The 236,008-nt window shown below is 43.8% G+C and overlaps 4 protein-coding genes and 1 non-coding gene across 35 annotated transcripts; 2 read left to right on the top strand and 3 right to left on the bottom strand.

Annotated features, from left to right (window-relative positions):
- The first annotated feature begins 20,535 nt into the window (after nt 1–20,535).
- Nucleotides 20,536–21,747, top strand: GJA3 (gap junction protein alpha 3). Its single transcript, XM_059041483.2, has one exon. It carries the CDS (start codon nt 20,536–20,538, stop codon nt 21,745–21,747), a length of 1,212 nt encoding a protein of 403 aa, XP_058897466.1.
- Nucleotides 21,748–43,198: 21,451 nt separating this feature from the next.
- Nucleotides 43,199–137,475, bottom strand: LOC131743081 (zinc finger MYM-type protein 2). 9 transcript variants are annotated; one of them, XM_067016397.1, is made up of 26 exons: nt 137,336–137,442; nt 136,207–136,275; nt 111,592–112,093; nt 111,237–111,330; nt 106,703–106,988; nt 105,216–105,381; nt 104,239–104,451; nt 90,745–90,816; nt 85,937–86,087; nt 85,365–85,480; nt 82,519–82,635; nt 80,465–80,615; nt 78,029–78,201; nt 71,065–71,230; nt 70,072–70,106; nt 64,377–64,506; nt 63,336–63,451; nt 62,598–62,766; nt 61,277–61,402; nt 60,376–60,470; nt 58,949–59,117; nt 57,718–57,869; nt 52,663–52,777; nt 51,795–52,046; nt 51,387–51,507; nt 49,226–50,105 (listed from the first exon to the last, which is right to left on the bottom strand). In XM_067016397.1, the coding sequence occupies exons 3-26, from the start codon at nt 112,081–112,083 to the stop codon at nt 49,913–49,915; spliced, it is 3,870 nt and encodes a 1,289-aa protein (XP_066872498.1). In that variant the 5' UTR covers nt 112,084–112,093; nt 136,207–136,275; nt 137,336–137,442; the 3' UTR covers nt 49,226–49,912. The 9 variants fall into 9 exon arrangements, with proteins under 9 accessions (XP_066872495.1, XP_066872498.1, XP_066872496.1 ...); XM_067016395.1 differs by having other exon boundaries at nt 137,220–137,337; XM_067016398.1 differs by lacking the exon at nt 137,336–137,442 and adding an exon at nt 137,047–137,135.
- Nucleotides 137,476–148,771: 11,296 nt separating this feature from the next.
- On the top strand, nt 148,772–225,004 carry ZMYM5 (zinc finger MYM-type containing 5). 23 transcript variants are annotated; one of them, XM_067016188.1, is made up of 15 exons: nt 148,775–148,946; nt 149,677–150,141; nt 164,624–164,697; nt 164,787–165,193; nt 165,741–166,095; nt 167,924–169,189; nt 192,039–192,107; nt 194,029–194,116; nt 194,978–195,092; nt 198,208–198,697; nt 198,936–199,029; nt 209,914–210,199; nt 211,178–211,340; nt 212,641–212,853; nt 223,594–225,001. In XM_067016188.1, the coding sequence occupies exons 9-15, from the start codon at nt 195,085–195,087 to the stop codon at nt 224,350–224,352; spliced, it is 2,013 nt and encodes a 670-aa protein (XP_066872289.1). In that variant the 5' UTR covers nt 148,775–148,946; nt 149,677–150,141; nt 164,624–164,697; nt 164,787–165,193; nt 165,741–166,095; nt 167,924–169,189; nt 192,039–192,107; nt 194,029–194,116; nt 194,978–195,084; the 3' UTR covers nt 224,353–225,001. The 23 variants fall into 23 exon arrangements, 22 of the variants coding, with proteins under 22 accessions (XP_066872304.1, XP_066872305.1, XP_066872289.1 ...); XM_067016186.1 differs by having other exon boundaries at nt 149,635–149,784; XM_067016185.1 differs by having other exon boundaries at nt 149,635–150,141.
- LOC131743588 (U6 spliceosomal RNA) lies at nt 153,858–153,964 on the bottom strand. The gene has a single exon (XR_009331859.1). It is a non-coding gene; the product is annotated as a U6 spliceosomal RNA (small nuclear RNA).
- On the bottom strand, nt 190,939–192,026 carry LOC136792835 (uncharacterized). The gene is made up of 2 exons (XM_067016880.1): nt 191,731–192,026; nt 190,939–191,617 (listed from the first exon to the last, which is right to left on the bottom strand). Exons 1-2 carry the CDS (start codon nt 192,024–192,026, stop codon nt 190,939–190,941), a joined length of 975 nt encoding a protein of 324 aa, XP_066872981.1.
- Nucleotides 225,005–236,008: the final 11,004 nt, after the last annotated feature.

The following is a 236,008-nucleotide window of genomic DNA, read 5'->3' as shown; positions in this document are numbered from 1 at the left end:
TCTTCCCGGACCGGGGCACGAATCTGCGTCCCCTGCATCGGCGGGCGGACTCTAAACCGCTGCGCCACCAGGGAAGCCCATCCTTCCTTTCTAAGGCTGAATAATGTGCCACTGTATGGATGAACCACATTTTGCTAATCCATTCATCTGTCATGAACATTTGGGTTGCTTCCACGTTACAGCCACTGCGACTAATGCTGCTGTGAACACGGGTGTACAAATATGTCTTTGAGACCCTGCTTTCAATCCTTTTGGGTATATTCCCAGAGGTGGGATTGCTGGATCTTATGGAAATTTTATTTTTAACTTTTGGAGGAACCACCATCTTGTTTTCCACCGCAGCTGTGCCATTTTGCATTCCCACCAACAGTGCACAAGGGCTCCAATTTCCCCACACCCTCGCCTGCACCTGTTACTTCCTGGGTTTGGGAGTTTGTTGCTGTTGTTAGTAACCATCCTGACGAGTGTGAGGTGGTGTCTCATTGCGGTTTTGACTTGCTTTTCCCTAATCATTAGTGATGCTGAGCATCTTTTCATGTGATTATTGGCCACTTGCATATTTTAGAGAAATGTCTATTCAAGTCCTTCACCCGTTTTTGAAATGGGTGAGTTTTTTGTTGTCAAGTTTTAGGAGTTCTCTATACTTTCTGGATATTAATTCCATATCAGATATATGATTTGCAAATATTTTCTCCCATTCTGTAGGTTGTCTTTTTACTCTGTGGGTGGCGTCCTTTGATGCACAGAGGTTTTTATCTTCGTGAAGTCCAGTTTGTCTATTTTTCTTCTTTGTGGCCTGTACCTTGGGCGTCATAGCCACATAGCCGAGAAATAATTGCTGGATCCAACATTGTGAAGCTTTAGCCCTATGTTTTCGTCTAAAAGTAATAGTTGTAGTCTTATGTTTAGGCCTTTGATGCAATTTGAGTTGATTTTTGTATATGGTGTGAGGCAGGGGTATAACTTCCTTCTTTTGCATGTGGATATTCAGTTTTCCCAGCGCCATTTTTAAAGAGACTGTCTTTTCCCCATTGAATGGTCTTGGCATCCTTATCAAAAATCATTTGACCATATTTGCAAGGGTCCACTTCTGGGCTCTCTATTTCTGTCCCATTGGTCCGTCGGTCTGTCTATTTGCCAGTACCACACTGTTGTGATGACTGTGGCTTTGTAGTAGGTGTTGAAATCAGGAAGTGTCTGTCCTCTGACTTTGTTCTTCCCTTTCAAGTTCGTTTTTTGGACGTTCCCTGAGATTCCATACAAATTTTAGGATGGGTTTTGCACCCATTCCTTTTCTCTCTGCCATTGCGACTGTGACATCTCTTGTCTGGGGCTTTCTTCCCACCTGTCATTCAACCCATTCAGATTCCAACTCAGTTCCTCCCTGGCGATTCCCACCCTCATTGACGCCCTCCTCTGAGCTCCTGCTTCCCTCGAGTCCTGTCCTGTTCGTTCAAGACAGCATCTGTCTCTCTTCCTCACTCTTAAATCCATAATCCTTAGCTTGGAGGTCACCCGATATGCCAGTCCTTGTAACACGGTGGGTTTTTTTTCTTTAAAGCACTCACCATGAGTAGCAATGAACGAATTTCTTTTTTCTTTTTTATTCCATAAATGTATTTATTTTATTTATTTATTATTTTTTGGCTGCGTTGGGTCTTCATTGCTGTGCGCAGGCTTTCTCTAGTTGCGGCGAGCGGGGGCTACTCTTTGTTGCAGTGCACGGGCTTCCCTTGTTGCGGAGCACAGGCTCTATGCGCGCGGGCTCAGTGGTTGTGGCGCACGGGCTTAGTTGCTCCGCTGTACGTGGGATCCTCCCGGACCGGGGCTCAAACCCGTGTCCCCTGCATTGGCAGGTGGATTCTTAACCACTGCGCCACCAGGGAAGCCCAGCAACGAACTAATTTCTAAGTTAATTCTTATACGCACAGATTCTAAGACAAACAGTTCTTTCAACATTTGAACATCCCTGAAGCAGGGAGCTGTGTCCTGCAATTCATGACATCTTAGCATCATAACCATAGCTTTTATTTTGGTGGAACAAAGTACAGGGATCCCTGCTTCTCTAAAGTTCACTTTATGCCACTTTGCTTTTACCAAAAGAGCTGCATTCGTGCCTGTTTTTGCTAACCAAGAGTAATTTGAAGATTTTCACTTTTACAAAAAAAGGTAATTGCTTCTTCATTTTACGCCATGCCGGCTTATGGAGGGCCTCACAGGAACGCTCTGCTTTCGGACAGCAGGGGACACCCGTGATGGCGCGTCTTACAATCAGTGGTGCTTTAGAGTCCACGGAACACGGTACACGTCTGCTGGTGTAGGGCCCTGTTTAGTGATGGTCTCATCGGACTGTAAGTTCCCAGGAAGCAGTGACCAGCTCAGCTCACGGCTGCACCCCAGGCCTGGCTCAGTCTCTGACCTGCTGCTCTTGTCAGCTACTTGACGGATGAATGACGAGTTCTTCAAGGGTGCAGTCAGTCCATGCTGCTTCCCCCGGAGCACACAGTTCCTGGAACGGTGCTGCTGGCACTTAGGCACTTGCTGAGTCAACAAAATTCGAGCCAGAGAGCATCACCCCCGACTGGTCTGTGCTCTCTGATAGAAAGAAAAGGATTAAACACGCCTCATTCTTCTAGAGGGAAAAGCAAGGTAAGCGCTGCCAGGAGAACACAGTGACTTCTGCTTTCTTTTCCTTGGCAAACAACTGGCCCGGCCTCTGTAAAGAGAATGCTGCTTCCTGAAATCTACACACACGGGCTCTTTCGTTTTGTCTTTGTGGCAATGCTCTCTGCCTCGGACATCGCACGGGAATCATTTGAAAGTGGTATCATTTTTTTTCCCGAGCGTCGACAATGTTCAGAAAATGACACACTTGTAACTCTTGGCAGCTGCAAACCACTTACAAGCAGGTTGTTCCTACATATCAAGTAAAAGGACTCTTGAATAGGCAGGAAAGCAAGTCTGTCCTCTTAGGAGGGGACATTTGAGTTCCTGGTCCGGGTTCCTCAAGGGCAAGTCCACAGCTCGGAGCTTGGGCCACACCCACACAGGCAATTCCTTCAGCCGCTGCCCTGCTGATGACATGGGGGCCGTGCAGAGGGGCACAGAGGAGAAAGAGGACGCAATTCATGCCATAGGAGCTCCGTTCCCATTTCCGCCTGTTTATTCTCTGCCAAAGCAACGCATGGCGCTAACTTGCAGTTGCTTCTTTCAGCTTTCCAGGACTTCGCTAATCATGGAAATGCCTCCAGCCACAGTAAGCAGCTTTTGTTAAGGAGGGGAAATCATGGCATGCAGACCAGTGTTTCTCAAACCATCTGCAGCGAAAGATTGTTTTTTTCCCTAATCTCGTGGGAACTGATAGTTTTGTAAATTACAGTGTAAATGTCAAGGCAATGTTTGCTAGAAAAGTTTCCAAGTAGTAACAATGAGAGCCGTGGGGGGGGACTGGGTGCGGCAGCTATATACCAGGCACTGTATTCGATTGTTTCATGCACTGGGTCACGTGGATGCATCTTCAAAATGATCCTACGTAGATAATCTCCATTTCGTGCCCTTTTGGGCACATGACCCTTGCCGAATGCTGGGGAGCCGATGGGGGTCAGATCTGTGATTTGGACTCAAGACATCCTCTCAAGTTATCTGAAGAATATACGTACTGCCTGTCTGATCACCGCTGCTGAGGGCAGGGACTCTGTCCGCAGGAGTTACTTGGGGGGTGGGGGTCTTGCCTGGCCCCCCTCTTCTCACCCCCATCACAGGTGGTGCGGGAGTGCGGGCAAGAGCCATCCTCGATGAGGAAGCGGGCGAGAGAAGGAAGAAATGGTACATTAGGCAAGAGCAAGATTAAAATGAGAGGGTTGGAGGGCTTCCCTGGTGGCGCAGTGGTTGCGAGTCCGCCTGCCGATGCAGGGGACGCGGGTTCGCGCCCCGGTCCGGGAGGATCCCACGTGCCGCGGGGCGGCTGGGCCCGTGAGCCATGGCCGCTGCGCCTGCGCGTCCGGAGCCTGTGCTCTGCAGCGGGAGAGGCCACGGCAGTGAGAGGCCCGCGTACCGCAAAAAAAAACCACCAAAAAACAACAACAAAAAATGAGAGGGCTGGAAAAGGTAACTGAGAAGAAGATGTAGCCAGGAGAAGCCAAGAAGAAAACGAGTAGATAGACAATTAAACAGGCGATCAATGTAAACAGCCTGTTTCATCCACACCCCAGCGGCAGAAGGGCGGAGCCTCGGCCCCGGGGTTGCGAGGTCCTGTCTGTCCGTCTCCAGGAGCAGAGGCTGCCGTCAGGAGGTGGCTCGGAAGGCCCAGGGCAGCCCGGTCCTCTCCCGGCTCCTCTGATTCAGTGCCGCGGACACTCAGGCTCAGAGAACCCCAGGTTCCAGCAGATGCCGGAGCCTTCTCCTCCTTCACGTGCAGAGGCCGGCCCAGACGTCCTCCTGACAAAGTCCCAAAGCCAAGCAGGCCATCAAGTAGGTTTCATTTAACGCGTTGACACACGGTGCTGGTGTCCAGCCTTAATTGGATCTGAACTCATCTCTCCCTTCCAGAAGGCTGTCCTCAACACCTCTGCCCAGGTGCAGTCCCTGCCAGGTGCTCAGGGCGGCGTCACCCCCTCCTGCCTCAAGCACCTGACCCTACTGGACCTCCAGCACTGGGAACCGCCCACCTGTTGACGACTCCAGTAGGGCGCTTGTGATGGATTGAAGCAAACGCCATTCTCCAGTGACTTTTGTCCATAGGTCATAGCTGTCCCTTTGGAGAACACACAGGACAAGCCTAACCTTTCTAACCAAAACATATACATACACTACCGGTTAAGAGCAAGGGCTTTGGGACCTTGGGCAAGTTAATTAACCTCTCTGAGCTTCCATTTCTTCATTGCAAAACCAGGGAGACTATGAACCTCACAGGGTTGCTGTGAGAATTTCTCTTCTTGAGGTGTAATTGACATAGCATTTTATTGCTTTCAGGCATAGAATGTAATGATTTCATATTTGCATATATTGCAAAATGATCACCACAGTAACTCCAGGTAATATCTGTCACCCCACGTAACATTGTACCTTGGTATCTGCAGGGGATTGGTTCCTTGAGGCCCCAAGGCTACCAGAATCTGCAAATGCTCAAGTACCTTTTACCAAAGGGCACAGTAATTGCACATAACCTACGCACACCCTCGTGTATACTTTAAATCATCTCTAGATTACGGTACTTATAATACATAATGCAACATAAATGCTATGTAAACAGTTTCCAGCTTCTGGAAAATTCGTTTTGCTTTTTGGAACTTCCTGGAATTTTTTTTTCCAGAATATTTTCAGTCTATAATTGGTTGAACCCACGGATGCAAAACCAGTGGATATGGAAAGCCAACTGTAGTTAACGATGTATTTCCTTGTGATGAGAACTTTTGAGATCCATTCTCCTAGCTACTTTCAAAAAAGTGCAATACAGGGCTTCCCTGGTGGCGCAGTGGTCGAGAATCTGCCTGCCGATGCAGGGGACACGGGTTCGAGCCCCGGTCCAGGAAGATCCCACATGCCGCGGAGCGGCTGGGCCCCGTGAGCCAGGGCCGCTGAGCCTGCGCGTCCGGAGCCTGTGCTCCGCAATGGGAGAGGCCACAGCAGTGAGGCCCGCGTACCGCCAAAAAAAAAAAAAAAAAAAAAAGCAATACAGTATTATTGGCTGTAGTCACCATGCTCTGTGTTACATCCCCAGGACTTACTCATTTTATAAATGGAAGTTTGTAGCTTTTGCCCCTTCACCCATTTTCCCCACCCCATGGCCTCAGGCAACCACCAATCTGTTCTCTGTATCCATGAGCTGGGGGGGAGGGCATATTTTTTTGTGGTTCGGGATGGTTTTTTTAAGATTCCACATATGTAACTGAGACGATGTGGTATTTGGTTTTCTATCTGATTTATCTCACTTAGCATAATCCCTTCATTGCAAATGGCAGGATTTCATTCTTTTTTATGGCCGAGTAATATTCCAGTGTGTGTGTGTGTGTGTGTACACGCACACATCTTTATCCATTCATGCAGTGTGGGTTCGGTGAACTAACACGCGTTCCTTTCTCGGCCCGGTGCCTGCTCATGGGACGGACTAGGAAGCTCCCCGGTCCCCCGAGTGAACTATCCCCGTCCCTTCACACACTCCTCATAGTTTATGGTTTTCAGTCTCCGTCCCACCCTCTCCAGTGGGTGGTGTCCCGTTTAAACAACATTTTGATTGGCTTGTGTCCAACACTCATTGTGTCCACTCCCTGCAATGTGGTCCACACAGCACAGGGTGGAGCAAGCGGCCTTTGCTCGGAATACTGTCCGTAAGCCCCCCTCTGCTGGCACGAAATTCTTTCCATCCACACCACTCTGTTAACATAATCAGACGCGCACTGCTATGCTGTCTCGATTCATTGCCTGTGACGCTGAGCTCTCTTTCTAACGCGGAAGAAGAGCTTAGGCTTGTACGTCTTAAAAGCACCCTTCTTTGTGGCTGGACCATCATCCTACGAGGAAGCAGGTCCGAGCTCCCCAGGACTTGGGATGGAGTGAAGGAGTTCAGACAAGGGACCAGACCTCGGGACCGCGGCTGTGGACGCAGCCGAGAGCCGTGCCCCTGGGGTGGGCTTCCTGGAGGGGTGGGTGGCTCACAAGACCCCAGGAGGGGGCTTGTTGCAGGCGTGGTCGGCGCGGGCAGTGACGGCAGGGAGCCAGTGCGGCCCCACGAAGAGGGTGGCCCTTGGGCGGCGCACACGTGCCAGGACGGGCGGCAGAGCGGCCTTGACAGACTGTGAGGCTCCACGGTGGTCCCGGGCACAGCCGCGGCTCAGCCGGTGGGAATCTCATCTTCCATGGGGCCAGGGGAGAGGAAAGGCCTTCAGCCTTTCACCTCGGGTGTCAACCCGAGGTGGCCCAGGGGTGCGAGGGGACAGACTGCATTCCACCCAGAGCTCTGGGACGCCTTCATGCTAACTCGGGGCTGGGGGCCAGGCTGAGGCCGGGCGCCCCCGCCCGCTCTCCTGTAACAGGCCACCCCGGCACACACCCGCTCAACACACCCGGTACGGCACACGCTGAGCAAACTGCGGGAAATGCCCCCCACGCGAAAACAACCCTTGCAGAGAAATCTCTTCTAACGCAAATGCCGCGGTTTTTGCACACATTGACCTCCCACGCGAAAACAACCCTTGCAGAGAAATCTCTTCTAACGCAAATGCCGCGGTTTTTGCACACATTGACCTCCCGCGTTTCCTCTCACCCGTAACCGTTTAATCGGAGACGGGGAAGCCATTTTCCGCCAAAGAATTTCATCCTCTTGAAAAGTCACTTACCCTTTCTCTGTCTTGGTTTCCCCAGTTGTCAAGTAGGCAAAATAACATCTCGCCGGAGATGGGAGAGGAGAAGCACCTTTCTGCAGAAAGGAAGAGATGAAAAGGCGCTAGCATCACGACGCCACCACCCCAGCCTGCAGACCTGACCCCTCCCAGCTGCCACCAAGACGTTTCTCGTTCACAAACGACACAGTTCTTCTCCTTGTTGGCCTCAGAAGTCTCGCGGTTTTACACAGAAAGCACTAAATTCGTGGTGCAAAGTGTTGGGCGGGCGAGCTATTTACCAGCAGTGGGAAAGGTCTCCCGCAGCCGCGGTCCCTGCTTCTTCCTCCATAAAGCGGGGAAGGACCTGCCCCCTCTCGCCCCCGCGCTTCTGTTGTGCAGCTCAGATAAGATGCAGCACTTCGAAAACTTCGGAACACCGGGCCGCTGTGAACGGCTCCATTATCGCTATCAGAAGGAAGGCCGTTCTCAACCCAAAGTCGTTGTGTCTGAAGTGCATGCGATGCCGGGAAAAGGCCTGTGCTCTACGGTGCTAACCCGGCAGGCAAGGCCTCCTACACGCTTGCTGGTCTGCTTGGATCAGGCGCGCTCTGCTTGCTTTAAAAATCACCCTCTGGGGCTCTCCTGGTGGCGCAGCGGTCGAGAGTCCGCCTGCCGATGCGGGGGACGCGGGTTCGTGCCCCGGTCCGGGAGGATCCCACGTGCCGCGGAGCGGCTGGACCCGTGAGCCGTGGCCGCCGAGCCTGCGCGTCCGGAGCCTGCGCTCCGCAACCGGAGAGGCCACGACAGTGAGAGGCCCGCGTACCGCAAAAAAAAAAAAAAAAAAATCACCCTCTTCCCCTCGAGGAGACGGAATTCAGCACCACACTCTTAACCCCTCCGTTCACCTTTCTTTTAGGGGCCTCTAGAAAGTGTGAGTGGTGTTTTTTTCACTTTTTTTATTATGGTACAATAAACATGAGATGTACCACCGTAAACATTTCTAAATGAAGTGTACACTTATATTCACATTATTGCACAGTCACCACCGCGAACCCTCTCCAGAACTCCTTCCAACTTGCAAAATTGAAGCTCGGTCCCCATTAAACACTAACTCCCCATTATCCCTCCCCCAGCCACTGGCCCCCACCAGCCTACTTGCTGTCTCTATAATTTGACTGATCTAAGAACCTCATATAAGGGGAATCACACAGTTTTTGTCCTTTTGTGACTGCCTGATTTCACCTAGCATGACGTTCTCAGAGTTCATCCTTGGTGTGGCCTGTGTCAGAATCTCCTTCCTTTTTAAGGCTGAATAATGTTCCACTGTATGGATGAACCACATTTTGCCAATCCATTCATTTGTCATGAACGCTCGGCTCGCTTCCGTGATACAGCAACGGTGACTAATGCTGCTGTGAACACGGATGTACAACTATCTCTTTGATTCTTTGGGGTGTATTCCCAGAAGTGGGATTACTGGATCATATGGTAAGTCTGTTTTTTTTTTTTTTTTTTAAGAACTTCAATACTGTTTTCCATAGTGGCTGCACCGTTTTGCATTCCCAAGGGTTCCACTTTCTCCACATCCTCACCAGCACTTGTTCTGTTTTTTGATAGTAGCCATCCTAATGGGTGTGAGGTGGTATCTCAACGTATTGACTAGTTTTGATTTGCATTTCCCTAAGGACAGGCGATGTTGAGCATCTCTTCCAGTGATTATTGGCCATTTGTATATCTTTGGAGAAATGTCTATTCAAGTCCCTTGCCCATTTATGAATTGGGTCGCTTGTTCGTTTTTATGTCAAGTTTTAGGAGTTCCTTATATATTCTGGATATTAATTCCATATCAGATATATGATTTGCAAATATTTTCTCCCACCCTGTTGGTTGTGTTCTTACTCTGTGGATGCTGTCTTTTGGTGCATAAAATATTTAATTTTCCTCAAGTCCAATTTGTCTACAGTATTTTTCTTTTTGTTCCTGTCCCTTTGGTGTCATATCTAAGAAATTATGGCCAAATCCAATGTTGTGAAGCTTTAGCCCTATGTTTTCTTCTTAGAGTGTTATTGTTTTAGCTCTTGCTTTTAGGTCTTTGATGCATTTTGAGTTAATTTTGTATATGATGTCTGGTAAGGTTATAATGTCATTCTTTTGCATGTGGATATCTCGTTTTCCTGGCACCATTTCTCGAAAAGACTGTCCTTACCCGGTTGAATGGCCTCAGCACCATGTAAAAAGTGTTTATTTGTGAATTAATACTTTGTATTTCAGAACAGGTTGCAAATTCCCCCAGTGGGCAGAGTTGGGCCCAGAGCTCAGCTCAGGGAATTCTTTGGAATTCTTTGGAAGTGGGGCCATCTCACCTCCCATGGCACCGAGCCACAGCATTGAATGAGCAGATGTTTGATAAACAGTAGTAAAATGAATTTACAAAAGTACCATAGAAGATACATACACCTCAAAAGTAACTAAAATACCATGCATCGCCAATTAGTATAAGTAGGTAATGAACGAGTAATTTTAAACTAAAAGGAAAAGAAATCAGGTAACAATTTTTTAAGCACCTTAAACCTAGTTACTTAAAGAAAAGCACCATTTAATTCCGCTCTGCACGATTACGACAGGATTACTGTGTTTGCTCTGGGCCTCCGCCTTCAAGAAGGACATCTATGTCCAACAAATATTTGTTGAACTTCCTTTGTGTACAAAGTGCGGATTTACCCGGATTCTATACAGGCCCTGAAAGGTAGTTCCGGCCCTGACCACCAGGGGGCGGCCGAGGCGAGCACTTCTTCGTGGCCGGTGGGAAGGACACGGGCCGGTGACGCCTCTGCGGGACCCACGCGCCAGGGGCTCCCCGCTCACAGAGCAGCAGTGCGCTCCGGGCTCTCGTCTCTGCACACATTTCTGAGCTGGAAATGTTGTCGAATACGGAAATGGAACCTATCAGTTGCGAATTCGGCTCTAAGCAGTTTGGCGCCCGCGCGCGCGCGCGCGCGCGTGTGTGTGTGTGTGTGTGTGTGTGTGTGTGTGATATGTGCATGTATGTACATGTATATATTTCCCGCGAAGTTATCCTAAACACAATCTCTCTTGAAACCAAAGGAGAAGCAGTCTTTACAACTAAAAATTAAACCACATGATTAACATCTTAGTTGTCTACCCAGAGTATGTACAATATGACACGTAAATAAACCATTGTTTTCTAGTCTTGCTAGTGTTTACACAACATCACTGAAAATTTTTATTGTAATAAAATATACATGCTAAGAAATTTACCGTTTTGACCATTTTAGTTGTACAGTTCCGTGTCTTAGTACATTCGCGTTGTTCTGCAATCACCTCCGTAACCTCTTCATTTTCTCAGATGGAAACTCCGCCTCCACTAAACACCACCTCTCCGCCCCGGCACCCAGCGCCCTTTCTGACGACCTTAGGTACTTCATATAAGTGGAATTGTATGGTATTCGTCTATTCGTGACTGGCTTATTTCACTTAACATGATGTCCTCCAGGGTCATGTGTTGCAGCCTGTATCAGAATTTCCTTCCTTTTTCCCGGTGGATAATATTTTAGGGTACATATAAGCACATTTTTTAAGCTATTCATGGAGTTGTTTGCACCTTTGGGCGATCGTGAATAATGCTGCTATGCACATGCGTACAAACATTTGAGTGACAATATCATTTTAAATCGGCGTTTTTAATGAAAAGTTTTAAATTATTGCAATATTGTATTTCCACTTTTTATCCTTGGAATACCAATAATAGTGTTTGTTTAAGAGACTAAGTAGTAAGAACTTTCAGTTCTTCCGAGATCAAGAAAAAATAAAACCATTCTTGCATTTCTCAGTGAGTTAAGAATCGAGAAAAATATCTGAAGACCTTCTCTAGTAATATTCCCCAATTAAAAAACAAAACCTAAGTCCACATAACCACCACCTACTACACACATACACGTCCGAGTTCTACAAGGTGAAGGTGTTGCAGACATGCCTCTGGCAGCTTAGCTTTCCTTCTCCGTGGGAGAACCTCAAGTTCAGATCTCAACTGAACAGGCAAATTCTGCGGGGCAAGCAGATTGCTCGTCAAACAGACCCGAGCGCTAATAAGGGCTCCGTGGGGCTTTGAAAACAACCAGAGCCTCGAATTTCGCCGCCTTCCTGCCCCAGCGCCGCCGCTCACTCGGGACTGCTGAGGTCGCGGCCGGCCCCTCCAGTCACCCAACATTTCCTACACCTCCTCCCGGGCCGCCCGGGGGACGCGGGCGCCAAGCAGCCCAGGCCGCCCGCAGCCTAGACGCGGCCGCCCCTGGCCCCCCGCAGGGTGAGGCGCCTCCCCACGAATCCCGGGGCCCTCGACTGAATTCAGCGCGTCTGACTTGAGCCAGGCTCGCCGCGCTATCTAGAGACCCCCGCACAGCCTGGCCGCAGCGGCCGCGGAACCCGCACCCCGGGCGGAACCCGGCCCCGCGCGGCGCCCGCACCCCACGCCCCGCGCCTGCCCGCCTAGCGCCCCCAGCGAGCAGGCGGGAGGTCCCGCCGCGGGGCGTGGGGTGCGGGGCGGAGCCAGGCGGACGCGGGCTGTGCAAGGCGGGGCTCGGAATGTGGAAAGGGGCGCAGGACGCGAGCTAGGGGGCGGGGGCGGCCGTGGAGCGGGGGGTGGGACGCGCGGTGCGGCGGGGGGGTGGGGGATGCGGACGGGGGGGGCGGGGGGCGGCCGCAGGACGGGGCTGGGCCGGGCGAGGCGGGGCGGAGGCGAGGGGCGTGGCGCGGGGCCCGGGCGCGGGGCGCAGCGCGGGGCGCCGGGATGGCTCCGGGGCGGGGAGCCCGGGTGGCGCGGGGCGCAGGCGTCCGGCAGAGCGGCCCGAGCCCTGCCCGCGGGAGGAGCTGACCGGGTCGGCGCGGCGGGTAAGCGTGGGCTGCCGGGGATTCCCTCGGGAATCTGGGGGCGTGCGGGAGTGGCGGGAACGGACAGCGGGGCTCGGGCACCTCCTGGAGGCTTTCGGAGCCCCTGCCACTCCTTCGCTCCTGGAGCGCTCGGTGGAGCGAGCGGTGGCTTCCTGGGTGGGCGGCTGGAGGCGGCTTCAGGCCTCTTCCAGGGTTTTTCCCTTGAGGGGAGCGGCACCTGCCCTAGCAGTTCAGGTCCAGGGTCTGAAGGACCCTTCGGACGCTGGGCCGCTGCCGGCCTCGCCACGCTCCCTGCGGGGTGCGCGCTGCTGTTCCCGAAGGTCTTGCCTCGCCTGCGCTCCTTTACGAAACTCTCAGTTTTTAAGGAAAGACTTTGGCTCTAATTGCCAAGACCTCATTTCTTGCCGGGTGTGCGCGTGGTGGTGTGTTTAAGCAGAATTTGCAGAGGGTGGAGAGATGCCTTCTCTGCGCCCCGCCGGAGCCCCTTCGGGGCTGTGCTGACAGCCGTCACGGTGAGGCGCAGGCGTTTGCTGTGCCGTCTGGTCTGGTGAACAGAATCCGTCCTAGTGTGAACCTCTCGGTTCAGAGTATTTGTGACAGGGACTTCAGCGACCAGGGGAGTCCTCCAGTTTTTGCTTTATCAAGATATCTCCCAGATGTGCCATTTAAAAATGGTTGTATACAAACAGCCGGGATGCGAACAGCTTTGGATTTTATCACCCAAGAATTCAAAATGATGATTTATGACAAGTGCTTCACTTCACTGGCAGGCCACCAATGTGGTGTGAAATGTATTGCAAATCAGACTTTAAAAGATTAAAGAGGAAAAAGGGCTTTTTTTCCCAAAGGTCAGTATATTCAAAGTAAGCATCAGCTAATCAATCTGGCACGGGTTCCACTGCTTCAGCAGTTTGGTTCTTGTTGAGATAAGCATCTAATGAGGGCAGTGCACGTGACTGTCGTGTAAAGTAATAAAGTAATTCACAGAAACTTTACAACTGTAACTAATTAGACAATGCTGTTCATGTCGACCAGCAAATGCTAACTGGCTTAAAGCTGTCTTATAATAATGGCGTGTAACAGAATTTCATTGTTTGCCAATGAGAAAAAGAATTTTCACATAATTTCCCTGAATTTTGCTTACATTTTGTGTTCATTTTCTTAACTAAGATAACTTTTACACTACACATTTGAGACTTCAAAATAATTATATGTATTTATCACAGCCATGTTACACAGTCTCACACACGTAGAGAATTTAAACCATAATTTGCCTTTCACCTGTTAACCATTACTTGAACACATAACACAGAATAAATATAATAATGAATAATTGTATACTAAGGTAAAGGATACTCTTAACTGGTATGTATGCCATTTATAAAACTACCAGTAAACACTGAAATCTTCATTATCTATTTAAAAGATCCATAGGACTTTTTGGTAGATGTATTCTATGTACTGTGAATATAGCATGCATGGTAAGACATTGAAAAACATAAACTCTCATTCTGTTTCAAGCATATCAAAGTTGGTTCTGTAATAAGAGAGAAACTTCTAGCAAAACTAATATTTTAAGTCTCAAACAATATTGGAACCAGACAAAGGAATCTAACTACAGATACCATAGGGTTTTAAAATCATAAGAAACTACCATGAACAATTTTATGCCAATAAATTTGAAATTTAAATGAAATGGAAAATTCTCCAAAAGATGTAAATGATCGAAAATGACTTAAATAGCAAACCTACTTGTATGTCAATAACAGTTGATGAGATTGAATTTGTGATCTAGTCATCCTCCTAACCCCCTCAAAAAAAAAAAAAAGACGTTAGTCCCAAAAGCTTTTACAGTACATCCTTATACAAGCTTTTTACATAGAGAATTTTTAATTTTTCAGGTTAAAATAACTTTCTTACCAAAATCCAATGATAGTGCAAAAAAACGCTGAGATCAATCTTAAATATGAACAAACACATAATCCAAAATAAAGTTGTAGCAAGTTTAATTTGATAGTATATTAAAAATAAAGTCATGACCAGTAAGGTGTTTCACCATCTAAAAATCACCATAGATGCGGGGGGGGGAAAGTATTCCACTAAATCCAATACTCGTTCATGATTTAGAAAACAAAAGCAGACAAAGACTGAAGGAAAATCTCTTCGCCAGATACAAGTTGAAACATCACGCTCTGTGATAAAACTGCAGAAGCATTCGTTTTAAGGCAGAAACAAGGAAAGATGTCACCATGTCCACATTGTACCAGAAGTCCAGGCCAATGCAAGAAGGCAAGAAAAAAAAAATAACAGGGATTCGAACAACACATCTCTCCTTCATGGCAGAAGATATGATCGTGTGTCTTTCACAGAAAATCCAAACGAATCTCCTGACTTGTTGCAACTAGGAGGGGCTTTCTAACAGGTCGCTGGATACAAGATCCATATATAATAAGGTTCCTAGGTAGCAATAATAACTACTCAGAAATTATAATGAAAACAACTATTTAGAACGAAGAATTAGAACAACCACAAAGCTACCTGGGAATAAATCTAACAAAAGGTGTGTAAGACCTTTCGGGACGGCGTCCAACAGCATAAAGATGCCCTCCGTAGAGCAGTTGTGCTTAGTGGTGGGGGACCTACATTGTAAAGAGGTAGATTTGATTCATCTGTGAATCCTATGCAATTCCAATCAAAACGGTGTCCGGATTTTTGTGGAACTTGACAAGCTCTGCCTAAATTTCATATGGAAGAAATAAAAGGGCAAAAATTGTTGAGACAAATATGAAGAACAAAGCCGGGGACTTGGCCTGCCAGGTATCAAATGTGTCTGCAGCCGTTGCCACTGGGTGTTGTCCTGCTGGTCGCTGAGATCAGTCCTCCTCTCCTGGAGAACACGTGTCCCGTGTTATTCAGTGTGACACCTCGGAGGTTCAGCTTTTTCCTCGTTCATGCTTGTCTCTGTGGTTGAACTTTTCCACGTGGCTGTGGCCCTGAATCGGGCCGGCTCTTACAGGGCTGGCTTCCCTCTTGCTCTTGGGAGTCTGGACAGAGCTACATGTTGGGGTCACCTTCCCAGAGTAGAAGAAGAAGGAATCTTCTGTTACGTCGACACATTTATGTTGAGTTCTGTTTCCTCTTTGCGCTCTGTTCCGACGTGACCCTGTGCGTCCTCTGCCCCGCTCCCATCGGACCCTCTGCTTTCACGCTGGCCCCCAAGACAGCCCTCAGCACAGATGCCAGGGGTCCCGCGGGGACGTGGGCTGGGATGACGTCACAGCTGTTCGAGCCCCCGCGCAGTACCTTCCCGTCTCCCCTGGAGTCAGAGCTCGGGTGCCGTGGGCCATCGGCCTCCCGCTCGCCTGTTCCTCTGGGCTGCGCGACGCCCCCCCGCCCGCTGCTCTGCTCCCCCCGAGCCCCCCGCCTGCCCTCTCCTGAGCCCAGAGCCCTGCTCCGCCCCAAGCTCCGCTCAGTGTCTCCCTCTCGGGGAGGCCGCCACGGTCCCTGGCGCCCCTCCCGCCCCGCCCCGCCCTGCGCCCCGAGCTCCCTGTGGCTCCAGGGCACCCAGGCCTGACCCCTCTGTGCCCTCGCTGTCCAACTCTTTTCTTCTCGAGCTCAGGTCCTGCCCGTGCCTGAGAAGACGGCCGCTGTGACTCTCGGAGGAGTCCCCGTCTCGTGTCCGCGCCCTGGAGATGCTTCTTCCCGCACCCCCCCCGCCCCTCCCCCCTTGACCGCCCGCCGCACCTTTGCCACGGCCGCCCGGGACGATGCTCCGGCCTGGAAAGGCACTCCTGCCCGCTCTCGCTTCCCGAAGCCGCACCGCCCGATCCCGCGGCAAAACCCCTCTTCCCTGGGCACGTGATTTCGCACAGACGTCCTCGTTCTCGGAGACCCTCTTCGCTTGCATCACTGCCCGTTTTCCTGACTTCCGTCTCCACACAAAGATTTCAGGGGCAGGTGTGTTTACTTCGACTGTGTCCAACGGAACCTGTGGCTCAGAGTTGGGCAGCAGGCTGCCACTGAGCAAATAACCATCGATGGACCGGGAGGGGGAACGACATGACCTCAAGGCAAAGGGGAAACGTATAATTTTGGAAGGAAAACGCAACCATCGGAAGAGTGGGAAAGCGGCCACGTAAACTTTGAGACCCAAGATCTTCTTCGTTCGGCAATGGGGTCAGAATGACATTCTTCCTTGAGATAAAAGCAGAAAACAATCAAATGCCATCCGTGAAGAGAAGTAACGTCCCATCTCCACGTGAGCTTAGTGGTGAGCCAGTGCTGGGCGCCGGGGCCCGTGGGCGGCTCTAGCTCCGTCCTGAGATGGCCCTGCGCCCGGATGGTACGTTTCCTCTGCCGACTGCCTCTCAGGACCCTCCACTCTGGCCTCAGTAGGGCGTGGAGTCTGTCTGTCGTCCGTTTCTGTCCTTACTTGGCCCAGCAGAACTTGCTGTTCTGAGGGGCTCATCCTCTGCCGTTATTTTGTTCCTTCGTTGATATTAGGGATGTGTGGTGTTGACAGCACACCCCGAGGCCTCTGTGTGCCGTCTGGAGAGACAGGCTGAGGAGCTTCGGAGGCTCCCGTTTGGATCCGGCCTGGCCAGTCTCCCAAAAGATACTCGACCCTTTGGTTAGCTTTTCTATTCATTCATTCATGCATTTTCCACAACAAGACCAAAGCTTCAAAGTGCGGTAGGAAGGCTGTGAGCAGCGGGAGACAAACAGTCTGGCCCCTGCGCACTTGGGCTCCCACCGTCGGGGAGAACGTAGCCCAGGGCAAGCCCTGCGTCCTCCGTGACGGCCGCTGTTGGGCCACTGGTGCAACACGTATTGTGCTCGTCCTTTGCGTGTTTATTAGGGACACGATTTAAGAGATCTAAGGTTACAGACCATAATGAGAGAATAGTGAGAAAGCAATTGGCAGACTTTTTCCAAAACTAGAACTTCAGAAAATGAAAGTCATGGTCATTAATCTTTTATGATGATAAATGTGATAAGTTGTAATGACAAATACAAACGAATATGAAAAGAACAGAAAACTGCCCAGTTCTCAGAAACCCTGCAGTTAACACTGCAGTATCATCTCTGCCCTTCCTTTTCCTATTTGCACGTACAAATGTTTGCAAAATCTAATGAATACCTTACATTTTGGTAGTTATGAATGAGCCGTGGCTTTTCACTTATGCCTGTCCTTATTTTATAAAGATTTTGAGATAGCATATCAGTTGGGAATTCTTTTGTCTGCAGGCGACAGAAAAGCTGACAAGCAAATAAGGTTCTTCCTCTCCCGTGAGTCTAGAGGTGGCAGCTGGGGTCAATTCAGCAGGTCCACAGTGTCACAGCAGGGGCCTGGGGACTTTTCTGATGGTTCCCTCGTGCTTATGACACATGGTTGCAAGATGGCTGCCCAGCTCCAGGCATCACATCTGTACTCAATGTGGAAAGAAGGGAGAAGGGACAGCATGACTAGCACCTGCCTTTTATTAGACATCCAAAAGCTTTCCTCGAGGTTCCCCAGCTGACTTCTTACACATCATCGGATAGAACCGCCTTTTATAGTCGCTGCCAGCCACACAAGGAGACGGGAAAGCAAGAATTCCCTTCCCGGTCATGTTAGAGAAGAGTAGCACTGGGCGTGGCAGTTGGGTCTCCAGACCATGATGTGGCCGTGGACAGACAGCTGCTCTTCTTCATTTAACTGCTCGTCTTTCAGGGGACACTTCATTCCCAAGTGTTCCTTCTTATCAGCAGTATTACAGTAAACATCTGTGCGCGTCACTTATCAAAGGCTCTGATTAGCTCCTTAGTGTGACGTCCTGGAAGTAGAACTGTGGGTCAGGATGTCCTCACCCCCACAGCTCCTGACACAGAAGATGAAGCTCCTTCCCAGGAAGGCCTCCCAGCCTGTGCCGCCCCTCAGTGCGGGGGTGGGTGCTCCCCCTGGGGACGCAGTCTCACCCGCAGGGGGATACAGGCTCTCCACCGGCGACACGCGTTCACTGGCGCCATCGTGGACTTAGGGAGCCTTGGAAGCTGCCAGATGCCCGCTGGGTTTGCAGGTGGTAACCCCCTTCCGTAGGCTGCACTTGGGGGTCGTGGTGCAGCTTTAAGGCACATTGTTTGAAAGTGTTTTGCAGCCCCTGGACCCAAGGGCTCTGGAGAGGCTGGGCCGCCGCCCCTCCTCCCTCTGACTGACGGAGCAAGCCCATCGATAGGCCGTGTCTCTCAGCAGAGGGCGTTTGGGGTGGAACTATTCCTTCCTGTGTCTGGTTTCCTAATAAAAGGGCAGATGCCGTGGGCGCTGCCCCCCCCCACGCGCGCACACACACACAGCGGGACATTTCGCCTCCCTGGCCCCGCAGGACGATGCCAGCAATGCCCCCCAGTCTCCGGGCCCCCTCCCTCTGGACGCCGGGTGTGCGGACCTGCTGCCCTCGGCCTGGCACATCCCTCCGACGGCTCCCCAGCGAGGATGACCTGCACCCGCTCATCCGACGGAGGCGGGAGAAGGACCGAATGGCCCACAGTGTTCGGCCGGCGAGGCCCTGAGTGCCCTGTGCCCAACGCCTCTGCCTGCAGGTGTCGGACAAGGGGCCGTGGCCTCAGAACTGGAACCAAATGGGAAGGCCACGGGTGGTCAGGACCGTCCGGGAGGTTTTCTGTGGAGGCCTGAGGCCAGGCCGCCGGGGGGCCCTCTGAGGCTGGGCGGCGGCTGCGGAGGGCGGCAGATCCGCGGGCGCAGCCTGACGAGGACGAAGGGCCAGCGCGGCCCCACGGTGGCCTAAGTGTGGATGTCAGCAGGCCGGGCCCCGCCCCCCCGCCGAGCTTTAAGGTGAAGAAACAGCAGGTGCGGAAGCTCGAATGAAGCCCTGGGGGCACAGCGGGCTCGTCCTGCCCGGATGGGCTGTCGGGCAGCAGGGGGAGGGGGCAGCAGGGGGAGGGCGGTGCCGTCCAGGCCCACATGGGCAGCTGTAGGCTCTGCATGAGAGTCACGTTTAACCCAGAAGGTGCCTGACACCTGACTTCCTTCACGCTCAGTAAGTTAAGTCTCTAAAGTTAAACCTTTTACCCTCTGAGAACAAGCAAAATAGAACCGGTGCCAGTCAGTCAGGGGCAGGGGGGCCGGTGGGACCTGAGAAGACGAAGGTGTCCTGAAAGATCTCAGGCAACCAAAACAGAGTTGGAAATTCGGTCTAAAGAGAGTTAACATTTGTCTGTTTCTTTAGGTCACAGTAAAGTTTTGTATTTTGCCTCGGAACGAACTCATAAACATCAATGTTTTTAAACATTTTAAAATTCAATGTGAGAAGAGTTGTCTTTGGTTCCACTGGAGGGCCGTGAGTGTGTATATATGTGTGTGCATGCGTGTGTGTCTGTGTGTTTCTCTGTGTGTGCACGCATGCGTGTGTCTGTGTGTGCATGTCTCTGTGTGTGCATGTGTGTCTGTGTGTGTGTCTGTGTGTGCATGCGTGTCTCTGTGTGTGTCTCTGTGTGTCTGTGTGTGCATGCGTGTTTGTGTGTCTGTGTGCATGCATGTGTGTCTCTGTGTGTGTGTCTGTGTGTGTGTCCGTGAGGCTGGCGGGGCCCTGCATCGGGGCACGGAGGCCCGCGGGTCCCCCCTGCCGCCTCCCATGGGGCAGTTGGCCGCGTGCGCCCAGGTCCCCTCTTGCAGGGGGAGGCGGCACGGCCGGGCCTGCGGCGAGCTGACCGTTTGTGGAACATTTGCCTGGTGAAGGGAGGGGAGGGGAGGCAGTAGGTGGACATGGCAGGAGTTACAGCAGTGGCCTAGGAACCACGGCCGTTTGGGAAAATCACTCTGATTTCACATGAACAAAAAGGTCCGCTTAGGAATCCCCCCAGCTGTGTACAGAGCACCATGGCCCCCGAGAGCCGCTGGACGAGAGCAGGACGGGAGTCGGGAGGCTGGGGAGAGGTCCCTCCCCTTGGGCACCTTTCCTGGTGTCCTCGGCTCTGAGGTGAGAGCACGGACAGCCTACGGTCCTCTCCCTCACGCTGGCACTTGTGCCGTGTGTAACTGCCGCTCAGGCCACAGGCGCTGTGGACACAGCTACCAAACCCTGCTCGGTGGACGGCCGGGAGATACGCATGCACGTGCCTGCTCACACCTATACCTGCACACATACACACACCTGCGCGTGCACGTACACGCACACACCTTCCCGCGGAGAGTTCCCGCTGGTCCCACGCCCACCGGGGCCCAGGGCTGCCCGGGGGCTGCACCCTCAGCTCACCCGGCGAGCCTGCCTAGTAACGAGCCTGTTCCCTTGCAGGTTAGCAATCCGAAGCGATGGGCGACTGGAGCTTCCTGGGGAGACTCCTAGAGAACGCCCAGGAGCACTCCACCGTCATCGGCAAGGTCTGGCTGACGGTGCTGTTCATCTTCAGGATCCTGGTGCTGGGGGCCGCGGCCGAGGAGGTGTGGGGGGACGAGCAGTCGGACTTCACGTGCAACACGCAGCAGCCGGGCTGCGAGAACGTGTGCTACGACCGCGCCTTCCCCATCTCGCACGTGCGCTTCTGGGTGCTGCAGATCATCTTCGTGTCCACGCCCACCCTCATCTACCTGGGCCACGTGCTGCACCTGGTGCGCATGGAGGAGAAGAGGAGGGAACGGGAGGAGGAGCGGCTGAAGGCCGACGGCCCGCCGCTCGGGCCAGACAGGCCCCCGGTGCGCGACGACCGGGGCAAGGTCCGCCTGGCCGGCGCCCTGCTTCGCACCTACGTCTTCAACATCATCTTCAAGACGCTGTTCGAGGTGGGCTTCATCGCCGGGCAGTACTTCCTGTACGGCTTCCAGCTGAAGCCGCTGTACCGCTGTGACCGGTGGCCCTGCCCCAACACGGTGGACTGCTTCATCTCGCGGCCCACGGAGAAGACCGTCTTCATCCTCTTCATGCTGGCCGTGGCCTGCGTGTCCCTCTTGCTCAACATGCTAGAGATCTACCACCTGGGCTGGAAGAAGCTGAAACAGGGCATGACCGACCCTTACCGCCCGGACACTCCCGGCTCCAGCGGGAGGGCCGCAAAGCCTGGCTGCCGGGGCCCCCTCCTGCTGCCCTCCCGCTCCAGCGCCCCCGCCCTCACCGGCGGGTTCCCGCCCTACTACGCGCCCTCGGCCTCTTCCCTGGGGCAGGCGTCGGCCCCAGGCTACCCCGAGCCCCCTCCGCCCGCGGCCCTGCCCGGGACCCCCGGCGAGGGCCCCCCAGCCGGCTCCCCCGGCGGCCACCAGCACCCGCCCGCGACGGCGCCGAACTGGGCCGACCGGGAGGCCGAGCTGCAGACTTCGGCCGGGAAGGCCTCCCCGCCGTTGTCCGCGCCCGCAGCCCCGCAGCCCCCTCCGGAGGGCGGGGCGGGGAGCTCGGGCGACAGCGACGGGGAGGGGGCGGTGACTGCCGTGGAGCTGCACGCACCCCCCGAGCTCCCCGCAGACCCCGGCCGGTCCAGCAAGGCCAGTAGGTCCAGCGGCGGCCGGGCCAGGGCCGGTGACTTGGCCATCTAGCCGCGGCCTGGCATCCAAGACGCAGGGGGCTCACTCACCCCGGCGGGTGGAGCCTGGAGGCGGGAGGGGCTGGAGCGGGAGGAGGGGGCGAGCGAGGGTCGGGTTTGTGTGTCAGTGCTTTTTGCTGTTCCTAACGCTGGGAAGTAGCGGGCAGCGCGTCCGAGGCAGGGAGGGGGCGCAGGGGCGGGGCCGCCAGAGAGTCTCCCAGCAGCCCCCGCGCCCAGCACCCCGGCCGCCTGTGTTCCGTGGTGGGAAAGCAGGGGGCTCTGCGGCACTTCCGTTTCGGGGCAATTCGGTTTTCCTTTCCTACGCCCCCATCCCCGCCCCGGAGCCTCTGGACGGCCCAGCAAGTCTAGATGCTCTTAGCCTTATCTCTGTGTGAGCCTTTAACTTAGAGTTGAATTTCATTTGGGATATTTGCCAAACCGCACTAAAAATAGATTTTGAGCAAGTCCGTGTAGCGTCACTGAGTTTCTGAACCGGCATGTGAAGCCCAAGACATTCAGCCACACGCTTCATGACAAGCGGCAGGGAGCAGCCGCCCAGCAGAGGCAGAGCCGCGGCAGGCGGAGAGCAGGGGGAGAGGCAGACCCTCGAGATAAGTCTGAACAGGCGAGGAAACTGAGTAAAAGTGTGGCCGGTATGCCTTAGGTACTTATTTTTTAAGTGACATTTTGTGCTTTGATCTGAATCGTACAGGTAAGCCTATTTCCCCCACTTTCTATCTTTCAGGGAAAAATGAAAGAAAATAAAAGTATTAAAATGGATACTGACCAAGAGAATGCACATGTGTCCCATTACATACTAGTAAAGATTTGAACTTTATTTTGAAAGAAATTCTTTGACTTTATGAGTCGGCTAATTACTATGAACATGGACCATATAAAACAAAAGCAGGGGAAATCTTTAAGTGCATTTCAAACGCTTGAAGTTGTGAAGTTTTTGAACGGGAGGTTAAAAGTTAACTACTGTTGCCAGAACAATTATTTATACAGATGAATCCACGACCTACATTTTTTAACAGTACAAAATAAAACTCTTCAAGTTTCCTAACCATTCTTTGTGGGCAGCCTCTTTGCTTTCTGAAGCATGAGTGACAGTGTCGGGGTCTCCTGCCCGCGTGAGTGCGTGTGCTGGTTGGGACGAGGGCCCCGTTTGGCGTCTACACGGATCCTGCGCTGACCGGGGAGGCTGGAAGATGACACAGGGGTCCCGTCGCTGTTTGCATACAAGCCAGTGGACACTGGTGATGTTGAGCCTGGTCCTTGTCACACCTCACATCCTACCTCCTCTGCGGCTGGTCAGTTCTTGTCCCACAAAACTGCACCCTGCGCCACCTGATTCATCTTTTTGTGAATTACTGTAACTTCCTGATGATATATTTGGGGCCAGACTCCACAGCAGACTGTTGTGGGTTTTTTTTAATTTTTTATTTTTGGCAGCGTTGGGTCTTCATTGCTGCACGTGGGCTTTCTCTAGCTGTGGCGAGAGGGGTGGCCACTCTTTTGTTGCGGTGCGCGGGCTTCTCATCGCGGTGGCTTCTCTTGCTGTGGAGCACGGGCTCTAGGCGTGCGGGCTTCAGTAGTTGTGGCACGCAGGCTCAGTAGTTGTGGCTCGCGAGCTGTAGAGCGCAGGCCCAGTAGTTGTGGTGCCGGGGCTTAGTTGCTCCGCGGCATGTGGGATCTTCCCGGCATTGGCAGGCGGATTCTTAACCACTGCACCACCAGGGAGGCCCAGACTGTGTTTTATATGGTAAAGAGTGACCCACTGACAATCTGATGAAAAGATGACTGTGTGCAGCTGGCTGGCGACTGCCTGCTTGGAAATTAAAGCCTTTCCCAGCAGACTGATGGAGAGACTTATCCGAGTGGCTATTTTCTCCCTTCTCTCCAGGCTGGTGCTCGGGAGAGAAGGTAATTCCTCACCCACAGGGGATGCCTCAGGCCCCCGGCTGTGGGGCTGAGTTTTCCTGGGCGAGAAGGGCCGCTAGAAAATCCAAATTGGAAAAGCTTTCTGATAAAAAAGCTTCAGCCGCTGTCGCAGTGACCAGACGGTGAAAGGACAGCTCACTGGGTGGCTGTGAATGTTCTCAGTACCTCAGGTTCCACCAGGACAAATGTCAGGTACAATCGGGACCCACGATGGGATTCTGAGTGGGGCTGGAGATGGAAGTGAGAACTGTAATTGTAGTTCATTTCTACACTTTAAATGTGGATTTTATTCCCTGCATGTTGGTGAAGGTGCCAGTTTGCTCTATAGTCTAGTAGGGCCGCTCGGTGCCGGGTAAGGAGGGTAAAATTAGATGCTCCTACTTGAAAACCACTAATTGATAAAGAAGCAAAATTTCACAATTCCACGTTGCCTGTGGTATTTCTTCAGGTTAGTGTTTTGATTTCAGTTCGTGTAAACAATGAAAGCATGTCTTACGTTATGTTGCTATTTGGGGCGTCCGTGACCCTGAAGGCCAGGGTCCTCCTCCCTCACAGGGACATGGCCAGGGAAATGGTTGCCTCTATTCAATCACTTTTTGCACTAATATGTGTGTTAAAAACAGAAACCATCGCCCCTGTGGTCAAGATTCCAGATGCATTTCTTCTGGCTTGTTAATTATTTGGAAATTTCACTGAAACTATTTTTCTCCCAATTTAATAGAAATTTTTAAAATCCCTAAGCTTATTTATTTATTTATTTATTTTTTGCGGTACGCGGGCCTCTCACTGCTACGGCCTCTCCCGTTGCGGAGCACAGGCTCCGGACGCGCAGGCTCAGCGGCCATGGCTCACGGGCCCAGCTGCTCCGCGGCACGTGGGATCTTCCCGGACCGGGGCACGAACCTGTGTCCCCTGCATCGGCAGGAGGACTCTCAACCACTGCGCCACCAGGGAAGCCCCCTAAGCTTATTTTTAAACTGAAATGCCAAACCTATTACATTTACACACTCTGTTTCTTTAATCCACAGCGTACAAGACAATTATATTCTTCCACCCCTGTTTTTGGAAGCCCGGTCATCCAGCTGGCACTGCACGATCTTCAGTGGTTACAAAATGTCAAGTATTACTACATTCACAGTGCCCAAATCCATTTTTTAAAATCCTAAAACACTTCATACATCATCACTCACCTTCCCTTTTTAAAAACTTTATTTTACTGAGTTGTTTTTCCCCATGAAATTAACAAAAAAGATACCTTAAGTTTAAAAAGAAACGAGAACGGGGAGAAGAGCAAGCCAGACTATTTCCCATATATGCCAGCTTCTTTGATCTTTAAATAAGTGGCTAGATCATAGATTTCTTGTACGAGAACACCTAGAATAAGAACTGTGAAGACAATTCAAACATCCTTTAAAAAAATTAACCTGATGAGATTTAGGTCTCTTTTCTGTTTAGGCTTTTTTTTTTCCTTCTATTAACACTTTCTTTCATTCTTTAGTGTTACTGAATAAAATGCTTTTTCTAAAATGCTTTCTTTTGAACTTTTTCTTCTGATATTTGTAACACTGATTTATGGATCAATTTTTGGATCTCCACCAAAACTAAACTCTTATACAGAGTATTGCATGATTTCAAAGGGTGAATCTTTTGTAAAGATCCTGCCACCCCACCCCTGCCTTCAGAGGGCTCAGGGTATTCTCAGAATAACTTTTTAAAATAACATGTAGGGCTTCCCTGGTGGCGCAGTGGTTGAGAGTCCGCCTGCCGATGCAGGGGACGCGGGTTCGTGCCCGGGTCCGGGAAGATCCCACGTGCCGCAGAGCGGCTGGGCCCGTGAGCCATGGCCGCTGAGCCTGCGCGTCCGGAGCCTGTGCTCCGCGACGGGAGAGGCCACAGCAGTGAGAGGCCCGCGTACCGCAAAAAAAAAAAAAAGAAAGAAAGAAAAGGCCAATACTAATATCACAGATCCAAGCATCAGTCCGCAGGTTCCTCTCCCAACTGCTCACTCTGGGTAGAGGTCAGGGCCCACATCACCACGATGAGGTCATCGCCAGGCAACCCCTCCCCCTCCCTCCCCTCCCCCACTCCGAAGGCTGGGAGCCCAGACTGCACGAAACGCCAAGGCCCATTCAGTTATGAGTGTGGACCGTGTCCAGCTCTGTATAAATTAAAGTTGTGAGACTGTGTCTATGTGTGGTTTGGGTCTTTGGGTTTTTGTGTGTGGGGTTTTTTTTTAATGAGCAAGAGGGGCTTTAATGCGCAGGAAGAACTTTACAGCTACTTAAATTTCAAATGAATGTTGCCTTATTGAAGTTCAAATTCAAAAAACCCTTTTTTCCCTCTAGCTTTTATGTTCATTGTACACATCTTGTTATGTCCTGTTATACTACGTGTAAAACTTCAGATAATATACGAATCACCTTCAATTAGTTGAACCAACTAAACTCTTAAAAATCAATCCATTTAATTAAATTCTTCTCCACATTTTGAACTGCACTTATAAATTTAATAGATTCATTTTTCTTCTTAAATATTTCAAATGTCTGAATGGCGGATGCAACCTATATCCCCAACTCAAAAAACTTATGACAACCTTAAACAACTCGTTAAAAATCCAGTAAATCAAAGGTGTAAGTACAGGAACTTTCAACTTCTTGTATACGTTCCAATAGCATCTACAAACTTTGTCAAATGCTCTTAAACTTTTTAACTTGAAAATTACAAGTCTATCCGCCATAAAAAGAAACTAAACTGAGTTATTTGTAGTGAGGTGGATGGACCTAGAGTCCGTCATACAGAGTGAAGTCAGTCAGAAAGAGAAAAACAAATACCGTATGCTAATGCATATATATGGAATCTTAAAAAAAAAAAAAAAAGGTTCTGAAGAACCAAGGGCCAGGACAGGAATAAAGACGCAGATGTAGAGAATGGACTTGAGGACACGGGGAGGGGGAAGGGTAAGCTGGGATGAAGTGACAGAGTGGCATGGACATATACACACTACCAAACGTAAAACAGCTAACTAGTGGGAAGCAGCCGCATAGCACAGGGAGATCAGCTCGGTGCTCTGTGACTCCCTAGAGGGGTGGGTTAGGGAGGGTGGGAGGGAGGGGATATGGGGATATATGTATATATACGGCTGATTCACTTTGTTATACAGCAGAAACTAACCCAACACTGTAAAGCAGTTGTATTCCAATAAAGATGTTTAAAAAAAATTACAAGTCTACACTTAATTATACACTTTACATAGAAATTACAAACCTAATTTGTGAGACTCCCTAATATGCCAGATTCTCCTAAAGATTACGGACATATTAAATATCCGATATACAAGATGTGACACTGATGTGACATATTACATATCCCATATACAAGATGTGACACTGGCACTGACAGAAGGCAGGTTAGTGGCTGCCTGTGGCCAGGGTTTTCACTTCATGGGGTTGTGGTGAGATCGACACCCAGAGAGCACGTGAAAAGGACGCATCCAAATGAAAACAGGCAAATAACACATAACTTTAGGTTTAAAGGCATCATCCAACAGTAATAATGTTTACAATTACGTCCTTAGCTATAAACTTCCGAAATAAATAACTTTTACTTATTGAACTTGTCAGACAGTTTACATAAATCATCTCATTTAATCCTCACAACAACCACACAAGGCAAATAGTGTCGTCAAAGGCAAAAGCTGCAAATCAGACCAAAAGCAAAATATGAATCATGCCCCTCACAGCTAGTGTGTTCTCTGCCCTCGTCCTTTGCAGCAGCCTGTGGGGTGGGGGGCTCCCATCGTCACCTCCTTCTCATGGGCAAAAGCTAAGGCACAGAGACGCCCAGTCACCCACCCAAGGTCACAGAGCACCTTCTCTCCAGCACGGAGAGGGGCGCTCTGAGCCCGCAGGGAACAACGTGCACGTCAGCTGGGCACCGGCTCCTTCGCACCCCGAGGCACCCCCCAAAATCCTCAGCAAGAAAACACGTTTCCATTTAAAATGGATTCTCAGTACATTGGCCAAAATTCAGGTTATTGCTTCTATGATCAAGAGTTTCTCTTTTAATGAGTTCTCAAATTTGGGGAGTGGTGTTAACATGGCTGAAGGCGTGGTTAAGAGACTAATTCTTTAACTACCACAGCGAAGTCGCCACCCAGCCTGGGCTGCTCTACCAGATCTCCTAGGACCGCCTCTACTAGTCAGGCGGGGCTGGTTGGGGCCGAGAACGCTCCCACCCGTTTGCAACTCACCCGTTTGGCAAGTCCGGCTAACGCGTAAACAGCTCCTCCCTGCTCACCTGTGCTCCGGGCCTCGTGACACTTCCGTTTGCTCTTCGTGCCCCCTACGCTCTGTCCTGGGAAGCTTTCCCCGCTGAGAAGTGATCCGTGGCCTCCGGATCGTGTTGAAGGCGGGAGTCGGCTCGGCCCAGACCTCCAGGCATCGCGAGACTGAGGGTGAGGCCGGCTGGAGGCCCGAGGGCCAGGGACACCCCACGTCTGTCCCAGCCCAGCCTCTGCCTTGTCGGCTCCCCCGCGGGGTGAGGGAGGGCCAGGGCCAGCGTCGCCGCGTGCCCGGAAGGGCCAGCATGGCCGCCTGCCCGGAAGGGCCAGCGTCGCCGCGTGCTCGGAAGGGCCAGCGTGGCCGCCTGCCCGGAAGGACCAGCGTCGCCGCGTGCCCGGAAGGACCAGCGTGGCCGCCTGCCCGGAAGCGCCAGCGTCGCCGCGTGCCCGGAAGGGCCAGCGTGGCCGCCTGCCCGGAAGGACCAGCGTCGCCGCGTGCCCGGAAGGACCAGCGTCACCGCGTGCCCGGAAGCGCCAGCGTCGCCGCGTGCCCGGAAGGGCCGGCAGCCGCAGGGGCAGCCCCGCCCCGGCCCCTGGGCCTCACATGGGCTGGGCCCAAATTGGTTTCTGCCCGACCCCGGCCAACGTCCTCTGCCGCAGGTTGGGGCAGCGGAGGACGTGGTTTCAGAGAAGGCCGCTCCCGCCAGGCTGGCTGATTCTTTCTGCAAGACCAGCTCTGCTGAGACAGAACGCGCGTTTGCCCTGCGCGCGCCAAAGCGCCACCGCCACGGGGGCCGTGCCCGTCAGGTCACCCCCCCTTCGCCAGCGCCGCCAGGCTGCCTGCCGGCGCCACAGACCCGTCTTCTCCGGGATTTCACACAAATGGAAAGCCAGCACGAACTCGTCTCTTCACTGCACACGGGGCTCTCAAGATTCCTGTCTGTTGTTGCTGTCTCGGTAGTTTTTGCCTTTTTATTGCGGAGAATTCCAGGATTCGTCCATTCAGCCGCTAGTGAACCCTCTGGGCGGCAGGGGGGTGTATGTTGAGGAACTGCCCCCCATGGCTGTAGAGGCTGATGACCCCCGAGGTCTGCAGTCGACGGGCTGGGGGCCCCGGGAGCCCATCACGCAAACTCCAGTCCAAAGGCCAGTAGGTTTGAGACCCCAGAGGAGCCAGGGATTCAGTCCGAGGCTAAAGGCGTGAGAAACACAGGGTCCGGGCACAGAGCCGTCGGGCAGGAGAACTCGCTCTTCCTCATGGGGGGTCAGCCTTTTCATTCCGGTCAGGCCTTCAGCTGCTCGGAGCGGGCCCCCCCTCAGGACGCGTGCAGCTCCACTGTTCATCTCATCCACAAACACCTTCCCGGACACCCCCGCGATCGCGTTTGGCCAGACACCTGGGCGCCCCGGGCGCGCGCCCCCTGTCAAGTTGTTTGCTGTTTGGGGCCGATATGAACATTTGTGCACAAGTCTTCACGGAGACACACTTCAGTTCTGAGAGCCTGACCACTGGGTCGTGGGGTGAGTACACATTTAGCTTCTTAAGGAAATGGCCATAGAGGAAAACAATAGAGTGGGAAATCCACCAACGTAGTAGTAGGAGGGCTTCAGGTAAAGCTGCCTAGTTCTTGGCAAATAAATAAACACGGAAGATAAATATTTTTATTGAAAATAGAGGAATCATGAAATATATACAGAGAGATCTCGGATTTCTTTACATGCTGTTTTTAGGGGTTAGTTACTTGATTATATCTTTGGCAGTTAATTCAGTGGAAAAGGAAAATCCCAAGTTACCTTTCAGGAGGAACCTGCGTGTCTCCGTTTTGCGTTGCCTAACAGGCCGTGGCATCTGCAGGAAACACGGTTTCGTTTCTACGCTGCGGGCTTCGGCTGGGCCGGGCCGGGCTGTCGGTGTTGGTCGGGACCGCGGTCACCTGCAGGGTGGCAGCAAGGTTGACAGCGGCTGGCCGTTGGCCGACGCAGGGCGTCTGCCGACAGGAGGACCAGGGCCCGCGCTCAAGGCCGCAGGAGCGGCGGACACAGGCCAGCACGTGTCTCAGCCTCTGCTGGTGCCACACCTGCCAACTCCCCACGGCTGCGGCGAGTCCACAGCCGAACGCAGGATCGGGGGAGAGACATGGCCGAGGAAATGCTCAGCAGCAGTGCCAGGGATCAGGCTAGAGGGGAGGCCAGAGGGGACAGCGGAAGGGGGTCGTGAGAAGAGGTCAGACTCCAGACATAACTAAAGACAGAGCCACTGTGATGTCCTGTCAGGTTCACGGTGCAAAACAGAGAGGAAGAAAGGGGTCAAGGATTCATCTGAGCCTCAGTATCCACGACCTCATAGGAGGAACTAGGGTTAAGGGTAACGTCCATCCGAGGAGACACAGACACCCAAAGCCTGGCACCCAGAGGACCGCACACTCAGCTTAACAATTAGAAGAAGAGGGGGCTTCCCTGGTGGCACAGCGGTTAAGAATCCGCCTGCCAATGCAGGGGACACGGGTTCAAGCCCTGGTCTGGGAAGATCCCACATGCCGCAGAGCAACTAAGCCTGCGCGCCACACCTACTGAGCCTGCGCTCTAGAGCCCACGAGCCACAACTACTGAGCATGTGTACCACAACTACTGAAGCCCACGTGCCTAGAGCCCATGCTCTGTAACAAGAGAAGCCACCACAATGAGAAGCCCGTGCACCACAATGAAGAGTAGCCCCCACTCACCGCAGCTAGAGAAAGCCCGTGTGCAGCAACGAAGACCCAACGCAACCAAAAATAAATAAATTTTTTTTAAAAAAGCAGGGTTTGTGTTATTAAAAAAAAAAATTAGAAGAAAAGAATTAGAAGTCCCTCCCCTGCTCCAAAGACTGCAAGAAACGTTGCTGCTTTAAACCTTGGTGCCCAGTGGACAGGGTATATCCTGCCCCAGGTACTTACAACCATCACTAGTTCTCACTGCAGATTTGCAGCCTAAACTCACGTTCGTAGTTCAATAAAGTCCCTTTACACTGAGAGCTGGATTTAAGGCATCTCCAAACGGGGAAAAAAAAAGACCCTGCACTTCCTCTCTGGAAGAATTTTTCTTTATCTTTCATCTCTAAGAAACCCACAAATGATTTTCCAGTGAGTAGCAACTGGAGAAGTAATACTCTCTTTCCCCTTCAGCGACCAGAAAAATTCATTTTTTAATTTACTCTCACAGAGCTCACAGATAAAACTCATACAGGCACAAAAGAAATGAGCCTCCAGGGAATTCCCTGGTGGTCCAGTGGTTAGGACTTGGCACTTTCACAGCTGAGGGTGTGAGTTTGATCCCTGGTCCGGGAACTAAGATCCCACAAGCCACTCGGCCAAAAAATTTAAAAATAAAATATTTTTTTTAAAAAAAGAAAAAGAAATAAGGCTCCATGATTGAGAATAAACAGAAACAACAGACAGCAGAAATAGACCTACAAGGACTTTAGGTTTTAGAATTATCAGACAGAATGTAATTGAACTATGTTTACTATGTCTAAAGAATTAAAGGCAAGATTAAAAATATGTGCAGAGAACAAGAAATTATAAGTAATGACCAAGTAGAAGTTCTAGAAATTTTAAAAAATAATGATATTTGAAATTTAAGACTCAATGGATAGATTGAACACAGACGAAGAAACACTAAAGATACAGTTGAAGGAATGATGAGAATATTGCAGGGAGAGCCACAGAAACGGGAAGAATGAAAAAGAGGTTCAAGGATGTGAGGACAGAGAGAGAGGGTCCAGGGTCTGTCTAATCAGTAACCAGAGGACAGGAAACAGAGAAGGAGCAGAGACAATATTTGAAAAGATTACAGCTGAGAATCTGCCAGAATTAATCAAAGATCCTATGCATAGACTCAAAAGCCCAACAGATCTCAAGTCAAAGGAAAAAATACCTACACCAAGAAACATGATACTGAAAGTACAAACACCAAAGCATGAAGAAAAATGTACAGGACACTTAAAAATCCCACCCCCAGAGATAAACTTTGCTAATGTTTTGATTTATTTTCTTTGAGATATTTTCCAAGTGATGATATTTATTCTGATATTTTTTCCTAATATACTATGAACATTTCTCCAGGTTAATACATTTTCGTCTAAATCATAATTTTAAAGGCTCCATGACATTCCACCATATAAATGTATGGCAGTTTGTTTAAGCAGAATCCAACTGTTGGACATTTAAATTATTTCTGATTTTGGGCTATTTTAAATAGTACTTGTGGTACATAAATCTTTTCCACATCACTGTTTCTTTAGGACACATTGTTAGAAGTGGAATTGCTGGGTCAAAAGACATAAACTCCATTAAGACTTTTGATGTATCTGCCCCCCTGCTTCCCAAAGAGACCAGCCGTTCCCGCGGACAGAAGGCTCCTCACCCAAGGAGAGGATGGCCAGCTAACTCTGGACGTCTTGGTGGACGCACTTCCCAAGTTAACTGATTCTCATCTACACATCAGTCCAAAACCAAAAGACCTGATGCTTCTATACTAGTAGAAGAACACAGACCCGGAGCGCGGGAAGGGACGGCCGCCCCCGTCTGAGGGCTTTGCTGGTGAAGGGAGGGGAGATCAGAGCCCCCCTGGTGTGGGGCCACTTCACATCCCAGGCAGGAACTAAAGCGACCAAAGACCCTCAGGAACTTTGAGCATTTGAATATGAGCATTTGAAAACCTTTTCAGCTCTTTTAAAATTTCGCTTCCCTGTTGTCCAAAATGACTATGCCTCATTCACTTGAACAAAACAGTTTAAAATGCAGTTGCCATCTATTCTATACCAGCCAGGCAGCTGTTTAGAATAAAGGTGGTCTCAGTTCATGCTGTGTGACTGAGGGCATTCGGCCTCTAATCACAGCCGTAATCTCGTTTTCACATTTCTCTCTGGTCCATCCTACTTGACCCTGCTTATTGAAGCACTTTTATTGTGCTGGCTCAAAGGACAAGGGATTGAGCAGAAACAAAAGTGAGGTCTGAGGATTGTGTTCACGACATGTGCCCCGTCCTGCTCTACGGTCAATGAATAGAAACTCTCTGGAATCCGGCCAAGCCACTTAATGGAAAACTCTGACTTCTAAAAATGATTCCTGGTTCTGTTTTAAAGCATCACAGTTCGCCCAGGTTGAGAGAGAAAGGTCCGTGTACTCACGACAGGAGCACAGCTAGCTAGGTAGCCAGCCATATCAGCCAGGGTTCCTCAAATTTTGTGTAAAGAGCGGGGCAGTAAAGATTTCAGATGTTTCAAGCCAGACGGTCTCTGGTGCAGCTACTCTGTTCCGCTGTTGCTGCTCGAGAGCAGCCCGCCTCTGTGAGCCCCTGCTGTCCCCGCACACCAGGAGACCCCCCAAAGGCCGGGGCAGGACCTGGCCTGCGGGCAGCAGCCTTGCCAGTCCCTGCTTCTCATCTGACAGTCACCTCGAGGGGCCCCTCCAGCCTGGAAATCCTGTGAATCTGTCAGCAGGCTTGGCCGGCGGCATTTGGATTAGGTTGCCCGATGCCGCCTGGGGTGGGCATGAGGATGGCGGGAGAGGAGGCTGCTCCAATCTGCAGAGGCAGACGGGCGCTGGCAGCAACACCCGCCGGCCGACGCTCCCTGGCCATTGGACTGGGTTCTCGGCCTGCACGCTGGGCCCTGTTCAGCCCATCCTGAACCAAACCACTCGGATTAATATTGTAAAGCTCCATTTTGAAGTCACTCACCTATTTAAAAACCATCTGTGGGTCCCATTTAAATAAGGCTTCGAGGTCCCACGGTCTAGCTCCAGCTGTTACTGGCTTTGGGGGACTGTTTCCCCACGTGGACTCCGCACCTGAACCAAGGGGAACACCCACTCACCCACCAACGTCCTAACGCGGCTAGCGGGTCCTTCTGCAGTAGCTGCTCCTGTTAGTGTCTAAGAGTAGAATGCCTCCTGTCTTTCCCGACCCACTCATCGACCCCAGTTTAAAATCCAGTCCCTCCAGACATCTCCCCATATCACCGACGTGGACGACAGCTCCTTTAGCCTCCTTGCACCATGGCCCTGATTTCATGGCCTTCCCATCCCATGGATCACGTGACACCCCAGGGTGGAGGTGCCCCTGCTGGTCCTGATGCTTCCTGACTGCTCTGTAAGACGCTTCTCCCGCATTGCCTTGTCCATTGTTGATGCCCGATCAGTGCTGATCAAATGAAGAAGCGTGAATGAAGAAACGATGCTGTTTCCACCATTCCTAGAGATAAGATTCTTTGTGTTGGGTTTTGTTTTTTTGGCCCCTTTAAAGTCACTTCACAGACAGGCACAGACATGTATTTCACAAGTGGTTCTTTTTCCTTTTTTTTTTTTTTTTTTTTAACAGGTGGTGGGCTGTAGGTTGTTTGCTTGTTTGTTTTTTAATATTTATTTATTTGTTTTGGTTGCGCTGGCTCTTAGTTGCGGCACACGGGGTCTCTGCTGCGGCATGCGGGATCTAGTTCCCGGACCGGGGGTGGAAACCAGGCCCCCTGCATCGTGCAGAGTCTTAGCCACTGGACCACCAGGGAAGTCCTCAGAGGTGGGTCTTAATAACTATAAAGTTAACCTTAAAAAAACAGCAGTAATGAGTAAAGCACAACGGCAGCCTACTCCCAATGACGTTATGCTAAAACACATTTTTAAGAGGTCACAGTAAACTACAGAAATATTTTATATAATCAAAAATGCTCAGGGGAACTACATTAAAAATACTTATGATCTATCAATGCAAAGGTAGCATATAAATGTAATTGTATTTACATACAAATTACATGAACATATGGATAAGGACCAGATGGAGGAAATATTGATATATGAGGGTGAAGTTTCAGATATATTTGTGGTATTAAAATGTTTTCCCTTTATTATAACAATTTAATATTCTTTACTGCTTTTACAAAATAATCTTACCCAAAATATTTTTTTAAATCTAAAGCAGAATATTTACCAAAAAGAATTGTCCAGAAAGCTATTATTTAAAAACCCTAACTCCAAAATGTAGTTAATTACTTTCTACTATGTCTGATTAAAAAAGCTCTTTAGCATCTTTTTTGTTTCCTGCTCCCGGCTCCCTGCAGGTCACCAAAATGGGGTCCATCAGCCCCTCCCCACAGGGTCACTGTGTAGCCGTGGCGCTTTGCTGTGTGTTGCCTGAAAGCTTGACCACGTGATTATCTCAGAGGTTCAATTCAATAGGATGGAGAAGCTTCTGGCCCGCATCACCAGACCAGGGGGAGAAGAAGAAAGACAAACAGGGATTTAAACAATTATCTCTTATTTCAGAAGGTTTGCTTTTTCACAGTCTTTGAGCAAAACTCACCTAGATTTGAGGGCTTCTGGAATCTACCACAGAGCTGAGATTTCAATGACAAAATAAACCCGTTTCTTTCTTGGTTGATGCTTCCCCGTGTCACTGGAAATGTCACGCACAGGAACCCATCCCACGTTGCCAGAGAGAAAACCTCGTTCCTTCTTGCACACGCGGCGGGGAACAAAATCACGAATGCGCCCAACCAGCACAGACAAGGCTTTCAAGATGTGGCGGCATGAAGCCGCTTAACTCCCCACCAGCTTAAGTCAAAACATACTGTTTTTCACACAAAGGAACAAGCTCAAGTGTACCCAGACAGGCTCCGGAACAACAGCTAATACTTCAGCATAGATTTTTTTTTTTTTCCTTTCAAGTTCTGGGGAAAGGGCATAGTTTTTCTCCTGCAGCTTCTCAACTGAAGAATGTTGTACGCTATCGACTTCCCGTAATAATAATGAGTCACCCTTCAGCGCCCACTGTGCGCCGAGCCCTCCTGCAAGGCCAGCCCCACCCCTGGAGCCGGGCACGTGGCCGGCGGTCAGGGTGTCCGGTGGTCCCGGGGCCCGTCTACGGGCACGAGACATGACCAGAACGGAGCCAGGCGGAGAAAGGCGGACTTCGCCGAAGGAGCAGCAGGTGTGGGGAGAAGACACGTTGTCCTGGGCCGTCCGGGGAGGAGGAGGCCAGGCCCCCGGGAAGGCTGCCCCTCCGCGGATGCCCCACCGCCGCCAAGGAAGGCCCCAGGGGACCCTCTGTCCGCCGACTGGGTGCAAAGCCGACGCCTCCCCGGCGGCCTTCAGAGACGCTGGTCCTCCCTCCAAGCCTCTCCGTCCGCCCCCACTCCCGGGTCAGCATCTCTGTTAAAGTACCGAGCGAGCAGCTGTTTAAAAGATTCCTCGGGAACGGCTCCAGCGGCGCGCTCAGCCCGCCCGCCCGCGGCGCCCCCTTGCGGAGCCGGTCTGCGCTGGGGCCGCTCCCGGCCGCACCCGGGCCAGGCGCCTCGGGGGACCTCGCGCACCCCGCCCTCGGCGCACCCCCTACCCCGCCCAGGCCTCTCGGTGGGTCCCCGACGGTGACCCTCCCGGAACGTCCGGGTCGCGCTTGTTGGAGCCTCGGCCCCGCGGCTCCGAGCACAGCGCTTGGTCGGGGGCCGGCGGAGCCGCGGGAGGAACGAGCGCCCCACCTCCCCACACCCACAGGGCACAGGTACCCGACCGCAGGCTCGCCCCACGCCCCCGCGCCTCCCCGTCCGCCTGTCCATCCGCCGTCTGTCCTGTGTGACCGCGGGGACCCCGCGAGGACCGCTGTCCCAAGTCCAGGGCGTCCACGCTCGCGCTAGTCGGGGGGCGGTGCTGGGAGCCGACTGCAGCTCCCAACACACCTGGTTCGTCGCTGGGGCGAAATCAGGGCCCAGATAAGGAAGCGAGACATTGACGCTGGCGCAGAAAAGACCAAAGCTCCTCACAGACGTTCCTATTTCAAGTCGCGGACATGAATTAGTGCTCTTTCTCTGAGACTCGTATTTTTCATGCACCAATTTTTATCAGACTTAAATTTTCTCATTCTTATAAAATACACATGGAACTTTCCACCGCAACCACGTTTCAGTGTGCGGTTCAGCGGCATTAAGTCCACCCACCGACGTGCCGTCATCCTCACCACCCAGCTCCGGAGCTCTTCCATCTTCCCAAGCCGCGACTCTGTACCCATCAAATACGAGTCCCCTATTCTCCTCCCCTCAGGCCCTGGCAGCCACCACTCTCCCGTCTCAGTGAGTTTCCCTGTTCTAGGTACTTCATATAAATGGAATCGTCAGTCTTTTCCTTCTGTGTCTGGCTTATCTCACGCAGCCTAATGTTTTTAAGGTTCATCCATATTGTAGCATGTCTCAGAATTTCCTTCCCTTTCAGGGCTAAGTAATATCGCACTGTATCTACACACATGGTTTATCCATAATCTACCGATAAACATTTGGGTGGTTTCCACCTTTTGGTTATTGTGAATTAACTTATTTTTTTCAGTAGTACATTTGTATGATTTAAAAACAAAGCAGTACCGGGCGAACGGCAAGACCTACATCTCCTGTCACACTCCTGACCCCTGTCCTGTTGCCCAAAGGCAACTCTTTGGGCTCGCTCTTCGGGTCATTACAACTGTATTTCTAAACATGCCTGCAGTGCATTTTCTAGAGTTTCGGAATGTGTAATGTCATCTCCTGACCCCCCACCACAGACGACTGGCCCCACTTCTACACGCACCCTTCGCGCACCCCCCCAGCCACGTCTCCCGACACCGCTGTCCCAACACAACCACATCCCACGTTTTGGCAAAATACGCTTCAGTGTTTATAGTACCGTGTGTGGGTGCAGCCAGGAGACAGCACACCGGTAATATGAACAGAGAGAATTTAACAGTTATTAACTAGTAATTAGGGAAGTGACAACTCTAAGTGTGGAGACATCGGGCCGAGGGAGCAGCTGCTGTCTCCAGGATGGGGAGAGAGCGCCCCCCCCCCCACGGGGCAGAGACCTGTGCCTGTGACCTCCCGGTGGCAGAAAAGGTGGGTGATGTGCCAATGCTGAGGTTTCAGTGCAACCTGGCCGTCTTGCCTGCAAAAGAGAAAACCAACGCCTGAAACCCACGAGAAGCCAGCCCCTTACTCTCTCCGGGCCCTCCAGTGCCCTCCTGTCAGGTCCTGCGAGACCTGACACTGTGACATCACAAAGGAGACGGTGTGCGGGTCCAGCTCCAGCACCACAAGGCAGGGCCGGGAGAGACGCACCCTGGTCCCAACCCGTCACCTCCCGTCCATCCTGTTCCTGGACCTACATCTTCCCTTTCCTTCTTGGTCACCTCATTTTGGGGGGAACTGAGTTGCTTTTTGACAAATGTATCCAAAAGGTAAACTTTCTGAGAACTTGCATACCTGAACACATCCTGGTAGTCTGGCAAGCTACAGAATTCCAAACTGGAAATCACTTTTGTCACAATTTTAAAGGCACTGTGCCATCCTTTTCCATCTCCCAGCACTGCTGCTACAAAGCCTGATGACATCCTGACTCCTCATCTTTTGTATGTGATGTTTTGTTTTTTGAATCCTTCCCGTGTGGAACCCTTTAGAATCTTTTCTTCACATGCAGACTTTTTAAATTTCCCAACAACGTGTCTTGGGTCACAGAGTCTTCAGTCACTCTGTGCGCCCTGGGCCCTGTTCCATCTTCCTCCCCTGCATTTTCTGTTCTTTCTGGAAGTTCTGGTTGTTTCATGTTGGATCTCCTAGGCGGAAACTCAATTTTTCTTTTCTCTCTCATACTTTGCCCTTTTTCATCTTCTTGCTCGACTTTATGCAAATCTTCTCAACCTTGTTATCCAGTCTTTCTACTGGGTATTTCCATCGTGTGTGTGTGTATATATATATATATATATATTTGTTTTGTTTTGTTTTTTTGCATTACGCGGGCCTCTCACTGTTGCGGCCCCTCCCGTCGCGGAGCACAGGCTCCAGACGTGCAGGCTCAGCGGCCACGGCTCACGGGCCCAGCCGCTCCACGGCACGTGGGATCTTACCGGACCGGGGCACGAGCCCGTGTCCCATGCATCGGCAGGCGGACTCTTCCATCGTATATATTTTTAAAATTTATTTATTTTTGGTTGCGTTGGGTCTTCGTTGCTGCGCGTGGGCTTTCTCTAGTTGTGGCGAGCGGGGGGTCCTCATTGCGGTGGCTTCTCTTGTGGCGGAGCACGGGCTCTAGGCGCACGGGCTTCAGTAGTTGTGGTTCGTGGGCTCAGTAATTGTGGCTCGCGGGCTCTAGAGCGCAGGCTCAGTAGTTGTGGCGCACGGGCTTAGTTGCTCTGTGGCATGTGGGATCTTCCCTGACCAGGGATCGAACCCAGGTTCGCTGCATCAGCAGGCGGATTCTTAAGCACTGCGCCACCAGGGAAGTCCCTCCATCGCATTTTTAATCTGTCCAACATTCCTTTTCCATAGCTTCTGATTGCTTCCTGTATGTTTATCTTCCCTCGACTATCACTTTTAACTTTTTTTTAAGTCTTCTTCTGCTTCCTCCGCGGTAGTTTTTTCTTGCACCTTCCTTTTATTTGGACGTCCATCTTTCCAGGTGGAAGTTTCCGTCCTTTCTCCAGAACGAGAAGATACCTGACCGGAGGCTGTGGACATGAGCAGGGGCTCCTGCCAGACTCAGGGAAGGCTCGCCGTGGGGAGCAGACTGTCCTGGGCTCTTCTGTTTCCCGGGGTGGGGGCCGTGCCCCAGATCTCCAGCTTCCTGGGCGCTAGGCTGGGTCTCCCACCAGCCCTCCTGTCTGCCCCACTTGGCGTCTGTGGCCCTCGCCCCCCCCCCCTCGTCTCCAGACCCCATGGGCGTGGGGAACGCTGCATGGCTGGGGCACAGTATTTTGGAAAGGGCTAAACGGCTTCTTTTACACACTTTTAAACCATCTACTACACCCTATCTTTGGGGCATCTGCTTATTTGAATTCCTGAGATGCTGGGGCATAATAGCTCTTCGTTGCACGTATTTAGTCTTCTAGGCACTAGTGCAGTGACTGGACACGTGGTGTCTGGAGCCACTCATGGGAACCCTAGTTCCATCACCTCCTAGCTGGCGAGCTTGGGCCAGTTACTCGGCCTCTTCGTGCCTCAGTCTCTCCGTCTGCAAAGTGGGGGCGACACAACTACAGCTACAGCGGCTCCTCGCGAGGCCGGCGGCCAACCCACGGCCCGGAGCTGGCCCACCGCCGGCGTCTGCGTGACCCGCGAGCTGAGAGTGATGCTCACATTTTTAAAAGGTTGAAAGCTCTCAAAGGAGAACGCGAGACAAAACTGTTAAGAGGCCCACAAAGCCTAAAATGGTTCCCACCTGGCCTTTTACAGATCGTGAAAGTCTGGCTTTCAGGGCGGTTGTATCAACTGAGTCAATGCAGCTAAAGTACTAGAGCAAAATAAAGCCATTCTTCCCTTTCTTCCTCAGTTTGGATAGGTTTCTTTTCACACGTGATGAAGTCCATAGTGTATCGACGGCACTTAGAGCCGCTGAGCCCACACGAGAGCCCAGAGGGCTCAGTTAATAAAACAGACGCCCCAGCTTTTAGAGGTCAGAGGACAAGGGGGATGTTATCAAAACACCAACAAGAGGCGTTATACGAAGCAGAAGAATCAGGAGACCGTAGAACACAGGAAACTAAGTCTGAAAAGGCATTTCAGAAAGAGGCAGTGACCTGCAGCTGCTGACTGGCTAGTAACACGAGGCCTCCGAGTCTCCACGGGTCCTGGTGACACGAGGAGCTCGCCTAGCGGGATGACGGACATTAAACTTCTCAACATTTACGAGAAAGCAGGAGTTAAGGACCGTGAGGCCCGGCAACGCTGAGGAATTCTGCCCCAGCGTGAGGGGTATTTCAGAGGATTGTGAAAGACAAGCCCTACAAGGGACCGCAGGCGGCAGGAGAGGCCCACGTGCTGTAGGCGACTGTGATGGGGCCCCACAGAGACGGCTGCCGCCTCGGACGCCTCTCGTGTTTGCCGCTGAAGTAAGAGGCAGGCCAAGCAACGCGGCACACCTCCCCGCCGCCTGTCTCTGCGCAGCACACCAGCCAACGATGACTCCTGTACATTTCTTAATGGTTCGGAAATTAACTTAAAAGATTTCGTAACATAAGAAACGTAAATGTCCGTGTCCACGACGAAAGCCTCACCGGAACACAGCCGTGCCTTTGCAGCTGCGTGTCGCCCGGGGCAGCTCAGACGCACAGGGCGCTCCGGCGGCGGGCACGCGGCGCTTCATGCGCTGCCTCCATTGCTCGTGCCCCCGTGTCACCTATTTATTTTTTACCAGTGCAAACCCACCACGTTGAAACAATATGTTCTCCAAATGTCATGCTGCATTGCTGTCATTGAATTACAGGGCGCGTGTCGCGCTGCTTTTGCAAAGACCCCCCCAGCTACGCTGAAGGAACGCAGTATGCACAACACGACCAGACTGGGGCTCCATCCTAGCGTTTCCAACTTACGGGAGAGCGACGGTCAGAAAGCTAGAAAACGCAAGATGGAATACCTCATTCCAGCGGGATTTCCTCACAAAACGTAAACGTTCGAACGAGGCTGCAACCAAAGTGTTTCCAAGCGGCTCATCGGTCAGCCAGGTGCGCGTTTATGGATCAAATCAAATCATCTGATTGCAGCAGCCGAAGAAATGTATCCAGAGAAAACAAGCTCGGCCTTTTGGCAAAAAGAGTAGCTCCGAGTTGAAGAGTCAAAAATTGAAAAATGAGGCAAGTGTTTTCAAGTGCTTTGCCTCAGCTCTTGAAGAGTGAAAAGATTTTTTACCCAAATTGCTTAGCTGTCTCTCCAAGAAGTCAACGCCAAGTCTGAAGGGACTGCAGACTGGCCTCCATGATTTGTCTGTAGGTGACACAACTACGGACAAGAATTATCTCCAAACAAGCTGACGCAACACTCACTCAGGAAAACCTGAAAGCGGCACCTGGGACGATGTGACCGACGGTGCAAAAACGCGCGTGGAGTAGAAGCCGCCGTGGTTGACATGGAAGTGTTCAGGGGGTTATCCGCTCACCAGCAGGCCCTGAGGTGAACACTGAGCCAGAGGTGGCAGGGCAAGCCCCTCGCGGGGACTCTCCCGCCATCAGTGCTGGCGGCCCCCGGGCTGAACGGGCAGGACGGCACCCGACCACTGTCACGGGACATCAGCTGTTGTTGCGGGCTCGATGAAGTTCGAGCGCTGGGTGTACCGCCCTGCGCCCCCAGGGCAGGTTTTGGTTTTTCTCCTCACCAGTGCAAATGCACCACATCCACACAGTGTTCTCCAAAGCAGCGCTAGCACACAAAACACACTGCAGTTACTTCCAGCAACGAACGCTGCCTGAACCCCACGAAACGTCACTTCTCAGGCTGTCCCAAGCGGAAGCAGCAGCATCTCGGTTCCCCCACGTTTCCCACACGCGTAGAGCAGGCATATTTCCCGAGCTCAAACGACAGTTCCAGCAGTGCTTTTCAAAGACCACTGCAATAGTAAAGGAAAATTCCGTATTTCAAGTTCTATTTAGCTTTTGCAACTGAGGAGATCCCCTCTGATTTTCAGTTGGAAGCGATGAATCTGCAACATGATGACTTGCTAAGAGGCAAACATCAAGTATCAAAATCTAGGAAGTCGAACAAACGCCTCCCAAGTGAGAAACGTGCTAGATTAAAACCCTGTGCTCACGGACTGAGAGCAACACGCGGCCGTACTTAGGTTTGAAAACACTTTTTCAAAGGTGAAATACTAAAAGCTAAGAGATGCACTTTTCCAATCAACTCTGATGACGTGAAACCTTCCATCCTCCTCACTGCAGCTGTGTATTAGGAAGCGTTGTATACTCAATTACTGTATTCCGAATTGGGTCCGTAAAAAAATCTGTGGAAATGTGTTTTCTCTTGCAAGTGCCCACCTACCATGCTTCACGTCGCCTAAATTATTGACTCTCTGGTCCTTTACATGAGTTTGCTGACCCCTGAGCTTCAGTATGGGGGAAAGTGTCAGATCTGAGGAGAGCGGAAAAGCTCTGAAAGTAACTGAGGAGAAACAGTGGGTGGACAGAGCAGCGGGCGAGCTGCAGGCAGGGCACCCGCTCCAGGGGCAGCTCTTCGTGGCCCCCAAGTCCATCGCCTACCTTCCAGAACTCTGCTGCTGCTCAGCCTTTACTCCGGTCTTGGTAGATGCTTACGAAACATTCCTTCTGTCAGTGGACGCGGCTCCCGGATGGCTGGCGTAGACCAGAACAGGAGGCGGACAGCCGACGGGCGAAGGGGCACTCGGGCCCGGGGGAGACCTGAACGGGGCTCACAGCTGCACCACTGAGCGAGGTTTACTTGGAGACCGTATCAACACCACCTCGCGGGCTTTCCCACAGAAAGCACTCCAGCAACTACTCATCTCCTTCCCACAGCCACCCTGGAAGAAAAGAAAGCCTCAAACTTATGGGAACAGGCAGACAAAATGTCCATCCCAAATGAGCCGGGCGGCCACTTAGTTACGGCGAAACGAAAAGCTTGCGTGCTCACAGTTCTCTGCGGCTCGACGTGAGTGAAACTAAGAAAGCGGGACTGAAAACAAAACAGAGCGCTCCCATTAACAGCGAGTCCTTCCATGGGTATATGGCTTCTTTCAGTGAGTTTCCTACAGGGGGTCTTTCAAACTCTGACCAAAAAGCATATTTCAGTACCCAAGTACAGAACAATTTTCATGAGAAAAATGCCCATATTAAGTTCTATTCTGTTCAATTCTATCTCATTAAAAAAAAAAATGTCTGTGGCAGATTTTTTAAAATATATTTATTTATTTATGTTTGGCAGCGTTGGGTCTTCATTGCTGCACGCGGGCTTTCTCTAGTTGCGGCGAGCAGGGCCTGCTCTTCATTGCGGTGCGCGGGCTTCTCATTGCAGTGGCTTCTCTTGTGGAGCACGAGCTCTAGGAGGACGGGCTTCAGTAGCTATGGCTCGAAGGCTCTAGAGCGCAAGCTCAGTAGTTGTGGCGCACGGGCTTAGCTGCTCCACAGCATGTGGGATCCTCCCGGACCAGGGCTCGAACCCGTGTCCCCTGCATTGCAAGGCGGCTTCTTAACCACTGGACCACCAGGGAATTCCCCAAAATTTGCATTTTTAACCAACTTCACAAGTGATTTTTAAGTGTTTCTATTTTGATCACGACTACGAATCATCAAGACCTACATCCCAACCCCCTCGGCTGTCATGAACCTAAGATTACAGGAGCTCAAGCAGCACCAGCGAACGCAGGGCAAATAGGACAGACACACACGAAGCACCCAGGAGACTAGCGTCAAAGGCGAACCAAAGAGCAAGCATTATTTCATGGATCTTGAGTCATGCTCCCCACGGTTCACTTTCAAGGTGCTTGAATCTTAAAGTACTTACAATCAATAATTCACTCAACAAACATTTATGACCACCTAGTGTACGCTGGGAGCTTCTCCAGGTGCTTGGGACACAGCAGGGAAGCACACTTGCCCCAGCCCGTGACCTTACCTTCTGGTGAAACACCCGCTCCTGCAGCATGGTGCCCGTGGCCGTGGCCGTGGCCGGTGGTGCGGCCCTGCCCTATCCAGGCAGTCGGCGCCCACTCTCCCTCTGCAGGACGGGAAGCAGGGGGCACAGCACAGAGACCTGGCCTGCAGTCAGGACTGGAGAGCTGGGCTAAGAGCAGGGGCTTGATGAGTTCCTTGACCTGTGTGTTATTTATTTCACTGTACAAGTGACTGTGCTCAGTAAGGCCCACGGCCCCATCTCATTCTGACATTCCATCACGCTTTCACTTCTCTCCAACTAGACTAAGTCTTTGAGGAGAGGCACTGTGCTCCCACTACCTGGCTTAGGTACCTGAGAGAACCATCACTCGAGTGTTTGTTGAACGAATAAACAATGGCTCCAGGACACGACAGCAGCCACTCAGAAAGGCCTATCACATTTATGTGTAACAGTCATGCTACAGATACTGAGGCCAAAAGGAAAGTAAAAGAAAGCAGTTGTTCTTAAGTTTCAGCATTCAATTATGGTTCTATAACTGCCATTGTATTTATGCCTGTTCTAAGCATTCCTCGCATTTTCCCTTAAACTGAATAGGCAAATTTTACAGTAAGCCTTCAGTTACCTCTACCCAAACTAAGCGATACAAGAGAAAAAAATACTAATGTTTTATTGAAGGAAAATACTAGATCTGCCACTAGTTTTACTGCAGGCTTGCAATTCCTCATCAGCAAGTCTGAGATCCAAGAAGTTTGAAAGTCTAGCTTTTTGTGCTTGTGACCAAAGCCGAACTAAGCCACGCAAAGCTTTCTGTGGCCGCACGCCACTCACCCCGTCACTGTCGATACCTGATTTATCGTTGAGGAGATACTGATTACAGGGTGTTGCCCCGAGCTCAGCTCACTGAGGGTCCTATGTAACCTACAAGCACACGTTATTTTTGAAAAAGAAAATTCTGAACTCTAAACCCCCAAGAATTTCTGCTAAGGGACTACAGTATACTTACAGTCGTATAAACAGAGACAAAAAAGCAACTGAAGCCTGGTGCTGTACACCATTGCCATCTGCTGACGGCAGTTTAGAAGTACAAGTACGTAATCAAAAGGGAGACGTTTCATCTTGCTCACGAGGTTATGAGCAGCACACCGGTGACTTGAAAAAATCTGAGATTCTATTTCTTTCAAAAGCAATTGCCATGAAATAAACCCTCAGTGGCTGAAGTTCTCTTAACTTTCTGTAATGTATTGGACCTCGTATGTTCCATCCAGATCACATAACCTAGAAGCTGAATTATCTTAATTCGATGTGGTTTCATACTTTTCAGTATTATCTCTAACTCATGGTCTAGCGACCCCTTTGGGTGCTCCCTTTGGGTGCTATTACAAGTTAGTCTGAAAGCCAGAGGTGAGGGCTGATACCACCAAAATGGAACCGTTAAAATAACCAGAAATTGCTCCACTGACCATTTCTTACAGAGCCACAAGCAATGTCAAGGTTACAGGAATCTAAATAAACCACAAGTGGTGCTAATTCTATGAAAACTAGTCTAGACCATAATAGCCTTTTAGGGTATATTTCTGAGTGTCCACAATCTTGTCAGTTTTCAACTATTATGGATACATTCCCTACACGTTCCCTAGAACTTAAATAACCATACAAGTATATCTTGTTCACCCTCATAACTGTAAGCTTTGGAACACTGCTGTCTTAATCTTTTACTTTCTCTCCCTCCCTAACTACCACGGTTGGCAGTAGCTCTTTAGCACAGGGGAAATATGAAACAAGAGTTGTTTGGGTTTGGGGATAGTGAATTTTCATGTGCTGAGTTCACCTCTGAGGAGTTATCCAACGATACAACGACCTCCGTTGGTATACCCACAGCATCTGTGGACCCCCTCCGGTTCTATTCCTAATACATACTTTATTTACAGATTAAATCTCAGTTTCTCTTTGGTTCTTTTTTCTCAAAAGGTCTAAATTCATGGATTGTTTAACTCAGTAATTAATTAGGACATTGTATGTCCAGATATTAAAAACAACTTTCTCTTGTCCAGTTCGTTCATTATAAGGCAGGGGATCACAGCAACTTATCTGGGGTACCCCTCTAAGTAAATACCCTCTAGGTACTTTGGGGTACCTAGCTTCTAAGTACAGAGGAAAAAAAAGTACAAGTTGAGACAGCATTTTAAGTGTTTCTACTCTCAGACCCAGACTGACACAATTAACCTGTGCTGGTCATCAACTTCTGAATTTCTAAGGTTTTGTTAAGTGGTATCATTTTCAAGCATGATATACCCTGAAACGACAAAAAAAGAACTTAATACAGGAAAACAACATTAACAATGGTCTGTTCCTAAGAACACGGTAGAATGGAAAAACTAAAATCCAAAGAACTTCTCTCAAAATGAGTAAGGGGCTTATTAAGGGGGAAAATTCAACAGTACTGTAATTTAGTTAAAGAAATTTATTCTCTAAAAACATTTTCATGCACACTTTCATGACTGCGTTGTTTGAGGGGGTAAGGAGACGGTCCTACAGGCAGGGTCCACCCAGAACATAAGTGATATGCGTATAACAATACATTTTGGAAATAACTGGCAAAACAAAAGCGTAAATTTTCATAGTGATTTAAGACTGCAAGACATTTAAGACCTCAGACTAAACGGGCCGATTAATATTAGAGTGGTACAGACCCAAACTGTGCAATGCTATCACCTCTGCGTTACTGGGGCCCTAGCACGGTGCACTCCTACCCACCGCAACCACAAAGCAGTCGCCGGGACAGCGGGAAAGCCCATCGGCAAACGGCGGCGCGAGTCTGAACGCCCAGCGCAACACGCACCCTCGCCCTATCTCGCTGCGTGCGATCCACGGGCAACAACTCCACGCAGCAGGAGAGAAAGAAACATGAACTACTAATCAAACAAAAAGTCTCTTTATGGCCAAAAGAAGAGTTGAGCTTCTTGCCTAGAAAAGTCCTTTAATATCTTACATTACCCAATACAGTTAAAAGTCTTAAAAAAAAAAAAAGAAAGAAAAAGCCAAGTGTTAATGAAGATTCAATTTTGCATGGGAAGTTCACTTTTCTCAATATGGATAAAAACTTTTGTATTGATTCATTTTAAATGGCAAAATCTTCAGAACAGAAAAATATAGCATCTCCAACAGACGTCTAAAGGCAACAGTATTATATTTACAGGACGCCGTCATCAGAAATCACTAAGAAGCAGAAAGAAACTATCATTTCACTATCCTTTTCTCAGCAGTCATCTAGGACCACACAAACTAAGGAGATCCAGGAACTAACGAAACATATTCTAGATGAAGCAAGTTTCACAGAACAAACAATTCTCATAAAATAGTATTATTTTTTTCTCCCCCCCACCCCGAGAGTCAAGTTAACCAATCCTGGATTGCGATCGAGACAAAGACAAGAGCTCTACATCCTTAATCGTATCGGTATCAAAACTCTGTAGACACTTCTGTTTAGAAAAGCCAAAAGGTACAATAAAGGAAATGAAAATAGCAAGACAAGGTGCTATTAATAGTGGGATCATAGCAGAAATGTAGGCTATTTGGTAAAATATACATTAAGTGACATTTGGGGAAAACTTTATTGCTCTTGATGGAATATAGCACCAGTTCAAAGAAAAGATGGTTAGGATTAATCACCTTTAATCAACAATATGCGTTTATATGAAAAGTGCTTAAAGCAGTAGTTCTGGAAAAAGGTGAGGATGAGAAATTTTTTGTATTGTATATTTTAAATATGTTAACTACTTCATTAAACAGACAACAAGCAACCTATACCTATTTATGTGTATGAGATTTGCTACTGTCAGTCCGATTATCAAATCCAGAAATACAAAATCAATCAAGGGACAGAAACGTTATTCAAACTTATAAAACAAGTTAGAACATTATAAAGTAATTTTTATGCCAAAAATATTTGTTAATTATTGCTTAAATATACAGCTGATCATACTCGTGAAATTTCCCGAATCATAAATGAGGAGATTTCTTCTGAAAGCTAACATTTATCCCAAGGAAGAGAGAAGTATTTAAGGGATGTGCAGACATTGCTTAACCGCTGTGGATAACAGCCCGATCTCCCCCGAACAGCTGTAATAACGAACATCGCCGTGGTGACCGAGGGAAACACGACTACACGATCACACTCAAGCTCTGTGAAGTCAGCCAAAGGGTTTCCTCGTGAGCTGCAGCTGGCACTTTCTCGGTCTTTAGAAGGGAGGATTTTACGTAAACTTCTTGTTCGAAAAGAAAAGGTCTGAATGGATAAATCGCTATGCAGAAGTACCAAGTTTTTTAATGCAACCTTCTGTAAGAAGTAATTAAAATGTAAAAGCCAAACAATCTAACATCGAGCCTAATTCCCTTCGAGATACACTTTTATCCATCAGTCTGAACCGTGAGTCACTGCCCTGCTACCCTCATAGTGAAACGGGTGCTATCGTACTTAAACTAGCTCGACTTTCCGGAACAAGTCTCAGGAGTGGCGTTTTCAAACACCCAGCGTGTGCGTCAGCCATATTTGAGGGCAGGCACAAGAATTCTCATAAAGGTGGTGAAGCTGTGGAGTCCCACCCGGGGATGGAAACATGACCGGTATCTTCGAGGGGAGAGAAAAACCAAACGCTTAACGCTTATAAATGAAGGGGATTTGGGATACTTAGGGTTGACACAGAAAACAGAATTTTATATTTTCATCACTTTTGCAAAGAAAATGTCTCCATGATCATGTTATCAACATCATTCTTTATATATGTGTGTGTATACACATATGTACATATATATACACACACACATATGTAAGTATATATACATAATTATCATTGTTTGGGGTGATGCAGAAAGCCACAAATGAGAAAAGGACACTAAGGTTTTAATAAGGGGAACAAAAAGTTCTGTTCACCAGTATAGATTCACATTACAGTACACCAGTATTGACAGCATATTCTTGTCTATTTTTGGTACAGAAGATGGTATCTCTCTACATAACCTGGTAAGGCTTCAGTAACTAAAGCATAAAACAAACAAACAAAACCCCCGCAAAAAAAAACAAAACAAAAACCCCAGCCTATCAGTTTACAGTTTATTTTAAAAATTCTGCAAGACACTCTGCAAGTTCTGAACTTTTAGTAGGTGCTCCGCACACACAACCATCTTGTCAAGAAGCCAGCAGAAGAGCCCCCTTTGCAGGAAGCTTTGCAAGAGCACAGTTGTGCAATATGGGTGTTTCTTACTACAAGAAAAAATTATACATGGCACATTCTCATTCATATCTTGTAATGTAAAAAGTTACAAACATACCTAATCAAATAAATAATAATAAAAAAAAAAGAATCTGAATGTATTTGTAAGTATCCTAAAACCACTACATAGAATAATGGCAACTTTCACTCACAGATTATTTACAAGGTAATACCCAGTGTGGGTACACTGCTACAAAACTCGAAACAGAAGGCGTAAACTTGAAATGTTTTCCATAGTAAAGATCTAGCAGCGTGACTATCTAATGCTGTTTCCTCCCGATTGCTTCTAAAACGTTCCTTTTTACTCTGTGTCTTCGTCCAGTTCATAATTGTCTTTATCATAAATATCTTTTACTAAAAGAACCCGTACGAGCATATTTTCCAAGGTGTTTCGGTCCAGCGAAGCAGACGTGTACCAGACAGGGCTGTCTGCAGAGCTAGAGCGTTCTGGTTGCAAATAGAAAACATCCATTCTCTGATTAAGATTCTGTGGACTTCAGGAGAAAGGAGAAAGTCCATGTCACAGTATGTACACGAAATTCCTCACAACTTCCTTCTTTTCTTTCAAGAATAATTCTGCTACCATGAACCACATTACATGGCAGACCACATGCGTAACCACCTACGTTAAATATTCTGTCACTGAGATATTCTGAAAGCTCATTTCTACACTAAAAGATTATTTTCCCACTATGATTTAAATTCGGTATTTGACTGAATCCAAGACACCATCGATAGAAACATTATTTTTAATCATTATTTTAATATTGCCATTAAACAAGTAAAGCACTGCCAATTGTAATTGCAAGATGCATCAATTATAATATGCATCCCAGTTTCAGAGACAGTATAAAATGTGAGAAATGTGTCTTAGAATTGATGAAATACGGTATAGCACATAAAATAAAAATACTTCAACAGCGTTACACAAAAGAAATAATTTTTAAAATAAGATAATACTGAGATAGGAATTTCCAACTAATAAATAGTTACTACCATTGGAAGATCCAGATACTGGTGCAGGGCCACCCAAACTATCGTCAGAAATATTAATTATTAAAAATAATCATCCTATAGGTGACATTACTGCTTTTATGGTTCTTGAGAGTTAACCTGGAAAAATTTATAAAAACAATTTACAAAACTGTTTACATAAGAAAATACATTCTGAGTTCACGCTTGCCTTTTAAAAATTACAGAGTGCATACTTAAAATAATGAACAAGCATAACATAATTTGTGGTCTCCAAAAATTTCACTGGTTTAAAATATTTTAAACGCCTGTTGGTACCCGTGGGGGAAAGCAGTGGTGCAGTTGGAACGCGCAGGGCCCTGAGAAGACGCCGCGCCCTGCAGACACCTCAGGGATCTCCCTCCAGAACCATGGACTCGCCTTCTCTCCACCTTCTCACCAGGGCGTCACTGGGACCCAGGCCCAGCGAGGACTGCTCTCTGCTTGCCACAGAAGAGCTGGCTGCAACAGAGACACCACAGCCCAAAAAGCCTAAGACATGTACTGTCTGACCCTCTACAACAGCAGTCATTTCGTTAGTAGAGAGCGATTTCTTAACACGTGCTTAAAACGTTAAGTATAAGCTGGGTACTTTATAATAACAGGACTAAAAACGTTATAACTGAAAGGACTTCGTAAGTGAGAAAACAGAGAAATCTAAAAAAAGGGACCGAGGAAAACAATGTCACCTCTTGGTAGTGATAAATTCACAGCAACTAACTGTTACTACCATTTTTAAAAAATCAAATGTCATTAACACTTACCTTTTAGACAAGTAGCATTCAAACATTTTCACAGGACATCTAGAAGGATTGGCTGTATTTTCAATTTGTTCAAATACTGGCTCATCATCTTCATGTTTTCTTTTTCCAGTAGTAATTTTATCTTAAGAAATAAAAATTACATAAACTTTCTAAGACCAGCCTTGAAGACAGGTGACACTATTCGCTCTGATCACCCCCAGTATCTCTCACACCAAAGAAAGGGACCAGGTGTGCTTCAGAGCTCTACACTGTGATTCAGAGCCGGTAATTCCTAATTGTAAGACAACATAGGTTGTCTTATCTTTGAAGATGACAGTCCTTAGGCTCGTAACAAGTGACCCGGGTGGTCGTAAGGCAAAGAGTGGCAGCCCCTGCCGACAATCCCAAAATGAAAAGCTGTTACGCTACCTTCATTATCTGTTCCACATAAGGAAGACACTTGGTATCGAAGACATGCTTTATTTTCCATGGTTAAAGGGTTTTTTTTCCAATGCCTAAACACAGTGCCAAAGGAAAGCCTTAAGTGCTGTTCCACTGTTTTCAGGCCAAAATACTTAGTGTTAAAGTAGAACAGGGTATTCAGAAGAGCTACTGGAGAGTGTGATCCTAGCTGTTTTATCCTCCAGAGATAATCTTCTTCAACGCGAGAAAATATTGACCCTTAAATAGAGAGAAAGATTTTTAAAGAATTACAATCAACGGTTTTCACGTAACCAGCTAGAAACAGATAAAAGTTAACTCAAGAACAAACCTATTCCAATCCTCCATTCACTCCAGATCAACTGGAATTAATTTCAGAATCACCTATGTGGCTCTGAGACAACACAGAGCCGGGGAACACCACACACTACACAACTAGCACCCCTGGAGTCTGCTCCTGGCCTTCCAGAGGACAAGCAGACCATGGTCAGAAGGGAATTTTAAATCTGTAGAAATCCTGAAAAAGAATAGGTGATCTCCATTCAAACAAGTTTTCTTGATACATCTAAAACAGAGGCTTCTTAGAGAAATTTACATCAAAATCTCAACTAGAGGGCTTAAGAAATGAACATCCAGTTTCTTACTCCAGAGAAACTGGGTCACGTTTATTGCAAAGTTCTTCATAAACACTAGCTATCAACCACATTCATTTCTACTTCAACAAAAGACGAGCCGATGCGCCCGTGAATAAGTACTCTCTCAATTAAATTATTTCCTAATTATCTTTAGTACACTTTCTATAAACACAGAAAATCCCAGCAGCAAGTCGGTGACATTTTATTTAAAGGACCATTACCATCTGGAAGTATGCTTGGTTGCCAACTTCGGAGTATTTTATTCAATTCTTGCTCAAAGGTCTGGAATCCTGGATCAATAAATATGTTGTCTTTTCGATTACTACCATACAAGTACTACAAAACAAAAACAAAAACAAAACAAAACTTGAAGGATTTAACATTTATGTAAGATTTATATGAACTAGTTACAGACCACTTACACTCTATTTCCTAAGGAAAAAATAAACGTCTTACGTCCTTGTCTTTATTAGCATACTAATACGAGATGATCGCCTGTATCTGTATATCTGGAAATCAAGTAAACATAAGTTACCAACTAATCTGTTGCTTAGAAAACTCAAAGCTGAAATACAAAGGCAAGAACTCAGAGCGCGAGACCCGGATGAGAAGAGGGTGTGGCGCACACACTCCACGGACGCGCACGGTGAGGGCGGGGCGGAAGGGTTTGTGCGCGCGAAGCCTCTCTGAGCAGCCTGTGAGCTTGATGCTTTTCCCCTTGTCTCCTCTCTGTGCCCCACTCTCCGTGAGTTAGTGCAAATTTATGACTCTTACAACTTACTATGACAAACCTTAACAGTGAGGGTTGCTAAAGAATGACTTAAACACCAAAGTCTGCAGAGTCCATCTCCAGTGGGTGAAAAGAATGTACAAGAAAAATATGTGACCACAGCACAAAGAACTGGAGGCGGCAGCTGGGATCACAGGGCTTGAGGTTACCGCATGTGAGACAGGGCAAGAGGATCTGAAGGTATATAATGATTAACTGAAGATGCACACTGCAAACCCACTAAAAACAATCTAACAGGCATAAACAATAAACCAATGATGGAGATAAATGTAATCACAGAAAAATAATTCAAAAGAAAGCAGAAAAAAACAAAAAAACCCCACAAAGAATAGATACAGTGACGCCTCATCCACAGTTTCACTTTCTGTGGTTTCAGTTACCCACAGTCAACCGAGGTCCAAAACTATTAAATGAAAGATGACAGAAGTAAACAATTCATAAATTTTAATTGCAGGCCATTCTGAGAAGCCATGATGAAATCTCGCGATGTCACGCCGTCCCGGCCGGAAGGACGTGAGTCACGCTTGGTCCGTCCGGCGCGTCCCGCACCATCACGCACCTGGTGGCCATCCGGGTTGTCAGATCCACTGCAGGGTCGCAGGGCTTGTGCTCAAGTGACCCTTACTTTACATAACTATGGCCCCAAAGCAAGAGGAGTGAAGCTGGCAATTCGGACACGCCAGAGAGAGGACGCACAGTGCTTCCTCTGAGTGAAAAGGTGACAGTTCTGGACTTAATCAGGAAAGAAAAAAATCGGATGCTGAGGTTGCTGAGATCCACGGTAAGAAGGAATCTTTTATCTGCGATGTCGTAAAGCAGGAAAAAATTCAGGCTAGTTTTGCTGTCACACCTCAAACTAAAAAAGCTACAGCCACAGAGGGGTGGTCAATGCTTAGTTACGATGGAAAAGGTGTTAAGAGAGAGAGACACACACACACACCACATTCACATAACTTTTATCACAGCATATTATGATAATTATTCTGTTCTATTATTAACTATTGTTCATCTCTTACTGTGCCTAATTTACAAATCAAAACTGTATCACAGGTAGGTGTGTAGAGGCCAGTGTAGTACACACAGGCTTCAGCCCTCCAGTGGGGATCCTGCAGTATCCCCTGTAGACAAGGGGGGTCAACTGTATAACAAGCACAAACAAGCAGGATTTTCAACCCAGTGATTATTAAATGTAAAAGGTCTAAACCGGGGTCTGCACTACAGTCCTGAAGGCTGGCCCGCTGCCTATCTACAAATACAACCAAGTTTTCTTAAAACAGAGTTGCATGCGCCCAGGCTGCTTTCGACAGATTAAGTATGGCCTACAGAGCCTAAAATGTTTGCCAGCCGGTTCTTTAAATAAAAAATTTTGTTGGTCTAAACACACCAAGACAAATATTGTCAGACTGGATTAAAATTTTTTTTAATTTGAAAAACAAGCCGGGACTTCCCTGGTGACACAGTGGTTAAGAATTCGCCTGCCAGTGCAGGGGACACGGGTTCGAGCCCTGGTCCGGGAAGATCCCACATGCCACGGAGCAACTAAAACTAAGCCCGTGCGCCACAACCACTGAGCCTGTGTAACACAACTACTGAGCCCACGTGCCGTGCTCCATAGCAAGAGAAGCCACTGCAATGAGAAGCCCGTGCACCACAAAGAAGCTCCAATGCAGCCAAAAAAAAAATTAAAAGATAAATAAAAAATAAAAAACAAGTCCCAACAATATGCTGCCTAAAAGGCGCCTGCTTTATACCTGGAGACACAGCAAGTGGAAAGTAAAAGGATGAAGAATATAAACCATGTGTACGCTAACCAGCAACTAGGCCAGAGCACCATCATCTGAGTTGACCTAACGTTACCCCTGCTAGTCAGAAGGAAGGTTAGAAATAAAAGCACCAGCTCCTCAGGACAATTATGTAAGATCTGGTGGGCAGGGGGGAGGGGGGGGTGCACACTGTTTATAAAACAGAGGGAATGCTCGTCACTGACTGAATTCACTGAGCTCTGACCCAGACGTCTTCAGGGGCTGACACAACGACTGGGAAGCAGAGGGAAAGAAAGACACCGAAGTGTGTAACAGGGTTCCCTGTCCTTGGGGACAAAGCTTCCGTGTGTCTTGCCACGTTCATAAAAAAACAGAGATGCACTCACATCTGGCCAAGCGCGATGGGGTGGGAGGACCCAGGGGAACAGGCGCCCACCACCCACGCTGGGTAAAAGTGGTGTGCAGCACGCGCACACAGATGTACGACAGTGTGCGAAAGACTGACCGGGACTGTGGGCTCACGCAGCCCCTCCTCCTTCCTCACCTCCATATTGCGTGAGCTTCTGGCGACAGCCACCACCCCTTATGCCGTCAGAGGACAGGATTAGTGATCGCATCTCTGAGGGAGGAAAGAGGCTGGCCCACCCTCACTTCTCAACACACCACCTGCCCCACACGTCCACAGGCATTGGAGAGGAAGCCGGGCTGCTTCTGTTGTCCGCCGGGGATGGAATCAGAAAACGCATCACACAGAAAACGACGCACATTCTTCCAAAATAATTCTACCTCGGTACGCATCCTCAAAGTACCAACAAACAGCAATGCTTGCTGGAAACTCTCTTTCAGACATCTTATCACCACAGTGAGTTTGAAGATTATTTTTAAAAAGCTGGTTATAAATACCATACAGTCTTTTACAAAAAATTAAATCAAGCCTGTGAAAATCTGTCCAGTGATGAGAAGAGTAAAACAACTCGTTTTCCAATTGTGGTAAAAATACACAGAACATAAAATTTACCATTTTGACCTTTTTTTTTTTCTTTTTTATAAATTTTTTGGCTGCGCCGCACGGCATGCGGGATCCTAGTTCCCCAACCAGGGATTGATGGAACCCGAGCCCCCTGCGTTGGAAGCACGGAGTCCCAACCACTGGAACCCCAGGGAAGTCCCATCTTGACTAGCTTTAAGAGTACTGCTCCGGTAGTAAAAATTTATTTTGAGGAAACGTTTTTCAGTGTATAAAGAAGCTATTTTAAAAAGAAAGGAAATTCTGATGTGTGCTACAACATGGATGAACTTCAGGACATTATGCTGATTTCACTTACATGAGGTACCTGGGAGAGTCAAACTCACAGAAACAGAAAGAAGAAGGGTGGGTGCCAGGGCAGTGGGGGATGAGGAGTTAGTATTTAATGGGGACAAAGTCTCAGTTTTGCAAGATGAAGAGGGTTATGAAGATGGATGTTGGTGATGTTTCCACAAGATTATCAATGTACTTTATACCCCAGAACTGTACACTTAAAATTAGTTAAGATGGTAAATTTTGTGTTATATGTATTTTATTTACCACAATTAAAAAACTGGAAAAAAATGAACCTACTTGAAGACATCATTTATAATCATTAATATTACAATCCATTTAGCTTTCAAACCTCTAATGGTATTTGAAGTTCTAATATATAAATATTTTGCTACTGCAAACTATGTGATGGTCTCTGAATACACAGTAATTTCGAGCTATATGTTTTTCTCCACCAGCGCCTAGAGAATCTTAGGCACATTTCTATCCGGAAGAGGGAAAGTGAAACACAAATTAAGACAATTCTAGTTTTCTCCATTAATTTATTTCAGCACCTACTACCTGTTAGCAGCATTAACATTTAATTTTAGGCCTATAAACAAAACTCTACATAAGAATATTTCCTCCTATCATTTACCATATTTACAAATACATAGAATGTAAAGCTAGGACCTTTCCTGACCTCTGGGCTCAAACCTGTACAATCTGTTCAAAACTAAAAGTCATTATCTGAAGTGGATCTTCATGTTTATCATGGGAAATGTATTCATTCAAGATTCACAGACATGTGGTTGAAGTTTACCTAAAACCTCTAAAGAATGAAATCTTTTATAAGATGATTCCAAAGAACTAATGAGTACTTACACTATTTAACAAGTTAGACACACATCAGAGATGAAGCAGACCTACTTGCAGAGGGAAGTCATTTATCTGTTTACATGTAGATCAGCACAGATCTACATATACACATATATACACCATGCCTCAGAATGTTAACTCGTTTATTTGCAATTGTAAGGTGGGGATGAAATCAACCTGATTATCATATATATATATATATACATGGTAACAAACAGACACATCATTAGTCCTGTTACAAAAGATGCATGAGCTTCGAGTGATCCATTACTAACTTTGTTTTTCACCTAAGTTCTTTTTGGTTTTGGTACAGTTTTGGAGAACCTGAATTTCACTTTTAGGGACATAGCACATTATAGCAGAAACACCTGTATACAAAGTAGCTAAGAAAACCCTTTATAATACCCCAGTATTTTTGAATAAATCACTTTTGCCTCTCTTGGTAAGCCAATAAACCCTGATGTTCCGTAATATTCTTGAAGCAGAACTTTTTTTTCTCCAAGAACCTACCACAACAACCTTTCTTAACAACGTTATATTCAAAAGTAACCGTGAAATCACTCACCTCTTGAATCCCGAGGCAAAGATAATAAATGCTGTCAGGTGCATAGTTCTCCCCATTTGGCCTTCGGATCTCATTGACAAAATGGGCCAAGCCATAGTCAAGCTCAGCTGTGGTGTGACAGAGGAGATCCTCTTTCAACTTTACCGACTTAGCTAAAAAGAAATAAAATTTAAAATAATAATTATTGGGCTTCCCAGGTGGCGCAGTGGTTGAGACTCTGCCTGCCGATGCAGGGGACGCGGGTTCGTGCCCCGGTCCAGGAAGATCCCACGTGCCGCGGAGAGGCTGGGCCTGTGAGCCATGGCCGCTGAGCCTGCGCGTCCGGAGCCTGCGCTCCGCAGCGGGAGAGGCCACAACAGTGGGAGGCTCGCGTACCGCAAAAAAAAAAAAAAAAAAAAAAAAAAAAAAAAAAAAAAAAAAAAAAAAGAAAAAAATTATTATTTACTGTCTTAAGATTAAGAAACTTTCTGAAATCACTTTATTCTGTGTAAGAATTTAAAGATCAAATAACAGCTACATTTAAATGTAAAATATTTTAAGCTACATTCATGATTTTTAAAATCAAAGGCAGTTAACAACAAAAACCTTTTTTTTTTTTTTTCAAGGAAAAACATTTTTTTTAATGTACAGTACATGTAGCTTCACGGTAATTAATGATTAACTTGAGTACCTTCTGGATTTTCACATACTGTGGGTATTCTAATATCAGTCAACATTAAGCCTTTCCTGTGGATGAAGGAATGTTCTAAGTTTACGTGTATTTTCTAATGTAATTCTCAAGACAACCCTACAGGGTGGGTAATGTTACCCCCCCCCCTTCAGAGCTGGGGAACTGAGATGCTCATACATGAGGGAGCCCTGGCAGTCTGACTCCAGCACCTTAATAAGGCCAAACTTCCTACCCTCTTTGTGGTGCCATGGACGGGTCCATCCACAGTAAAGAACCTGTCCTGCTGCAAAGGGCTCTATCTGCTTAGAGCAAACTTTCTTCTTTACCCACAATCATCATAATCACCAACTTCAATAAGGAAACGGAAGGTCTATTTGAGTTGTACTGACCACCAAGCAACAAGAGCTCCACGACCCGACGTGACCATAAGGACTTCACTCGAGCAACACGGTGCGCATGTGCGTGTCTGCGCGCAAGCTCGCTCGTGCACGTAAACGGATGCACAGAAGAAGTTACCAAAATATGAATAAAAACCTTGATTTTAAAAATTAGAACACTTACGAGATTTTAGCTCATCTAACACCAGAAGATCTTCATCAAGCTGCCTCGTTCTGACCCAGTGTTTCCAGGCGTTTACCCCATACGTGTACTTGAAAGGGAAGCTGCATTCCGAGTTGTCAGAACTGTCATCGTGACACTGGTACCCTGACACTGCCTTCCTCTTGGCCCCCTGGTAGTAAAACACCACTGTCAGATCTTCATTTTCTTAAGCCTGTATTATTTCATGACTTTATATAAGCCATCTCTCAACAAATGCACATTACAAAGAAATATATTTACATGATTAGAACTGACTGGAATTTCTGATCTGAGAACAGTTACCTATGACATTACTTGAAATCTCTCTCCATGAATGCTCTATTTCTGCATAAACTACTTTGTCCAACAAAATCATATTAACTACTGCTGTGAGTTGAGAGTCACTGATGAGAAAATACATATATAATAATTAAAATCTGAAATAGAAGGATTCCAAATATTAATGTAAGAGAGAAACTGAAGAACTTCTCAAAGACTCCACCTCATAGGAGATGACTCCTCAGCTCCTTCCCACGTCCTTGATGGTACTGTTTGCTGTACAAAAATTTTAAATTTGGATATAACCCAATTCATCTGTTTTCTCCTTTTGTTCCTGTGCTTTTGGTGTCTCATCTAAGAAACAATGTCTAGCCCAAGTTAATGAAGATTCAGGCCTATGTTTTCTTCTAAGAGTTTTATAATTTCAGTTCTTACATTTAGGTTTTTGACTCATTTTGAGTTCATTTTTGTGTGTGGTGTCAAGTTTAAGAGTCCAATTTCATTCTACTGCAGGTATTCACTCCTTTTTTCAATTTTTCCTTTCTTTCTTTTTTGGAGAAATTTGGGAAACGTCATCTTTTAAAAAAAAATCCTTGCTTTATGTTGGAAGTCAGAAATACAGAAAGTTGTTAATAAAACGTTCAGAACAAGGATATCCATTTGTACATTTAGACTTGGGATCCCTGAATGACTGAATTGTCCAGTACGTCTTCCTATGTGCTGGGATGCTTCAGGGAGACCAGATGTAACAACTGTGTACACCTCAACCTCATCAAAAATAACAATGGAAAAAACAGCTCCCTAGAAAACAGTCTCAGTTGTTGTCTAATAACTGAATTTACTTTTTTAGCAAATATGTAAACCTTTTATCAATGACAACCTTTTATCAAGATTAAAAATTCAAAATAAAAAGTTGCAATAATATTCACTCTTCTATGAAACTACAACTAAATAGGATATATTTTTATTACCTAGAAATGAAGTAATAAAAGCTTTACCTCTTAAGTCTTTTTAATTCCAGAATACAAAGTACCTTCCCACATTCTCAGGCACAACTGAAGCTCAAGTACCCTTGCCCTCTATTACACAAAGACAGGACGTGAATGCAAGAATACTGTTACATTTCATACCTTTTTTTTAGATCGAGGTCTAGGCTGTTCCTCATATTCTTCTCCAAAAACAGGTGGTAATAAAAACTCACTTTCCATATCAAGCTCCTCAGCAGCTGACAAGTGAATCAGAAGAACTTTCATTTCAAACGTAATAGCACAGGCTCACACTATGTAAACTCAGCCAACGAAGGAACACCCGCTGAACGCGCACAGGCACCACGCACAGGGCAGCCTGTGCTGCGTGGAGAACAAACCATTTTCTCTACCTAACCTGGTCTATAAGTTCTGATAACGCCTGTTCATACTCTTAAAACACATGGACAATGCGTATCAGCATGGAATTTTGTGGAAGTGTGTGACAGAAAAATTACTAAAACCTGAAATTTAATTATGAGATCTAAACGGTCTCAGAACAAATCTGTGTCAATCTATTAAATCTTTTCCAGTGTGAAAGGCTTTACATTCTCTTCAATATGCTTACTGCCCATCGATAAAGGAAATAAACAATGAAACACAGAACACATTTCTTTTACAAAACACCAGAAAAGGTTTCCCTTTGAAGGTTAACTTAATTTTCAAAGCGATTTTAAGAAAAATACTATCAATATTTTATTTAAATTTTTTAAAAGACACACCAACACTTCTATATCTGTAAAAGTTTCTATAATGAATTAGTTTTAAGAAAGTTTCTTTTTAAGGCTCTGGGAAATTCCTTTTAAGTTCCTACAATTCAACATATGCTTCATTTTGGAAGTTAACTGCTGGGTTTTATCTGGGTAAAAAAGAAAAGACCCACAGTAACAGCACAGGCAGTGACACGAACATCAGATTGTTAACGATCATAACCACGGTTATGACGCCATAACTGAAGTGCAGAGCCACACTTCGCACTGAGAGAATAAACCGGCATTTTTACTACCTCTGGGGAAATCTATTTCAATGTCCAAATCTGGTTCATATGGTACATCAGGCATGCTGGACTGTGTCTCTGGGTCAGAGTTCTTCAAGAGATCTGAACCAATTATGTCCGTTTCAATAATTACACCTGTAATCAAGCCATAATATCATCAGAAATCAAAATAGAAAACTTCAACAATACCTACATATAATCTGGCAAAAGCCATTGAATTGTAAATGCAAAACAGGAATACTTATATTAATAGGTACAAAACGAAAAAGCATGCAGCTACCTTGAAACGTAAGCTACTATAAACTTTGTATTAGATAATCGTGAATACACAAAAACTTTCAATCTTCTAAGTTTTGACTGCCCCTCTACAAAGTTAGAAAGCATGCTTTAGTACTAAAACAACTCTGTAGAGTGTCTCTAAGAGCAATCTCGTCAAAAATAAACTTACGAGCATGGATAACTGTAATTTTCAACTCTTTCTGAATTGTGACCTAGGTTTTCACGTCATTCAAAATACGCTTATTCACAACTGGCTTCTAACGTTTTGATCGGTTGCCTGAAACACATTTGTACTGCAACCCAGTGAGAAAGGCATTTTATTGAGTTCAGGGTGGTGGTGGGAAACAGAGACACATGCATACACACTGGAAACAAAAGTTTCACAAAACAATACCCTTTCTAGGAGGGATTCATGCTGACATATTTTTTCCATTTCTTTCTTTCTTTTTTTAAAAAACAAAAACAAAAACAAAACACAGAGAACACTGGTTGCAACCACTAAATTCATTTCCCACTGCCTAACAGAGTGCTTCCCAAACACGTCACGCACGAGACGCACTGTGCTCTGGGCGAGGGGAGCGGGAAGCTCAGGGTGGCCCTGGAGGGCTGAGGCAGGAGAAGCGTGCCCAGAGACACACGTCCCGCTACACCGTTTGACAAGCACTAGTTAGGACAAACGCTGGCTTAGATAATGCAGCTTACTTTCTTAGTATAAATCAATAAAACAAAATGTGGGATAACCATCATAAAATAAGAGTTTGAATTATAAAAGCCTAGTACAACTTAGTTTTTTGTGTCTGAGCTCGTCCACTGAAACAAGAATAACTCACGAGTCGATTTTACAAGTTAAATCCTGTTAGCAAGTGAAACAGGGACCGTGCAAGTTCCTGGGCTCGACATCAGAGAGCACCTGCTAGATACAGCGCGGGCCTCGTGACCCGACATGCACTTCTGCTGCAGCGTGCCCACGCCCGCTCGGGCTGCAGCACAGCGACAGCCCGGCCTCGCTCCTCCAGTGGCCCCCACCGCCCCCCAGCAGCGGGGGACTCACTGTGGACGTCGGCGCCCTCTGCCTTCCCCTCGTCCTCAGCCGTGTCAGTCACCGGCAGCAGCTCTGTGCCCAGGGGATCGGAAGACACCGTGCTCTTGAGCTCCTCGGCTGCTGCGGGGATCTTCTCACTGCCGTCCGCGGGGACGGGCAGAAACACGGGGACTGGCACCTAAGTAAACAAAGGACTTACTCTCGGGCTCACTCAGCAGTACAAGGTGTTCCTCCAAATTAAAAATCACTCCGACACACGATCTACTTCATAATGCTGCACTGGTTAGAAGTTCTGGCAAGAACACGTATGTTAAGTATCACAAAGAAAGCCCCGAATACAAGCAGCTACTTTTTGAAGTAACAAGTAATTTTTGAGGCATTTCTGTCACCAGGGGACTACAGTACAGTAGCCAAGCCCTGACACAGTGTCCCCAGCACTGCAGGGGATGACATTTGTATGAGCCTCTATTCCATGTATCAGTTGTAAACCTTACGGTTCAGAAATCTGTCTTTCTAAAATGAACACAAATATGTTTACACAGTATGTGTAAAGCAGGTGCAGACATCGGCTGAACTTCACTCTCAAAGATGAGCTCTTAGCTGCTTACGCACAGAGCAACCCCTGGCAAAGCCTCCACCAGACCCAAGTGAACTGCCCAAGCCAAGCCAAGCCTCCACCCTCTGTCCCAGCAGCGTCACTGCAGCAGTCACCGCCACCCCACTGCCACACCCCCCACCCCGACTTACAGGCACGGGCACGGCCGTGGGCACGGGCACACTCTGGCTGTACATGTGCATGGGCACCGGCACGTACACGGGCACCGGCACGGGCACCGGCACGTACTCCGTCCGCCACTCACCGTCTGGGGCAAAGAAAGAGTTCAAGGACAACGTCAACCACGACGAGTCAAAGTAATGTGGCAGCAAAAGAAAAATTTAAGCACCTCAGTACCCATTTAAAAGAAGTTCCCAGTTTCCATAAAACTAGGCTAAGTTAAAAACAACAGGCACTTCCCCGGCAGTCCGACGGTTAACACTCCGTGCTTCCAGCGCAGGGGGCACAGCTTCCATCCCTGGACAGGGAACTAAGAGCCCACATGCTGCGCGGCGTGATCAAAAACAAACAAACAAACAAACAAACCAAAAACAACAAAACTGAATGCAGTAGCTGTCCTAAGTTATAGGGAGCAGAATGTAGACCTTTTTTTTGGCCACGTGGCACGTGGGGATCCGACCAGGGATGGAACCTGGGCCCCCCGCACTGGAAGAGCGGAGTCTTAACCACTGGACGGCCAGGGAAGCCCCTAGACTTTTTAAAAATAGAAAGAAAACATCTTTTAAAGTATTATATATGGTCCCAGACACTCTCACACCCCCACAAAAAAGTTTACTTATTCAAACAATCAGAATACAGCTAACATTTAAATGTGATGAAAATACATATCTGAATGATTTCAGCGCATCCTGACAAGGGCACAGAATAGTTACGGTTACAGACCACACTCAGAGACGGCCTTCTCAGAAGAGCACTGTAACTTTAGCGGGTCTTGGCCCCTAAGGAAATTTCTGATACAGTGTTTTATCACTGGTGACATAACTTGCAGGCCTTTGTTAGAGATTGATCTTTATTAATGATTTTAAATGACATGCTGTATTCTGAAGGCATGTCTAAAACCAGATAAGCAAAATCAACAGAAAGTGACAAAGTGACCCAACAAATCTACTCTGTAGCCCCATTATTTGAGAAAAGCATGGATTTCACTCAGCGAGGGTCAGGATGCGAGTCACCTGTCTGACAAGACTTGCTCTGCATGTGAGGTTTGCAGTAAGTTGCCTTCGTCATGGTCAAAGGTTTGCACAGAACTGCCTTGTTCTTCATCTCCTTGTTGGGGGTTGGAGAAGGGGGTGGTGCTGAGCCCTACAGAGAAGCAAAGAGAAACATTTTTATTTCTGCCTCTAATTTTTATTACTTCATGCTGTTAATAATATCTGGTTTCTAGGTCCAGCGGGGGGAACACACAAAAGTGGAAGAATATAATCAATTTATGCCTTTTCTACTATGTTTACCAAACTCTTAATCTGGAAAGATCAACATGAATCTATCCTAACTACTGGCAAAGCAGTAGTAATCGTTCATTCTACGGATTTATCTTTTTCGAAGGATACCACAGTGCACTTTTTTAAATAAAATAAAAGACAAGTCTCATTCCTAAGTAAAAAAGCAAGGTTGTTGGGCTTCTCTGGTGGCGCAGTGGTTGAGTATCCGCCTGCCGATGCAGGGGACGCGGGTTCGGGCCCCGGTGCGGGAAGATCCCACGTGCCGCGGAGCGGCTGGGCCCGTGAGCCGTGGCCGCTGAGCCTGCGCATCCGGAGCCTGTGCTCTGCAATGGGAGAGGCCGTGGCAGTGAGAGGCCCGCGTACCGCAAAAAAAAGAAAAAAAAAAGCAAGGTTGTTAACCTGACTTTTGAAAATAATTAGACTCTTATTATGGCTTCCTGATACTCTAGCTCCCTCTACTGTATAAACTGCTTATACGTGGTGCTAAATTTGAAAAGAAAAATGAAAATTATTACCAAAAATGTTATCAAACTTTGTTTCCTCTGTCCCAACCACGGCAATTTTAGGAACGTCTCCTCTCGATACGGTCAGATGTTTCAGCCTGTTCACCACAGTACCGTTTACACCACGTAAACAATCACACACACACGCTGTAAAGCAAGTTGCAGCTCCGTGCCTAAGAGACGACACGAAGGTGCTGTGCACACCACCTACCGCTACGGGGAAAGGGACACAACTCAGAGCTCCGAGTCTTCGGGTGCCAAGCGCACACAGCCCCTGCGGAAATGGAACCCTCGCTCCGAAAGGGATCTCACTCTCCGCACGCGGCGTACGGCGCCCCGCCCCCGCCCCTCCCCGCGCACGCATGCGCAGCAGGCGGAGCCCGAGTCCGGAAAAGCGAGGGTGCCTCGTCACCGCCCCGGGGCTGCGCTGCGGAACCCGGCTGTCCCGGGGAGGGGGGTAACTCGCGTCAGAAATGAAGACCGCATGGTCTCCCGGGCGCTTCCCGGCCCGGCCCCGCGGCAGGACCCCAGGGCAGTATCTCAGCCGCGGTCAGGGCACAACTCCGGGGGTCTCAGGCCGTCTTCCGGCAGCCATTCTGAGGCTTTGCCACCTTGTCCAGTCTCCCCGCTGGGCTTGGCCACCTTTTCTGCCACAACCACCTGCACTCATCTGTGTGCGATGCGCACGTTTTCAACGCTCTTTTTATTTTCTGTAACACCTTCAAAGACGGACATTTTCCACGCAGTCTCATCAAACATCTTCCAACGCCACTCATTTCCCAAGCGGCCTCCTGATGCTGCGCAGGGCGGGGCCCGTCCCCGGCGTCCTCGCTGCAACTGGGCCCTGAACGCCCAGTGCGCCCTGCTGGGGGTGGGGGAGGGGGGAGGGGTACTCAGCGTCTGGGGGTGGTTTCTGAGTCCTCCACCACCATGGATAACATCCGATAATCAAATCCCGAAGGCTCAAGGTTTCCATCCTGGAGGCCGAGTTCAACTTCTAGGATGATGCAGCTGCGAAACCAACCCCAGAATATTTCGGACACCAACCCTGCTTTTTCTGTCCCACCCCACGGACGGGCACACGGGCCACATTCCCCTCTAAGTGCTCGTGGTCTGGGGCTCTACGCACCAGAGGGTTGCACTTGGTCACCCTTGGCCTTGGCCCAAGAGCAAGGTCACACAGTCTCAGAAGGATTCAAGTCAGGGCTTTGAGACGACTGTGCATTCGGTAGGTTCGTTTTACCAATGACCTTGCAAAAACTAGCCAACCTGCATCTTCCTGCGTAACCCCAAGCAGCCCCCTCTCTGCAGAGCCCAGACCTGCAGAGCCCACCGGGGCCTGCAAGGCCCACATTTTTCACATGTGAGTGGGCCAGCACCAGCACAAAGAGGCCACCCTTTCCCTGATCCTGGTGACAGGCTGTGAGCCGACAGGCTCACCACACTGCTGGTCACTGTGCTGTGTTGCAATCAGTCATAAGCTCGCGAATCCACAAATTTAGTCACCATACCATCTTTCCCACAGCTTCCCTATGCACCAGTGTTTACCTTAGCCCTACAGATGCTGGATTCCTTATCCCTCTTTATAGATGAACCACATCGTTCATCCACGAAACTGAACTCACACGGGTCCCCAGTCAGACACACAGCACCTTCTGGTGCTTAACCCAGCAGCAAAAATCACCAACACAAAGCACAAAAATAGGAAAAACTGGCACTCGTCAGACTGTGAAGAGGACACTTGCTTGAAGCTGAGAGGAGATGGTCAAGCAGCCCCAGGGGCCCACACCCCTGGAAACTCACGGTCTGCACGTGACCTCGACAGCTAGTGGGCACTGATTCGGGGGTGACAGACATCTTAGAGAGCAGGCCAATTCACAAAGATGAAAGGGTACTAATAAAAAACGATGCACGGTGGATCTCTCATAAGTTTCAAGTCATGCTCATGGCCAAGGGGGCTGGTCCCGTGTAAGCTCATTCAACGCTCACCACGATTCCCAACCCCGCGCCACGGAGCTGGTCTGACATCACCGCCGTGCAACATCAGGCAAGTCACTTGGTCTCCTGAGCCTCAATTTCCTCAACTGCAAAGCGGGAGGAATAGTTAACAAACAGCTATTGAGTATCTACTACATACCAAACCTGGGTAAGTTGTGTCTGAACTGGGAAACACTCTAGAACCCTCTTATGAACCAGGGGTCAAAGTCACAGACATCCTAGGTTACTCGTCATTCTGCTGACAGGGCACTATGTCCACTAAACTATGCCACCTGGTAAAAACCGACACCTGATAATGCTTCTTACTTTTCTGTTGGTCAACAGGCAGGATCTATACCTACTGATAATGAATTCTGAAGAAGGACCCCAAATAATGAAAATTATAATGACAAAAGCCACCGCACCTCTTGAGTATTTGCTATATGGCCAGGGACTTGAAGCTACAGACAATGTCTATGTCCCCCTAAAATTCACACTCAGATCTAATCCCCAAGGGGATGTCATGTGAAGGTGTGGCCTTTAGGTGGTGATTTCAGCCATGAAAGCAGAGCCCTTGTGAATGGGATCAGTGCCCCTCACAGAAGAGACCCAAAAAAAACCCTCCCCCACGTGAGGACACGTGACAAGACGGCCATCTGGGAACCAGGAAGCAGGCCCTCAATAGACACCAGGCCTGCTGCAGCCATGATCTCAGACTTCCAGCCTCCAGAACTCCAAGAAATACCTTCTGTTGTTTGTAAGCTGCCTCACTTATAGCATCCTGTTATATATAGTAGCTCAAACGGACTAGGACACTATGCAGAGCACCAAAGTCACACACCTCATGAAATGAATTCTTTAACCCTCAGTACCACAAGGGGTAGTAGGTGTTTTCTCACTCCCATTTTACAGATGAGGAAACTGAGGCTCAGAAGCTGTACAGCCCAGTGGAGGTGACAGAGTGAAGAGTTCTGAAGTCAGGGTTCAAGTGGCTTCCCCAACGCAGGCCCTATGTCTCCAACACCACACGCCCTGCCCCCGTGGGTTAGCGCTCTTGGTGACGACCCCGACGAGGTTCCGTCTTCATGCCCACATTACAAACAAGGGGAAGGTCACACAAAGAGCCATAAAGTGACTTGCCCCAAACTCTACAGCTGAGCTCTCATCCCAGGACAAGGTGGGAGGGGCTCTACGTGACAGGAGGTGATGGCTGCAAAGGGCCATCCTTCCATCCGTCCCATGAGGAGGCCTCAGTGCTGCAGCAGGAGAAGAGTACCTGCTTCTGTGCGGGCAGAAGGGCGTCTTGAATCCTTGGTCAAAGCTTTGAAACAAGGTTGGGAGCTGCCTTACGGCTGCACGCGGATGCCAAACAGGGAGTGATCATCTTTACGCTCCTCAGCACGGATCAAGTGCCTGGTTAGAATCTGACAATTCAGCTCAACACTCCTGAATTATCTGACTGAAAAATATATTACCGCGGGCTTCCCTGGTGGCGCAGTGGTCGAGAGCCCGCCTGCCGATGCAGGAGACACGGGTTCGTGCCCCGGTCCGGGAAGATACCACGTGCCGCGGAGCGGCTGGGCCCGTGAGCCATGGCCACTGCGCCTGCGCGTCCGGAGCCTGTGCTCCGCAGCGGGAGAGGCCACAACAGCGAGAGGCCCGCGTACCGCAAAAAAAAAAAAAAAAAAAAAAAAAATATATATATATATATATATATATATTACCGCAAGGGCAGAACAGATAGGGGAGGAAAGCAAAGAAAAAAGCACTCTTACTTGTCTAGGATTCTAACTATTAACATCAAAACCCAAAACTGGGAATTCGCTGGTGGTACAGTGGTTAGGACTCTGCACTTCCATTCCATTTGATCCCCGTGCGGGGGAACTAGATGTTGCCAAAAACAAACACACGCGGAATGGAATAATACAAAAACACCAATCTTTCATCTACATCAGAGATCCTAAACTGTGGTTACATGTTAAAATCACCTAAAGAAGTTCTGAGTTGGAGCCCGGGTATTCTCAAGGTTTTGAACACTCCCCAGGTAATTCCAGTCTGTAGCCAGAGCTGGTTAACTCCTCTGCCCAGGACCACACGAGCAGAGGCCGACCACGATGCTGGTAAATGGCTCCCACAGAGGCCCCTGGATCAGGGTGGCTCCTGCAGGCGGGCACGAGAGGGCCGGCCCACTGTTCAGTGCGAGGCTCCGTTTATACAACAATGGCCACTTTCAGCCTACAAGGGCCTTGAAATGCTAATGTGAAAGCAGAATCTGATGTATTACATCAAGAGAAAGAAAAACACTACAGAAAAAAAAAAAAGAAAACAGAAAAACCCCCAGGACAAAGCATTATGGAAGAACTCCTCAAGCTTACAAACTCCCAGGGCCTGGCCCCCAGGACAGATCTCCAGACCCGTCTGTCTGAGGGGCATCCGCCTCGCCCGGCCTGCCTCCCGCTTCCCCGGATCCCGCCCGCTCAGGTCCACCCCTCCAAGTTCGGCCCCAGTGAACAGTCTGGCCAAACACGCACGCCTCTGGACATTATTATACCCCCGACTTCTCATCGTCTACTGGCAACCTTCTACTCAGCTGTTCAGAAGTTTTGTCACAGCTGCCAGGACCGCATACACTCCACCATTTCAAATGCACCATTGCTACTGCCCTAAACATGCAGCTGGGATGAGCGCTCAACGCAAATATTGATATGTCTCTCCCGCCCAATGTGGGTAAAGGCCACAATTAATTCACCTTTATATTCCTTAGCAGGTAGAAAAGGACCTGTTTTTATATCGGGTAAGTTAGCAGAATATGAATGCTTCAACTGTCTCAATAGAGGAAAGTAAAAAAATCTTTTATTATTACAATCAGATTAAAATGGACTAATTACTTTTTCTCCCCACATGATGAGAGTCAGTATTGAGCACTTTACTTAAGCAATACTTACTGTCATTTTGGTTCGGGACGTCTGACAACCCTGATCTAAAAACAAACAAATTTAAAATAAGACAAATATATCACTTTCTTCAGGGTTTTCTAAATCCATATTTCTCATTAATTTTTACTGATTTTTAAAATAGTTATTGAAGAAAATATATTTTAAGTTCTTTCAAGTAAACAATATGAGATTTGAGAGCTGAAATACAGACCTAAGTAGTGGAATTAACTCTTTCCCCATTTTGTCCCCTCAGAAAGTATCCACTGCTTTGGGAGCAATACTATGTTCTTAGATTTAACTCATTTATTAAATAAGTCTAAAGGGTTTTCATTGTCTCTCCTACCTACCCCCAGCACATACAATTTGCTAAAAATAGTTTTCATTTAAAATGCAAGTGAGGGGCTTCCCTGGTGGCGCAGTGGTTGGGAGTCTGGCCTGCCATTACGGGGGACATGGGTTCGAGCCCTGGTCTGGGAAGATCCCACATGCCGCGGAGCGGCTGGGCCAGTGTGTCACAACTACTGAGCCTGCGTGTTTGGAGCCTGTGCTCCGCAACAGGAGAGGCCGCGATAGTGGGAGACCCGCGCACCGTGATGAAGAGTGGCCCCGTCTCGCTGCAACTAGAGAAAGCCCTTGCGCAGAAACGAGGGCCCAACACAGCCAAAAATAAATTAAAAAAAAAAAAAAAAAAAAAAATTGCAATTGACACATGATAGGCAGATCAACTTTTTTACAATTTTTGTTATAATTCTGTTTAGCTTCTCTCTATCCCCAAGTAGACTCTATTTTGTTCAACTAGCATTAAATTTTTAAGAGAATAAAACAAAAAGCAGTACATCTACAGAAACATCACTGAAGGCACTTCCACCCAGGGAAACTATGGAAGTTGCTATTAAACTATCTCTGAAGTCAAATGCTTATTATCATTACCTTGCATCCAGATCTCTGAAACTGAAAACTGCTTTACAGGTTTTTCAAGTTACTACCTAAACGATCACATACCATAGTGTAAGTTTTCAGGTCCTTTCTGGGTTGTCATGTTGGGCTCGTTCTGCTGACAGTAGAAGCGCAACAAGCAGTGCTGGTCGCAGAAATGCTTCATCTCCCCGCGCCACTGCACCCTCTCCCTCAGGGTGCCCTGAGATTTACAGCAGTCACACCTGGCGGCCTGGACGACAAAAGGAAGGTGTCAGACACCTCCCACGACAAGGTTTAAAAAGTCAGACATGTTCTTTACAAGATTTCTAGACGGTTCAGTGACTGTTGTCAAATGTGATAAAACAATGTCTGATAAAGAAAAAATAAAATTGTAATATAAATCATAAACATACAGTAAAATCCACAAAAGTTTTTTACAAGTAGCAATTTACCTGTCAAAATCCCTTTCTATATTTACCAGAAGTCAAAGACCAGCATTACAAAGATAGGCTAACCAAAAAAACTGAACAGTGGTAGCCAAATTGGCATGATGTGTTTTTTTTTTTTTAAGAATTTTTTTTTGGATATGGACCATTTTTAAAGTCTTTATTGAATTTGTTACAATACTCCTTCTGTTTTATGTTTTGATTTTTTGGCCCGAGGTATGTGGGATCTCAGCTCCCTGACCAGGGATTGAACCCGCACCCCCTGGATTGGAAGGCAAAGTCTTAACCACTGGACCACCAGGGAAGTCCCGGTACAATGCATTTTAATATTACAAAATGATTTTGAGAGCCATAATGATATAGTGGTCGAAATCTCCCACAATCATACTACACTGAAAATCTCTGATTAATGAACAGATTTCCCAGGTTCAGCTGAGCTCATAATGGACCCATTTATACAACTGTACAGACCAGAATAATTTTGAAACCAGCTCTTACGCTGAGAAAATCATGGACGTTAATTTGAAAAGTTTTGTTTCAATAGTTTAATAAATTTGAAGGGCTTTGATACTTTTTTTTTTTTAATCTATTTTTGGCTGCATTGGGTCTTTGTTGTTGCACAGGGGCTTTCTCTAGTTGCGGTGGCTTCTCTTGTTGCAGAGCACGGGCTCTAGGTGCGTGGGCTTCAGTAGTTGTGGCTCACAGGCTTCAGAGCATAGGCTCCAGCAGTTGCAACAGATGGGCTTAGTTGCTCCATGGCATGTGGGATCTTCCCGGACCAGGGCTCGAACCCATGTCCCCTGCCTTGGCAGGTGGATTCTTAACCACTGCGCCACCAGGGAAGCCCCAATACTGTTTTAAAAACAAGAACTTCAAGTTCATGTCTTAAAACACTCGGTATTTAATTAATTAAAAAACAATTATAGGGCTTCCCTGGTGGCGCAGTGGTTGAGAGTCCACCTGCCGATGCAGGGGACGCGGGTTCGTGCCCCGGTCCGGGAAGATCCCACGTGCCGCGGAGCGGCTGGGCCCGTGAGCCATGGCCGCTGAGCCTGTGCGTCCAGAACCTGTGCTCCACAACAGTGAGAGGCCACAACAGTGAGAGGCCCGCGTACCGTAAAAAAAAAAAAAAAAAGTTATATTTTAAGATCACAAATGTGAACTACATCTAGGAAAACAATCAGGCCTAACTAGTCTACAACTTAATATGCAAAATAAAACCAACTAAAATTCATACATAAAAAGTTATACTTTATGATGGTGAATAAATTAATCTAGGGACAGATTTTTGAGAGATTCCATTTTACCTAGATTTTGCCCATTTTCACTATTTCTTAACATCTTGATCAATGAGTGGGCCAAAAGGTAGAACAATCAATTTCAAATATAGTACCTTTCCTAATTAAGTTTTTTATCTACTTAGAGTAGAAATAAATGACTGCAATTTTAAAAACTGCCCTTTAGTTTAGCCACCAACTTAGAAGTTTTGACAAAGCAGTAAATATTAAGTACTTGGTAGCTGGTAACAGTCACAGCTGTAGCTTTCCCTGACTGCTCTAATCACCTAGACTTTTATACTGTGGGTTTGGAAACCACTCACTTTATGTCTCCACAGGAGTCCCATGAATCAACACTACAACAAATTCCTGGCTGGCACATGAACAAAAAGGCTGTGTGGGTAAACAGGCCTTATGTAACAGACATACCCCACCAGGGTTAGAACACAGGCTCTCTATTTCTCCAGGTCAGGGATTTCTCCTGCCGAATAAATGTTAAACCAATGAAGATTTTCAGTATAAATTATGACTATTAAGTGATGCCAATATCGCATCTCTTGTCCAAAACCTTGTGAGCTTAAATGTTAGACTGCTGGTAATATAACATGGTAATCTCAATAACATCAGCACTATCAACCAGGTCCTAGTTTACTCAATAATAAAAAAAAGTCCCTACGTAAAACTCTCACCATGAAAAGACTGTTCTTTAAAATAATCATTGAAGTGCTCCAGGTTTCCGGGATTTTTTCCTTTTTATACTTGATACTCAAAGAAAAGCCAAAGCACCACTGGAGGAACTGAGTCTAAACAGTCAAGAACACAGCAAAAGTGAAGATGAGAACCCGAAAACAAAGGCCAGGCTGCCCTCTCCATTCCACAAGCCTTACAACAGGGTGGGAAACTAAAGTCCCAATACAGTAAGTGACTTCTTAGGGCCAAAGGCCAAGGTGCAGAGGCAGGATTCAAAGCATACAGTCCAAGTCAAAACCAAGGCGTTATTTAGTGCACCAAGTTACAAAGACAATGGAAAAACAAATGAGTTTATGAATAACTAGAAATAAAAATCCTAACAGATGTAAAATGCTGCAAGGAGGTTCTCAGTGTAACATCTAAAACCCACATCAATTTGTATACAATTTATATTTGTAAACAAAGTACTGTGCTGACTCTTTGCATATGGTAATATTTGCACTTACACAATAATTTAATAGGCCTAGAGCCTACAACCAAGCACATTCCACCCAAAGAATCTGAACAATAAAATCGCTTCATTATTTTCTAATTATAGACATTTGTAATTCTGTCCTCACAACACTTTAAGCTCCTTTCTTCCAGGAAGTTCAAAACAAATTTAGATGATTTCAATTTAAAAAAAAAAAAAAAAGGAGCAAGATTAGTGCTAATTTGCAAATGGCAACAAAATATGTATGTATTTTTTCAGGAAAAAGGACAGTAACAACTCAATACTAATTCAAGCTTATACTATAATCAAAATTTTAGAGGTTGTGAACCTCTTGTTTTTTGGCTTGTTTTTTCCTTTTGCAGCCACTCATACAAACTCCTGGTAAAGCGTCTGGAACCACACGCTCAATGGAAAATCTCATTAATGCCCCTCATGCGTTACCGACACCACCACCACCAACCTCCTACTCACAAGACAGGACTCTTAGGAAAGCTTAACATTCCTGCAGCGTAAGAACACCTGTTTCTGGTTTAACAAACACTTCGTGGTTTTCCTGTCACTGTGAAAAATCAAGGGTTGTGCATTATTTTGAGGAGGAAAAAAAAAAAGTTACTGATTCAAACAATCTAAATAATAGGCAGGTACTAACGAAAATCAATTCAAAAACCTTAATCCAACTGCTCAGCTAATCCAGGAGCCTCCTCTGCAGTAAGTGAGAAAAGGTCATTGGACCTACACTGACACAGCCCTTTCCCTGTCTGGGACAGTTTGGGTTGATGTATACACATCCTTGTAACCTTCCACCCTCTTGTTCCCACTGCCCCAGTCAGACCTAATTTTGCAAGGGGGAGCCATGAACAAAATGAAACGGGGGATTGTACAGTCACTTACTTAAAAAAAGAATGCAGTAATAAAAGACTGGGCACTGGATACTGTGCAAAGCATTTAAGTGATAAGAATTCTTCAATTACCCAAAGGTACATTTAAAGCGAGAATATTAGGTATTTCCTTTCGAAACTTAGTGTCAAAAACAATGAATGATTTTCTAAAATCAATATTTCTGGCAGTCTATAGACAAAAAAGAAAAACACAGAAGCCCCAAAATATTTTTCATTCAGGTATCCTTTTATGAATAAGGCTTATTAAAATGTAAGTATTAATTTGATTACAGCCCAAAGTCATGCTGTTCAACTGTTGGGGCATTTGCACTGAAGAATTTAACACCGTCACCCTTCACTACTGGTTTTTAAGGCAAATCAAAGCCTGTATCAGGGCTTCCCTGGTGGCGCAGCGGTTAAGAGTCTGCCTGCCAACGCAGGGGACATGGGTTTGAGCCCTGGTCCAGGAAGATCCCACATGCCGCGGAGCAGCTAAGCCCGTGCACCCCAACTGCTGAGCCTGTGCTCTAGAGCCCGTGAGCCACAACTACTGAGCCCATGTGCTACAACTACTGAAGCCCGCGCGCCTAGAGCCCATGCTCCGCAACAACAGACGCCACTGCAATGAGAAACCCGCGCACTGCAACGAAGAGTAGCCCCCGCTCGCCACAACTAGAGAAAGCCCACATGCAGCAATGAAGACCCAACGCAGCCAAAAATAAATAAATTTTTTTTAAAAAGCGCCTGTATTAAAAAACTGTAATTTGAAGAAAGTTTAAGAAAAGCTTATTAGTTCTATTAAGAAGTACTATGAAAGTATTCTTGGGAAACAGTGGGACTTTTGAATTATCTTCGCTATAGGTCAAACACCTAGCTTTTATTCTATTACAATACTAAATCCTTTTTCTCCAAAAAATGTAAACTTACAGAAATGAAAAGAACTATCCTCCCAACCTGGTTTCACATTATGCCTGGAAACATTAACTTTGAGGAAAAGTAAAACCTACTTCCTTCTAAAGAGTTATCTGGGAGAAGAAACAAACATTAATTTTATTCTCAGCGTTTATTGGTTGCATGATTTCAATGGCTTTTGTATTCTAATTTCGAAGAGACAGTATTTAATTAACCTCTATTTTAAATCCAAAAGCAAACCATTTTACAGAACTGAAAACACAGATTATTCAAAATGTCTTGTCAAGTTAAACAAATATAGGCATAAATATTATATTTTTAATTTTAAAAATATAGTATCAAATACCTAAATTTAAACAGACAAAAATGTAAAGCTCTTGAGACTCTAGGTAAATACGGCGCGTGCTCCTCTGTGGTGGCTTCAGCTGGGCTGGCTGCTCTCGTTGTAAACATTCCTTGATGAGGCGCTTTTTATAGATTAAGGGTCACGTTTTCTAATGAACTAAAATCTAAAATTCTGAGTTCTTAAACTTAAAAAGTGGAAGGGGAAAGAAGGTCAGGAAAAAATCATAATTTGGTTGGGACTCAATTTAACACATTTTCAAAATGACCATGTAATGGTAGCAGTGGATAAGGGGGCTCATGAGAAATGTCAGAAAAGACAGCTGCTCGAGCAGAAAGCACAGAGCACAGGGATTCTCTGACTCAGCACTGGCTGCCTCCACACGGGGCCCAATTAGGAGGGGCAACTGTTTCCCCATTTTGAAGGTTGCAATCCTATTGATTACATTAAAAATCATCACTGTTGCTTGCTTTACAAATTCCTATCACGTGTCTTTACTCCTCAGATTAGTACAGTTTGTAATAATGCTATTGTATATATTATACAAAGATTTGTGGGGTTTAAAGTAAGACAAGGAATAATAAAAATGTTTAATGTATAGAATACTGACATTAAACATAAACAGATAATTGTCACTAGTTATTTAACTAACTTTCTGAAATGTACTGCCTCACCGAAATTTCATCATTGAACTTATAAAAACATTAGCTACAATTTTCCTTTAAATAGGAAACTGGAACAAATGGCAACATCTAGAATAATTTGGTCTTTTGCCAAAGGACACTTCTTTGCTTCCCAAAAAAGAAAAAAAAGGAAACCAAAAGATTTTTCTTTTAATTATAATATAAAAAAGAGAACAGGAAGAATCAAAGAAAGAAGCCAAACAGAGAAATACAGCCCATGTGTTGTGAACAAAAAACAATATCCTCCAAGAAAGATTATTTGAAAGAACTGAAGTTCTGAGTTCACAGTTACACGATTGGACAGAAATTTGTATGATAAACTAATGACAGGGGTTCCTCAATATCACACGGTTAACAACCTCTGTCTCAACCAGCAAAGCAAATGGTGAAAAGGGTGACAGATAGTAAGAACAAATGGAGTTCCCACACCTGTGTCCACTAAATATCTGCATCCAAAACCAGTTTTTAAAAATAAAACCTCCTAAACAGTGGAGGAAAAGGTATATTTGTGTGCTAAACTGAAACTGAGCGCTTAGAGCCATCAAAGTAACATTTCCTGAGTGATTTCTCATCTGTCTGTAACAAGGTGCTGGCTCAGCCGGAAAGGGATGCAGCCTCCAGTGTGTTAGTATTTGTGCTGTGTGTTTCTAAAATGTGAACCTTAATTCTAAGGCTTAAAGTAGTCAGAAATAACAGTAAAATAGTGAAGTAACTTTAAAAGTGCAGCAAAATCTTAGCCTATAACAACTTGGAAAGTATCGTTCCTCTCTTTAGTTAAAAAGATGTTTGGGGACTTCCCTGGTGGCGCAGTGGTTGAGAGTCCGCCTGCCAATGCAGGGGACACGGGTTCAAGCCCTGGTCCGGGAAGATCCCACGTGCCGCGGAGCGGCTGGGCCCGTGCGCCACAGCTACTGAAGCCCTCACACCTAGAGCCCGTGCCCCGCAATGAGAAGCCCGTGCACTGTGATGAAGAGTAGCCCCTGCTGGCTGCAACTGGAGAAAGCCCGCGCGCAGCAACGATGACCCAATGCAGCCAAAGAGATAAATAAATAAATAATAAATGTATAAAAGAAAAAAAGATTGAACCCTGTTATAAACTATGGACTTACGGAAAAAAAAAAAAAAAAAAAAAAAAAAAAAAAACATCCGAAGTATCTAAAACAATTATCTGTCAATGTTCATAACTGATAAAGTACTCATCAAAATCACTTCTATTTAGTGAGATAAAGACACAAATTTTAGATAAATAATCCATTTTGTTAAACTACACTGCTGAAAATATAGACACATCCTAGTTTGGGGGCCCACGGGGCCGGGAGTACTTGCCTTGTAGTACCAGTCCTGGAACCGCCGGCAGCAGTCCTCGCTGCAGAAGTCCCTCACCACGCCGTCCAGCTCCTTCGTCGCCCCCTTCTTACACAGCTGAGAGCAGTAGTTGCAAGTCACACACCTCAATCCTAAACGCCTTGCAAAATCCTGTTTGTACAACAGTTTGCAGCCTGAGAAATATAAGGTTTTATTATTAAAACAAAAACTCATTTTTGAGGTAAGAAGGAGTTGAAAGGTCAAACAGAGCACACTGGCTTTAGAAAGTGTTTATACATTCACATATACAGCCCTCTTTCTCTCCTGATCAAAACTGTGAAATCTACTGTGATCCACACCAGCCTGTGAAAACTGAAGAGGACACGGAATATTACATTAGATAGGGTGTGGGTTCAAGTAATTCATGTCCTAAGACTTTCAAATCTAGTAACACTTCAGAACTGTTGTACCTGCTCTGTGTAAATATAATCCAATATAATCCTGCTGAAGTATCTCAAACACACCACAAATGGGCATTTTAGAGAAACGAAAAGTGGAGAGGCAATGAGCAAACTTAAAAGATAAACTCAGCTAAGCAGGCATTTCAGCTAAATTCTCTAGCCTTACCCATCTCTGTCACCCTAAAGGACCTTCAGGGAAGTAAAACTGGTTTAATGACTTGTCCAAAAACAGCATTTTGTTATTCTATTCTTTAATCAAAACACTTCCTTTACCTACTATATAAATGCATTATTTTAACGGTCCTTACATTTAAATCTTATTTATTCCCTATGATGTCTCTATAAGGATTAAATAATCTTCATATGTCTACTCATGCTGTGCACTTAAGAATGACCTTCCGCTCGTGTATCTACCAAAGTACTCCCATCCTTTAACAGGGACTGCAACTGTTTCCTATGTAATTTACTTGGCAATTACTTATGACCTGTCCTTATGGCTTCTTTTCTGTTACTTTGAACTGTACCTTAAAACATGTTTAATATTTTACCTTTATCAGCTTTATCTTTCTAACTAGGTTTTGATGGTAGCACCAGGTATTACATGTTTTGTTATTTCTGACAGGTTCCAGCAGGGAACTAGGTGCAGTTAGAGAAAGCACAGAATATATTATTAAACAGGAAAAAAAAAAAAACCACACGTCCTTTTAACCTTTTATTGCCCAGAAAGTCCTTCCAATTGAAAATTATGTTCTTTAATGTCAATTATCTTTTTGTTGCCACTTGTCTTTCATTCTAGGAAAACCCATAAACCCCACAAGACCCCTGACATGTAGGCTACTCCCCAACACCCATGCACTCGCACCGATTTGTGAATCACTGAGGCTGTCACTGCACAAAATTCAGGTAAAAGAGTTAAATTAAATTCAGAATCAACCTCTTTAATGAAACATTATGTCACTTCTCATTATAGCTGCAATCTTAACAGTAAACGTGGTTACTTTTCATCTGGGGGGCTGAGCCTATATGAACAGGAATGCCTGCTGTAAGCAGCCCCCTCTTGCAGACATGCCCTCCAGCGTGAAAAGTTTAATGTATACACGGACGCACTTGTTGATGGACTAATAATCTTTTGATATTGCTGCCGTTCCCTACTGCTGTTAGGATTTTCCAACCTTTTTCTTGCCTCTAACTAGCAGTAGAAATCGATAGAAAAAGTGGATCCAGGACGAAGGGAAAAAAAAACAACAACTGGAAAATAACTGATGAGGACAGCAGGTAGGAAAGCTGGGAGCCCAGTGTCTGGGGCCAAAGAAAGAACAGAGAGTGAGAGCCACAGGGCAGAATAGGACATTTGGGGAAAAGTAAAAATAGAAAAAGCCCAAAACCCTTAGCTACAATCTTGGCTCCTATCTCTGGAGAATCAGAATGCGAAACAAACTTCATTTTTCTCATCTGCCGCCTGGCACCAGAGCAGCAAAAAGTATAAATGAGAGGAAAGAGAATTCCTGAATGTACTACATTACAAAAGCCAGTGTCTCCCCGGCATCCCAAATTGAAAACCTAGAAGTCTTTTCTGCCTGTAGTAATGCCTCGTGTAATGTTCCTTCTGGTATACTGAATACCTCTGTAGACTAGGCAGTAAACGGGCAGGGAATGAAGCCAAGGGAGAATAATTCTAATCCACTTGGAAAATCAACTTTCACATCACAATGTGTCTGTTTAGAAATAACATGGTATAACAATGCTTTTAGTTTATTCTCAAAACTTCCTTCTAATGGAAAAACATGTTACCAAGTTCTTAGAGATAAAACACCCTGAGGCCCAGAGGTCTATAAATATATATAAAATAACAGTAGAAAAGCGAACTCAATTTTTTTGTTCAGCTATACTAAAATTGTACCACTACTCTGAACACATGTAGTTCCATATTTTGGCCAAAAATTAACATTAAATATTAATGAAGGTTATGAACAACACTGTATGTATATGCACTTGCCTTCACTACAGAAAGGTCTCTTAACTCCAGAGAAATTCACTGTTTCGTGAAGAGTCTTCTCCTCTTGACAGTATTCGCAATATGTAACTATGCAGTGCAGCTTCTTATAGTCATCTGAGCAAGTTTTGCTGCAGAATTGATGCACTTTGTTCTAAATGCACAATGGGAACCTTGGTAAGTATATGACATCCACCTCAAGAACAAGTTTAAGAAACACACAGGCCACTTTTACAGAAACAAAGTTAAATCATTTACCTACTTAATGTTATAATCCTTAGCGATACACTTCCTATAGGCCACAGACACCCAGTTTAACTAATTCACTGCTATATTTAGATACAGCTCCCCAAAATTCAATACCATTAACTACCCTAAAATTACTCAGTGAAAAGAATAAAAGTATCACTAAGGCAAGATGGCAGTCTGGTGTTGCTAACAGAACTGGAGAAATGGGAAGAAAACAATGGAAGATACAACATGGAGAAGCTACAAAAAGATAAGAACTATGACAATCATATCATTTTCACTCAAAAAGAAACATTTTTAAAAAGAAAAGAAATATTCTTTGTTGAGTACAGTCAAGCAGATTCGATCGCATTCCTACCACAGCTTAATAGTGACAGACCTACTATGGGTAAAGTATTCCACTGGGGGTCATCACACGGTGTGCGGCCAAGTGTGAGACTGAGTTGGTTCCCTTGAATAAAGCAAGGTTAGTAATTATTTAGTTGTCTCTCCTGGCCCCAAATCCACAAGAGCCAGGGCTACTTCTCAAATATCCAGCCGACGAGGAAAGGGCAGCAGCTTTTCTTTTCCCATTTCTCCAGTTCTGTTAGCAACACCGGACTGCCATCTTGTCTTAGTGATATTTATACTTTTATTCTTTTCACTGAGTAATTTTAGGGTAGTTAATGGTACTGAATTTTGGGGAGCTATGTCTAAATATAGCAGTGGATTAGTTACACTGGGTGTCTGTGGCCTGTAGGAAGTGTATGGCTCAGGATTATAACATTAAGTAGGTAAATGATGTAACTCTGTTTCTGTCTTTTTCAGGGCCTTCATCACCCTTCCTGCGGTGATTTAAAGACGGTAACAGTCACTAAAACTGATCACTGGGTGCTGACAACAGTCTCAAAGAATGACTGGTTTAAATGCTCTTGAGACAGCACCAAACACAATAACAAAACTAAAAAAATTTCTAGGGACTAAATAATAAAATTTCAGATTTCTGAAATACTTTAGAAATCATGTAGTCCGGTTCTGGGGATCACCTTCTGCCTAAGACTCAGATACTGAGGGATTTGCCACGAGCCAGTATTAAGTTTGGCTCAAGAGCAGCTGTTGTTAGCACTACATCTTGTACACCATTTATTACACACTCCATGCCCTTAAAAACATGGAAAGAAAGAATGGCCGCAGGTGAGCACTGCTCGAGGAGCAGCAGCCAGCCAGCCAGGGCCACCCTGCCCCACCCTCCTGCCACCGCAACCATCCACCCACTCATTCCTGGCCCCGTACTGAACCAAACATTAACGCTCAGAGTTTCTGCTATGGCGAAAAGGCGTGGCAAAATAAATGAATAAACTGGTGAAGGCAAGAGTGACGGGAAAGGGAGAATAAAATTTATATTAGGATTCCTTTATTAAAACACAATTATAAAATGTTAAATGACAACATGGTAAACATAAGGCAATGTAAGATACTGCAGTTAACAGACAATACTTATAAAGATGGGGGGTGGGGAGAGAGACGGGAACAACACTGCCCAAACAAAAGACGCCCCAGGTATGTGGCTAAAATGGCGTTCTGTACACTACTATGAACATAATATATTGTGGATGTGACTTCGATAATTTTTTGTTTGACCTAAAAAGAAGCAGATCCTTCCTTGGTGCTACTCCCACATAAAAAAAGCAAATAATCCAATCATCACAAAATCTGAAAAACGAATCCTTATCCGCTAAGGAATAGGTTCTCAAATGGAAATGTCACAGTTACTATACCAGACTTTCATTTTAGCACTAGATAACATACATTAACAAAATAGGACTTGCCTCCCATTCCAGGATTTCTGGCTTTGAACAAAAGGAATTTTTGCAATAGTTGCACTTCAACTGAATATCACTTGGAGCTACAAACTGGCCACTGGGAGATGACTGCATGCTGAGAGCCTAAAACAAAGCACAAAACAAACCGAGGCTGAGGTGGATTTTAGAAGGTTTTTTTTGTGACGACCATCAAATATCAACAACGTCCAGAAAATAGTACGTGTCTTTCTTAAATACTTATTGCTTCAACGTATAAATTTACATTTCTGAATTTTGTCTTTAAAAATACTAGTATGCGAAGTTAGTTTTATGAAACTGAAGTTCCTTTTCTACCACATGATTACTGCTAACTATTTAAAATACTACAGAAAAGGGAAAAAAACCAGAAGTTCAATTACGATTTTTCCTTTAAGAAAATACGAGCAAAGCTAATAGTGAGGTCGGCTCCCCAGGCTCTGCACTAGTGAACACAGCCGGACGAGCCCGCTCCTGGCTCTGCCCGAGGGGCTAATCGACTCATCACTCGCTGCATTACTGCCATCATTGCATTCCAAGTCCATCCGGGAAAATAGCCTCTTTATACCTTCTATACTTCTTTTTTAAACAAAGTTGGGGGCTAAGCTTTACAGACTGGTATTGATGCCAGAAATTTAATTCAGTTTTATTACATTTTTAAGAGTTAAAACGATTTACAGAGTAGAAAAAGATATAAGCATACATGGGCTTTAAAGTTTTGTTCTGGGACTTCCCTGGTGGTCCAGTGGTTAGGACTTGCACTTTCACTGCCGATAGCCTGGGTTCAATCCCTGGTCAGGGAGCTAAGATCCCACAAGCCAGGCAGCGTGCCCGGCAGGGGGGTGGGGAATTTGTTCTAATTTCTAACCTGAGCGATGAGTATGCTGATATTTAATTATCACTCTTTAATCCATATTACATATAATCTGTTGAATGTATGAAATAGTTAATACAAAATTTTTCAAGGCAGCAATGGAGGGAGAAAAAAACCTTTATCATTTTAAAACTCTGACATACATCATACAACACAATTAGAATTTGTGAAAAGAAAGAAAACGCGCATATTTAAGACCCTAGCTACCAGGTGAATGAATTATTTAAAAACATAAAACCCATCAATACCCTTAGTGTTTCCAAAAAACTGAAGTCCATTAAAGTTAATTATTCTTTCAAAACAAATGAAATGTTATCCTATTATCTTACTATGAAATGGAAAAACATCTAAGGAAGACATAAAAGTTCAAGATCTACGGTTTGCTTTAAGATAAAGAAAAAATGCTGCTTTTCTATTTGTCAACTTTGTACTTTTGTGCAGTCAGAGTGATGAGGCTGCCCTACAGGCTTATCTTGATGCATTCCTCCGAAGTAAGAGTCCAAATTGTTTCTTTAAAATATACAAAGTACATACACAAATGTTCTTATCAAATGATGGGCAATACAAGTTTCAATTAAATGAAAAAAGTAGTTAAAACATTTTCAATTAACATTTCAGTTTACCCAACATCAAAACGGAAGAAAGTTAAAAATCTGACGAACAGCAAAGACACTGTCCTCCTCTCCCATAATTAATCCTTAGTCCTTAATTTCTATTTTGAGAAGAAGCAACAAGTCGAAAGCAATGTTCACCACTCTCAGGATGTATCAGTGGCCACAATCCCAACTTCCAAAAGAAAAGTTTAATCTTGAATGTGGTTAATTACCTAAGCTCAGGCAAGGTATGACTATTAACAAAAACCACATTCCCCTGGCTGAATTCAAACTACCTCAATTTAAGGTAGTTAAGAGACTGCATTTTCAGTTTAAATCAATTAACTAGAGCACAGTGCCTGCAACAGAGTAGAACTGTTGCATGAATGATCTCATTCTACCCTGAAATTTCATATACATCAGGTAAACCACTTAACTCATGCTGAATCCCCAACTACTCCACCTTACTGGTCAACCAGCTTACATCTGAACACATCCAGCAGTCCTATCCTAAGACGACCCACACTCCAGCTCTGACAACTATGTCAGAGAGCTCTCCTTGACACTGACTGAAACGAAAAATGTCTCTCCGAAGCTGATCTGGAACGAAACAAAGGCCGACCAGGACAAGTCCAATCTCCAGTCCCACAGCAAACTTCTAATACGTGAAGAAAACGTGCACGCTTGTCAGTTCCGGGGTAAGTGTACCTACGTCCTCCATCCACTTAACATCAAACAGAACCCGTAAGTCAGATGCTACTCAAACCATCTGCTAAGAAACAACTACACGGCAGGTACTGAGCTCAATGACACTACGTGAAAATGAATCAAGAAAAACCCCATTCAAAATGGGGCCAGGAAGCTGGGCGGCTAACTTCAGACCATCAGGAGGAGAGCTGCCCGCTTGCCCAGCAAGCCAGCAGCAAGCCAGCAGCAACCCAGCGTGCGGGGCGCTCTCCCTCCCCCAGCTACCCCCGGCTCAGATCTCGCCCAGCTCCCCTGCTTCCTCCCCTCCTTCAGTCAGTCTCCAGACTTGCCTGCGGTGCCGCCGCCGCCGCCTCGGCTACTCCGAATAAACTCGATTTTGCTGGCTAAACCACTCACCCTTTTGTTTTAAAGGCTGATAGCTAAAATTTGCTTTCCTTCTAAGTCTGTATCATAAATAACAATTAAGAAGTCAATTGTGAGCATCTGTGCTAAGTAGAAAGCTGGTGAAGCTACCTCTGCTCTGACTCCAGAATCTCTACCCTCCAATCTGACCCTCAACAAAGTATGTAAAAATCAGCACATTGAATAAAGATGAAGTATATTACACTGCTTATTTTCTTTGTGTATTTTATTGGAAGCATTAGGCAAAGTAAATAACAAACCTGGAATTTAGCCACACAATTGGAATTGCAAAAGTTATACAGTTTTCCATCAGGCATTGTGGCTTGATACTGAGGTAAAGAGTTTCGCTTACAAAAATGGCAAATAATTCCCAAACCTAGGAGAGAAAAAGTACATATCTGATTTTTTATAAAATAATCAAAGTTTTTTTAAAAAAAATCTTAATTGACCTCTGAGAATAGTTTAATGAAATTTTATGTAAATATTATTTTATTAATTTCTGAGATTTGCACCTTAAAAAAGATACTGTCATAAAAGAAGACTCTGATACTATCTCTAAAACATACACAGATACATGAAACAATCTCAGTTTTAGATAATGTTTGGATGGAAAGACAATTTTAGTTAGGAACACAGACATGGACAGAACTTCACCAATAATTTAAAAATTAAATGATCAAAACTATTAAAGTCTGCACTAAGAAAGTTTAGTGTGATAATAAAAATAAACCAAGTATGCAGTTAAAAGTGAGCATAGTCAGAGGAGAAAGAGTAGTTAAGCAATTATTCATGTTACTCAAGTTTTTTACCTTTCCAAATACCTGCGACTTACTTTGTGACTTTGCGTACTTTGTCTTGTGACTGTTCATGCAAGCAGTGGAACAATAAGGCTCCATATACCCATTAGGACCTATACACTGAGTCATATCAAAAAACCTGCACTGTGTTCGGCAGCCAGTACAAGTGGTCAGTTTTCCGTATTTCTAAAATTTGAAACATAAAAAGAAAATTAAAAATTTAACTACAACAAAATACTGTACTTTTCATTATACGTTTTCTCTCTGCAAAACAATTCTGTTCATCTCTAATCAGGCTTAGTGGGTCAGAAGTCTTCATCTGATGCAAAGTGTTAACTGCAATGCAGCTATATTAGGGTCGAAAAAAACTATGATCTAAGCTAAGTCTCCTTAAAAAATAGTGGTTTTCCCTATTAATTCAATAGAATCCTTACATATAAGTAAGTGGAAACTGGAGATGTAAGAAAGGCACGGTGTTTTCTGTTCACAATGATGACACACCTCCTTGTCGTGCGACAGAAGAAATTAAATGAACCTACAAAATGTAAGTCCTAATAATCACACAGCTACCCTCCTTCAGAGCTGAGCTGCTATTGTCCCAAGCACTCTGACACTTCTCTTAAAACTGATTTAACACCTTTCTACTACATTTAAAACCTCGTTTAACCAAAATAAAATATAAAAACTTTAACATTTTTAATTTAAAAAAACTTCGTTCAAAATGATTTATGGTTATTAAAGTTAATAATTAGTCAATAGGTAATAATAAAGTCAATCGTGTCAAAGGTGAATATTGCCAACCCTGATGTAATTCAGAGAATGAGGTAAGACCAAAGGAAGAAAGGCCAAAGGAGGTGCAGCTTGGAAATTACTAGACAAAAGCAGTATCACTGAAATATGGGCAGTCTTACAAAAATACAATTCAGAGGAACTGGTGTGTTTGTATTTAAAAATTAACTTGATAGTCACAATTAGAAATCAAACAAAAGTAAAAGCAAGCCTTTAAGTGCAACTTGTATTTGATTTCTTTTCTGAACTGTAACAGAACTGTCATAATCAGTTAAATCAAATATCACATGTCACGATGCAAAGTAATCGTACAGTCAGTCCTCCGCATTCGCAGACGCAAGGTCATTTTATAGAAGGGACTTGAGCATCCGTCTTTCCACATGATGTTTAGATTACTTCACGCATCTTCGCACCCAACACCACCTAGTACAATATGATGACATAAGAAGTGCTCAACGTTCCATGGATGGATGAATAATAGATGTCAGGGAAGATGACAATCAGGCCAAAAATAACAAAAAAATGAGTAAACTGCATGGGTACATTTCACAAACGCCACAGGATTTGAGAAAATAAAATAAGAAATTGAAGGTAAAAACATTAGCCAAAAACAACATCAACACAAAAAAAAGAAAAAACCTTCTCAGCATACAATTAATATAAAAGTCATGAGAAAACACAGCTATTTCCATGCCAGGAATGTGTGTTCTATTCCTAGTGGTTCCTTATTTACTTAAACAACGCCCAAAGGAAGCCGTAAGTTTTACTTTTCAAAGTGGAAACCAACTCATTCTTCAAGCTCTGATACGCTCAAAAGAAAAGAAAAGAAAAGAAAAACCAAAAAGAAAAACTTATCAATAGCAAAAGGATACTAACACGGAAAAAATAAGAATAACTGCAAACCTATTAAGTCTGATTATGACTCTCCCAACGTTCAGGACAGTAGAGAAGACTTGTTTTGTTTGGAAGGACAACATGTTTTCCTGGGGCCTAATACAATAATTTAAATTTTATTTATATAGGAAGAAGTATCAAGGGAAACACATCAATAAAACAAAGAAAAATAAAAGAATGTTTAGCATCTGGCACCACAGTACAAATGAGGAACATTAACAATATCAGGACACCTGCCACTGTATCTCAGAGTTACAGAGAGAAAAATAAAGCCGCTCCCAGCAGGTGGATGTGACACCTCCACAGAGCAGCATCTATGAAGAATTCTTTTACAGATATAAATGAGGTCCAATCATCCACTCTAATCTCGCGCTAGATTTTTTAACTTATTAGAAATATCCTTCAAGTTGACAATGATTTTACTGCCAGAATGGTTAAGTAATTAGTAAGTTTTAAGACATACGCATAAAAAGTAGACCAGTTGACCTGGGTCGAGTAAGCCAGAAGCTAAGCAACTGGTCCCCACTGAGAAACAGTTTTGCATGAAACTGAGAAAAACAGAATCATTAACACTGAAAACACTGTAACAGCCACTTTCACAGTTGCCACTACACTTCAACAACAAAAAGGCCCATCTAACGGGAGAGTGTTAGCAAAAAAGATATACGCTGTCATGCCACGTTTTCTCTGCTTCCTATGTAAACAACGTAATCATATTTAGATTTCATGCACCCTATAAATATGCATTGAGTGATTTAAAGAACAAAATAAAGTGAAACAAATTCACAATTATTATATTCCCCATTCAGGCACGGGGGAAATAAATTATAAATTCAGTAAAAAAAAAAAAGTATGAAGTAGATGTGATTGAAACAACACTGGTGAGGTAAAACGAAAAAATAATGGGGAGTTTGCGGCAAATGGGCTCATTTTCAGTCTAGTCATTGAAAAAAGGTGCCTTACATTTTCATGTTAACCAGCTCCACATGAATATCAAAATGAACCACCACATGATTCTACAACTTCTCCCTAATTTTTCCTTTTAGATGAAAGTAAAACATCTCATTTACTACATTTTTAACCAAGCAAGTGGACAGCAAGGGTAGGTGCTCAAGAGATAAAGCCTTGATGGACTTGTTACTGCAAATCTAATCTAGGAAATGCGCACAAGTGTGGCTACACAGAACTGACTGCCTGGCCACATCCAGATACAACTGAAAACTAACTTAGGTCCATGACATCGCATGGAAGAATTATTATCTTTATATTCAATAACATCTAACCGAAATGTAACTTTCTTTTCATTCTGATTCGAGGTAATAAACCACATTAGTTTTAGCAGAACCTGCTAAAACAAAAATCCCCAACTTTTTATCTTATACTGGCAGGTGGCTCAATACATCGCTGATGTCCAACATTACTTCAAAAAACATTACAGTTAATAACCACTATACCTTATTACTTAATGCATTAATACAGTGTATATATATCACATTTCAAAATTTTTTAAATATTTTGATAACTATATTTGGAATAATTGGTTCTAGTTGTAATTTTTTATGCATTTAACAGCCTGCTGAGAAACCATCTAACCATGTTACCAAGGGAGTCCAAAGCATAAAAATAGTGAAGAACCCTGTGGAGAGGGGGATAGTGATAAAACTTCAACAATGACATGATATTATACTAATTTTTATACTAAGTGACGATTAAGAGATAAATTCAAGTAAACCTTATACTTCTTTTATTCACTCAAGTTGACTCTGTCATCTGTGTAGCTCATTATATAGAAATCTTATATAGAAAGGACAAATAGGAAAATAGTAGGCAAAGATGTTAGAAGAGCTACTACGCTGATATACTCAAGAAATCCATGGAGGAAAAATATGAACACAATGAGGCCAGGAATAGAGGACATAAACAAGACCCAGATGGAACCTCTACAGATGACAAAGTCCAAGACAAAAAATACACCACATGGAACTAATAGTTGATTAGAAAAGATTAGTAAAACTAAAGGCACATTACAAAGTCTCCAAAATGAAGCCAGAAGGAAAACAAGACTTTAAAAACCTCAATAAATAATAGAGCCACCGTGCCCATGGGACAGGAGCAGGAAATCTAATACACCTGGAATTAGGGTCTCAGAAGAACAGAGGGAGAAACTGAAAAAAACTTGCTTTTAAATAATGGCTTATGATCCTGGATTGGATGCTATACAATTTTTTCCCCCCAATTCGCTATAACAGACATTAATGAACAAAATTTGAATAAGATCTATAGATTAATCAGTGGTATTATATCAATATAAAATTCCTTATTTTGATCACTGTACTACAATTATAATTATTCTTAATTGTATACATTTATTATTCAAGTCCTAATTTATTCATGGGGCTTAAAGGGAGTACAGATTTGGAAACATTTTTTGAAAGAAAGGACTCCCCACCCCCCTTTCAGGTAGGCACAAGAGAAGGACTCTTATATCCTATATTTAAATGCCCACTGGGGGTTTCCCTAGTGGCATAGTGGTTAAGAATCGCCTGCCAATGCAGGGGACACAGGTTCAAGCCCTGGTCTGGGAAGATCCCATATGCTGCGGAGCAACTAAGCCTGTGCGCCACAACTACTGAGGCCTGCGCTCTAGAGCCCATGAGCCACAACTACTGAAGCCCGCGTGCCACAACTACTGAAGCCCGCACACCCTAGAGCCCACACTCTGCAATGAAGAGAAGCCACCACAATGAGAAGCCCGTGCACCACAACGAAGAGTAGCCCCCCTTCGCCACAACTAGAGAAAGCCCGTGCACAGCAACAAAGACCCGACACAGCCAGTAGTAAATAAATAAACAAATAAATTTATTTTTTTAAATGCCCACTGAGGTCAAGGACTGTGCATTAAAAATCTATATCTTAAAATAATTTTTAATAACATAAATACCTAAAATCAAATGAGTGCATCACAAGAAAACACATAAAATTTAGTGAAATGAGAAAGTTCGTCGGTCTTGCGATAAAGTAAGAAAATAATCATCTGACATATTTAAAGTTCATAAATGTTAATACACTTCAAAATGTACACAATTTTTCAGACACACAATAAAGGCAGTAGCAGAGCATGTCATGTCGAGGCCTTAACCCCAGCCACACTCCTGCTTACCTCAGGCTGCATTAAGAAAGAGTCCTGCATGTGATCCCGAACCTCCTTCAGAAAGCTTGGATGGCTACCTACCTAAAAAAAGATTTTAAAAGGCTTTATAAAAAGATATAAAGAAAGGCTGCTAGTTCGAAAGGTCAACAAGCAATCTGTAAAAGTTGATTCTTAATTACCTGTTTTGTAACTTACAACCTCGTTCCAACTTTTAAAAATGCCTATCTGTCCTACAGTGCCACTGACCAGCTTACAGAATAATTATTATATATCATAACTTTATAATTATCCTATAAAAAAATAATAGTAACTAGATAAAGAATTTAAAACAGACCCTTAGATTTGACTCACCTCTAAGTAGACCTTGCAAAAAAAAAATCACATATTTCTCTTAGATGACAATGTATTCTAAATATATTCAGTAAAATCTATCAATAATAAATAAAACGGTATCTTGGCAGTTCCCTGGCAGTCCAGTGGTTAGGAATCAGAGCTTTCACTGACGTGGCCCTGGGTTCAATCCCTGATCAGGGAACTAAGATCCCACAAGCCTTGCAGTGCGGCCAAAACAAACAAACAAAACAAACAAACAAACAAACAAAAACAAAAGAAAACTGATTTGGAAATTACAGTTACAATTTTCATTATCTGCAAATGGGTTGTTTTGGAAACTCTTTTTAAAGTACATATAACAGCTTCCAGCACATAGGAATTTATATCCTTACTCTTTGCAGAAAGCATACTGCTTTCCTTAAAAGTCAAAATACTATGCAAGAAAACGGAAAATAGTCTCCTAGAGTAATGGAAATAAAAACAAAAATAAACAAATGGGATCAAATTAAACTTAAAAGCTTTTGCACAGCAAAGGAAACCATAAACAACACAAAAAGACAACCTACAGAATGGGAGAAAATATTTGGAAATGATGCAACCAACAAAGAATTAATCTCCAAAATATACAAACAGCTCATGCGATCAATATGAAAAAAAAAAAAAGTCAAAAATGGGCAGAAGATCTAAATAGATATTTCTCCAAAGAAGACATATAGATGGCTGAGGAGCACATGAAAAGATGCTCAACCTCACTGATCATTAGAGAAATGCAAATCAAAACTACAATGAGGTGTCACCTCTGGCCAGTCAGCATGGCCATCACCAAGAAACCTACAAACAGTAAATGCTGGAGAGGGTGTAGAGAAAAGGGAACCTTCCTACACTGTGGGTGGGAATGTATTTGGTGCAGCCATTATGGAGAACAGTATGGAGGTTCCTTAAAAAACTAAAAAGAGAGCTACCATATGATCCAGCAATCCCACTCCTGGGCATCTATCTGGAGGAAACCATAATTTGAAAAAATACATGCACCCCAACGTTCACTGATGCACTATTCACAATGGCCAAAACACGGAAGTAACCTGAATGTCCACTGACAGAGGAATGGATAAAGAAGATGTGGTATATATACAATGGAATATTACTCAGCCATAAAAAAGAATGGAATAATGCCATGTGCAGCAATGTGGATGGACCTAGATAATCATACTAAGTGAAGTAAGTCAGACAGAAAGACAAATATCTTATAATATCCCTTATATGTGGGATCTAAAAAAAAATGATACAAATGAATTTATTTACAAAACAGAAATAGATTCACAGATATAGAACAAACTCATGGTTACCAAAGGGGAAAACGGGGGGGAGGGGGGCAGGGAAAAATCAGAAGCTTGAGATTAAAATATGCGCACAGCACTGTATGTAAAGCGGATAACCAACAAAGACCCACCGTACAGCACAGGGAACTACACTCAACAGCTTGTAATAATCTACAGTGGAAGAGAATATAGGAAAAGAATATATAGATTTATATGTACATATAACCGAGTTACTTTGCTGTACACGTGCAACTAATACACTGTAAATCAACTATATTTCAATAAAAATTAATTTTTTTTTTTTTTTTTTTTTTTTTTTTGCGGTACGCGGGCCTCTCACTGTTGTGGCCTCTCCCGTTGCGGAGCACAGGCTCCGGACGCGCAGGCCTAGTGGCCATGGCTCACGGGCTTAGTTGCTCCGCGGCATGTGGGATCTTCCCGGACCGGGGCACGAACCCGTGTCTCCTGCATCGGCAGGCGGACTCTCAACCGCTGCGCCACCAGGGAAGCCCAAAATTAAATATTTTTAAAATAAAAAATGTTTTAAAGGAAATTGAAAATACTGAAAGCCGAGTGTTGAGCACTGGACAGCCCCCCCCCCCCCCGCCCCGCCCCGCCAGGACCTAGACGATTAATCACCAGTATGTGTTTACTCCAGACACTGACTGCGCTACCGGGACAGGGATAAACAACAAAAGCGGCCAACTTAGATGTTAGAGACAAAAGGTTGGGGGTGGAGGAGTGCGGGAGCAGGGACCAAAAAAAAAAAAAAAAAAAAAAAAAATCACTGTACAGCTTTAGTTCCCAGGCTTTAGAAAAAGAAGACATTCACTAGAGCATCACCGCAGTGCTCTCTAAACATGTCTGATTATCTCCCTTTATCAGTAACAACATACACACAGATTCCCTCTTACTTACTTAAAATTATGACCATATAGTATGAAAAATATAAAAACTATGACAACTAAAAAATAAGATGAAACACTACTTTGAAATAAGCTTTATTTACTGATATTACGAAGAATACTTTCTGTATCCTCGGGAGGAGAATGATCCTGGCGCCAGGGGGGCTGCAGGGAGCACAGTAGCAGGCCCTTGTGGAGCCCAGAGGAGAGGGAGCCAGAGCCACAGAAGGAGACAGTCAGAAGACGCTCACACTGAAAGCACAGATACCCTAGGATTATGCACCAAAGATTTTAAAGCAGCCATGATAAAAATGCTTCAACAAGGAAAAAAAAACACAACAATTAAAAAATAGACATTCTCATCAAAGAAATAGAAGGTCCAAATGGAAACTGCAGGACTGAAAACAGGGGCAAAAATTCTATGCAGAAAAATTCCAAGTAACTATATACTCCACCTTAAAGGAGAATGACTTTCTTCCAAACATTAAACAAGGAAGGAGGGGGGGGGGCTTTCCAGTGGAGAATCCTGACACCACTTGAGCGAGGTGATCTACATCAATATCAACAGTCATAAGTCATGTTGAGACATGTACCCTTGTTATGTGATGAAAACTGCAAAAGTGCAAAAGGCCAACACCTCTGTCATCTCTCTCCTAAACCCAGAGCCCAGTCTGTCTAGAGATGAAAGCAGAGGGGTCTCTGACTCCTAAAAACTGTCAAGCTCGTCAAAAACAAGAAAAGTCTGAGAAAAAGCCAAGAGGAGCCTAAGGTGACACAACTGCTGAATATGATGTGGCATCCTGGATGGGATCCTGGAACAGGAAATGGACGTTGTTCAGATTTTCTTAATTTTTACGTAAACTATAGACTTTACATGCTAATAATATTTCAATATGAGCTCACTAATTGTAACAAGTTATCATACCAATTTAAGGTGTCAATACAGAGGGAAACGGTGCGGGGAGGGGCTATACCATGAGAACTCTGTATTATCTGATCAATGTTTCTGTAATACTGAAACTGTTCTAAACAAAATTAAGTATTAGTAAAATAAATAAATAACCACCACCAAAAAAACCCCAATGGATGGGACCAAAAGCAGAATGGAAAAGACAGAGGATAGGACCATGGAAGGGGAAAAGAGAAATTATCCAATCTGAATATCAGAAATAACACAGTCTTGGAGGTAAAAATAAAGAAGAATAGAGCCTCAGGGACCTGCAGGACTGTAACTAGAGTAATATAATAACTACATTAGAGTCTCCGAGGGAGAGGAAAAAGAGGGCAGGGCTGAACGAGTACTCAAAAACTCTGAAAACACTGCAAATTAGGAAAAAGACTAATTTCAGGGAGAAGAAGTTGAAAGAACCCTAGAATGGATAAACCACAAGAATCCCCATAATACACCACAAATTTCTAAAAAAATTTTACCAAACAAAATAAATTTTAAGTCAAAAAACTAATACAAGAAACAAAACAAAACCATACTGGAAAAAGGGTAAACTCATCAAGAAGATATAACAATTGTAAACTTTTTCACCAAATATCAGAGACCCAAAATATATTAAGCAAACATTGACACAAGTGAAGGGAAAAACATGCAATTCTACAGTAACAGCTGTAGGACTCAATACATACACCCATTTCAATAATGGACAGACCAGCCACACGGGATTTTGGCACTTATGTACAGGATCTGAATAACACTACAAGCCACTATGTTCTCCCCAAGTGCACATGAAACATTCTCCAGGAAAGACCATATGTCAGGCTTCAAAAAAGTTGCAATAAATGTATAAAGGTTGAAATCGCAGAGTATCTTTTCCAATGATAACAGAATGAAATAAAAAATGAATAACAAAAACAAAACTAGAAAATTTACAAATACAGGTATATAAAAACTACATACTCTTTTTTTTTTTTTTTTTTTTTGTGGTACGCGGGCCTCTCCCACCGCAGAGCACAGGCTCCGGACGCACAGGCCCAGCGGCCATGGCTCACGGGCCCAGCCACTCTGCGGCACGTGGGATCCTCCCGGACCGGGGCACGAACCCATGTCCCCTGCATCGGCAGGCGGACCCTCAACCACTGCGCCACCAGGGAAGCCCTAAAAACTACATACTCTTAACCAATGGGTCAAAGAAGAAATTACAAGGGAAATTTTTCAATACTTAACAGATGAGTCAAGGCAAAACCAAAATATACCAAAAGTGACAGGATGCAGTGCAAACAGTGCTCAGAGGAAAAATTATAATTGCAAATACCTATTTTTGAAAAGAAGATCTAAATCCGTAACATAACTTACACCTTAAAGAAACAGAAAGATAGAAAGCTAAACCCAAGCCAGAAGAAGAAAGGAAATAATAGAGTGCAGAGAAATAAAGAGTATGAAAATATTATCACTGAAACAAAAAGCTGGCCAATGAAGAGAGCAAAAAAGTCAACAAACCTTTAGTTAGATTAAGAAAAAAGACGCAAAGAACAAAACAGAGAAACAAAAGTAGGGACAATACTACAAATATTCCCTAAGAAAGGACTGTGAGAAAATGCTATGAATGATTATACACCAACAACTGGATAAGCTAGATGAAACAGAAATCCCTTAAAAAATGCAAACCAGGGGCTTCCCTGGTGGCGCAGTGGTTGGGGGTCTGCCTGCCAAATGCAGGTGTCTCGGGTTCGAGCCCTGGTCTGGGAGGATCCCACATACCACAGAGCAGCTGGGCCCATGTGCCACAGCTACTGAAGCCCATGCGCCTGGAGCCCGTGCTCCGCAGAGGGAGAGGCCACTGCAGTGAGAAGCGTGCGCCGCAACGGGGACCCAACGCAGCCAAAGGTAAAAAAACAAATTAAATGAATAAATAAATACCTGGAGTGGTTTCTGTTTAAAAAAAAAAAAGCAAAACACCAAAACTGACTCAGGAAGAAACAGAAAATATCAACAGACCTGTAAGAAGTAAAGAGACTGACTCAGTCATCAAAAGCGTTGCAGCAAAGTAAAGCCAGGATCAAATGACTTCACTGGGAGAATCCGCCAAACATTCAAAGAGGAGCTAACACAGATTCTTCTCAAACTCTCCCCAGGTCAGGACAGGGTGGACACCTCCTACTTCTATTCCATTAGGCCACCACTGCCCTGAATCCAAAGACAGACAGACATTACAGACAAATATCTTTTACAAATATACATACAAAAATCTAAAGGAAAATATCAGCAAAGCAAATTCAGCAGCATATTAAAAGTATTACACACCATAACCAAGTGGGGTTTATCCCAGTAATGCAAATGTAAAATAATCAATGTAATATATACCACATGAATAGAATGAAGGTAAAAACTACATGATAATCTCAAATGCTGAAGAAGTTTAACAAAATTCAACACCCTTTTATGAAAAAAGACAATCAACAAACTAGGAATAGAAAACCATCTCAACGTAACAAATGCCATATATGAACAACCCATAGCTAACAGCACACTCAAAGGAGAAAGACACAAATCTTTTCCTCTAAGGTCAGGAACAAGAAAAGGATGCCCACTTTTGCCACTTCTGTTCAACATGATAGTGAAAGTTCTAGCCAGAACAAGTTAGAAAAAGAAATAAAAGACATCCAAATTGGAAAGGAAGAAGTAAAACTATCACTACTGGAGATGAACTGACTCCATATAAAGAAAACCCAGGGACTTCCTTGGTGGCACAGTGGTTAAGAATCCACCCGCCAAAGCAGTGGGACATGGGGTCGAGCCCTGGTCCGGGAAGATCCCACATGCCATGGTGCAACTAAGCCTGTGCACCACAACTACTGAGCCTGCGTCTAGAGCCCACGAGCCACAACTACTGAGCCCACATGCCATAACTACTGAAGCCCATTCACCTAGAGCCTGAGCTCTGCAACAAGAGAAGCCACTGCAATGAGAAGCCTGCGCACCACAATGAAGAGTAGCCCCCGCTCGCTGCAACTAGAGAAAGACCACGTGCAGCAACAAAGACACAACACAGCCAAAAATAAAAATAAATAAATTTATAAAAAAAGGAAAAAAAAGAAAACCCCAAGGGATCAACAATAAAGCTACTAGAGCTAATAAAGACCTAAGTAAATGAGAAAACATCCCAAGTTCATACATAGGAAGCTTTGACATTGCAGAGATGTCAGTAATACCCAAAGCGATCTACAGAATCAATGCAATCACTATCAAAATTCTAAAAGCCTTTTCTGCAGAAATGGAAAAGTCATACAAAACTAGAATGGGGTTAGAGTATCCAAACAGAAGAACAAAGTTGGAAGACTCATTTCCTGATTTCAAAACTTCCTACAAAGATGGTTATCAGAAATAAAGCTACTCATCTATGGCCAATTAATATCTGACAAATATCACAAGTCCAATTAACAGGGACTTCCCTGGCGGCCCAGTGGTTAAGACTCCAAGCCTCCACTGCAGAGGGCGAGGGTTCGATTCCTGGTCGGGGAACTAAAATCCCACATGCCACATGACACAGCCAAAAAACTAAATAAATAAATGAAAAAGTAAAAAAATTAAAATCAATAACAAAATACCCACTCAAGTCCAATAACAGATGGTGCTGGGACAACTGGATTTCCACACACAAGAGAATGAAGTTGGGTGCCTGCCTCACATCATCAACAAAACTAATTCAAAATGGACCAAAGACCTAAATATGAGTTAAAACCATAAAACTCTTAGAAGAAAGCATAGGGATAAACCACCTTGACCTTTGATTTGGTAACAAATTCTTAGATATGGCACCAAAAACACAAGCAACAAAAAAGAAAAGGAGGTAAATTGGCCTTCATTAAAATTAAAGTTTTCTGCAAATGACATTATCAAGAAAGTAAAATGAGGGACTCCCCTGGTGGTCCAGAGGTTAAAACTCTGTGCTCCCAATGCAGGGGGCCTGGGTTTGATCCCTGGTCAGGGAACTAGATGCCGCATGCCGCAACTAAGGGCCCACATGCCGCAACTAAAGACCTGACACAGCCAAATAAACAAACATTTTTTAAAAATTATATATAACTTCTATAGATACTCCTCCAAGGAAGACATACAAATGGCCAAAAAGCACATGAAAACATACTCAACATCATCAGTCATTAGGGAAATGCAAGTCAAAACCACAAAGATATACCACTCCACTCCTACTGTGATGTCTGTAATAAAAAAAAAATTTTTTTAATGGAAAATAACAAGTGTTGGCAAAGATGGACAGCAAATGGAACCCTCATGTATTGCTGGTAGGAATTTAAACTGATACAGTTGTTGTGGAAAAGTTTAACCATTCTTCAAGAAGCTAAACATAGAATTACCCTGTGACCCAACAATTCCACTCCTAGGTATACACCCACAAGAACTGAAAAACAGACCTCAAACTGATACTTATATGCTAATGTTCATTGCAGTATGATTCACAATAGTCAAAAGATGGAAACAACCCAAATGTCCATCATCAAATAAATGAATAAGCAAAATGTATATACATACAATGAACATTATTCAGCCATAAAAAGTGCTACAACATGGCTGAAACTCAAAACATTATGTTAAGTGAATAAACCAGACAAAATGGACAGACACTGTATGACTCCACTTACATGAAATACCCAGAATCAGCAAATTCACAGACAGAAAGTAGATCAGAGGTGACCAGGGTCAGGAGGGAAGGGGGAAGATGAGGAGTTAACTGGCTTCACTGTCACAGAGTCTCTGTTTGGGTCACGAAAAAGTTCTGGAAATAGAGGTGATGACTGCACAAATTATGACTGTAATTAATGCCACTCAATTGTAGAGTTAAAAATGTTTAAAATTAGGAATATTATATCATATACACTTACCGCAATTTTTATTTTTAACATGAGTAGTTTGCATCCTTTTTACTGCTTTGGAATGGTTTAAATAACATTAAGGTTACCTAGTTCAAATCTGATGGAATTTCCTTGTGAAACCATCTGAGCCTATGTCTCTTTGTGGGGTAGTTCTTTGATAACTATCTCTATTTCTTCTATGGAAATTTCTCTGCCTTATTCTGTCTGCTCTGGAGTCAATTTAGGGAAATTATATTTTGATAGAAAATTACTCACTTGATCTAGGTTTTCAACATTTCTATATAGGGCTGTACAAAGTAGTCCCTTGTTGATTTTCTTCAATTTTCTCTGTTTTGATGGGTAAGTCCAACTTGTCATTTCTTATCTTTGTGAATCTGTGCATTTTTAAACCTCTGTTCCTGATTGACAATCGGTTTGTCTAGTTTTTCAAAGACTTGATTTCCTATAGAAGCAGCATTTTGAATTATTTTAGTACTATTTTTATAACCTAATTCATTAATTTCTACTTTTATCTTTTTTCTTGTCTTTTGCTTTAATTTATTTTTTACAACTTTGAGTTTAATAGTTAATTCATTTATGTTCTTTTTTACTCATTTAAGCATATAAGGATATGAATTTTCCTCTGAGCATTTTTATAAAGCAAATATAACACTGATATCTTAAAGACTGCATCAAAAAAAAGGAAATTCAAGACCAATCTCACTTATGAATACCAATGGAAAAGTATTAAATATTAACAATTAGAAATAAAACTTAAAATACAGGGCTTCCCTGGTGGCGCAGTGGTGGAGAGTCCGCCTGCCGATGCAGGGGATGCGGGTTCGTGCCCCGGTCCAGGAAGATCCCACATGCCGCGGAGCGGCTGGGCCCGTGAGCCGTGGCCGCTGAGCCTGCGCGTCCGGAGCCTGTGCTCCGCAACGGGAGAGGCCACAACGGTGAGAGGCCCGCGTACCACAAAAATAAATAAATAAATAAATAAATAAAATAAAATACAATAATGATCTGGTATGGTTTATTCTAATAATGCAAGAATGTTTAGATGAATTAGGAAATCCATTAAAACAATTCACATATTAATAGATTTAAAGGGGTAGGGAGGGACATCCCTGGTGGTCTACTGGTAAAGAATCCACCTTCCAATGCAGGGACACGAGTTCTATCCCTGGTGGGGGGAACTAAGATCTCACATGCTGTGGGGCGACTAAGCCCCCGTGCCACACAACTACTGAGCTCGTATTCCTCAACGGGAGAGCCCACGTGCTGCAAACTACAGAGCCCACGCGCTCTGGAACCCGCACGGCACAACTAGAGAGAGAAAAACCTGCATGCCACAACTAGAGAAGCCTGCATGCTGCAACGAAATATCCCGCATGCCTCAACGAAGATCCCACATGCCGCAACTAGACCTGATGCAGCCAAAAAAATTAATAAATAAAGGTGTGCGGGGGGAATCATACAATCACTGCCATAGACACTGAAAAGACTTTCAAAACTCGATTCTCATTTCTGATAAAACATTTAATGAAACAAATCCATGGATACTTCTTTAATATGTTAAAATATATTTACCAACCCTGAAGTTGGCATCTAATTTAATGAGGAAACACCAAAAGCATTACCACTGGGAAAAGAAAAAGGTACTTACTATTTCCACTCATTAAAAATTGTAGGGGGCTTCCCTGGGGGCTCAGTGGTTAAGAATCCGCCTGCCAGTGCAGGGTACACAGGTTTGAGATCTGGTCCGGGAAGATCCCACATGCCGCGGAGCAACCAAGCCCATGAGCCACAACTACTGAAGCCCGCGTGCCTAGAGCCTGTGCTCTACAACAAGAGACGCCCCGGCTCGCCGCAACTAGAGAAAGCCCGCAAACAGCAGCAAAGACTGAACACAGCCAAAAGTAAATAAATAAAATGTTTAAAAAATTGTAGGGGGCTTCCCTGGTGGCGCAGTGGTTGAGAGTCCGCCTGCCGATGCAGGGGACGCGGGTTCGTGCCCCGGTCCGGGAGGATCCCACGTGCCGGGGAGCGGCTGGGCCCGTGAGCCATGGCCGCTGCGCCTGCGCGTCCGGAGCCTGTGCTCCGCAACGGGAGAGGCCACAGCGGTGAGAGGCCCGCGTATCACAAAAAAAATAAAATAAAATAAGATAAAAATAAAATAAAAAAATAAAAAATTGTAGGAAATAGCAACAGGCAAGACATGTGATGAAAAACGGCATGGGCGGTGGGGGCCGGGGGGGATTTAAGCAACTGCCCAGGACGCAGAGGATGAGTGCTGGGCCATGACTTTAACCCCGGGCAGCTAGCTCTTACCAAACCTAGGTATCAGAAAATAACTAATACAATGACATCACCAACATCAAACACCACATTGAGTTCTGGAGATTATAATTAGTCTGATCCTTTCAATCACCACGAAACCTTCTTTACGTTAACAAGTCTGAACTACAACAGTGCAATGCAAATCCCATGAAAGTAGGAACTGTCTACTGTACTTCCCATCAGACTACTATTGCAAGCAATTAGCACAGTACCTGCAACATAATAGTTGCTAAATAATTGTTTCACAAACAAATTACAGGTGCATTTTGCTCATTAAAAGTTTGACTTAATGGGGGAGAGACTGAGACAAACCAAAGCCCAAACAGAAAAATGGGTATAAGAGGTAAACAAACAGTTCACAGAAAAGGAAAGACAATAAGCTCTGAAATATGAAAAGCTGCTCATCAGCATTCCTAATAAAAGAAATACAAATTTTTCTAAACATACTGTTTTTACCAAACAGAATAGAGTGCTAAAAGTCCCTGCTGGAGAGGCTACGGAGAAACAAGCACTTCCACATACACTGCTGGAAGGAATGCAAACTGGTCCAACTCTGACAGAGGGAATTTAACAGTATCTAACAAACGAACATGTGCATGTACCTCTGGCTGAGCAATCTTGCTTCTAAGAATCTACCCTGAAACCACATCTCCACGGAGTCAAGCATATCCAGGCAGACCTCGTCGTAGTGCCTTTTGTACAGATTGGAGGTCGGCGGCAAGCCTGCGTCGAGCAACTTCATCAGCGCCGTCTTCCCGACAGCATCTGCTCACCCCGTGTCTCTGTATCACATTTTGGTAATTCTTGCAACGTTTCAAACTTTTTCATTATTACTCTATTTGTTATGGTGATCTCTCGGTATAATCAGTGATCTTGGAGTGCTACTGCTATGATTCACTGAGGCTCCGATGGTGGTTCATTTTTTTTTAATTAAGGCGTGTACATTTTTTTAGACACAGTGCTTTTGCACACTTAATAGTAAACATAACTTACATGCACTGAGAAACCAAAAACTTCACGTGACTCGCTCTACCGCGACCCTCGCTCTACCGCGACCCTCGCTCTACCGCGCTGGTCTGGGGCTGAACCCGCACGGCCTCTGGGCTGTGCCTGCACAGGTTACTCATCAGCGCTCATCTGCGGCGGCAACGCACTGGAAATAACCCAAACACCACCAACAGCAAAGTGATCAAATAAACAGCAGTCAGCCCAGGGCTGTCTTGTATACGGTTAACCACTGGCTCTCGGGAGGTGAAAGCAAGCACCATGTTTACTGCAGCATCTACCATGAGACTCTCCCCACCGTGGCTAATTTCAGGCCACCAACATAAAACTAAACATGAAATTGGGAAGAGATATACAGAAGCACACCATTAGGTATAATATTTCCATCTCACAAATAATGTAAATAACCTCAAGAGCACAGGTAATACTGAAATGTAATAAAATAATTAGGAAGTGGTACGTTTTAAGTATTTATTTTCTTTGTCTTTAATATTGTCTCTTCCCCCACCTCAAATGAGTATCTTGAAGCCCTAACCGCAACAAGACTATATGTGGGATAGGGCCTTTAAGGGGGGCGGATAGGGTTGAATGAGAAGCCCTACAGGTTCGGTCCAAGAAGACGGACCAGGACACTCTCTCCTTCTGAGCACAAAGGAAAGACCACGTGAGGACACAGAAAGAAGGAGGTTACCTACAGGTCTGGAGGAGTGGCCTCACCAGAAACCACCCCAGAAAGGCACCTTGATCTTAGATTTTTAGCCTCCAGAACTGTGAGAAAATAAATTCTTGGTTGTCTGAGCCCTTCAGTATTTTGTTACAGCAGCCCTAGCAGACTAATACAAAGATTAATTTATCTGTAAGTTTCTATAACTTAATTTTTAATAATGGGTGTTTTTAACAACTGGCTCACAGGATTCCTGGAAATTTAACTCAGCCATAAAAGGAATAAGGAAGAATAAGGAATATACTGACAGGGAATGATTCCAACATACAAATGGAGGGTACAGTACAGTACACAGAGTATGCTGCCTTTTGTACAGATAAAAGAGAAACTAAGAATACATTATTTCCTTAATTTTTCAGAAAGAAAACAAAATAGTAAGAATTAAAAACTGATATGTTGGGCTTCCCTGGTGGTGCAGTGGTTGGGGGTCCGCCTACCGATGCGGGGGATGCGGGTTCGTGCCCCGGTCCGGGAGGATCCCACATGCCGCGGAGCAGCTGGGCCCGTGAGCCATGGCCACTGGGCCTGCGCGTCCGGAGCCTGTGCTCCACAGCAGGAGGGGCCACAGCAGTGAGAGGCCCGCGTACCGCAAAAAAAAAAACAAACAAAAAAAACTGGTATGTATAAAGGATAAGTAGGAACCAAGAGAAGAAAGAAATGGGAGCTAGACTGCTCTGACTTTTGAAACCAAAACTAAGTCAAAGACCTTAAATTTTAAATTAACAATCAAATGGAAATAAAATAATCATTCCTAAGCTAAGCATCGATAATTTGAAAAACCACATTTATGACCCCTTTCCACCATCCAAAAAAGGAATCACTTTGGTAAGCATTTAGCTTTCCATGTAAAATCACAAACTTATTTCCAATAACCTACATGTATTTCAGTATTCACTTGAGATTGGTTATCTCTAAGATGTTAAGACAATAATGGAATTAAATGAGACTCCAAGATAAATCTGGTTAATTAATGCTGTCAGAGTGAAACTACTATAGCAATTTAAAAGCACGTTCAAAACAACGGTTGATTCTGATCAGCTCACGAGTTATGAGTTACCTGCTTGTATTCGCTGACACAACTCTGGCAGCAAAATCTCTTCTGCTGCCCTTCAATGACCAGGACGTTGTTCCCAGCGCCTTTGCTGGGCAGGTACTCCCCACACTGCTCACAGCAATTCATTATTAGACCATTGGCCATTCTGTATCTATTAAAGCAGTGGTCACTGCACAGCTTATGCGTCATATTTTTAAAGCTAACTTCATGGCGAATCTAAAAGAAAAACAAGCAAAATTTTAAAAAACAGATTAATATATGATATGCAGCTAAGTAACAAGGTGCTCCAATAGAGAGAAAATGCCTCAGTTTTTCTGTGAAAGGCCTGTTTAGGGAAAAGGCAAGATAAAGTACATTTCATTCTCCTTTAAACCTTTTTTATACACACATATATACGGTGCAAGGCAGGGAGGACCACCAGGGTCATCGTACGAAAAGTGACAGCAAACAACCCAGTTTGGGCAGTGCTAGTATAAAACTTCCAAACAGATTGGAAATCTTCACACAAATGCAAAAGGCAATTGTTCAAGTATAAGTACATTGCTGTACAACAGGGAGGAGAGGACTAACATTATAAATAATTCAAATGAAGTACGTATCCACAGATTTCTTATTTCATCAAATGCAAAAACTGTAATATATTTTTAACGAAGTCCTCAAAAACATCCCCTCCGCTTGTTCCACTTCTTGAGCAAGACTGCTTGCTGTCTCGATGTGCACTCGGCCTATTTAAACACTATGGTTTGTTCTGAGTGCTCCCAACCTCAGGAAAAAGGTCAATTGATGTTACATTTCAATTTTTTTGTAAATCGTTCTCCCTATGGGAGAATGGGATTACATAATGGGATATTTATAAGACAGATTTTATATACCCTCTCTTCTAAGGAAATACATACTGATGAAAGATTATGTCAAAACAGTTAAAAGTCAAAAATATTCCCATTAGTTAGAACTAAATGATGAAGCACAAAAATACAAACCTCTGTTAGTTTACCACAAATTGTACATCTCGATTTATTCAGAGCTCCTTTAGTAGGATTCTGTTTGTCTTCATAAAGAGACAGACAGGATGTACTACAGAATTCCTGGAAGGATTCGCTCGAATCCACTTGAGCAACAATGGTTCCTTTCATTGTAGTTATATCTCTGAAACAAAAGAGGGGCAGCAAAGTCAAACTCTACTTTAAAATAAATCAGAGAGTAATAACTGACATCTTTAATTTCCACAGACTGAAACCCATTTTCAGATTCATTAACTCACTTTTACTATTTAAAAACTCTTGGCAATAAAATATGAACACAGAAGATTGAGAAGCAATACTACTAAACCCTAGCCACTACTCAGTTTATCTTCAAGCTCCTTAACTAGGCTTTCAGATATTGGAACCACTTAAAAAAAAAAAAGCTGTTGTTATTTACATGGAGTTTAATGTCAAGGCCTAATTTACTGAGGTAAAAATTTACAATACCTATTCAATTTCCCTCTCGTGGGTAAGGAGAAAGCATGAGGTACCTAGGTCACAGGAACATGGAGAGGATAAGTGAACTTAAATACATACCATAACCCAAGATAACCCCACCTACCGTCCTATACAGCTTTCAACTACAATGAGGAGCGTTCGGAATGACAATATGGACGACCTCTGAAGTTTGCCTCTAATGCTGAAATTCCAGGTCTTACAGTGCTGTATGCACGTCTACTACTGTAAAGCAACCCAAAAACTGTATAACAATTGTTCCAATATTTGAATTTACTAACCCTATACAGAGCACTCAGCCTTTTCCAGTCCTAAGATCTAAAAATACCTTTACAAACTTGGGCTGCTTCAAGAGATGGTACAGAAAATCCACCTGTTTAACCTTGCACACAACATACCATATTCAGCTCATTTTTAACTATTGAGACCAGACCTAAAAAACGGCAGGAGAGGATCCTGTCACTCCAAGGCTGTCAAAAAAAAAGGTACCTGAAGTCTTGAAGGTGTATTAAAATGACTTAACGTTCAAGACAAACATAAATAAATGCATATAATATCCAAAGATTTGCCAATTTTTAATAATCTTAACATGAAGATAGTCCAAATTTTGACCTATTTTAATACAAAACTAGTCATGCATAAATTGCTTAACAATTTTGTCTGGCTAGAACTAAATTCTGATAACTAATAATGTAAATAAGCATGTATGTATTTTTACGAATTCAAGAAGTCCAATGGAGATTACAGATAAAATTAATTATAAGGGCCTAGTATCTAAATCAACCCCAAAGCCTATCCAAATAGGAAGGCTTTTAATCCTAAGCCACCTCGATAGAGAACACTACAAAGCCATTACAAATTTGAGTTTGGCTTTAATATTCAAACAAGCTTACAAATTTGTAAAACAATTCACCTCTAAAACAATTTTTCTCAAATTTTACACCACCAATATTCAACCATAAGGAAATATGCTGGAAGGTAAACCTTACTTTTTACACATAACACAAAGTTTCTTTGGAGCAGGCTTGTGAGAGAAGGAAGAGAGGCAGGTGGTAGAACAGAAGAGGTGAGCTGATCCTTTTCGCTGATAAGCTGTCTGTCCCTTCTGTAAAGGCTTTTTGCAGTTTGCACAAGTGACTTTAACTGGTTTAGTGGGTTGCTGTTGGGCAGAAGGCTGGAAGATCTGTTTAGGAAGCGAGGCCACTGGTGATAAAGAATCCACCCCTGGCTGTTTCTGATTTCGGGGAAAGGATGCTGACTGGGAGATCCAGGAATCTAAAAAAAACAAAACAAAACAAAAACACATACACTGAAATTTATATCAGAGACGCAGTTTTAACTTCCCATTCTGTCCAAGTTTCAGACATCGATAAGGCGCAGTATAGCGGAGTGGTCAAGAGCACAAACTCGGGAGTCAGAATGGATGGCTGACATTCAGGCTCCATTACCTACTAGACTGGGAAGTCACTAACCCTGTGCCTAACTCTTCTCTAAACTGGAAATAGTCACTTTAAATGAGATAGTACATGGTTTATAAACCACAGTGACTGGCACACAGGCAGCACTAAAAAATATTAGCCACTAGTTACTAAACAGGAAGAATTTACAAAATATTACTTTAAGCAAGGAACACATACATCCACATAAATATATAATAAAATCTTTTCCAACCAGAACCTTTGACAAATACAATATAGCTCGGATAAAGTTTACAAATGACTATATTCAAAACATCTTTCTAGGGATGTCCCCGATGGTCCAGCTAGGTTAAGACTCCATGCTTCCAATGCAAGGGGTTCAGGTTCGATCTCTGGTCGGAAAACTAAGATCTCCACATGCCACGTGGTGCAGACAAAAAATTCAAAAAAAACCAAACAACTTTCTAAGAATAGCTTCTCCCCATACATGTTTCATTCCATGGCTTCTAAGTATACCACATAATATCAAAGAAATTAGAGTGTTACACAGAAGTGGTGATGTTAAGCCAACGTCTAGTGACCGATGCGACATCTCGTTGCTCTACCGCTGCCAGCAGCACAGCTTCAACGGCACAGCATTAAGGCCTGGGGAGCCAAACGCCAGGGTGCTGAGCTCTCCCTCCTCCCTTTCTTAGTAAGCTTCTCTGGGACTCAGCAGGATGTCTCCACTTCACCACACTACTTACTGTTACACAGACTCACACTACAATACCGATACACCACAATGTTTTTTCATTTTGAAACTTTTCATGCTACCACTTCTATTGTAATTTCTACTACTTTGGTCTCTTGTAATATTTTTCCTTTCTAGTTTCTTCTGAAATTTGTATTTCCATATACCTGCACGCCAGAGCCTGCGAGCCACAACTACTGAGCCCACATGCCATAACTACTGAATCCCGTGTGCCTAGAGCCTGTGCTCTGCAACAAGAGAAGCCACCGCAACGAGAACTCCGCTCACCGCAATGAAGAGTAGCCCGTGCTCGCTGCAACTAGAGAAAAGCCCCTGTGCAGCAACGAAGACCCAATGCAGCCAAAAATTAATTAATTAATTTAAAAATATATATATATATATATTTGAATACATGTTAGAAGCAATAGCTTTTGCAACATAAATAGTGGCTCCTTAGGATTTTCAACCCTGCAGGCCTGTCCTTTGAATATACACGTAAAGGAACCTAGTTAGGGACTTCCCTGGTGGTCCAGTGGCTAAGACTTCCTGCTCCCCATGCAGGGGGCCTGGGTTTGATCCCTGGTCGGGGAACTAGATCCCACATGCATGCCACAGCTAAGAGTCCGCATGCTGCAACTAAATATACTGCGTGCCGCAACTAACATCTGGCAGAGCCAGGATAAATAAATAAATCATTTATTTATTTTTATTAAAAAGGAACCTAGTTAAACCTAAAGGCATCTATCTATTAACTTGATTTTGAAAAATGGCAATTTTCCTCAATTTCGTGCTAGGCCCTGTATAAATAATGCAATGGCTCCTTTTATCTATGCTTCAGTTCTTACGTTCCCCTACTTTCAAATTTTCACCTCCTCCAACATCAAAATACTTTTAGAAATGGAAGAGACTTAATCATTCTCTATTTTATACAATGGACATTAAGGGATAGAGGTTAATTTGCCCAAGTCACCATTAGTCTGAGAGCCAGTATAAACAGCCAAGATGTTATAATTCTCTATGACAAACAAAGACAGCACAAACACACAAGAGCTAATCCATAAACTCAGGAGCAAGAGGTGTATCTGTCTGGTTTTCTGATGCGTACTATACATTCCCTGTGTTAAGAGTTTGTGTGAACAGGAACACAATTCTTATAATAAATGTGCTTTGACCAAGCAATAGTCCTCAGGTACTACGTATCCCAAGATAAATGGATAAGAATATTCTTAAGAGCTATTTAAATAGTAAAAACTGGAAGTGAACTAAATAGAGAATTAACAAGATCAAACATATACTCTTGATATGGTCAAAAGTTCAAGATTATTGTTAGGTATTTAAAGGAGCAGGAGAAAGGGAAAGTTTGCAAAGCTATATATACCTATATTGCAATCTCAGGTTAGAATTAAATGTACCATTCTCAACAGTAAGATTGAACGTTATGCTCTTTTTATATGCTTATGTTTTTAATATATTTATAAGAAAGACAAAATAGCTATTTTGAAACTAATTTGACTATTATCACGTCTTAAACTTTTATGTGAGCTAGAAGGAAAGACCCTCCAATACATAGCTAATAGCAGTATAAATTGGTAAAAACTTTCCAGGAGGCCATATGACAATATATTTCCACAACTTAAAAATGTTCATACAACGTCACATACACACATATGCATACAATGACCTACCAACAGATATATATAAATACATACGGGGGAAAGGATCTTGGAAGACATTAGGAATTTTCAAAACTGAGTAATAAGAAACATATTTCTTTCAAAATCACTATAAAGCAGAAAATTTTTACAACCAAAAATCTTTGGAGGGATGGGAGTAGTGATAGTCTTTGGCCCAGTAACTTCATTTCTAGGAATACACTCTAAGAAATAATAAGAAATTTTTTTTTTAAAAGTTCATCATAGACCGACAAGAGCAAAAAAGGGAAACTGTAAAAACCAAATATGGGAATGGTATAACCAAATCCATTGTGCAGTCGTTAAAACTTCTGTGTATAAATAATTTTACTGGTATGAGAAAATACAGAGTAATATTAAATGGGAGGAAACAGGAAGATGAAGAACTGCACTTCAACCAAGTTAAGAAATACAAAGGAAAAACACTGAAAGACAACCACTCAAAGCATTAACAACAGTGGTAACCTTTCTTCATCATTTTTAAATTATGGATTTTCCAAACACTCCTCAATAATTAGACATTACTGTCATAACCAGAAGAATAATAAGCGTGAAAGGAAAACAACTAGCATTTCACAGAACATTCTACATGGCCTAGGTTTCAGTCATTCCTTATTATTCTCCACAATCCTAGGTTGATAAAGTTGCTAATAAGCCTAAAACAATGAAGCCTGAGAAGGACGGAGAGAAGGTACGTGAGAGACAGGCAGGCCATACAGAGGCCTGGGGTGGACAAGGACACAGACGTGGTCAGGAAAAGCCACAGAGCTCTTCTCACAGCTTCTACAGAGCAAAGCTGCCTGCAGAAAATGTTTTCAAGTAGTCAAAAAATTTATCAATCTTTAAATACAAGAAAAAATAACAAAGTGCTAATAAGTAACAATTATAATCAGACAGGCATCAAAATTAAACACAGGGAGAGTACAAACAAATCTAAATACAATTATACAACATATTGCTCCTTACATGTGCTATTTATCTTTTTGTTCTCTTTTTACACATTAAAACAATACTATTAAAAATACACTAGCATAGGGCTTCTCTGGTGGCGCAGTGGTCGACAGTCCACCTGCCAACGCAGGGGACGCGGGTTCGAGCCCCGGTCCGGGAAGATCCCACGTGCCGTGGAGCAAGTAAGTAGCCAGAGCAAGTAAGTGGAGCAAGTAAGCCCGTGCGCCACAACTACTGCTCCTGTACGCCACAACTACTGAAGCCCTTGTGCCTAGAGCCCGTGTTCCACAACAAGAGAAGCCACCACAATGAGAGGTCCGCACGCCGCACCAAAGAGTGGCCCCCGCTCGCTGCAACTGGAGAGGGCCTGCACGCAGCAGCAAAGACACAATGCAGCCAAAAATAAATGAATTTAAAAAAATACACTAGCATAAAGTCAGTATGTGACAAATAAGATGCCAAATTATTAGACTCTAGTGGTGAATATAAAGAGTATTTTCTTTTACTTCCTTTAGACATTAATTTATCTGATTTTCTAATAATCTACAGAGAAATACTATATACACGGTTTTACATCTCTTATTAGTTAAAATTTCAAACTTAAAAGTCAATAGAATTAATATATCTTACATGAATAAAGTAACCAAAGTAGCACCAATTACTACAATAAAAAAAAGAATCCACCAGTGCAAAATCCCTTCCACGGGGCACAAGCCCCCTCCAGGCTTACCAGGATTGTGATGAGCTGCAGACTCTCCGTTCTGAAATACGTCTCCTGCCACATTCATCCTACCGGGATTAAAAGGTCCTACTGCAGTCTTGGTCTGTGAAGTTAAAGACGGGGTGTATGTTTGCACGTTAACACCAAAGCTACTCGACTGCGGTCCGTTAGCGGCATCTCCCAAGCCGGCGCTCTGCAGCGACGTTACGTGTGTGATCATTAGGTTCATACCTCGCCCGTCAGTACTTTCTAACTGGCCGTCACTCACAGAGCTGACACCTGTTTCTAAGGTCGTAACATTAGCAATCTGAATTTCAGAGTCTGGTTCTGTGGTGATACCACTATTACCCATTCCTGCATTTACCTTACTTCTTGAAAAACTGGAAGTGGAGAAATCCACATCATTGGTTCTGTTTTTAGACTCGGGTGGTCTCCGTTCAATAAAATTGGAGGAATTTTTCTCTTGCCCTTGATTTGTCTCCATGTCCTCTTCATCATCGATGACAATTGTCTCACTTACACTTCCCTTCTGAGAAGCCAATTCTTTTGAGGAAGGAAGAATTTTGGAATCATTTCCTTGTAGTTCTTCATTTTTCGATGACGTAAATGTTACGGTTCTTTGATCGGCTACCACTGGTGCAGAAGGCGGAGGAGGTTGTACAGGTTCAATAAACACAACGTCATCATCATCTTCCACTGATGAGTTCTGAAATTTACTAGATCTATTCACTAAAGGGTTAGGTGGCCCACTGAATGAATTTCCTACGTCCGTGAGGCTAGCTGCCATGGCCGTCCTCCCCAGCAAAACAGGAGTCGGATCAGTCACTTCTAATCCTCCTGATGAACCTGTATCCATGCCAAAGAACCTGTTAAGGAGATGGGAAAAAAAAAATTTTACAAATGTCACTATATGGTTTTTGGTGTTACTCTAATTCAAAAAATTTCTTAAAGGTACTTTTACTTTCTTTCTTACTCTAAATGAAAATCATTCTTATCTAATATCCAGGAAAAATTTTATATGCATTCTGTTATCTTCTCTCATTCACTAATCATTTCATAAAGTTTATATGTGAACTTCTTGCAATTTAAAAAGAGAGGTAATTATCGAATTTTCAGTAAGAATATGCTGTATGTTCCCATCTCTACCACCTCCTTTCTACCACTGCTTACCCTATAAATTTTAACACTGAAAACACAGATAAATCCTTCTACACACATGAACAAAAAAATAACTAAAATCTGATCATGAAAATCTCTTCTCTATATTTATCCCACTTCTCTACTGTATAAAATAAAATGACATGATTTAATCCCTAATTTCCCTTATCTTTTTTTTTAATCCACTGTTCTCATATTCCCTGGCTCCCATAGCTGTATGAGTAAATCCTTCTGAGAATCTGAAATCTTTCTTGACCCCATCTAGAAAGCTTAAATCCCCGGCTGCCATGTCCTTTATATCCATGTGTCAGGCTGAATAACGGCCCCAAAGAAATCAGATACTAATCCCTGGAAGCTGTAAATGTTACCTCGGATGGAAAGGGGGTTTTTGCAGAGAGGATTATGGTTAAGGACTTAAAAATGAGATTACCTGGGCAGGCCCTACCTGCATGTTAAGTGGCCTCATCAACAGAGGTGAAAGGAGATTCCAGGCAATGTAATCAGAGGCGCCTGGAGGAGATGATAGTGATGTAGCCAAGGAATGTCAGCAGCACCAGAACTTAAAGGAAGCAGGGAGTGAGCCCTCCCCCAGAGCCTCCTGAGGGAGTATGTCCCTGCTGACACCCTGGTTTGAGTCCAGGGCCACTGACTTCTGACTTGTGACCTCTAGAACGGTTAAAGGAAAAAAGGTCTGTTTTAAGCCACCAAGTCTGTGGCGACTTGTTACAACAGCCCTAGGAAAATATCATCCACACCTTGGTTACAGCTTCAAAGTAACCTTTGATATGGTTACAATATTTGTCCCATTTTGTGGCTTAGAGATGCTAACTAACCCAAGTCACACAGCTAGAATTCATTCCCAGGTCTTTATAACTCAACAGTCCAAACTCTTCATGACTCTGCCATAGTTAACTCGTATTTCTGAGCACCTATTAGATATGCAGAGCTGTGCTAAAGCCAAAGAGACAGCAGACAGTTAACGGTAAAAAAAAAAAAAAAAAAAAGCCAGAAAAGAAAGAAAATAAGTTATTGAGCACACAGAGAGGATGAGGTCATGGGCACAGGTGGTAGTAGAACTAGTCCTGAACATGGATCACCTTAATCGCAGAGACTAAACAAGGAAAAAATCAACTAGAAGGGAAAATGAACGGTGAGTATAGGCTGCAGGTCAATTTGCAGACGGACAGATACAAGTGTGAAGTGGTTTATTCACTGCAGCCTCAGAGAAGGTGAGGAGACACCAGCTGTACAGGCATTAAGACTGGTTTAAGGGCCCCAAGGCCAACTCTTAGCTCCTCGGTAATCCTCTCTCTTATAAGGCCACTCAGCCCAGTCTCAAAACAAATGGGCTTAAGAACACTTACTGCTTCGTACATATTGCCCTTTGCTTACATTGCTATAAAAGCCTCTGGAAGAATGAGGACAACACTAATATAAATAATTATCACTTTGACAGACAGCTGACAGGGATGGAGAAATTATTCACTGTATATTTTGTTGCATTTTCTTAATTTTTGAGCATGATTTCTCACTTATTTTTTAAAGCTAAAGTTAAATTTTAAAAAAATAACAGGGATAATAACAGAATGAAGAGAGAACTACTCTACTTTGGAGTCAGAGAAGACCTCTTCGAGGAGATGACATTTATGCTGAGATCTGGAATGATAAGAAAGATCTAACTGTGGGAAAACTGAAGTAAGGGCAGTTCCTGCAAAAGCCTAAAGGGAGTGAGGCTGGAAAATTCAAGCAACAGAATAAAGGCCAATGCGGCTGGAACAAGGTAGGTGGGGAAGAACAGGACGAGATGAGATATAAAGACGAGCACAGAACTTACCAAAGGGAACAAGCCATTAACTGCATTCAACAAAGGTTTACGGAGCACCCAATATCCACAAGACACTGTCTTATTTGACACTTGAGAAAAATCAATAAACGAAACACATAAACATCCCCACCATCAGAAATCATGAATTTGGGAGTTCCCTGGTGGTCCAGTGGTTAGGATTCTGGGCTTTCACTGCTAAGCCCCGGATTCAACCCCTGGTCAGGGAACTAAAATCCCCCAAGCCACACAGCGTAGCCAAAAAAAAACCAAAAAAACTATGAATCACTAGGTTGTACACCTGAAACTTTTATAATATCACAAATCAACTACACCTCAATTAAGAAAAAAGCAGTAGCTCAGATATATTAATTAAAAGTGCGCAAGGTTCCAAGACAACATCAGGATTCAAGCACTATGAATCAAGCTTCATTCTGAAACCCTCTTCGTTCCTCTTTAAACAAAGGTGTGTGTGTCAGGATGGAAGACATGCTAATATTGGAAAATGGGAAAAGACACATTTATATCTGCTTTAAAGAAAATGGATAATTCCATTAAAAAATTTAAGGGGTGACTATCTGCCTTACCCAAAGAGCTACAAATTACCATTCCATACTCTAAGACACTTTAAATATACTTTCAAATACTAAAATATATACTACATTACCCCAAAACAGCTCCTCAGTAAGAAAGACTTCTTTATGGTAAAACAATAGCAATATGCTGGGGGAAACCTTCATATAAGGCCTTCACTTAATTTTAAGTAAACATGAAAAAATTTTTAACATTACCATTACAGAAAGTTTTAAAGGTTGAAATAAGCTGAATAACATTTGATTCAAAATTTTTATAATTATTTCAATTAGGTTCTCTTAAAATACAAGTACATTCATCTAGTAATAGCTAACATTTATTTAATGCTTATTATGAGCCAAATACTCATGATGGTTAAACATTAAACCAACACCATGAAGTAAAATCATTATCTCCCTTATTTTATTTTTTTTAAAAAAACCCAATCCTCAAAAGTAAGCTGCCCAAGGGACTTCCCTGGTGGCACAGTGGTTAAGAATCCACCTGCCAATGCAGGGAACATGGGTTCGAGCCCTGGTCCGGGAGGATCCCACAAGCCGCAGAGCAGCTAAGCCCGTGTACCACAACTACTGAGCCTGGACTCCAGAGCCCACGAGCCACAACTACTGAGCCCATGTGCCACAACTACTGAAGCCCAAGCACCTAGAGCCCGTGCTCTGCAACAAGAGAAGACACTGCAATGAGAAGCCTGTGCACCACAACGAAGAGCAGCCCCCGCTCGGTGCAACTAGAGAAAGACCACGTGCAGCAACGAAGACCCAACACAGCCAAAAATAAATAAATTTATTTTTAAAAAAAGTAAGCTGTCCAAAACCACAGCCAGGAAGTGGGAGAGGTCAGGATTTGAATATTCATAACTACTATATGTGATTACAATAAAATAATGTAGCACAGCTCTTATTAAAAAAGGACACAGCCATTCAATAAAACAGTAACCAAATCAATATTAAAAATACATAAGTATCAAAAGAAAGAAATATCAAGCCCCAAATGCCAAGCTAAAATGAGATTTTTTTAAAAATTGGAGTATAATTGCTTCACAATGTTACATTAGTTTCTGCTGCACAACGAAGTGAATCAGCTGCATGTATGTCCCTCCCACCCCCACTGCCATCCCACCCATTTAGGTCTAGGTCAACACAGAGCACTGAGCTGAGCTTTTTAAACACAAATGGAGCTGAACTTGTAGTTAACATTCATTTGCCAAAGGTAGGAAGTATCCTCAACAATAACAATTTTCAGAGGAATGTGGTGTAAATCTACTGAGGTTATGGAATGCAAAGGCTTTTAAAGCACGAGTTTTCTCGACCTTGTCTATGTTTTAGCATACCTAAAACAGAAGACAACAATTTCTGGGGCTTAAGCCACAACTGAATCCACAGTGCCCTCTGGTGGCTGCAAGGTATCCATTCATTCTCCTCACAAGAACCGTGTGAAGCAGAGAATTAAGACTTTCCTTACTACACAGTTCTCTGCAGTAATCCACTTTCCAAGCAGAATAATTACTCAACCATAAGAGTTATTTTCAAATCCTATACTATAAATAAATGCGGTCACTTCTATATGTCACTGAGAATATGCTTCAACTACCAAACACTCATTTAGTCCTATAAAGAAAAGAATCTGATTAAAGTTGATCATTTCTACCTTATGCAAATAAAATCTATTCCTTTTAGCCACTTTTCTACGTTAAGTCAATTCTAATTAGCTATTTAACATCAAGCAAATAACTTCACTTCTCTGTGCTTCAATTTTCCCTAGAATAAAATGGTATAAAAATAGTTCCCAGGGTTTTTCTTAGAATTTAAAGAGATAAATAACTGAATGTGAAAATCAATTAACACAGTTAACTCCTAATAACCACCAGGCAGTTTCTGCCTATACCTCAAGATTTCAGTAACTTTCTAATTCATTTTTAAGCTTCCAATCCATCATTGTTATGGACCAAAATGCTTGTGTCTCCCCTCAAATTCATATGATGAAATCCTGGCCTCCAACGAGATGGTAGTAGGAGGCGGGGCCTCTGAGCAGTGATTAAGTCAGGAAGGTGGAGCCCTCATGAGTGGGATTAGTGGCCATTTTGTAAAAGACACCAAGAGAACTCCTTTCCCCTGCCACCATGTGAGGACACAGCAAGATGGCAGCCTGTCTATGAACCAGGAACAAGCCCTCACCAGACAACCAGATCTGCAGAAGCCTTGATCATGGACTTCCCAGCCTCCAGAACTCTAAGAAATGAATGTCTGCTGTCTATGGTACTTTTGTTATACTAGCCCAAATGGACTGAGACAATCATCATAAATTCTAAATGCTTTCAGCTTTATAATATTTTGATTCAGTGAGAATCAACATAATACTTGATGTTCTCACAAAAAAACAAAGAAAAGGTAGTTAAAAAATAAAATGTTGACATTCATAACAAAGTGTCAGTAGTTGCTGAGAAAAGCTTATGAACTTTCAAAGAAAATCACAAAGAAAGCATTTCAAACTGTTTCAAGAAAAACATTCATCACTTTCTCATTAATAAGCCCCAGAGCTTTCTAGGTACCATAAGAGGAACAAAGAAAGCTAAGGTGAATTATTCTCTACTCTAGAGGAAAGGGTATTATTCAACATGTGTTAATGGCACTTGTAATAGTTCTGAGGCAGTATGACAAATTAAAATTTTTAAGAATAAAATTTCTTGGGAATTCCCTGGCCGCCCAGTGGTTAGGACTTGGCACTTTCACTGCGGTGGCCCAGGTTCAATCCCTGGTAAGGGAACTAAGATCCCACAAGCTACATAGCTTGGCCACAAAAAAAAGAAAGAATAAAATTTCTTAATAAAATAGGAAAAATGGATTTATAAATATATATATCAAACCAAAAGATATCATCCAGCTTAATGGGAAATATTAAAATACTATCATTAAAGTCAAGGTTAAGGTAAGGATATTCTTTATTATTACTACACAGCACTGCTCTAGAAGTACCGTCCAATGTAATAATATGAAAAAGGAAGATATAACAATTTGAAATAAGGAACATTATCATTATATGCAAATTATATTAGCCTTTACCTCAAAGACTCAAAAAATTTACCTGAAAAACTACTACAGTGAGGTACAGACATACCTCAGAGATACTGTGGGTTCAGTTCCAGAGCACCACAAGAAAGCAAATATCGCAGTAAAGTGAGACACATGCATTTTTTGGTTTCCCAGTGCATATAAAAGTCATGTTTACACTATACTGTTGTCTATTAAGTGTGCAACAGCATTATGTCAAACACAAGTACATACCTTAATTTTAAAATGCTGTTAGAAAATGACACCGATAGACTTGCTCAATACACCTTCAATTTTTAACAAAAAACTTTCAATTTGTAATAAAATGCAGTATCTGAGAAGTGCAATGAAATGAGGTATGCCTGTAATTTAGTCAAGTGATGGGTATAAACTTAATATGTAGAAATTAATATTAAATTAATTGGATGGTCAGCTGGAGACAGAGATAAAATGCTTCCATCAAAAGACCAACTAAAAACGGGATTAAAAAAAAAAAAAGACAAACCCACAAGAACAAGGAGAACAAGGGATAATTCAACAGCACCAAAACTTTGGAAGAGGGAAAGCAAAGGAGCATGACTCATTGTAACCGACTCAGCACACCTCAAAAACCCACAGTAAAGAAAGTTTTGAAATGACCGGATTACAAATGAAGTTAAACTTCTGGTCAACATTCACTTGTCATAAAGTAGGAAGTATCTTTATCAACATAATTTTTAGAAGAATAAGGCAACAGGTCCTCACAGGTCCTTAAAAACAGATGAAGCCAGATGTCACCCAAAGTGGCCACATTAGAAGTTCTGGGGACGGGTCCCTTTGCCCGAGTAACTAATAAGCTGGACAGAGGGACTGTTGGCAATCTCTTGGACCTCTGCCCCTAACTGGACACTAAGCACCAGCGGAGTGTGTGAAGATGAGGCTGCTGCTCACTGGTAAGTGGGCGAGCACCCCCCACTCCTCTCCCCAGGTCGGCCAAGGGGACAGCACCTGCAGCCCTCCGGGGTCTGGCTGAACACAGGAATGGCGGTGAGGGACTTTCAACCAAATCTGGGATTGTGGCTTGGGCTCCTCTTGGTCTCAGCCCTCTGGGCAGCAGAAGCATTCCCAGTAGCAACTCACAGATTTAATGAAACACAACCCTGTAAAACGTTCTTTTTCTTTCTACCAGACATTTACAAAAAACTAGCTCACCACAGGGGTGATGGAACAGTAACTCCAAGGACACAGGCAACAAGAAATTCACACTCTGCAAAAAAATGTTTAAAACGTCAAAAATAAACAGCTCCATCCCCAAGGAAAAATCAGCAATCTAAGGAGAATGGGAGAATCAGATACTCAGAGCTATAATATTCTCAGAATGGTATAAACACACAAAGAAACAGAAAAGTATGCCCTATTCACAGGAATAAAAGAATTAGAAATCATCCCTGAGGAATCCCAAATACTGGAGTAGCTAGCCAAAAACATAAAATCAGGACTTCCCTGGTGGCCCAGTGGCTAAGACTCTGCACTCCCAACGCAGGGGGCCCAAGTTCAATCCCTGGTCAGGGAACTAGATCCTGTACACCACAATATGCTCAATGAGCTAACAGAGAGCATGGACAAAGAATTAAAGGAAATCCAAAAACAAGGTATGGACAAAATGAAAACATAAACATATACAAATCATAAAAAGTAACCAAACAGGGACTTCTCTAGCCGTCCAGTGGTTAAGATTCCACGCTTCCAGGGCTTCCCTGGTGGCGCAGTGGTTAAGAATCCACCTGCCAATGCAGGGGACACAGGTTTGAGCCCTGGTCCGGAAGATCCCACATGCCGCAGAGCAACTAAACCTGTGCACCACAACTACTGAGCCTGTGCTCTAGAGCCCGCGAGCCACAACTACTGAGCCCACGCGCCACAGCTGCTGAAGCCCACACGCTTAGAGCCCATGCTCCACAACAAGAGAAGCCACCACAATGAGAAGCCTGCACAGCACAACAAAGACCCAACACAGCCATAAATAAATAAATAAATTTATATTTAAAAAAAAAAAAAAAAAGTAACCAAACAGCTAAAGAGGGTGTGGACACAAGTGAACCCTCCTGCACTATTGGTGGGAATGTAGATTGGTGCAGCCACTGTGGAGAACAGTATGGAGGTTCCTTAGAAAACTAAAAATAGAACTACCATATGATCCAGCAATACCACTCCTGGGCACACATCCGGAAAAGATGAAAACTCTAAGTCAAAAAGATACGTGCACCTCAATGTTCATAGCAGCACTGTTTACAATAGCCAGACATGGAAGCAACCTAAGTGTCCATCGACAGGTGAATGGATAAAGAAGATGTGGTACATATATGCAATGGAATATTACTCAGCGAGAAGAATGAAATAATGCCATTTGCAACAACATGGATGGACCCACAGATTATCATACTAAGTGAGGGAAGTCAAACAGAGAAAAACAAATATCACTTGGTATCACTTACTTGTGGAATCTTAAAAAATGATACAAATGAACTTATTTACAAAACAGAAACAGACTCATAGACAGAGAAAATAAACTTATGGTTACCAAAAGGGAAATGGGGGGGGATAAATTAGGAGTTTCAGATTAACAGATACATGCTACTTTTATATATAAAATAGATAAACACCACTTTTATAATAAATACACACAACTTTTATACATAAAATAGATAAACAAGGACCCGCTGTATAGCACAGGGAACTATACTCAATATCTTGTAATAACCTATAATGGAGAAGGATATGAAAAAGAATATATATATGTATATAACTGAATCACTTCTCTGTATACCTGAAACTAACACAACATTGTAAATCAACTATACTTCAATTAAAAAAAAAAAAAAGTAGCCAAACAGAAATTCTGGAGATGAAAAATATAATAGCAGAAATGAAAAACTCACTGGAGGGGATCAATTGCAGATCTGAGCAAGCAGAAGAAAGAATCAGTAAACTGAAAGGCAGAATCATTAAAATAATCCAGTCTGAGGAGAAGGAAAAGAAGAATGAAGAAAAATGAACAGAGCCTGAGGGATCTGTGAAACACCACCATGTGCACCAACACATGTAACATAAAAAGAGGAAAAAAAAGGACAAAAAATATATATGGAGACACAACGGCTGTAAACTTCCCAAACACGATGAAGATGAAGATACATACCCAAGAAGCTCAACAAACTTCAAGCCAGTTAAGCTCAAAGACAGCCACACCAAGACGTGTAATAATCAAACTGTGGACCCGACAGTAAAAGAGAAATCTGAAACTGAGAGAGAAGTGACTCATCATATGCAATGGACTCTCAAAAGGATTTGGATCATCAGTATATTTCTCATCCAAAACCATGGAAGCCAAAAGCTATGGCATGACATTTAAAAAGGTGAACAACAACAAAAACCTGTCAACCAAGAATTCTATATCCAACAACAAAAAAAACTCCTCCAAAATCAAGGAGAAATTAAGACATTTCCAGATAAACAAAGGGGAATTTATTACTGGCAGACCTACCCAACATGAAAGGCTAAAGGGAATCCTTCAGGCAAAAATAAAAACATACCAGAGAGTAAACTGAAGCCGTAAGAAATAAAGAACACAAATGAATATACAAATATAAATATATATATAAAGTAAATATAGAAAATCAATAGAAAGCCAGTATTAATGTACTTCCGGTTTATAACTACTTTTTTCCCTGATTTAAAAGGCAAATGCATAAAACAATAATTATCAATATATGTTAATGAGGGACTTCTCTGGTGGCGCAGTGGTTAAGAATCCATCTGCCAATGCAGGGGACACAGGTTCAAGCCCCGGTCCAGGAAGACCCCACGTGCCACAGAGCAACTAAGCCCATGAGCCACAACTACTGAAGCCCACTCGCTCTAGGGCCCGCATGCCTCAACTACTGAGCCCGCATGCTGCAACTACTGAAGCCTACGCACCTAGAGCCCGTACTCCACAAGAGAGGCCACCGCAATGAGAAGCCCGCACACCGCAATGAAGAGTAGCCCCTGCTCAACACAACTAGATAAAGCCGGTGTGTGGCAACAAAGATCCAACAAAGCCAAACAAATAAAATAAATAAATTAACTTTTTTATTTTATTTTTTTGGCAGTACGTGGGCCTCTCACTGTTGTGGCCTCTCCCGTTGCAGAGCACAGGCTCCGGACGCGCAGGCTCAGCGGCCATGGCTTCACGGGCCTAGCCGCTCCACGGCATGTGAAATCTTCCCAGACAGGGGCACGAACCCACGTCCCCTGCATCGGCAGGTGGACTCTCAACCACTGCACCACCAGGGAAGCCCTATTTTTTTAAAAAAATTTAAAAGGATCAAAATGATACAGTACACCTTTTCTAATCACAATGGAATGGAATTAGAAATAACAGAAACATAAATGAAAAATCACAAATAGGTAGAAATTAACACACTTAAACCACCAATGGGTCAAAGAAGAAATCACTAGGGAAAGTGAAGAAATACTCTGAAACAAAAAACAAAACCACAACATATCAAAACTTAAGGGATGCAATGAAAGCTGTGCTCAGCAGAAAATTTATTGCTATTAATGTCTACATTAAAAATATCTCAAATCAGGGGCTTCCCTGGTGGCGCAGTGGTTGGGAGTCCGCCTGCCGATGCAGGGGACGCAGGTTCATGCCCTGGTCCGGAAAGATCCCACATGCCGCGGAGTGGCTGGGCCCGTGAGCCATGGCCGCTGAGCCTGCGCGTCCGGAGCCTGAGCTCCGCAGCAGGAGAGGCCACAACAGTGAGAGGCCCGCGTACTACCAAAAAAAAAAAAAAAATCTCAAATCAATAAACAAACTTTACGCCTTAAGAAACCAGAAAAGGAGCAAACTAAAGCTAGCAGAAAGAATGCAGTAATAAAGATGAGTACACAGATAAACAAAACAGAAAGCAGAAAAATAGAGAAAAAAAATAAGTGGTTCCTTGAAAAAATTAACAGATCTTTAGCTAGACTGACAAGGAAACCAAATCTCAAATTATTAAAACCAGAAACGAACGGAATTCCCTGGAGTCCAGTGGTTAGGACTTGGGGCTTTCACTGGTCGGGGAACTAAGATCCCACAAGCCATGCGGTGCGGCCAGAAAAAAAAAGAAAGTAATTGATATGTGAATAGCAGACCAAAAATAAAAAAGTTTTAAAAAATCTCAGAAATGAAAATAAGATATCACTACTGATTTTACAGAAATGAATAAGAGAACATTATGAGCCAACAAATTGGATAACCAAGATAAAATGGACAAATTCCTAATACAAACTGCCAAAACTGACTCAAGAAGAAATACAAATTCTGAATAGAATTATAACATGCAAAGAGATTGAATCAGTAATCAAAAATCTCCCAACAAAGAAACCAGGACCAGAGGGGTTCACAGGTGAGTTCTACCAAACATTTAAAGAATTAACACTGATCCTTCTCAAATTCTTCCCAATGATGCTATGTTCAACATCATCGGTCATTAGGGAAATGCATATCAAAACCAGGAAACATGTCACATCCATTAGTATGCCTATTATCAAAACAAACAAAAAGTAACATGTTAGTGAGGAGAAACTGGCTGGTTGGTTGGTTGGTTGGTTGAAGAAACTTGATCCCTTGTGCACTCTGATGGGAATGTAAAAAGGTGCAGCAGCTATAGAAAACAGCATGGAGGTTACTCAAGAAATTAAAAATTGAATTACCATAAGATTCAGCAATCCCACTCTGGATATACTATATCCAAAATAACTAAAATCAAGATCTCGAAGAGATACTTGCATGTTTATGTTCACAGCAGCATTATTCATAATAGCCAAAAGGTAGATGCAACCAAAAGTTCCACGAGCAGATGAATGTATAAACAAAATGTGGTATATACGTACAATGGAATATTATTCAGCATTAAAAAGAAAGGAAATCCTGTTATATGCTACAGCAAGGATGTACCTTGAGATCACTATGCTAAGTGAAAAAAGATAAACACTATATGATCACACATAAATGATATAACGTTATCTCAAGAAGTCAAAAATCATACAAATAGAAAGTAGGATGATGCTGAGGAGTAAATGGGGAATTGTTTAATCATTATAGAGTTTCAGCTTTTCAAGATGAAAAAGTTCTGGAGATCTGCTGCACAATAATGTGAATATACTTAACACTACTGATCTATACACTTAAAAATGCCCAAAATGATCAATTTTATGGTATGTGTTGTTGTTTTTTTACCACAGTTAAAAGTAAAAATTAAAAAAAAAAAAAAAAAAAAAAAAAAAATGAGATACCATTTCACAGCAATGCAGATGGATTTTTTGTTTGTTTGTTTGTTTGATTTTGGCTGTGCCATGAGGCATGTGGGATCTTAGTTCCTCGACAAGGGATCAAACCCATGTCCCCTGCTATGGAAGCACGAAGTCTTAACCACTGGACCACCAGGAAGTTCCTGAATGTTTTGCTTTAATAAATGTGTTTATTTATTTATTTATTGGCTGCGTTGGGTCTTTGTTGCTGTGCGCAGGCTTTCTCTAGTTTTGGCGAGCAGGAGCTACTCTTCGTTGCGGTGCGCGGGCATCTCCTTGTGGTGGCTTCTCTTGTTGCGGAGTATGGGCTGTAGGTGCACAGGCTTCAGTAGTTGTGGCACGTGGGCTCTAGAGCACAGGCTCGGTAGTTGTGGCTCACGGGCTTAGTTGCTCCACGACATGTGGGATCTCCTGGACCAAGTCTCGAACCCACGTCCCCTGCACTGGCAGGCAGATTCTTAACCACTGCGCCACCAGGGAGGCCCTGGATGTTATATTTTTAAAAAGGAAAATAAGTCCTGGAGAGACATACAAAAATTAGTTATATGTAGAATTAACATATGAGCAGTCAATTCCACGTCTAGATTTATTTATATACATATATACAAAAGAACTGAACGCCAGGACTCAAATGGATACTTGCATACCAATGTTCACAGCAGTCTTATTCGCAATGACCAAAAGGTAGAATGAGCCCAAGGGTCCATCAACAAATGAATGGATAAACAAAATGTAGGTATACAATGGAATATTATTCAGTCCTAAAGAGGAAAGAAATTCTGATATATGCCACAACACAGATGAACCTTGAAAACATGCTAGGTGAAATAAGCCAGGCACAAAATGGCAAACATTTTAAGATTCTACTTATTTAAGGTACCTACAATAGGCAATTTCATAGAGACAGAAGGTAGAGGAGAGGTCACTAGGAGCTGTGGTAAAGAGGCACAGGGCATTATGTTTAATGAGTATGGCGCTTATGTTTGGAAATGATGAAAAGGCTCTGGAAATTAACAGTGGTGATTTTTAAAAGACACTTATGAATATACTTAATACCAATGAACTATACATTTAAAAAAGGTAAAAACAGTACATTTTATGTTAATACATTTTATCAGAATTTTTTCTGAAAAAAAAAAAAAAAAAATAGAAGACACCTCTATGGGGGGAAAAAATACCAAACATACAACAATGATTAACTACAAAGGAAATATTTGCAACTCATATCCTAAAAAAATGAAGACAAAGAGGTCCTACAATCTATGAGATAAACCAACAACCAGTGAGAACAAAGCACCCCAAAAAAGTGAACAGAGTTCACAAGAAAATACACATGTCTCTTAAATATATGAAATATTTAAGAGAAATCCAAGTTAAAACTCTAAAGGGCCACCAATTTTCTCCTAACACACTGACAAATATCAAAAGGTTTAACTGTGTACTCTCATAGTGTAAATCAGCATAAACTGGTACAACTTCTACTGACAGCAACTCAAAAAAATATTTCTTTGACCAAGCAATTCCACTTCTAGACATTCTTCCTACAGATATATCATCTCATGTTTTTAGGAACAAAATGTAGAAAGACATTCATTGTAAAGGTAAAAGACTGAAACACCCTAAATGTCTCTCAATAGACAACTGATAAAATGAATGACAATAAAGACAAACAGTGAAAAATCATTAGGCAGCCTGGGAAACAACTGAGGCAGCTCTCAACGTACTTCCACACTAACATGGAACCACCTCTCCCATAAAATAAATGCAAGCAAGGCACCTAACAATGGATCAACATATGCACCGTGAGCACGCGCACACATGCACAGAATAACTCTAGATAAACGGCCTAGAAACGACAACAGTGCTTTGCTTCTAAGGAAGAGAACTGTGTGGATGGGGAGGGGGGAGTCTTCCTTTTTTTTTTTTAACCTTTCTACCCTTTTTGCCTTTTAAATTTGGTACCATATATATCTATTCTGGTATTTAGTTAGGATTCATTAAATTTAGAGATATTTGAAGACAAAAATATTAATTTTTTTACATTATTGAAGTCTTCCCATCCAGACATATGTAAATCTGTCCATTCTGGTTTTCTCGTTGTCCTACTGTATTATTTTACAATTTCCTTCGTAAAAGTCTTGAATATTCATAATTGCTCCTATTTCTTGCAATAGTGAAACGGATTTTTCCCATTACATTATAAAATGTTTACATAGCAAAGAAGCACCATAAATAAGGTATAAAAATTTACAAAAGATATATATGTTATACATAACATATAATGTGTACATATACTTGTAATTGATATGACAAGAACTGATATCCATACTTTAGAAAGAACATAAATTAAATTGACGAAACTTTAACTATTTGAGAACATCCAGTATTGTCAAGAACGTGGAGAAACTAGTAGAAAGGGTAGTCAGTACTGTGGTCCAGTGGAAGGCAATTAGGCAGTACCTATAAAAACATGTAATAGGCACATACTGACTCAGTAATTCCTATTCTCCAGAATCTCCCCCAGAGAAAACACACATGAACCCAAAGAAACTACTACACGTAAAATTTCATGCAGAATTTTATATATAACAAAAAATTTCCAAATAGACTAAATGTCTAACAAGAGAATAGCTAAACTGTTAAATCCATGTCATGAAGTATCACACAACAGTTTAAAGAGACCTTTACATACTCAGAAAAATGTCTAAGACATACCACTAAGTGAAAAAAGCAAGTTGCAGAAAGATACATATACATGTTTTTAAAATGCACACATAAATTTACTTTATTACTCTTATAGGTACATGTTAGTATATGCACAAAAAGGATTTATAGTAATACACACTAAACTGATGCTACCACTAACCTCTGGGGAGTGAGCAAAGGGGACAGGGGTCAATGACAGATAACCTCATGCTGCTTACCCATCTAGCCATGAAATCATTTTATAACCTATCTTTATTAGAGATCCACAACAATGCTACTCTGGCTTTAGAAGCTGACAGGAATCATTTAATTAACATCCTAAAAATCCATTCAAGGGCTATGACAGCATCTAAACAAAAACCCCTTTTGATCTAGTAAATTAATTAATTAATTAATTGATTCAGGTTAGCTCTAGGGCACAGGATTTCTGGGGTAAGGAATAATCTCTTCTTTCCCATAGGACCAAACTTTAACTGCAATGTACTTTCAAGTAATTTTAACTTTCTTTGGGGATCTCATCCACTCCCATGATTTTAAATAATACCTCAATGTCCCGGAGTCCTTAACTTATCTCAGTCAAGATGTTTCAAAGCCCCAAACTGCCTACTCCCTACATCTAGTTATCCAAGCATGCTCTTTCACTCTGTATCTGCCCCTCCTCCAGTCTCTGCCACTTGGGGATGTTATGTGTCTAGCTACTCATACCCCAAGTCTGGAGGCCTTAATTTCCTCTCCTTTCTTCACCTGCAGCCATGCCATCCCCAATTCCTATCCTACTTCCAAAATAAATCTTGAAACTGTCCACTTCTAACCATCTCTTCTGACACTCCTCTAGCCCTAGAAATTCATCACCATTTTTCTGTTGGATTACTGACCTCACCTACTACACTCACCAGACTATGCAAAGATCTTTCTAAAAATGAAATCAGACTACATCCATCGCTCCTTCCGTTATGACTCCCGCCTGACCTGACCCCACCTCCCGGGCAAGCTCAGTTGCAGTGCCACTCTTCCCACCGTGCTCACGAAGCTTCTGCTGAACTAGTGCCACCACAGGACCCTCTATCATATAGAACTGAGACTTGTGACCCACTCTAATACACTGATTAGTAGAATTCAAACATGAATCAGCTGAAGACTTTGGCAACATAAGGATAGGGAAGCAATATCGACAATGTTGGCTGTTGATAACAATATATATGCAAAAGTATTAGTATGATGAGAAGGAAAAAAATCATCATGGGATTATGGGGGAACTTACACTTTCTATGTCACATACTTCTTTATTACTTGATTGTATGGGCACATTTTATCTTTATAACCAAAATATTAAGAACTGTCCTTTCTGATATGCATACAACTACTCATTTCTGTAGGTCACCGATTATGCTTCATTGTTTACAATTATTCATTTACATGACTGTCTCCACAAAGTGAACACTGAGAATCTACCTTAAAAAAATCACATATTACGCATTTCCTAATTGATTTCTTCTTTTTAAGGGTTTTAAAGCCCAGGCTTGGGCTTCCCTGGTGGCGCAGTGGTTGAGAGTCCGCCTGCCGATGCAGGGGACGCGGGTTCGTGCCCCGGTCCGGGAGGATCCCACGTGCCAAGGGGCGGCTGGGCCCGTGAGCCGTGGCCTCTGAGCCTGCGCGTCCGGAGCCTGTGCTCCGCAACGGGAGAGGCCGCAGCAGTGAGAGGCCCGAGTACCGCAAAAAAAAAAAAAAAAAAAAAAAAAGCCCAGGCTTAGTTTGTAAGTTTGTATTTTGTTTCACAGGCCAGCAAGAACCCTTGCAGATTCTGGGGAGCGGGTGCCGTGACCAGACCGGGCTTTGGGGAAAGTTAACGTGGCTGCGCTGGAGAAAGAAACAGGGCGACAGTGCCGTGTAAACACAACTCCCACTTTCTAACAAAATGGACGACGGTCCAAGTACAAAACAAAACGGGAGGGCTAAGCACCTCAGGAAATAAGGATACATAAAGGTCTCCATATTTGAATCTAATGAGGGCAAGTGAAGGAGATCATCAGAAGTAGAAGATAATGTTAAGTTCAAAGTCCCAGAAGTCAGTAGAGTTTCAAGGAATACAATAAATTTCAAATCTTACAGAAGTAAGACCAAAAAAAGAGTCACCTAAGATTTGAAAATTAAGTCACTAGTGACCTCAAAACAGCAGATTTGGTATAGTGTTGAGAGTGCAAATCAGTGAGTTTCTTTGGAAAAGTACAGGAAAAGGAAGTGTGGGAAAGATGCAGAGATTGTGGAGGAGAGAGCACGTTAGCACACTTAAAAGACTAAGGAAGGAGCCGTCAGAGAGAAGGCTATGAACAGGAACGTAATTCCTTCTATCGCATGAGCATTCACTGAGTTTACTGTCCCACTGGTGGCAACAAATTCATGATGTTTTCTCTACATAAATAGGGAAGAAATGTAGCTGCTGTTTAACTGACCACCTACTACTGGCCAATCACACACTGTATTATTTTTAACCCACTTCACAGCAATCTCAAGAAAGCAGGCAGTAGCACTATACTTATTTGTCGTATGAGTAAATTAAGGCTTAGAGGTTAAATGACTTACCAGAGACCACAAATTGGTAAATGGTGGAGTAAAAATGGTTTTTAACGGTTTTACTGAGGCATAATTTATATAAAATAAAATTTATTTTAAGTGAAATTTGATAATTTTCAGCAAATTTCTTCCATGATCTCACCAAATTCAAAAGTTTAATAAAATCTGGATATGCCTCATATAAATACAGCAAAATTAGACTTACAACATAGGATGGATGCTTTTCCAGATACTGTGTGGTAATTTTTTTTTTTTTAAATGCAAAAGAAAGTTAGGAGAGGCAAATGAACACAAGTCCAAGAGGAATACAGGATGAAACCAGCTGGGCAAGGACAAGGACATCAAGGATGGAAAACGTGATTATACAAATGAAGACAACAAGGAAATAGTGGCAGTCAGGAGCTTGTGTCATGGAAGAAATAGACCAACTTCAACACAAGCTTTCATGGGCAACTAAAACTGTTTGCAGATACAGAATGTAATGACTTCCTGGAAACAGGACTTCACAGTATTAAAACAGACATACAAAAATAAACATAGAAAGTGAGACAATATACACAGTAATGAAAGTTGTAAAGCTAAAACAAGTTTAATTTTAATTATATAACTAAGTTTATTTTTTTAATTATATAACTAAGTTTAAATTTAATTATATAACTAATTAAAACAAGAGCAAATTTTTCATTACTTCAAAACAAACAGGACTTCCCTGGTGACGCAGTGGTTAAGAATCGCCTGCCAATATAGGGGACACGGGATCAATCATGGTCCAGCGGAGCAACTAAGCCCGTGAGCCACAACTACTGAGCCTGCGCTCTAGAGCCAGTGAGCCACAACTACTGAGCCCGCGTGACACAACTACTAAAGCCCGCACGCCTAGAGCCCATGCTCTGCAATGAAGAGTAGTCCCCACTCGCCCCAACTAGAGAAAACCCGCGCACAGCAATGAAGACCCAGCGCAGCCAGAAATTAATTATTTATTTTAAAAAGAATTTAGGGGAAAAAAACAAACATACAAACATGAATATACAAGAATTCAGATACCACGTGAGGGCCAGAAATAATCAAAATAAACTAAAATAATTAAAATAAAACAAGCTTCAAAGAAAAAAATACAAATAGAAATCTAAAACAAAGAGACAAGGTAAAAATTTCATTTAACCTAAATTTTCATTTCCACTCTAATTTTACCTCCACAGAACTGGAAACAAAATTCACTAATCTGATAATCATTGGGGCCACCCCAAATGAGAATTAGCACCAAAGAAACTGCTAGCCAACATTAACAGAACACATCTTTTATGACTACTTGATATATAATAGATGGTATACCATACACAATTTGTTGAATAAATAATTTCCACAGTGCCCTGATTACCCTGAACTATTCTCAGTCTGGTCCAGCTCAATAGTCCAAGAAACACCACTCTTCCTAGGCAAAAGATATACCTCTTTGAAACGAATGATTATGAAACTGTTCCACTATTACAAAGTTTCTTTAATGTTTTAAGTTACAAAACCATAATTTCAGATGAAATTCTTACAATTAATAAAGGAATCTAGGCTACTACAGAAAAAGTAACATATGCATGGCACTACAACTGAATAATTAGTTTCATTATATCAGTCACATTTTATAAACTTTCTTCTGCCTGAAACCTCTAACTGTGCATCACAATTTTACTTAAAATATTTACTTAAAAAGTATTTTTCTTTTTTGGGCCGTAGCATGTGGGATCTTACCCCCATCAGGAATCACACCCACTGCCCCTGCAGTTGAAGCGTGGAGTCTTAACCACTGGACCACCAGGGAAGTCCTCCACTGGACCGCCAGGGAAGTCCTAAGTATTTTTCTTATCCAATCAAACTGTATAGTTAGAAAAAAAAAAATGTTTATTGCAAGAACTATAACAGATCTTTCCCAAAAATTTTAATGAGGTTGCAACAATTAACCCTATTCCTAGTAAATTTATCTTAAATCACAATTTAATATCAGAATCACACTAAAATATTTAATAATTTAAGGATAAAATACTTTAAATTCACAAGAACAAATGTGACCTTCAAATTCACTAGGAACATAGAGAGAAAAATATCTAGAACCCTCTGCAGAGAAATCTGACCCTTGGCAGCCTACTGATATTAAAGAAAATGGCTGAAATTCTCTAACAATAATTTGTTAACTCTTCAAGAAAGATAAAAACAAGATCACATTAATAACACAAATATGTGAAAGTTGTTTTTTTTTTTAAAGCCAGGACTATCAAATATTTATCCTAATATCCAAAGTTTACTCTTAAATCATTTCTTGAAGTAGTAAACATTAACACTTATGGGACACTGATCCAATCAGTAAAAATAAAACACCCAACAGTCATACCCTTCTTTCAAATTAAAGACCCCCAATTTTTCTTAAATTTTATTACTTGTAATTTTCAATGGACTGCTATGAAGTTAAAAATAAAGTAGAACTAAGAACAAATCCCAAACTAGTCATGTGAGCAAGCAATTCAGCAAACCTCTCTACACATGTTAACTCTAGACTTTCAATAGTTCACAAAAATTTATTCTGCAGTTACAAAGTGCTGCAAGTGTTGTGTAAAACTTGATCCAAAAAATTAATACATTAAAAAATATGCAATAAAACAACAGATACGCTCAAATGTGTGTAATCCAACGTTTACCACACTTCAGGATGGCCGACGTCTCTCGTTACTAAGCTAAGCGTTTAGTGCTGGCCTTCATCATTCTCTTCTCGTTACTATTTTATAACAGAAACCTAAGATTACAAAAGTGACTTGTTTAAAAACAGGTTACAGATATAGAAATTTGCAATTCCAACTATGTAAAACAATTTTCTTGCTGGTAAACAACCAAAATAAAAAATAAAAAACTACAGTTGTTACCCAGAGCCCCATAGTTCAAAATTACTGATTTACCTAAAAGCAACTTTTCTCAGTGACAACTTTATGGTTCTTACATATTGGAGTTGTCCATAAGAACTCTGGGATTTCCTTAGCTTAGAAGCCCTGCTCAATTCTAAAATCCCAATTCTATGCTCTGACAGGAACAGAAAAAAATTAACCAACTGAAATGAAAAAATGGAAGATGCATGGAATCAACACAATCTCTCTGTGTACTTGTTTCCTAACTTAAAATGCCCTACATAAAATACTGTTAGATAATCCAACGGGAGAAAGCACCTGGGTTTAGGCTCATCTTGCACTGCCTAAAAAAAACACATGCAAGTTGAATATGCCGAAGCCCTCCTAGAGTAAGTGTTATTCAATATAATAATATATATGTGAATAGTATTGTTAATGGGGCAGACAGCCATGAATGCCTAGAAAAAGATATAAAATTTCTAATTACACCACACCTTTTGACAACAAAGATAGAGCTCCGGCATTCATACACATTCTTTCCATCACGGTAGTAACACAGCATCTGACTAAAGGTGAAGATTCATTTTGTCTCAAATGCATTAAGTTTAGGCACTTTTGTACCTCAAACAAGGGCAACATACAATAAAACTTTTAAGGATATGAACACTGTTGTACAAAGATGGTATGTCAAGCTCCATGTCCACACAAAAGTCTGAAACATTCATTGTCAGCATCTGTGTGACATCTTAGTGATTCAGAGATGTCCCACCACATGAGGTACAAAACTCCAGCCCATGAGATTATATAAGCAGAACATGGAAAGCAGGGACCACTCTCTCTTTCCCTCAACTGTTTAAAAGGACAATGGGGGCTTCCCTGGTGGCGCGGTGGTTGAGAATCCGCCTGCCGATGCAGGGGACATGGGTTCGTGCCCTGGTCCGGGAAGATCCCACATGCCGCGGAGCGGCTGGGCCCGTGAGCCGTGGCCGCTGCGCCTGCGCGTCTGGAGCCTGTGCTCCGCAACGGGAGAGGCCACAGCAGTGAGAGGCCACAGCAGTGAGAGGCCGGCGTACCGCAAAAAAAAACAAAAACAAAAGGACAATGGGAGGAATACATACTATTAAGGATGCATTAAAGAAAAGTACCATAAATATGTGAAGTATTTTTAAATGTCAAAATACTTTTAAGTACATCTAAAAGCACCTCACATTAAGTGTGCAATAAATTTAAGTATAATACAGAACTCTGATTTAATCAATGTCAATTTAAAATTGTCAGCTTATCTTCATCTTATTGTCTGGCGCATTAAAGCACCATTAGTTGGTGTTTTTAAGTAAAAGAATTTTTAATTCTGAGCTAAATCATTAAGGAAAACAAGAACTATATCCCTTCAAAAACTGGGGGGTGTCAGGGGGTAGCAGTTGAAAATCCATGTATAGGGAATTCCCTGGCGGTCCAGTAGCTAGGACTCCAAGCTTCCACTGCAGGGGGCACAGGTTTGATCCCTCATGCAAGGAAAGAGGGAGGGAGGAAGGAAGGAAGGAAAGAGGGAGGGAGGAAGAAAATCCATGTATAACTTATAGTTGGTCCTCCCTTTTACTGAGTTCCTCCGTATCCGCAGATCCAACTGACTGCAGATGGTGTAGTATTGAAAAAAATCCGGGTATAAGTGGACCAACAATTCAAACCCATGTAGTTCAAGAATCAACTGTATTAGAAAGAACCATGGTTTTCATTAGTATACACGTGTTGACATTACAGGAAAGTCCTGATTATACATTTTGTGTGTCCTCATCTCCAAATGTTTACTTAACCAATCGACCTTCCCCCGTCATCACAAATAAGAACAAAGGAAAAAACTTTAGAAAGGTAAATCTTTTGTGAAAATATGGGGTGATAAAATAAGCATTGCCCATCTAGTTGAAAGATCTAATCCTTGATCCACTATATCTGAATGATCTAATGCCTGAAAAGAGCTTTAAACTCATTACAGAAGTTATAGTCATTCAAGTTACAATATTTAGGAAACAATTATAGATACTGAATTGCACACACACTGAAAAAAGAGAATATATTATTTCTGATTCAAACAGACCCTGTTAGTTTTAAGGCAGTCAAATAATCTAATTGATAACTGCAGTACTACTATTTTTTTAAAAGGTACTCAGTAAGAGTCAAACATTCCTATTTGTTTACCCACTGTTCTCCATGAAAACAATATATGCTAAGAAAATTGTAACCTTCAATTTTTTTCAGTTTCAATTTCTAAATTTGTAAAACAAGCATATTACATACTTTAAAACAAGACAACACACGGGACTTCCTCCCTAGCAGTCCAGTGGTTAGGATTCCAAGCTGCCAATGCAGGGGGCGTGGGTTCAATCCCTGGTGGGGAACTGAGATCCCACATTCCACCACCCCCCACCCTCTCGTGGCCAAAAAGTAAAACAAAATAAAATAAAATAAATAAAAAATTTTAAAATAAAACAGGACAACACAGTTGAACTTAGGCCCGTAATCAAACTGGTTAAGTTCAAATCCTTTCTTTACCAAATACTACTACGTGGGTATCTGCCTATGCCTCTGTTTCCTCCTCTACGAATTAGGAATTAAAACACTAGGTTTTCATGAGGATTAAATTACTTAATACATGTTAAAAATTAGTCTGGACATGTGTTGATAATTATAGAATGTAAATAATAGGTACAAAGAGGTTCAATATACTATTCTCACTCATGAACTTGAAAGTTTTCATAGTTAACTTTTTAAAAAAGCTTAGCTTACTATTGTGCTGGCATACAATAAGGGCTCAATGCATGCTATTTTTATTACCCTGCAGGCTATTGGCCAAGAGTACAGGAAGTAATACATGAAAGTGGCCAGCACCTGCCTCAACTAGTGTTTGTTTCATACAAGTTGCCATCCTCACATCACCCTTCACAATCAGTATGCAATCAGTATGTTCATCATCAATTATTTTTTGACCCACTTGGGACTTAATATTTAAGCATGAGCTACTATACTCATGACTCACCTCTGACAGAGATCTGCAAGTTACAATATCAACTGTCAGGAGGCTCCAGAGATACAATTTGTCTAGAATGCTAAAATTCACTGATATTTTGTAACTAATTTCAACTGATGGAAAACGACTCCTTATGTTTACCTTAGTGTCTCGCACATTCCAAGACTACCTTAAAACCAACAAATGGCAAGCAATAAACGATAACCCTCAGATAACACGTTCAAGAATAGCTCGAGTGAAGACTAAGCATCACAAAATATGGGGGACTAAGAGTAACCAGAGCAGCGGACTGGTCCCACCAGCACACTAGCTGGTAAACTAAGAGAACTGGAGGAGTGGACCTCATGCCCTTTCCTAAGCAAACATATCAAAGACATCTATCAACTCATGAACCCCAGGAGTCAAAATTTGTGTTTTACGTCGTACACACAGAGTTAAATCCGTCTTTCTGTTCCTCCAACCCCTTCAATCAATTCTCCATTGTAAAGGAAGAGAAAGTGTTAAAGATGGTTGCCCACAGAGCATCAGAAACGCAACAACTTCACTTCCCGCCCTGGAACTCTAGAGGGCGCCAGCAATATGCCCTCCTTCCCCCACCCCTCCTCCCGGGTAACGTGAGCAGCTGCAGGAGCCCGTCGTCTGGTTGCTGAGGTTGGTATTGCAGCAGGAGATGTCTGCAGCGGTGCAAACAGCAGCGCCCACTCCCAGCTGCCTCACCAGCCATTACCCAGGCTGCGCCCCGGGGGGCAGCTGCCACCCGGGGGAAAGCTCCTCCCCCTCAAAACAACGGAGACGCTCCGGCCCGACAACCTGACAACGTCCTCTAAAAGCCTCAAATGAGGGGCAAAAGACTCACAATGGGGGTGTTTTCCTCCTCACGTTCTGCCAGAGATGCACCAGGTAGAGATGAAGGCAACTCCTGGTCCTGGGTAAGAGGAAAAATGAAAAATGGATCAAGAACACCTAACCAGGTGGGAGAACCAAGCCCTTTCCACCAGGAGGAGACAGAGAAGGGAATAAGAGGTCAAGGAGGTTCGGACCTTCGATTATTGCTCCCCAGCCCGTGACCAACAACCCTCTCCTACGTAAAGTAGAGCGAAACGGCGTAAAATTTTTATTTGGGACCAAAACCCACGTGAAAGGCAAACCCTGGAGGGAGGAGGCGGAGGGCAGCAGGCCTGCTCCGGGAGGGGGAGGGGGAGGGGGAAGGGCGAGCGCAGCCTCGACGCCAGCGGGGAATCCTATACCCCGAATCGGCCCACCAGGCGCCGTCCCCATCGCGCCCGCATCCACTCAGGGGCGGGGGGCGGCTCGCGTCACCGCGGGGCGGAAACCCCCCGCATTTGCCCCGAGCTCTTGCCCCGGGCCCGAGACTTGCCCCCCCGCAGTCGGCGACCGGCAGCGCTGCCTCCCCGTCCGCCATTAGAGACCCGGCCAAACAATACGTGCGGAGCCGAGCCGCGCGCGCGCCGGGGCCGGGGCGGCAGAGGAGGGGACCGGCGCGGGGGGCCCGCGCCCTCGCCACCAAACTTGGGGACCTCGCGACGCCGCCGAGAGGGTGCGAGCGCGGCCCCGAGCACCCACGGAGGCGCCCCTCCCCCACCCCGCCCCACCCCCACCACCCCCCCGCGACCCCCGCCGCCGGCCCCCGCCCCGGGCGGCCCCGAGCGACCCCCGCCGCCGGCGGCCGCCTCACCCGGCCCTCGCGGCCGCGCCCGCACTCCCGCAGCCCGCGGGCCGCCCGCCAAGGCGCCTGGGACATCAGCGGAGCCGCCGGCAGCCCGAGGCCCCGACGCGCTAGCGGCGACGGCGGCCGCGCCGCGGGGCGCTTGTCCCGGGTCGGTGGGAGGCTCCGGAGGCCGCCCTCACCCATCTCCGCCTCCCGGCGCCTCCGCCTCCGCCTCCGCCTCCGGAGGCTGCGCCGCTCCCGGCCACCCCCACTGTCGGCGGCCCTGGGCTGGAGACTCGGCGGGGACAAGCCTCACCCGGTTCTGGCTGCGGCTCCGCGGAACGAACCTCCCCGCCCCCGGCCCCCCCCCTTCGGCAACACGCGCAACTCCGCTCGGTCCAGTCCCGGCTTTAGCGCTGGTGAGGAGGCGGAGGCTGCGGCCGCGGCGGCGCGGCCCGGCCCGGCAAGCCCCGCCCCCCACGCCCTCACTGGCGGCCTGGGAGGGCGGGCCAGGGGCCTCGGGCACGCCCATTGGCTGCGTCCGCCTTCCTTCAGGACCCCCCTCGAGGGGGTGGTCCGACGCCCTGTCCTTCAGGCGCAGGCCACACCCCCGCACCTCCATTCCACCCACACTCCCCCCTTCCCCGCCCCCACTCCGGCTCGGCCCGTCAGGGTCGGGCCGATGACTCCCGTGCCCGCCGCACCCGCCTCGGCTCGGCCCCTGGGGGCAGAGAGCTATCGGGGCCGGGAGGCCCGAGGGCCTGAGCCGGCCCGCCTGACTTTGCAGCGGCCGCGAGTGACGCCGCCCGAGGAGCGCCGCGGCCTCGATGTCCCCCACGCCCTCCCTGTCCAGTGTCTGGGAGCCCCGTGAGGGCCGAGTGGGCAGGGGCTTCGGCGACGCGGGCGGGAGCCGGGGGCCGGGAGGCCGGCGGCAAGGGGGCCCGCGTGCTCCGAAGGCTGGAAGTGTTTCCCCTTGCCTCAGCCCCGTGGGGAGGCGTCCCTCGCTCCCGTCATGGCTGCGGGAGGAGACTACGTCCTCCATCTTGTCGGGGCCGCGGGGGGAACTGGGGGCAACCCCGACTCGTCCCGGGAAGCCCGGGCTGGGCCCCGCCGCCCGGCCGCCGGGACGGCGCCCGCTGCCGGCTCCGCACCTGGCCCTGGCCGGCGCGACGGGGCCCGGGCCGGACGCCGCTCCAGCCTCCGCCGGCCAAGATGGAGGCGGCTGCGGGTCCCCGAGCGGGGCGCCCGCCTGTCGGAAGGGCTGGGCCGCCCCCGGCGGGGCCGCCGCGTCCCAGCCCCTGGGCCTCTGTCCTCGTTGGCCCCGAGGCGGTCTGGCCGGCCCCGTGGCGGGAGGGAACGCAGGTGCTGGCCGGGCTGGGCCCGGTCGGGCCGGGCGAGTTCCGACCAAGGAGCCACCTGGGCGGCAGGACTCAGCTTTTGTTCGCCGTCTACACCTATGTCCCGGGCGCACGTCACGGGCTGTGCGGGTCCCGAGGTTCCACGTAGGAGGCGAGCGGGGAGGCCGCCCTGGCGGCCGTCGGTGGGACTGCAGCCGACGCTGTTGAGGAGTAAATGGATTGGATAAAGTGGACCCAAATTTCAGGATTGCCTACTAGTAAATAGACGGGTGTTGTTACACTTTAAAGTTCAACACGATGGTGAACAACATGAACTTTTTTTAAAACATCTTTATTGGAGTATAATGCTTTACAGTGGTGTGTTTCTGCTGTATAACAAAGTGAATCAGCTATATTCATCCAAATATCCCCATAACCCCTCCCTCTTGCGTCTCCCTCCCACCCTCCCTATCCCACCCCTCTAGGTGGTCGCAAAGCACCGAGCTGATCTCCCTGTGCTATGCAGCAGCTTCCCACCACAATGTTCCATCGCAGCACTCTTTACAATAGCCAGGACATAGAAGCAACCTAAGTGTCCATCGACAGATGGATGGTTAAAGAAGATGTGGCACATATATGCAATGGACTATTACTCAGCCATGAAAAGAAACGAAATTAAGCTATTTGTAGCGAGGTGGATGAACCTAGAGTCTGTCATACAGTGTGAAGTAAGTCAACATGAACTTTTTAATGAAGTTATAATCATCCATGAAGGTCTCAGTAAAGACTGACTTTATAGAGATGCCACTTAGCATAGTCTAGTAGAAAGTGAGATTCATTATGAATAAAACAAGTAGTCCTCACACCTATGGCTAAATGCAATAAATATACTGCTCTTTATTTAAATTGGAGGATGTCCAATAGGTATTTAAACCCACTTTCTCAAAATGGCATCATTTATTTTTCTGCATTTTATTTCTTAATTATAAAATTTTTCAATTTTTGATAAAACAAAATATCCTTGTAAGACTCTGTGTATTACACAGTACTGTTCTACATTGACATTCTCGATGTCAGTATCTTCACAACAGAAATGTCCCCTATTACCAAATGCAGGGCAACACTGTAATCACTCTGCGAAAACTTACAGTACCATCCCTTTTCTGTCACCATGTACCGTTGCAGTAACTTCTCTTCATTGAATTTATAGTTAGTTAGAAGGCTTAAGTAGAGGTACTTCCAAATAAGCTCTGTCATAGACTTCAGCGATAGATTGGATTGCTGCGTGCTGTTCAATTTAAGGAAGCTCTATACTGCTACTAATTATGAAATTATTGATGTTTTATAAATAATTAACAAGACTAATAATTACTGTAGTATATATTAGTCACATTTTGTATTAATTCAAGTTCATTTGTGCATGAAAATGTTCACTGGGTTACCTACATGATATCAGGGAGAATTTTAGCTGAGAGTTGAAAGCTGGGGAGAAAAAAAAGTTTTGTGTCATGATTTAAAGAAAAACTACACTTAATTTTATAGAAAAGTACTTATAAAAATAATTATTTGAATGTTTACAACAGGACTATTCATAATTTCCAGAAGGTAGAAACAACCCAAATGTCCATTAACTGATGAATGCATAAACAAAATGTGGTAGATCCATACAATGGAATATTATTCAGCAATAACAAGGCATGAAGTTCTGACACAGGCTACCACATGGGTGAACCTTGAAGACATGACGCTAAAGGAAGTAAGCCAGACACAAAACACCATACATTGTATGATTCCATTTATGTGAATTATCCAAGTGAAGCAAATTTATAGAGATAGGAAGTAGAATATTAGTTCCCTAGGCCTAGGGAGGTGAGGAGTTATAGCTAAAGTGTATGGAGTGTCTTTTTGGAGCAAATTGATTGTAATGATGATTGGACAGCTCTGAATATATTAAAAACCATGGAATTTTTCACTTTAAGTGGATAAATTGTATGGTATGGAATTATAACTTGATAAGGCTGTTACTAAAATTGTGTGTGTGTGTGTATGTGTGTGTGTGGAGTTATTCTGTACTAATCACAAAAGCATACTAAGCTTTGCAGGAAGGCAACATGAAGACTTGAGTAGAGGACTTGCACTTCAAATACTGTTTGGCCGCTCAAACCCTTGAGCAAGTTATCTTCTAAGGCTCAGTTTAGCCACTTATATAGTAATGCAGTGTTGTAAGGACCAAATAACTCCTATGAAAACAATATACAAATATTAGAAGTTGCTAAGAGAGTAGATCTTAAAAGTTCTCATCACAGGACTTCCCTGGTGGTCCAGTGGCTAAGACTCCATGATCCCTAGGCAGGGGGCCCAGGTTCGATCCCTGGTCAGGGAACTAGGTCCCACATGCCACAACTAAGAACTCGCATGCCACAATGAAAGATCCCGCATGCCACAACGAAGACCTGGAGCAGCCAAATTAATAAATATATTTTTTTAATAAAAAAATTTCTCATCAGAAGAAAAAAAATTGTAACTGTGTGGTCATAGATGTTAGCTAGAGTTATTTTAGTGACCATGTCACAATGTATACATATATCAAGTCATTATGTTGTACACTTGAAATTAATATTATATGTCAATTATACCTCAATACAAATAAGTGTTAGGTACAATTGTATTTTGGGAAACCAAGAACTCACCAGTAACTGAGATGCAATTTAATGGGTTAGGAGGCAGGCTGCCCAAGTTTGAACTTGCTTTACCCACAACGAGTAGGTGATTTTAGGCATATGTTAATTTTTTTTAAAAAAATTAATTTATTTATTTGGCTGCGTTGGGTCTTTGTTGCTGCATGCGTGCTTTCTCTAGTTGCGGTGAGTGGGGGATACTCTTCGTTGTGGCACACAGGCTTCTCATTGCTGTGGCTTCTCTTGTTGTGGAGCATGGGCTCTAGGTGAACAGGCTCAGTAGTTGTGGCTCGTGAGCTCTAGAGCGCAGGCTCAGTAGTTGTGGCACATGGGCTTAGTTGCTCCACGGCATGTGGGATCCTCCCAGACCAGGGCTTGAACCCATGTCCCCTGCATTGGCAGGTGGATTCTTAACCACTGTGCCACCAAGGAAGCCCTGGCATATGTTAATTTTTTGAAGAACCTCCATGCTGTTTTCCACAGTGACTGCACTAGTTTACATTCCCACCAACAGTGTACAAGTGTTCCCTTTTCTCCACGTGATTGGTAGCCATTCTGGCAAGTGTGAAGTGATATCACATTGTGATTTTGATTTACATTTCTCTAGTGATTAGCAATGTTAAGCATCTTTTTGTGTGCCTATTGGCCAACTGTAAGTCTTCTTTGGAAAAATGTCTATTCAGATCTTCTGCCCACTTTTTTAAAATTAATTTTTATTGGAGTACAGTTCATTCACAATGTTGTATCAGTTTCTGCTGTACAGCAAAGTGAATCAGTTATATATATGCATATATGCTTTCTTTTTTAGATTCTTTTCCCATTTAGGTCATTACAGAGTGTTGAGTGGAGTTCCCTGTGCTATACAGTAGGTCCTTATTAGTTACCTATTTTCTATATAGTATTGTGTATATGTCAATCCCAATCTCCCAATTTATCCCTCCCCCACTTTTCTGCCCACTTTTTTTTTATCAGGTTGTTTGTTTTTTTAATATTGAGCTGTATGAGCTGTCTATAATATTTTGGATAATAACCCCTTATCAGTCATATCACTTGCAAATATTTTCTCCCATTCGGTAGGTTTTTCATTTTGTTGATGGTTTCCTTTGCTATGCAAAAGCTTTTAAGTTTAATTAGGTCTCATTTGTTTGTATTTGCTTTTGTTTCCTTTGCCTTAGGAGACAGATCCAAAAGACTATTGCTACCATTTATGTCAAAGACTTTTCTGACCAAGTTTTTTCCAGTTTTATGGTTTCTAGTCTTACAGTTAGGTCTTTAATCCATTTTGAGTTTATTTTTGTACATAGTATGAGAAAATGTTTTAATTTCATTCTTTTACATGTAACTGTCCAGTTTTCCCAGCAACAGTTATTGAACAGACTGTCTTTTCTCTATTGTTTATTCCTGTCTCTTTGTCATAGATTAATTGTTCATAAGTGTGTGGGTTTATTTCTGAGCTCTCTATTATGTTCCATTGATCTATGCATCTGTTTTTGTGCCAGCACCATACTGTTTTGATTACTGTAGCTTTGTAGTATAGTCTGATGTAAGGAAGCATAATTCCTCCAGCTCTGTTCTTCTTTCTCAAGATTGTTTTGATTGTTTTGTTTTGTTTTGTTTTGTTTTTTGCAGTACGCGGGCCTCCCACTGTTGTGGCCTCTCCCGTTGCAGAGCACAGGGTCCGGACACGCAAGCTCAGCAGCCATGGCTCACAGGCCCAGCCACTCCACGGCATGTGGGATCTTCCCGGACCGGAGCATGAACCCATGTCCCCTGCATCGGCAGGCGGGCTCTCAACCACTGCGCCACCAGGGAAGCCCTGATTGTTTTCTTAACTTCTCTTCCTGATAGTTCATTGTTAGCGTATAGAAATGCAACAGATTTCTATATATTAATTTTGTATCCTGCAACTTTACCAAATTCATTTGATGAGCTCTCCCAGTTTTCTGGTGGCATCTTTAGGATTTTCTATGTACAGTATCATGTCATCTGCAAACAGTGACAGTTTTACTTCTTCCTTTCCAATTTGTATTCCTTTTATCTCTTTTTCTTGTCTGATTGCTGTGGCTAGGGGTTATGAAATTTTTTGATCGTGACTATCACTAGGATATATATTATACATGGAGACATAGTACAAACCCACCTTCATACATAATTACGTATCTGAATCAAAAGTTTCATAGAATTGTTTCATTTACTACCTTAGATGAATTTTAATATTTTCTATTCTAATCTATTTAAATCTAGTCTATACTGCTTTTTGTTTTGTTTTTTGTTTATTTGTTTGTTTTTTAATGAACAGTGGTTCCAGCCCACCAAATTGACTACATGGCTTACAAACTGTGGTTTGAAAAACATTACTCTAGAGAAAGCAAATCATGGATAAATTCAGATTCTAAAACAGAAGTGAAAACACAACATAATACTGAATACTGAGAGTAGTCTGGATTGAACTATAGGTTGAAAAACTCATTTTTTAAAAAATAGAGATTTAAGTTGTCATTCTTCCTAATATATGAAATACTTATTCCTTCCTAAAAGAATGCTTTACATTTGATGAGACTGAAATGCAGCTGATGAGCAAGTCTCTGGACAAGCATTGTAATGATCTGGAAGAGAACGCAGAACTGACATTGATGTGATTCCACCATTCATCAGCTCTCTGACCCTGGACCTTCCAGAGCCTCAGTTTCTCCTTCAGTAAAATAAGGGAATTGTGCATAATATGCTCTTGAAATAAAGTCCACTTTTATCTTCACAGTCTTCTCATCCCTCAGGATCCCAGTGTCTCCTCCAGCCCCTCTCACTTTCCTAACTTATTATGAAGGTTGCCTTCCTCTCAGTTCCTGTGGCTTTTTTATTATTAAATAATCCAATGTTTACCACTATATATGTGTGTGTATATATATATATATATATATGTATGTATGTGTGTGTGTGTATATATATATGTATATTCTTTTTTTTTTGGCCGCACCACGGCGCTGCTTGCAGTATGTTTGTTTCCCAACCAGAGATCGAACCTGCACCCTCTGCATCGGATGCACAAAGTCTTAACCACTGCACTGCCAAGGAAGTCGCATACCACTATATTCTTAGCAAAGAATGCTCTTCGCTCCACCTTACCTGTTTCACACGTGAGTACAAGGACCCACCATGTTTCTCATCTTATCTCCCAGGCAGCATTGCCCACCCAAGTGCTTTCTAAGCTTTAGAGGTCCTGACTGCAACCAGAAGCAAAGAAAATTATATTCAGTGATTAGGGAGGTCCTCTCCAGTAATTAAATTCTATGATTTTTATAAAATCATAAGCTGAAAATAATGATTTAAAGCTTAACTTTTGTCCACTTAAGGGTTCCTTATATTATCAACTTGTTTTTTGAGTTTCTGTACTAGGTAGCTATTATTCTCTAAGAGATTAAAACCTAAAATTAAGTCTAACAGTTTAGAATTTAGCATACTTACTTTAAAAAATATTTTTCCTACTTCCATAGTTAATAAATTCACAGTCAGTGACAAAAGCAAAAAACAACAACAGCAAAACTTGGAAAACCTGTGCAAAAAGTGCAAAAGAAAAAGAAAATTACCTGTAATTCTTTACCCAAGGATGGCTATTGGTAACATATTTTTTCAACAGACGTTTTTTTTTTTTTAGTAGTTTTAGGTTCACGGCAAAATTGAGCAGAAAGTACAGCATTCCCATGTACCCACTGCCCCTACACATGCACAGCCCACCCCACTATCAACAATGTCCACCAAAGTGGTACATTTGTTGTGTCAATGTGGACGAACCCACATTGACACAACATACTCACTCCAAGTCCATAAGCTACACTAGGGTTCACGCTTGGTGGTGTACGTTCTGTGAGTTTTAACAAACGCATGATAGCATGTACCCAACATTAAACCGTCATAAGAATGGTTTCCTGCCCTAAAAATCCTCTGTGTTCCACCTATGGAACTCTGTCCCTGTAACTTGTGCCAATCCCTGACCTTTAGTGCAAAGGTCTATACTTTTATATTTTCCAAAATGTCATATAGTTGGAATCATACTGATTCCAAAGGCTGAGTAAACAGCCTTTTCAGATTGACTTTCTCCACTAAGCAGTAAGCATTTAACATTCCTCCATGGCTTTTCTGGCTTGACAGCTCATTGCTCTGTAGCACTGAGTAACGTTCCATTGTCTGGATGCACCCGTTTCTTTATCCATTCACCCACAGGAGGGCATCTTGGTTGCTTCCAAGTTTTTGGCAGTTATGAATAAAGCTCCTGTAAACATCCATGTTCAGGTTTTTGTGTGGACATATTTTCAACTCATTTGGATAAATACCGTGGATCAAAGTGAACTTTTGCATTTCCACTGGTAATGATGAGAGCTCCTGGTGTCCACGTCTTCATCAGAATTTGGTGCTGTCAGTGTTTTGCAGTCTCACCACTTAATAGGTGTGTACTGGTCTCTCCTTGCTATTTTACATTATTAGCATTTTGATGTATCAATATTTTTCCACAGAATGTTTTCAAATATTTATATCACTGATAAAAAATGTCTTGTTAGAAGAGAAGAAGAGATTCAGTAAAAAAACTGGTGATATCTAGAAGAATAAAATCATCATTGAGGACTTCCCTAGTGGCGCAGTGGTTAAGAATCCGCCTGCCAATGCAGGCGACACAGGTTCGAGCCCTGATCCGGGAAGATCCCACATGCCACGGAGCAACTAAGCCCGTGTGCCACAACTACTGAGCCTGCACTCTAGAGCCCGTGAGCCACAACTACTGAACCCACATGCCACAACTACTGAAGCCTGCATGCCTAGAGCCCATGCTCCGCCACAAGAGAAGCCACCGCAATGAGAAGCCCCTGCACCACAACTACAGAAAGCCCACAAACAGCAACGAAGACCCAAGGTACCCAAAAATAAAAATAAATTAATTAAGAAAAAAAAAACCTGTTTAAAAAAAAATCGCCATTGAGAATAGGATCGTCATCTCTGTTTTGTTGTTGTCAGATAGGTAAAAAGATTTTAAGATGAGATGCATACGGTGGAGACTAATATGTAGCTACAGAAGACTTGTGCTTTGGCTTCCCTCTAACCCTAAAACAGAAATCATGTCCAAGGATCTATCCGTGGAAAAGCGGGACTCGGAATGACTGCATACTCATGACAGGTAGAGAAATTTAAAAAAAAAAAAAAAGACATGCTTATCTTTTATGTGTGATGTGATATAAAACAGTTTGTGGGAAATGCTTTTGAGACACCATATCTATGTCGATAAGAAACTAATTTTGAACTCAATTGTCATTTTTTTAAATGTCATAAAGAAATAAGAATTGTAATCAGGATTAGAGTCATCAAGCATGATAAGACAGAAGAGTTTTATCAGCTAATGCTTAGTGGTACTGTATAGCACAGGAACTATATTCAATATCTTGTGATAAACCGTAATGGAAAAGAATATGAAAAAGAATAAATATATGTGTAACTGAGTCACTTTGCTGTACAACAAAAATTAACATTGTAAATAAACTATACTTCAATAAAATGAAAAAAAAACCCTAACGCTTAGTGGTAGTACCAAAAATTAGTCATTGTTACTAGCATTGTGTGGAACTTTTAAGATTTTTAAAAATTAATTTACTTATTTATTATTTGGTTGTCCTGGGTCTTAGTTGTGGCACGTGGGCTCCTTAGTTGTGGCATGAGAACTCTTAGTTGCGGCATGTGTGTGGGATCTAGTTCCCTGACCAGTGATTGAACCTGATCCCCCTGCATTGGGAGTGTGGACTCTTATTATCCACTGAGCCATGAGGGAAGTCCCTCAGATCTTTGATGTTCATTCATTCCACAAATGTTAACTGAGTTGTGCCAGATATTATGATAAGTGCAAGGGATAGAACAGTGAATAAGACAGATATAATCCCTAGCCTCATAGAGAGTATAGTCTACGCTCGATTAGAAAGATCTGACAAACACTAAAATGAACGAAAATGAATATGATAAAATAATTACAGTTGAGTGCTAGGAAGGAATTAAGCAGAGCTTCTTAATAGGGAATATCAGTGGAGACCTGTGCTACTGATCATGGGAGACCTTTCTGAGCAAGTAACATTTAAATTGAGATCTGCCCTAGGAGCATCCATCAGAATAACAAGGGGAATATTGTTCTAGACTGCCAGCAAAGCAAGAATTAAACCCATGCTAAGAAGTGGAGGTGAGGGCTTCCCTGGTGGCGCAGTGGTTGAGAGTCCGCCTGCCGATGCGGGGGACGCGGGTTCGTGCCCCGGTCCGGGAAGATCCCACATGCGGCGGAGCGGCTGGGCCCTGAACCATGGCCGCTGGGCCTGCGCGTCCGGAGCCTGTGCCCCGCAATGGGAGAGGCCACAACAGTGAGAGGCCCACGTACTGCCAAAAAAAAAGAAGTGGAGATGAACAGGGTGGAGCGTAGTGGACCAAGGGAAGCAGTGACACCTCCTGAGCAGGCAGTGCCCAGCAAGAGCAGTTCAAGGAGGGTTTTGTAGGCCGCGCTGAGAAGTCTGAATTTTCTTTTCGTGCCTGGAGAAGCCATAAAGAGGGTTTTTAAGTGAAAAAGTGATACAGTGGGATGTGAATGTTAAGCAGATAGCCCTGGCCACTTTGTGGAGGACGGCTCGAGGGCAGCAAGAGCAGAACTGCGGGAGCTGATCCGTGGTCTGGGCAAGAACTGATGCTGCTGGCCTCAGCAGGGAGGTAGAGCGGTCAGTAGGTTGCACTGAGATAGAAGGATGCAGGGTACAAATGCACACTGAAAGTCACTTCTAAGACTTAGGAGGGGTTTCCCTGGCGGTCCAGCGGTTAGGACTCCAGGCTGCCACTGCTGATCCTACAAGCCATGCTGCGTGGCCAACAAAATTAAAAAAAAAAAAAAAAGACTTAGTAGCTAGTTTAAAGTTTAGATGCAAAGACTCTCTGATATTAAAGTGTAGCAAATCTGATCAATTTTGTTCAAGAAAAGATGAGGAGATTCACACACACAAAAAGCTATCTATCAAGAAGAGCAGCTGATAGGAGAATAAGAAAGTAATCCTAATTTGAATTGACTGGATTTTTGAAAGAAATATAGTCCAAACTTTTGTAAGTAAAACGTTATTGAGCGTTCTACTTATGAGTGCTTTTTACTTTCTCCACAAACTTGGAAAAACAGCAGTTAGGAATACATTAATGCTTCTGAATACAAATTAATGACTGTTATTTGTAACTAATTTCAAAGCTGTCCAAGTTCTGTTTTTCTAATTTAATTATTTTCATATAATACCATAATAGTTCTTTATAATATTAGAAACAACCTTGAAGCGTTTTTTCTTTCATTTTGTTCTTGTTTTATGTGTTTTTCACTTAACCGAGCTGCCCTGGAGTCGCCCAGCTGCCCAGGTTATCTATCTATCTATCTATCTATCTATCTATCTATCTATCTATCTATCTATCTATCTATCGTCGCCCACTGCCCAGGTGTATATACAGGATCACCCAGCCGCCCAGGTATCTATCTACGTATCTGTCTATCTATCGTTGCCCAGCTGCCCAGGTGTCCCGGAAAAAGACCTGGGGCGGCGGCACCCAACGGGCGCGGTGCGGCTCTTTGGGTGGCCAGTGGGGCAGGGCTCCCAGTCCCACCCAGGGACACACGGGCCCCCGTCGGCAAGGCGCAGCCCCCGCCGCAGCCCCCGCCGGACGTCGTCCCGCCGGCGGAGGAGGGTGCCGAGGGGCAGCCAGCGGACGCCATGTGAGAAGCGGGACGCAGGCTGCGCAGCCCGAGGGCAGAGCGGCGCCCGCGGTGCAGGTGCGGGACCGCGAAGCCGCGGACGAGGCCGGTCCCGGGGAGCTCGCGTCCCGCAGCCTGCGTCCCGGGCGCGGACCGGCTGCGGCGGCGGGGCCCGAGGTGAGTGTGCAGCCTCGGCCCGTTTCGGAAACGTGCCGGTGGAGGGCGGGAGGCCGGGCTCGGGAGAGGGGGCTCGGGCTCTAGAGACCCCCGGCCGGCGCGCGCCGCGGGGCGGGAGCCCGTCTGGGGAGGCCTGGGGTCCGGGCCGCGGCCGGGGAGGGAGGCGGGGGCCGGCCGGGGGCGGGGTTGGGGGGACGAGCTCCGCGGGGGCCGGTGGGGGCTGGGCCGGTGGGTGGTGGCTGCAGAGCTCCCTGGTGCCCGGGCCGGGGGCCGACCCGCGCTGAGCGGCTGGATCTCAGGTGAGGGGGATGGGCGGTGCCAGCCCCCGACCCTCTCCCGCACGCCCCCTGCCCGGCGCTGGGTCATTACCCACCCAGTCCTGCTCCCCCCGCGCCCGGAGCTGCGGCCCCCGGGCCTGCTGCGCTGGGAGCGCCCTCAGGACGGTCTTCTGGGTCCGCCTTTCCCGCAGGAGCGTAGAGAGTAGAAGGCCTTTCCGCGGCTCCGGGATCCTTCCCGGCGGTCCGGGGGTTGGCCGTCCTCTGGAGCCGGTGCGGAGGTGTGGGCAGGAGTTCTGCTGTTCAGCCCAGGGACTTAACGAAGCGCTAGAAACTTCGTCTCGTGCCGAAAGCCTCCGTTCGGGATCAGACTGCAGGCCCGAGTGATAACGTCTCGCCGCCCCTTTTCACAGGGATCACTGGGAGCAATGATCCCCCTCCTGGGTGTCTCGCAGGCCTCCCACGCCACCCATCGTGGACCACAGGACCCTCTGTCCCCTGCTGACACCTGTCCCTTCTTCCCGGCTTGGTGGCCATGGTGGATCCCCTCTGCCCTGGATGCTGTGAGTTTAATGCTGGTCGGGGAAGCAGAGGACGTGAGGGACAGAAGCAGGGTCCTGGGGTCAGCTTTCTTTCGTCCTGGTCTTATGGGCCTGAACAGCACCCCATCTGTGAGAGCTCGAGGCACCTACAGAGCCGCGGGCTCTACCCCCTGGCCACTGGGTCGTGCGCTGCATGGTCCTTGGCGCCATCTTCCCTGTGGCCAAGCAGCTTCTCTGACCACAACGACGTGAAGCTGGAAGTCAACCACAGAAAAAGAAATGAGGAAAAAATCGTTACCTGGAGACTAAACAACATGCGACCAAAAATAACCAGTGGGTCAACGAGGAAATCAAAAAGGGAATTAAAAAATACCTCAAGTGAGAGTTTCTATAAAACTCTACTTTTTATACATTATTAATTGAAGTGCATAGTACATTGTGTCGGTTTAATCAAAGTTAGCAATGTAATTCATATTTCATTGATGAAAAAATGTCTAACACTTAGCTTTATGGGCCTAGAAATTTTTCAATTAAAACTTATTTACATATTTTTGTTGCAGAGCAATATCATAGGATGATTGCCAGCAGACTTTTAAGAACAAATATATATTACACTAGGATAAAATTCTATGGGGGAAGTAGAAAGGAAATGAAGCTCAAGTGAGAAAAATGAATCATGTAAAATTTCCTACTAAAGAATTTCTTGTTCTTGTACTTTTAAAATTTTTATTTATTTATTTGTTTGTTTTGGCCGCGTTGGGTCTCCATTGCTGCGCGCGGGCTTGCTCTAGCTGCGGCGAGCGGGGGCTACTGTTCATCGTGGTGCGTGGGCTTCTCACTGCGATGGCTTCTCTTGCGGCGGAGCATGGGCTCTAGAACACGCAGGCTTCAGTAGTTGTATCTCACGGGCTCTAGGGAGCACGGGCTTCAGTAGTTGTAGCTCAAGGGCTTAGTTGCTCCGTGGCATGTGGGATCTTCCTGGACCAGGGCTCGAACCCGTGTCCTCTGCATCGGCAGGTGGATTCTTAACTGCTGCACCACCAGGGAAGCCTGACAGTACAGTATTTAGATGCCATTGAACACATTAATAAAAGTGATTTCAGATTTGTATTTTTAATGGACATATTTGCACTACACAGAAATTATGTTAGATGTCACTTTATATGTGTAAAAGGATTTACAGTTCATCAAAATCTTTCTAGAAAGTATGTGAGCAAAAGTTTAAAGACTGTTGTTTGAAGGTCCAGCTGAAACATTACTTTCTCTGTCGAGTTTCCCCTACACTTTTCCCCTCCTCTTCTGCAGAACTTTGCTACAGTGAAGAAAATACTGTAATGTAGGTGGAAATATTTGTTGTCTTCTCCCTGTTCTCTTGGGGGGCAGGAATGATAGGTTATTTATCTTTGTATTCCCATGCGCGTTGTAAGTATAGATACAGAACATATACTTACAAATTTATTTCTATTATATAGTTCATAAAAATTTTCCTGGGGCTTCCCTGGTGGCGCAATGGTTGAGAGTCTGCCTGCCAATGCAGGGGACAAGGGTTCGAGCCCTAGTCTGGGAAGATCCCACATGCCGCGGAGGAACTGGGCCCGTGAGCCACAATTACTGAGCCTGTGCGTCTGGAGCCTGTGCTCCGCAACAAGAGAGACCGCAATACCTCTTGCCACAACTAGAGAAAGCCCTCGCACAGAAACGAAGACCCAACACAGCCATAAATAAATAAAACAAATAAATTTTAAAAAAAGAAAAAGCTGCACAAATTTTCCTAATATAGGGCATGTCCTAGAGTTTAAAGTGGGAATAGGTTGTAGCGTGTCTCTGGGGAAATATGCATTTTAATCCACAAATGCACTGACAAAATGTCTGCTTCTACCTAGAGAAACTGAATTGAAACCAAGTAAATGGCCCCAAGCCATCTGCAATATAGTCCAATGGGCCCCTCTTACAGAAACATCGGAAAGCTAAGTGAAGATGTAAGAGTTATTTGGAACTAATTGGCTTAAGAAACAAAATCTTTTGTTGTTTTCAGAAAAAAATCTGGAGGCCAGTTAGTATTGCAAGTGGGGAATGGGGAGGAAGCTGGTGTGGTAGTGACCGGTGTATAATGTAGTAAATATCAAATCGTGTAATAATCAGACGGTTGGAGAAAACTTAATGACTTTGTTTAAGTAAACTAAGGGGACACGTTTGCTTTGAATCGCTTCCAAATTCTGAGTAGGTTAATAATTTTCTTCTCTCCAACCCTACGGGGAAGAAAAAAGCTGCTTAACCATGGTGACACCCAATTTTGGCTTACCATTAAGGATGAACACTTTTCTTTTTTTCTTTTTTTGAGCACGAAGCATGTGGGATCCACCAGGGATCGAACCCACACCCCCTGCATTGGAAGTGTGGAGTCTTAACCGCTCGACCTCCAGGGAACTCCCAAGGATGAACCCTATTTCACTTCTTTGTTTTACTTCTTTCTTTTCCTTCCTCCTCCTTTTTCTTTCTTTCCTTTAAAATTAGGTAAATTAGACATTAAGGCATCAGTTGGAACCCTCTTCACGAATCTTTCAAGTCCAAATTATTAATAGAATAACATTCTGTATTTGATTCTATGCTTACACAGGTATGTTTACATAAACATTTATACTCTTAAAATATAAAATGGAATCGTATCGTTTATCACCCTCACATTGGCTTTTTCAGTGAATGATATGGTACAGATATGTTCCAGATCAGTACAAATAGGTCCACCTAATCCTTTTTTTTTAATATATAAATTTATTTATTTATCTATTTATTTTTGGCTGCATTGGGTCTTCGTACGTGCTTTTCTCTCTAGTTGCGGCGGGGGCTGCTCTTCATTGCAGCGCTCGGGCTTCTCATTGTGGTGGCTTCTCTGGTTGCGGAGCACGGGCTCTAGGCACATGGGCTCAGTAGTTGTGGCTCACGGGCTCAGTAGTTGTGGCACACGGGCTTAGTTGTTCTGCAGCATGTGGGATCCTCCCGGACCAGGGCTCAAACCCATGTCCCCTGCACTGGCAGGCGGGTTCTTAACCACTGCGCCACCAGGGAAGCCCCCCACCTAATCCTTTTTAATTGCTGCTTAGTAGTCTACAGTATTGCTATGTGGTACTGCCTTGGTTCCCTCATTTGTAATTGTTAAAGGAAAAAACCATAGGCCCAAAATGGCATCACTTGTGCTAAATCCAAGATTTAACACCTAGTCTAATTACAGTTTCAGCCTTCCCCAGAAATGTAATCTTAACCAACCAGTTTGGAATTTTCTGGTTGGCACCAATGAAGTAATACCATCCTCACCTCCTCCCCTCCCCCCACCCCCAACCAAGAGGAAGGAGAGGCAGTCTGCATGACAAAACCCTTGCCCAGTCCTTTATCCCAAAAAATGATGTCCTGGCCCCAAATAACCCTTTCTTTTCTTTTGCTAATGACTTCCCTGCCCCACCCTCCAGCTTATAAAAACCTTCCATTCTGTACAGCTCTGCAGAGGGCCCTTATATCTGCTAGAAGGGATGCTGCCTGCTTCATGAATCTTTGAATAAAGCCAATTAGCTCTCCAAACTTAGTTGAATTTTGTTTTAAACACAAGTTAGCTATGATGATAGTATTGACCACATGGGGTGGTAATGAGAGTTGGCAGCTTTGATATACTTGAAGAACTGAGTATTGTCCTGGCACACGGGATCTGAACTGCGGAAGTTTGGGAGAAATACCCTGTAGTTCCACCTCCTTCTTCATGGCTAATAGTAGTAGATATTCTGCAATAAGTATATTCCCTAATTTGTAATTATTAGTATATTAATTACTGCTTAGGGTATTTTCAGTTTTTTTACAATCACACATTTAGCTGCAGTAGGCATCCTGAAACAAAAATCTTACAATTTTTAACTTAACAATTTTTTGCTTCTTAAATAACCATAAAAACTGTTAACAACCAGGGCTGATGAAGTATGAGAAAAAGAGTTACTCTCATGTACTAGTAGTTGGAATACAAACTGGCAGATGAATACAAATATCTGTTAGAGTTAAAATTTGCATATACTATGATCTCATTCTTTTTTAAAATTTTTTTGAAAACTGAAAAAAATATGGAACGCTTCACAAATTTGCATGTCATCCTTGCACACGGGCCATGCTAATCGTCTCTGTACCGTTCCAATTTTAGTACATGTGCTGCTGAAATGAGCAATGATCTCTCATTCTAACTTTAGGACTCTAATCTACAGAAACAGATACAGACTAATTTTCAAAAATTCAGATAGGTATTAGATTTTATGTACTAAATCAAATATTTATGAGAAAACTTTTTAAAGCTAATCCATATGCATTTTTTCTTTTGTCAAAGCGGAATATTAACTTGGGTCATGTGGACAAAAACATGTCCTATCAGTAAACAAAGGATGTTGTGGTCATAAAGCCCTCAGGGAGGGCATCCGCTCTCCCATCCCAAGGTGTGCCCAGAGGGGATTCAGGAGGGACAAAACCGGATACTGGCCCTGGATAGTTAAGATGCATGTCAAAAGAATGGTTTCAGGGGCAACTTCCCTGGTGATCCAGTGGGTAAGACCTCGAGCTCCCAATGCAAGGAGCCAGACTTCGTCCCTTGTTGGGGAACTAGATCCCACACGCCACAACTAAGAGTACACATGCCGCAACCAAGACCCGGTGCGGCCAAAATAAATAAATTAATTTATTAATTAAAAGAATGGTTTCAGAGGATTAAAAGAATTAAAACCATTAAAAAAAATGGTTTCCAAGACTTCCCTGGTGGGCCAGTGGTTAGGACTCCAGGCTTCTCCTGCTGGGGGCGAGGGTTCGATCCCTGGCTGGGGAACTAAGATCCTATATGCTGCTCAGCCAAAAAAAAAAAAACACCTTTTCTAGTAAATCTGAGAAATTATAACAATTAGTAGAGACTAGGAAAGAAAATGTAAACCTCTCTTACTTGACTGACTACTCATCAATGCTTTTTAAGTTCTTTCTCTTCCTTTGAAAAAATTGCCTGCCTTTTCTTGACTTAGAAAATCCCTTATCTGCAAAAATAAGCCTCTAAATAGTACAATCCATGATTAAATGAGCAGACAAGAATAAAATATTATATGTACCAAAACCACTAAATGGTCTAAGATCCGTGCGCTTAGGTTATTTTACGCGAAAAATTACATATGACACAATCCGTTAATTCTAGAAAAGTCTGAAACACACCGTCTTCGTGATAAAGTTTACTCTTTAGAAAGTAGCATTACAGAGAAGTTCTTCTATGTTATATCCTTTACACGTTGGACTTTGAGAATTAGTTAAAAGGCGTAGAAGAGACACAGATTTTCAAAAACTTTATTGTTGCTGGCTAGAGAGGCCCTCATTCCATCTAACAAGTACAAATCATGCTTAGAATTTTAAAGACTCTCTTGAAACCCTCCTCATAATGTTTTTTGATTAGCGACATAGAAGCTGAAAAGGGTTACAGAGAAGTTAAAACCCTTGCCGTTCACATAGCTAATTGGTGTTTGCTAATAGTCATTTTTTATTTCAATGAAGAGGAACTCTAGAACAAACCGTCTGGACTTGAATACTATTTAATAACCCTTCCTAGGTCGTTCCTCTGTATCCTACATTAGGAAAATCGCCGCAGTTTCCTGAGCAGAGACTCTGGCCCAGAGAATTGATGAGGAAAACCTCGCTCTAGCAGCCGTTATTTATGGCTGGGCTGGAAGCAGCGCGACTTTGGTCCCAGGGGTAAGAAACTTGACGTAGAAGGGATTTCACTTGACAGCTGAGATGTCATTCCCTCCTCTGAGATCTTCTCTAACTACTGTGGGGAGATACTACAACCCCTGAGGAAATGAAGTAAACTAGCATCTTGTTAACCAGGAGTGTCTCAAAATGGACAAAAATAATTTGCGTTGCAGAGATCAGCATTTGGGTGATCAGAGATGGACTGCAGTTGAACTTGCAGCTTTCCTGATGCAAAGGAGCTAGAAAAAGACAATAAATCATACCTGCGTTTCTGTTAAGATGGGGAACTAGTACAGGATGCGGGCTTCCCTCACCACTAAAATCAATTTTGGAAGAATTTTGTCATAAAAATTTTGTTAAAATATTACCGGGATGGTCTTGGCACTCCTGTAAATCACTTGACAGCACTGGGGAGGGCTTATTTCTGGGCTATTTATAGGTCTGTCTTTAAGCTAGTACCGCACAGCTTTAATTACTATAGTTTATAGTAAGTTTTGAAATGAGAAGCTGTGAGTCCTCCAGCTTTCTTCTTTTTCAAGATGACTTTGGCTTTGGGGTCCCTGGAGATTCCATATGAATTTTAGGATGGATTTTCTTTTTCTTTTCCTTTTTTTTTTTTTTTTTTGGCCACGTGGCATGCAGGATCTTAGTTCCCCCACCAGGGGTTGAACCTGTACCCACTGCAATAGAAGTGTAGCATCTTAACCACTGGACTGCCAGGGAGGTCCCAGGATGGATTTTCTATTTCTGCAGAATCATTGTGGGGGTTTTGATGGAGATTGCATCAAGCCTGTGGACCACTTTGGGTGATATTGTCATTAACAATATTTCTTCCAATGGACACAGGATACGTTTCCATTTATTTGGGTCTGCTTTAATTTCTCACAGCAATGCTATTTAGTTTTCAATGTATGTCTTTCATCTCCTTGGTTAAGTTAATTCCTAATTCCTTAGCATTGTATTCGTCTTTGATGCTCTTGTGAATGGAATTATGTTTCTTAATTTCCTTTTTTCATCGCTTATTATTAGTGTATAGAAAAGTAACTGATTTTTTTGTGTGATTTTTGTGTCCTACTACTTTCCTGAATCGGTTTGTAAGCCTTGTTCCTGATTTGAGAGGAAAAGTTTTGAGTATGATGGGTTAAAACCCCATTTAGCTATGGGGTTTTCATGAATGACTTTTATTATGTTGAGGTAGTTTCCTTCTACTCCTAGTTTATCACCTTTTTTTCTTTTTTAGCTGCACCAGGTCTTAGTTGCTGCATGTGCAATTTTTGTTGTGGAACGTGGCCTCTTTTAGTTGCGGCATGCAGGATCTAGTTCCCTAACCAGGGATCGAACACGGGCCCCCTGCATTGGGAGAACAGAGTCTTAACCACTGGACCAACAGGGAAGTCCCCCTGTCAACTATTTTTATCATAAAGAGATGTTGAATTTTGTCAAGTGCTTTTCCTGCATCAATTGAGATGATGGAGTGCTTTTTTCTCTTCGTTCTTTTGATTTTAAAGTTTTAAAAACTTGAAATCTGAATTCAGTTTGCTAGTATTGAGTATTTTTGCATCAATGTTCATAAAGGATATTGAGCTTTAGTTTTCTTTTCTTGTAGTGTCCTTGTCTGCCTTTGATATCAGATTGCGGTAGCCTCATAGAATGAATTAAGAAGTGTTTCCTTCTCTTCAGTTTTTTGGAAGGATTTGATAAGGATCGATGTTATTTCTTCTTTAAATGTTTGGTGGAGGGGCTTCCCTGGCGGCGCAGTGGTTAAGAATCTGCCTGCCAATGCAGGGGACACGGGTTTCAGCCCTGGTCCGGGAAGATCCCACATGCAGCAGAGCAACTAAGCCCGTGTACCACAACTACTGAGCCTGTGCTCTAGAGCCTGCAAGCCACAACTACTGAAACCCACGTGACACAACTACTGAAGGCCGCGCACCTAGAGCCCGTGCTCTACAACAAGAGAAGCCACAGCAAGGAGAAGCCCGTGCACTTCAACAAAGAGTAGCACCTGCTCGCCACAACTAGAGAAAACCCACGCACAGCAACGAAGACCCAATGCAGCCAAAAAATAAATAAATAAACAAGCAAACAAACAAATAAATAAATAAAATCTAATTTAAAAAAAAATGTTTGGTGGAAATCACCAGTAAAGACATCTGGTCCTGGGCTTTTTTTTAATTGCAAAGCTTTTGATTACTGAGTCAATCACTCTATTAGGAGATCTAATCAGATTTTCTATTTCTTCATGATTCAGTTGTCATAGATTGTGTATTTCTAGGAATTTATTCATTTCATCTAGGTTATCCACCTTGTTGGTGTACAATTGTTTGTACAATACTCTTATAATTATTTTTAATTTCTTAAAATCTATAGTAAAGTCCCCATTTCCATCTCTGATTTTAGTAGTTGGTCTTCTCCACTTAAAAAAAAAAATCTTATTGAAGGAGATTTATTTGTTTATTTATTTATTTGGCTGCACCTAGAGGCACGTGGGATCTTAGTTCCCCAAACTTAGTTCCCTGACCAGGGATCGAACCCACCACATGCCCTGCATTGGAATTATGGTGTCTTAACCACTAGACCATCAGGGAAGTCCCATGTCGTCTCTATTTTTTGCTTAGTAAATTATCTAACCATTTGTCAAGTTTGTTGATCTTTTCAAAGAACCAACTTTTGGGTTTTTTTTATTTCCCTGTTGTTTTTCTACTCTCTATTTCATTGATCTCTTCTCTAATCTTTGCTATGTCCTTCCTTCTGCTAAGTTTGGGGTTCGTTTGGTCTTCTTTTTCTAGTTACTTATGGCATATAATTAGGTTAGTGATTTCAGACCTCTGTTCGTTTTTACTATAGGCATTTAGGACTATAAGATTTCCTCTTAGCACTGCTTTTGCTGTATTCTATAAGTTTTGGTGTGTTGTGTCTTTATTTTTATTTGTCTTAAGGTGTATTCTAATTTCCCTCGTGAGTCCTTCTTTGACCCTTTAAGAGTGTGGTGTTTTTTGTTTGTTTTTCATAAATTTATTTATTTATTTCTGGCTGCGTTGGGTCTTCATTGCTGCATGGGGGCTTTCTCTAGTTGCAGCGAGCGGGGGCTACTCTTTGTTGTGGTGAGCGGGCTTCTCATTGTGGTGGCTTCTCGTTGCAGAGCACGGGCTCTAGGCACGCGGGCTTCAGTAGATGTGGCACGTGGGCTTCAGTAGTTGTGGCTTGTGGACTCTAGAGCGCAGGCTCAGTAGTTGTGGTACACGGGCTTAGTTGCTCCGCTGCATGTGGGATCTTCCTGGACCAGGGCTCGAACCCGTGTCCCCTGCATTGGCAGGCAGACTCTTAACCACTGCACCACCAGGGAAGTCCCAAGAGTGTGGTGTTTAATTTCCACATATTTGTAATTTTTTTTCTTTTTCTTTTTTGCTGCACCGTGTGGTTTGTGGGATCTTATTTCCGACCCCTCCACCCCCCCAGGAATTGAACCCCTGCCCCCTTCAGTGGAAGTGCAGAGTCCTAACCACTGGATCACCAGGGAATTTCCTCTAGTTTTCTTTTTTTTTTATTTTTTTGCGGTAAGCGGGCATCTCACTGCTGTGGCCTCTCCCGTTGCGGAGCACAGGCTCCGGACGCGCAGGCGCAGCGGCCATGGCTCACGGGCCCAGCCGCTCCGCGACGTGTGGGATCCTCCCGGACCGGGGCACGAACCCGTGTCCCCTGCATCGGCAGGCGGACTCTCAACCACTGTGCCACCAGGGAAGCCCTCTAGTTTTCTTAATAGATGTGAAAGGTGGTACCTCATGTGGTTTTCATGTGCATTTCCCTAATAGTGATGTTGAGCATCTTTCATGTGCTTGTTGGCCATTTGTACATCTTCTTTGTAGAAATATCTATTCAAGTCTTTTCCCCATTTTTTAATTCGATTGTTTCCTTGTTGTTGAATTTTAGGAGTTCTCTATATATTGCAGATTATAATCCCTTATCAGATATGTGATTTGCAAATATTTTCCCCCACTCTGTGGGTTGCCTTTTTACTCTGTTGACAGAATCCTTTGATGTGCAACAGCTTACTTTATTTTTTTTTTTATTTTTATTTATTTTTATTTTTTTTTTTTATTTTTGCAGTATGCGGGCCTCTCACTGTTGTGGCCTCTCCCGCTGCAGAGCACAGGCTCCGGACGCACAGGCCCAGCGGCCACGGCTCACGGGCCCAGCCGCTCCACGGCATGTGGGATCTTCCCGGACCAGGGCACGAACCCGTGTCTCCTGCATCGGCAGGCGGATTCCCAACCACTGCGCCACCAGGGAAGCCCAACAGCTTACATTTTTATGAAGTTTGATTTGTCTATGTTTTCTTTTGTTGCCTGTGCCTTTGGTGTCATGTACAAAATATCATTGCCAAATTCAAGGTCATAAATATTTAGCCCTATGTTTTTTTTCTAACAGATTTATAATTTTATCTCTTACATTTAAGTCTTTGATTCTCTTTGAGTCTAACTTCGTACATGGTATTAGGTAAGGATCCAACTTCATTCTTTCGCATGTGAATATCTGGTTTTGCCACCACCGTTTGTTGAAGATGGGAAGATGGAAACATCTTTCCATTTGTTTGTGTCTCGTTAAATTTTTTCAGCATTGTTGTGTAGTTTTCAGTGTAAATGTCTTTTACCTCCTTGGTTAAGTTTATTCCTAAGTATTTTATTATTTTTTATGGTCTTGTAAATGAAATTAATTTCTTTTTCACTTTTTTTTTTTTTTTTGGCCATGCTGGTGTGAGGATCTTAGTTCCCCAACCAGAGATCAAACCGCTTGCAATGGCACCATGGAGTCCTAGCTACTGGACTGCTGGGGAATTCCCTGCTCATTTTAATTGTTTAGAAATGCAATTGATTTTTGTGTGTTGATCTTGTATCTTGAAATTTTACTGAATTAGCCTTAACAGTTGTTTTTTTCCCCCCATGGAATCTTTAGGGCTTATTTCATATAAAATTGTGTTATCTATGAACAAAGATTGTTTTACTTCTTCTTTTCCAGTCTGGATGCCCTTTTTTTCTTTTTCTTGCCTCCAATGCTATGCTGAATAAAAGTGGGGGAAACTGAATCCTCATCTTATTTTTGTTCTTAGGGGAAAAGCTTTAAATTTTTCACTATTGAGTTGTTGATTTTTCATATATGGACTTTATTATTTTGAGATAGTTTCCTTCTATTCTTAGTATATTTTGTGTTTTTATCATGAAAAGCTGCTAATTTTGCCAGATGCTTTTTTGGCATCATTGGAGATTATCATGTGTTTTTTTTCTTTTTTCCCTTCATTCTGTTAATAGAGTATGTTACATTGATCAATTTTTGTATATTGGAACTTCCTTGCATTCCAGGAATAAATCCCACTTGCTCATCGTGTATAATCCTTTCTTTTTCTTTTTTTTTTTTTTTTGCGGTATGCGGGCCTCTCACTGTTGTGGCCTCTCCCGTTGCGGAGCACAGGCTCCGGACGCGCAGGCCCAGCGGCCATGGCTCATGGGCTTAGTTGCTCCGCGGCATGTGGGATCTTCCCGGACCAGGGCACGAACCCGTGTCCCCTGCATCGGCAGGCGGATTCTCAACCACTGCGCCACCAGGGAAGCCCTCTTTTTCTTTTTTTTTTTTTGGCCATGCAGCGCAACATATGGGATCTTCGTTCCCTGAACTCATACCCTCAGCAGTGAAAGTGCAGAGTCCTAACCACTAGACTGCCAGGGAATTCCCTATAATCCTTTTAATATACTGCTGGATTCAGTTTCGAATGACTTTCAAGAAGGGCGCCGAGACTATTCAATGGGAAATGGACCGCCTTTTCAATAAATGATGATGTCAAAATGGGATGTCAACATGAAAAATAATGAAGGTGGATTCTTTTTTCTTTTATTATTATTTTTTATTTTATGTGGTTAAAAACACCATCATAACCAGTTTAAAAATGCATGCTACAATAGTGTTAACTATATGCACATTTTTCTGCAGCAGATCTCTAGAACTTTTTCATCTTGCAAAACTGAAACTGTATCTATTGAACAATTTTCTTTTTCCCTCTCTCCAAACTCACTGACAACCATGATTCTACTTTCTGTTCCTAACATTGTGACTATTCTAGGTACCTCATATAAGTGGAATCATATAGTATTTGTCTTTTGTGACTTGCTTATTTCACTGAGCATAATGTCCTCAAGTCATCCATATTGTAACATGTGACAAGATTTCCTTTTTTTAAGGCTGAATGGTATTGCATTGTATGTATATATAGTACAACATTCTGTTTATCCAGTCATCCACTGATGGACCTTTCTGTTGCCTGTTGCCTCCATCTCTTGGCTATTGTGAATAATGCTGCTATGTTTTCTTTTTCTTTTTTTTTTTGTCTTTGCTGTGTTGGGTCTTCGTTGCTGTGCATGGGCTTTCTCTAGTTGCGGTGAGCGGGGACTACTCTTCATTGCAGTGTGTGGGCTTCTCATTGCTGTGGCTTCTCTTGTTGTGGAGCACGGGCTCTAGGCACACGGGCTTCAGTAGTTGTGGCTCGCAGGCTCAGTAGTTGTGGCTCAGGCTCTACAGCGCAGACTCAGTAGTTGTGGTGCACAGGTTTAGTTGCTCCACGGCATGTGGGATCTTCCCGGACCTGGGATTGAACCTGTGTCCCCTGCACTGGCAGGCAGACTCTCAACCACTATGCCACGAGGGAAGTCCCAATGCTGCTATGTTTTCAACTGTTTTGGATTTGTACCCTGAAGTGGGATTGCTGGATCATACACTAATTAAATTTTTAATTTTTTGAGGATCCTCCATACTGTTTTCCATAGTGGCTGCACTGTTTTACATTCCCAAAAATATTGCATGAGAGTTCCAAATTTATTTTGTTATATTAAGAACACTTAACACGGATCTACTCTCTTAAATTTTAAAGTATACACTATATTATTGTGAAGTTCTATATATTCCTTATCAGATATATGGTTTGCAAATATTTTCTCCCATTATGTAAATTGCCTTTCACTCTGTTGATTGTTTCCTTTGCTATGCAGAAATTTTTAAGTTTGGTGTGGTCTCATTTTTCTATTTTTGCTTCTGTTGCCTGTGCTTTTGGTGTCATGTCCAAGAAATCATTGCCAAATCAAATATCATGAAGCTTTTCCCTTGTTTTCTTCTAGGAGTTTTATAAGTTTGAGGTCTTACATTTAGGTCTTTAATCCATTTTGAATTAATTTTTGTATGTGGGGTAAGGTAAGGGTCCAGCTTCTTTCTTTCACATGTTGATATCCAGTTTTTCCAATACCATTTGTTGAAGAGACTGTTAAAAGATAAACTGAGGCATATTAAAATTTTTAAAAAGTTTATTTGAGCAAAAATCGATTCAAATTTGGCAGCATCCAATCTGGCAGATAGAAAGGAGTTTCAAGAAGCTGTACAGAGGGGGACTTCCCAGGTGATCCAATGGTTAAGACTCTGTGCTCCCAGGGCAGGGGCCCCAGGTTCAATCCCTGGTCAGGGAACTAGATCCTGGATGCTGCAACTAAGAGTCTGCATCCACAACTGAAGATCCCACGTGCTGCAACTAAGACCCAGCACAGCCAAATAAATATTTTTAAAAAATCTCCGGTGGTCAAGTGGTTAGGACTGCATGTTCTCACTGCCAAGGGCCCAGGTTTAATCCCTGGTCAGGGAACTAAAATCCCACAAGCCACAAGGTGCAGCAAAAAAATAAAAATTAAAAAATTAAAAGAAGCTATACAAAATGAAAGGCTTTTATAGGCAGAAGGGAACAGGAACAGGGAAATTATATGAGGCGAAACTGCAAAACTCATGTTGGTTATTACAAAGCTACTTTCCTTTAGGGGATGGACGGGGTCTATAAGGCAGATTACTTAACTAGTAATAATCTAAGTAAGACATCAAAAACTATAATTAAGTCTCAGTTTTGTGACATGGGGCTTAGCATAAGCAACTACATTTTGGACCTTTGCACTGTTATCAAAGACCATTTGACCACGTACTTGAGGGTCCTTTTCTGGGTTCTCTATTCATTCCATTGGTCTACAAGTCTGAGTTTATGTCAGGACCACACTATTTTGATGACTGTAGCTTTGTGGCATGTTTTGAAATCAGGACATGTGATACCTTCATTTCTTTTTCTTTTGAAGTTGGATTCTTATCTTACACCATATATAAAAATTAACTTGAAATGGATCAAAGACCTCCGAAGAAGTGCTAAAACTATAAAACACTTAGAATAAAACATAGGGGGATAGCCTCATGACATTGGATTTGGCAATGATTTCTTGGATATGGCACCAAAAACACAGGTAACAGAAGCAAAAATAGACAATAGGACTATATCAAAATTTAAAACAGCAAAGGAAACAAGCAACAAAAAAAAAAAAAGGAAAAGAGAAACAATCAACAGAGTGAAAAGTCAACCTATGGAATGGGAGAAAATATTTATAAACCATGTATCTGATAAGGGATTCATAGCCAGAATATATAAAGAGCTCCTTCACAGTAATGTATTGTACACTTACAAATGTGATCAAGACCCCTGTGAACTAAACTCTGACATAGAGCTGGAGAGTTGATATCCTCCGAGGTAGGACAGTGAAGGTCTAATTGCCAGCTTTACCAGCTGAGAGCAGACTGCTCCTGGTGGGTCTTATGGACAGGAATGTGTCCTTTCTCACCTCTAAGCTCTCACTCCACAAGTCCGGGAACCAGTAAAGGGGTACAGCCAGCTGCTGTCTATTCCAATTATGCATTGTGGAACTGGGAGAAAAACACAAGATGTGCCTGAGCACTCACGGGGCTCACCCACGGGGCTCACTGTGTGAAAGATGTGAGCTAAACCTCCATTGATCACCTGACCTCCACAAGCCCCTACTCTGACTGGGGGGCCACAGGGACATAGGGTCTCCTGAAATCAGTGTCCATTCAGAGCCAGTGTCCAGCAGTCCCTGAAAAGTCTGATCATTTCCTTTTCCCCAAAGCACAGTGAACCTGGTAAAAGGCCATCGGTGCCTTTGGTGAAGCCTGGGAGGAAGATTAACAGCGTGAATTTCGGGCAGTGCCCTGGGAACCTTGCTCTGAGGACCTGTTCTCTTGTTCATTCAAGGGCTCTGAGCCTGTAAACTAGCTCAAGTGTGGGAACTGATGGATGGGCCGTGACGGCCTGATTTTCTGGTCCAGGTGAGACTTCTATTCAACTGACCTAGACATTTTCTGATTCTACACACAAAGTAAGGACGTAATAGGCTTCCTGTCTATCTTATTTGTAGGAACACCATCAACTAGCCTTTGGCAGTGGGCCCCTCCCGCCTGGGATCCAGTTATCCCCTGGCATTTCGGTTTCCCAAAGCATGACTGCAGTTGCCACTGGAAGGTCCGGCCGACAGAGAAGAGTGACCATGGAGCTCTTCAAGGGTGCCAGCTCTCCCCTCACAAAGGTATTTCTCCCAGTGTTGGTGAAAGGTAGGTGTTCTGGACCTTCCCAGTGCTGGTGAGTAAGTCTTAAAAGACAAATCCACTCTTAACATTTGAATCTCCCGAAGCCTTTGTCTCCCTGCCTCTTCATGAAACTAAGGCAGTTCTGCTATTTCCACCTCACGATTCGGGCAACTTTTGGTCCACGTTTCAGCCAACCAGCCAGATAGCGTTTCTCGACTCCCAGGCGGCAACGTTCAGTGTAAGCTCTCTGATCTGGGCTCACATTCCCTCCACTGTTCTCCCAGGCTCTCAGTATCCGTCCCCACCCTTCCCCCAGACTCCTGGCTGTAAAAATTAGAGACTCAAGGAGTTCTTTAGAGCGCAGTGTGCCCCCTCAGGGGCCACCCTTCGTGCCCCCGTTTAGGTACCCGTTGGTACATGACTAGCGAGTCACGGGGCTAGGGTGGCGAGGCGCTGGCTCCTGAGCCGACCCGCCTGCGAACTGCCTCAGGCCAGGCAGGGGCGAAGAGCCCCACTCCGCCGGGGAAGGGGAGGGGGGCCCGGGGGGCTACTTCCACGGGGTGTGGGGCTCTCCACCTGTCGAAAAGACTCATCAGAACGTGGGGCTCAGTGTCCCCACCTTCCCCGGAGTCTTCCCACCCCCCCACCCGCGCCATCTCGCACAATCCCACGCTCGCCAAGCAGCACCCTCACCTCCACAGCAAACACACGGAGGGACTGGCTGTTCAGCTTGCCTTGTGACTCACCGTAAATCACAGGAGGAGACTGTGCTCTTCTGTTTTCAGCTACTTCAGCCCTGGCGCTACACGGGATAAGGGCCTCCTTCAGGGAACACACAGCCACCTTCGGGTCATTATACAACACTTGAGCTGGGGGTCTGAGTACCTGAGCTCCTCCTTTTCTTCCACGACTTTGTCCAGCAACTAGTCGATCTCATTATGTTCATTTGTTTTTCCACAATGTTTGCAAATATTTACAGCAGCCAAGACATGGAAGCAACGTAAATATCCATCAACAGAGGAATGGATAAAGAAGATGTAGCACATCTCTACAGTGGAATATTACTCAGCCATAAAAAAGAACGAAACAAGGCCATCTGCAGCAGCATGGATGGACCTAGAGATTGTCATACAGAGTGAAGTAAGTCAGGAAGAGAAAAACGAATATCATATAATATTGCTTATTTGTGGAATCTAGGAAAATGGTACGAATGAACTTACTTGCAAGGCAGAAAGAGAGTCACAGATGTCGGAAACAAAAGTACGGTTACCAAGGCGGGGAGAGAGGTGGGAGGAATTGGGAGATTGGGAACGACATGTACACACTGCTATGTGTAAAATAGATAAGTGATGAGAACCTACTGCGTAGCGTAGGGAACTCTACTCCGTGCTCTGCCGTGACCTAGAAGGGAAGGACATCCTAAATAGAGTGGATATATGTGTACCTATAACTGATTCACGTTGCCGCACAGTAGAAAGTAACACAACATTGTAGAGCAACTGTACTCGATATCAATTAATAAAAAAATAAATAAAAATAAAAGAGATTGCAGAGGAAGAAAATGCTCACAAATGTCATATACACAGCCATCTGCCTCCTTGCTGCTTTTTTTTTTTTTTTGCCTCCTTGCTTCTTACAAGCCATCTATTAGGAGTGTCCAATGGATATATTTTGTGCGTCTCGATCGTCGGATCACACCAGGGACTATTAGTAAGCTGTTTACTACTGGAACTAGAGTCATTAGCATCTTTATATGATTAGATTCGGGGCCGATTCCAGAAACTCCAGGCCAATTCGAAGACTCATCGTTAATACTCTGCTCCTCTAGAGCCACTCTTGACACCAAAATCTATCAGTCAGGGTTCTCCAGAGAAACAGAACCAACAGGGTGGGTGGGGAGAAACAGAGACCGAGAGACCTCAAGGAATCGACTGCGTGCGTGACTGCCTGCCCTCGGCAAGCCGGCAGCCGGAGACAGCCGACGGGACAGCTGCAGCCGCGCCCCCAGGCCTGAGGAGAGGGGAGGTCATGGTCTAAATCTAGTCCATATCCTGCGGCCTGGGAACAGAGAGATGGTGTAAGTCCCACTCTGAGTCCTAGGCCCGAGACAGGTGAGGACCAGCATCCCAGGCTGAGGACAGTCAGGCGGAGATGGAACGCTCCCTCGCTCAGCCTTTGTATTCTAGCCGGGCCTTCAGTGCCTTGAGTGAGACCCAGCTTCACTGGGGGGCGGGGGACACTTTTACTGGGTGGGAGGACTCTCTGCTGTACTCAGACTGCCGGTTCTAATGGCAACCTTGTCCAGAAACACCCTTCAAGACGCACGCAGAGTAAAGTGTAACCAAATATCTGGGCACCCCATAATCTAGAGAAGCTGGTATGTTAAATTAGCCCTCACAGCCTAGTTTCCACTCCTGCAACGCTTCCGTGATGTTAAAAGCACCTAGTTGCTAGTACTGAATCCTGTATCAGTGAGCATCCTCGTAAGACATTCAGTAAGCGGGTGATATTTTAATAAAAGTACTATTTTAAAGGATGATGGGAAACTGCAAGGTGGAGGGAAACCACAGAGGAGAGTGTCATGTGGAGCCAAGGACCGGGTGTGCCCTGAGGAGGCCAGCGGGGCAGTGCCCGACCCGGAGGGAAAGAGCTGAACGAGAGGCGTCCAGGTGGAACTGTGGCCTCTGCTCGAGGGACTCAGCTGAACCACAGCGACCCCACGGGGACGCTCCCAATTCACTCTCCTTCCTCCCTAGCGTTGTCAAGTTCAGCAAACGGAGAACAAGACACCTAGCTCATTTTGAGTTTCAGTTAAACGACGAATGATATTTTAGCATAAATGCGTTCCAAACTTCGCCTGGTGCATACCTGCACTAAAAAATTATTCACCGTTTACCCGAAATCCAAGTTTCACTGGACATCCATATCTTATCTAGCAACATGATTCTTCCCTCCGGTTTCCTTCCAGACTCAACTGGAGGTCAGCGGGCACAGGAGCGTGTGTGGCGTGGTCTGTGCACGTTCACCGTCGCAGATCAGAGGGCAAGATGGAAGAAAGTGGAGGATGGGTGTGGAGAGACACAGACACGTGCGTAACAATCCTCTCCTGATGAGAGTACCTGAAGGACACCTGTTGTCTGCATCAAACTCTCAATGATAAACCCTTGACTGGGTTGAGACACTTTCTTTTTTGTTAGGCCCTTATTTTTCCACGGCAGCTTTAGGTTCACAGCAAAATTAAGAGGAAGGCACGGAGAGTTCCCGTAGACCTGCCCCCACCACGTGTCTCATTCACGGAAACCAACACTTCCCACTGTAGGGGTACATTTGTTACACTTGAAGAACCCACGTTGACACATCGTAATCACCCTAAACCCATGGTTTACCGTAGGGTTCATTCTCGGACTTGTACATTCTACGGGTTTACAAACATGTACAATTACAGTATCACACAGGGTATTTTCACTGCCCTAAAAGTCTTCTGTGCTCTGGTTATCCATCCCTTGCTCCACACAACCCCTGACGACCGCTGATCTTTCCTTTTTGTTGTCTCCGTAGCCTGGCCTTTCTCAGAATGTCATAATGGTGGAATCATATTGCATGAAGCCTTCTCAGATTGGGTTCTTTCACTTCATAACTTACATTTAAGTTTCCTCCATGCCTTTTCATGACATCATAGCTCATTGCTTTCTCATACGAATAGTACATTGTCTGGGTGCACCACAGTTTACTGATCCACTCACCTACTGGAGGACACGTTAGTTGTTTCAACTCGGGCAATTATGAATGAAGCTGCCATAAGCATCTGTGTGCAGGTTTTTGCATGGACGTAAGTCTTCAGCTCATTTGGGTCAATACCAAGGAGCACGGTTACTGGATCATATGGTAAGAGTAGGTTTAGTTTTTTAGAAACTGCCAAACTGTCTTCCAAAGTGGCTGCACTGGGGCTTCCCTGGTGGTGCAGTGGTTGAGAATCTGCCTGCCGATGCAGGGGACACGGGTTCGAGCCCTGGTCCGGGAAGATTCCACATGCCGCGGAGCAACTAAGCCCTCACGCCACAACTACTGAAGCTCGCGCACCACAACTACTGAAGCCGGCATGCTTAGAGCCCGTGCTCCACAGCAGGAGAGGCCACCACAGTGAGAAGCCCGTGCACCACAATGAAGAGTAGTCCCTGCTCACCGGAACTAAGGAAAGCCCGCGCACAGCAACAAAGACCCAACGCGGCCAAAAGTAAGTAAGGAAATAAATAAATTTATTTATTTATTTATTTTTTAAAAAGTGGCTGCACCATTTTGTGTTCCCACCAGTAGTGAGTGAGTGTTCCTCCTGCTCCACACCCTGTAGCAGTTGGTGTTGTCAGTGTTCCAGATTTTGGCCATTCTAGTAGAGGTGGTATCTTTTTTTTTTTTTTTTTTTTTTTTTGCGGTATGCGGGCCTCTCACTGTTGTGGCCTCTCCCGTTGCGGAGCACAGGCTCCGGACGCGCAGGCCTAGCGGCCATGGCTCACGGGCTTAGTTGCTCCGCGGCATGTGGGATCTTCCCGGACCAGGGCACGAACCCGTGTCTCCTGCATCGGCAGGCGGATTCTCAACCACTGCGCCACCAGGGAAGCCCGAGGTGGTATCTTATTGCTGTTTTTATTTGCATTCCCATAATGACATATAATGTGGACATCTTCTCATATGCTTATTTGCCATCTGAATATCTTCTTGGATGAGGTGTCTGTTAATAAGGTCTTTGGCCCATTTTTAAAATCAGGTTGTGTGTTTTCTATCTTCTTTAAAATTTTATTTATTTATTTATTTATTTTTGGCTGCGTCGGGTCTTGGTTGCAGCGCGTGGGCTCTTCCTTGCGGCGCACGGGCTTCTCTCTAGTTGTGGCTCACAGGCTCAGTAGTTGCAGTGCTCAGGCTTAGTTTCCCTGCAGCGTGTGGGATCTTAGTTCCTTGACCAGGGCTTGAACTTGTGTCCCCTGCATTGGAAGGCAGATTCTTAACCACTGGACCACCAGGGAAGTCGCTTTTAAAATTTATTTTTAATTATTATTATATTTTATTATTTTACTTTATTTTTGGCTGCATTGGGTCTTCGTTGCTGCATGTGGGGGCTACTCTTCGTCGTGGTGTGTGGGCTTCTCCTTGCGGTGGCTTCTCTTGTTGCGGAGCACGGGCTCTAGGCACGCAGGCTTCAGTAGTTGTGGTTCGCAGGCTCTAGAGTGCAGGCTCAGTAGTTGTGACACATGGGCTTAGTTGCTCTGTGGCATGTGGGCTCTTCCCAGACCAGGGATCGAACCTATGTCCTTTGCATTGGAAAGTGGATTCTTAACCAATGGCCCACAAGGGAAAACCCCCCCCCTTTTTCTTAAGTATAGTTGATTTACAATGTGTCAGATAGTTTGTCTGTTTTCTTATTGTTCTGTTTTTTAGAGTCCTTTGTATATCTTGGATAATAGTCCTTTATGAGACATACCTTTTGCAAATATTTTCTCCCAGTCTGTGGCTTGTCTTGTTCTCCTGCCATTGTCTTTCCCAGAGCACAAGTTTTTCTTTCTTTCTTTTTTCTTTTTTTTTTTTTTTGCAGTACGTGGGTCTCTCACTGTTGTGGCCTCTCCCGTTGCGGGGCGCAGCCTCCAGACGCGCAGGCTCAACGGCCATGGCTCACGGGCCCAGCTGCTCCGCGGCATGTGGGATCTTCCCAGACTGGGGCACGAACCCGTGTCCCCTGCATCAGCAGGCGGACTCTCAACTACTACGCCACCAGGGAAGCCCTGGCAGGTGGATTCTTAACCACTGCACCACCAGGGAAGCCCTAGAGTAATTTTAATTTCAGTTATTGTGTTGTTCATCTCTGTTTGTTTGTTCCTTGTTCTTCTAGATCTTTGTTAAACATTTCTTGTATTTTCTCAATCCGTGCTTCCATTCTATTTCTGAGATTCTGGATCGTCTTTACTATCATTACTCTGAATTCTTTTTCAGGTAGATTGCCTATTTCCTCTTCATTTATTTGGTCTTGTAGGTTTTCATCTTGCTCTTTCATCTGTGACAGATTTTTTTTGCCGTCTCTCTTTTTTTTTAATGAGTGGGATTGTGTTCCTGTTTTACTGTTTGTTTGGCCTGAGGCTTCCAACACTGGAGTTTGTAGGCTGTTGGGTAGAGTTGGGTCTTGGTGCTGAGATGAGGAGCTCTGTGAGACCTCACTCTGATGAATATTCCCTGGGGTCTGAGGTTCTCTGTTAGTCCAGTGGTTTGGACTCAGAGCTCCCACCATAGGAGCTTCCCCCTGACCTCGGGCTCACGAATCAAGATCCCGCAAGCCACGTGGGGTGGCAAAAAAAAAAAAAAAAAAGAGAGAGAGAGAAAAATAACAAAACAAAAAAACAAAATTAGACTAGGAAACTAACAGATATGTTAGAAAGAATGTAAAAATAAAAATATAGACGAATCAACAACCGGAAGGTACATCAGTACCACAATAGTAAAAAGGAGGAGGAGGGAAAGGAAAAAAAGAAAAAAAAAATGGTGGGGGGGAAGGCCTTGGCTGTGGAGGGCGGGGCCTAAGGAAGGACAAGGTTTGGGCAGTGGGTGGGGCCAATACTCAGGACCCACAGGGCTGGAAAAGGCCCTGGGAGCTATGGGGGCTGGGGCTTAGGCTCAGGGAACAGAAGGGGCCCAGGCATGCCCCCCCACCCTGGTCTCAGAGGGCAGGGACCTCACCTGGGAGCCCAGCAGGCTTCCTGGGCTCAAGTGCTCAGCGCAGATGCCCTCCTTTCCTCTCCTGCTCCTCCGGTCTGGGGTCTGGGAGGGTCCCTCCTGCCTGCCTCTCCTGATCTCCCTGGCCTCAGGGGCGCTGACCTTGGCTGGCTTCCATTTCTCCTCCACCCTTGGTCCCCCTACATCCTACCAGTTCACTTGGGGGTTCCTCCCATCTCCTTGGGGGTCAGAGTCCCCCACCAGCGGCCGGCAGACACCCTAGTTGTGGGGAGACCTAACTCCGCGTCTTCCCACACCGCCATCTTGACTCCACCCCCTAAGTATTTAATTTTGGAGGGTGCTAATGTAAGTGGTGTTTTGTTTTTAGTTTAAAATTCCACCTGTTTGCTGCTGACATATAGGATAGCAAATGACCTTGTATCCTGCAACTTTGCTATAATGGCTTTTTTTTTCTTTCTTTCTTTTTTTTGGCCACATGGCATGTGGGATCTTAGTTCCCTGACCAAGGATCAAACCCATGCCCCCTGCAGTGGAAGCTCAGAGTCTTAACCACTGGACCACCAGGGAATTCCCCCAAATATTTCTTTTTAATCCGTTGAAATGATTGTATGCTTTTTCTTCTTAAATTGATTCAATTTATTGACTGTGTTAGGCAATTTTCTAGGAGCTCGGGATACACTAATCAACAAAATATAAAAATTCGCACCTCCTTGGCCCCTTGCAGGGCAAGGAGGGGACCCTACCTGTTTCTTCCCAGCTGAGGGACCGTGGCCAGACCCTGGCAGGCTACATGGCCCCTGCTGGCCATTCTGGTGACCTGGTACCTCAACGGAGCAAGAAGGAAAACCTTTATGAGTGTCCAGTAGTGTCTGCAACAGAAAATAATGTGACAATCACAGTGTCTTTTGTGACCAACAAGTAGAACAGGGCAATGCCAAGTAGCTTCCACGTGGTTCATGGCCTTTTGCTCCAGAAGCAGCAGACTTCTGACCACATGGAGTCCCCCCTTTGCACCGAGCTGTGAGGACCAGCTGTCAAAAGCTGGAGGTAGTAACTGTCTTTCAGGAAGGAGGGCTTTACAGCAAATCTAGTGCTACTTTTCAGTGTTTTTTACTTTGGTTTGCAAGGCACAAAATTCTGAACAAACATTGCAACAATGCCAGCTAGCAGTCCGGGAGCACTCCAGTCGTTACTGTGTTTGAGGGTGTCCTGTAATGAGCAGTAATTCCCAGTAGAGTTTATAAATGTTTGTTGACACAGAAATAAACATGCCTGCCGTCCTACTTTGTAGAGACACCAAGGACAATAGAAGTGACCCGGGCTGGGGTGGAAGGAACAGTATGTCATCGCTCAGTAGGGACAGAGTTTCTGTTTGGAATGAAGAAAAAGTTCTGGAGGTGGATTGTGATGATGGTCACACACGAATATGGAGGTACCTAGTACCCCTGAACCGTGCAGTTAAAAATGATTAAAATAGCACTTCCCTGGTGGCGCAGTGGTTGAGAGTCCGCCCGCCGAGGCGGGGGACGCGGGTTCGTGCCCCGGTCCGGGAGGATCCCACGTGCCGCGGAGCGGCTGGACCCGTGAGCCGTGGCCGCTGCGCCTGCGCGTCCGGAGCCTGTGCTCCGCAACGGGAGAGGCCGCGACAGTGAGAGGCCCGCGTACCGCAATTAAAAAAAAAAAAAAAAAAGATTAAAATAGGGGACTTTCCCTGGCAGTCCAGTGGTTAGGATTCGGGGCTTTCACTGCTGAGCGCCTGGGTTCAATCCCTGGTCAGGGAACTAGGATTCCGCAAGCCACATGGCACAGCCAAAAGAGAAACAAACAAACAGAAACATGGATCCCCTTGGTAAAAAAAAAAAAAAAGAAAGAAAACAGCAGTGAGATACCACTATACACCTGTGAGAATGGCCCAGATCCAGAACACTGATGACCCCAAATGCCACCGAACGCTGGTGAGGATGTGGAGCTACAGCAACCCTCACCCGCGGCCTGTCGGGATGCAGACGGCGCACCTGCTGTGGAAGACAGCCCGGCAGCTCTTAGTCTTTTCCTGCTGCTGCAACAGAATAAAGCAGACTTATAAACAACACAACTTTTTTTTTTTCTCCCAGTTCTTGAGGCTGAAAGATCCAAGATCAAGGCACCAGCAGATATGGTGTTTGGGGGGCGGCCCTTCGTGATTCAAAGCCAGAGGTCTTCTCACTGTGTCCTCACAAGGCATATGGGGTCTCTTCTGTGGGGACAGTGATCCCCTCCACGAGGGCCCCACCCTCATGACCTAATCACCTTCCAAAGCCGCACCTTCTAACACCCTCACTGTGGGGTTTACAACTTCAGCGTATTCAGTTTCTGCCTGCAGTTTCTGCAGAGCTAACTACGCTTTTACCATAGGACCCAACAGATGCTCTCCTTGGCATTTACCCAAAGGAGTTGAAAGCTCACGTCCACACAGGAACCTGAGCAAAAACGTTTATAGCAGCTTAGTCCATAGTTGCTAAAGCTGAAAACGTGTCCTTCAGTAGGTGAGTGGACCAACTGTGGTACCTCCATACTTGGGGAATGTTCTCAGTGCTGAAAAGAAGTGAGCTATGAGACCGTGAAAAGACATGGAGAAAACCTCAGTGCATATTGCTAAGCGAGAGAAGCTGCTCTGAAAAACTACGCGCAGTGTGATCGCAACGATGTGACCTCCTGGAAAAGACAAAACTGTGGAGACGGTGGAAAGATCAGTGGCTGCCAGGTGGGGCACAGAGGGCTTTTAGGGCAGTGAAACGCTTCTGCATCACTCTCATGGTGGATACGTGTCCTCACACAGGCAGCAGAACGCACAGAACGTGCAACACCAGGAGTGACCCCGAGTGTACACTGCAGACTCCGGGGATGGGGCCGTGTCAGTGCAGGTTTCCGGGTTGCCACAAACGTCCCGCTTTGTTTCACAGTGTCCACAGTGCAGAAGGCTGGTGGGCTCGGGAAGCACACGGGAAGTGTCTGTATTTTCTGCTCAGTTGTGCTGTGAGCCTAAAACTGCTCTGAGAAATAAAGTCTGTCAACAAACACACACTAGGTGGTTCCTCAAAAGCTAAACATAGAATTACCGCTGTGGCCCAATTCATTGGCCTCCCAGGTATGTATCCCGAAGAATTGCAAACAGGGGTTTTAAGAGATAGTTGGACACTAAGTTACAATCTTATTCACAGAGGGCAGACACAACCCTAAGGTCCATGGGTAGCCAATGGATAAACAAAATGCGGTCCTTCCACACGATGGGATATTTTTCAGCCACAAAAGGGAAGCCAGTTCTGTACATGTTACAACACGAACCTTGAAAATGTGCTCAGTGAAACAAGCCAGACACAAAAGGACAAGTAGTTCACGAGTCCAGTCACATGGAACACCTAGAATAGTCACATTCGTCGAGACAGAAAGGAAAATCGTGGTTACCGGGGACGGGGGAAGAACAAAACTGGGAGCTACTGCTAAGTGGGTGTTGGGTTTCTGTTTGGGGTGATGAAGAATTTGGAACCGGACGGTGGTGACCGCACAGCCTCGTGAATGTAATTAATACCACCGCACCGTGCACTTCACGTGACGAGAGTGGCCGATCTTAAGTTAAATAGATTGTACCACAAATTCTTTAAAAGGGCAAAAACACCACCGATTTCTCAAATTAGGGGAGATAAAATTCCCACACAAATAATTCTGAGCATCTCTTAAAATTGTACTTGAATCAGGAATGTGGATTTATATGAACAGTGATAAAAGGGATGCTGCCATGTGACTTCTGGATTATATGTAAAATCACGGGTAACATGCTATAGCACAGCAAAACCAGAACCTTCGCGGTTACAGTCTTTACTAGTCAGGAAAATTTGTCACATTGTATTATCCAGCTCAAGCTGCTGAAACTGAAGACCACAGTCTGGGTGGCTAACACAACAGAAATTTATTTGTTCATCGTTTTGGAAGCGGGAAGCCAAAGACCAGGGAGCCGTCAGGGTGCATGGTGAAGTCTGTCCCCCTGGCTTGCGGTGGCCGCCTTCTCGCCGTGTCCACACCAGGCCTCCTTGCTCTCCTGCCCCTTCCTGCTCTCGTGAGGCCACCAGGTCTACCGGACCGAGTCCCCGCCCAGTGACCTCACCTCACCTTCATTCCCTCCTTAGAGGCCCCACCTCCAAACACAGTCACACGGGGGGTCAGGGCTTCAACAGAACTTGGTGGGGGACACAATTCAGTCCATGGCACGCATCTTACTGGTTTTTTACAAGTTAACCTTTTTTATTGGCAGGGGTGGGGGAACGTGCCACGTGGCTTGCGGGATCTCAATTCCCTGACCAGGGATTGAACCCAGGCCCTCGGCAGTGACAGCCCGGAGTCCTAATCCCTGGACCACCAGGGAATTCCCAGGTTAATTTTTTTTTGGCTGCTTTGGGTCTTCATTGCTGCACGCGGGCTTTCTCTGTTTGCGGCGAGCAGTGGCTGCTCTTCCTTACGGTTGCGCGGGCTTCTCATTGCGGCGGCTTCTCTCGCTGCGGAGCACGGGCTCTAGGCGCACGGGCTTCAGTAGTTGTGGCACGTGGCCCCTCATCATGTGTAAACAGCAATTTGTTATATTTCCAGAAGTAGAAGACACTCAGGCTAGCTCGTTGGAAAGTGCTAGAGCCAGATATTAAGTTATGTAATCATCTTTTTTTGTTTCAAATTTTGGAAGATTTTCCTAAACAAAATAGATTATGGACATCTCTCCAGGTTAATTGATAAAGCTCTAATTCATTTTGATAGCTAAACAACTAATCCACCGTGCAAATGTCATTTTGATAGCTGAACCACTAATCCACAGTGCAAATGTTCTACAAATAATCTATTCCCCAATTATGGACTGACAGGGTTTTTTGTTTGTTTGCGGTACGTGGGCCTCTCACTGCCGTGACCTCTCCTTTCACGGACAGGCTCCAGACGCGCAGGCCCAGCGGCCACGGCCACGGCTCACGGGCCCAGCCGCTCCGGGGCACGTGGGATCCTCCCGGACCAGGGCACGAACCCGCATCTCCCACATCGGCAGGCGGACTCTCAACCACTGCGCCACCAGGGAAGCCCAACTGACAGGGTTGTTTTCCAACTTTTTAGCACTGCAAGTGATGTGCTTTTATATCTTTGTGTATATATTTCTTGATATTGAAGCTCCAATTCCTATAAGATAGGTCCCAAGCAGGAATATCTAAATCAAGGGAAATACATATTCTCATTTAAGTGCTATGGCCACATCTCTTCATGACGTTTGACAGTTTTAGGTGTAGTGCTGTCCATATTTCTAACCTCTTTAGGTCAAAACAACCCTAACAAGGGACTTCCCTGGTGGTCCAGTGGTTAAGACTCTGCACTTCCACTGCCGGGGGCACAGATTTAATCCCTTGTCGGGGAACTAAGATTCCACATGCCAAATGCCGTGACCTAAAACAAACAAAACCCTAACAAGATTAAAAATACTGATATCCTGTTGACAACTGTTGACATCCCATGAAAAGATGACAAGTATATTTCATGCCATGAACTTAATGACAAAGACTGCTCAAACTCCGAAAATATAACCATATCTCTTTTGGTTTAGAGAAAATGTTAGTATTTTTCTGTTTTTTTTTTTTTTTTTTTAAAAAAAAGCTCACACAGATCAACTAGGATGAAAAAAACAAAAATCCTCGGATGACATCTACAACAAAATTAGGTGGTACAGCGATCCCAAGATCTCCAAAACATGAGCAGACAGCAACAAACCAGCTAATGCTGCAAGAGGTAAATGGTATCAGCATCTGTGTCAGAGGAAGCAAAGGGAAGAAACAGCACCATAAAAGAGACTGCCCCCCGAGACTCTCAAAACTAGCCAGCCTAGTCTCTCTTCCTTGGAGTGTTAAAGATTTAAGCAGCTCAGGAACTAAGGAGGAAAATGAAAAAGAGAGTCCAGATAAAACAGGGTGGATTGGGAGGCAGTCCTTTTATTTAGTCTTAGGTCAGCGAGAAGCCTTTTATTTTTTAACTTTTCATAAAGGCAACAGAAGATGGCGCCATAGAGCTGTAAAGTCAGGAAAACAAATTACACCTCCCATCTTAAAGTTTGGGAAACTACTATAATGTAAAAATAAATAACTGAAACAGATCCATGCTGAATCTTATATAAGATTAATATATTTTAAAAATAGAGAGTAAGAAACCAGATAAGTTCCCAAAAGAAACTAAAAGGAAGACAAGCTTACAAAACAGACGGAAACAATGGCCTAGTTGTTTCAAAACTAGTTAAAAGACATTAAAAATTATAAAGAATTGAAAAAACAATGTAAATAAGAACCAGAGAAAACCAGGGATGAAGTAAGATAATTCAGAAAAGAATCACTTCAGAACCTTCTGTCATGGAGCGGTGGTTCAGAATCCGCCTGCCAATGCAGGGGACACAGGTTCGAGCCCCGGTCCGGGAAGATCCCACGTGCCACAGAGCAACTAAGCCCATGCGCCACAACTACTGAGCCCGTGCTCTAGAGCCTGGGAGCCACAACTACTGAGCCCACCTGCCACAACTACTGAAGCTCACGTGCCTAGAGCCCGTGCTCCACAACAAGAGAAGCCACCGCAATGAGAAGCCTGTGCACCGCAATGAAGAGAAGCTCCCGCTCGCCGCAACTAGAGAAAGCCCACACGCAGCAATGAAGACCCAATGCAGCCAAAATAAATAAACTTTAAATAAATTTATTCAAAAATATATATAGGGCTGCCCTGGTGGCACAGTGGTTGAGAGTCTGCCTGCCGATGCAGGGGACACGGGTTCATGCCCCCATCTGGAAGGATCCCACGTGCCGCGGAGCGGCTGGGCCCGTGAGCCGTGGCCACTGAGCCTGCGTGTCCAGAGCCTCTGCTCTGCAACGAGAGAGGCCACAACAGTGAGAGGCCCGCATACTGCAATAAATAAATAAATAAATAAATATATATATATATATATATATATATATATATATATATATATATAAAATTCAAGAAAATTTTGTAACAAAATTTAAAACCTGAAAGGACAGCACTCTGCATCTGGGAAAACTCACCCTGAATGACATACGTGGAAACATATTTTTTAAATTGTTAGACTTTTAAAAAAAGAAATGAAAAAGAAAATATTTGGGGGGGTCCAAAGTACAAGTAAAGAAAACTGATTGTCACGAGAGATTCTTTTTTTTTTAAATTTATTTATTCATTTATTTATTTTTGGCTGCATTGGGCCCTCGTTGCTGTGCGCGAGCTTTCTCTAGTTGCGGTGAGCAGGGGCTAATCTTTGTTGCGGTGCGCAGGCTTCTCATTGCGGTGGCTTCTCTTGTTGCAGAGCACGGGCTCTAGGCACGTGAGCTTCAGTAGTTGTGGCATGTGGGCTCATTAGTTGTGGCACGCAGGCTCTAGAGCGCAGGCCCAGTAGTCGTGGTGCACGGGCTTAGTTGCTCCGCAGCATGTGGGATCTTCCTGGACTAGGGCTCGAACCCGTGTCCCCTGCATTGGCAGGCGGATTCTTAACCACCGTGCACCAGGGAAGCCCCGAACACGTTTTTGAAAACTACTGTCAGTAATTGTGTTGGTGTTGTTATTGTTATTCTAAGTCTGTTTTATACATATTATGGGCTACAGCATAAGAGGAGTTTCTAATTATATCACTCCTAATGTCCTTGAGAATGAGTATTTTCAGTGTGAAAAAAGAAGGCACAGATCTACAATAGAATAGGTTAAGTGAACACCTTTAGTCCTAAATTTGAATTGACAGTATTGGTACGAACTCAAGAAGTGTTTCCTCTTTGCAGGGGAGGGAGTATGGATGGAGACAGATTTCCCGGCTTTGTCTAGTGAAGCGCAAGGGCTCGATGACGGATTCCCGGTCTTGGGTGGGAAATGTACACCGTGAGCCTGGAGCATCTTGTCACCCGAGGTAGTGAGGACCCTAGTCGTGTTATGTTTAAAGTCCTTGAACGCTAAATTGAAGAGGCTCCCACTTGACAAAGATAAGGCAATCTGAGCAGTAAATAAAATAATTTCCATAGACTGAAACACATCAGATATGTTTAAAACCATGAGCCATTTATGATATTTCTTGTAAAAAAATGGGTCACCTTTGATAGATATGAGGGCCTATTGGTTGTTGAATTGTAAGAGTTTGTCATATATTCTGGATCCTAGACCTTATTAGGTATATGATTTGCAGATATTTTCTTGCATTCTGTAGGTTGTCTTTTCAGTTACTTGACAATTGCCTTTGATACACAAGTTTTTAAAATTTTGATGAGGTTCAAGTTATTCAATCTTTCATTGCTCAGGTTTTGGTCATGAAGATCTACCAGGGTCATGAAGATTTACCCTATGTTTTCTTCTGAAAGTTTTATAGTTTTAGTCTTTTATTTAGGTCATTAATCCATTTTGAGTTAATGTGTTTTTCGAGTTAATTTTTGTATATAAACCACTTGTAAAAATGTACACATTTCATTGTTTTCCATATAGATGTCCAGTAGTCCAAGAATCACTTGTTGAAGAGACTATTCTTTTGCCAAATTGCCAGAGAAATTAGCAAGAAAAGTAAAAAACAAGGCATGGATGTACCTTGAGGACATTATGCTATGTGAAGTAAGCCAGTTACAAAAAATCAAATACTGTATAATTCCACTTATATGTCAAAAATCATAAAGACAGAAAGTAAATGGTGGTTACCAGGAGCTGGGGGAAGGGAGAATGGACAGATGGTATTTAATGGGGGCAGAGTTTCAGTTTTACACGGTGAAATACGGGGTTGGATAGTGGTGATGGTTTCATAACAATATGAATGTACTTAATACCATTGAACTGTACACTTAAAAATGGTAAATTATGGGAATTCCCTGGCTGTCAAGTGGTTAGGACTCCACACTTTCACTGCTGAGGGCGAGGCCAAAAAAATTGAAAGGTAAATGTTATGTCATGTGTATTTTACCACAATAAAAAAATTGTTTAAGAAAGTTCTTATGTGTCTATTAAGAGATCCAAAAGGAAAAATTAGGGATAAGTAGGGTAAGGCAATAGCTTTTAAAATAGTTGGGAATTTTCCAGTATTAAAGAAAGATATGAATTTCCAGAATGAAAAAGCATACTTAGTTCTGCACAAGATAATTAAAAGAAGCCCTCACAGCAAAAAGCATAGTAAAGTGACAGAATATCTAAGACACAAAAAAATTTCCAAAAGAGAAATTGAAGTGTTTATACAAAAAAGTCAAATTATAATAATTATAAACTTCTCATTAGGTACAATACATATCTGAATAGGATGCAATCGTATTTTTTTTTTTTTTTTTTTTGGTACGCAGGCCTCTCACTGTTGTGGCGTTTCCCGCTGTGGAGCACAGGCTGCAGACGCGCAGGCTCAGTGGCCATGGCTCATGGGCCTAGCCACTCCGCGGCACGTGGGATCTTCCTGGACCGGGGCACGAACCTGTGTCCCCTGCATAGGCAGGCAGACTCTCAACCACTGTGCCACCAGGGAAGCCCTGCAACACTATTTTTAATGTGCTGAGGAAAAATAATGGTCCACTTAGACCTCTATATCTACTTAAATGACGCTTCAAGAGGGAGAGCAGGACTTCCCTGGTGGTGCAGTGGTTGAGAATCTGCCTGCCAGTGCAGGGTACACAGGTTCGAGCCCTGGTCCGGGAAGATCCCACATACCACGGAGCAACTAGGCCCGTGAGCCACAACTACTGAGCCTGTGCTCTAGAGCCCGCGAGCCACAACTACTGAGCCTGCACGTCTGGAGCTTGTGCTCCGCAACAGGAGAGGCCGCAACAGTGAGAGGCCTGCGCACCGTGATGAAGAATGGCCCCTGCTCGCCGCAACTAGAGAAAGCACTTGAGCAGCCAAAAATAAATAAATAAATAATTTTTTTAAAAAAAATTAAAGAAAAAGAGTGAGAGCAAACACACACTTCCCATGACAGAGGCTGTGCGGTTTCCCCATTGCCCCTCACTGAAAGAACAAATACATGCGATATTTCAACAAGCAGGAATTTTAAACAAGAACCAAAAAGTGGCATTCAGGAAGCATAGTAGAGAAAGAACATGTGCATAAAAGAAAAAAAGAAAAAAAAAAGGAGAAAAAAAAGAAAGAAAGCATATGTGTATATATGCTGGAAAATATAAATAATCATGCACTGCATGAATTAAAAGTGTAATAAGAATCATGTCTAATTGGAGGAGAGTTAAATTAAGGCAACCCCTGTGGCAAGAGGTGTAGGCCTTGGCCTGGCGGTCAGCCTCCGTGGCTGAGGAGGCCACCAGGCAGCGGTGACAGCGGGCGGGCCAGGATGATGTCACCCGGGTTGGTTGGGACTGATGGCCTCTCAGCTCCAAATTCACCCTTTTGCCTCCCGGCGGGATGGATTTGGGGCCTTTGGTGTTTTTTTTCTCCTCCAGCCGGCACGACGCCGGGGCGGTCGGCAGGGGGCGCGAGAGAGCGCGCTGCAGGAAGGAAAGGACTGGCGCCGGCCGGATGTTTGACCTCCGCGCCCCGCGCTGCACGCGAGGCCGCCTGCAGCCCGGGGCCTCCCCGCGTCCGTCCGCACAGGCTCCAGCTTCTGCGGGGCCGAGGCTGCAGGGGACGGAGGCAGCATTTTCCCTGACGCCAACCCCAGAGGAGGAGTGACCCGCTGAAGCCGAGTGAATCCCAGCGACCTCCAGGGAGGAGACCTCAGTCGGCTACCTGGACACAGCATCAGGAATTTTAGTTAAGTGCGAGTGAGTAGATTTCCGGAAAGTTCTGCTGGCGCCGCCCTAACGAGCATTCTCCGACACTCTGAGAGTTACGGCCACACCGCACCCTCCAGACCCTGCGGGTGAGGGGTCTTCCTGGGGGCTCCGCTTAGCCTTGAAGGTGGCTGCAGCTACGCACGCCGTCACTCTGGGCTCGTCCCTCCTCGCCAGCCAGTTCCTGTCACGCAGCCTCCTGTTCTAGGAGTGAGTCACACCTCGAGGGCCAGGAGCTCTGCAGACCGTCCTCACTTCCCGCGCTTCCCAGACCCCCTCAGCTGTGGTGGCTCGTGACGGACTCACAGCAAGTTATTATAGTCACGGTGTGTTACAGAGACAGCATACAGGTGCAATCCACCCGGGGCGAAGTGCGGGTGTCCAAAGGCAGATCTGTGGTCGTTCTCCGCATGTGGGAACATGGGGGGGCATCGCCTCCCCGCCCTCGGGGGTGATGTGCGCACACAGTGTGGCCAACCAGGCATCTCACCACACTCCTGGTGTCCACGTTTTTATTAGCCATCAATCACACTCTGCCCCTGTGGGCAGAAGTAACTTCTAGTCTCCAGCCCTTTCTGGTGGTGGCTGGGCTGATCCTCTGTCTCCACTTCCTCCTGAGCTTGGAACGGATGTGGCACAGCCAAAGCCGCCATCCTCAATCACACTCTCAGACTGTCTGGTGGCCAAAGCTCCAGGCAGACAAAGACTCCACTTATTTCCTAGACCAAGAGATCACCTCCCAAGAGCTGAGGGTAAAGGCCAGACCTCCGTTCACTACACACCTGTTAACAGTTTATAAATTTTTATAATACTTTATTAGTTGGAATATTTATAGAGAGACTCTTTGTATTAGTAATTTCCTAATTCTGAGATAGTTTCTACAGCAAAAAAAAAATCAATTATTTCTCTTTAGTTACCAGTTTTCAAGATGATGAATTATTTTACAATTATCCTTCAAAGGGATTATTTTATTAGGATGAGCACGTGATTAACTCAGGGATTGAAACATACATGATGGTTTTAATCCTCTGTAGTTATCACTTATTGATGGTCATAATGTGTCACCCTGGTCATTTCAGCTTTGCTCCTAAGCCCTTTCGCTATGATCTGAGTCATCCTTCATGTTTACTTGCTTTCTGTTATTTCAAGATGTTCCAGGATCGTCTGATACATTTCCTGCCCCACACCTGATGCAGTCATTTCTCCAGGGAGCTTGGGGTTTTTAGTGGAAAACGATTTTAGTGTGACTCGAGCCTCACCAGCGGCACATGGCAGAGGTGATGGATGTTACCCTCTTAATTAGGCTGCATTATATAAGGACTCCTCTTAGCAGACTGCAGAGATATTCTCTTTGCTGGCTCAGTGAAATGAGCGCTTATTTGGGGGGAACCTACATGCCCAGGACTCGTGGGCCACCTCTAGGATTTCCAGACAGCTTCTAGCTGACAGCCAGCAAAGAGCTGGGGCCCTCAGTCAGACAGCCTTTGGAAAATGAATGCTGTAAATGCCTGAATGACCTTGGAAGAGGGGTCTTCCCCAGTCACGCCTACAGGTGAGAATGCAGCCCCCCCGCCCCACGATCCCTTAACTGCAGCCTCGTGAGACCCCGAAGCAGAGGACTCAGCTAAGTCCTACCTGGGTTTCCAACCCAAAGACACGGGGGAATAATCATTGCATTTTTTTACAATTAAAAAATATATAATTTCATAGTTTTGGATAACAAGTCCAAAATCAGTTTAACCGGGCCAAAAGCGAGGTGTTGGCGGGGCTGCATTCCCTCTGCAGGTTCTAGCCCAAATCCATTCCTTACCATTTCCAGCTTCCAGCGGCTACCGCGCACCTTAACTTGGAGCCACAGCATTCCAACGTTTACCTCCATGGTCACATTGCTTTCTTCTCTCTGTGTGTCAGATCTTGCAAGGATCCCTTGTATAAGGATATATGTGAGTGCATTTAGGGCCCACACTGATTCTCCGATAATCTGCCTAATTCAAGACCCTTAATTCAATGACATTTGCAAACCTTTGCCATGTAAAGAATCATTTACAGATTGCAGGGATTAGAAACTGGTATCTTTGGGAGACATTATTCAGTCTACTACAGTTAGTGAGACCCATTTAAAGTTGGCTCATGTGTACTTTTTTATTTTTATTTTTTTTGCGGTAACGCGGGCCTCTCACTGTTGTGGCCTCTCCCGTTGCAGAGCACAGGCTGCGGATGCGCAGGCTCAGCGGCCATGGCTCACGGGCCCCGCTGCTCCGCGACATGTGGGGTCTTCCCGGACCGGGACACGAACCCGTGTCCCCTGCATCGGCAGGCAGACTCTCAACCACTGTGCCACCAGGGAAGCCCTCATGTGTACTTCTTAAAAACTTTTTATTCACTTTTTTTTTTTTAATTACACAGTATTCAGGTTGTCTGTCTCTCCATGTGTGAGTTTTGGCAGGTTGTGTCTTTCAAGGAATTGGTCTATTTCAAGTAGGTTATGCCCAAATTTAATTGGTTTCTGCTCTAATTCTTATTATTTCTTGTTTTCTGCTTACTTTTTATTTAATCTGCTTTTCTTTTTCTAGTTTCCTTAGATGGAAACTTAGTTGACTAATTTTAGACCTTTCTTCTTTTCCAGAAGAAAGATCTGGAAAATGCATTCAGTGCTATAAATTTCACTCTAAGTACTACGTTCATTGTATCCCACAAATTTTGGTAAGTTGTATTTCCATTTTCATTTAGTTCAAAATACTTTAGTTTCTTTTGGGATTTCTTCTTTGACTCATGTTATCTAAAAGTGTGTTGTTTAGTCCCCGTTTGTTTTGGGATTTTCCAGTTATCTTTCTGTTATTTAATTCTAGGTTAATTACACTGTGGTCTAAGATCAGACACTGTAGAAATTCTATCCTTTTAAATTTAAGGTGTGTTCAATGAGCCAGTAAGTGATCTACCCATATGAGCTTGAGAAGAATGTACACGTTAAGGGCCGTAAGTCTTCTTGGGAAATTGACTCTTTTATTAATTAATGCCCTTCTTTACCTCTGTATTTTAATTTTCAATATTTATTTGGCTGTGCCTGGTCTTAGTTGCGGCCCTCGGGATCTTAGTTGTGGCATGTGGGTTCTAGTCCCCTGACTAGGGTTTGAACCCGGGCCCCCACTGGGAGCACGGAGTCTTTTTTTTTTTTTTTTTTAACATCTTTATTGGAGTATAATTGTTTTACAATGGTATGTTAGTTTCTGCCTTATAACAAAGTGAATCAGCTATACACATACATATATCCCCATATCTCCTCCCTCTGTGTCTCCCTCCCATTCCTCCTTATCCCACCCCTCTAGGTGGTCACAAAGCACCGAGCTGATCTTCCTGTGCTGTGTGGCTGCTTCCCACTAGCTAGCTATTTTACATTCGGTAGTGTGTGTATGTCCATGCCACTCTCTTGCTTCATCCTAGCTTACCCTTCCCCCTCCCCTTGTCCTCAAGCCCATTCTCTACGTCTGGGAGCACGGAGTCTTAACCACTGGACCACCAGGGAAGTCCCCAGCCCTGTCTTTTGCCTTTTGGTATGTCTTATATGTCTTGCTTGGCAGACATAATATGCTGGGTGAAAGGAACTGCTGTGATTAGGCCCTTCCTAATGAGGTGGGGGGAGAGGGAAAGCCATCCAAAGCCCTATGACTGGGTCTTGGTCTTAGGGAGCCTGTGAACTGGGGACTGTGAACTTCACAAGCGTTTTCTGTTGTTTTATTTCTTCACTATTTCCTGGGAGAGGATGGCCAGGGTGGGCTGGAGTTGGATATTTGCCTTCTCTCAGGTGAGGGGCCAGAGGGGGCTGAAGCTGGGTGTTTCCCTTCCCCCAGGTCAGGTTAGGCTCTGGTTACATACTTTCTTCTGAGGGCAGGTTATTAAAAAGAACGGTGTGCTCTGGCTTCAAAACGGTTCCCTTTCCCTGCCCACTGCAGGAAGCAAGAAGGGATTTTTCCTGATATTTACTGTAAGAACCTGGTCAAGCTCCTGGATGTAAAACTCACAGAACTGTGCCCACCTCCCCTCGCCAACTGGGTCCTCTTCAGCTTTTTTTTTTTTTTTTTTTTTTTTGCATTACGCGGGCCTCTCACTGTTGTGGCCTCTCCCGCTGCAGAGCACAGGCTCCGGACGCACAGGCTCAGCGGCCACGGCTCACGGGCCCAGCCGCTCCGCGGCACGTGGGATCTTCCCGGACCGGGGCACAAACCCGCGTCCCCTGCATTGGCAGGCGGACTCTCAACCACTGCGCCACCATGATGGAAGCCCAATACAGTTACAGTTTTGTGGGGTTTTTTGCGGTATAAATAAATATTTTTTAAAAATTATCCACACTGAGCCTCCAGCCACTCTTCAGGTTTTCCGATCATAGCACTGGTTCCCATGGGCGGTTGCACTCCCGGTCTTGCTCTGGCCAACCAGGACTCCCTGTGTTGGACGGTCTGTTCCTCCAGCCCTGAGGGATGTGGTTTGCCTTGTGTCCTCAACTCACTTATGGATCCTGGAAGAGTTGTCCATTTTTCGGTCTCTTTAGCTTTTCATTTGTTTTTAGGACAAAGTGGCAACTTCCAGGTGCCTTAGATGTGAAATCAGAAATTGAACCCTGACATTCTTCCATGTCGTTTTGATTTACAGTGCTCTAGTGATTAGTGATATTGAGCATCCTATCATGTGCTATTGGCAACTTGTATATTTTCTTTGGAGAAATGTCTATTTATGTCCTTTGCCAGTTTATAATTGGGTCGTTTTTTGCTGCCGAGTTTCAGGAGTTCTCTATATATTCTGGGTAGTAATCCCTCACAGATACATGATTTGCAAATATTTTCTCTCTTTCTGTGGGTTGCCTTTTTACTCTGTTGACAGTGTCTTGTGATGACCCCCAAATTTAATTTTCATGAAGTCCAGTTTGCTTCATCTTTTGTTACCTGTGTCTTTGGTGTCATATCCAAGAAATGACTGCCAAATCAATATTGTGAAGCTTTTACACAATGTATTTTTCTAAGAATTTTAGCTCTTACATTTAGGTCTTTGATCCATTTAGAGCTAATTTTCTGTGTTGTTGGGTAAGGGTCTAGCTTCATTTTTCTGCATGTGAATATCTGGTTTTCCCAGCACCGTTTATTGTAAACACTCTTCTTTTGTCATTGAATGGTCTTGGCACCCTTGTCAAAAATCATTGACAATGTATGCCTGAGTTTATTTCTGGATTCTGTTGCATTGCTCTATATGTCTAACTTTGTGCCAGTGTCACAGTTTTTTGTTTTTTTAATTGAAGTATGTTGATTTACAATGTTTTGTTAATTACTCTGTACAGCAAGGTGATTCAGTTATACATATGTTTTTTAAAAATATTCTTTTCCATTATGGTTTATCACAGGATATTGAATATAGTTCTCTGTGCTATACAGTAGGACCTTGTTGTTTATCCATTCTATATATAAAAGCTTACATCTGTTAACACCAACGTCCCCTCTATCCCTCCCTCAACCCCCTCCCCCTTGGCAACCACCAGTCTGTTCTCTATGTCTGTGATTCTATTTGTTTCATAAATAAGTTCATTTGTGTCATTTCTTAAAAATTTATTTATTTTTGGCTGTGTTGGGTCTTAGTTGCAGCACGTACGATCTTCGTTGAGGCATGCAAGATCTTTCATTGCTGTGCACGGGCTTTCTCTAGTTGCAGAGAGTGGGGGTTACTCTTCATTGCAGTGCACGGGCTTCTCATCGCAGTGGTTTCTCTCGCTGCGGAGTACGGGCTCTAGGCATGCGGGCCTCAATAGTTGTGGCTCTCGGGCTCTAGAGCACAGGCTCAGTAGTTGTGGCGCACGCGCTCAGTTGCTCCATGGCATGTGGGATCTTCCTGGACCAGGGCTCAAATCCATGTCCCCTGCATTGGCAGGCGTGTTCTTAACCACTGAGCCACCAGGGAAGTCTGATTAGTGAACTTTTATAGTAAGTTTTGAAGTCAGGAAGTGTCAGTCATCCAGCTTTCTTCTTTTCCAAGATTGTTTTGACACTTTGAAGTCCCTTGAGACTCCATATGAATTTCAGAATGGATTTTTCTATTTCTGTAAAAATGTCACTGAGATTTTGATAAGGATTGCATTAAATCTACAGATTGCTTTGGGTAATACTGACATCTTAACAATATTAAGTCTTCCAATCCATGACCATAGGATGTCTATTTATGTCTTTTTAAATTTACTTCAGCAATGTTTTGTAGTTTTCATTGTATAAGTCTTTCATCTACTTGGTTATGTTAGGTATTTTATTCTTTTTGATGCTACTGTAAACGGAATCATTTTGTTGTTGTTGTTGTTTTGGCTGCACTGTGCCGCTTGTGGGATCTTAGTTCCCCGACCCAGGATTGAACCCGGGCGACCGCAGTGAAAGCGTCAAGTCCTAACCAGTGGACCACCAGGGAATTCCCTGGAATTGTTTTCTTAATATCCTTTTCAGGTTGTTCACTGTTAGTGTACAGAAATGCAACTGATTTTTGGGTTTTGAGTTCATATCCTGTTACTCTGCTGAATTCATTTATTAGTTGTTTTTAAAAAAATATTTATTTAATTTATTTTTGGCTGCATTGCGTCTTAGTTGCGGCACATGGGATCTTCGTTGAGGCACGTGGGATCTTTTGTTGCCGCATGCAGGCTCTTCATTGCAGGGCGCAGGCTTCTGTCTAGTTGTGGCCTGCAGGCTCCAAGGCACACAGGCTCTCTAGTTGAGGCTCGCCAGCTCAGTAGTTGTGGCATGCAGGCTTAGTTGCCCCTTGGCATGTGGGATCTTAGTTCCCTGACCAGGGATGGAACCCGCGATCCGTGCATTGTAAGGTGGATCCTTTACCACTGGACCACCAGGCAAGTCTCCAATTGTTAGTTCTAAAAGCTTTTTTGTGGAGTCTTTAGGGTTTTGTGTATATAAGATTATATGATTTGCAAAGAGAGATCATTTTACTTCTTCCTTTTCAATTTGGATATCTTTCCTTTCTGTTTCTTAACTAATTGCTCTGGTTAGAACTTCCAGTACTATGTTTAACAGTAGTGGTGAAAGTGGCATGCTTGCCTTGTTTCCGTTCCTAGAGGAAAAGCTCTCAGTCTTTTACCATTGAGAATGCTGTTAGCTGAGGTTTTTCATACATGACTTTTAGTCTGTGGTGGTAGTTTCCTTCTCATCCTAGTTAGTTGAGTGGTTTTATCATGAAGGGTGTTTCTGCATTTTCTGAATCAGGATGGTCTTGGTGGTACAGTAAGTACCACAGGACTCAGATTACACGGGACTCTCATCAATCCATTAACAGTGCTTTTGTCTTCGTTGATATGCGTCTGTCACTCAGTAAACCTGTGCCTTTACCATTCTCCAGAAGAAATAATCAAAGGGGGCTCAATCTGTTTTTAAAAAAGAAGGAAAATCATGTTAGCCATATTACCAGAAACCATGGTCATACAGTGCTTCACCAACTTCTATTAAAACCAACAGCGTCGGCTGCAGTCCCACCGACGGCCGCCAGGGCGGCCTCCCCGCTCACTTCCTACGTGACACCTCGGGACCCGCACAGCCCGTGATGTGCGCCCGGGATATAGGTGTAGACGGCGAACAAAAGCCGAGCCCCTCCTTGGTCGGAGCTCGCCCGACCCGGCCCAGCCCGGACGCACCTGCGCTCCCTCCCGCCGCGGGGCCGGCCCGGGGCCTCGTCCGCCTGGGGGCCGACGAGGACAGAGGCCCGGGGGCCGGCCCAGCCCTTCCGACAGGCGGGCGCCCCGCTCGGGGACCCGCAGCCGCCTCCATCTTGGCCGGCGGAGGCGGGAGCGGCATCTGGGCCGGCCCCCGTCTCGCCGGGCCGGGGCCAGGTGCGGAGCCGGCAGAGGGCGCCGTCCCCGCGGCCGAGCGGCGGGGCCCAGCCCGGGCTTCCCGGGACGAGTCGGAGTTGCCCCCATTTCCCCCCGCGGCCCCGACAAGATGGAGGACGTCGTCTCCTCCCGCAGCCATGACGGGAGCGAGGGACGCCTCCCCACGGGGCTGAGGCGAGGGAGAGCGCTTCCAGCATTCGGAGCGCGCGGGCCCCCCCCCGCCGCCGGCCTCTCGGCCCCCGGCTCCCGCCCGCGTCGCCGCAGCCCCTGCCCGCTCGGCCCTCACGGGGTTTCCCAGACACTGGACAGGGAGGGCGTGGGGGACATCGAGGCCGCGGCGATCCTCGGGCGGCGATAGCTCGCAGCCACTACGGGGGCAGGCGGCCCGGCTCAGGCTCTCGGGCCGCCCGGGGCCAAGCCGAGGCGGGCGCAGCGGACACGAGAGTCTGCGACCCGACTCTCACGGGTCGGGCCGGGGTGGGGCCGGGGAAGGAGGAGGTGGGGGTGGACCAGAGGTGCGGGGGTGTGGCCTGCGCCTGATGGACAGGGCGTCGGACCACCCCCTCGAGGGGGTCCTGGAGGAAGGTGGGCGCAGCCAATGGGCGGGCCCGAGCCGCCCGGCCCGCCCTACCCTGCCCCCAGTGAGGGCGTGGGGGCGGGGCCTCCCGGTCCGCGCCGCGCCGCCGCGGCCGCAGTGTCCACCTCCTTACCCGCTCTAAAGCCGGGACTGGACGGAGTGGAGTTGCGCTTGTTGCCCAAGGTGGGGGTGGGTGGGGGTGGGGAGGTTCGTTCCGCGGAGCCGCAGCCAGAACCGGGTGAGGCTTGTCCCCGCCGAGTCTCCAGCCCAGGACCGCCGACAGTGGGGGTGGCCGGGAGTGGTGCAGCCTCCGGAGGCGGAGGCGGAGGCTCCGGGAGGCGGAGATGGGTGAGGCGTCCCCCGGAGCCTCCGACTGACGCGGGACAGGCGCCCCGCGGCGCGGACGCCGTCGCCGCTAGCGCGTTGGGGTCTCGGGCTGCCGGCGGCTCCGCTGATGTCCCAGGCGCCTTGGCCGGCGGCCCGCGGGCTGCGGGAGAGCGGGCGCGGCCGCGAGGGCCGGGTGAGGCGGCCGCCGGCGGCGGGGGTCGCTCGGGGCCGCCCGGGGCGGGGGCAGGCGGCGGGGGGGAGGGGCGCCTCCGTGGGCGTTCGGGGCCGCGCTCGCACAGTCCCGGCGGCGGCGACGGCGTGAGGTCCCCAAGTTTGGCGGCGAGGGCGCGGATCCCCCGCGCCGGTCCCCTCCTCTGCCGCCGGGGCCGCGGCGCGCCGTGTCTTCTCGTCACAGTTTATCTGGGCGAGTTTCTAATGGCGGACGCGGAGCGGGCAGGTCTAGGGCTCCGGGCCAGTGCGGGGGTTTCCGCCCCGGGGCGACGCGAGTTTCCCGCGAGTGGGTCCGGGCACGACGGGGACGGCGGAGGGTGGGCAGAATCGGGGGATAGGATTCCCCGCTGCCGTCCAGGCTGCGCTCGCCCTCCACCTCCCTCCTGTTGTTCGTAGGGACCGTGTAGTCTCGTGTGGTCGTGGCGGGGCCTTGCTGTTTGTACCTGGCGTCTCGGCGGCATTGCGGTGGGGGATGGGGGGAGCGCGGAGGCGCCTTGACCTCTTGTCCCTTTGCTCCGTCTCGCTGGTGGTTACGAGCCGGTGCTGCGTCCAGCTTGGCTAGCACTAAATCATTTGTCATTCTTCATTCTAGGACCAGGAATCGCCTTCAGGCCAGTGTGGTGGACGTTTGTCTGAAGCCGAGGAGGACCGCGTCGCCACAGTGAGTAGCTGTCCCCGCGTTTCTGTCGAGTACCGTGAGCGCCGCGCCAGGGTGCGCGTCTGTGGCGCTTGCCTTTCTCTTACCTTGCAGGCGACGAGCGGGTTTCTGGGGCGGGCCCTGTCGCCAGGCCCAGGCCAGGGTGATCCCTGGGAACGCACTGGGAGCGGGCGCTGGCATTTTACACCGCTTGTATTCTCTAGGGTTCTAAGACAGGGGTTAAAGGTAGCTCCGTTTCTAATGCTTTCTAGTTAGCTTTTTTTTTTTTTTTTTGGCATTCTTATGGATAGAAATAATTTTTTTCTTCATCGCTGGATTAAGAAAAATTACTGAATGTACTGTTGTCAGGTCGACGGAGGCGATACTTCTGTGTGAGTTTGTCGTCTCGAGGAAGATTTATTTGTGTTTACACACCCTGACAGCTCTCTAGCCAGATTCTAGTCAGGAGATGGTCTTTAAAAAAAAAAAAAAAAAAAGAGGAGGTAATCTAGTTCTCAGCCTAGCCGTGATTCTGAGACTGACCACGGAATCGGTAGTGACAGCCTCCATTACGAAGTTAATGTGTTGTTTCCTTGTTACTAAGAAGTAACCTATGTGCTGTTGGTTCACTTTGGTACAATAAAATGCCCAGTGCTCTGTCAGCTGTTCAGTTAATGGCTTTAACACCAATCCTTGCCTGAATCAATAATTTTATTGAGTCTGAAAATGATGATTTTTTTTTTTTTTCCTAAATCTGATTGTCCATGTATTATCTGGGATTCTGTATAGTCTTAGGTCCTGCCTATTTTGTCCTTTCGGATCAGTTTTCCACTGGTCATCAAGAAGAAACCTGTGATGAGTGCATCTCTCACAGCAGTGTTCCTGCCTTCCCTCTGCCCTTGCAAATCCTTGACACACTTGGCTTTGAACGTAGGCTGTTAGGCGTCACGGCACACTTCGCTAGTTAGACAGCTCTTAGGAATGGATATTGTTTCAACCGGGTAATGTTCATAGAATATCTGAAGTGCTGATATTTCACGTTACTTGATAGTTTTGTGAGATGAAGGGATGTGGGTAGGATGCTAGAGCTATGAGCGACCTTCATAGGGAAAGGGAACTAGGGGGGACTAAAAGACTGGCAGGAGATCAAGTCAGTGACTCAGGTATTACCACTTAGAAAAGCCACTTTTCTCAGCAGTGTGTTGCTAGCGTAGTTGAGCGCAGTGCGCAAAGGACTAGGTTTAGTGCCGGCCAGATTGGGGTTCACTTCTCTGCTGTCTTATTACTTTGGCAAGTGCAAACTAAATAAGAGTCAATAAATGCATCTTTATAAATGCCCATCTTATTCAATTAAATACATTTTTACTATGCACATTTTATAAGTGAGTAAATTGTGTCTGTCTTCCCGATTGCTATGAAGATTGTAAATCGCCTAGCCCGTAAGTGTGGGACACACACATATATTGTTAATGGTGGCTGCAATTCTTATCTTTGTTTTGTTTCCTCATATTTCTTCCGCTTTATCTTTCAGCCCCTTTACTGAGTTTTCCATTTCTGCTAAGCTTTTCATTTCCAAAAGCTCTTTTTTATACTAGAAATATTAGTTTTATATGGTCTTTTGCTTGTTATGTATCCGTCTAGAGTACTGATAGTTTGTGGGTTTTCATTTTATGTTTTCTTTTTCCTGCCTTTTTTTCTTTCTTTTTTTTTTTTTTCTCTTTTAACAACTATTTTTCTTATTAGAAGCTTTTTCCAGATGGTTCATAATTCTTGACAGGTCTACTCATGATTAAGAATTGGGAAATGGAGAATAGACTGGAAGAGTGAATAGAACTTTCAGCTTGGAGCTTCACTGTAGGATGGTTCTTTTTTGGCCAGTTGATGGAGAATCTCTAAAGTTGTTATTTTTAGGTCTTTCCTTTTTTTCATGTTCCTAATTCCACAGAAAGGAGTGTTTCTGAGAAAGAAGTTTTCTAGGGAGTAGTCTGCTGCTTGGAAGATAGAAGTCTGGATGCCAGCTCTCTGGAAATCAAGTGAGAGAGGGGGCATTTCATATGCATGCTGTTGAATTATTCACCAGTGCCTGGTGAACCTGAGACAGACCTTATGTTCTATCCTCTCCAAAGAATAAAAGTCTAGAACTTGGGCCAGGGTAGGGAAAGACCTGTCATCACCAGAATGGAGGGAAGGAGGGAAGGGATTTGGGATTTCACATCCTCCTGTTTTAGCCACCTGCTCCCTAGTCCCGTGATACCTGGAGCTATAGGCTTTGAGCCTCGTGAAGATTCTGCAGCATAAGTCAGGGTGTTTCTCAGCCTTTTCCATGACTGTCTTAGGGTTTGACTGTCTCAGGCAGAGTTGGTTAACTGCTTATCCACCTGCTCTTTAGCTTATCAAATTTTGTTCATTTTGTTTCTTATCTTTGTTTTTCCTTTCCTTGTCAGTAGGAACTTTACTGTTGTTATGGGGGATTTAGAAGGGATTGAAGTTAGTTGTGTGTGATCAGTCTACAGTCTTAATCCCTACCAGGCTATTGATTGATTTCTAGATAGTAGTTTTGTATTTAGACACTTAAGTAATTCTCTGGCTGTTTGTCATAACTGTCCATTTGATTTTTCTTTTTTCCTGTTTCATTACATTTGTGAGTAAAACCTCCAGAATCATCATACACCTTTATTTTGTTTCTGATTTTAAATGGGAATGCTTGTAGTATATACTCACGATCATGAAGCTGGCTTTGGAATTGATGTTATTTTTATGTGAATATATAAATATTTTAATATTAAGAAAGATCAGTTCTGTGACAGTGTAAGTCCAGAGGTGCCGTAGGACGTGTCCTAGAATTCATTACTGTTCAACAAGTTTTTGTAGCATACATCCTTTATCTTTTATAGAGCCGCAAAAATATAGGTCTGCTTATAGGTGGCCAAAAAATGAACCTTCTAAGCAATAATTAAATAATTGAAGATACTTTCTTGGTGATTTTAACATTTGAAGACTCATGAGCAGGTTAGTTTACCTTTCTCATTACATACTAATCTTATCATATTAATATCTCACCATTTATATTTTTGCAGCTGTTTTTTTTTAACTGATTCATTTTAATATGTAAGTTTTACTTAATTGTACACAAACATAATTGAATATTGAATGGCTACTAAATTACTCAGTTGGTTTTTTTTTTAATAGAAGGTGATCTCAGGAAAATTCATGATACTCAGTTATAAGTTAAGAATTCAGCAGAAATTTTTGCAACTTTAAAAAACCATATTGAAAAAACGATAACACTGAACTGCACACTTAAAAATGATTAAAATGGGCTTCCCTGGTGGCGCAGTGGTTGAGAGTCCGCCTGCCGATGCAGGGGACACGGGTTTGTGCCCTGGTCCGGGAAGATCCCACATGCTGCGGAGCGGCTGGGCCCGTGAGCCATGGCAGCCATGGCCGCTGAGCCTGCGCTTCCGGAGCCTGTGCTCCGCAACGGGAGAGGCCACAACAGTGAGAGTTTCAGCCTAAGTTTCTGTTCTTAAGACAATTTTTTCTTTCTTTTTTTTTTTTTGGTTGCGCTGCGAGGCTTGTGGGATCTCCGTTTCCCGACCCAGGATTGAACCGTGGGCCACAGCAATGATAGCGTGGAATCCTAACCACTAGGCCACCAGGGAATGCCCATTAGATTCTGTACTTCTCTGTGTGGATTTTCCTTTGATTTTATATTAATTTTCATTGCATCAAAATGAAGATCAATTAAACATTAAATAGTTGTAGATGAATAAGATAGCACAGGAAGACTAGGTAAATATTTAAGATTAACTAGACACTTGTTGAAATCCTAAGGTGTAGGCAAAGTATTTGCCTGAATACCCTCTCAATGGAGAGGGATTTAACATTTTTTGCTGTAACATTTTACTCTGTAATATGTCCAGGCAGAGAAAGACTAGGGACTTGCAAGTTCACTTATCACAATTAAAACTTCAGAGTCCTTTTTATCCCCATTTGCAGTTTATAGTTTAGAAAAGTAAAACTCAATGAAATGAGGTAATTTGCTCAGTGTTTTACCTAAACTATAACTTTTTCTCTTTTTAGATGATATAGAAATGGTTAAAACTTTTTTATAGTCTTATGTTTATGGAATTAAGAAAGTGATGGTTAAATTACATACACAATGACTTTTAATAGTGGTTAGGGTTAGATTTTAATTTTTTGACAGTCTGGAATTTGAAAATAGGTGAATACTTAATCTTTTATCAGAAGTCGATGACTGCAATGAGCTGAGCATAAAGAATGCTGTTATTTTCTTTGGGAAGATTAAAATAGGACCTGACGGCCACCAGAGGGTACTGTGGAGTCAGCTGTAGCTCTTGCAGAAATTGTTCTTTTCCGTTCTAGGTTTATTCAGATACAGAAAGGACTGAGAGAATTCGTATATAACAGCTCTTACATTTCATAATTCAGTTTAGGCTGAATTACTGCCTCTTTTCTCTGAAAATCAACCACATAATAAGCTTACTGGATGAGTGTTAGCCATGATCCTAATTTTTGTATTTCCTTTATAACCCTTTTAAAGTGGTTCCTTTGATTTTTTTATTTCTTTATCTTTGAACTAGAGTTATTCGAATGTTGATTTTGTTTTAATGAATTCACTCATCTTAATAAAACAAGTAATTTAAAAAAAAACTGTATACAGTAATTGCATATAATGTAATGGCTATGAAATAGATTATAGAGTCAGATTTCTTGGATTTGAGTCCTGACTCTACGCTTTCCAGCAGTGGAGACTTGGGCGGGCCAGGCAGACTACTTATTTTCTTATCTTCTGAGTCTTAGTTTCCTGATGGGTAAAATGGGAAAAAGAATAGTTCTTGCCACACCTTTGTAAGCATTTACTGAATTGCTATATTTAATGGCACAGCACCTATTAAGAATAAACATTACCGATTGTATGACTGTAAGTACTATCACTTAAAATTAGTTGGGAAAATTTTAGAGTAGAATGTTACTTAGCATATTTCAATATGAGATGTTTAAAATTGAATGATGACTGCTGTATGAGTGACTTTTCTTTATTATTCAACACCCATACAGATCCTACCTCCTTCAGTGTCTTGAGCTTCTAAGAAAATTGAAGCCAGCATGTGTAAACTTACCTCAGCTTTCCATCTCTTATTTCTACATACTTATATATATGTTCTAATTACAACTGGACAAAACCTTGAACAGCATGGGTTTGGACTGTACGGATCCACTTATACATAGATTTTTTTCAGTAAATACTATAGTACTGCACGATCCAGGGTTGGTTGAATCTGCGGATATGGAACCTTGGATTTGGAGGGCTAAGTGTGGGACTTGAGCATCCATGGATGTCCTAGGACCAGTCCCCCGGTGGACACCAAGGGACAGCCATACACTTACCTTTTCCCCTCTCACTTTTGAGATAAAGGTGACTTCTGTTCATGATCAGTTTCACTACCAGCTGTGCACACATCCTCCTCCTCCTCTTCTCTCATGTGCTTTCAGAGCTGTGCTTCATTGGTCGGTCACTTCTCCAGATTCTTCCAACTATGTCTCTGCTGGATCCTTTTGTTTGTTATTCTCTAGTGCATAGTAGGTACACAGAGGTGTTCGCTGAATAAAACAAAGTGGCTAAGAATTTGGAGCCTAGAGTTAGAGCCCTGAGTTTGAGTCCTATTTGACCTTACCCAGATTCATTTCCTGATCTGTAAAATGAATTAAATTATATCTACATCATGGGTTTTTCAGAATTTAATATAAAAAACCTATAGCATAGTGTCGATTCCTCAACAAGGACAAAAAAAAAGATTCAGAAAGGTTTAATGTTGGAAGCAGAATTTGAAAAACAATGACAGAAGACCCTAGGGAAATAGAGTTTGGACAATATCATAGTCATTTTAGTAGATAAAAATATATTTAGTAAAGTGATTGTATTTGGACACTGAGTTATTGGTAATTGATGGAATTATTTTGAACAATTTTCTCTTTCAAGGAAGGACTTAGATAAAATCACATAAAATAATTTAAAATTTCACGTATGCTATTTAATTGCAATAAAATACAATGATCATAGTATACTAGAACTTTTTTTTCTTTTCTCTCTCTGTTAAAGGTTCTTTGGCATAGATAAATGTTCAGCGGGAGGATTAGACTTGACTGAACCGACTCCTTTTTTATCAGGGAGTAAAGCCATGGCAGCTAGTTTCATGGACGTAGCATTTGGTGACCCAGCTAGTTCTTTAGTTAATAGATCTAGAAACTCGTCAGCGGAGGAGGATGATGATGATGTTGTATTTATTGAATCTATACAACCTTCTTCAAGTTCTGCTCCAGTAATAGCTGATCAAAGAAATTTTATATTTGCTGCATCAAGAAATGAAAAGCTACAAGGAAATTATTCCATAATTCTTCCTTCCTCAAGAGATTTGGCTTCTCAGAAAGGAAGTATAAGTGAGACAATTGTCATTGATGATGAAGAGGACATGGAAACAAATGGAAGGGAAAAGACAATTTCTTCTAGTTTTATTGAATGGGCACTTCCTGGAAGTAAAAACAGAACCAAAGATTTGGATTTCTCCACTTCCAATCTTTCAAGAAGTAAGGTAAATGCTGGAATGGGTAATGGTGTTATCACTACAGAATCGACTCTGAAATTCATATTACTAATGTTACAACCTTAGAAACAGGTATTAAGCTCTGAATGATGGGCGAGATATGAACGTAATGATTACAAATAGAACATCACTATAGAACACCAGCTTGGGAGATGTCGCTAACGGACTGCAGTCGAGTAACTTTGGTGTTAATATGCAAACATACACCCCGTCTTTAACTTCACAGACCAAGACTGCAGTAGGACCTTTTAATCCTGGTAGAATGAATGTGGCAGGAGACGTATTTCAGAACGGAGGATTTACAGCTCATCACAGTCCTGGTAAGCAGTAAGTGATACTAAATGTTTTCTTTCCACCCTAAGTAAATAAACTTTTGGCTGTTACTTTTAGTACCTATATCTATTTTATTCTATATGTGAAACATGTTTTGTTAACTTTCGTATTAAAATAGAATTTTTTGCTAAATAAAACTGTGCAGTCTACTCTGTTTTACCCAATGTGATTTATATGTGAAGTGTTTTAATTGAAAACTCCCATAACTACTACCTCCATCTTTGTTTACTAGCATCTTTATTTTAATGTAAAAGTCATAGAATAAAAAGATGGATAGTGAACTAAAGGATTAAAGTAACATTACATAACAATTAAATTTTATTTAAATTGTAATTATATAACCTGACTTTTCAATTTTTGCTTTTCAAGTGTTTACTTGTAGACTGCTTGTCTCTGATTTTTGGTTTTAAATCAGCATTTTATTAGTTGCTTCATTTTAAATTTGGAAAACTTTCTTACCTTTAAATCAGAGACTTGTTTTTTTCCCCTATTTTTTGTCTGTACCACACGGCATGCAGGATCTTAGTTCCCTGACCAGGGATTGAACCCCTGCAGTGGAAGCATGGAGTCTTAACCACTGGACCGCCAGGAAAGTCCCAAATCAGATACCTGTATTTTAAAGACTCTTATGAGGCCAGTTGTGTTCTGGTAAAATATAATGAAAGTTATTTAAAATTTAGCAAATCTTTTTTGCGGATTTTTCATGATTTGGTGTGCTTTTTGTTTTTTGGGGGTTTTTTGTTTTCTTTTTATTTGTTTATGTTGGTTTGGTTTGGGTCATTTTAGTGCTTTTAGCTATTGATCAACTTAGAATTTTAGGAAAGGACTGGAAAGTAATTAGAGCTAAGAACCAAATCACTTGTTGTTTTAATGGAATGCTAGAATTTTTTTTTTCTTAAAATTTTTTTTAAAATTAATCTTTTTCTCTGGTTATGAGAATATTACAGAACATTTGAAGGAAATCATAGTTAGAAATAAGAAAATAGTACCTGTCACCTACCTCACTAAGTAGAAGTGACTGACAACTTAAAATTTTTGTTTGCTTTCAGTTTTTTGCCTATGTGGTTCTAAAAATAAAATTTGGAGCATATTGTATTTAGTTTTGTGTTCTCTTGATTTATTTAATCTAAATTTTAGTATGTTATGTCATTTTAAAGATAGAAGTTTCAGTGGCTATAAAATATTCCTTTGAGATATTTATTCCTCTACTTTTTAAGCATTTATATGGCTTTTCATTTTTTACTATTGAAACTCCACACACTAAATGTCTTTGTTTATATTGTTTATTATTTCTATAGGACAGTTGTTCTCAAACTGTTTGGTCTCAGTTTCACTCTTGGAAATGATTGAGGATCCCAAAGTTATTTGTTTTGTTTTTAATCTGTTGTCATATTAGAAATTAAAACTTAAATTTAAAAGGTATTTATTCATTTAACAGTAATTATTATGTGACATTTTTAATGAAAGGTAACTACTTTCACTAAAGAAATTTAGTGAAAAGTGATGTATTACAGTTACACAAATTTTTTTTTTATAAAGCATTTTATTTTATTATTTAAATTTTATTTATTTATTTATTTATGGCTGTATTGGGTCTTCATTTCTGTGCGAGGGCTTTCTCTGGTTGCATTGAGCGGGGGCCACTCTTCATCGCGATGCACGGGCCTCTCACTATCGTGGCCTCTTTTGTTGCAGAGCACAGGCTCCAGACGCGCAGGCTCAGTAGTTGTGGCTCACTGGCCTAGTTGCTCCACAGCATGTGGGATCTTCCCAGACCAGGGCTCAAACCCGTGTCCTCTGCATTAGCAGGCAGATTCTCAACCACTGGGCCACCAGGGAAGCCCCACAAATGTTTTTGAAGTCTGGCTTAATAGAAGACAGCAAGGTATATCTAGCTCCTCAAATCTATTTCTACATTGAATGTGTTGCAATATCTTCTTTTGTTTGAAATATAAGAAGAAAATCTGGCCTCATGTACATATGTGGCTGTAGAATGGAGCAATATTTTAGTAGCCTTTTTAGTTAATTATGGATAGTTTTTTCCTTTTCCTTTTGACACAGCACCAAAACTTGATAAGTGGTAGTTTCTTAAAAGTTCTTACATGGGCTTCCCTGGTGGCGCAGTGGTTGAGAGTCCGCCTGCCGATGCAGGAGACACGGGTTCGTGCCCTGGTCCGGGAAGATCCCACATGCCGCGGAGCAGCTGAGCCCGTGAGCTTTGGCCGCTGGGCCTGCGCGTCCGGAGCCTGTGCTCCGCAGCGGGAGAGGCCACAATAGTGAGAGGCCCGCATACCGCAAAAAAAAAAAAAAAAAAAAGTTCTTACAGTGTGGAATCTGAAACTATATAATGAACTTTTCATACTTTATTACATTAAAATTCATTTATCTTTGAATGAATTTTACCTTTGTATGCTTTGGTAACATTGTGCTTTGGTTATTTGGAAAGTGTTGATTCACTGAGTTACCTAGGTCTTCTAAATGTTGACACCTTACAAAGCTGTCATGCTAGCAGTCGTGGATGCAGGTTTTCAAAGATTCTGATTTTCACTCGAAAGCTCAAATTTTCTCATTGGCAATAAATACTGTTATTTTTTTGAAGTGAAAGGCTTATTTTAGGAAAATGTCAGTAACCAGTTTGTTTTGTCATTCCTTTAAGGCTAGTTCAGCTTGCAATGCAACAATTTTACAAGTGCTTTTCCACTCTTTCTCATTTTTCTTTGGTGTGAAACAGAAGTGCCTTCTGGATGCTTCCCTGTTCATCATACAGAGTATTAAGATGTAGTCAGAGGCTGAAATTTAGTAAAATTAATACTAATTTTTACATTTTCACTAAGGACCTCTGTTGCATAATAAATAATTTCAAAAATAAATAAATAAATAAATAAATAAATAATTTCACTGGCCTTTGTCCCTGGTTCTTGGGAGAGAGAATAAATCCTTGAAATTTACCAGATTCCTGATAACTAATGATTAAGGCTGAGGGTCACCAGAAAGACCAATCGTGTGATTTGAGTGTTGGATCCTTGAGCCAGCCCAGCCTCCATGGAGAAGAGAGAGGCTGGAGATTAAGTCCAGTCACACGCAGCGCGCGAATAATCCCACCAGTCACACCCACACAGTGAAACCCAGTAAAAACTCATCTGTGCTGGGTGGGTGACGCTACCCGCTTCCTCAGGAAGAAGGCACAGAAGCTCTGGCACCTTCCTCACCCCATATGTCTCTTCATTTGACTGGTCCTGATTTGTATCCTTTAAATAAAACTGATCATAAGTATAGAGATTTCTTGAGTTCTCTGAATCATTCTAGCAAATTATCAAATCTGAAGGGGCCTTAGGAACCTCCCAGATTTACAGCCAGTTGGCCAGAAGTCCAGGTGGCATGTAGAGTGAGGGCAGTCTTGTTGTGGACTGTGCCTTCAAAATGGGGGCTGGTGCTGACTCCAGCCAGTTAGCATCAGAACTGTGTTGACCAGTTGTTGTTGGAAGAACAATAGGAGTAGAGGTGCTACTTTTTCTTTCTTTTGTGCAAGTGCCTGATAGTGAAGAAAATTTTACTAGTACAGTTTGGTTCCACTGCCAGCAGTTTTACCCATCGCTTCTGTACCATTAGTGCAGATGCCAACATGATGAAAAAGGCAAATAATCTTAGTTTTATTATGGAAATGGTTTGGGCTGGCAGATCCCCTTTTATTTCTTAGGTAATGTTGAATAGAAGTGATCAGAGTATAAAGTCTTGTCTTGTTCTTTTTTTTGTTGGCCATGCGTCACGGCTTGCAAGATCTTAGTTCCCTAACCAGGGATTGAACCCCAGGCACTCAGCAGTGAAAGCGCCTTCTTTTGTCTTGTTCTTGACTTGGGGTGGAGGGGAAGTATTTGACATTTCATCATTTAGTGTATTCGCTTATGTCAAATATAATAAGCTTTTTATGTTCATAATTTAATAGCTTGTGTCTAGTCTTTGCAGTTATAAAACAGGTTTCTCATGAATATCTCTAAGTTTGTCACACATTTTCTAGTGAAAAGTTTCTATAGGTGAAATTGCCAAGTCGAATGTCAACATATTTTTAAAGCTTTTCCATGGTTAATACAGAATGGTCCTCACCAAAAAATTATGGTTTTTTGTTGTTGTTATAATATTGTAAGCTCTCCTCAGGTGTAGGAGTATTATTAATGTTTGCTAAACTTATCATTTAGAGGTGGTATCCTCTTAATGTATACATCACTGAACTTTTAAAAATACTTTTGCAGACTTTTTATGAATTTGTTCATTCATGTTTGTCATCTCCTTATTACTATGTACATCTTTTGTCTATTGATTGAGTGAAACCTGAGAAATAATATTAAAAAACTTGTGATTTCTATATTGAATGATGTGTTAAGCTTAAAAACGGTTGAAGATGATGTTGAAGACTTGAAATAATGTCCATTGAAAATCATTCTTTCGGATCTCTGTTTCTTTCACTCTTTAAAATGTTTTATTGCAGTGTAATTGATTTGTTTCTTTCACTCTTATTTTTTGTTTTGTAATTACTTCCTAAATTTTACATGTATATTTTTGCAAGCATGAATTACATCTTAGGTACGTATAAGCTGTTAAGTGACGTTAAAACCAGAAGGCTTGCCATGTATTTCTCTTATGTTTCAGCCTTGACTGTTTTTCACCTTCTGGAGTAAATTGAGGTTGTGTATTGAATGGTGAAGTGGATCAATAACATGCTTCTCAATTTAAAAGCATAGCACATAGACTGATACTTACCTGTAAAAAAGCATACTGTAGTTAGATGCTATACTGTTAACTCCACTTAAATTGTGGACATAATTGAAACCAGCAAAAGTTGTTTGAAAGTAGTTTTGACTACTCTTGGATGTATTTTTATTCTTGTCATCCCTTTATCTCATTAATTCAAAACTATACTTTATATTACAGTGATAATTTTCTCATGCCATGAGGTATCAATGATTTTTAAAAGTAACAGACAAGAAGCATTAAAGGACTCCTCTGACATTCATTCATATATATGAAGACGTTCTTAACTACATTTAAACTATTTTGTTTGTGCTGTGGCAGTGAATTTCTGTTATCTATGATGTATGGATGAATTTACAGTGTTCCTGGGTTCTCTAACGTTCTATTTCGGGGGAAAAAAGTTACAGAACTATATCCTTTATTTATTTATTATTATTTTTAAAAATAAATTTATTTATTTATTTATGGCTGAGTTGGGTCTTCGTTGCTGTGCGCAGGCTTCTCATTGTGGTGGCTTCTCTTGTTGTGGAGCACGGGCTCTAGGCGTGTGCGGTTCAGTAGTTGTGGCTCACAGGCTCTAGAGCTCAGGCTCAGTAGTTGTGGCACACGGACTTAGTTGCTCCACGGCATGTGAGATCTTCCTGGACCAGGGCTCGAACCGGTGTCCCCTGCATTGGCAGGCAGATTCTTAACCAGTGCGCCACCAGGGAAGCCCTATCCTTTAAATAATATTTGGTCCAGAATTCTAAAAAGAGGGTCTACAGAATTGTCAGGTAAAGAGTGATGGTGAAGATGTGTCTGAAGCTTTCTGAAAGGTGGAGTCACTTGTCAAAAAGGACTGTCTTGTCATTGCTCTTTTCACTCGTTTTAAGTTGGATGTAGCGTAGTGAAAGCTGTCTAATTTTAGTATTAACCCTAAATTTTTTTTTTGCTTGCTGTCCGCTTTTGTAAAATTAACCAATTTTACCAGAAGACCTTAACAGAAAAAGATGGTGACCATTGTATTACTGTTGTAATTGTCGTTATTATTTAGAGTCAGAACTCCCCCAGAGTGTCTTACTTTAGTTGCTGTGTGCTTCCCACTTCTATAGAATGAAGGTTTTCCAGCACAGAAAAAAAAGAGCAAGATGAGGATTTCTGGAGTTGAGATATATTTGAATCTAGGGCTTAAGGGTTCAAATTTTATCCTATAAAATTATGGCTCTGCATAAAGTACAAATAAAACTGTGTAGTATCTTATGCAAATAAGATCGTGTCCATTAGAATGGACCTTTGAGTCATTTAATCTTTTCATTAACCTTTAGGGTAGACTGTATTTCAGTGAAAGTTCTTCAGCCATCGTGTATCTTTATGTAAACAGAAAAATTTCATCAAAGAAAATACTCAGACTTAGAAATTGTTCTTGCATCTGTGTTGTATTTTTGTTGGATTATAAACATTTCTGGCCGTGATACTGATTCTAGGAAGTTCTTCTTCTGATGATAATAGACTTAAGACTAATAATCGGGGTAACACCTGTCCCTCCTGCGGAGAATAATGGGGGGGAGGGAGATAAAACATATAAAATATCGAAAGCATCACAGAGCTACAAATACACAGAATAAATGAGGTTTCTCATATCTGAGAAGGAGCCTCAGAGGAGTCGTCTCTTACTTGGGGTTGCTTTTCTCTGATGGGTATGTGTTCAGTTCCAGAAACGGCTGCTAAGAATCTAAGGGGAACTTTCAACAGACTCACAGGGGCCCACAAAGAAGGACACTGATTTTAAAAATATATATATCGACCTTTGGATTGGGGATGCTAACATAATCCAGAGTCTCAATTTTTTTCTTTTCCGTTTTTCATGTAAAACTATTAGGGATGTGAGGAGGCAGGCCATATAATGAAATAAGAGAAAAAGCAGACAACAGAAGTGAACCCACAAGGGGTGCAGGTACTAGGAGTATCAGACAGTCTACATTTTAACTGTAGATTTGGCACAGCTGAAGAGAGTATGAATGAACTGGAATATGTATCAGAGTATTATTTAGCCTGAGTCAGAACCAGAAGGGGGGAAATACAGAAAAGAATGTAAGAGACTTAGGACATTTGATGAAAAGGACATGTAATTAATGTCCCAGAAAGAGGAAAAAAGAAATGAGGCAGAAGAGGTGTAACTGAGGATTTTCTAAAATGGAGAAAAACATCAACCCTTGAATTCGAGAACCTTTACAAATTCTGAGCAGGATAAATACCCAAGAGACCGTTAAGAGACATGTAGAGAAATCATAGTCAAAAATTGGAAGCGGGGCTTCCCTCGTGGCGCAGTGGTTGAGAATCTGCCTGCCAATGCAGGGGACACCGGTTGGAGCCCTGGTCTGGGAAGATCCCACACGCTGCGGAGCAATTGGGCCCGTGAGCCACAGTTACTGAGCCTGCATGTCTGGAGCTTGTGCTCTGCAACAAGAGAGGCCGCGATAATGAGAGGCCCGCGCACCGCAATGAAGAGTGGCCCCCGCTTGCCACAGCTGGAGAAAGCCCTCGCACAGAAACGAAGACCCAACACAGCCATAAATAAATAAATAAATAAATTTTAAACAGGGTGGGAAACAGGAGAAAAGCATCAAGTAGGATTTATAAGAAATGAAGCTTGGTAATAAAAGTTTTAAAAAAAAAATTGGAAGCAATCATCTGCCTGTAGATGGTAGCCTCCTTCTCCCCTGAGTAGCAAAGATTACTCCCATGTCCTGCCTCCTGTCGTACACAGTGGGGTGTTGCTCCGGGAACTTTTACTGTGGGCAGTAAACCCAGTAGCCCCTACCCAATAAAACTTTGATGTCCCCCCACCAAAAAAAAAAATTGGAAGCAATCCAAATGTCCATCAGCAGTAGAGTGGTAAATAGTATCAGCCACACAATGGAGTTCTCTACAATGGAAACAGATGAACAACTACCTTCAGTGTGAATGAAACAGATGAGATGTCGAGATGAGAGTACATACTACGTGATTTCATATGCGAAGTTCAAAATAAGGCAAACCTTATCTTTGAAGTGAGGATAGGGATGGCTTGTGGGAAAGGAGGGGAGTGACTGAGTGGAAAAGACATGAGGATCCTAGAAGTTTTCTGTGTGTTTATCTGGGTGGTGGTCATAGAAGTACATATTCATTGTGAAGACGGTCATTGAGCTGTGCACTTAAGGTTATAAACTTCATGTGTATGTGTTACTCTTTAACGACTGAAGCCCCCACTGAGACGCTGAAGTAACTTCACTAGCAGACCAACACTAAAGAAATACTAAAAAGGTTGTTCTTTAGCCAGAAGAGTTTAGATGCAGGAAGAAATCAATCTCTAAAACTTGGGACTTCCTCCGTGGTCCAGTGGTTGAGAATCCGTCTCGCATTGCAGGAGGTGCCTCTTTGATCCCTGGTCGGGGAACTAAGATCCCACATGCCGCGGGGCAGCTGAGCCCGCGAGCTCTCTGGAGCCTGCGTGCCACAACTAGAGAGCCTGCACACCGCAACTAATGAGCCCGCACGCCGCAACTAGGACCTGATGAAGCCAAAAAATAAGTAAATAAATAAAATAAAAAAGAATATCTAAAACTCAAATAGTAGATCTGGTACTTACTGGAATTCTCGGCAAATCACCTCTAGCTTCTAGGCCTTAATTTTCTTTGCATGTAAGGAGGGATTTGGATTAAATCCTTCTGGGCCCCTTCTCTTAAAATTTATTCTGGGGATAGATCATGGAAGAATTTGGTTGAGAGACCTTTTATTTTAGCGGTCCACAACCTTTTTGGTGCCAGGGGCTGGTTTCGTGGAAGACAGTTTTTCCACAGACGGGGTGTGGGGGATGGTCCAGGAGGTGATGTGAGCGATGGAGGGGATGGGGGGGTGGCAGGTAAAGCTGTGCTGTTTCGGACTGCTACTGGTCCCAGGCCCAGGGGTTGGATACCCTGTTTTATTTAGCCTGTAGACACTAACACGATAAATAAAATAAGAATTTGATGAAAAAAAAACTTTGAAATTAGGAGAAATTAAATAGTTGCAGTATAAACAAGGAAAACATTTGCTTTGTGTATGTACCAATGTTAAAGTAAAAAAAAAAACTGCAGAATCTATTGAGTAGTATAGTTGATGTCTCACTTTACATAATTATATATAACTCTATCCCCTTTAAGTATGGGTAAATGTACAAAATTAAAAAGCCCAGAGAATTCCCTGGTGGTTCAGTGGTTAGGACTTCACACTTTCACTGCTGCGGGGCCAGGGTCAATCCCTGGTAAGGGAACTAAGATCCCACAAGCTGCCTGAAGTGGCCAAAATAAACACAAAAACAAAACTTTATGGAATATACTTCATATTTGCCAGCGTATCTTCCTGCGGAATGAAAGAATTCCTTTGGTTACTTGTTCTGTTTTGTTTTTGCCTGTTAAGATAAAAATACCTGGAAAAGGACAAAATTAGAAGCAGCAGTGGGTAGGAATTTAGAAGTAAAAACAGAGTTGTTAGTGTTGGTAGTATTATGAGAGGCGTTTAGAGCCATGATAGGTGGAGGGGCCATAGACCTTTACCTAACGACAAAAACTATTTTTAAAATTTATTTATGTATGTATGTATGGCTGGCTGCATTGGGTCTTCATTGCTGCATGCTGGCTTCTACTCTTTGTTGCAGTGCGCAGGCTTCCCACCACGGTGGCTTCTCTTCCTGTGGACCGTGGGCTCTAAGCGCGCAGGCCTCAGCAGCTGTGGCATGTGGGCTCGGTAGTTGTGGCTCACGGGCTCTAGAAGTGCAGGCTCAGCAGTTGTGGTGCACGGGCCCAGTTGGTCCGTGGCATGTGGGATCCTCCCAGACCAGGGCTCGAACCCATGTCCCCTGCATTGGCAGGTGGACTCCCAACCACTGCACCAGCAGGGAAGCCCAAAAGCTATTTTTGAAGAGAGATGACAGAATAATTCAGTGCTCTTGGGCCTTGTTTCCTCAAAGCTTCACCATTACTCAAGAGGTAGTTAGAAATGCAGAATCTCAGGCCCCTCCCTAGACTTACTGATTTAGAATCTCTGTTTAAACAAGATTCCCAAGTGATTGTGTGCATGTTAAGGTTGAGAGGCACTATTACCTATACATAATATTGTACCATTTTGAAGCTAACAGTAATATACGATGGAGTCCCCATGTGAAGGTAGGAAAGCTGGGTCTCCTGTGTAATCCACCACCTACACTAATGCCTGGGAAATAGTCTAGAAGGCTGACAGGTAATTGTAGACAGAGTTGCCTTAAAATGCTATGTTTAAATTACATGTACTTGGAAGTATTTTGGAGGGAAGTGCACTAATATCTACAAATTACTTGAAATACGTAAAGAATATAGATTATTTAGCCGGGTGAATAAATAGAAAACGTGATAAAGCAAAAAGTAAAATAGTATAGAATCTATATGATGGACATATTTTTCACAGTAAAATTCAGCTTTATATGCTTTAATTTTTTCATAATAAAATGTTAGCGGGGAAGCTGTTATGAAAATGGGTATCATATACCAGACTATAATCTTTATATTTGTATATTTGCGTTATTTTATAATATGTTAATACTTTTCTCTTAGAAAAGGAAAAGTGCCTTAGGAAGTACCCTGTGTACAGAACATAACGCTTTACTATATGCATTATCTCATGTAGTTTTTTGTTTGTTTGTTTTTTCCTCCTGCTGCACGGCTTGTGGGGTCTTAGTTCCCCGACCAGGGATTGAACCTGGGCCATGGCAGTGAAAGCGCAGAGTCCTAACCACTGGACCTCCAGGGAAGTCCCTCTCATTTAGTCTTCATAACACTGATAGGTTGGGTATCATTGTGATTTGTAGCTGAGAATACCAAGACCTAGTTTAAATTACTTACACAATCTCTAGCACAGAGGGTCTGACTTGAAGATGCTGGCTACTGCATTGCACAATTCCGGGGCCGCCATTTCCAGTGTTGGCACAATAGAGCATCATTCACTTAGAGTACACAAGGGAGAGTCCCCCTGGGTTTGTACAGCAAGGCTTCCTCACTATTCTCTTAGACTTGTGCAAAGTGAAAATTTTAAATATTTTTCTGATGGGAGTTTTTAACTGTTCCATGACTTTTCTTATGTGTTTTATTTTTAAGATTCTTGGATCTCCCAGTCAGCATCCTTTCCCCGAAATCAGAAACAGCCAGGGGTGGATTCTTTATCACCAGTGGACTCACTTCCTAAACAGATCTTCCAGCCTTCTGCCCAACAGCAACCCACTAAACCAGCTAAAATCACTTGTGCAAACTGCAAAAAGCCTTTACAGAAGGGACAGACAGCTTATCAGCGAAAAGGATCAGCTCACCTCTTCTGTTCTACCACCTGCCTCTCTTCCTTCTCTCATAAGCATACTCCAAAGAAACGCAAGGTGGCATGTAAAAAGTAAGCTGTACCTTTCAACATGGTTCCATATGATTGGATACTGGCAGTATGAATTTGTGTCCTGAATGTACTTAGAGAGTTGCAGAAGATTCATGGATAGAATTGATGCACAGGTGTCTTCAAGTTTATGGAGCTTGAGTTATCCTAGCATATGTCAGAGCTGTGGGTCATATGTATCGTACTTACTCTTGACAGGAACATAGAGTTTAGGTATAGAAATAAATTAACCCTATCCCACCACTGCCTTTGCCTCACCCTCTTGCCCATCCTCTACCTTGGTTCTGCCCGGTTGCTAACACCCTTTTTGAATGCTTCTAGAAGTCATAACCTGTGGCAAGGTTCTAAACGTCATAACCTGTGACGACAAAATATTTTTATCTCTGAATATCTTTCCATATTATTTAGGAACTCTTAGCAATTAAACAAAAATGTGGATTTTTCTAGATCCAAAAATTATAGTTGATTCTTAGGATTAAATCATGAGAAAATGAAAGATGTTAATTATTGTTCATATATGTGTGTGTGTGTGTGTGTGTGTGTGTATATATATATATATATATATAGTGTGTGTGTGTGTGTATGTGTGTGTGTGTGTGGTACGCGGGCCTCTCACTGTCGTGGCCTCTCCCGTTGCGGAGCACAGGCTCCGGACGCGCAGGCTCAGCGGCCATGGCTCACGGGCCCAACCGCTCTGCGGCATGTGGGATCTTCCCGGACCGGGGCACGAACCCGCGTCCCCTGCATCGGCCGGTGCACTCTCAAGCACTGAGCCACCAGGGAAGCCCCCATATATATTTGACTTTTATTAAAATGCAATGTTCTTAGGTAGTTCCCTGGTGGCCTACTGATTAAGATTCTGGGCTTTCACTGCCGTGGCCCGGGTTCAGTCCCTGGTTGGGGAAATGAGCCACTCAGCATGGCCAAAAAAAAAAAAAAGAATGCGGTGTTCTTAAATTGTGTCTATCCCTTGTGTTTCAGAGGTGCACCTGCAAAAAAGGCTACTCTTGTTCCTCAAGGGGAGCCAAGTGGGTCCTTCCAAAAATGTTGTGGTACATCTTCGTCTCCCTATGAAGATAACCAGAATCTTCGAAAAAGAGTTCTGAATAAATCAAGATGTACAATCTGCAGTAGAGTAACAGAGGTCTGTGATTTTATATCTTAAGTTATTATCTGGGTTCATAGTGATAATTTTAACTTTTAGGTGCTATTATATGTTCCGCCATCTACCTAATGGATGAGTCTTGAATCTATTCAGTGAAGTTGAAGGGAGGAATAAGCATATGTTATAATTGTCTCGTAACAAATGTCCCATCTCATAGTATGGGGGGTAATCATCCATCTCTGTGGAACTGAATGAACTCATAAGAAGAGAGCAATAGTTTTATGGTGGATTTTGTTCTCATTAGCCACACTAAATGAAAATGTAGATTCAGGACATGAAGGAAACAACCAGTCCTACAAGGACACGTAGAACAGGTACAGTGACAGTATGTAGGTCACTTCACATTTCTTAGGCGGTATTGCCATCTTCCCAGGCATCCAGGGAGTCCCCACTTAACATGGTCCTTGGTGACTGAATTTGGTCTGGATTACCCTGAAGCAGTGTAGACCCCAGACCCAATTTTATCTCAGCTACCATAGAGCTGAGCAAAGCGAGAACTTAGGTATATACAGACTCCATCTTGAATGGAGGTGAATGTGGGTGATACTGGTTCCCTTTTCCCACCCCCCCACCCCAGTTTTCTAGGGCAGTGAAGTTTATAATACCTGCAAATTCCCAATCCACTTATTTTTAAGCAGGTCATATCAAAACCTGCTAACCATTTCCTGTAATTTTTTTTTATAAATTTTTAATTTGTTTTTGGCTGTGTTAGGTCTTCGTTGCTGCACGTGGGCTTTCTCTAGTTGTGGCAAGTGGGGGCTACTCTTCACTGTGGTGCACAGGCTTCTCATTGTGGTGGCTTCTCTTGTTGCAGAGCAGGGGCTCTAGGGCTTCAGTAATTGCAGCACGTGGGCTCAGTAGTTGTGGCTCGCAGGCTCTGGAGCGCAGGCTCAATAGTTGTGGTGCAAGGTCGCAGTTGCTCCGCAGCATGTGGGATCTTCCTGGACCAGGGCTCAAACCCATGTCCCCTGCATTGGTAGGCGGATTCTCAACCACTGCACCACCAGGGAAGCCCCTGTAATTCTTAAATGTCTGATTTTGTTGCTTTTTGTTCTATGAATCTTATTTTTCCTTTTATAAAATCAAAGCACAATTTTCCAAAGAAATCAAAGATAAAAATGAAACAATAGTGAAATGTGCTTTTTGTAAGTCTTTTACCTGAATGTTTCTTCCACTGAGAAATTACTAAAGGTTCTTTATCTCTGTTGAAAAAACTAGGTATCTCATGTATGGTGCTAATCCAGTTCATTTATTTAATAAATTTGGTTTTTGTTTTTAGATTCGGCACGAAGTCAGCGTTAACAATGTAACACATAAGCTGTGCAGTAACCAGTGCTTTAACAAGTACAGGTTGGCCAATGGTCTAGTGATGAATTGCTGTGAGCAGTGTGGGGAGTACCTGCCCAGCAAAGGTGCTGGAAACAACGTCCTGGTCATTGAAGGTCAGCAGATGAGATTTTGCTGCCAAAGTTGTGTTAACGAATATAAACAGGTAATTCTTTTTTAATGAGTTTTAAATGATCAAGTTTGCAGTAACTTCTCCCTTGTTAGCTTACATTAAGCAGATTTATCTTAGAATCTCATGTGGTTCCATTTCTGTCAATCTCTCATTGAGTATTACTCTCAAATGAGTATTAAAATTAATTGATTGTTGTAAGTAAGCTTGTTTTAAGTCTTTATGTTTTGCAGACCTTACAATGAGTAATTCTTTTCTCTACCATTTTGCACGCCCACTGACAACTTGATAGTTCCAGTTACTCTGTAGTCTCGAGCAAAATTTGGTGTTGTCTGTTTTGATTTAATCTATTCTAGTGGGTATGAAATGATTATTTCATTGTGGTTTTAATTTCCTGATAACTACTGTTCCTTTCTCATCACTCATACATCTTATTTTGTAAAGTATCTGTTCAAGTTTTAGTTCACTTTTTTTATTGGATTGTCTTTCTATTACTGAGTTGTAGGAATTCTTTATATATATTCTGGATACATATCTTTTGTAAAATAAATGTATCTGGAAGATTTTTCTTCTGGGCAGTGTTTTGTCTTTTTGTTTTCCTAATGTTGTTTTTGAAAAGCCCAAGTTAAATTTTGATAAAGTCCAATTTACTATTTGCCTTTCTGATTAGTACTTTTTGTGTCTTGTTTAGGGACTCTGCCTACCAAGGTTATGAAGATATTTACCTATGTTGTCTTCTATAAGCTTTTTAGTTTTAGATTTTATGTTTATATCTGTGATCCATCTCAAGTTAATTTTGTGTATGGTGTGAGGTAGGGATTAAGGAAGTATCATCTTCCTGATTTCAAGACATTATAAACCTCAAAACATCACATCATACACCAGAAATTTGTACAGTTTTTCTTTATCAATTATACTTCAATAAACCTGGGAAAAAAAGACATTAAAAAGCCATAGTAGGTGCTTCCCTGGTGGCGCAGTGGTTGAGAGTCTGCCTGCTGATGCAGGGGACACAGGTTCGTGCCCCGGTCCGGGAAGATCCCACATGCGCGGAGAGGCTGGGCCCGTGAGCCATGGCCGCTGAGCCTGCGGGTCCGGAGCCCATGCTCCACAACGGGAGGGGCCACAACAGTGAGAGGCCCTCGTACCACAAAAAAAAAAAAAAAAAAAAGTCATAGTAATCAAGGTGGTATGGTATTGGCATATAAAGATAAACAAATAGATCAATAGAATAGGCAGGCCAGAAATAGAAACACACAAATACAGTCAATTGACTTTAGAAGAAAGTACAAAATCATTTGGATGGGAAAAGCAAGATTTTTTCAGCAGATGGTACTGGAACAATTTTTTTTGTTTTGTATGGACATAAATAAGCCAGACCTCAGATTTTCCCACACAAAAATTAATTTTAAAAAATTAATTTAACATGGATCCTCAATGTAAAACCAGGAATGTTCTTAACCCCATTTTACTGGACGAGTGTTTAAATGGTTAGCTTTTAGGGAAAAGTAACTCTGAAGTGCAAGGATTATTGCATAGTAGGGGAAACAGTGGATACCCGTAGTTGATTTTTTAGTTTTTGCAAGGAAGACTTATTTATGTTATCTTTATTATCTTCTTTGTGTATATTATGCCTCATATTTAACAAAGCCTTTGGGTGCGGCTTATAGAAGATTGCAGTAATGTTATCTTTTCAAAAGAGTACATGTCAAAAATACCTACTGCTTGAGGGCAGACAGCAGAAGCAAGAAGAACTACAATTCTGCAGCCTGTGGAAGGAAAGCCACATTCATCGAAAGATAAACAAAATGAAAAGGCAGAGGACTTTGTACCAGATGAAGGAACAAGATAAAACCCCAGAAAAACAACTAAATGAAGTGGAGATAGGCAACCTTCCAGAAAAAGAATTCAGAATAATGATAATGAAGATGATCCAGGACCTCGGAAAAAGAATGGAGGCAAAGATCAAGAAGATGCAAGAAATATTTAACAAAGATCTAGAAGCATTAAAGAATAAACACCTAGAAGAATTAAAGAACAACAAACAGATGAGCAATACAATAACTGAAATGAAAAATACACTAGGAGGAATCAGTAGCAGAATAACTGAGGTAGAAGAATGGGTAAGTGATCTGGAAGACAGAATGGTGGAATTCACTGCTGCAGAACAGAATAAAGAAAAAAAGAATGAAAAGAAATGAAGGCAGCCTAAGAGACCTCTGGGACAACATTAAATGCAATGACATTCGGATTATAGGGGGGGTCCCAGAAGGAGAAGAGAGAGAGGAAGGACCCGAGAAAATATTTGAAGAGATTATAGTCGAAAACTTTCCAAATATGGGAAAGGAAATAGCCACCAAAGTCCAGGAAGCACAGAGAGTCCCAGGCAGGATAAACCCAAGGAGAAACATGCTGAGACACATAGTAATCAAACTGACAGAAATTAAAGACGAAGAAAAATTCTTGAAAGCAACAAGGGAAAAATGACAAATAACATACAAGGGAACTCCCATAAGGTTAACAGCTGATTTCTCAGCAGAAACTCTACAAGCCAGAAGAGAGTGGCATGATACATTTAAGGTGATGAAAGGGAAGAACCTACAACCAAGATTAATCTTATTCAGATTCAACAGATAAATCGAAAGCTTTACAGACAAGCAAAAGCTAAGAGAATTAAGCACCACCAAACCAGCTCTACAGCAAATGCCAAAGGAACTTCTCTAAGTGGGAAACACAAGAGAAGAAAAGGACCTACAAAAATAAACCCATAAAAATTAAGAAAATGGTCATAGGAATATCCATATTGATAATTACCTTAAACGTGAATGGATTAAATGCTCTAACCAAAAGACACAGGTTCACTGAATGGTTATAGAAACAAGACCCATATATATGCTGTCTATAAGAGACCCACTTCAGACCTAGGGACACATAGAGACTGAAAGTGAGGGGATGGAAAAAGATATTCCATGCAAATGGAAATCAAAAGAAAGCTGGAGTAGCAATAATCAGATAAAATAGACTTTAAAATAAAGAATGTTACAAGAGACAAGGAAGGACAGTACATAATGATCAAGGGATCAATCCAAGAAGAATCTATAACAATTATAAATATATATGCACCCAACATAGGGGCACCTCAATACATAAGGCAACTGCTAGCAGCTATAAAAGAGGAAATCAACAGTAACACAATAATAGTGGGGGGCTTTAACACCTTACACCAATGGACAGATCATCCAGACAGAAAATTAATAAGGAAACACAAGCTTTAAATGACACAATAGACCAGATAGATTTAATTGATATTTGTAGGATGTTCCATCTGAAAACAGCCGATTACACTTTCTTCTCAAGTGCACACAGAAAGTTGTCCAGGATAGATCATATCTTGGGTCACAAATCAAGCCTCGCTAAATTTAAGAAAATTGAAATAATATCAAGCATCTTTTCCGACCACAGCGCTATGAGATTAGAAATTAGTTACAGGGATAAAAACGTAAAAGACACAAACACATTGGAGGCTAAACGATATGTTACTAGATAACCAACAGATCACTAAAGAAATCAAAGAGGAAATTAAAATACCTAGAGACAAATTACAATGAAAACACGATGATCCAAAACCTATGGGATGCAGCAAAAGCAGTTCTAAGAGGAAAGTTTATAGCAATACAAGCCTACCTCAAGAAACAAGAAAAATCTCGAACAATCTAAACTTACACCTAAAGGAACTAGGGAAAGAAGAACAAACAAAACCCAAAATTAGTAGAAGGAAATAAATCATAGAAGATCAGAGCAGAATAAGTGAAATAGAAACAAAGCAATAGCAAAGATCAATAAAACTAAAAGCTGGCTTGAGGGCTTCCCTGGTGCAGTAGCGGTTGAGAGTCTGCCTGCCGATGCAGGGGACACAGGTTCGAGCCCTGGTCTGGGAAGATCCCACATGCCATGGAGCAGCTGGGCCCGTGAGCCACAACTGCTGAGCCTGCATGTCTGGAGCCTGTGCTCCGCAACAAGAGAGGCCATGATATGAAAGGCCCACGCACCGCGATGAAGAGTGGCCCCCACTTGCCGCAACTGGAGAAAGCCCTTGCACAAAAACGACCCAACACAGCCAAAAATAAATAAATTAATTAATAATAATTTTTTAAAATGAATATCTGCTTTAAAAAATGAATATCTGCTTTAAAAAAAAGCTGGCTCTTTGAGAAGATAAACAAAATTTATAAACCTTTAGGCAGACTCATCAAGAAAAAGAGGGAGAGGACTCAAATCAATAAAATTAGAAATGAAAACAGAGAAGTTACAACAGACACTGCAGAAATACAAAGCATCCTAAGAGACTACTACAAGCAACTCTATGCCTATAAAATGGACAACCTGGAAGAAATGGACAAGTTCTTGGAAAGGTATAACCTTCCAAGACTGAACCAGGAAGAAGTAGAAAATATGAACAGACCAATCACAAGTAATGAAATTGAAACTGTGATTAAAAGTCTTCCAAAAACCAGAAGTCCAAGACCAGATGGCTTCACAGGTGAATTCTATCAAACATTTAGAGGAGAGCTAACACCCATCCTTCTCAAACTCTTCCAAAAAATTGCAGAAGGAACACTCCCAAACTCATTCTATGAGGCCACCATCACCCTGATACCAAAACCAGACAAATATACTACAAAAAAAGAAAATTACAGACCAGTATTACTGATGAATATAGATACAGAAATCCTCAACAAAATACTTGCAAACAGAATCCAGTAACACACTAAAAGGATCATACACCATGATCAAGTGGGATTTATCCCAGGGATGCAAGGATTCTTCAATATACGCAAATCAATTAGTGTTATACAGCGTATTAACAAATTGAAGAATAAAAACCATACAATCATGTCAAAAGATGCAGAAAAGTTTTTGACAAAAGTCAACACCCATTTATGATAAAAACTGTCCAGAAAGTGGGCATAGAGGGAACCTACCTCAACATAATAAAGTCCATATATGACAGACCCACAGCAAACATCATTCTCAATGGTGAAAAACTGGAAGCATTTCCTCTAAGATTAGGAAAAGGACAAGGATGTATGCTCTCGCCACTGTTATTCAACATAGTTTTGGAAGTCCTAGCCATAGCAGTCAGAGAAGAAAAAGAAATAAAAGGAATACAGATCGGAAAAGAAGAAGTAAAACTGTTACTGTTTGCAGATGACATGATACTATACGTAGAGAATCCTGAAGATGCCACCAAAAAACTACTAGAGCTAATCAATGAATTTGGTGAAGTTGCAGGATACAAAATTAATGCACAGAAATAACTTGCATTCCTATACACTAACAACAAAAGATCAGAAAGAGAAATTAAGGAAACAATCCCATTCACCATTGCAACAAAAAGAATAAAATACCTAGAAATAAACCTACCTAAGGAGACAAAAGATCTGTATGCAGAAAAGTATAATACTCTGATGAAAGAAATTAAAGATGGTACAAACAAATGGAGAGATATATCATGTTCTTGGATTGGAAGAATCAATATTGTGAAAATGACTATACTCCCCAAAGCAATCTATAGATTCAGTGCAATCTCTATCAAATTACCAGTGGCAGTTTTTACAGACCTGGAACAAAAAATCTTAAAAATTTGTATGGCGACACAAAGGACCCTGAATAGCCAAAGCAGTCTTGAGGGAAAAAAAAAAAAACGGAGCTGGAGGAAACAGGCTTCCTGACTTCAGACTATACTACAAAGTTACAGTAATCAAGACAGTATGGTACTGGCACAAAAACAGAAATATAGATCAATGGAACAGGATAGAAAGCCCAGAGATAATACATGCACATATGGTCACCTTATCTTTGATAAAGAAGGCAAGAATATACAATAGAGAAAAGACAGCCTCTTCGATAAGTGGTGCCGGGCAAACTGGACAACTACATGTAAAAAAATGAAATTAGAACACTCCCTAACACCTTACACAAAAATAAAATGGATTAAATTCCTAAATGTAAGGCCAGACACTATAAAACTCTTAGAGGAAAAGATAGGAAGAATACTCTTTAATATAAATCACAGCAAGATCTTTTTTGACCCACCTCCTAGAGTAATGGAAATAAAAACAAAAATAAACAAATGGGACCTAATTAAACTTAGTTTCTTTTGCTGTGCAAAAGCTTTTATAAACAAGATGAAAAGACAGCCCTCAGAATGGGAGAAAATATTTGCAATATTGTCCACTAATCAGTGGACAAAGATTAATCTCCAGAATATATAAACAGCTCATGAAGCTCAATATTAAAACAAACAACCTAATCAAAAAATGGGCAGGGGCTTCCCTGGTGGCGCAGTGGTTGAGAATCCGCCTGCCGATGCAGGGGACACGGGTTCGTGCCCCGGTCCGGGAAGATCCCACATACCACGGAGCGGCTGGGCCAGTGACCCATGGCCGGTGAGCCTGCGCGTCCGGAGCCTGCGCTCCGCAAAGGGAGAGGCCACAACAGTGAGAGGCCCGCGTACCACAAAAAAAAAAAAAAAAAAAAAAAAAAAAAAAAAAAAAAAAATGGGCAGAAGACCTAAATGACATTTCTCCAAAGAAGACATACAAGAGGCCAAGAGGCACATGAAAAGCTTCTCAGTATCACTGATTATTAGAGAAATGCAAATCAAAACTACAATGAGGTATCACCTCACACTGGTTAGAATGGGCATCATCAGAAAATCTACAAACAACAGATGCTGGAGAGCGTGTGGAGAAAAGGGAACCCTCTTGCACTGTTGGTGGGAATGTTAATTGATACAGTCACTATGGAGAACAGTATGGAGGTTCCTTAAAAAACTAAAAATAGAATTACCATATGACCCAACAATCCCACTACTGGCCATATACCCAGAGAAAACCATAATTCAAAAAGACACATGCACCCCAGTGTTCATTGCAGCACTATTTACAATAGCCCGGACATGGAAGCAACCTAAATGCCCATAGACAGACGACTGGATAAAGAAGATGTGGTACCTATATGCAATGGAATATTACTTAGCCATAAAAAGGAACGAAATTGGGTCGTTTGTAGAGACGTGGATGGATCTAGAGACTGTTGTACAGAATGAAGTAAGTCAGAAAGAGAAAAACAAATATCATATATTAACGCATATTTGTGGAACCTAGAAAAATGGTATAGATGAACCGGTTTGCAGGGCAGAAATAAGAGACACAGATGTAGGGAACAAACGTATGGACACCAAGGGGTGAAAGTGGCAGGGGTGGTGGTGGTGGTGGGATGAACTGGGAGACTGGGATCGACATGTGTACACTAATAGGTATAAAATGGATAACTAATAAGAACTTGCTGTATAAAAAATAAAATTCAAAAAAAATTTTATATTGATTACATGTTGAATGACAATATTTTGGGTATAAAAGGTTAAATTTAAAAAATACTCTCTGCTTTGGTAATAAGTAACTATCTTAGGTCATCATATTTGTACGTGGGTGTGTATGGGTGTGTGGATGATTGACCTGTACCTGCTTAGCCTCTGTGCTTTTGCTCAGTTAAGAACAATGAGTTCATAAAACTTCAGACAGATACACTGCTTACCCTCTGAAGAACATAAGGATGGCTCATAGCTTATCAGTCTTTACTTTCTAAACGAACGCCGGAGGGGGGTACAAATGGGAAAATGAACATAGTCAAAACAGGCAGCAGCCGCATGTGCAGAATTGCTGGAATAACTGTCCTGCCTGCCACTCTGATCCGCCTCAAAAGTGTCTGTTTCTCTTTCTTCTACCATGCGTGGGTCAGCCACGCACATAGCTCACGAGCAGCTGGCAAGCACAGGAATGATATTTCTGTATAATACAGAAGTTTTGTAAGTGTGCTTTCCCCCTACCACGTTCGTGTTTACAAGTGGTTAGTGGCAGGCCTTCACGATAGAAAGCCTTGGTGATAGATGAGGACCTTAAGGAAAAACTGAAATCTTACAGTGAGTGGCTTATCTCAGAATAGCACGCACAGTCGTCAGTGTAAAGGTGGAATCTCAGTCTTGGCCACTGACCTAATGGGGGGTGATTTTGTCCCCCTGGGGACATTTGTCAAGGTCTTCCAAACATTTTTTTTTATCACAACTGGGAGAGTGCTCCTGGCATCCCTGAGTGGGGGCCAGACAGGCCTTCACAACAAAGCACTATCTGGCCAAGGATCAGTGGTGCCAGAGTTGAAAACGGATGCGTGGGTGGCCGGAGGGTGAGTGTGTGTGATAAGCACGGTGAGAAGGAGAACTAAACTTGCATCTTCCTCATTGAGAAGTCAATAGTGATGCCTAAAACTGGGAGGAAAAATCAGTAAAAGCAATACAAACATGTTATTTCGATATTTGGAAGTGAACACGAAAAGAATCAGCTAAAAATGTTGAAAGTAGTTAACTTCTGGGAAAGGGGGTGTTAATTAGTTTACTTGTTTTAATTAGCCAGGTATAATTAGTTGATGTTCTTTATTAAATGTATATTCAATTTCAAACAAATAAAACCTTTGAAATATGTTAAAGATACTGACTCTCAGAGAAGTGTCTTACCCAAAGTCACACAGCTAGATTTGACCTCACACCTGAAACCTTAATTAACATGGGGAACTAAGATCCTGCAAGCCGCATGGTGTGGCCCCAAAAATGTATATAGTATATATGTTCTAGTGCATCTGATACCAACATTTAATTATACGAACGCCATGAGTTCCCTGAGGCCAGGATCTACATCGGATTCAATTTAGTGACCTCCAGAATGTTGAGTCTTAGCTGTGCGGGGAATTGTAACAACGTGACTGCCGACTCACTACCGAGAAACTCGGGAAGGAAAGAAAGAAGCCCAAGGCTTGGTTTGGTTATGTTAGAAAAAAAAATAACACTAACAGTCCTTGGCGTTCTGTTTTCTTCTTAAATATGCTCTTCTGGTATAGTCTTATCCAATCCCATAGTTTAAATGAATACATATTTTGATGACTTCCAGAATATATCTATAGATCATATTTCTTCAATTTCACACTAGTACATCCATCTAATTTCTGTTTGAATGTTCCACAGATATTTCAACCTCTGTGTCTAAAACTGAAACTCCAAACCTGCTTTCCTTTTTTGTTTCCCAAATCAGTAAACAGCCCCATCCGGGCAGAAACTTCCCCCATCCCGGCAGAAACTTCCGGTTATGTTTGATCCTCTGTCTTCGTCGCCAGAGCCGCTCAGTTACCAGCTAACCCAGATTCTGCTCCCTACCCTCTCCCGGTGCTGTTTCCAGCACCACACCCTCGACGTGCCCACCCTCCCTTCTTGCCCAAACTGCCCCCACAGCCTCCTGGCCTCTCTGTACCCTGGCCTTCCTGAGCACCGGAGACGGCTGTGCCATCAGAGCAGTCTTTCGAGAGCGCAAACCTGATCGTGTCACACCTGCTCTTAGCTCAGCGCTGTGTCTGCGTTCGGGACTGAGTCAGAACAATGCTCTTGGTTCCTTGAGCTCCGTTGTATACCGTGGTCAAGTTGTGCCCCGTACTAAAATGTTACAGCTAGCAGGATGTCCTTCAGTGTATGCGCCTGTGTTATTTTGACTGTGTTTTTGCATTTTTATTTTACTGACTCCAGAAGAGCTAATGTGTCTTTTCAGGGGATGCAGTCATTACACTGTGTGGCACCTCGTGACGGACTTTCACCTAGCATACTGTTTGCAAGGTGCCTCGAAGTCATAGCAGATATCTTTACTGCACCTAACTTTCATTGCCAAATAATATTACATTGTATGGATAATACCGCATTGTTATTTCTCCTTTTTGGTTACTGTGACTAGTGTTGCTGTGAACACTTTGTGCAAGTCTTTGTGTGCACGTATGTCTTCATTTTTGCATTGTTGTTACCTTTGAGGAGTTGCCCCTGTGTGCCCAGGCGGCAGCACCGTTTTACACCGCCACCGGCGCCTGAGGAGGCTCCAGTGTCTCCACACCTCTGTTAAGGCTTCTCAGCATCTCTCGTCATTATAGCCAGCCTAGTGGGTGTGAATGGCTATGTGGTGGTATTGATTTGTATTTCTTTGATGATTAACGATAAGCACCTTTTTCTTTCTTTTTTTTTTTTAACATCTTTATTTGAGTATAACTGTTTTACAATAGTGGGTTAGTTTCTCCTTTACAACAAAGTGAATCAGTTATACATATACATATGTTCCCATAACTCTTCCCTCTTTTGTCACCCTCCCTCCCACCCTCCCTATCCCACCCCTCTAGGTGGTCACAAAGCACAGAGGTGATCTCCCTGTGCTATGCTGTAGCTTCCCACTAGCTATCTAATTTACATTTGGTAGTGTGCATATGTCCCTGCCACTCTCTCACATCGTCACAGCTTACCCTTCCCCCTCCCCATATCCTCAAGTCCATGCTCTAGTAGGTCTGTGTTTTATTCCCTCCTACCACTAATCTCTTCATGACATTTTTTTTTTTAGATTCCATATATATGTGTTAGCATACGGTATTTGTTTTTGTCCTTCTGACTTACTTCACTCTGTATGACAGATTCCAGGTCTATCCACCTCATTACAAATAACTCAGTTTCATTTCTTTTTATGGCTGAGTAATATTCCATTGTGTATATGTGCCACATCTTCCTTATCCATTCATCTGTTGATGGACACTTAGGTTGGATAAGCACCTTTTTCATGTGATTATTGGGCATTTGTATATACATTAATTTTTTTCAATTGTTAATTATTTAAAATAAAATTGTAATCTATTTTTCCTCAGATGATGGAAACAAACTCAAAAAAAGTGCTAGCATCAGAAAACAGAAAAAGGAATGCTGTTAGAGAAGAAAATGAAAGAGAATTGTATGGGTCATTGAATCTACTTTTGGAAAAAATAGAAAGAACACCAGTGAAAAAGGAAAAGACTTCAGAACTACACGTTTCAGCAGAATGTAGCGAAGATACATCATTGGTCCAACAGGATGTGAATTTACCTCCTTCTGTGTCAACCATAGCCGATAAATTTCAAGAGCAACTAGAAGAGAAACAATCAGAAGAGTCCATTACACCAGCTGTGCTTTCTGCAGATCCAGGTACGTGGCCCCGAATTTTGAGTATTAAAGCAAGGGACACTCTAGTTGAAAACGATCCACCTCAAGTGAGAAATTTTAACTTTCCGAAGGACAGTACAGGGAGGAAGTTTTCAGAAACTTACTATACAAGAATTCTTCCAAATGGTGAAAAAACCACTAGATCCTGGTTACTTTATTCGACCTCGAAAGATTCTGTGTTTTGTCTATATTGCAAACTCTTTGGGGAAGGAAAAAATCAACTAAAGAATGAGAATGGGTGCAAAGATTGGCAGCATCTATCACATATTCTTAGCAAACATGAGGAGAGTGAAATGCATATCAACAATAGTGTTAAATATTCAAAATTAAAATCTGACTTGAAAAAAAGTAACACTGTGGAACACAGATTACAGGAGAACGTGGGAAAGGAGGGCGTGAAGCTGTTATACGCCTTAGACCTGATCTGACATGATGAGGTCGCACGCTTACTCCGACCGCTACCCTGACGGTCGGTGCCTCTGTGCTGAGGCTCCCAGACGGAGTGATTCATCAGCTCGTCAGCAATAAGCATCATAGCAAGTAACTGGTAAAGATGGTTTCTGCTCCAAATTCTAAAGCTAATTGGATTTGTAGTGATTAATGCCGATTTCAGTGAAGGCGATTGTTGATCTTTTCAGTTTTTCAATTCACACCTTTTAAAATGGGCACTTCAGGACTGACATTTGACTGGTGTGGCTAATGCTCTGAAAGAGGGAGGGAAAGACTTGAATTTATCAGTACCAGTCGAACAAGGTACTTACGTGAACAAGCATTGTGATTCAGAAACAGAACCGGGATCTGAAACCGCAGCTTTTTGCTATTAAACCAAATACTTATGGTTTATTTCATTTAGGCAAAATGTTATTTTATTATTTGAGCAAAGCGGCATTATTTGTTATGTTAAATAGATTAAAGTGGTGAATCTGTGTTTTATTGGTTTTGTTTTGTTTTAACTTAATTTGTAAATGTTTTAGCTTTTATTGTCATGTAAAAACTCTAAGCATAAAGAGTGTATACCTATTTTTATGTCGGTACAAATATAAGAGATATTCAAATAAAAATATAGTAAGTTAACCTTTTTGTGTTGTGGCGTTTTTTTTTTCATCTGAAGGAAAAATACGCTTATGAAAATTAAGGGTGTCAGTTTTTTCAGTTGGTTAATCAGCGTTCCCTTCACCATGTATTTACTAACTCTGCCTTTGTCTCTGGTTTCTGACAGCAGTTCCGTTGTGTATCCCATCCTTACGTACACTTGTCGCAAGGCTTTTCCTGGGGGCGGTGCCTGAGCAGAGCGAGCCGCGTCCCTGGCAGGGCCCACACGGGAGCGCTCGCAGACTCTGCAGGGGAGGCCAGCGCAGAAAAGCGTTTGGGGAGTAACCAGGAACATCATCCTCATTCGTTTATCACGATTTTGTTTTCTGACAGCTGGACCGTTTCAGTCTTTCATATTTGGGCCCGAACGGGGCTCTGGGGTGTTTCCAAAATCCAGCCTCCTCCAGAGGCCTGCAGGGACACTCCGAGCATCTCCAGTTCTGAGGTCCCTCTGCAAATGTTTGTGTGCCCATTATTTCATGAACACGTACCTGTTAATCAAATGACAGATTTGTCATGTGATTGTCTTAGATAGACGCCCGGTTAGCTGAGCAAACGAATGAAATCAACCAGCGGCCACTTTATCCACTGAGAAAACAAAATTAGATCCTCAACTTTTTTTTTTTTTTAATTGTATTATTTATTTATTATTTTTGGCTGTGTTTGGTCTTCGTTGCTGCCCGCGGGCTTTCTCCAGTTGCGGCGAACGGGGGCTACTCTTCGTTGTGGTGCACCAGCTTCTCATTGCGGTGGCTCCTCTCGTTGTGCAGCACACGCTCTAGGCGCATGGGCTTCAGTAGTTGTGGCACACGGGCTCAGTAATTGTGGCTCACGGGCTCAGTAGTTGTGGCTCACGGGCTCTAGAGCACAGGCTCAGTAGTTGTGGTGCACGGGCTTCGCTGCTCCGCGGCATGTGGGATCTTCCCGGACCAGGGCTCAAACCCAAGTCCCCTGCATTGGCAGGCGGATTCTCAACCACTGCACCACCTGGGAAGCCCCGATCCTCAACTTTTAACTTCTTTCATTTCTTCAGCATACTGCAGGCACGCCTATGAGGCACATGGTAATGAGTTAAAAGTGAAAAATTCCAAAGATGCAGGTGCTGGGTTTATCTGGGTTCAACTTTTTGATGTGTATGAAATTTTTCATAATGAGATGCTAAAGAGAAAGTCAACTGTAAATTCGGAAGATGATAAAAGTAAGTCTCTAGCCTGGTGAATCATTTAGTTTCTTTTTCCTTATCTGGCTCTTTTTTCACATTGTAAAATTAGTGTGGACTCACCTTAAAGAAGGAAGGAAGAAAACAGTAAGTGAAAGTCCTGCTTACCGTCCCCCACTCCCCTGCTGCAGGATTTGTCACCTCTGATCTGGACATACCCAGGGTCTGTTTCCAGCATTTTAATTTCACTGAGAAAAGGCATTAGGAAAAAATTATCTCCTACTTCAAATTTAATATCAAACATTAGGAAGGGCAATTCAGAATAACAGTCCTCAAGAAATGGCCATTTATTGGTTCTGTCATCTCACAGAGCACAACGGAATTTTTTTCATAAACCTCACATTTTCAAAATTGCTGTCTTTAAGACTCTTACATTGGGGCCTCCCTGGTGGCGCATTGGTTAAGAATCCGCCTGCCAATGCAGGGGACACGGGTTCAACCCTTGGGCCAGGAAGATTCCACATGCTGCGGAGCAACTAAGCCCGTGTGCCACAACTACTGAGCCCGCGCTCTAGAGCCCGTGAGCCGCAACTACTGAGCCTGCGTGCCTGTAGCCTGTGCTCCACAACAAGAGAAGACACTGCAATGAGAAGCCCGCACACAGGAACAAAGAGCAGCCCCCGCTCCCCGCAACTAGAGAAAGCCTGCGTGCAGCAACGAAGACCCAACACAGCCAAAAATAAATAAAATAAATAAATTATTAAAAAATAAAGAATCAAACTCTTGAGCCATTTTCTTCCTGTGATCCCCTGTCCCTCCCTTACTCAGTACTGTAGTCAAGTAAGAGTTGCTAATAGCCACTGTGTGTATAAGTTACAGTTCACTGTACAGGATGGAGAAGTGAATGAGTCATTGGAGCAAAGAGCTCAGTCAAGTTCGGTGGAGGGAGTGACGCTGTATCATTTTAGGTCGTATCACTTCTGTTTCAAAGCTCTGAAGTTCCCCGTTGCTTTGTTTGAAACTCCAGCTCCTTGGCATCAGCGGTAGACCGTAGGGAAAGAGGTGGTGGATAGAGACAACGTGAAGTACAAAATTTGAGAAGTGGAGCATATCTTATAATGTTGAACTACAAAGTGTGACCATGTTAGGATGAAATTAATTTGAGAAGTTAACTAGAGTTGAAAGAATCTGAGCCACATACCCAAGTCTTTGTTTTTAAGAAAGTGAGAAGTTAGTTTGGGAAAATGGTGTGATAATTCTGGACTAGAGAAGGTTTTCAAAAGCTTATGACTGATTTTTTTTTTTTTTTAAGCAGCTGAGTTGTGTTGTTTTTTTTTTTTTTTTCTGGCCACGTCGCACAGCATACCGGATCTTAGTTCCCCAACCAGGGATCGAACCCATGCCCCCTGCAGTGGAAGCGTGGAGTCTTAACCACTGGACCGCCAGGGAGGCCCCAGCAGCTGAGCTTTTAAGCTTGGAGAGTAAGTAGATGGTTATGAATCACTGCCCTGGAAGTCACATTGGGAGTGAAGAGCATTTGCTCCAGTCCATGCCTACAGAGAGAGCAAGGGTCTAAAACCCGGGGAATGAGACTAACAGCTCACTCACACGCATGTGAAAAAGACTTTCATAAGTCATGTGCTTACAAGTTAACAGAACTGTAAACCTCCAGTTTACCAAACTGGACTCAGGTTGCCTGCCCGAAGCACAGCAGTCAATCCACTGAGCCTGCCTGTGGGGAAGGAAAGTAGCATTTATTTGCAAGGCACCAGCAAGGAGACCTGACAGCCAACCCTCGAAGGCCCCGAATGCCCTGGTGGCTTCAGGGCAAGGGTTTCGAAAGACTACAATTAGGGTAAGGGTCTTAAGTGTGTGACCAGCTCATGGTTCTTCTGATTGGTGGGGTCGTAACACGCAGATTTCTGTCAGTCTGGCTCCAGTTGGCCTGGGTCTCTGACTTCGTTAAGCAGTTTGCACGTGGTGGAGCCCTGGTTTCTGTGAAATGACTCAAGGCTCTGTTCAGATTGTTACCTACATCCCTTGAGGAGGAACTAGAGGTCCTGCAACTGATTTATGGCTCAACCGCTGTTCAAGCTACTCTGACTTGTTTCTGCATTTTCTCACTTCTCTATAAGCTGCTTCAGTTTGCTCTTTGGAATTCGGGGAAGGCCTAGGAGATCAAAGCTTTTCCTACAGACGAAAGGTGGGGAACGTGGAGAAACGTATACCCAGGAAAGCCGCCCGGGGTCCTACTCAGTGTCACTATTGAAACTGATCAAGGGAGCAAAACAGGGAAAAATAACCAATATGAAGAACCACTGGAGATCCTATGGACACGAAAAACGTAATATTATGATCAACTTAGGTCAAAGAGTTTGACAAATTTGATGTGATAGACTAATCACTTGAGAAACAACTTACCAAATCTGTCCCAAGAAAAACTGGAAAATCTGAACGGCTTGTCTCTGTTTAAGAAATTGACTCTGAAATTACAAGCCTTATCACAAAGAAAACTGCAGGCTCATATCCCTTCTCTGGTGAAATCTTCCATAGGGAAGAGATAATACCCATCTTGAACATAAACTCCCAGAAAATGGAAAGAAAAGGGCACTTCACAACTTGTTTTACAAGGCCAAAAATGTCCTGACAAAGATATTGAATGAATATCAAAGAAATAACAAAACCTGACAAGAATAATACAAGAAAGAAAAGTTACAGGCCATCCGCTTTCATCCATTTACTTTTTTGGGGGGGGCATGCCACGTGGCTTGCTGAATCTTAGTTCCCCCGCCAGGGATTGAACCCTGGCCCACGGCAGTGAGAGCGCTGAGTCCTAACCACTGGACCGCCGGGGAAGCCCCCAAACTCCTATCTGCATTAAGTATACCAGTCATGTCAGATTGGGGCCCACCTAATGAAGGCATTTGAACTTGACTATCTCTTTAAAATATCTCCAAGTGCAGTTGCATTCTGAGGTCCTTGGGGTCAGGGCTTTAACATGCGAGGGGTTTCGAGAGGACACACCAGCTTTCGCCTTGGCACAAGGACACTTACTATTGGGCCCCAGCAGCCTCGACCAGCTTCACCTGTAATTCCTTCCTACCCATCCCTCCAGGGACTTGGCTTTCTAAACTTCCTGTTTCCCCGAGAGGCAAACCGTGTCATGACTCCAGGTTTTGTGTAAGTCGTCTCTCTCCCTGGTTTGACCTTCCTCGCCTCCCTTATTTTTGTTTGCATGTTTATTTGCGAGCAGAACTCTGCTATGTGTTCATAACTGATAACTTTCAGAAAACGATTTAGGTATCCTTACCTGAAATCCACAAATTCCCCTCAAGAAAGAAGGTAACTGGCAGTGCTGACAGGCTTTGGGGAGGTCCGTAGCGCTCCATCTTGGTTACATCAGGTGAGATCGTCTAGGCACCATCGACAGGGGGAAGGCACGACCAAGAACCGCCGGCTTGCAGGCCCAGAACTTCTTCCAGTGTCAGTGCTGGGGTGGCCTGCGTTTTCACTCTCCGCAGATTCTTATCATATCCTTTAACTGAGAAATGACTGCATCTCTTTGTGTTCTTCCGCTAAATAGCTCCGATCAAAGTTGAACAACTATGGTCCCGCACCCTCCTCCTTCTGTGGGTGAAACTCTGCTTATCTGTAAGTCGCGGGCTTCCCTGGTGGCCCAGATTGTCCACTCCCTTTGCAGAGAAGGACGTTGTCTGGTCAGAGCCTCCGAGTGCCTCCGCAAGGCGGTGCCGCGCCTGCTGTGGGCACGTGGAGGCTTTCACAGGGGAGGGCTTGAGGGGCCAGGCTCCCGCGGGGTTCTCGGGGCGAGCGCGCACCCCACACTGGAAGCCCCGGCCCTGATCCAGCCTCTGCGCCGCCGCCCATCGCGCAGATGCGGCTCCAGGAGCCGGCCTAGGTGCATCGCCCCTCCTCCTGGCACCAATCCTCCCCGGGCCGCAGGGCGCGGGCGCCGGCGCACAGACCGCGGGCCGAGCCCCGCCTGCGGGTGGGGGGCGCGGAGGAGGTGGGGACGCTGGCGGGGCGCCTGCGGGAGCGGCGAGAGAACACGGACGGGGCCCGTGCCTGCGGCCTTATCGAACTGTGACCTTAAAACAACGACGGGGCTTCCCTGGCGGCGCAGCTGTTGAGAATCCGCCTGCCGGTGCAGGGAACGCAGGTTCGAGCAGATCCCACGTGCCGCGGAGCCGCTAAGCCCGTGCGCCACAACCACTGAGCCCACGTGCCACAACTACTGAAGCCCACGCGCCTAGAGCCCGTGCTCCGCAACAAGAGAAGCCACTGCAGTGAGAAGCCTGCGCACCTCAACGAAGACCCAACACAGCCATAAATAAATAAATTTATAAAAAATAAAAATAAAAACAAACAACAACAAAAGCAAAACCAAAAGATCCTCCAAAACTGAAAAGCAATGAAACGAGGAGGGAGGTCAGGGGGGAACAGAAGAGAATATCCAAGAACTATAATGCAGGTCATGGGAACACCAGAGGAAGAAGAAAGAAAGGAACAGGAGAAATATTTGAAACAATAATGACTGAGAATTTCCCAACTTAATGTCAGATACCAAACCACAGATCCATGAAGCTCAGAGAGCTCCAAGCAGGATAAACACAAAAACAAACTACACATGGGCATGTCGTGTTCAAACGACAGAAAATTAAAGGAAAAACTCCTGAAAGAAGCCAGAGAAAGAAAACACCTTACCAATAGAGGAACAAAGATTATAATTACATTTGACTTCTCCTCAGAAACAAGGCAAACAAGAGAGAGTGGAGTGAAATATTTAAAGTGTTGAGGAAAAAAACCACCATTGTAGAATTCTGTTCCCTGCAATCCTATCCTTCAAAAGTGAAGGAAAAATAAATACTTTTTCAGACAAAGATAAATTGAGGGAATTTGTTGCTAGTGGATCTGCTTTGTAAGAAATGTTGAAAGACGTGCTTTACAGAGAAAGAAAATAATATATGTCAGATACTCAGATTTATATAAAGAAAGTAAGAACACTGGAGAAGGAATGTGAATGTAAAATAAAAACTTGTATTTTTCTTATTCTTAATTGATCTAACAGATAACTTTGTTCAAGATAATAGTAGCAACAATATATTAAATTATACATATATATGCTTCTATATGGATGAAATTAATGACTGAAATGATACAAGGGATGAGAGGGCGGAATCAGGATTATTTTACTATTACAAATTACACTACCTGTGAAGTTATCAGTGTTATTTGGAAGTGGTCTTGGATTAGTTGTAAATAAATGTATATTGCAAACTCTAGGGCAACCACTTAAAAAAGTAGAAAAATAAGTACAACGGATATGCTAAGAAGGAGAGAAAATGAAATTATAAAATGCTTAGTTAAAACCACAGAAGGCAGAAAGTGTGGTCTACAAAAATAGGAACATGAAAAAACAACAACAACAAAAATAGGAACATGCTAAAGCATAATGGAAAGAATGAAAATGAATGTATTATATGTATAATTAAGTCACATTGCTGTACAGCAGTAATTAACATAACATTGTAAATCAACTATACTTCAATTAAAAAATATAAATATAGGAACAAAGAACTAGGGCAACAAATGCAAAATGATAACAAATATGGTATATATTAATCAAACTATATCAGTAATCACTTTGAACATCATTGATCTAAGTGCACCAATTAAAAGACAGAGATTACCAATTAAAAGACAGGGTTGATCAAAAAACAAGACCCAATTCAATTCTATGTTGCGTATAAGAAACCCACTTTAAACATAAAGGCACAGGGCCTTCCCTGGTGGTCCAGTGGCAGAGAATCTGCCTTACACTGCAGGGGCCGCGGGTTTGATCCCTGGTTGGGGAACTAGGATCCCACATGCCATGGGGCAACTTAGCCCGTGTGCCACAACTACTGAGCTCATGTGCCTCAACTAGGGAGTCTGCGTGCCACAAACTACAGAGCTCATGTGCTCTGGAGCCTGCACACCATAAGTAGAGAGAAGCCCGTGTGCCACACAGCAAAGAGCCGGTGCACCGCAAGGGAAGATCCCATAGGCCTCAGTGAAGCTCCCGTGTGCCACAACTAAGACCAGATGCAGCCAAAAATAAAATAAATAAATTTTTAAAAATAAATATTTTTTTTAAATGTATAAAGGCATATATAGATTAAAAGTAAATGGAGGGGGGAGATTTTCCTGGCGGTCCATTGGTTAAGACTCCATGCTGTCAATGCAGGGGGCTCGGGTTCTATCCCTGGTCAGGGAACTAAGACCCCACAAGCCGCGTGGTATGCCCCCCCCCCAAAAAAAAGTAAATGGATGATTTCAGGATACAAGGTTAATAGGCACAAAAGTCAGTAATGTTGGGCTTCCCTGGTGGCGCAGTGGTTGAGAGTCCGCCTGCCAATTCAGGGGACGCGGGTTCGTGCCCGGGTCTGGGAGGGATGATCCCACATGCCGCAAAGTGGCTGGGCCCGTGAGCCACAACTACTGAGCCTGCGCGTCCGGAGCCTTGCTCCGCAACGGGAGAGGCCACAGCAGTGAGAGGCCCGCGTACAGAAAAAAAGAAAAAGAAAGTCAGTAATGTTTTTACACACCAGCAATGAACATGTGGAATTTGAAATTACAAACACAATACCACTTACATTGCCACCCAAACCAGATGAATACTTAGGTATAAATGTAACAAATTATCTACAAGATCTATATGAGGAAAACTACAAATCTCTTGTGAATGAAATCAAAGACGAACTAAATAAATAGATAGTCCATGTTCGTGAATAGGAAGACTCAATATTGTCAAGATGTCAGTTCTCCCTAACTTGATCCATAGATTCAATTGCATCCCAATCAAAATCCTAGCAAGTTATTTTGTAGATATGGACAAACCGATTCTTAAGTTTACGTGGAGAGGGAAAAGATTCAGAATAGTCAACATAATACTGAAGAAGAAAGTTGGAGGACTGATGCTACCTGACTACCAGACATACCATAAAGTTACAGTAATCAAGACAGTGTGGCACTAGCGAAAGAAAAAGAGATCCATGGAACAGAATAGAGTCCAGAAATAGACCCTCATGGGTATAGATCAACTGATCTTTGACAACGGAGCAAAGGTAATACAATGGAGCAAAGATTGTCTTTTCAACAAATGGTGCTAGAATGACTGGACTTCCATATGTAAAACACTATATCCAGACACAAACCTTACATCCTTCAAAAAGTTAACTCAAAATGGACCACAGACCTAAATGTAAAATGTAGAACTATAAAATTCCTAGAAGAAAAACTGGAGAAAGTTTAGATGGCTTTTGCTTTGGTGATGACTTCTTAGATACGCCAAAGGCACAATCCGTGAAAGAAAGAATCGATAAGCGGAACTTCGTTAAAATTAAAAGCTTCTGCTCTGTGAAAGACAATGTCACAAGAATAAAGAGACAAGCCATAGGTTGGGAGAAAATATTTGCCGAAGACACACCTGATAAAGGACTGTTATCTAAAATATACAAAGAACTCTTAGAATTCAACAATAAGAAAACACCTGGCCGATGACCTTAACAGACACTTAAGCAAAGATATAGATGGCAAATGAGCATATGAAAAGATGCTCCATGTTGTATGTTATCAGGAAAATGCAAACTCAAATAAAAATGATATACCACTGTACCCCTGCGAGAATGGCCAAAATCTGGAACACTGACAACACCAAATGCTGGAGGATATGGAGCAAAAGGAGCTCTCACTCATTGCTGGTGGGAACGCAAAATGGTGCAGCCACTTAGGAAGACACTTTGGCTGTTTCTCAATAACCAAACCCTTACCATATGATCCAGCAATCTCGCTGCTAGTATTTACCCAGAGGATGGAAAAATTAAATCCACACAAAAACCTGCACACAAGATGTTGTTGTTGTTGTTTTTTAAATTTACTTTATTTATTTATTTTTGGCTGCATCGGGTCTTCGTTGCTGCGTGCGGGTTTTCTCTAGTTGCAGCGAGCAGGGGCTACTCTTTGTTGCGCTGCGTGGGCTTCTCATTGCGGTGGTTTCTCTTGTTGCAGAGCACGGGCGCTAGGCACGTGGGCTTCAGTAGTTGTAGCACGCAGGCTCAGCAATTGTGGCGCATGGGCTTAGTTGCACGTGGCTCACGGGCCCAGCCGCTCTGCGGTGTGTGGGATCTTCCCGGACCAGGGCTCGAACCCACGTCCCCTGCATTGGCAGGCGGATTCTCAACCACTGTGCCACCAGGGAAGCCCTAGAATACTTTACATGCATATTATTTAGTGAAAGAAGACAGACTGAAAAGGCCACATAGAAATGTTCTGGAAAGGCAAAACTATGGAGACAGTAAAGAAATCAGGGGTTAACAGGGGCTGGATGGGGAGATGATGAATAAGTGGAGAACAGAGGAGAATTCGGGCAGTGAAAATACTATGTGGGATACTACAACGCTGGATACGCATCATTATACATTTTTTCAGACCCACAGAGTCTGTACGCCACCAAGAGTGACCCTAATGTAAACTCCTGACTCTGGGCAATGATGACGTGTCAGCGTAGGGTCAATAAGTGTAACAAATGTCCCACGTGGTAGGGATGTTGATAGCGGGGAGACCGTGCAGGTGTAGGGCAGGGGGCGCATGGGAAATCTCTACCCCTTCCTCTTAATTTTGCAGCGGACTGGAAACAGCCCCCCAAAATAAAGTCTTAAAAAAAGATATTAATAGTACATATCTTAAAAGATTGTTGTGATGAGTAATGAGTGAATGTAAAGCAATTAGAATAATTCCCAGAACATTTTGATTTGTAACCACTGCGAGTGGGGTGTTACTGGCATCTACTGGGCAGAAGCCAGTGATGATGCTAAACACCTCCTCACGATACATGATTATTCGGTCCAAAATATCAGTAGTGTTGAGGTTTAAAAACCTGCTCCAATGCTTCTGAGGCACCCTGGTGTGGGCGGTCTGACCTAGGGAATGAGTGTAACAGAAGAGGAGAGGAGGACTTGGACCTGTGGTTCTCCAACGTTCTCAAGTGTAGATTCCCAGGAAAGACAGAGGGAGCAGGGAGTGGCCAGTGGCTTGTGAGAATATCAGGGAATATCGTAGTGCAGAAGGTAGAACAGTGTTTCAAAAAGGTAGGGGGGAAGCAATCGATAATAGTACTTGTATTTATGATGCCAGATTATTTTTCAGACTGTAATTCATTTAATAGGCACAATAACTCTGTCAAGAAAGTATTCTTCCCACATTACACATGAAAAAACTCAGGCCCAGATCTACAACATCAAATGCTGCTGGAAGATCTGTGATAGGACTGCTGCCATCTGGTCAAAGTGGAAGCTGTCGCCCATGGTGACGAGAGAGGTTTCAGAGGGATGGAATGTGGGATAGACATCGGATCAGTGTGGCTGAAGAAATCAAGGATGAGCAAATCGAGACAGAAAACAGACAACTCTTGTTTCTTTCTTTCTTGACTAAAGAAATAGTAGCTAAAGGACAACATGTGGTGTAGAGAAGGTTTTTCCCTTTTCTTTCCTTTTTTCTTTTTTTCCAAGATGTAAGTTTTATCAACAGTTTCTTTTGCTGATGGAAATAGTTCAGTACAGATCAAGTAACTAATCACTTGGACGGGGATTAGGTAACTGGAGAAGCAAAGCACTCGAAACCTGCCATCCAGTGGTTTGGCCTAAGAGGGGATTCTTGACCATTCTTTCATCGTAACCGGAGGGAAGGCAGCGCATGTGGCTACATATGGAATTAGGCTGGTTGATTTGGTGCCGATAGAATGAGCCAATTTTATTTACTGTGCCTTTTTTTTCGGT

This window comes from Kogia breviceps, chromosome 16, assembly GCF_026419965.1.
Source record: "Kogia breviceps isolate mKogBre1 chromosome 16, mKogBre1 haplotype 1, whole genome shotgun sequence".
NCBI lineage: Eukaryota > Metazoa > Chordata > Mammalia > Artiodactyla > Physeteridae > Kogia > Kogia breviceps.
This window is presented reverse-complemented; position numbering and strand designations above follow the sequence as displayed.

Bases quoted from the DNA above. Each gene is read 5' to 3' on its own strand.
- GJA3 (XM_059041483.2), top strand. From the start codon at position 20,536: ATGGGCGACTGGAGCTTCCTGGGGAGACTCCTAGAGAACGCCCAGGAG.
- LOC131743081 (XM_059041502.2), bottom strand. From the start codon at position 112,083: ATGGATACAGGTTCATCAGGAGGATTAGAAGTGACTGATCCGACTCCT. The intron at 61,403-62,597 runs GTGAGTCCCCCG...GCTTGATTACAG, and splicing joins AGAGGGCGCCGACGTCCACA to GTGTAATTATTGAAACGGAC. The intron at 51,508-51,794 runs GTAGCGTAACAG...TTATTTCTTAAG, and splicing joins ATGTGGAACAGATAATGAAG to ATAAAATTACTACTGGAAAA.
- LOC136792835 (XM_067016880.1), bottom strand. From the start codon at position 192,026: ATGACAAATGATTTAGTGCTAGCCAAGCTGGACGCAGCACCGGCTCGT. The intron at 191,618-191,730 runs GCGGGAAACTCG...TGTGACGAGAAG, and splicing joins CGTCGTGCCCGGACCCACTC to ACACGGCGCGCCGCGGCCCC.
- ZMYM5 (XM_067016191.1), top strand. The intron at 198,698-198,935 runs GTAAATGCTGGA...TTAACTTCACAG, and splicing joins CCAATCTTTCAAGAAGTAAG to ACCAAGACTGCAGTAGGACC. The intron at 212,854-223,593 runs GTAATTCTTTTT...ATTTTTCCTCAG, and splicing joins GTGTTAACGAATATAAACAG to ATGATGGAAACAAACTCAAA.